At 31.5% G+C, this 257544-nt stretch overlaps 26 protein-coding genes, 2 long non-coding RNA genes and 1 pseudogene across 32 annotated transcripts in view; 17 read left to right on the plus strand and 12 right to left on the minus strand.

Annotated features, from left to right (window-relative positions):
• LOC114396187 (SNF2 domain-containing protein CLASSY 1-like) overlaps window positions 1-5007 on the plus strand; it is an 8779-nt gene extending 3772 nt beyond the window's left edge. Inside the window, exons 2-5 of the mRNA XM_028358090.1 lie at window positions 282-529; window positions 1161-2495; window positions 2801-2947; window positions 3082-5007. Of these exons, the coding sequence (XP_028213891.1) occupies window positions 282-529; window positions 1161-2495; window positions 2801-2947; window positions 3082-5007 (3656 nt within the window). The remainder of the gene's footprint in view (window positions 1-281; window positions 530-1160; window positions 2496-2800; window positions 2948-3081) is intronic.
• Window positions 5008-15639: 10632 nt separating this feature from the next.
• On the plus strand, window positions 15640-16982 carry LOC114395557 (abscisic acid receptor PYL4-like). Its single transcript, XM_028357365.1, has one exon. The coding sequence runs from the start codon at window positions 16002-16004 to the stop codon at window positions 16692-16694; it is 693 nt and encodes a 230-aa protein (XP_028213166.1). The 5' UTR covers window positions 15640-16001; the 3' UTR covers window positions 16695-16982.
• A 7951-nt stretch (window positions 16983-24933) lies between these two features.
• LOC114394977 (protein trichome birefringence-like 33) lies at window positions 24934-29611 on the minus strand. Its single transcript, XM_028356661.1, has 6 exons — window positions 29088-29611; window positions 28755-28998; window positions 26420-26591; window positions 26111-26310; window positions 25844-26002; window positions 24934-25628 (listed from the first exon to the last, which is right to left on the minus strand). The coding sequence occupies exons 1-6, from the start codon at window positions 29290-29292 to the stop codon at window positions 25289-25291; spliced, it is 1320 nt and encodes a 439-aa protein (XP_028212462.1). The 5' UTR covers window positions 29293-29611; the 3' UTR covers window positions 24934-25288.
• Window positions 29612-31103: 1492 nt separating this feature from the next.
• On the minus strand, window positions 31104-38405 carry LOC114395087. Of its 2 annotated transcripts, XM_028356786.1 has the most exons (11): window positions 38095-38405; window positions 37451-37493; window positions 36780-36833; window positions 35871-35934; window positions 33742-33798; window positions 33431-33537; window positions 33278-33316; window positions 32672-32760; window positions 32499-32577; window positions 31700-31747; window positions 31104-31544 (listed from the first exon to the last, which is right to left on the minus strand). In XM_028356786.1, the coding sequence occupies exons 1-11, from the start codon at window positions 38280-38282 to the stop codon at window positions 31464-31466; spliced, it is 849 nt and encodes a 282-aa protein (XP_028212587.1). In that variant the 5' UTR covers window positions 38283-38405; the 3' UTR covers window positions 31104-31463. The 2 variants fall into 2 exon arrangements, with proteins under 2 accessions (XP_028212587.1, XP_028212586.1); XM_028356785.1 differs by lacking the exon at window positions 37451-37493 and having other exon boundaries at window positions 38095-38397.
• A 1689-nt stretch (window positions 38406-40094) lies between these two features.
• Window positions 40095-44739, plus strand: LOC114396659 (DEAD-box ATP-dependent RNA helicase 18-like). The gene is made up of 11 exons (XM_028358747.1): window positions 40095-40416; window positions 40645-40881; window positions 41212-41472; window positions 41652-41731; window positions 41821-41926; window positions 42073-42186; window positions 42290-42388; window positions 42491-42580; window positions 42971-43077; window positions 43161-43304; window positions 44310-44739. The coding sequence occupies exons 1-11, from the start codon at window positions 40153-40155 to the stop codon at window positions 44575-44577; spliced, it is 1770 nt and encodes a 589-aa protein (XP_028214548.1). The 5' UTR covers window positions 40095-40152; the 3' UTR covers window positions 44578-44739.
• Window positions 44740-44812: 73 nt separating this feature from the next.
• On the minus strand, window positions 44813-45543 carry LOC114396660. Its single transcript, XR_003663316.1, has 2 exons — window positions 45141-45543; window positions 44813-45062 (listed from the first exon to the last, which is right to left on the minus strand). It is a non-coding gene; the product is annotated as an uncharacterized LOC114396660 (long non-coding RNA).
• Window positions 45544-49483: 3940 nt separating this feature from the next.
• On the plus strand, window positions 49484-56770 carry LOC114396730 (cytosolic endo-beta-N-acetylglucosaminidase 1-like). The gene is made up of 11 exons (XM_028358861.1): window positions 49484-50078; window positions 50755-50892; window positions 51503-51612; window positions 51700-51811; window positions 51903-52010; window positions 52848-52960; window positions 54044-54125; window positions 54639-54719; window positions 54933-54982; window positions 55439-55574; window positions 55879-56770. Exons 1-11 carry the CDS (start codon window positions 49584-49586, stop codon window positions 56569-56571), a joined length of 2118 nt encoding a protein of 705 aa, XP_028214662.1. The 5' UTR covers window positions 49484-49583; the 3' UTR covers window positions 56572-56770.
• Window positions 56771-63152: 6382 nt separating this feature from the next.
• Window positions 63153-64208, minus strand: LOC114395779 (LOB domain-containing protein 12-like). The gene is made up of 2 exons (XM_028357623.1): window positions 63923-64208; window positions 63153-63624 (listed from the first exon to the last, which is right to left on the minus strand). Exons 1-2 carry the CDS (start codon window positions 64076-64078, stop codon window positions 63283-63285), a joined length of 498 nt encoding a protein of 165 aa, XP_028213424.1. The 5' UTR covers window positions 64079-64208; the 3' UTR covers window positions 63153-63282.
• A 9993-nt stretch (window positions 64209-74201) lies between these two features.
• On the plus strand, window positions 74202-77337 carry LOC114397537 (ferritin-3, chloroplastic-like). Its single transcript, XM_028359616.1, has 8 exons — window positions 74202-74856; window positions 75335-75418; window positions 75511-75571; window positions 75707-75794; window positions 76322-76383; window positions 76654-76719; window positions 76859-76922; window positions 77056-77337. Exons 1-8 carry the CDS (start codon window positions 74588-74590, stop codon window positions 77106-77108), a joined length of 747 nt encoding a protein of 248 aa, XP_028215417.1. The 5' UTR covers window positions 74202-74587; the 3' UTR covers window positions 77109-77337.
• Window positions 77338-83182: 5845 nt separating this feature from the next.
• Window positions 83183-87925, plus strand: LOC114395304 (multiple inositol polyphosphate phosphatase 1-like). Its single transcript, XM_028357043.1, has 11 exons — window positions 83183-83391; window positions 83552-83639; window positions 83935-84228; window positions 84518-84676; window positions 85258-85398; window positions 85511-85567; window positions 85901-86039; window positions 86680-86784; window positions 86917-87113; window positions 87240-87281; window positions 87399-87925. Exons 1-11 carry the CDS (start codon window positions 83282-83284, stop codon window positions 87549-87551), a joined length of 1485 nt encoding a protein of 494 aa, XP_028212844.1. The 5' UTR covers window positions 83183-83281; the 3' UTR covers window positions 87552-87925.
• An 875-nt stretch (window positions 87926-88800) lies between these two features.
• Window positions 88801-92304, plus strand: LOC114395305 (eukaryotic translation initiation factor 2 subunit alpha homolog). Its single transcript, XM_028357044.1, has 7 exons — window positions 88801-89274; window positions 90184-90240; window positions 90315-90401; window positions 90492-90638; window positions 90778-90882; window positions 91625-91723; window positions 91900-92304. Exons 1-7 carry the CDS (start codon window positions 88900-88902, stop codon window positions 92050-92052), a joined length of 1023 nt encoding a protein of 340 aa, XP_028212845.1. The 5' UTR covers window positions 88801-88899; the 3' UTR covers window positions 92053-92304.
• Window positions 92305-94433: 2129 nt separating this feature from the next.
• On the plus strand, window positions 94434-96769 carry LOC114396188 (annotated as a pseudogene).
• Window positions 96770-100362: 3593 nt separating this feature from the next.
• Window positions 100363-101441, plus strand: LOC114395537 (uncharacterized protein At3g28850-like). Its single transcript, XM_028357344.1, has one exon. It carries the CDS (start codon window positions 100455-100457, stop codon window positions 101142-101144), a length of 690 nt encoding a protein of 229 aa, XP_028213145.1. The 5' UTR covers window positions 100363-100454; the 3' UTR covers window positions 101145-101441.
• Window positions 101442-108066: 6625 nt separating this feature from the next.
• Window positions 108067-112360, plus strand: LOC114396436 (probable inactive receptor-like protein kinase At3g56050). The gene is made up of 9 exons (XM_028358413.1): window positions 108067-108464; window positions 108561-108699; window positions 109003-109074; window positions 109192-109335; window positions 109419-109556; window positions 109672-110081; window positions 110342-110532; window positions 110623-110755; window positions 111470-112360. The coding sequence occupies exons 1-9, from the start codon at window positions 108350-108352 to the stop codon at window positions 112060-112062; spliced, it is 1935 nt and encodes a 644-aa protein (XP_028214214.1). The 5' UTR covers window positions 108067-108349; the 3' UTR covers window positions 112063-112360.
• Window positions 112361-114953: 2593 nt separating this feature from the next.
• On the plus strand, window positions 114954-115732 carry LOC114395418 (non-classical arabinogalactan protein 30-like). Its single transcript, XM_028357195.1, has one exon. The coding sequence runs from the start codon at window positions 115023-115025 to the stop codon at window positions 115545-115547; it is 525 nt and encodes a 174-aa protein (XP_028212996.1). The 5' UTR covers window positions 114954-115022; the 3' UTR covers window positions 115548-115732.
• Window positions 115733-115786: 54 nt separating this feature from the next.
• LOC114395417 (probable inactive serine/threonine-protein kinase bub1) lies at window positions 115787-118459 on the minus strand. Its single transcript, XM_028357194.1, has 5 exons — window positions 118229-118459; window positions 117987-118131; window positions 117662-117819; window positions 117098-117182; window positions 115787-116988 (listed from the first exon to the last, which is right to left on the minus strand). The coding sequence occupies exons 1-5, from the start codon at window positions 118312-118314 to the stop codon at window positions 115894-115896; spliced, it is 1569 nt and encodes a 522-aa protein (XP_028212995.1). The 5' UTR covers window positions 118315-118459; the 3' UTR covers window positions 115787-115893.
• Window positions 118460-119417: 958 nt separating this feature from the next.
• LOC114396679 (sorting and assembly machinery component 50 homolog) lies at window positions 119418-124277 on the plus strand. Its single transcript, XM_028358773.1, has 4 exons — window positions 119418-120028; window positions 121213-121698; window positions 122810-123322; window positions 123840-124277. Exons 1-4 carry the CDS (start codon window positions 119519-119521, stop codon window positions 123921-123923), a joined length of 1593 nt encoding a protein of 530 aa, XP_028214574.1. The 5' UTR covers window positions 119418-119518; the 3' UTR covers window positions 123924-124277.
• A 2578-nt stretch (window positions 124278-126855) lies between these two features.
• LOC114395914 (UTP--glucose-1-phosphate uridylyltransferase 3, chloroplastic-like) lies at window positions 126856-135412 on the plus strand. 2 transcript variants are annotated; one of them, XM_028357788.1, is made up of 17 exons: window positions 126856-127677; window positions 128342-128522; window positions 128613-128762; window positions 128892-129024; window positions 129152-129311; window positions 129410-129476; window positions 129918-130084; window positions 130726-130884; window positions 131811-131902; window positions 132004-132098; window positions 132491-132568; window positions 132707-132802; window positions 133275-133349; window positions 133442-133533; window positions 133681-133843; window positions 134747-134807; window positions 134986-135393. In XM_028357788.1, the coding sequence occupies exons 1-17, from the start codon at window positions 127028-127030 to the stop codon at window positions 135096-135098; spliced, it is 2532 nt and encodes an 843-aa protein (XP_028213589.1). In that variant the 5' UTR covers window positions 126856-127027; the 3' UTR covers window positions 135099-135393. The 2 variants fall into 2 exon arrangements, with proteins under 2 accessions (XP_028213589.1, XP_028213588.1); XM_028357787.1 differs by having other exon boundaries at window positions 126857-127677; window positions 128892-129053; window positions 129139-129311; window positions 134986-135412.
• A 5382-nt stretch (window positions 135413-140794) lies between these two features.
• LOC114394974 (LOB domain-containing protein 21-like) lies at window positions 140795-141735 on the plus strand. The gene has a single exon (XM_028356658.1). The coding sequence runs from the start codon at window positions 140879-140881 to the stop codon at window positions 141416-141418; it is 540 nt and encodes a 179-aa protein (XP_028212459.1). The 5' UTR covers window positions 140795-140878; the 3' UTR covers window positions 141419-141735.
• A 17192-nt stretch (window positions 141736-158927) lies between these two features.
• Window positions 158928-159933, plus strand: LOC114394730 (RING-H2 finger protein ATL66-like). The gene has a single exon (XM_028356407.1). It carries the CDS (start codon window positions 159072-159074, stop codon window positions 159597-159599), a length of 528 nt encoding a protein of 175 aa, XP_028212208.1. The 5' UTR covers window positions 158928-159071; the 3' UTR covers window positions 159600-159933.
• A 2988-nt stretch (window positions 159934-162921) lies between these two features.
• On the plus strand, window positions 162922-163392 carry LOC114395155. Its single transcript, XR_003662962.1, has 2 exons — window positions 162922-163049; window positions 163136-163392. It is a non-coding gene; the product is annotated as an uncharacterized LOC114395155 (long non-coding RNA).
• Window positions 163393-168974: 5582 nt separating this feature from the next.
• Window positions 168975-170795, minus strand: LOC114395490 (transcription factor bHLH51-like). The gene is made up of 2 exons (XM_028357283.1): window positions 170129-170795; window positions 168975-169648 (listed from the first exon to the last, which is right to left on the minus strand). The coding sequence occupies exons 1-2, from the start codon at window positions 170480-170482 to the stop codon at window positions 169175-169177; spliced, it is 828 nt and encodes a 275-aa protein (XP_028213084.1). The 5' UTR covers window positions 170483-170795; the 3' UTR covers window positions 168975-169174.
• Window positions 170796-176482: 5687 nt separating this feature from the next.
• Window positions 176483-178887, minus strand: LOC114394464. Its single transcript, XM_028356046.1, has 2 exons — window positions 178749-178887; window positions 176483-177464 (listed from the first exon to the last, which is right to left on the minus strand). Exons 1-2 carry the CDS (start codon window positions 178788-178790, stop codon window positions 176751-176753), a joined length of 756 nt encoding a protein of 251 aa, XP_028211847.1. The 5' UTR covers window positions 178791-178887; the 3' UTR covers window positions 176483-176750.
• Window positions 178888-180665: 1778 nt separating this feature from the next.
• Window positions 180666-192940, minus strand: LOC114396388 (clathrin heavy chain 1-like). The gene is made up of 29 exons (XM_028358324.1): window positions 192676-192940; window positions 192133-192337; window positions 191101-191189; window positions 190927-191005; window positions 190673-190800; window positions 190207-190305; window positions 189969-190077; window positions 189261-189340; window positions 188959-189186; window positions 188812-188877; window positions 187531-187647; window positions 187142-187339; window positions 186862-186978; window positions 186601-186660; window positions 186313-186399; window positions 185875-186093; window positions 185720-185782; window positions 185529-185633; window positions 185336-185448; window positions 184972-185224; window positions 184730-184866; window positions 184375-184653; window positions 183291-184293; window positions 182568-183053; window positions 182301-182471; window positions 182031-182216; window positions 181496-181618; window positions 181260-181370; window positions 180666-181126 (listed from the first exon to the last, which is right to left on the minus strand). Exons 1-29 carry the CDS (start codon window positions 192718-192720, stop codon window positions 180980-180982), a joined length of 5103 nt encoding a protein of 1700 aa, XP_028214125.1. The 5' UTR covers window positions 192721-192940; the 3' UTR covers window positions 180666-180979.
• A 1291-nt stretch (window positions 192941-194231) lies between these two features.
• Window positions 194232-196629, minus strand: LOC114397624 (60S ribosomal protein L10a-like). Its single transcript, XM_028359759.1, has 5 exons — window positions 196469-196629; window positions 196074-196293; window positions 195603-195768; window positions 195023-195228; window positions 194232-194476 (listed from the first exon to the last, which is right to left on the minus strand). Exons 1-5 carry the CDS (start codon window positions 196471-196473, stop codon window positions 194423-194425), a joined length of 651 nt encoding a protein of 216 aa, XP_028215560.1. The 5' UTR covers window positions 196474-196629; the 3' UTR covers window positions 194232-194422.
• A 4641-nt stretch (window positions 196630-201270) lies between these two features.
• Window positions 201271-205041, minus strand: LOC114395074 (protein ESKIMO 1-like). Its single transcript, XM_028356773.1, has 5 exons — window positions 203944-205041; window positions 203649-203820; window positions 202832-203031; window positions 202529-202687; window positions 201271-202014 (listed from the first exon to the last, which is right to left on the minus strand). Exons 1-5 carry the CDS (start codon window positions 204489-204491, stop codon window positions 201663-201665), a joined length of 1431 nt encoding a protein of 476 aa, XP_028212574.1. The 5' UTR covers window positions 204492-205041; the 3' UTR covers window positions 201271-201662.
• A 1986-nt stretch (window positions 205042-207027) lies between these two features.
• On the minus strand, window positions 207028-209861 carry LOC114395062 (N-(5'-phosphoribosyl)anthranilate isomerase 1, chloroplastic-like). Of its 3 annotated transcripts, none has more exons than XM_028356753.1 (6): window positions 209675-209861; window positions 209166-209310; window positions 208415-208477; window positions 207823-208187; window positions 207584-207747; window positions 207028-207480 (listed from the first exon to the last, which is right to left on the minus strand). In XM_028356753.1, exons 2-6 carry the CDS (start codon window positions 209188-209190, stop codon window positions 207255-207257), a joined length of 843 nt encoding a protein of 280 aa, XP_028212554.1. In that variant the 5' UTR covers window positions 209191-209310; window positions 209675-209861; the 3' UTR covers window positions 207028-207254. The 3 variants fall into 3 exon arrangements, with proteins under 3 accessions (XP_028212554.1, XP_028212555.1, XP_028212556.1); XM_028356754.1 differs by having other exon boundaries at window positions 209166-209366; XM_028356755.1 differs by lacking the exon at window positions 209166-209310 and having other exon boundaries at window positions 209675-209860.
• A 6871-nt stretch (window positions 209862-216732) lies between these two features.
• LOC114394754 (probable 2-oxoglutarate-dependent dioxygenase At5g05600) lies at window positions 216733-220766 on the plus strand. Its single transcript, XM_028356430.1, has 3 exons — window positions 216733-217518; window positions 218006-218336; window positions 220014-220766. Exons 1-3 carry the CDS (start codon window positions 217013-217015, stop codon window positions 220260-220262), a joined length of 1086 nt encoding a protein of 361 aa, XP_028212231.1. The 5' UTR covers window positions 216733-217012; the 3' UTR covers window positions 220263-220766.
• Window positions 220767-229674: 8908 nt separating this feature from the next.
• Window positions 229675-235297, minus strand: LOC114395075 (protein SMAX1-LIKE 8-like). The gene is made up of 3 exons (XM_028356774.1): window positions 233989-235297; window positions 233094-233343; window positions 229675-231778 (listed from the first exon to the last, which is right to left on the minus strand). The coding sequence occupies exons 1-3, from the start codon at window positions 235149-235151 to the stop codon at window positions 229961-229963; spliced, it is 3231 nt and encodes a 1076-aa protein (XP_028212575.1). The 5' UTR covers window positions 235152-235297; the 3' UTR covers window positions 229675-229960.
• Window positions 235298-257544: the final 22247 nt, after the last annotated feature.

Here is a 257544-nt window from a genome sequence, read left to right on the forward strand (position 1 = left end):
TAATACATCATCACCATGCATGGCAAAATAGAAAATAAAGATCAATGGATTAGACTTTAGAGCTTATATTGATGATTTTATGATATTGGAGAGATTGTTAATGCCCTGATCCACGTGAAAGGACATCTGTAATTCACAGGGCATACTTCAGTGACTAGTTCTTTCATATTATGTGTACCCAATTGGCTACAATTTTTTTTTCCTATAATCATACGGTGCTCACATTCATTAGTTTTCATTTTCGTACTATATTAACTCCCTCAAAATTTTGTTTGAAACAGCCTTCGAGGCATATTTGTCTCGGTCATGGCGAGCTGTGGAGCTCATAAAATTTGAGTCTGGAACTACGACCCTATATTTTGTAGATAATCACCATATGACCATTAAGAAAGGCTCCTTTTCAGACGTTCGAGTTAGGTCAAGGAAAGCTACTTTATCAGATTGCTCCTTTTTACGAACTGGGATTGACATATGTGTTCTCTCAGCCTCTCAGGGTAATGACAATTCAGATGAATCTAGTGCTAATCATGTAAGTTAATGCCTTTTAGTTGTAGTTCTATATAAAATTGGATTTTTTTGTCTATCTCAGTTACTCTTTATCAATTTTTCTAGCGTGTGTTTGATTAATCTTCATGGATGTGGTAGATTTAGTTTGTATTCTTCCTTGCTGTTGATTGCTTGATACTTATTAGATTTTTGGATTATTATGACATTATTGTGAAGTATCCCTAATTTTGTTGATAACTTTCTTAAATTATTTGGTTGGATATCTTTCCTGAAATCTCTCTCTCAACAACATTTTTTTGTCTGCAAGACTCAAACTCAAAATTTTCCTTAAGGATTTGAGTCTAGTGTTACTCGATCTATCGGTAGATACTTATTAATTCTCTTTATATGAGATGATAGCCAAACAAAACATTAAGAGAAATTAAGAGCAGACTCTCTAACATACTCTTCTCTAAACAAACTGAATTATCTTGATTTATTAATCTAAAGGATTAGTTTTTGTATGCATTTGTTAGGTGATTATTCATTTGGCCTTTCTTGATGTTGTTTTTAGCACCAGTAGACCTGAGTTAATTCTCTCCTTTAATTCAAGAATTGTAGTCTTTAGGACATTAAAAATCTGATCAAGTGTTTCTTTCTCTTTTTGATTTTAGGTGTGGCTTGATGCTAAAATAAATTCCATACAGAGAAAACCACATAATCCAGAGTGCTCATGTCAGTATTATGTAAACTTCTATGTTAATCAAGGTTCACTTGGTACAGAGCTGAGAACTCTTAGGAAGGAGGTTAAAGTAGTTGGAATAAATGAAATTGCCATCCTCCAAAAGCTTGAACGTAATACTTGTCAACACAAATACTATCGATGGGAATCATCTGAAGACTGCTCCAAAGTGCCACATACTAAATTGTTAGGAAAATTTATATCTGACCTTTCATGGTTGGTTGTTGCATCTGCTATAAGGAAGGTTTCATTCTGTGCAAGATCTGTGGAAAACAATATTGTGTATCAAATTTTAGGGAGTGATGCCACAACCTCTTCATTATACATGGATTCTGAAATAAGTGTTGTGAACTTTAAAGTGAACGAAGACGGCACGCAAATGCCTGTTATTCATCTAGTTGATTTATTTGAGACTGACACCAATACAAGCGGCGATAAACATGATTCCCATTATGATGAAGTGCCATCATCTTATGGTTTTGAGGGCTTACGACGATCCAAACGTAGGAACATACAACCTGAACGTTACTCTGATTGTGGTAATGTTTCTGAGATAAAGGTTGGTAATGTTCGAACCTGGCCATACAAGTTAAACAAAAGGAAAGATGATGATGATGGTGGTGAAGAGTCATTGCCATTAGCACAAGAGAATAGTGACAATAGTCAAAAGGTCAATGAACTGAGTTCTTGCCAGGAGATTATAGTGTACCATGGGAGGAATGAAACGCTGGAATTAAAGTCAGGTGAGGCCAATCAAACTCAACTTGCTAGTGTTCCTCTTCTTGAAGAAGGTGATTCATTAGCCCTTGAGCATCATCATCTCAATGACAATGTTACTAGAAGAAGTGATGCATATTATAGCACCCCTAAGCTTAAGAGGAAGAGATTAGTTGATCTGGAAGCTGATGTAGATTTTGATCCTGGAAGGGAAGGCATAAATTCCAATAAAGGAGTTAGCGAGAAAAGACATGGTTCATCATGGTATTCAAGAAGCAGAAGCCATGCTGCAGAACACAGTTATAAAGACAGAAGCTTAAATGCAACTGCCTACAAGGAAATGATAGATTCATACTTGAAGGATGTCAATAGAACACCAACTACAGAAGAGCCACCTGTAATGGACCAGCGGAAGGAAATAGGCAACTTTGGGCAAAAGAAGGAAGCAGAAATACCTGAAAGAGAGGACGAGGAGCAAATCTCTGAGATCGATATGTTGTGGAGAGAAATGGAAATGGCACTGGCATCAAGTTATCTTGAAGAAACAGAGGTGTAACAACTGATTCCCTTTTCTATGTTGCATTTCTTTTACGGAGAAAATTTAGATGCAGTTCCTTAAATATTGTTGGTGTTGTTGTTCAATCAAAATTGGAGTTTTACTTAGTTAATCTGCATAACACAAGTTTGCGTTAAATGTTAACACATTATCAAGATAAAACTTCAATTCTAATTAGAGAACAACACCAATTAATACCGAAGAAATTGCGACCAAGTTTTGTCCTTTTATTTGTATCTGTATATTCTGCCTTTTTTATCTTCTTTTCTGAGGTTATTTCGGTGTAACTATCTCATCAGGGTTCAAATAGTGCCAATTTTGCCAAGACTACGGAAGAATCTAATCGCACTTGTCCGCATGATTACAGATTGTCTGAAGAAATTGGAATTTATTGCTACAAATGTGGCTTTGTGAAAACCGAGATAAAATATATTACGCCACCCTTCGTAAGTCAAGTTCAAAACCATGTTTGGTTTGATTTCTTTAATTCACTTTTCAAAAAGCCTATGCAACTATAAACATAGTTCCTCATATTGACTATAACCTCCCAATTTGTTCAAAAACCTGTTCATATTGGCAGATTGAAATGCAACGCTCAGTGAGGCACCAAGAGGAAAAGCAATGCAATGGAAAAGATACAAAGGAAAAGGCTAGTAAAGATGATGATTTCCATCTGCTCTCAACTCATGCTCCTACAGATGAACATAACTCTATGGAACATGATAACGTTTGGAAGTTAATTCCCCAATTTAGAGAAAAGTTGCATGACCACCAAAAGAAGGCTTTTGAATTTCTTTGGCAAAATATTGGAGGGTCTATGGAGCCAAAACTTATGGATGCAGAATCCAAAAGAAGAGGGGGTTGTGTGATATCTCATGCTCCTGGAGCTGGTAAAACTTTTCTCATCATTGCATTTCTCGTTAGCTATTTAAAGCTATTCCCAGGGAAGAAGCCTCTTATCCTTGCTCCAAAAGGCACACTTTACACTTGGTGCAAAGAATTCAACAAGTGGGAAATTTCTATGCCAGTGTATCTGATTCATGGGCGTGGTGGAACTCAGAAAGATACTGAGCAAAATTCAATTGTTCTTCCTGGTTTTCCAAATCCAAATAAAGATGTCAAGCATGTTTTGGACTGCTTGCAAAAGATAAAACTGTGGCAAGAGAAACCAAGTGTTTTGGTCATGAGCTATACTGCATTTTTAGCATTAATGAGAGAGGGTTCAGAGTTTGCACACAGAAAATATATGGCTAAAGCATTGAGGGAAGGTCCTGGGATCTTGATACTTGATGAAGGGCACAATCCAAGAAGCACCAAGTCAAGGTTGAGGAAAGGGTTGATGAAACTGAAAACAGATCTAAGAATACTACTTTCCGGTACATTATTTCAGAACAATTTTTGTGAATACTTCAACACACTTTGCTTGGCAAGACCAAAGTTTATCTCCGAAGTGCTTGATACATTAGACCCGATTACCAGAAGGAAAAGCAAAACAGTAGAAAAGGCAGGTCATTTGCTAGAATCACGAGCTAGAAAATTGTTCTTAGATAAAATTGCTAAGAAAATTGACTCGGGTATTGGAAATGAGAGGATGCAGGGTCTAAACATGTTGAGAGAAACCACAAATGGTTTTGTAGATGTTTATGAGAGTGAAAATTTTGATAGTGCTCCTGGTTTACAAATCTACACGTTGCTAATGAATACAACTGACAAGCAGCGTGAGATTTTGCCAAAACTACACACGAGAGTGGACGAGTGCAATGGTTACCCTCTAGAGCTAGAGCTTTTGGTAACTCTTGGATCAATACATCCATGGTTGGTTAAAACAACCTCATGCGCAAATAAGTTTTTCACTGCGGACCAATTGAAGCAGCTAGACAAATACAAGTATGATATGAAAGCAGGATCAAAAGTTAAATTTGTTCTGAGCCTTGTTTTCCGTGTTATGCAGAGAGAGAAAGTACTTATCTTCTGCCACAACCTTGCACCTGTGAAGTTATTGATAGAGTTATTTGAGATGTTCTTCAAATGGAAAAAAGATAGAGAAATTCTGCTGCTTAGTGGGGAACTAGACCTCTTTGAACGCGGGAAAGTGATAGATAAGTTTGAGGAGCATGGAGGAGCATCAAAGGTACTCCTTGCTTCAATTACAGCTTGTGCTGAAGGCATTAGTTTAACAGCAGCTTCTAGAGTGATTTTTTTGGACTCAGAATGGAATCCATCGAAAACAAAACAGGCTATTGCACGGGCTTTTCGTCCTGGTCAAGAAAAAATGGTTTACGTTTATCAGCTCTTGGTAACAGGCACATTGGAGGAAGATAAGTACAAAAGAACCACTTGGAAAGAGTGGGTTTCTAGCATGATTTTTAGTGAGGCTTTTGAGCAGAACCCTTCACATTCGCGAGCAGTGAACATTGAAGATGATATACTGAGGGAAATGGTTGAGGAGGACAAGTCTAAAACTATTCATATGATTCTAAAGAATGAAAAGGCTTCAACAAATTGAAGAGAGGTATGAAAACATGTGCATAATTTACGTTTATATGTATCCTAATCCTACATTCTCCGTATTAGTGTTGTTAACAGTGTTTGCACTAGATCACTAGAATTCTTGTCGGCATGTACCTTCAGTGTTTGTTCAAAATTTCCATATATGCATGCCACTTTAGAGTTTTGATTGGAAAAAAAAAAATCCAAACACCACATAAAATTAGGCATGGCGTGTCGAAGACAGATTTGACTCTTCTCTGCTGAAATGCAACGCAAATTCGAGTTTAGTAGAAACTTATCATCCAAAATTAAAATTGAAAACTTTAATACAAATGCACATTTTGGAGCCATTCATGTGATCTCTTGGTCTGAGTCTTATCATTCTGTGGATTGAATTCATGGTTTCTCTTATCTTATGACATTGTTGCCAAGTAATACTACTATATAAATTCAGATTTGGGTTTCAGATAACCGTGGTCGTTAATACTATATATATAATACCTTGCAGGAGCTTGCGCGATACTTGAAACAGGAGCAGGGACAGTGGAAAATAAAGGAGCCATAGCGCCATCTGCTTGCTTATGTAATGTAACCCAATCTGTCTATATTTCAATACACACCCCATTACGATAAAATTATGCTAGGGCCTAATTTGAATTTATTTCTATTTTATCGGAAATTTTCAACAGAAAAAAGTATTTGAATTTAATTTACAAGAAAGTCATAAATTATAATAGTTATGTTGAATGAAAACATTTTTAAGGAGTTATTTTTCAAAGAGAACATTTTAAAGATTTTTTTTCTTCAACAAAAGTTTTTTTAAGAATTTTTCTTAATTTTTATATGCAGAAGAAATTATCAATAGTTAAAAATAATATTATATAATAATATAATTTTTTTATCATAAATTTAAAATATAATTTGTATGTTAAAAAATATATTATAAATTTTAGTTATACGAAATAAACATGCATTGCATAAACTAAAATAATTATAAGTTTATAAATACTAATGGAGAAGTTAAACAAAGAAATTTTAAAAAAGATAAATTTATAAATGTGTAGCATTCTCTTACGGATTTTTTCAACAAAAACACATAGTTCTCCTTTTTTGGTAATTGATAAGTGTTATTGCATATATTATTTATATATTAAAATCACATACTAATTATCTCATTTTCTTATTTTTTATTATTTATTGTATCTTAAAACAATAAAAATTAACTTTTGAGTTTTTATCTAGAAGATGTTAAAATTAATGATTTTAGAATAATTTTGGTTGTATTTTATGTAGAGTTGTAGCATAAGCATGAAAGATAATTAATGAACTAAAGTGTCACACTCAACACGACCCGCGAGTTAAAACCACTCAATCAAGCAAGTCATTTAGCACAGGGAGTCACATTGAAAGACAGTTGTTACGAGCAAACGCGTTAAGCGTGTATCCTGCACTTAGTACGTGGCCACTTGATCTACAACAGAGTTCTAATTGACCAATTAATTAGTGAAACATATAAAAAGAAAAGGAAACATTTGTTTCCTTAAGAATGAAGAAACCAAAAAGAAGTAAAGAAGAAGAAGCAAGGGAAAGCAAAGAAGCTAATAGAAGGAAAATCCGTTTCAATCCATTTCAATCTGTTTCAATCCATTTCTCTTTCATTTTCTTCCCTTTCATCTCACTTTTATATTTATAAGTCTCTCATGACAATGAGTGACTAAAATTATCCATTTTTGGGAGCTTTTCAAACCAAACTTTCTTTAGTGTAATGATTTTAAACTATCTTTTAATATAATGTTGTTATTATTATTCATCCCTATGTTTATTTACATATTTATGGGAAATGTTTGTATATTAAAAACTTATGAAGAATATCTAAAATGAGTCATATCTAGGATAGAGTGGTTTTCTTTAGCATGTTTATGCATCTTTGCTCTGAATACAAATCATCTAGTAATCAATCACAAAGGGATTGAGAGCGATATTAAGTGATTTAGGTTTTTTTATTTGAGGAATTTTAGTTAGAATAGACTAGTAGATGCAGATAATAATTATGTTAATGTTAAATGAAAAAAATCTATTAAGATTACATCAAGAGAAGTTTTGGCAAGCAAGAGTCCCCAACACGTTTCTTAACTCATCACAACACTATCTCACAACTTCGAGCATTTGTTTTCTCAACCTTCATGTTCCTTGCTTTGTAACTGATTCCTTTTAACTTATACATTGCTTTGTAGTTGATTCCTTTTAACTTATACTTTATAGTTGCTTTATAGTTGATTTCTTTTAACTTATACTTTATAGTTAATCAATGAATTAGATTAGTTATTGATTGTTAATTTTTTGTTAGAAGAAGATCGAACCCATAATTTTTTCCTCTTTCTATTCTTTCTTAATCACTCAACTCATTTTATATCTTCAATTTCACCATAATTAATTCTTCTACGAAAAACGTTTTCATAAGCCTTACTTTATACCATACTAGTTTAACTCTTAGAATCCTATATTTCTTCTTAAATACATGTTTGCATTTAATTGGTTTTTCATCCATTCTTAGATCAAATCTCCATTGGTGAACATTCAAGAATCCAAATTCACCTTGCTCTCACACCAAAAAAAAAGAACATAGAGGAGAGAAAACCAAAAAGTGGTGAAAAAAGTGAAGAAACGCACCCATCAATTGTCATGAATTCTAATCAATCCCATAAATAGTCATGTGTTCATAAAAATATTAATAATGAAAATAGTAATCATATCATCGTGCAATGCATTGAAAAAAATAAGGTGAGAAAGCTATATTTAAAATTGAAAATGGAGTATACTTTTGATTAAATACTAAAAAACATTTTTAGGAACAATATAATGAATATTGTATTTAAAAAAACATTCCATTTGATTAAAAAAAATGATTACCATAATATATAAAATTAAAATTTATATAATACTTAATTGATTCATTTACTCAAAGTATATATTCGTTGTAATCATGATAATTAGTATAATTCGGTATTTTTATGAGTTAAAAAAAGAAAGCTGTAAAAATGATCAGTTATAAACGATATATAAGACATGAATATTTTGATAAAAAAAAATGATAAATTGTATGGCATAAACTTGATTATTTTGAGTGTTTTAAGATGTGAAATTTTTAGTTATACTTTGTCTTGTTTTTTTATATCTTTTAATTGAATTAAAAATTAAAAACTTTTCTCATACCGATAAGTCATAGCAATTTAGGGCAAAAAAATTTCTCACAATTTTAATTATTATTCTTTTTTATATTTTTAAATTTTATTTTAATTAAAAGTGTTGTACGATGTACTTAACTTTTTTTTTATATAACCCCCTCATGTCAAGTTGGAGAATTGGATTATCCATCCAACTTGATACAGGCATACGTTCCAGACCTAAAATGAAATAATAATATAAAAAAAAAACTTGATTCAGAATTATCGATCAATTTTCTTTCCGATATAACTAACTATATCTACAACAATTATGTTTTAGTGATGTGTCTCAACTTGGCTGTTGCTTAAAATTTTCTGATTAATTATCTGTTTTATATTACTCATATTGGTATATAAAAAGTGATTATCACCATTAAATTATTTTTTTTTTCTAGTGGATACAGTGCTATACCGTGTATCTGGTATTGCTTTAATTTTTATAGTCGTATATCTTGTATCGTTGTATCTCATTATATTGCGCCGAGTAATTAATTAACTTAGCCAGAGAATATTTATATATTATAAATGAGATTCCTCGAATTTGATCAAAGCTTGATTAGTCTTGTATGTCGGTATAAATAATTCAAGAAAACAAATATCAAGACAGGACAAAATCATAAAATAACAATATTGTCACTCTTTTCGGATTTTTTTTAGTGATTGAACAAAAAAAATTCAAAGAAAAACATTTCGTTCCTTTTAAATTATGAACACTTTAAATTTGGAGTTTGGATAGTAAAATATTTTAAAACGAATTTTCACTCCGTATAATAAAGGACTCATTTTACAACATCAAACAAACAAATATTTAAATTGAATTTTTATAAGAGTTTAATACCTATATATGTAATATCATACATGGTGAATTGAATTATAGTTGAATGATCATATAAATTTAATTTTTTTTTTACATAATTAGTATATAATTATTTTTCTTTTTTATAAACTTATATTTTTTAATAACTTTTATATGTAATGAATTTTTATCAATTTAATTATTAAATTGAAAATTTTCATGAAATTATAGGCACACTACAGTAATTTAACACAAATGATTAATGTATTAAAGTTAATGAAACACATTACATACAGAGATAGGAGATAGGAAGGATTTACTAGACAATTATTTTTACACTTTTAAATAACTTTTTACTAAACAATTTTATTATAAAAAAAATATTAGATTGAAAATTCCTATTATACAGATTATGTTTATAAAAAATTTATCACTTTAAACATGTATATGTGCATGTTGGATATACATATAGAAGATGACTAAAGATAAGATGAGGTGCTCGTCAAAACTTCTACAAAAGAATTGGTCAAAATATTTTGAGTCAGTGAATATGCTAGTCACAACCCTCTTAACTTGATTTTAAAAATAAAATAAAAAACCTCTTAACTTGCTTCAAAATGAAACCTCTTGCATTAATCCAATCGTGCATTGAATGAGTATAAAATAGTCTACAGTGGTTAGCAACAGTCTCAACTCTCAAAAACTTGAACCAAGTTGTATTAATTAAAAAATATATACTGCATTCTATAACTGAAAATATCAATTGGCAATAATTTAGGAGCAGCCGCTCCCACATTCATTTACTAGCCAGCTACTATTTTCCTTCCTCTATATTTGAATTTGAATTCTTTTAAAAAATTTGTTTTTCTTCTTTATAAGACTCTCTTCAAATATTATTTCTTACGTTAATTTTCTTATCAAAATATTTTTAATTATTTTAAAATTTTTTAGTCAATAAATAATAATTATTATAAATTAATAAAAACAAATCTTTTTTTCTCTCTTATAAGGATTGAGAAAGATGGCCAGTATAAACTAATAACAGAAACTAAATAATTATTATTCTTTCTTCATACATTAATTAGTTAAATGAACAATAATTAAATGAAAAAAATTGAGATGTTGAGTCTCAATAATTTTAAAAGTAATTTGGAAAAAATAATGTAAATTGTTAATAAACTTAATGTTATTAATTCAATTAATTAATTTGTTTATTCTTGTTAATTGGTTAAAAGATTTCTGTGTATAAAGATGAAAGAAGTAGGTATTTTATTATCATCCAAGGTTATTTGATTATTTTTCACTTGTGTTTTATTTTAATTTAAAGGGTAGACGGACAATACGGGATCGATGAAGGTTAATTATTGAGTTAAAAGGAAAAAGAAATTCAAGTTGGTGGAAGTTGGTGAGCTTTGGGGGGGAAAGTTACGAAAGGGACGAAGAATAAAGTTCATGAGAAGGAACGAATCATTAGAAAAGTTTCAAGAGTAAAATAAACGGTAAAACTAAAACCAATAGCGAAGGAGATAAAAATCCATAAGCTAATAATATATGCCTAGTTGATAGATGAAATTAGGGAGAAATTCACAGGTTAGAAATAGGTCAGATGTCTTGTTAGTGGTTTGCATGTTTGGCTCGCATTAAATTTAATAATATCTAAAAAACATTGATGATTAATAATATCTAAATTTACACTAAATAAGCTAAGTTAAAATTATTTTAAAGCTTATTTAATTATTATACTACAAAGGCTTTAAATCATTTAAGAAATCTTTGACTACAAAAAATTAGCTTATTTAAATATATAACATAATAAAATATAATATATATATATATATATATATATATATATATATATATATATATATATATATATATATATATATATATATATATATATATGCATGCGCGCGCATGAGTTAATTGAAGTGGGATTAATATAACTTAATTAGTGACCTCGATTCTAGATCATAAATATGCAGGTATATTAAATATTAGAATAAAAAAAATTGTTGTTTATAATAATTGTATATATGTCGCTAGCAAGATTGCTTTTTTTAAAAAAAATGCATGTAATTTGCTATTTCAAAAATTTAAAAATGACATGTGATCAATATACATTATTTTTTAAAATAAAAAAACTTATTTTTATTAATGATTAAATTGTCTAAAATTATGATTATACATTTATTATTTGCATACTTTTATTGACTATGTTTTATGGTTTTATGTGTTAAGCTTTAGTGTATATAATTAAAATGATGAGTTGAATGTTTATGTATTAATAGTATAAAATTTATCATATATGATGAATGGTGAATTGTGAATTATGATTAAATAATTATATAAAAAAATTTACATGATGAATGAATAACTTTTTTTTTTTCTCAATTAAAATTATGATCCTTTGTCGATATGTTTTACTGTGTCGACCTTTTTTTTGGGGGGAGGGGGGACCGTAGGAGAAGTAGTATTTAGTAAAAGAAGGGAGAGAGAAGTTGACTTATCCTTTAATTAGTTTAGAGAAAATTAGACGAGAAGGAAAAAAAAATAGGCGAAACTCACTTTTTCTTTCTATCTCTAGCAAGAATGTTGATGAAAAAGTGGGGAGCAGAATTTTAAATTTTTATTTTCATATTTATCATTCTCCACATTTTTGTTTTCTTCTATTTTTTTTATAAAATGATTTATTTTAGGGCATAGTTAACTTTTCAATTTTTTTCATTTCTATTCGATCAAATAAATAGAAAAATAATTTTACTTTTCTTTCTTTTAACCTTTTTCATATTTCTCTCATAACGACCAACTTATTAATTTACCTCTTTTCCCACCACTTTTTGTCTATCCAAATTCTATCTTTGAATTTTCTTCCTTTTCATTTTGTTTCTCAAACCAAATAAAGAAGATCGAGTTTGGATAAATCATAAAGTTATATACCTATAAATAGAAGAACATTAAATGATCAAAGGACATAAAATTAATTAATTAAATTTTGACATAATTTAAAATAAATTTATAAATCTCAATTTTTTTCTATAAATCATTTAACTTTTTTATAAATACTTATAAACTTAATAAAAATTAATATTTTTGTATATATAAAAGTCTTAACATTGTAAATTTATAATTAAAAAATCTATAAGTGAAAAGCTAAAAAAGAGTTGGGCCTAGCTAGGCATTATAATTAAGATAACGATTTAACTAATAATTCATTCGATAAGAGTTGCTTTTGTTATATATAGGTGCTTTTAAATAAGTTTACATTGATAGATTAAGGTAACAAAAATGACTTTTGGTATCGACTCATATAATTTATTTACTTTATTTTAATATCTTTTATATACAATTTATCAGAATAATTACACGGTTTTTAAAATGAAATAAGCTCAAATAAATTTTCTAGAAGGCTTTTACAGACATCGATCCCCAAGTATGTGTTTGGCTTTACATTTGAAAATTTCCAAACTATGATTATTGGCAAATTTGTTTTTTGTACGAAACGTTTGTTTAAATAATGATCTGGAGATTACAATGAAACACTAAACATATTATAATTTGATAAATTATTAGGTGACGTAAGCAGAGTTAGATTTCAGTTCTGTATGCTCCTCACATGCCTCTAATATCTCAATTGTTTCTTATATATAAATTGTAAGAGGCTGACACAGAAGATTTTCTGATCAGTCATCAAATAATTGAACTCTAAATATATTGCTCGTTATCATATATGTAAAATTTTATCTTGCCTATGCTTGTTAATTTTGTACTCTCGAACATGAATTTGGAAACTTAATTAGTTCATAAGATAATAATGCATATCAACCCGAATCATTCACACATCAAAGCAATGTTCACTTCAATGGGAATATAAATTCTTTAAAATCATCCACTAGTAATACACCTAAATGCTACTAGTAATATAGTTGTGACACCATGCATGTTTGATTTTTAGCCCAATTTCAATTTGTTGGCGTAGCTTTGAAAATTCCTAAACAGAACAGTAAGATGATCCATGGTGCATGGTACTGAGATAAGTAAAATAAATCTTTTTGAGAATTGATTTATCTTTTCAAAGGTTTAGAATTTTATTATGGGGCGATTAATTTCTAATTAGCACTTTTGACTGTCTCTTTTGCGTAGACAAATCTGCTATTACGTAATAGGTATATCCATTTTATTCAATCGTTGTTATATCCATAATATATATTATTATGTAGACATCAATGGATCGGAATATTTTAAGAGGCATTCAATGGTCAATTTATGTTTTTAATTTGTTTCTTTTTTTTATACTAAATTAGGTTTCCTCCCTAGCTAAGCATCTCTTTGAAAAATTCAAAAATAGATATATATTGAATTAAATTGATTAAAAGCTGAGTATTTCAGTTATTATTATGTATGATTTATCACTTTTCTATCTACCCAAAAGGTTTATTAGTTTATGGTTTCTGCAATAAAACATATTTTAATTTGTTACCTTTCAGTCTAACATATTCTATAATGGGTTTCGCCATCACACGTGAACTTGCTTCTTACTTCAGAATTTTGCTATGTCTGTGAAGGATCCGCTTTCTCAAAATTAAAAATCATGAGTGTTTCATTTTATCTTAAAAATATGATCTAATAATTTATATTTACGATTGTTATTTCTCAAAATAACCATTTTTTTTTACAGGAGCCGCTTTCTATGTACTTGTCTCTAGAAATAATATGATTTACCCGATGTAATTTTTCCCACCCAATGTGTTTCATTTTTAATAAAGAGTTATTTCCAACAGATCATGAGTGTGGATACCGGCTATATCATATTTTAGGATTTACACTAACTAAAATACTACGTAACCAGCACCACCCAAAATCATCGAAAGCTATTAAATTCCTTCCCCTACCCCATGCAAAGCCATCCCACATTATATAAACAGTGTACACTAAAAAAATGGTTATTTTGAAAAATAAAAATCGTAAATATAAATTATTAGATTATATTTTTAAGATTAAAAAAACACTCATGATTTTTATTTTTTTAAGCAGTCATGTGATTATCAAACTAATTTGTAATCTTGATTATTTATTATGACTGTATAATCTTTTTTATCATTAAAAAATATAAGAACAATTATTGACGAACAAAAAGCTGTATTAGGGACACCAACTAACAATAAAGGTTTTAACTCACCAGGAGTATAATAAACTATAATACATAAGTCATCCGATGAAGAGGAACCCCGAGATGCTAATTACCAGTCAGTAAATTGATTTGCTTTTCTGAAAAGAATTAAATATATATATATATATATATATATATATATATATATATATATATATATATAAAGTTGGTAAAAAAAGAGTTTAATGATTATGAGTGTGAAATAATTTTATATTACCGTTCAATCATAAATTAATAAATTATTGTTTAAATTATTTTAAAATAATTATTTTAAAATTCAATAAATTTATCTTATATAATGAGTTATGATGAATAATTATCTAAAAAAAAATACACTCTCAATGCATAACTTAAGAAAAATTGTAAAAAATTAAAATTCGTTGACAAATTAAATAATGATACTTGGTTTAGAAATAAACAATAAAATAATAGAGAAGGATGGAGAGGCAAAGTTGTAGTTTGAAATAAAGAAAAAGGTATTAATTGATAAAAACAAAGTCCAACAAAATGAATAAATAATCATTTCTCTCTAAATACGTAGGCCGTTGACAAATTTATCTTTGAAAAATAAAAATTTAATTTTTAGTCTTCAAAAGTGAAAAAAATGTAATAAATTCATTTATCTGCTAACTTCTGTCTATTATCATTAATGTAATAACTTACCTGACACGTTTAGGGGCGAATTTATCAGCGCTTTACATATTTAGGAGTGAAAATGACTATTTATCCAAAATATAATTATTATCTTCATTCCCTTTTTTAACCGTTGCAAGCATAATATTACAATAAATACTTAAATAAATAAGAAAACAAACATAAATTAGAATAAACATAATATTGGTGAACAAGAATAATCTTTCTGTTGCTCTGAAATTTCTATTGTGACAATATTATGTAGTGATAAAAGCAAATTGGATCTCACTCTTTTGTAAGGATTAACTTAATGACTAAATATTTTTGTTTGCATCTCATATTTTGGATAATATACTATCACATTAAAAATTTCAAAGTAATAAATAGATCATGCTTACTAATCAATATTATATTTATTATTATGTTTATTTTAATTTATGCTTGATTTTTTTATTTTTTAAAGTGTTTACTATAATGTTATACTTACAATGATTAAAAAAAGGGAAAAAAATGAAGATTAAATTATATTTTAGATAAATAGTCATTTTCGTCCAGGAATATATAAAACGTTGACAACTTTGTTCCTGACCGTGTCACGTAACCTCTTTCATTAACGCGATAACTGAACGGATGAATAAATTTGTTGCACTTTTAACTTTAAGGGGTTAAAATTTAACTTTTCATCTTTAAAAAAGGAAATTAACAAAAATGACTATTTAACCTAACAAAATACAATAGGGTTGCATTGCAAGTTGAATTGCAAGTTGAGGATCCACTTGCATGCCCTACCTGCCTAAGCTCCTTTACAAGAGATCAATAACGACAACCACCTTGTAATGTATCCTCTCATTTCTCTCTATCTTTCTCTCTCTCCTCATTTACCTAGCTCGAATCTCATCTCCAAAAGCAACAAAAAAGAGCAAAAAGAAGAGAAGAAAAAAGAAAACCCCTTCATTTCAGCAACAAAACTAATGCAACTTGTACTACAAAAATATTTATACTAACCCACTCCTTACCTTGCCGTCTCCAACACCCTCTCATATATATGTTTTTGCTTATTATTCAACATCATCAACAAATCACACACACACAAACACAAAGTGATATATACCTCCGGAGAGAAGAAGAAACAAAGAGATTCATTTTTAGTGACTATTATTTTTATTATAAATTAAATAATAATAATAACAATGCCTTTTTCTCTTCAGTTGGATAGGTTCAATCCTATCACCGACGCCGTCACCACCGCCACCGTCGCCATCGCCAACGGCGTTAACTGCCCGAAGCAGCCTCAAGCGCCGCCGTCCACTGCGGCGCGTCGCCTAATGGTGCCCTCTCTCTCTTCTGGCAGGGGAATCGTGGCCTCCGACACGGTGGCGCTCCACCACACGAACGTGGTGGGGCTCAACCAGTGCTGCTCCGTGGTGACGCAGCACATCAACGCCCCCGTCGCAGCCGTGTGGGCGGTGGTGCGGCGGTTCGACAACCCACAGGGGTACAAGAACTTCGTGAAGAGCTGCCACGTCATCACCGGCCACGGCATTCGCGTGGGCGCCGTCCGCGAGGTGCGGGTGGTGTCGGGGCTCCCCGCCGAGATGAGCACGGAGCGGCTGGAGATCCTCGATGACGAGCGCCATGTCATCAGTTTCAGCGTCGTCGGCGGCGACCACCGCCTCAGGAACTACCGGTCGGTGACGACGCTCCACGCCAACGGGAACGGGACACTTGTCATCGAGTCATACGTCGTTGACGCACCGCAGGGTAACACTAAGGAGGAAACATGCGTGTTCGTCGACACGATCGTACGTTGTAACTTGCAGTCGCTGGCTCAGATTGCTGAGAACAGAACCAAAAACTGTGAAAACGCTGCACAACACTGTTAACTGTTAAGTGTTTAACGATATCATTATTTCTTCTCTATTTCTTTTTCTTTCTTCTTCTTTTTTTAAAGTTAAAATGGGTTGTGTCTTCCGGTTTTTTTGTTTCAAATTCGGGTGTCATGGACTTAGATTCAAGCCCGTGTTTTTGGAATTGATATGCATGGATGTGTATAGATCACTAGGGTTTTTCGGACGGCAATGGTTGAATCTATGTGATATGTATATATGATATATGTTAATGTTAATGTTCATATAAATGATCCAATGATGTAGTTCTATTTTCTTTTTTCATTCTACCTAGCAAGCTCTTGATCGTGGATTGATGGTGTTCTATTTACCCAGAACTTCGCATCCGAGGTGGACTTTGATTCTTCTTGTTTTGACTTTTGTGTATGTTTTCCTTCATTCGCAACACACCGTAAATAAAATTATGGATTAACCAATGAGTAGTTGTTAATGTTAACATTTTTAATTGGCTAGTTTGTATTCGTGTTTAGTGCGTATTTTTCTCGAGATATGGAAAATTGATGAGCTGGCTGGTTAGTTAAATATATATTTTTACTTATTTTAATACAAATGCTAACTTGTTGACCCAACATATTATTTAAGAAAAATAAAATAAAAAATATTTTTATTAGAAAGGAAAAAATTATGTTTTTGTTGATTTTTTATACCCTCTTAAAATTTATATAATAAATATTTTTCTCATTTAATTTTTTAACATGTGCTAAGAACATTTATGAGTAATATTTTTATTTGTCATATTTTGAAGAGGGAGCGAAAGCCTACATTACACACACTTGAGCAGTTGAGCACTCCACAGCAATGGTAAATGTTACAATCCGAATAAAGGAGTTATGAACAATAATGTGCTTAAATATAATCCAAGATAAATATTGTATGAACTCGTATGAACAGTTGCACCAAAAAAAAAAAAAAACTCGTATGAACAATACATGAAAAGAAAACTATAGCTAAAGGAAGTATTTTGGACACTCGAGCATCTATTTGTTAAAATAAAAAGAGTGATAAGAATAAAATAACTTTCTTTTTGTAAAAAAAAATAAAATAACTTTCTTCGATCAATGTAATATTGTCACCTAAATCACCCCCCGGCCGTGATCACCAAAATACAAAAGACTATATATACTAGTAAACGTACAACGTACAAACGATATAATATGAAGGATATATTAGTAATTAAAATAATATTTTTAATACACTACTATTTAAGTATTTATTACCGGATAAGTTTTACGTAAGTTTTATTAGATATTCAGGGTTAATGTACTCTATATATATTTGGGATATATGTACTACCAATTAATTAATCACCTTTTTTTTTTACAAAACCAATTAATCACCTAATAATATTAATAAAGAGAACATTGAAAATATTATATTGTTAAAATTTATCATATGATAAAGCAAATTAATTTTAAAGGGGAGTACCCTATCCAACGTTTAAGATCGTCCTTCCAACATTTAAATTTGATTAAAATAAATGATAAAGTTTATAAAATATTACTTAATTAACTCTTCATATCATTCCATCAACATCTGAGGAGTCTAAGCATTCCTACTTAAATAAAGAACGCTAGCGTTATGAAGGGTTAATTAACCAACCAATGCGTTAATTAAAAAAGGAGAATTTTTTAATGAATTTAAACGTTATTACCACGTTGTTTGGTGTCCATTTTGGTTTTAAAAATTGAGAATAAGATTTTAATTAAAATTATAACTATTACTTCTATATAATTTTTTTAAAATCAACAATCTTATTATAAAAAAAGTGCTAGTACATTCTAATTAAATTCAAATAAGAATGTATCTTTTTTCTATTTCATATATTGAAAAGTGAGTTAAAAGAACATTAATACATTATTATTACCAAGACAAGAAGTCAAGGAAGCAACTTAACACACACTTGTACATATACATAGTACACAACAATTCTATTAGCAAATTCATACTTATAATATTCTCCATCTGGCGTGATTGATCATCATCTTCTAGTGCAATTTTTTTAATGTTCTAAACCAAACCAATCGATCGCCATCCGTCACGATGCGTATAATACGCGTCGGATAAGCCGCTGCAAAGTTATAATAGTAACTGCCAAAGAAAGTATTCCATTCATTGTTGATCAGTCTTTGAAATAATTTATGAGGGATCAATGTTTAACACGATGTTTAGAACAACCCATTCACGTGTTTTCAAAAGCTAGCTGCCTGATATGCTTTCAATGCTTGTGGTCTAAAGCGATCAAATTGGACGCCCACAGTCTGCCTCAAAGTTTCAAATTCGCTATTTTGAAATGCAACTACCAGCCATTTTGAATTTAGCTAAATATAATCCTTTTTATATATAATAAAACTCGCATGTAAATTAAAGTTATCTCTCATCACATTTATTATTATTTCTCTGTCTTTTGCTATAAACACACACTGAACTTGTTCCTAAATTATATTGAGTAATTAACTACCAAAGTTATATATATATATATATATATTAGTCATCTTTCAAAAGTAAATTATATATATTAATTAACCATTTGATATTTTCTGAGCGTGGAAATCGGTGAAACGGTGGGCAGTGGCTTTTACAAGTTGCTCTTTTTTGTTATAAAAATTTGCAAGTTGCTCTGAAGCTTCTGCGGATTGTACTGCATATGTACGTATTAGCTAAAGGATAACTGAAACCCTGATACTAAAAAAACAGAGCACTTATTTGTAAAAACAAATGAGATTTCTCTTTGATAGCCATGCACGTAATATGGAGCGTATAATATTAACAAATAGATCATCATAATTATATTTAGGGATTGCGACGTCATAATAAACTAATTTATAGAATCAGCCTTTGAACTGCAACTTGCCATGGAGGAAACTCAACTTGTTCGGCAGACAATGCCAAGTTGTTATTCTTTGCCGAAGCTAATAATATTCTCTCTTTTTGCGTTCATTATTGATAATTGTTATTTATATATTTCATTATACAAATGTGAGTTGCAGGTTGGAAGGGATGGACGGAATTGCAACTTGGCTTGCAAGTGGGCATCAAAAGCATGGCCTTATTATTATTTTTATTTTTTTTAACTGAAATCCTAAAAAAAATAGGATTTCAGTTTAATTTTTTATTTTATTTACAACTTTAATATTATATAATTTTATTTTTTTACCTTATGATGATTTTAAAGTTGTAAGTTTTTTTTATTGTTGTTATGACTTTGAAATCATATTTTATTTTATGTTTAAATTTTTTTGTTTTATGATTTTTTATTTACTTGTACTTTTTTACTTTTATTTTCAATTTTTTAAAAAAATTATAAATAATTTTATTAATTTAATTATTAAATAAATATTTTTAATTTTACCTGTTATTATTTTCAGTTAATATATTTTGTATATTTAAAATTTATATATTTTTTTAATAATGTTATTGAAGTTGATTTGTTTTGTAAATGAAATAAAAAATTAACATAATAATATTTAATATTTTTTTCTTTTAAATACTTAAATTTTAAAAAACTAAAATTAAAAAAAATTAAAATATTTTTTAGCTAATATTAAACTTATAATTTATGAAATAATTTTATTTATTTTGTATAAAGAAATTTACTATTAACAACATGTAATAATTTAATAATAAAAATAATTATTAAATTAAAAACAACAAAAAATAAACAATATAAAAATTATCTTAGTTATCTATTTGTTTGTACGGATGCTTACTACGATTATGTTAAATATACAAAATATTAAAATATACAAAATTATCTCAATTTTAGATATACAAAATATTTTAAATAAAACATTAATAAAAAATAATAATAAATATTTAAAATAAATATATATATATATATATAACATATTAAATAAAACCATATAAAAAATATATACAAGATATTAAATAAAACTAATTACAAGTAAAATTAAAAATATTTATTTAATAATTAAATAAATAAAATTATTTACAACTTTTTAAAAAAATTTAAAATAAAAACAAAAAAGAAAATACAAGTAAATAAAAAATCCTAAAACAAAAAACTTTAAACATGAAAAAAATGACTTTAAAGTTGTAAAAAAAATAAATAAAAAAACTTACAACTTCAAAATCATAAGTTCAAAGAAAAAAACTTGTACGACTTTAAAATTATGAATAAAATAAAAAATTAAGCTAAAGTTGTAAAAAAAATTTACAACTTCACTTAAAAAAGTAAACAAATAATAAGTCGTAACATCTGTCACGACTTTTAGTTCAGAAGTCCTAATAACTATCACAATTTATCTTATTTTTAGTAATAATTTAAAATTGACCCCAAATTAAAAAAAAATCAAAATTTTTTACACCCTTTTGATAAAAGTCCCTCAAAGGCATTCTTTAATATTTGATTAACCTTGCCTTGTTTGCTTATATATACATTATTACTCTTAGAAGAATTAGTGTCCCATGAGTCATTTACTCATTTTACCACACAAGACTTGGTTAAATAATTGTCAATAATTTTTCATCTTTCTTAGTGAAAAATGTTTAATAGACACTCATATATTATTTTACATCTAAAGAGAGAAAGAAAAAAATATAGATATAAAAAAATATTTTTTTGACAACCAATATTAGTTGACAAGTTGAGATAGAAAGAAAAAATACACATATTTAATAATAAGTGATATAATTTGATAGGAAAAAAAATAAAGCAAAAATAAGATTCTCAACTAGGTGTTTGAGATTTATGAATTTAAAAAATCAAAATTTATAAATATAAATAGAGTTTATAAAGTGATAAAAATAATAAAATAAAAAATATTATTAATATATTTAAAATAAAAAATAATTCATTACCGATGAAAAGATTTTCCCCATTCGACTTTTACCCTTCAGTATCTCTCTTTTTGACTATGATAATCGGTGAGAGAGAGATGAAATATTTTGTTAGATTAAACGCTCATTCTTAGGTCTAAAGTTAAAGTTTTTATTCATGATGTAGTTTTTTTAAAAAATTTGTTGATTTTATTTCAACCATACTTGAGCTTATCACGATTACATGGTTACACACAATTAACAATTTCCATACCAACATCTTCCACCGATTGTTCATGCCTTTAGGAATCTTAGTGCAATTCACCTAACTTTGCCAAAGGTAAAATTTTGGCTTACAACTAACGTATTGAGTGAAGATCCTCTCATGTATAGTGTAACATCCCAAACGAATCATGTCAAAATGAGAGAAATTTAAAGACTGTAGGTATATACGAGACTTTACAGTTGATGATAATTTAAAGAAATTAATTGGTATTATATATCAACAAAATATATCTACTTTTTGGTAGTTTATCACTTAAGAACTTGACAATTAAGTGTATTTGACTTGAGATAGTTATGTAATAAGTGACATTCTGGGGAGTTTTTCAGAAAGCATGCGAGTAAAGATAAAACACGTTGATTTGTGGAAACAATCAATAATATTGAGAGTAGTCAAATGGTGTCAAAGTTGATTGTCGAGGTTTCAAAAAGGACTACTTACGAAGGATTATGACCGATGAAGGGTTCTAATTAATAAGGATATTAAGTGAAGTGTCAATGTCAGATTGTAAAAAAAAATGACAATTAGAGGTATTATATTTAGGTGTGCATCGAATTTTTGTATTTAAATACATTTTCATTGACTTTTATAGGTTGTCATTTTATTTAAAATTTATCAAGAGAAATAGACATAAAACTTATATAAAATCTAATTATATGAAATTTTAACTTACTTAAGAGTATTCGTTCTCTCAATCAATTTGATATTGGTAAAACAAATCCTAAGATTAATTGTTTTTCAATTTTCTAGATCAATTTCATGAGTGGATGCCAATATAAAAATTCGATACTTTACAAATTCATGTTTCCAAAATTGATATAAAAAAAGACTCTCTAGATAATTGTGGCCACAACTTGATAGACAATATTCCAATAAAAAATTAAAAATACAGAACTAATAACATATAGAAGAATAACTTGATAGACAATATTCCAATAAAATGATTTTTAAGGTAATTATTGTAAAAATTAATAAACTGTTACTACACAAATAGTAATTTATGATTTGTTGATAGTATAATAGTTATTTGTGATCGGATGAAAGTATAATAATTATGTAAATTCATATCTCTTTTTTTTTTGTCTCTCTAATTTAATACAATTCTTTTAACATGAAATTTTTGTGAAAGCCAAAAATCACTAATTTCATTATTCAATCTATTCAATGCAATACTACCTTTGATTTTATATACAAGTAACAAATGATATTTTTTTTTGGTTTTAATTATAAGCAACAATGACTTATTGAAAGTTAAATGTCTTTTATATCCTTAATTTACTGTTAACTCTATTTACTATACCTTTATTGATTGAATTATGAGTATTAACATTAAATGAGATCATCACTTGCAATATTTAAACTTAAGGATACTTTTGAAAAAAAAAAAAAAATTATGATAATATTAAATATGATCACCATTTTTCTTGATATTGATGATTTGTAGGACTAGTATTAAACTCTAACTAGACTATACTAACTTAGACGTGCATATCGCTGTGCTCCCCCTTTCCAATCAAAGTTCAAACTTAAATCTGCACACTGTCATTTTCGAAATGGATTTAGTGGTTGTTGTTCATATGATCTAGACTGGGGTTATAAGATCTCAGAGTTAGAAGCCCATGATCCGGGAGTTAGTTGAGATGCTGAATAACCAAGATTGAAGAACCTCGACTATCCATGTGCATAGGGAAGCAAATAGTTGTGTTGATTTCCTTGCCAATCTGGGCCTTGAAATGGCTTCTTTCTTTACCATTGTTGATGTTATCCCCCCTCTGCTAGAGGTTGTAAGTTTACCCGTTTGATGGGCTCTTAATTTCATTTTCCCTTATCATAAAAAAAGATATATTTGGGGGGAATTAATTAAGCAGGAGCCCTTGAATTTTGGACTTAGTCACATTGCTTTTTAAATTTTGCTTCTAGCTAGGCTTGGATGGATGGGACGTGTATGAACTAAGGTTAAGTGTTTTTTTGTGATATTCTCAAGTGGAGGATGACCTATATATTGCTGTTTGTTAAAAGTTGTTGTAGTGATCTTTGATTATTGGATGCTTTGGTTCATTCTTTATTATAGTAATACAATTGGTTTAGGCAAGCGTGGGGATCTTGATTGTAAGTACGACTGCCCATGACCCTTTCTTGAAGCTGTTGTGGACTTGTGGTCTTCCATTTCTGGTCAAGTAGGGAAAGATGAAACAAAGCCATTAAGATTAGCACCCCAATTCTTGGAGCAGAAATTATCTGGACGATGTAAACAATTCAACCTTGAGGAACAAGGCGTTGCCAATTTTTTTTTTTAATCGATAAATATTAATTGTTAATCAATTAAATTTTATTAGTGGGAAAAATTTGAATCCACAACCCTCTTTTTTTCTTTCTTCCTTCAACTATCAAACCAACCTTATAATTCCATGTTATAGTCCAGGTTCATATTATTGGTTGAATATGCAGACAGAAGAACTTTGGATTGGTGATTCCCATCTGTATATGATCTCATTTTTCATCTTTTAATTTTCCGAGGTTGTTTATATTCAAAGAAAAGTTATTGAAACTTTTATATATATACACTACGAATCTGAGGATGGGTTAGAAAATTAATGAAGAGATACAAAAGAAAGGAACCTTGAAGAGGTGGGAGATGTTGGGGATCACTTCAACTATTTTGAGATATTAGAAAGGTTCTCAAGTTCAACATTTATCGCCTTATTTTTTTAACTTCTCAAATGCACTTTCGCATTCCTCATATTTGTATACTTGTAGGGAAGGTAATCGTTGCGCTGTCAAGCGTGCTAATTATGATCTCTCAGATAACATTCTCTTGACGGGATTCAATTCTACTTTTTTTGTATAGTTGATTATATGAACAATAGATTAGGTTGTCCTAACTAGTTTTATTGATTTTTGCTCATGGGTCTTGGTACAGTACTCTCGTATATTTTTGTTTTCATCTTCTTAAGTATATATTTATGGCTTGCTGAGTAGGAGGTGGGTGTTAACATAGTTAGGATGCATCTTATTCATGATTATAACTTTCCATTTTAAAAAAAAAAGGGAATTACTCTCACCTTGTAAGCTTGTCTTATATGATTGAATTAGATCCAACCCACCTTATAGAAAGAGAAACAAATAATTTTAAATATTCTCATTACACATCATATGTAAATTGTGGTAGCAAATATCTTTCTTCTGATAATGTTAAAACAAATGTTCCATAGCAATTCAATTCATCAATATATGTGTTAGCACAGCACCAATGCTGGTGGACACAATTAACTAGCAAAATTTGGAATTTGACAATCCAATTACAAGAAAAAAATAATTAACTCAATTTTATATATACAATCACCTCCTTCATCAATGTTAATGTACTATTATTCTACACAAATCCTCTTTTTTCATTCATTCTTGCTCGTTTACCATTTCTAACAAGCTCGTAGGTTGTAGCCTCCCATTTACAAATTTTCATGCCACACAAGGAACCGAGCGAACAAGGATCTCTTATTTTGATGCACTTTCAAGGATAAAATAACTTGACAAACAAAAGCTCGTTCCAAGTATCTGGAAGTCCAGGGAGACACCAATGCACACAATCAGCATAGCTAGCTGGGTTAGCTAATTGCTCTGGAGTCAATGGGTTCCATTGCTTCTTGTAAATTGATGTGTGTGCATCTTTACGGTAGTTGGATAGTTGTGTAATGTTGAGAAAAGTTATAGGTACTTTGGATTTTCTAAACACTTCTCCGATTACTTGCATTATACTTTTTTTAGAATCAGAACCCCAATATGTGGGATCATCAATTGTTGTTGTTTCATTGTAGCAGTTCCCTCCCGCTTCACCTCCCCACTCTATGCTTCTGCCCACATATTTACATAACAATGTGAGTCCCCACAATTTTATGCTTCCATATATAACAAATTCTTCAATAACCAATTCTCTCTTGAAAATAGAATAATGAGAAGTACATCTCAATCTCACTCTAAAGGTTAGCAACATCAGAATATAGATAGCCACTATTTTTAGCACAAAAAATTGTGTTATTGGTATATTATGCGTGTGAACTATACTCACTTTGCATGAGACGGTGACATGCTGGTAAAGAAGACTCTTGTCTTGTTGGAGTCCATGTTCAGCCTCACCCATCTAAGCATACTCTTCATAGCCATACGATAAGCATCCTCTGTTGGCATATCAATTATCTCCTTTACTTTATCGTTAAAAGATCCAAGCCTAAAAGTTTGAGAAAACTTTAAGTAATGTTTTGCAATGGCAATGTCAAAGAAATGAGAGAGGGCAAAGTAAATAATTGCTTGAATAGTGTAAAGTAGAGAAACATACAAGATCTTCATCTTAGAGCCAGTTATCCACCAAAGGTAAGTGTTAAATACAACAATGTCAGCGCCTTTCCAATGACGACCATGCGTATTGATTGAACCTTTTCTCACAATTCTATCAGTTACCCTATGGATGACAGCATTATCGGAGTTTGATTCAAGAAGAAAAGGTGCCCAATAGAACTCAATGGTAGCATTGTATTCCTAATTAAATACAACAATGAACAAAGAGGGGAGAAAAGACTAACATGATAATGTTGCTAACACTGAAGTTATGTATTCTACATAAGCAAATAGTAAGAGGTGTACCTACCTTTGCTGTAAAGACAGTGAGTGAATCAAAGGTTTCCATGGATTTGGCATTTTCAGGAATGATTTGATGGAGAAGGCATATCAAAGAGACATATTGACTTCGGTTGAGGGAGTCTCCAATAAATATCATTCTCTTCCCACGAAGCTTTTCCAACATTAATCTGGCATTGAATCTGCATTTTGATAAACAAAAAATGTGTTATGTTTAGCTTAAAATAATTATGAACCCTTGAAGCATTCAATGAATTGAGTTCTTTAAGGTGTAAATTGTAAATCAAAACTATGAAGATTGATTAGTTTTATTTTCTCACAAGTAGGGTGCTCCTGTTAAGAAATTGTTATTTGCTCATGTTTATTCAGGATCGTGACATATTCAACAAAACTGTGGTATGATGACTAACATGTCGATGTTTCGAGTGGACTAAGTTCCTTAAGCAAAGTAACTAAAAAAACTTACCAAACATATCTTAAGACATTACTTGCATACTAAATTTTGATGTAACCTTCTTAATTCATATAATTTTAATCTCATTAAGAGAATTGATGCATTTCTTGCCTAAAGTACCAATATTAATTTGATCTCTATATATCTTTTCATTGGAAACTCTAAGCGTCTTTTCATTTAACGACCTTAACGGGCATACAAGAGAAGTTAACTTTATTGGCTGTCCATTTTTCCTTCTCACTTTAAACTAGAAAAAGTAGGTATGTCTGATTACACTATTTGGTTGTTTAGTCTTGAAGATCCATTGAAATTAAATAATCAATTATATAGCCTTCTCCCTTATCTGGCATCCACTCGATTGTGGTTAAGATGTTGCTTGTAGATTAGATGATTCTTAGACGTACACTTAACTTCAAAGACCCTACCAATTAAAACAATCTAACCAACGCCTACAACTCCTTTAGTTTCAATCACAAAATCAAATAGTCATTCCAGAAAGAAGGAAAAAACGTGGCCACAACTTTAGATTTCTAATTTTCTGTTTCAAACTTGCAATAATAATCAACCCGAAACCAAGTCCAAGACATTAACTGGCTTAAAGACTCAACTTGACATAAATTAAAATAGAAAATGTCACAAAACATCAAATTTGTATTATTCAAAGCTGTCGAAATGGGACTGGGGCATCCTCAATTACTTCATTGTTATTTTTTTTTTTTTGAAAGATCCTCAATTACTTCATTATATCATGTTCTTGCTACAAGGTCTCACCAATGGAAAACATACATAACGTCCTTCAAAACAGAGCTACAATAACAAGTGTCCGATTCGATTCCACCATCATTGCAAGGCTTAATTGGTACAGAATTGTTGGTGGCAATCATTCAATTGTGATTCAATAAATGGCTAGTTATGACTTTATATGACTGCAATATTCATAACGTTCAACCGCCACAGTGTCACACGTGGCTGCCATGAAACGGATTCAACAAACCCACTCCGACCCACCGACAACTTGGACCCGTAAAAAAAGCCACACACGACAAACATGAAAAAACACACGACACATTTTTTAACATTCTTCCTTTTTGAGGTATTTTCAAATTATATTTCAACTAATAAAAATAAATGTATTGAAAAAATGTTAGAGAATACCCTTATAAGACATAATTGACAAATCTTTTTTTTATTCATTATAAAACTTCATTTTATCTTTCTTATATATTAATTATTTCTTTTACTAAATTATAGAAGACCCATTATTTTAATCTATTAATGTTACTTTCAGTTATCACTTTCTCACTTTACTTTGAAAATTATAGAAGATAAATAAATCTCATTAATGTAAAGGATAAATTTAAAAAATATTACAGTTAAAAATAAATTTAATATTAATACCTAAATTAATTAATTTTTTAATAAAAATATTTTAGTCAACTATTTCTTTTAATTATAATTATTGATGAAGAAAGTATCTGGGAGAACCGTAGAACCAAAGTTACTAAACTCGAGAATTTATTCAGTTTATAGATTCGACTCGTAGATTCATCTTATAAACTCATAAGAGTTTACTTCATATAAAAATAATAGTAAACTATATATAAATAACATACTAATTAAAAATTTTAACAATATAATAAAATAAAACAATAAATAATAAAATTTAGAATATTTAAATAACCAAGTCTAGTAATAATATATCACTACTTAAATAGTTATATCTTAGTCTAATTTTTTTAGACTTACTTGATTAGGTGGTAAATTCTAGAGTTAAGAATTTATTAAAGTTTGTAGAATTTACCTATCTACTAAAAAAAAGTTTAATGGGTGAAGTAGGATATGACAAGTGAACTCGTAAACGGTTGAATAAAGAAATTAAAGAAGCACTTACGTGGGAAGATTGCAACCGTGAGGCTGCCATCGCCACCGCTGATACTCCTTTTCGGGCCGACCGTGTTCTTGACATGTTAATTGTGGCTGTATGTACGGACACTCCGATTCCTCGTACAGTGGCCGAGTCAACTCGTCGCGTACCCACCTTCCGCTGAACACGTCACACTCTTGTTCTTCTTCCTCCCTTTTCGTTTTCGTCAACACCGTCTTGTTTTCTTCGGTTGGTGGAGATCTCACATCGACTAATAATGTAACCAAAATATTAAGCGGAGATAAGGAACAGTACTGAATTCAGGAACAAAAAGAAAGAAGAAAAAGGAGTTTGACTCACCGGGTGTGGAGAAGAAGAGTGTTTGTGCTGTGTGCTCGTTGGAGTAGAGGTGTGGACGAAATATGAAGACGAAGTCATGGCCATAGAGGATGGCAGCGAAGAGAATGAAAGATAAGAGGGTGAAGAGGTAAGAAGAGAGACGAGGCTTCACTCTGAGAAAGGAAGGGAAGGAAGAGTTTGAAGGTGGCTTCATCATTTTTTGCATGCATGGACCCCAAACTTAGTCTTTCATTCTTCTAGCAACCTACTACAATTCTGATTTTAAATTAAAATTAAAAGCTAAAACTGGTGCGTTGTTGAAGCCATCATTGTTTGTGTACCCTAATTAACCGAATGACAGAGAGGAAGAAGAAAAAAATTAATGATGAAAATAATATTTGTCTTTGCAGTTTTATTAGTATTATTATTTTTATTATTAAGAAGTAGTATATTTCCAAGGTTGAAATGTTTTTGAGCCTTTGAGGGTCAGTGGTGTGGGAAGTTGAAATGTTGCTTGCCTTCACAGCTAAGCGAGCGAGGAAGATTGAGAATAATAATAATAACTTTCCCTGTTCAAATAGGATATACATTACATCAAATAAACAAAAAGGTGTCAACAAATATACGTGGCTATTTTTCTCTGGGTTATGAATAAGGGTTTGGACATCATTAGGTAGAGGGTTATTAGGCGTTAGGTAACGTTGCAATTGGAATTTGCCTGCTTAATTTGTTGTTAATTCTCACAGAAACAAAAGAACATATTTGGACCCTGCAGGCTGCAGGGTATTATATATTTATTATCACTATTATTATGCTGCTGTGTAGCAGTGCTAGCTGGACGCACAAAAAAAATTAAAATTAAATCATGGGCCAACTAAAAATGAGTAAACTAACAATAGTAATGACTAATGAGTTGTAATATTAATCTTCCTCAAAAGTAAATAAATAAATGAGTTGTAATAGTCTTTTGTTCTATTGCTAATTGTACACATTTGATGATTGATTCCAGTTTTGCACATACAATGCATACATTACTTTTTTTTTTATTATTATTATATGCTCGGTCTAATTTGGATTCGGGGAAGTAGTACATGTTTGTTTGAGCTCGCACAAAATATATTTTATTAGCCAGAAAGCACTGACATTATGGTTGGGCTAATCACAGTGTTTCACATCACATGGTTTTAATTTAATAAGGACATTCGTTTTTCATCAAAATAAAGAAGGAATCTGTTGTTGGATACAGTTTTTGTTCAAGATGGCAGATGAATAATATTATCAAAGTTTCTGCGTTCAGATGAAGACGTGAGTATATATATTTAGAAAAAAAAAATTATTGCAAGCCAAGAGAAACTAGAATTTTCTTGCTGAAATATCAGGAGAGATGAGGTTTTATCCTGGTTTCTTCTATTTTTGAGCGAGACCGACCAATTACGTTATAGCATATACTTTCAAATGATATCAGAGAACGTTTGTAATCACGTATATGCGTAGTACAACTTTAAGAATACTCAATAGTTTTTCAAATCAAGATTTCTAAAATGCTTACGGATCAAGAAAAAAGTCTTATTCTATACCATTAAATATAAAATATGTATGGTGAATCATGCTTTTTTCTTATTCTTAATGTCAACATATATTGTTGAATACGAAAAATCGTACATATCTCATTTTTCACATACCAAAATTACTTAAAATGAAATTATACCTTATTTACCATAAGTGACTACTAGCAGGATACTCTTTAACACATAATTGAACAAATTTTTATTGAAAACTACAAAAGCATGACCGAAACTTGTAAATATGTGAAACCCCGAATTTTTTTTTATTAATGTGTTTAGAAGAGTGTTAAAAATGTATTATTAGTATTTCTTGACAAGAGGCAAATAGTGGGATAGGATTTGGCTCAAGAGATTGAAGCTGGCCATTGAAGTTGACATTTACTCTGGGATATACTCGGGCTTCATTGGCAGAAAGCTAACAGCATAAAGATACACCCTATCCATATAAAATTAACTAGAAATGCAAGAATGATTACAAAATGAGAAACACGAATGAATTAATGGTCAAAGTAACAAAAGACAAGTTACATTTTCATTCAATTATCTAATTATAAACCAAAGAATGTCTACCAAAACAATTGGATTAGCTCCATTATAGTTCCTCTTTTCTTTAAGAATCATGCTATACTTTCTTTTTTCTTCCTCCTCCTCTTTCTCCTTTTCTTTCAGAGAGACAAAAGATTGTTAAATGCTAAATTCATGGAGGGACAATCAGAACAAGAATTACAGATTTCTATGGAATTTTTCCGCATTTGTCTGCAGAATGTTGGCCTTGTTTGGGAGATTATACGTAATGTATTCACCAGATAAATCCAGAATTGAAAATATAATCTCAGAAGTTCACAGGAGAATAAGAGCTCCGGTAACCTTCAGACGGTCCCTTAAACTTCCTCACCAAAGATGTACACAGACTCTGCAGAGACAAAATAAATTACAATGCTTACACGAAGAATGCAACTCCCAACCTTCTTGAACATATCATTGAGCTAAAGTTTTAAAAATTCATTTTATCTTTTCCTACTGCTAAATTGGAAAAACTGAAATTGAAGCATTCATGTAGAAGAATACCTGTGTTCTCCTAGGCAAGCTAACCCAGAAGTCAAGGTTAGGGATAATCTGAAATATAGAGTCAACGAAAGAATATTCAATCCCAATTGCAGTAAAGTTCCACAAAAGGTGGCTTTTATGCTCTAAAAAAGCTCCGTGAATGATTGACAAGGAATTAACATTTTAAAACATCATAAACCATATAAGAAACAAAATTACTTACAGAATGACTGGGTGTGTAATTAACAAACAATTTCCCACCATTAGAAAAGAATGGAGAGTAATGAATTTGAGTTTCAGCATGAGATGTGAAAATTTAGCCATGTCATTTAAGTTACCCATACATAAATGGCAACGAATAAAAGTCCACTATGAACTGCTGAAAGAAGGTCATTGTGCAATGTTGATTCAAATTACCTCAAAGATAATAATTAAATCAATGGAAAAAAGACCACGAATAACTAACTGAAAAAGGTTTTCGTCTTCTTTTTCTCTTTTCACTTTCTAATCATTCAGAGCAGAGCAAGTATAAGGAAACAATTACGGAGTAGACAATTCACAAAACCTACATGAAAAACATATTTGTTTTAAAATTTATTAAAACTGTGTGCATTTGGTCCTTAACGAGAGGCTATAGACACATTGCTTTTGTTAAATTTAGAGACTAAAAACAAATAAAATTTAAATAAGAACTAAAAAAAATCATGTTTAGAAATCAAAAACATATTTAAGACTAAATAAAATGAAAATAGACATACATACCCTACCAAGAAACAGAGTACAAGACAAGTAAATAACAAAAGGATAGGAGAGAACATACATCTATACCACGAATCCCGAGGAAGAAAAATCGGTAAACTATACCAGCCAAGAGATATGCAGCAAAAAGGCACAAAACACTGGAATGAGATAAGATGAAACAACTCAGTAATTTATCCAAATCACAGCCCCTTGTGATAATTAAAGTCCCAGGCACGACAGTAAAACCCTTACATGATCAGTAAGGTGCCAAACCACCCCCACCCTCCTCCATGAACATTTATAATGATGGCACAGCCAGATGGGTGCTTTAGCTCAGTAACCTGCTTGAGAAAATTACAACAGTAAATAATAGTTGTCTTTGGTTTTAAATTCATATCACCTTCATATTGCTCTTTGTTTTCAACTTTTTCCAAGTCATTGTTCGTATTCTTGGAGGAGAGAGAGAGAGAATGATAGGAAGCCAGCAAGATAAACTAACATGTTAATAGTAAATAAAAGAAAGCCAAGATAAGAGGATATACCACACTAATGGAATATGGACAACAATATCATTTGATAATATTATGAAGTTTCTACAAGATAAATGAAAAGGAAAAGCCAACAAATTCAATCACATTCCTTGCTGTTTTAAGATTTCACATCTCAACATTTCCCAGATTTCCAACAATTGTCAGTGATTTTCAATTTCAAAGTTAACAAATTAAAAAAATACATACTGCTCAAGGACATAAAAGAACTATGATCGGATTCTGGAGACCTACATCATAGTATCATATTATAACAAACAATAGCAAGGAAGCACTAACTATTAAAGATATCCCAAAATAAAGTACTCACATAATCACAGGCCCCTAATCTCTCCAGAGCTTGCGGTCCCTGTAAGCAGAAGATTGATAATGAAACTTTCCAATCAGTATTTGGTTAATAATTTCTGGTTTAATCAACTAATTTTCTTTTGAAAAAAGAACAAAAAAAGAATAAAACCCCTACTTGCACTCCATTTAAATTGCAAAGAACAGACACAGCTAGCGAACAGTTGTACTTAGGGCCACTGTTTGACATTTTAACAATGACACCAGTGTGGGGGTTTTTCTTATCTGCCATTGGAATAGCATTAGAATCATATATTATCTAGTTAAGTTCATATTTAGAAGCATTATCAAAATCATTTAAATCAAGTGGTGCATAATAGACAAATTACAAAATGGGAGGAACATAAATGAAGCACCAAAAACTAGCAAAAGAAAACCATGGATTAAAGAAAATAAGAAAACAGAAACAGATGGGAAAATTGGGCTTACCAATAATATCAACATCTATTTTAGGGCCACGTCCTATGGCTGTGCATACATGATAACCTGCATTTATCACTTTGTTAGAGGATGACAATTCCATCCTACTTAAAATTTCACCCTAAGATATACTCAATAATTGACCTTAATTGGACACAGTTCATGTATCAAAAGCTTTAAATGGTTGAGCAAGGTAGAGACATAACTCCAAAATTAATTTTCTTGACCAACAGATGATGAAGGGGGCATGTTATTTAAACCCTAAAATAATCTCTACTACAGAACGTAGCCACTACTAATAATTCCATTGTACAGAAGCTGAAACAATATATTTTTTTTAATAATGGATGGACGAATTTTTTCAGACTTTTCAATGAGAAAGCGAAAGAGTGCACATATGAACACAGAAGAAAATGAATTAGTAATTGAAATCAGAAACACACTAGAATATAGGTTCTTATACCAAAAGAAGTGTACAAAAAATGAGAAACAAATGAAAACAAGAAGAAAAAATACAAAAAGAAAAAAAAAATCTTAGCAATAAAACTTGCAGAAATGAAAAGGTCTGATAATTTTTTTCTTTTTCTGCAAGTGCAATTAGCTACTATGAACAAGTTCAGTCATGCTATTACTCAATATTAAAAGCTTTTAAAGTAAATTGAAGCACTTTCAGTTCAGCTAACCTAAGGTCCCATTTGGGGTTGTTGTAAAATCCAGTTTATGATTTTAAAACTTAAATTTTAAAATAAAATATGTTTGGATAAAAGAGGGTGAAATGGTTTTTAAATCAATTTTAACTCACTTTTGGAAATAGGAAGAAAAAAAATTATAATTATAGTTTTAAGTTCTTAGAAATTGCATTGTCTCTTTCAATACTTTCCTCCACCCAGGGACGAATCTAGAGGGGCAAGCAAGAGCTTGAGCCCCCCCTCCCTCCTTGGAACTTTCCATGTATATACATATATATTTTTAAGTAAATTAGTATAAAATTAATTTTGTATGTTGTTATTAAAATAATGGTTAATGTTAATTAGTACAAAATTGTGTAAAATTAGTTGTGTTTGTTGTTTTATTGCAATGATTAAAGTGATAACTAGTGTAAAATTGTATAAAACTAGTGTGTTTGTTGTTATTATTATGATAACAATTAAGGTTATCATCATTCAATATAAAAATTAGTTTTAATTTTATGTGTAAAAGTAGTAAATTTTAAAAAAAAATTATTATTTATTAAAAGTTAGATATCTAAAAAATTATAAAGGAAGAAAAAAAAATTCCAGCCCCCACTTTATAGGGTTCCTGGATCTGTCCCTGCCTCCACCTTTCTTTGTCCTTCTTCAGCTCCTCCCCAGTCTTCTCCACCTCTCGTTCAGTCTTCACCTCCACTCACTCAGTCTCCACCACCAACTGCCACACCCCAACCAGTGAGCTTCCCTCCCCCCAGCCTACAACTCTCCCTCGCACAACTCCTCCATTTGCAGTTCCTCCACCCAGACTGACCCTAACACCCCTGTCATCTTCGCCAACCATAACCCCAACGCCTTTGTCAACTCCCCCCTGCTTCACCCCATGTTTCTAACTTTCCATTGAATGAAATGAATCAGGCACCATTCTGGATGCAGACGAAATATTCTTTTAAGTTAACATTTTAAAGGAAAATTATAATAAGATTGACAACAACGTTTTAAAACTGGAGAAAAAAAACTAAAATGACAAACTAAAAACTGGTTTTAGTTTTTAAAATTTTAAAAATTAAAAACTAAAAACCACCTCAAATGGAGCCTAAATTGTGTAATGTTAATGTGGTGGTAGAATCTATATTTTTCGGTGAGAGAGAAAGAGCAACAGAGACTAGCAAAAATGACCTGAATTGAATTTTTACTTAATGATCATCTCAAAAAAATGCTTCTGTAGAAGCAATTCTGTAATTGGAGAAATTCATACCAAGGTCAAACACGCACTTATCATATAATTCAATTCATAATGAGAAACTGCCTATGTTGCAAGGTACAAAAACTAAACAAAGCAGCAGTTCAGTTTTCTCACAACTACCACAAGCATAAAGCAGTAGACACTAGATGCAATTTATGTACAGAAACAAGTAAATTGGAGGAAAATAGAAGTGTCAGGAATTCTACCTCCAACGTTGTTTGCCACAAGTGCATTGCACTCCATCCCACAATGTTTTGGCCCTCCACAATCCTAACACAAACAATAAGACAATCAAATAAGCAGAAAACTTTGTAAAATTATGGGACAATAAATTATTAAATATATTACATTATTTCAAGATATTCAATGAAACAATTTACTTAAAGCAAATTGCAGCAGGACCTTTGAACAGCCTTAAAATCCTACCCAATGCCTATCCTTGCAGCTATTTATCTCTTTTCATCTCATCCTTTTGAAGTAGCATCACTTTTATGCTAACAGTGACCATTAGGCACTAGGCTAGACTGACTGATTGTTACTTGTTTTAAACTAAATATAGTTTCCAATTAGCTTCATCTTTTGGAAAATTTATCATACATTATTAGATTGTGATGCCAAATCATTCTTGACTGTAAGGTAACGAATCTACTAACATATTCTTCCTTATTAAAAAATATACAACTTCACAGTTATCTGTTGTGGAGCTTCTTTGTTTAAGTGTATATACAAGTGAGAGGAAGTATGCATGCATTGAAGATTCATACTTTAAGTTTCTGTTTATTTATACAGGCTCAGATCTCTGAAATGATTTTTACCATACAATTTTCTAAGAAATTTTAAAAAGGATGGATAAATACAAAGGAAAATGACTTGAAGAAAAAAATCTTGTACTGAAAAAATAACAGGAAACATTATATTATTACAAGACAAGCAACAAATATATGTACAAATGCTGTGATTCCATCAACTATTCCTTTATAAAACTAATTTTTTTATCCAAAACATAATTAATTATAGAGTATGATCATAATTCATAAATAACGTGTAATTATGATTACTATATGTCACTCAATCGACAGAGAAAAAATAGCTTCACAGAAAAGAGACAAATTTACCCAGCAGTCAGCACATATTGGAGGATCGTGATTGAAAATCATTCCATCGCAAAGCTGCTCAAACAACCGATGCACAAAATTCAATTATAGATCAACATAGCACAAACTTTAAGCTACATTAAGACTATTGTTTCCTATAAACATATATGCTGTGTTTTGAAAGTCCATCTGTTCATAGAAAGTTCAACTAAAGTGTTTGACCTTGCATAGTTACATATATAACAAACACTAATTCAGTCATTGGAGGACAAAAATGAAGCGAGTTTCTTTTACTAGTAAACCCCTACCTTTATCCTCAAAATTATATGGGTTGAGCATTTTAGTCCCTGATTTTGCAAAAATTCATTCGTTGTATCCTTTTCGGCCATAATTTTCACTGTCGTTTTACACCAAAAAGACTAAAGTAAATGACATTTTGTAAAGTCTTGGAATATTGAAGGGTTATAAAAATTTCAGGGACTAAAATGGTAGAATGACTAATTTGGAAATTAACTTGTTTCTTTAGAGTTAGAATGCTAAAGCCCCCCCCCCCCCCCCTCCCCCTCCCAAAAAAAAAAAATACAGATTATATTCTGTATTTATGAATTATGTCAATGACCATAGACAGCCAAATGGATGGAAACTCTACTAGCCAGAAACCAAAGAAATAAGTGTGACCTGATGGAGCCAACCTGAAACCAAAGTGTGGTATCATTTACTGCCACTTTGTAAAATCTACAAGCACCAAAATAAATATGAAAAAGAAATCTTCAGTCAGAACTGTATAACTGCCATATCCTTACATACTATTCATATTTAAAGCTAGTAAATTGTGATATAAGAACCAATGCTACCACCAAGGGTCAAGGGGGTCTATCTCGGTTGGTTGAGCATGTGCGTGAGTTATTGTAAACCCCTAACACTTTCTTCAATTTTTACGGATAAAAAAATGATACCACCAATAGGTGGGGTCTAGGTAGTAGTTTAAATGAGGTCTTAAGTTCAAACCCTATTGTTGTCATTGTAAAACAATGATAAACCAGAGAATCCATATAACAGTTAAAATCCTAACTTGAAAAACTAAATCCTCCAAACAACTAAATTCCAAAACTCTAGCACTACCTTATAACATTGATTAACTAATCCGGGAAATGATTCTAAACATGAATCAAGGAAGACTGAAATATGAAAATTCAATTAATAAAACAAATTACAGAAATATATATATATCCTAACAATCAAAAGGTTATGGAAAACAGAGAAACAAGAAGAAAAGACGGAACAGCGTCAAATAAACGGGGAGAGAGAGAGGGTTAAGGGCAGATCAGGAAGAGACCCATCTTCGCTGAGGATGCCGTGAGGGAAGTTGCGAATGGGAGAAGAGAGGGTGTAATTGTAGAGCGTGTTTCCGTCGAGAAAAGAGAATTGGCAAAGTGCAGTAGCGGTGGCGAAGGTTAGGTGTTGAAGAAGAAGAAGCGTGAAGAAAGTGACGATGATGATGCGTTGAGCCACCATTGTCGTCATTGTTTGAAGGGTGAAAACGCACGCCTATTATTTCATGCTGAGAGTGAAGAAGATGGGAGAAGAGAATAGGGAACAAATGGGGAAACATCTTGTGGGGGATCATTTTAGTTTTGTTCAAAAAAGTATTCATATTTTACAAATTCAATACTAAATTCGCGATTTATAATTATTATTGCATTGAATTTTTATTGTTATTCAAGTTAGGCAGCAATACTCAAGTTAATTGCTAACTTGGCACTAAGAATGTCCACTAATACAGTTTAGGTGAAAATGACAACATTTTTTTTAATTTAGTCTTTTATTTTTTTAAAAAATTATTTTATTCACTTATCTTATTTTTTATATGTAGTTTAATTTATTTGATTTATTTAAGATTGACGTTATTAATTATTTAAGAATAACTTTTTTACAAATAAAATTAAGGGGGGAAAATAAAATTAAATAAAAAAGCATTTTAAATAATTAATGACATAAATTTTAAATATATTGAAAAGAATATCAAATTTAAAAACAGGAAATAGGATAAAATATTAAATAATTTTTTAAAAAAACATTAATAACTAAAATGAAAAAAAAATAAAATTAATAACAAAATTAAATTTTTTAAAAGATAAATACCCAAACTAAAAAAATTAAATAACTAAATAGATCATTTAATTTTTAATTTATAAACTTTCATGTATTCAAATATCAATCACTAATAATAATTTCAATAACATGTTTAAATAAGAGTTTTTTAATCTAAAAATATACTAACTAATAAAATTTTATAGGTGTACTAACCTTAAACATTTATAGTTTATAATTTACATAGAGCAATAATTATTAAAATTCAAATTAGATATAAAAGATAAAAGACAGTAAATTAAAAAAACAGAGAATTAACAAGATCAAATTTATCCATAAAGGTAAAATGTAGATAACTTGAGTTTTTTTTTGCAAGATGAAGGTGTGTAATAAGAGTGGGTAGGCGGTTCGAACCGGACCTAATTTTAAAAGAATTTCAATTTTAATAAAAATATAATACAATAATATAAATATAAATAAAATCTCAATAATTAGTCAATTGCATCAATAAAATAAATAATATTAACAAAAGAAAATCTAAACAATAAATCTAAAATATGAAATTTAAAACATCTCCAACAACGATTCCATATTTAAATAGTTTGAACCTTATCCATCTCCGCATTTAACAAGTAGAACAATGATGAATTGTAGACAAAAATAGGTAAAAACAAAATTCTAGAGAGGAAAGAGATGTACTTTGTGTGATCGAAAGTGTCGCCTACTACATATGATTTGAGTTATTTTATTATAAAAATATATTAAAATATCTTTAAAAATATTTATTTGACCATTATTTTTAGCTTAAATGATAAGAATTGATATTTTTATTATTTATGGCGTGTAGATATGAAAATGATAAATTAAAAAATAAAAAATTGAGAAAATATCAAAAAGGAAGATTTGTAGCATGTTATCATTTATCTTTTTTATCTTAATCTTTTATTTTTCTTATCTTATATTTATCATCTTTTAATTTAAATCTAATCTTTTATTTTTATCTTTAAATCTTTAAAAGAAAAGTTTTAAGTGAAAAAAAAAAAATCAAACATAATATAATTGTGTTAGAGTCACACAAATATATTATAAGTAGATTATAAGTATAAATTATATTATAATATTAGAGGAGATTTATAAGTAGATTATATGTATAAATTATATTATAATATTAGAGGAGATTTAAAGAAAAAGAAATAAAATAAAAATAATATTTTTGACTAACCCGTGAAATGAAATCACCCTAGACAAGGTACAAGTACAACAAAAGAAACGAAGTTGCTACAAACTGAACGGCGGCGCAGCCATGGATTCGGAGTTCCCCAACAAAGCGTTAACGAGCACGCGTTTTTCCGACCTGAATCCACCACTCTCTGAACCGGTTCTCCAAGCCCTATCACACTCTGGCTTCGAGTTCTGCACCCCTGTCCAAGCTGCCACTATTCCTCTGCTCTGCAGCTTCAAGGACGTCGCCGTCGACGCCGCCACCGGTTCCGGCAAAACTCTAGCTTTTGTCGTTCCTCTCGTCGAGATTCTACGCCGCTCCTCTTCTCATCCCAAGCCTCACCAGGTTCTTGCATACTCTTATTATTTCTTTGAACAATGCAAGCAGTCTGCTATTCGAATTTATAGAATACCCGCATCCCTGAATAGTTGTGTCATTGATTTCGAGAGAGAGAAATTATTATTAAGAAAAATGTTGAATAGGGTACTGGATTTTAGTCACTGGTGTGTTTGTTAGTTCCAATTTATTTTGTTCAGCTTGACTATAATTAGGTTAAATGTACATTTGTTGTAGGTGCTAGGAATAATTATATCCCCTACAAGGGAGCTATCAACTCAAATATATCATGTTGCACAACCTTTCATTTCAACATTGGCTAATGTTAAGTCCATGCTCCTTGTTGGTGGAGCAGAAGTAAAAGCAGACCTAAAGAAAATAGAGGAGGAAGGAGCAAACATATTGATTGGCACGCCTGGGCGGCTATATGACATAATGAATCGGATGGATGTCTTGGATCTTAAAAACCTTGAGGTATGTGTTTCATTCTTCATTTTCAGGTATGGTTTGACATTGTTTATATACATTGGACATGAAGATTTACTGTTGAAAAAATGTTCAAGATTTCTTTTGGTCTTGTTGACAAAATAATATTTGGTTGATGTTGTTGCATCCTGCTTCAAGATCCCTGGTCTTCTATTCTATGTATGCTTTAAAAGAGGGACACAGGTTAATGACTTGACGCTGTAAAGTTATGTGATCTAGCTGAAGTTGTTGGAAAAATATTCCGAATAGAGTATTTGATTTGACTTTTTTTTTATTTACTATTTTAGCCAGTTGACATTATTATGACTGTTCTTACAGATTTTGATTTTGGATGAGGCTGATAGACTCTTAGATATGGGATTCCAGAAGCAGATAACTTCTATTATAACTCTCTTGCCTAAGCTTCGGAGAACTGGTCTGTTCTCTGCTACTCAAACTGAGGCTATTGAAGAGCTTGCTAAGGCAGGATTGAGGAACCCAGTGAGGGTTGAAGTTCGAGCAGAAACAAAATCAGAAAATGGTCCTGCATCATCAAAACAACCAGAATCTTCCAAAACACCTTCAGGACTTCACATTGAGGTAAAACTTATGAGGCACACTAGCATGCTGCTGGATTGGATGTAACTTAACAGTGGTTCTTTCTCTTACATTCTTACTAGAATCCATATAGCAAGTTTCATGTACTGCTAATAGATGCATAATACAGTTTATGTTTATCCTTTGCTTATACTGATCTCCTTATCCTTTTGAGTTTGCAGTACTTGGAATGCGAGGCAGATAAGAAGCCATCACAGCTAGTACATATCCTGATAAAGAATCTCTCGAAAAAAATTATTATGTGAGATACACGTTGATAATTAATGATGTGATTTGTGCAGTAGAAGAGTATTTTATCATACCCAAAACATCATTTTGACTCTAATGCAGATATTTCATGACTTGTGCTTGTGTTGATTATTGGGGAGCTGTCCTTCCTTGTCTTTCTGTTTTGAAAGGCTTCTCCTTGATTCCCCTGCATGGAAAGATGAAGCAGGTATAGTTTTGGCCTTTTTGGATGTTAGCATTTTTCTATATCGAAGCATAATATTCTATAAATCAGCATTGTTTTTCTTATTTCCCATTATTTTGTCAGTGTCTTACCGTTTACATATTTGATTATTTATTTATTTTGCCATATAGTCTGCCAGGGAGAAAGCACTAGCTTCATTTACATCCCTTTCAAATGGAATTCTTCTATGTACGGATGTTGCAGCACGTGGACTGGACATACCAGGTGTAGATTGTATAGTGCAGGTATTGTCTATTGACTATTGCATTTCAATTTTCATCTTCTTTGGTTCTGTCTCTCTCTTGGTTGCTAAACCATGCATTGTGGTTGAAATGTTTTCTTGTGCAGTATGATCCTCCTCAAGATCCAAATGTTTTCATACATAGAGTAGGTCGAACTGCTCGGCTGGGTAAACAAGGTCATGCTGTTGTCTTCTTATTACCAAAGGTTTGGTCACAAGTATATTCATGTTGTAATGCTTTTGATATTTCATGCAGGATTCTTTAGAAGTGTTGATTTTATTGTAATGTAATCTATACAAATGTGTAGGAGGAATCTTATGTAGAATTCCTGCGTATAAGAAGAGTTCCTCTTCAAGAGAGAATATGTGCTGATGAAGCATCTGATGTTGTTCCTCAGGTTTGCTCTAGGCCTTTTATAATCTTATTTTTTTTGTTTTGTCATAATATTTGTATTGACACAATAGAAAGATCCTTTGCGTGCTGGTTAATGGTTAGTGATACTCATTAGATATATGAACTAATTAATCCTTTTTTCTAACTTCTAATTGAGTAAACTAAATAATCAGTGGAAATAAATTCCTTGATACAACATGACGATGCCCTGATTGCCACCAAGGCTGATGCTGATTTTGTTCATTCACTCTTTTAGAAACTTTTTTGTCTTTTTGATTGCTTGTTTGAGTAAACATGCTTACCAGTCCTATATTTATCAAACTGCAAATTGTATATGAAAATCTAACATATTTCGATTTTCCAATAACAACACTATTGATCAAACTTGCTTCAGATTCGTTCTGCTGCAAAAAAAGATCGCGATGTCATGGAAAAGGGAATTAAGGCCTTTGTCTCTTACATCCGTGCTTATAAAGAGCATCACTGTTCCTATATTTTTAGGTGAGTAATGTTTATGAATAATGTTGTTTTCATTTTATAGTGAAACGTCATCATTATCAAACTAATTATTCTCACTCTTGCAGGTGGAAAGAACTTGAAATTGGTAAATTGGCCACAGGATTTGGCTTATTACAACTTCCTTCAATGCCAGAGGTAAAACACCACTCACTTTCCATTGATGGATTTGAACCAGTTGAAGATATCAATTTGGGGGACATTAAGTACAGGTAAAAACATTTTCATAGCATAACTTTTCTAGTTCTTGGGTAAAAGCATTGCCAAGAACCATTTCTCCCCAAAGCTTAAGCTGTTAGGTGAAAGCTTATGAATGATATAAATAATTGAATATAATGTCTAACATGCCATAGGAGCCTTTTGGGCCTTAAGCAAAGGCTGGGCCACCTTACCTTGTGCTAAAATTGATCTTTTTTTTTTATTTTGAATAATGGAGATAGAATGTGTCAAACTCTCTGTCCTGAACACTTGGTCAAGAGTCTCTAATACCATGTCAGGAACCTTCACTACCAAAAAGTCAAGCTGTTAGGTTAAAACTCATGAATGGTTTTACATCTAATAAGAATCAATTGTACCAATGTTATCGGAGGGAATGAAAACCATATATAACTTACTTCTGTCTTACTTTATTGTAATACTTTTATGGGGTGGCAATTGAATGAGTGCCTTAATGTGGTTTGTTTGATTTGAAGCTCACTAATGTTGAGGACTCATGTTGGAACAATATAAAAATAGTTTTGGCTTGAGCTAGATTAATTATGTATGATATTTATTTTATTTTTTAAAATTATAATTAAACTTAACTGTATAACTATAGTTTAAAATAATTAAATTATAATTCAAATTGAGACTGAGCTTGAGTTTGAAAATTAAAATGCAGTCAGAGCTTGAGCTTTGATTTTCTTCAAGCTTCTCCCGAATTTTTATCTGAATTATGAGCGGAAACTGAAAACTAATATTTTAAGCTACTCTTGAAGAGGAGAGGTATTTGGAAACCATTCTTTTGTTTACTTATTGCTACGTTGATCTGGATTAAAGGATTATCCAATTCCCCTTTTTCGATCATAGAATGATGGAAATTAATTTCATGTCTTGTAAGATTTACAATTGACTATAATATGAATGTCCTGGATTCATATTGTCTTTCTATGGTCCTAAATATACTTTTCCTTTCTCTCTTGGAAACCCATGCTGATGGCTTAACTTCAATAATATAGGGATAAATCACGGGAGAAACAAAGGAAGAAGAACCTTCAAGCAAAGAAAGAAGCCAAAGAGAAAGAGCCAAAACCTCAAAAACCGAAGAAAACCCCAAATGCACCCACTGACATGCGGAAGAAAACAGCCCGACAGAGACGTGCTCAGCAGACAATGGAAGACGAGGAAGAGTTGATGCATGAATACCGCTTGTTGAAGAAATTGAAGAAAGGGACCATAGATGAGAATGAATATGCCAAGTTGACAGGCACTGAGGAATTACTTTGAAAGCAAAGTATGCATGCCTGATTATGCTGTTCTGGATACCATGGTTGAAAGCAAAGTAATGAATGACAGTTTCAAACACCACAATTTTGGCTAGTAAGTTACTAGATTCTTGCCATGTGGGTACACTGTAGGCATCTAATCTAATAATATAAAATTTGTTAATCCATTCTTTGGCATGGCATACATGGACGATGACTAGGGTTTAATTTTTTTCCCACTTTAGGAAACAAAAATATGATCTAATATGGTACATTAGATATAATTAACGGTTAAAATAACTGGAGACTACACAGAAATAAATTAATAAAAAAAACATAATACATCAATAAAAAAAATTAAAATGCATTGTCCTCTTTCCTTTCGTCTTCTCTGTTGTTTTGCCGGCACCGTCGGCACCACTCACGGTCAAGTGTGACCTTCCCTTGCAGCTTGGTTTTTCTCATCGGAAAACCTTCCCCCATCGCCCAAAATCCCTAAGCTCGAACCTATAGACAAATGGCTTTAACACCCACACACCCCAAGAACAAGAAGAAGAACAACAACCTTTCAATAAAAGCTCGAACCTTTCGCGTTGGCGTGTCAAAGACCACCACCTATCGTCATCCTCGTACTCGTGCCTCAGATCTGAAAATGCACTTCACGCTTCAGATCTAAAAATGCATTCGCACCTTAGATCCAGAAATTCGCACCTCATGTTCAGAATCCATGGCCTTGCACACACGGATTTGTTGTGACAATCTGGCAAAGAGAGTCCAAGCTAGCCTTCTTGTTGTGCATCCTTTCGCGAATGATGGTGATGCTGATGACGCCAAGGACATTGATGGCGCGCATGGGCTCGCCAACACTGCAACCCATGTTGAGGATTCTGTGGCTGGGCCTGGCCTCAACACTGACGAGGATGCTTGCAATGGAGATGTTGGAGTTGGTGAGGCCAAGGGGATAGCGACGAAAGAGAGAAAGAAAAAAAATATATATGTTTTTAAAAAATTAATCTAGTGTAAGCACTCTTCCAATACTCTTTCATTTATCTTAACCGTTAATTTTAAAGAGTGCATATCCTACGCTCAATATTTATTTTCCGATCACTTACACACCGTGGGAAAGATGTATCGACTACACATTGGTTCAGATGACACATGTCATCATATCATTATAATGGTTATAATTATATTAATGAGTATAGATTTGAATTTAAAAATTTGGACATAATTTTCGGATCACATACAGCTAAGAAAAGTTAGTCTCAATCAGTATTAAAAATAATTATAATCACAATCACAATAAAGGATGTTGGTTGTGAAAAAATATCTGACAGAATAGTTGTATGAGATCATATTTGACCCGAAAATTTAAATATTGCTAGGTCCAATAATATAAAATATATAATTAAAACTCGTGTGATCTACTATAAAAGACGTTGGTTATGAATTTTCTTTTTTGACAAAATAATTGTATTTGATCATATTTCATCCGAAAATTTAAAAAGGAATGTGAGAATAGCTAAGAAAAATTAGTCTCAAACAACATTAAAATTAATTATTTAAATTTAATAACAAAAACTAACCAATTACAAATCAATTATTTTAGTAATAAAAGATGTAATTAAAATATTTTAACTACATTCCATGCAGTATTAGTTATAATTAAAAGGTATATTGTGACAATGATGCAATTAGAGATTTTGGGAGGACTAATGGGTTGCAGGGGTCAGAAATCTCAAACAACATCATCTTGTTCAAACCAAATGATGGGGAGAACATGCCGGTGTGTTTCTTTGTGAGTGCTAAGGTGACTGGGACTTGGACAGAATGGCTAATGAGTTTCCTTTGAATATTGTTCATCTGAAATCTCCTTGTAGCTCTGCAAGGCATGATTATGTAGAGTGGGATATGGCTGCTGATGGGAATTTCTCAGAATCTTGAAGACAATGAACTTTCTAAAAGTGTGTGCATGGCGTTAGGATGAGCCAGAGCGCATAAAGTTTCTTCTCTGGAAGATCTCCCTACAAATGCTTTGAGAGTTCATCGCCATATGGCGGTGGATGATAAGTGCCCTCTGTGTAATCAATCTTCCAACAGTGCTTTTTGGTGCATATTGTTGGAAAAGCTGATGCTCTCTTTCATGGAGGATGATGATGTTGCAAATTTGCTTATTAATTAATTTTGTCTAGGGTGTCTTTGCCTAGACAATTCAGCGGAAAACAAATGATGCAACTAAGATATCATAGAAAAAAATATTATAACTTTTACGTACGGTCATTATAAATTACTTATTTAAATATTAATTACATCAAATAAGATACATAATATATTATCTTCATGGTCATTATATATTATATATTATTTATTTAAGTATTATCTTAAATAAAGTATCTTCATAATATATTAATGCTTTTTAATATAAATGCAGTTACTTTTTTTTTTGTTGAGTTATAAATGCAGTTACTTTAATACTCACAAGAAATGATGTAACTATTGGTAGTAGGTACCCTAACCTGGAGGAGGCATGCAAATCAATCTATAAATCAAGTTGTTGATATACCTTATGTTTGTGTCCTCTTTGGTAATATAATAACCACTGTTTTTTGCTTGCAAAGTAATATTTTAGCTTGAAAATGCAGATTGATATATATTTATAGAATTGAATCTTGGCTAAATTTAAGAGTGACAAAAGTTCAACATAATGACTACCATTGATGTTGTTGCACGAGGTGTTGATATTTGGTATAGGTTTTGGTTTTAAAACCATCTAGTTTGATGGAAGAAGAACCTTAACTAATATGAAATTCAATTTAAAAATAAATAAAGTCTAATTAAGAATTATTTTTTTTATTAAGGATCGAATTTGAATATTATTTAAACTTAAATTATTTTTATAAAGTCGGATTCTACCTTAATTTTAACATATTTAGTATATGTGATTCTGTTTTATTTAATCATAGGTGAGTTGTCTAGTTTTCTTTTCATTTCTTTTACTTAATCAACCTGATCATCCTATAATGATATATAAAAAGTTAAAATAAAATTTTGGTTCTTTATTTACATTTTTTTGTTTAAATTCAGTCTCTTAAGTTTAATTTTTTTTTTTTTACTTTGATCCCCTAAAGAGTACTTGTTATATTAAATTGATCATTCGGTTAAGTTATCACATTAACTTGATCAATTTACTAATATGTGACAAATTATTCTTGTATGAAAGTCAAGTCAATATAATTAGTTAAATTATGAAAGATATCATGTGAAATAAAGTTGTCGTAAACAGACTAATTTAATCTAATAGAGACATTATATGAGATCAAAGTGATTCTTTTTATATAATTTAAGGAAGAAGATACATACAAAAAAATATATAATATAAATAAGAGACAAAAATTATATTTTTAACATATATAACATTATGTTTTTTTAATTCTGATTTTTCTTTTTTTCTTTACTTCCAAATAAATAATTGACATTGTCAAGAAGCAATATTGGTGCCAGGGAAATTCGGAAAAATAAATAAAATTTGATGTACTATGTGTACTTAGAGGTTGTTTGACCGTGGAAGTTAAAATAAATGTACGTTGTAATGCCATATTAGTTTTTGTAAAAAGAAAATATTTATTTATTATTATTCTTTTTGGTTTTAAAATTTAATTTTCTAAAATAATAAAATAATATTAATCCCCAGACGTAATTTGTCCCCTGCGATAACATGCACTAGTCCTTTGAAAAATCTAAAGATAAATACATCTTTCACTAGTAATGGAGTTTGAATCGAATTCCATTTGGTTGCTGCTATACAACCATTAAAGCCTTCAACAATGAACTGAATTACATTTACAGATTGTTATACATATAGAAAGTGGTGCAGTGCAAAGAGTTGTGAATCAAGGTTATGAGTAGCGTGAAGAAAATTAATATTGTCCAAAATAGTTTGCCCCAATTAGTCTTTACATACATTGATCATGTGATTTTGATTTAGGTGTTTGTAAGATTAATAAATAAAGTCATATTAAAGAATCTTGGCGTGTACTCAGTGCTGAATGTGGTATATTATTAAGTCCATCATCGCCTAGTTGGAGGGGGACAACATTTTTTTTCAGCCTTTGAGGTAGTTTTGTCCCTGAAAGCGTTGAATTAAACTTAGATTAGGATGTTTTCTTTAATGGGAATGATCTTTTTCTACCTTTGAAAGATTACTGAGCATTAAGGAAGGCTAAGCCTGCAAAAGCTGAGAGAGGCAAGGTTGAAAGCAACTGAATGAAAAAGTGACCAACTTCATTCAAATTTCAAAGTAACAACAACATAAATATCTCTCCACACACTCTACTTTAAAATACATTGTCATTTGAAGATTGGAAGATCTTTAATAAAATTATAAACCTCTGAATTGAATTATACTTAATCTTATCCACTAACGTGCGTAAAGTGAATGATATCGATCTTAATTTTGCTTTACACTTCACCATTTGATTATCAGATTTCGGAATTCGAAGGAAGCTTTTTTCATCTTGTTGTACTCAATTTCTCCATACCAGGTTATATGCAGTCACATTTCAGTAGCAAAAAGGCATTGATGATTGTTGGCTCCTCCTTCTCAACAGAATTTGTTGTACTCAATTTTTCATCTTTATTTTTTATTTTAGTTCTTATAATATTTTTTTATTTTAAATTTTTTGAAAAATAATTAATAGAGACTAAAAATAAATAATTTATGTGTTATGAAAACAAAAATGAAAAGTAAATATATTATAATAGTTAAAACAAAATAACAAAGATGAAAATAAAAAAAATACAAAGGACCAAAAATCAAGTAAAATTTAACCAAAAGCAAAATATTATATTTCAGTAAAAAAAAAAAAAGCTTATTGATTCATTGTACTGTATGTTGAAATAATTAATACTACTAGAATAATTAGTTTTCCTTTGTCCGGTTAAACAGATAAACGTGAAGTGAATGCTTAAGCTCAAGAAGCATCATGTTCCTTGAAAAAGTGAAGTTAGCGTAACAATTGTTGGTGTGGAATGATTCCTTGGCTTCTGGGAGCAGCCTATATAAATCGCCAATTCTTAATAAGCGTCCGACACATCCTACGTTTCTTTGTTGGAGCAATTCAGACACTGTACCCATTCGTGATCATGTCCAACCCCAAATCAGAGTCAGTAGTGTCTGAACCCTCTGCTTCGGAACCTTCAATACCCATTTCATATCCAATAAAAACTCTTGAGGACTTGGAGTCTCGCTCCTATTTCGAGTCCTTTCACTACCCTTTCAACAAAGCTTCTTCTTCGGTCAACAATTCTTCTTCTTCTTCGTTGCCCAACAGGCGCAGATTGCTTGTGTGCCATGACATGGCTGGGGGCTACTTGGATGATAAGTGGATTCAAGGTGGCACTAACCCTGATGCTTATGCCATCTGGCATTGGCATTTGATCGATGTCTTTGTCTACTTTTCACACTCCCTCGTTACTCTTCCTCCTCCTTCGTGGACCAACGCTGCTCATCGCCATGGTGTTAAGGTACTTTCTTCAACACAATTTTGGCTTTGCTTGATGAAAAATGTTTACTTTTTAACTTTAAAGTTTGTGCTTGTTGAAGACTTGAAGGGCTGGAAATGAGTTGAGCTAAAGAAAGCCTTACTGGACTTGATTAGAGTTGATTTGGCTCCAAGTTTTTTATCTGATTTTTTTTTCATCTCGAACTCGATTCAATTCAAGTTTGCTAATGGTTCGGTTTAGAATTTATTTATGTAGTTCAAGTTCAGATCATTTATCAAGCGTGTTTATTTGGTTCATGAACTAAGTTCAACGAGTTAGCTATCAATTCGAGTCTGGAACTAATTTCAAGTTGGTTTGATTCATTGTCAGCCCTTGGCTCTGTGAAAGTTAGATTGATAATATAACCACACGGTCCACACTCATAGATTTTAGAATTTTGACAATTTGTTTCCTCTTTTTGCTTACTAGCTATCAGCTTTAAAGCTCATTTAATCACTTATACAGTTGGTTTAGTTTAAATGTTCAACTGATCCAAGATCATTTAGTAGCTTCAAACTTCTTTTCTGATTCTTTTATTGGAGCTCCAGCTTTATGGCATTTGAGTTTGTTTCTTGCTTGTAGAAGTTTCTGACAGCTCATGCTTTAATTAAAACAAATGGATTATTCTTTAGTTGTACTTGTTCCTTTAATATTTCAGGTGTTGGGGACTTTCATCACTGAATGGGATGAGGGAAAGGCTGTCTGTGATACACTGCTTTCGACAAAGGAAACTGCACATATGTATGCAGAACGTCTGGCAGAGCTTGCTGCTGATCTAGGCTTTGATGGGTGGCTAGTAAATAATTCGTTATCTCTGTGTGCTTATTAGCTTTATATTCTTGTCTATTACTCCATTTGAATTTTATATTATATAATTGAATTGATATTTGATTTTCATTCACTTCCTTTTATGAGTAATAGGTGAACTGTTGGCCTGCACTACCAGAGCATAAGATGCTTCTAATGTGCATATAGTGCCAAATTTAATAGACTAAAATTATTTGAATTTGGGCTCTTATGTTGAAGGTGCATCGTGTTTCATCTAAATACTGCCCAGATTGATATATAAATAAATATATAAGTAAATAATGGGGAATAATAATATTGTAGAGATTTTACAAGAACAATTACTTGGATATTTTTTTTAACTTAAGTTAGTAAAATCTACAGTTTTTAGAAGAGAAGTTTATCATTGGAAATATTATAAGTAGCCTCACAACCATTGTATATTTAGAAATTTGCCAAATATTCCTAGTGAATTGTCATTATGAAGTAAACATATTAGATGCTTCATGCATATTTATACCAAAATTCAAAACAAATATGTAACTGTTTTTCTCATACTTTACAGCCTTGCATTTTTGGTATTCATGTCAACTATTCAAACTAGTAACATTTTATTGCAGATAAATATGGAAGTAAATTTGGATCTCGGTCAAATTTCTAATTTGAAAGAGTTTGTAGAGCACTTATCGTTGAGAATGCATTCTTCTGTGCCTGGATCATTAGTGATATGGTGAGTATTAGATGATAAGTCAGCAATTTTTGTATTGCTGTGGATTGTGCCAAAAGTTGACTTTGATGTGTTTTCCTGGTCATGTAGGTATGACAGTGTTACACTTGATGGTAAATTGAATTGGCAAGATCAACTAAATGAACATAATAAGCCCTTCTTTGATATATGTGATGGAATATTTGTGAACTATACATGGAAGGTATTGCTTATCTTCCCCTGGCATGCTTGTGCGACACAAATGTTTAATCAATAGTCATTTTCCTTAGTTAATTTTAATGACTACCATGTAGGAAGACTATCCAAGGCTCTCTGCTGCTGTTGCCAGTGATCGGAAGTTTGATGTGTACATGGGCATTGATGTATTTGGAAGGAACACATATGGTGGTGGACAGTGGAATGTATGTGTTCTGTGATATACAGTCTGCTATCCCAATTTTGAACTTGTTTGGAAATAAATTTTAATTGTTATGAGTGGAACATAGGTCAGAAATTGAATTTGGTCTATTGGACATGTATATTCTTAGTGAAAATGATTATTTTACATTCAACGAATATCATAGATGATCTGCATGTTTTATTTCACTTTAAGCATACTCCCTGTGTGTGCATGGTCTTTCTCCAGTGTTTCATTTCTGCTTTAGACTGCATCCCTAAATACGCAAAAGGAAAAAAACAAGTCACACAAACAACAACAAACTATTCATTTCAAGAAAATTAATTACTTCTCATTTTGGCGGCAAGGCTATGAAATACCTCGTGTTCTTCACATTTAATTTCATTAATAGGATTAACAGTTATGATTAAAATTATTAAATATGGTTTTGCACAGTATTCTAGACATTTTAATCATCAGAACATTGGTTTCATTCTGGTTATTGCAGAATATATATGCACTTTAATGTTAAATCTGCCTTCAGAGAAATTTCTTACTACATGTAGAACCCCTTCCCTTGGTGAAGCATCCAACTTGCCTGTAACTAGATATACTTTTACTAAAAAGATAATTATCACTTGGTCTTGTTTTCTTACTGCATTATATTTGAAATCTATTCATGAAAACACTTGCTGTCGGAGGTTTTTGTGGGACATAGTCTTGTGAAACTTGAGCTGCCAAACAATTTTGGACAAGTGTTGTATGTGACTGGTAAAGTTAATAGGATATGTGTTATTTCGCTTTTCTTGGTAATTATCTCAATGTTGTTTATGTGCTTTCTTTATTCTCATGGATGTCTCAGGTAAATGTTGCTCTTGATGTAATAAGAAAGAATGATGTCTCTGCTGCAATATTTGCTCCTGGCTGGGTCTATGAGACAAAGCAACCACCAAATTTTGAGACTGCTCAGAATAGGTAACTTAGCTACCTGTTTTGCAATACTCAAAAAATTATTGCAAATTTTCTTTCACGAGGTTAACTGAGTTGATGCATCTTAATGTATTGAGGAAAAAAAATCTACTGCCAAAGTAGCCAACATTGTATATACAGAAAGAACATTAAGTTGGGGATGTCACAAAGGCTAGAGGTGAAATAAAAAAAAAAAATGATGAATTCAATCCATCTCTAGAATTCTAAATATCTATAAGAAGGGATCTTGTTGAAGAGGATGAATATAAACTATAGTTGCCTCAGAAATTGCACTTCAATATCTTTAAAGTTTTTGATTTAATTTTATGACATCTTTAAGCTTCAGAATTTTCAATACTAATTCAGACAAATAAAACCTGTCCTTTTCGTCTCTTCTATTCTTTTTGGGATTACATAACATAATTACATAATATAATACATCTGGATGATCCCCCTAATTTGCTTCTCTAAAATGTATCACATGACTAGCTTGGTATTTTATTTCAAACATTCTCTAGACTGCATTTCTTCCTGGTCACTACCAGAAAGAAAATATTAATTTTGTGAAGAAGTTTTGCATAATTTTAGAATTCATGATCTTTAATGCAATCTGCCTTTGTCATTTGAAATAACCATAAACTATAGTTTAGTAACTTTAGTTTCAAGTTTGTTAGTACTTTGATTCCCCAAGAGAACCTTATTTTATAAATAAGGTTCTCAATTATGCATTTTAGCATTAAGTTGGTTCATTCTATAGTTTCTAATTATTCAATCCCGAGTAAGGAACTTCACTGATTTGTGCCAATCTCTTAGAGCACTTTCTCTTTTCTAGGAGTCTGATCATTTTTTCCCTTTGAACTCTTCAAAGTCATATATTACAATACTTATGAAAGCAGAAATATTTAAGATTTTGTTTGTCCTATTAATCATATTGCCATAGAAATACTAAAATCTTTCATGCATTTTCAAGTGTATTACGATGGTGGGTGCAAACATCATGGTCAGACTTTCTTATATTTAATGACGGAGATCAAACCTTAAATTTCTTACTCATGGATACAGCATTATTGCCATGCATTAATATTGCAGTTGGTGGGGTCTTGTGGAAAAGTCATGGGGAATACTGCAAAAACTTCCTGGAGTACTACCATTCTACACTAATTTTGATCAGGTTAGCAATTGCAATTATTGTCCCCTTTGATATTTGTTCTTCCATTGTCTACCCTAGTATTTTTTTGTTTTTTTCATTGTACATTTGGCATCTGCTTTTTTGGTACATTCTGAATTTATGCACATTTTATTCAATAAGATTTATTTTTAAATTAATTTCAGTGAAAGTGATTCCAAGAATAATTTGTGAATTTCAAGAGGCGGATGGTGAATGGACTGATATTTTTTATATCATAAGACAAACTAAAGAATTTAGATTAGTGTACATCAAACTGGCAAGGAAGAGGTGAACAACACAAAATCTAGCTCTGAACCCCCATCGAAGAAATAATTTTCTGCAGGATAACTTAAAAGCCTAAACAAGACCCTAGCAATCTTCTTCAAAAATAAATAAATAACCTTAACAATTTCCCTTCTGTGCAATCTCACTTTAGATCAAATACTTGTGTAACCTATATTTCAAATCTCGCAATTGTATCTTTCAAATATATCATATATCTTTTGTTTCTTTCAGGGACGTGGTTATCATATTTCAGTCGATGGCGATAATGTATCAGATGCCACTTGGTGCAACATTTCTTGCCAAGGCTTTCAGGTAAGTGTAATGCACCTGGTAATCATTTTTCTTATTGTTGGCTCAACTATTTACCATATAGATTGTTTGATAGATGACCTAGAAAAGATTATATGCCCTTTTTTTTGGAATTCTTAGTTTTCCATTTCTAAGATTAAGGGCTATTTAACATTGTGAATTTATGATACTGGTTTAAAATCTTTATTGTAATCTAACTCAAATATTTGTGTGCAGCCACTCCTTGAGTCTTCTGATCCAACAAATTCTATTCAAGTTTCTGTAGAGTAAGTGATGGTGCATATCTAATATTTTAAAATGTTCCTGTAACTGGAAAGTGTAACAGAATGTGCACATCACATATTGTGTCTGTTCAAAAAATATTGTATAACAGCATATGGCTAAATTGAACAATTCATGTCTGAAATGTGAATGTTTGTGTGAAGAAAATTTAGCGGTCTTTTTTCTTATTGAGTTAAGAAGATTTATCTTTGTTAGAATTATGATTTATTATTAATCTTCAATAATTTTCCCATCCCCTGGAACTTCTTTATCATTACTGGGTGAAAACCTAGAGTTACTTTGTATGTTTAGTTAGTTTTCTATAACACCAAAACCTTACATAATATTAAATGTCTCCTTTCTTTTCTATTCTTCCATTTTAATGAGATATTGAATTACTACATTTCAGATCTAGTTCTGACATGATCTGAAGTATTTATTGACTTGCTTTCAAATTGCAGCTTGAAGGAGGCATCATATAGTGGAGGAGGAAACATTACATTCAAAGGATCCCTTGAAGAGCAAACTTACTATGAGAGCAAAATCTTTCAAGGAGAGTTTCTTCTGACCAATTTGCCTATCCACTTTATTTATTCTGTAAGCTATATCTTCCTTATCATTATTGCTGAAAAAACTGCACATCAATATGTTATCCTTGGTTTTAAGAAAGCCATCATATTCTTGTAACCTAGAATAACTGCCAATGCAGCAGTTCAATTAGATTCTTAGTGCAAATCAGTCTGTCCCCCTTGGGAACTGAACTTGATGTAATTGAGGTAAGGTAAGGGGAATTAGGATGTGTTATCTTGATCAATGGAATAATATACATTTAGTCAAATTCATTGAAAAGATTGCGTATGTACTATCCCTATCTGAACCCTCTTTTTCATGACTAATGCAGGTGAAATCTGATGGCAATTCTTCATTGGGACTTAAGCTTGAGTTCACTTCCGGCGACCAAAGAGCATCTGTGCTTCTCACATCCCGGGCAGTGAATCGTTTCTCAAGCAAATTCAGCAAAGTAATCATGACACGTGAGCACAAGGGATTATCCTCTGGATGGGTTATAAATGAAGGTGTAGTTGCAATGAATGGATACACTTTAACAGAAATTCATGCAGCGTGCTATAGATCAAATGGCAACGATGAAACTGTGGCTTCCCCATCAGATTATTTTGCACTTCTTGGCCATATCACAATCAAGACTTCTGACTATAAGTCAGATTTTCCTGTGTCTTCTTCCTGGCTAGTTGATGGCAGCTACATAAAATGGACATCAGACCCTCTGGGTTCAAAGACCCTTGATCTTAAAATTTCTTGGAAACTAAAAAATGGACAGAATTTTCTATTTCTGAAGTACAACGTGTACTTGGTGAAATTATCAAAACAAGCAGATGGTAATCCAGGTACAACATTAGAGGATGTGAAGGAGTACCTTGGAGTAGCACAAGTAAACTGTTTTTATGTTTCTGACCTCGAAGTTCCTTCTGACACTTCTAGTCTCAAATTTATAATACAAGTCTGCGGTGTAGATGGGACATTTCAAGAATTGGATGAGTCTCCATATTATCAATTGGAGGTTGAAGATCCCTAAATTGTCATTAAAATGTAACACTACTCTAATGAAGGAAGGTCCCTAAATTGTCATTAGAGTGTAACATTATTCCTCCAATAAAGGAAGATCCATAAATTGTCATTAGAATGTTACATTGGAATTGGACAATTCACGTTTATGTTTGCAGTAAGTTATACAACTCTTTAAGAGATTATACCAAATAAACCCTCGCTTTAAATTTCATGCTCAATATACAACTAACATGACCGAAATAGTAGCTTAACTTACATGAATGAAACTATTTCGAGTTACTTTTGGACATCCTATGGTGATGTAGAGCCAAGTTTTTTTTTTTACAATATAAATTAAATTATCTTCTCATTATATATTTTATCTTCTCAATATAAATTAAATTATCTTCTCATTAAATTTACTTCCCAACAACTCTATTTGATATAAGGTTTGATTTTTTTTAAAAAGAAAAAAGTTTGTTTTTAAATTAAAAAACTGGTTTATAATATTTTAGATTAACAAGACAAGTTTTTAATTGTATTAAAAAATTATTGTTTTTAAAAAATTTAATATTGGTTTCTGAAAAATCAATTTAATATAACACACACACACATTTAAGAAATACTTTTAAAAAAAAAATTGAACATAGGCTCTATGAAACATGTATCAACACTAAGGCTATTTTCTCGCTAATAATTTGAGTTTTTATTTTGTTCGAGGTGTAAAAATGAACTTTATATTTTATCAACATGTTCAAAGTACTTGATTATCAAAATATTGAATAAATTATCAGTGGTCATTCTATGAAATGAGTATGCATATGCGTAGCAAATAATTGAACACTGCAACATTATCTTTGTAAGTAACGTTAAAATGTTTCAGTTTTTTAGACAAAACAGCTTTGTTCGGGTTCACATTGTGATATGGAAAATTTAGTATCAATAATTGCATTCAAATTCATGGAACTACCATTTTTTCCTAGCCTCCCCCTTCAGGATACATCACACACACACCGTGAAAGTTAAAAAGTTAAAAGGTTAGAATTTTTGACATAGCAGTTATGTTTCATGCACACATGGTGATGTGGAAAATTTTAAGATGGATATTTACATTGCCTCAAATTCAACACGGTGCAACCTTAATTTTCTTCTCATATCATGTTTATTTGTTTAGCATTGAAGCATCTGAATTCCGAAACAACCTTCAGTTTTGGAAGTATTATCCTATTCCTCGAGCCCTCAAAAGGAAAACCGGGTTCCCACAATCACTTTCTTTGTCTACACAAAAATATAGAATTTCAGATTGATAAACAACAGAGAGAGGGACGTGCCTTTTGTCTTGTTATGTATTTTAATTTATTATTAATATTCTACTAATTCTCATCTGTTCTCTGTCCCACGTACTGAAGTTTCAAGAACAACAAGAGGAGACACACTGGCACTTGTGTATTGGCAAAATGGCAATACTTTGGCTGTGATTTATGGTGTTAATTGCTGTTATAGCTTTGTCTTTTTACCTGAAAATTGAGTAAAATATCATGCAGATTTCTGGCGGAAGCCTAGTGAAATCCTTGCAAGAAAAACCACAATTGAAGAACCAGACATTTTCTTTGCAACTCTCATTCTTCCTTATACCTGCAGCTGTTACTAGTGCGAAATATCACAAATATAATGAAGTTTTAGAGTGAACAAATATTTGTCCTTAAAGTGCGTGGATGAAGTAATATGAAGTTATTTCACTTCAACATGTGATCTCCAGTTATAGTATTATAAATATAATTACATTAAATATTTTGAGAAAATCAAGTGGGTTTAACTCAAATGATTAAATAAAATGCATAAATTATTATAAATTTTTGTATATATTTTTTATTTTCATAGATAAAAAATACTGAGAGATAACTTCATTGTGAAAATTGTTTTTATTGAATATCAAATTAAATTAGTTAAATATTAAGTTTATTGGACTCATTACAAATGGATCATAAATTAGTTGATTTTAAAACATTCTCAGATGAATCATGAGTTATTTTTCGCAAAACACAAAATCATATTAATTACAACCATATAAATTATTGAAATGTTGCAAGAATACAACCTTGACTCTTGCTGCTAATGTTGAAAAGGATAAAATAAAAGAAAATAGTTATGATTTTTTTTATCAGTAAATAGTTATGATCTATGAACTTCAAAATGAGATAGCATTTACTGTTACCTTTTTTTAAAAAAAATGTATCTTAATATGTGTGTATACGAAAATAATTAAAAAGAAATTCAAATAATTAAAGATAATGTTTACTGGTATAGCATGTGAAGTCTTTTTTAATGTTCAACTAACAGGGCTGTAGCATAAATTTCCAAACCATTACTTCAATCTTTTCTATCCGAAACAACTTCTGACACAAACATTGCAAACAGTTACAGAAAGGGTCCCCTACTTCCTCCATAACATAAAGTTCTTCTCTTTATTGATAAAATAAAACAGCTATAAAAGGGAAGCTTAATATTACTCTTGTAATTAAGCAAGGCAAATGATATTACCCATCCAGTTTTTGTACCAGTTCATTTTTAAGAAAAAAAATATTTTTATTTATTGATAAATTTAAAATTTGAAAATAACATCATATTTTGTACAATTTATCATAAATGAAAAAAGAAATATTAATGAAGGTCATATTAATGAGGAAGTTAAAAGTAATTCTAATATATATAAAGTATTAATTATCTTTCTTAATTTATCTGTTATCTTTTAAAGTGGACAAATAAAAAATAAGAGTGTCTTAGTTTCACAAATTAAAATATTTATTATTGAAAAACTAAGGCTCCATTTGTTTACCCGTGTAAATAATAACATGATTTGATTAATTACCAATATGAATATAATCGTTGTAATATGGTTGTTGTATAATTCACGAGATGCATTCAATGGCAGTGGAATTTTCTTCTCTTGACAAAACCTTTGTATCCAACACTAGCCAATCAAGATCTAAATGTCTCTTTCAATAATGCGCTCATGATTCGGGCCATATTTTAATTTAGAAAATGAAAATATTTTTTAATATAATCTTGTTTTTTCATAAATTGTTATGTTTATCTTTTGAGAAAAATATTAAAGCAACTTTTTAAGTTTTTGTTTTTAATTAGAAAAGCATTTAATTATTATTATTTTTAACATATTGTTAATTGAAAAAATATTTTTGCCATTGGTCTGATTTTCTACACTACTCAACACAACAATTTGCTCAAATTACAAGTACAACTACATGGCAACAAAATCTGATATAGTTTAAAAAAAAAAAAAAAGAGTAAGTACGTCCTTTCATCTACGATCATTATTTGAATTCATTAGTTTCAGTAGGGAGAAATGGTCTTTGAGGTATTTTCTATAATCCACTAATCATCAAGTAATTGCTTTTCTTTAAAAGGAAGTATGTGCTTAATTACAAATACATTAATTTTGATGAAATAACTTTTAAAAAAATCCCTCGCAAGTTTTTAATAATAAAATTTACCTCAAAATAAGTTATTAACTTAAAGCTTGTCTAAGGTAATTAACTTGCGTCATGGACCATGGTTGTTGTACAAACTCTTCAAATTAACTTTGATTATGATAAAAAAAAACAAAAAAAAAAATTAAAGGTCAATAGGTCAATTAGAATCACACGAAACTTCAGAGTTTGGAGGGACCCGACCTAATCCGAAAGAAGGTGCACTGATTAGATTAGAATGGCAGTAGAATAGGACACTAGTATACGGCTAGATAAAGACAAGAACCGGGCTAAGACAAGGTGGATTCGGTAGAGATAAATTAAATGAATGAAAATTCAAGTTTGACTAGAAAATGTTTCACATTAAACAAAGCTGATGAGGAATCTTTCAAGTTTAACTCAGTTGTTACACCATTTTTTTTTTCTCTCTGAATTAATTTATTAATTAAAGAACAGTCGGTTGTCGCCCACTATTAGGCTTTTCTTTTCTCTTGAGCATTTAAGATAATAATGTGCTTTGATTTGGACATAAAGTTGTTTAGAGAGATGGATATAGAAACCCTATACATATAATATGCTGTGCACATCCCATAAACCGGGCACTTTCTTGCACAGACCCCCCACGTGAACCAGCTAGCTAGAAGAAGCTGATCCAAATGAGTAAACCTCTTGAATTATTTTAACGTTTTTCTACTATGATGATTAGAAGATTGGGTTATATATGCCAAGAAATGGACAGCTGAGATATGGAAGTATTTGATAACTTTTGGACAAGAAAGGATATAGTAATGGCTGAAAGTAACATGCGTAGTGTAAAGAAGAGACACAAATTAAAGGAAACTTAATTTGTGAAGAATATGTAAAAAAATGTAAAAATATCCTAAGAAGGAAGGAGAAGTTAAAGGACCAAATAGAAGATCTCTTATTTTCTATTTTTTTTATTTAGTTTTTAATACTAGTAACTTTCTTAAGATTTAATTATAGACTTAAATTTTCTATTTGTCCCTGATTTTGGTTCAATATTATTTATTTTATTGCACCAAAAATCTTAGGCTAAATAAGGATCCAAATTATGGTCAATTTATAAATATTCTCTTCTTGTTACTTAGTAATTATGAAGCATAGACATTTCTTTTATTTGAAGTGTCCCAATGGTAATGACAATTTTTTTAAATTAAACTTATCTGAACACTTTTTTATACATGTTAGAGAGTTTTTATTGGATTTTTAATATATATATATATATATATATATAATACGAATGTATCTGTTTTATTCTTGTTAATAATCATTAGCTTGTTATGGAATATTAAAAAAAAAAACTTTGTTATGAGGTGATATAAAAATATTAAAATCTATGAACTACAAATACTTAAAGTATTTAATAAAAAAAATTAGATGCTTTATAAGAATTGTAAAATATCTTATAAAATGCATCATCAATTCTTTTTTAAATGGTATTTAATTATATTACCGGAGGGAATATTTCATTTCATTAAATATGTTATAAAAAAAATATACAAATAATTTTTTATATGCTTGTATGGAGTCTTGATCGATCAACAAATCATTATTCTCCACATTTTTGCATACCAAATATAACATAAGTCTCTGCTGACAGAGTGACAGTTGTATCATTATCAAGACCTTAGCATAACGCTAAAACTACTTTTTACTTCAAATTAAAAAAAAAAAAAAATATCGGTAGCTATAGCGTATTGCAACAAAGGGGGTGATCATGAAATGAAATGATGCATGTAGCAATTGTTTGGTCCTTGCCTTTTTTGGATGACCTCGGATAGAAGAGAAAACGATCGATATATGGTTATGACCTGTGAATGTGATACTACTGACGATGGGGATTGTAAAAACTAAATGTTGGAAACCGTGTCGAACAATGTCATGAATCTCATGCAAGTCCCCCAAGTTATAACAAGGTTACGCGGTCTAAGCTATGCAAAACTTTCATTTCTTATTAGTCACTTTTTCTCTTGTAATGAACATCAAAACTACAACACTGAAAACAATAGTTTCCTACACGTAGCCATGCCTAGTCACATGTTGGTGCCTGGTGCCACTATTAACTCATTAATAGAGATGAAAATATAATAGATTAATCATGAGATTTATGACCTAAGTTATGTTAATTCAGATTAGGAATGACAACAAGATTATTGGGTTGTCCATCCCCACTTCCACGGTGAAGCATTAATTTTTTGGTGGCTTCTACAATAGTTTCCACATATCATTGCGCTCTACCCAGTAGTTTGGAAGTGTCTTCTCACTCTATTACTTTTATGTAAAAAAATAAAAATAGGCTAATAGATTTACACTTTTATACAATATTTTTTTTCTATTTGAACATTTATATACAATATTCTAAAATAATATGTATATAGTAGGAAACTTTGAGTTACCAATGTTAATTTAAAGTAAATTAAATTTATAAAATATTTTAATTCAAATTAACATTGATTTAATCCATAAAAATATAATAGCTTTTACTATTATCCTAAAAGAGTAGTTAAAAATAAATATAAAAATATTAAAAAATAATATTTATTATTATTAATATATTTCTAATATAATTTTTAATATTTTTATTTTTTAATTATTTTTCATTATTCTTGTAACAGTCGAAAATATAAAATGTTCTCAAACGGAGAATGGCACGGCTTTTCAGGGTGTTGAAGGAAATCTAAGTAGAGGTCCACAAAAAGAGTTTCAACACTTATTCCTACTTAGAAACAACAAAAATACAATTCTAGTGGAAAAACAAAATGATTTTATGTTTGCCAGACTTGTGAGTTGTCTTTCAATTACTACATGAGATGGTAAATTTATAATTAATCATCAGAATGTTTGCCATTTTAAAAAAGACCACCGACCCTCATCTGAATGCATTAATGATCAAGCATCTCAATTATTAGTTTAATGGGTTAATTACTACAGTATTAGTACTAATTAGGAACACTCTGACTGACTTCATCGGTACTTAATCGCAGGCTAGAGTTGACTCCAAAACAGCATTCCTCTGTCTTAACTTCAAAAAAATAGTATAGAAGTTCACAGAACTTTCAATGCTTCACATATGTATATGGAATATAAGAGGCGGCTAATCACTCTTTAACATATATTTTTTATTATTAGTTAGTATTTATTAAATAAAAAGGAAGCTTTACAAAAAAAAAACTAAAGATTCTGTCTAAATGATTTGTAAAAAGGGACAAAGAACTCAAAAGCATTTGCATTCAAGAAACCATGTCATGTCCAAAAATGCTCTCTCTTGAGAAAGAATCATAAATTACGTTGCTAGAAGAGGCATAGTTGAGGTACTGAGGGAGTTCATTTTGGAGAAGGTAAGATTTCTGATCTGGGTCTTCCATTTCTGGGTTTGGCATCAGTGGCTCCTGTTGCATCTGGATGCAGAGTATCTCTGCTTGAGCCACTGCAAGCTGCATTTGAAGCTCAGAAACCTGGTTTTGCAGATGGGATATGGCTCCAACACAACCATACACCGGGTCCCGAACTCTTGCATGTGCTTCATACACCAAACTACTCACAGCATCCCCTCTCTGGTGAGCCGGAAGTTCCTGAAGCAATTAATACATCTTTACATCTTAGAATTTGGGTTTGAGTCTAATTCAATTTCAAAAACTAGTTCAAGAAATGAGAGTTGTGTCCTACTAATACTATTTTGATCATTTTACTAGTTGACGTGGGATTTCCATTTTCCAGTAACATAACAGAAGATATGGAAAACCATTTTGAACCAAAAAAGTTATCAAATCCAAGAAGCTAAAAATAAATCTAAATATACCTTTTTTTTTTCATTTCTCCTTCCATAGTAAAAAAAACAAGCTAAGGAGGCATTGGTAGTGTATGAGATACCTGAAGCATTTTGCTAACATTGCTAGCACCAAAAACCTTGTGAACTAAGGCGAACTTTTGAGGATCATTGGAAGGGAAATAGGGAGCAAAGATGCAGTCCTTGGTACACCTGCGTCTCAGCAGCTTGCATGAAGCACATGGAGAATTCCCAGCCATTTTGATTATAGAAAGGGGAAAAGAAAAAAAAGGGAACTACAAAAATTCTTTGTTTGGGAGTTAAAGCTTAAAAGTATAAAGCAGGAAAACGGAAAGTTAGGAACACAAGGCAACTGAACTTGACAAAATGAGACACAAGGAGTGTGTATTTATAATGGCCAACACCGTGTGAAGCTAGCGGCTAGCCTTTTTGTGCAATAGTGTGATGTGAGTATCACTTTCAAGTATCAATCAGACTCAACTTCTAAAGATTTTTTATTTTCTTATCAAATAAATTAATGGATTGGCTTATTTAATTTCCTATGACAAGGTCATGTGTAATTTTAAATGAAAGATTTCATTACTCATTCTTTCTGAATTTTATTATGTATTGCACTTATATTTTTTTATGTCTGCATTTGAAATAGTATGTGCTTTGTGGTTATTTTTTCACAAAGGACCAAGTTGTACAAGTGGTCAATTGAGGACACGTATTCAATGGTGATTGGAGATTACTCATTATGTTTCTTACGAGAAATTCTGCATCACACTCACTATCGAAAGTTGCTTACTGCAAGAGGGTCCAAAAAGGCCATGGTGTCCAGATCGTTCGTGAACAAACCTGATGACATAGGCTTAAAAACTGTGGTCTTACCATATTTTTCTTAACATCATACTATAAAATTATTAGGTGCCTTTAGACTAGAAATAAATTTAATCACCAAAAAAACTAGAAAAAAAAATTCTTGTTTTCTCATTCCCCGTCCTTTTTATTGATTTAAATATTGTTGTCTTTTACATATGTCATACATGTCTATTTTTTGAAGTAAAATTCAAGGTGCTCCTGTTATAGTATATATTGGCTTGGATTTGCACACAACATATTTTTTATAAAAGTTTTTATATTAAGGAAATTGAGTTTAGTTGGTTAAATAAGATATGTGAGTTATTATAAAAAAAATTTATATTTAATGGACAAAAAAAGTTTTTATTGAATAGATTAAGTCTCTCTCTTAAACTCTTTTCTTATTTATAGGTAGCATGACATGTTTCTTTAATTATCCCAACCCTCAATTAACTCTAACTACTTTACTAACTAACTATGGGGTTACCTATCAATATTTTGTTTAATTTTAAAATATTATACAATTGCATTATAAAATATTTGAAGAAATGATTTCGTCATTCATAATGTTGTGTTTGGTGGAGAGGAAAGGAAGAGAGAAATAGTATAGATTTCATGTAGGTTTTACACTTCTTATATTTTACTTTAATTTAAATATCTCTCTTTTATTCTCATTCTCTCTGCCAAAAGGGGAGTTTTATATCCTACTTAAAGTCTCGAACATAACTACTTCTTATGGATCTTATGGAGAATGTCTTTGATCTCAAAAAAAAAAAAAACAGTATGTAGTGGATACAAATACAAGTATATATAGATATTTATTATCGGATATAAATACAAACATTATTCTTTTTACCTACATAGGTATGAATCTATTAAAAATGAGTTATTTTTTAAAATGTGAATATAAATATAAATATTTCAATATATTATTCAAACTCTACCCCTAATTGAACCATCATTATCCTTATAATCAAACTCTATTGCCGGCGTAAATGGTGCTCGGATCGAGACTGCCTTAAGGCAGATGAGGTAATCGCCTGAGGCCTTTAGGGCATGTTCAGTAACCTTTGGGACGTGATCAGGAGAAGCAGAACAAGCTTGCTTAATTATTTTTAGAGGAGGATACCGTCCAATGGAGGATAAAAAAATGATGTTGATAATCTTTTCCTTTTTTACATTTGAAGGTATTAAAAAAAAGTGTCTTCATGACATTATTAAGAAATTAAAAAAATTATTAAAAATCATATAATGCATTTAAAAATCATTGGAGAAGACATTTTTATGCATTTCAATGAAAATATTTTTCTTTTTATTTTTTTTAACCGCTGTTCTTAAAACATTAGTTAATATTTACCTTAAAAAATGCTAACAAAAGATATTAATGCCTTGTTAATTAGAAGTATTAAAATAAAAGATTGATTCTTTTTAAAATGTATATATTGTTTATAATATTTTATTGATAATACTTGTAATTAGTGTCACAATTAAAAGTAGCTTTTTATAAAAATTGAAAATGAAAACTTCCATTTGAAGTCAGCAATGTTATAAGATAAAATTGAATACATTATCAAAGAGAAAAACATTATAACTAATTAATTATACATTTTTTATATATAATTTTAAAATTTTAAAAGTTAAAAGAATAAAAAAATATAGATATGAATCCTATTTAATTAGAATTTAATCATATAAAACTATCTCAAACCCTAAAAATTTTAGACACTGTCTAATTAGTGTTAAAGTTAGAACTCCAAGAACTAGAAGAGAAAACAAAATTATCTTATGGCACACTATAATAAGCGGATTCGGGTCCCCATGGGAAGATAAACCAAAGTTATCGTCGGCGCCTCCAATGGTTGTAAATTGAAATAGTGACTAGTGAGGGTTGGCTAATGTGATTTCCACGTTGTTTGACTCTTAAACGAGTGTTATAGCCTGTTTAGTTGTGCTTAGTTTTAGAGTATAGGACTAGGGTTTGTAAGAACCGGGTCAATACGAAGAAATGAAGCTCAACGTGGATGTTTGTTAGACATACAATTACAAACACTCACGTGAATACACACGTTAACATTACTTTCTCTTTCTGTAGTTGTGCGCATACTTTGACTCAATTCAACAATTATATATATATAAATCAAAGCGAAATAAATGTCTAGTGTGCACATAACAGCATAGTATAAGGACACTCTAAAAATGGGGATATATATTTATTGTACTCCTTAATTTTATGCATTTGAACCGTTTAATATATTATCATATGAGAATAAATAAATATATTTCTTTATTTTAATAAATTCAAACATATTTATTATCACATTTTATATTTTACATACTGTATTTTTATGTGTTTGAATATCTTCCTCATTTGTATGTATTAAAATTATTTTTTAAAATAGTTTGCTCCCTCTAAATTCAGGTCTTAGATCCCACACCCATTACTATTAAAGTATTTTGAAATTAATGAGATTGACCGTTTCTCAAATTTGATGTGATTTTAAACTCAAGCTGGTTGGTAATTATTCTAAAAATGGGGATCTCTTGTTTTTTTTTATAAAAAAACTTTATATCTTTAATCTTTAAATCTTTAGGTAACTGTACGTTAATATATTTGCTTAAGGGTCGAGTTTTCAAGAAACATTTAGAAAATTGGCTGAATATCGGGTGATAAGTCAATTTAGGACCATGAGTCTAAAATACATGTATAACTCAGTCTAAAACTTGATATATACACAAGTCTCAACTCAAAGAGGCGAATGAGGATTAAAAGATTTTAAAAATAAGCATAATATTGGCATATATCTTGTCTAAATCCGAAAGGGTAGAATTAGTATATGATAGCGTGGTTCTCTTAATTTGAAGTGATTTATCAACAAATTGGTTTGCTTCTTATTTACCCAGAAACTGGAGTTCATTCAATTCATCTAGGCTAGCTAGTCCTCGCCCATAGTTTAGCATGTTTAGTGAACGGTTTTGGTTTTCTTCGTTTTCTTGAGTCAAGGGTAATTTTGAATAGTATAATATTAGATCTTTCATATCAAGGAAAATTCTGCCCAATATGAAACACATACATCAGAACCTCGTCATATAATAGATTTTATTTTTAACAAGTTGGAACATAGAGATGACTAATCTCGTGAGCTATGATTGTATCACTATGGACTTAGGCCCGTGTTATTTTTAAGAGACATTCAAATATTCGTATGTATGATAATTAGATCATACTTAAAAAATAAAACATAAGTAATTCAATGTTTTTATTGCCTTTTAAAAAAATCAATGTTTTTTTTATTGGAAGTTAGAAAAAATAGTTTATATACGAATTCTAAAAAATCACAAAAAGATTACATAAAATAGTTTAGCATTAATTTGTAGGAAGTATACATATGCCCCTCTCACGGAATGGTTTCGTCTCTTACTAATTGATAAATTTTTATTTACGCACTCAGATTTGGATTTGATTACTACTGCATTAATATATAAATAATTAATTAATTGCTTGCATGCATGCATTTGTATTAACTAGGGCTGGATAGCTAGCTTAGGCGGCCTCTACTATCATGGTGATTAAACTTCACACCCTACGTACTCTGTGTCTTGTTTAGAAGAGTCTTGATGTGTATCGTTATCGTATTGTCACTTCTTTTTTTAATTCATCCCAAATAGACATGTAAGTGATAGGACAAATAGTAGTCACACCATTATTTTATTCTCTTCTAAGCAACCACACGAGATGAGTTTCATTTCTGAATTTTGACCCTCCCATGTATTAATAAGTTACTCTTGGCAAGTTGTTCGTATATAAATCTACTTTGATTACTTAAGCTAGGGAGTTGATAACATATAGATCTACTTTAATTACTTAAGCTAGGGAGTAGACACTAGTTAGTTTAGACTAAATTATAATTTTGATTTTTTTATAATTTTTAATATGTGATTTTGATTATTTTATTTCTTATTTAAAAAATTTATTATTTTGATTTGATTTTTAATTTTTCATACATTTATTTCTTTTTTTAATTTGATTAATTAAATTATTTTTTTATTATATCTCAAGTGAATATGTTAAATTTGGAATTCAATTAAAATAAATAAATAAATAAATAAAACATGTAAAATTAATAATTAGATTAAAATTATAGATTTTGTTTGTGGTACTCTGGCTCACCTTATAAAGTTGTCTTATAATCTTAGTAATTTTAGGTTTTACTTAATTTCAAAAACTAATTCAAAAAATAAAAATTGTTTCTCAATTATATATTATATAAGTTGATTTTATTTTTAGTCGCGGTAAGTTTTCTCAACAGTTGTATTTGCCTTAAATATAACCGGAAATGATAAAGTGTTTTTGGTATATTTTTATTTTTTCTTTCTTTTCCCAGCTTGCCCCTGTGCTCCAACCTCTCCTTCGACCCTTTCACTCTCAATTTTCCTCTCTGAAATCTTCACACCACCATGGCCAAGAAGCAAAAGCTTCAATCCTCCGACCCCGAACCATCCAAGTCAAATCATACTCACAGTCAATCAACCAATATGTTCGGCTCTGTTTTTTGCAGTAAGGCTCCTAGACCACAAAGATCAGGTTCATGGTGGTGGCGGCACCGCCAAAGTAGCACGTCGGCGAGTCCACGCACGAGAGTCCACTGGGTGTCGACATCTTCATGATTTTGTAAAGGGTGATGCTGTTACAGTGAGTAGTGTTAGTGAGAGCCATGTGAGGATGCGCTGTTTCTGAGCGTGGAATGGAAAGTCTTCCACCATTGTTTGGAAGTAAACCTTGTTTTTTTTTAAAAATTTTATTTTGGTAATTAATCAAACACAAAACACAAAACATAAAAAAAAAGGACAATAGTAATATTGATTATGAGAAGACGAAGAAGAAAAAACATAAACCAGTAATGGACAGCGATATACAAAGCCCATTGGAGCTTTTGCTTATTGGACATGGTGGTGTGAAGGTTTGAGAGAGTGGAGAATTGAGAGTGAAAGGGTCAAAGGAAAGGAGGGGGCAAACATATGGCTGAGATGGCTAGCATGGACCAGTAAAACATATGGTCCATTATAGACTAGTAGTTTGTAACCACTAGATTTATTTTAAAATATTGGATGGTTGAGATGTATCACTTGATACCTTTGACATAATTTTTTTTAATATTTTATTTTAAACGGAGTTTACATAAATGTCCCTTTATAGTTGACACAATTACTCCATTTCAGTTTGTCTTTTTTGTTGTCCTATTCACCGCATAGGAGAACGATGCTTGAAACGACAATGAGGGCGATGTGTGGTTAGCTTGTCGACCTTAAGACCGTTGTCGTCTCCTTCTGCAACGGTGTGTTTGATTGAAAAGAGAAGATCAAAGGTCGAAGAAGAAGACAAAGGGGGCTATGTGCAAACCATGATGTTCTCATAACCGACAACATTAGCTCTTGCTCAAATCCTCGGATCTCCTTCCTAGATCTGATAGTCACCATTCTCTAGATCTTCGCTGCCACGGCTCCAATGTTGTGAATCCTTAAACTCACCGTCGTCGAGCTCCTGCCATGGTCCCCAACGTCCCTGACCTCTTCGAAGAGAAGGGGCACAAATCTTGGAATCAAACATCAAAAGAACAGATATGAGAATTGGTGTTTGTATTTTAGAGCAGTGAAGAGAAATATACAGTTGAGATTTGGAATGGTGCTGAACTCATCCACAACTTTGGAAATTTTCATTTTTTTGGTGCACTCTAAGTGCAAGAAGCTCTTCTTCATCACCAACAGTTTCTGGAAATTGCAGATTCAATATGTTGAAGAGTTCCGATCATTGGGAATTTTTGTGTTACAAGTTTGCTCTTTGTTCGTTCCCTTTCGATTTGAACTTTGATGTTCTTTAAATTGCAGTAGTATTTTAACCAAAGTTGGCTTACCTTTTTTGATTTGTGGTGGGGAGATGGGTTTCCTGCTACTTGTGATGTTTGTGTAAACATTGACGTCAAAATCGCCTCTGACAACGGTAAACGATGATCAGTAGGATGTCGGATAAGATCGCTGAACCTAGTCCAAGGATTAACTAAATAACCTTAATTTAAATATGGGAAACAAGGTTATTGTCTAATTTTATGAAAAAATAAAGACTGGCATATAAAAATGAAAAAAAAAAAAAGCTTTCTATGTCTGATCAAAAGACATGGTCCATAATGGACCATATATTTCACTGGTTCACCTAAGTTTTCCCCTATATTTCTTTGACTATCAAACACAAAAATTTCTTTCCCCACCCTAGTATACATATTGGTTATTTCTTACCAAGTTAATGCATTAAAACATGTCAAAAAAGCTCAATAAACTTATAAATGCTGTAGATTTGTCAAGTTCCAAATATTAAGAGTAATTTTAAAAAAATGTTAATTAATTTTGATGCTACTAATAAAAAAATTACTTTTGCAAATTAATTAAAATGGTCTCATATATAAGAGAAAACATAGGTACTTTTGCAAATTAGTTAAATTGGTCAATAATTTTCTAAATTATGCTTAAAATTAATTTTATAACTGCTGGTAAAACAGAGAAAACCAGAGAAATTATTTTGAAATTGAAATCAAATATAATTTATTAATTCATTGAGACATTTTTTAAGAATAAAATTGTCAGCCTCACATAAGAAACCAATCGGATAATATCTCAAATGTTGTAAACCCAACTATGCAACTGACTTGTCATTTGGAGAAATATATTTTAAAAATGGATAATAATGTAAATACAATCAAAACTTTTAAAATAGTACTAGCTAATAATTATTTAAAAATGAGTGTTAAATCAGATTGGACTACAAATAGAACTTCAACTCCTAGGAAGGTGAGAACATACATGGAAGCTGAGACAGAAACTTGCCATTTGGTTACTCTGAAATTACAAATCTCGATCGAAGACAATAAAATACTATGGGTGAAAGGTAAAAAAACATGAGACCTCCAACGCGGACATTAAATGAGCATCGTGGTTATGAAGACTCATTTCGAGATGCATGTTGTTCTCTTCCAATGATATGTTGAATAGCAAGATTATCAAATTTAAAAGTTTTAGATTTGTAAGAGTTTTATAGACTCGATTTGTGAATTCAATTTATAAATTCGTAAGAGTCAACTTCATATAAAAATAATAACAAAATATTTATGAATAACATACTAATTAAACATTTCAAAAGTATAATAAAACAAAATAGTAAATCATAAATTTCAGAATATTTAAATAATCAAGTCTAGTAATGCATTACTATTAGATAATAACTTACAGATGTTATAGTAGTGATAGATTATTTTCATCGAGGATTTGATGTTGTTAGATAACAAGAGTTTGATATTATTAAATGTAAGAATTTTTGTATTTGAGAATAACATATTAAATGAAGGTATGTTTAACACGGACATAAAATAATCCAAAATGACTTATATTTTGGTCTAATTTTTTTAACTTGCTGACTTGTTGACTCGATAGTAAATTCGGGAGTCTACCAAGTTTACTTAGAGTTTATAGAGTCTACCTAAAGTCTAATAAAAAAGAGTTTACTCAAGAGTCAACTCAAAGAGGGTAAATAAACTCGTAAACTCATAAGAATTAATGAATTAACTCGAGAGTTTGATAAACATAATTTTGAGAATGCTTGTTAAAAATTTAGTACTAGTAAAAACTTTATCCTTCATCGTCGTCCCAAATAACTACATTAGAAAATTCTTAAGGGTGAAATTGAATTCCTCTCAGTCCATTTTGAATTGCATGAGATGCACTGGGTGTTTGAAAAAAATTAATCAATGAGGATTCACACACTCTCTCCACGTCCAATAGACAAAATTTGTTGAAGCTACTATTTGTTGTTTTTGGGAAGACAAGGTTTATCATGTCAAATGAGGCTTTAAAGTCATTTTTCCAAACAAGCAGGCAATTGTGAAATTCAACATTTTGGATGGCATTCAAGAAATTTATAATGCTTTATGCTCTAACAAGTTTTTGGATTTTTCAACCTAATTGTAAACCTAGGAGAGTTTCTCAATTTATGAATATATAAAGATGATTTTCTTGTACTACAAAGGCACTATGTGTATTAGGACGGGGAGAGAGTTTTTGCAATACTTTTAATTTGAGGATCCTCACGGAGTGAGGGTCTTAATCTTTTTTGGTGCAGTGTGGAGTGTGGTTGGATGTTGGTTCGCCCTTAACCGAGAGCTTATCTATAACACAAAGTCCTAGAAGTTACGAGTGCTTATGCATGAAGTAGCTTACAGACCAAGGACTTGTCCATATTGTAGTCTTGAAAACTACCAGTGCTTAAATATGAAATAGCTTGAAAGTACAACCGAAGGCTTGTCCATAATATTTCATTTTTATATAAAAATAAAATACATTGTAAGATTAAAATTCCTAAAATTGTAACTACACAACTTCATGATTCCTTTGGTGGCATTTAAGATACTTAATTTGTTTCTCTATTTAAAAGACTTGATTACGAGGACAAAAAAGATTAATTATATTGGTAAAAAAATAATTATAAACTTAGTTTTGAAATTAATTCACCAGTTAACTTGAGTTGAATTTTGAAAAAGTTTGATTAAATCTTTAGAAAAAAAACACATTATATTTAATAAAGGGTAAAATGTGTTTTTTGTTTCTCTAAAAATTTCTAAAATCTGATTTTAGTCCTTTAAATTTTTTTATCCTATTTTCGTTTTTATAATTTAAAAATAATTTACTTTTGGTCCTCTTAATGGCATTTAATGACAATTATAAACTGTCAGAAAAGTTAAATTAATTTTATTTAATTATTAGTAATTCAGCCATCTAAAAAATATTAAACCACTCACTCACTCCATTTTTAAACTTGGTGAAATCCTTGCTATCATTTGGGCATGCAGGTGCCGCCCAAAAGCTCCATCAATGAGCGAGGTAGTGCCATTGACCAGATTGTGACCAATTGTAGCATTGGGCTGACGAAGCCCAGATTGTGCCCAACACAAAACATGGCTACAGAATTCATGACCTTTCTTTTGTTGTTTGATCAGAAATTCCTTGTTTTATACACACAAAAAAACTAAAAGTTAATATCTTCTTGTGTTTGACCAGAAATTCCTTTTTATGTTTGAACGATAAATCAGAAGAAAAATTCTATAATTATTTAAAACCAATGCTTATTTTCATATTCTGTTAAGTATTGGACAGCAAAAGTAAGCGGTCATGTTCTAAATGAAATCACAAATGATGGAAGTGTATATTTGTACAATTTTAAACGAGAAATGCTTATCCAATAAAACAATGCACCTAGACAAGTATAACCCTTAAAACATGTTAATTAAAGTTTATTAATAGAGATAAATTTGACTTGAAAATTGAGAAAATCTTTATGCTTTTGAAATCCATGATTAGTCACTGTAATGGTAATCAAAACAACTAGTACCAATAAAAAAATCTAGAATCTTAAAAAACAAATAAACGTGTGGTGTGACAATTCATTGAAATATAGAGACCCCAAAAAAATAAAGAAGAAAAAAACCGTAGCCATGAAAATGATGAAAGAAACAAGTAGCAGTATAAACCAATTGGAGTTGGAGAGAAAAGAAGAAGAATCTAGAAAGCTGAAATGAATAGGATTCACAGCAGATATAGCAAAGCTCACACTAACATCAATTTATGATAACAACCTCAAAATCAAGTTATCAGTGTGTCACCCTGACTTTTCAAAAACAATTATTTGTTGCTTCATATTTCACTGTGATTTCATAATAGATTTTCACTCATCTTACTTGACTCCAAGCATTCTATATATCTAGTGCCTCCACGCATCTCTACCCTCAAATCTTCACCACACAACACTACCTCAATTACTCAACTAAAGCTTCATTCATTCATCGTGTCGTGTTGTGTTCTTTGCAACCATGCTTCTTAGAACAGCGTCCTCTTTCTCTCTCTTCAACGCCAACGGCGACCATATACTACTCCCTTCCTCTGTTCGCTACTCTCAGGGCAAACACTTGGTTCCATGCGCTACCAAGAACTCCAATAACCGGCCCTTAACCGGCGTCGTATTTGAACCCTTTGAAGAGGTCAAGAAGGAGCTCGACCTTGTTCCCACTGTCCCACAAGCTTCCCTTGCTCGCCAGAAGTACACCGATGAGTCTGAGGCTACTATCAACGAACAGATCAAGTGCGTTCCCCTGCTTCTACCTTATCTCCTTTTTTTTTTTTTTCTTTTCTCACTTCAAAAAATAAAACTTTTAATTATTGTAAGTTTTAACTTTGCAAATTTTACTATTCAAAGTTTTTAACTTTTTGTATATTTTAACGCAGTGACGTGTGAAAAAAAAATTAAAGATATAACAAAATGATGCTGGTAAATCTAATGATAAAATACACAAATAGAAACTGATAAAATTTGAGAAAAGTATAAAGTTGGATGATAAGCTTTGTTAAAAAAATAACTTTAATGTGATAAAATTTATAATTAAACCAAAAATAAATTAACACATTAAGTCTCTTTTTTAGTTATATTGATGAATCGTTATAAATTACATGATTTTTATGGGTAGCCAGGGTAGGAGTTGAAGAAGGGCTTTTATCTGTTTCTGGGTTTATGTTGTTTGATGGGCTTTAATTTCTTTTTCTTCTTCTGCTTCTCTTTGCAGTGTGGAGTACAATGTTTCGTACGTTTATCATGCGATGTTTGCCTACTTCGATAGGGACAATGTTGCGCTCAAGGGTCTTGCCAAGTAATGTTTTGATTATTTATTTATAGGTTCTGTTGTGTAGGGTTTTTTGTTTTTTACCTTGTGAGTAGTTAATTAATGACTGATGATTACAGGTTTTTCAAGGAGTCAAGCGAGGAGGAAAGGGAGCATGCTGAGAAATTGATGGAATATCAGGTAGTATAAATTACAGCTTTCAATCTCCGAGAATATGCTGCATGTGTCAATTGAATATGCAAATTTTCAATCTTGTCTTCTAGAAAGTGATTCTGAGATTTTATTTTTATTTGTGTGTGTTAATGTGATTTTCAGAACAAGCGAGGTGGAAAGGTGAAGTTACAATCTATAGTGATGCCTCTTACTGAGTTTGACCATGAGGAAAAGGGAGATGCGCTATATGGTTAGTGTGTCTGCTATCCCTTCTTCTGTTTAGTTTTTTCATGTGTTTTATGATTTATAATAAAACTTTTCACTTTTGTGGCATTGCTGCGCATTTAGTTTATTAAGATATGTGTGTTTTAGTTTGTCGAGGCTTATATTTTTAGAATTTTAAAACATATATAGCTAAGCTGAAATGAATAGGATTCACAGCATCCTCAATCGTATGAACTCCAATTGCTTGTTTTTTAGTACCATATTCCTTGTATGTTCCATAATCTCGAGCTCGATTGTCCACTTGAAATATTCTATAAAATGAAATGAATTCTGATTTAACATTGCGTTTATCTTTTTTATATGCACACGTTGATTTAATTCTGTTAGGAAGTACATTATTTCTTAATTCTTAGCAGAAACGTTGCATACAAATACACATGATGCAATGTAAGCCAACTTTTGTTCAAAGTGTTTTGCTTTGTCTGATGAACTTCCCCTGCGAAATTTGTATGTTTGGCACTAAATGTATTTTGTGTTTGTTTCTTGTTGCAGCAATGGAACTTGCCCTGTCGTTGGAGAAGCTGACAAATGAAAAGCTGCTTAACTTGCACAGTGTAAGATATCAAGATTGTTTGGTCCTAGTTTTGGATTCATAGCATGTTTGGATTTGATTCAATTTTGTCATAATCAATTCCAAAACCACGTTGAAAGCTAAAACAACAAATGGTTACTTCCACTTTTTCAAATTTTCACCATGATTTTAGGTCTTAGAATCAGCCATAGTAGCTATCCAAACCTGCATGACATTTGTCTCATTTATGTTCACTTTGATGTTTTTAAAGTGGCAATCCATATATTTGAACATGTTGGATGTTGTTTGACAGGTTGCCTCAAAGAACAATGATGTGCAATTGGCAGATTTTATTGAAAGCGAGTTTTTGGGTGAACAGGTAATGTGACGTTGCAATTTATTAAACTTTCTTATGGGTTACTGGCAGAATGGTTTGCACATGATTATATGCAAAGCACTGCAAGGAAGCTTTTGTCGATCTAAAACTCAGCACTTTTTTTTAATTATTATTTGGGTAGGTGGAAGCCATAAAAAAAATCTCTGAATACGTTGCTCAACTCAGAAGAGTTGGCAAAGGACATGGTAAGAAATTCTAATTCAGCTACACGCAACTTGGTTGAATTTTTCTTTCCCTAGTTCTTTCAATGAAAGTATTAGCAAAAAAAAAAAAAAGGAATCTAAACCCTTTGTTTTCTTTTATGGCCCCAACTTTCAGGTGTGTGGCACTTTGATCAGATGCTACTCCATGAGGAAGGAGTTGCTGCTTGATTAACATTTTTTTTCTACCTCTCGTTCGTGCATCTAGTTAGTTATTCGGATTAGTATTTTCAGGTCTTTTAATGCTAGAGATGAACAAAGTGGATATGGAGTAATATTGGTCATTTGTATGTCGTGTTTTTTTTAGTAATATTGGAGTAATATGGAATTTGCGTATTGGACTAATATGGAATTGACGTATTGTTGGAGTAATATGGAATTGAAACTCAAATTACAATTATATTTTTGTTCCTTAATTATTTGCATAACTTAAACATCAAGATTATAATTTTAAGTTAATTTCAATTTCATGCATCAAACGATTTTAAAAGTGAACGGTAACTTTTAAACAAGTGTTATTTACGAAACAATAGTTATTAGTTTTTCTTTCTTTTTTTTACTTCTCACGCTTATTTTTCTCTTGAGACAATCCTCTTTTTAGACATTTCTTTAAAAGTAATGTTTGGTTCGTGAAATGTAAAAAAGAAAAGGAAGAAATAAGAGAAAATAATGATTTTTAAATTCTTTGGTAGGAAATCTTTCTTCTTTTTATTGGATTGTATGGAAAGTAAAAAAAGATGGGAATATGAAATATTATTTCTCTTCTATTTTGGATTGAACACTAACTAGACGAATATCCCCGTGTGCGATGCACGGGCTATTTTTGTTAATATTTGTTTCACTTTTACTCACCAAAATTATGAGGAATCACAACCTCAACCTCTGATAACATGAATAAAACTTTTCATAAGTATATGTTAATTCGACCATTAATAGAACAAAATATTAAGATGCAGTATTAAATTATATTAATTTAAATAAATTGTGTTTAAGCCAAAAACAATTCAATCAAATAAATTTGATTTGTTAAATGGTTGCTGCTTTTTTGAATATTTTAATTTTTTAAAACCCAAAGGATTAAATAAGTTATATTCAATATATGTTTATTTAAATTTTACCTTTTTTATTTGTATATCAGTTTATATTTGATAATAAAAAACGTTACTACGTTAACCGAAACTAATAATACCAAAAGAAATATATTAAAAGAAAATTCATTGACGCATTCATGTGATTAGTAACGTTCGAAATACGATAACCATTTTCTACAGTAATTTAATAATAAATATTATTTAAGAGGACAAATAGTATAACTTCCTTAAGTTTTTACTTGTACTTCTATAACTTCATTATGTGAGAAGATGGAAAAGTTCTACAAAAATATTATCATATGTTGATTAGAGACTTTATTAACAAAGATTGGCCCCTCTCTTTCCAACATATTCTGAGAAGGGAATAGTGTTGCAGCTAGCTTGGCTGAGTTAGGTTCCTCTTAAGACCATAGCTGGATCACTTTTGATGAGTACCCATCTAGCTCACAGTGCCCATCTAACTCACGGGTCCATCTTCTTAAGGATGCTGCCGGAATTAGTTCTTAAGACTGAGAAAGCTTTGCTAGTTTTTTTCTCACTCTGCTGTCTTTTATTTTTGAAGCATCCAAAAAACACATTCATATTTGTGATGAGAATCATGAACTGACCAAATACAGGTTAAAGGTCCTAGTGGAGAAGAACAAAAACTAAAGTGGAGAAGGAGAAAGTCCCTGAATGGAAAAGGATGAAGGCCCAAGTAGAGAAGGATGAAGGTCCATATCTATTTTTATCTTTTGTTCAGATACATTATAAGTATTGATTTTGTTTTCAATAAAAAAAACTTTTGACATTTTCATAAAATTGGGTGAGAGTTTCTCTCCGAAAGTGGCGTCTATCCTGACTTATTTTCCTTCACCGGAAGTGGCGTCATCCAAATCTTCGTAACCTCTATCAAGCGATCCGCTCCTAGTCAGGTTCACATCAATTTGTTACCTATGTTATCTTAATACGTTCTTAATTCTCTTTTATTACATAAACATATATCAGCTTGACAAATAATAATTCAATTGCTTATTTTTATGTAGTACTTTAGAGTGTTCCTAGATATTTTCATGCTTAAAGACCTTATATATCCAACTTTACATCTCGATCCACTATATTTCTCATTTTGTCTTGTAAATCATAAAAGTTCAGTTAGAATGCTGGAATGTTACACAAATGCATAATGCTGAGTACAAATATGCAGTGTTGTGGTCTTCTTTTCACAAAAAGGAAGACAATAGTGTTTCTCATGTCCTTGTCTTTTAATTTGCATAATATATACTGGTTGGAAGAAGTCACATACCAATTGAATCCTCTTATAACCCAAGATGTAATTGACTTTACTGCTTTGGTTTAATAATAATTTTAAAATAAGTTCAATTAGAAGATAGAAGTCAAATATTAGAAGACAATAAAGACGTTTAGTATGTGCACTATATCACAGGCATGGACGGATCAAGAGGGCAAGTAGGGGCCTTTGACCCCTTCCTTAGGATCCTATGAGTTTATCTGAGAAAAAAAAATTAAAATTAAAAAATATTAACATAAAAATATGCTTTTGAGTTATTATCTGTTTAAAAATTTTCTAATAATAGATTAAATCTCTGATTTTATCCATAAAATTAATAATAAATAACTTATTACTTATTAAATCATTATTTATTTAAATTTAAATATTTAAATAATTATGTAACAAGAAATTCCGTTCCTCCCCTTTTATCCACTCCTGAGTCCGTCTCTAATCACAAGGAAGCAAAAAAATGCCTTGTTTGAAATATAATTCTAATAGCCAGAGTAAGAAACCAAATTACAGAAAAGACCCGAACACTAAAGAAACTTTTTAGAATATAATTAAGCTACACTTGTACTCAAAGCATTATGTAGTACATGTTTTGATTTCATGATCCGTGGAGTTGTGTGAGATGTGAAGGGGTCCCATTGGACCTGAATGTTCCCATTGTTCTCGTAACAACTGGATTCAGAAAAGGATTTAAAAAGCTGACCTAAAAGGAGTTGATCAACACCATTTTTGGCCAAAAATCTCTTCTCATTTGTGTCAACAAAAGCTCTCCAATATTCCTCAAACCTCAAATTTTATGTAGACAAATAACATTTCCAACTGCACAGCAGGTTTATATCCATATAACAATGCTTAAAAAGGAGTTCTAAATACTCACGTGAATGACCTGTTCTACTACGTAACAGTATATTTTGTTGAAACAATAGTCTTTGTATGATAGAGTATATAAATTGTGTTCTTTTGCACAGGAATTGAGACTTATAAATTGTCTCAACTAACTCAATTCTCAAACAATACACCTAAAGTTCTTATATAGAAAATCTTCATTCAAAAAATGCTTATCCAAACATCCCTTGGTGATATGATGGAATCGTGGCTCCAATTCATTTGATTCGTGAAATTGTGATGCACAGATGGATACTACAAATTCTGCACTCTTTCGTAATAACCAACCAAACCTATAAATTGTAGCTGCTTATAATATAGCATTCTCATAGATTGGTAACAACACAGGATCAATTTTCTCACAAAAAGTAAGGAGCTCAGAAGTATGCACCATGTCATAAATAACATTAACATTTTTTACTTGGAAAAATGCCTCAATGAGATTTAAAGAATAAATTTAACATACTACAAATTAGTTGTGCACCCTGACCCATCAAAATACTATGTACATCTACAAGGCAATCTTTAGCAACGATCCCATTTAAGGCAAGTACATCAATTTTACCTAATTGACCAATAAGATTTGTGAGAGGCTTCCAATTGAGAAGAGTCATGCAAAAGGTGTAAATTTGGGGAGCATAGAAAACATACAGTTATCTAATAGAAGAATAAGAGGCAAAGGCTTCCACAATATCATGCTTCTGCAGAGTCTTGCAAGGAAAGAGCAATTGCCTGCCTATTCATAAACATCATCATATAATTTAAGTTCTTCTATTCAGAACATTATGCTGCTCAGTTGCATGCAACAAGGTTTAGGATGTGTATCAAACAAAACCAACACGATGCAAACATCAAAACAACTTGCCTCAAATCTTCATCATCTTCAATAATGTACTTTGAACTACTAACATGCTTCTTCCCAGAGACGTTGGCTTTCATTTTCAAACCTTTATTCTTCACCTAAGTAATATTAAGCAAAGGGAAAAAGATTATAAATGATAAAATAAATTTCAAATTAGAAGTGAAGGGTGTAAGCACAATAAGTCTATAACTACTATGAACTACCAATTCACAACCCAAAAAATAATATGCAAAATGTAGAAGTGCCTCTGTTTCTCTTATTCTAACACGCGTTGTGAAACAGAGTCTCTGTTTCTCCTATAGTCCTATGCAGCGTTGGATGGAGATGCAGTCGGTGATGAAAAAACAGCAAGGGCGTGTTTGATACTTTCTTTTAACTAACAATAAAAAGATATGATAAAAACACAAACTATAATCAACAAAGTGAACAAACACAAATAATCAAAATGAAATAAACCATTAAAAATGTGAAAGTAAGTGATAGAAAAATTAACAATAACAGACAAAGAAACAATATTTAATAGATAACAAAGGACAGATAAATAGAGAAAACTTTTATTAACATAAAATTAAATAAGATTTAGCAAGGAAAAAGGGATCATGTATCACAACTTCAGCATTTTCGCCAACTCCCTAATCTCGCCTCTAAACTCACCACCCAAGCCATGAATAAAATAAAACTCTCTTCCAAAGCTGATGATGAAGGACACACTTTGCTTGGTCCTCTCATCATGTCATACACACCTTCATTAGAAGAAACATTAAATACAGGTCGTAATTTATTTTTTTCTAATGGCCCATTACCGTTTTCAGGATTTCCGTAACTCCTAATGTTATAGACATCCATCAAAACCAAAAAACTTCAAAGGAGAAAAGAAAGAAATCTCACATAATGAAGAAGATGATCACGCGAATCTTCCTTCAAAGTCATGCATCTACGAAGTCTTTATGGATTTCCGATACTATATGCAATTGATTGGGATGCAGGAATCAATAAGAAAACGTTACAGGAATCTATATAGACTTTTCAAGTTTATCGGTTTAAAAGTATTGAGACTTACTGCATAATTTTTTTTTCATTAAGCGTGCTTTATTGAAGAATTCAAAGAGACTCTACATCGCATATAAGGTTGGGATTAAGCACCGTTCCTAGTTACTCACTTATGCAGCATAATATTTATTTAAAATATAAATAAATACTCTTTATTTGCATGGATTTCTGAAAACTTACGTGATTAAAGCCAAATTTTGGGCGGGATATGCATAAACAAATGGACCCTCATTAAGAACTCAATCTCTCCATTGGATAGTCTTAGAATGAAATGTGAGAAGCCTGACTCAACCCCAAATTTTCTCTTTCCTTTGTTAAACATCATTAGCTTATATAAATGATTACAAATTTAAAGATAAACTACTAGACGGCTTCCGACGTTGTTGTTGGTATGAATGAGAGAAATTTGAGTCATTAATTCAATACGATGTGATTTATGATATGATAATTGTATAAAAATAAAAATAAAAATTACAATAAATAATTTTATAATCATATTTATTTTGTTTACCATAACTAAAATTAAAAAAGCAAGTAAACTATAAGGACAAAAAATATATTAATAAAAAATAACAGAGAAAAATAAGATGAAAAATCTAGAATTTATAAATAACTAAAAAAATATGATATATTACTGGTATATATTGTAAATAGAAGATAGAATAAATTTTTCGTAAAATTAATTTTAAATTATTAAGATATATATTGAAATTGATTTTAATTAAAAAATTAAATTAGATGCGTGTCCAATAAAAATAAATAATTTTAAAGATAAAATTAACAGACCCAAATAATTAAGCTTAAATGAACCAAAAATAATTAACGTTAATATATTCAGCCCGTTTTTCAAGCACGAGCCAACCCGCCCCGCTAAAAAAGGGTCGTATCCGGGTCAGGCTGTTGAGCATCGTCATTGACGAAATGACGTCAGCAGAGACACCATTAAGTTTTCTTATTCGGTTTCCGGTTGAGCAAGAAACCGTGGCACATCAAAGAGAACAAAGCATTATATAAATGCTGACAGGTGCCTTACCCATCCATTAAGAAAATTAAATTATTTATGACTTTTTCTTTTTTTTACAGTTTTCTTATCATATTCATAATAAATATTTTTTTTATTAACCAAAGACTTTGACGGTAATACCAATTCGGAAGTGCAAGCGCAGAGAGAAGAATGAACAACTCTATTATGGCTTTTGTTCTGCTAATATTACTTTCGGCGTTACGCTACTCAAGCGCCGAACAAGCTTTCGATGTTCGCAAACATCTTTCCACTGTCTCCAGGTCTCTCTTATTTTTGTTAAATCGTTGATTCAACAAATTTAATGTTCTTTTTCCACATTTTAGTTTGCTTGTTCTAAAACATTCTACCATTTTTTTTATGGGAATTTTGTATGCATGTTTGCTGAATTAATTAAATTGTCTGTCTTCATTTTCTCCACAGATATGGAGTTGTGAAAGACATCGCTGACACTAACTTCGTGCCTTCTAAAATCCCCGAGGGATGTGTTCCGATCCATTTGAATCTCGTGGTAATTTTCTCCACAATTTGAGGATAATAATATTCATTGATTGCGAAGAATGTTTTACAGTACATTCAATTGTTGTTGTGACTTTCACAAGTGTCACAACAATTGTTATATTTTATTTTTATGTCGCTTTGTTGTTTCTTTGCGCGAGAAATGTAGAACAGTGTTGAATGAAGGCTTAGTATTTTTTAGAATGTTTGGGTTGTTATGATTGAGATTTGATAGTCTTGAACTGTCTGGTAGACTGGTAATACTTGACTTAATTGAAGAGGATGATAATACTACTTTACTTACGCAGGCGAGGCATGGAACTCGATCTCCTACAAAGAAAAGGATAAAGGAGTTAGATAATTTGTCAGAGCGTCTGGAAGTTCTTGTAAGGGATTCAAAAGAGCGAAATTTGCCTTTCCAGAGAGTTCCTTCCTGGCTAAATGGATGGAAATCTCCTTGGCATGGAAGGCGTAAGGGCGGTGAACTAATTATCAAAGGAGAGGAAGAATTATATGATCTTGGAATCAGAATTAGAGAAAACTTTCCAAATTTGTTTGATGAGGAATACCATCCAGACATATATCCTATTAAGGCAACTCAGGTGAGTTTATCTTCGACTTTTTTTCTTTGTCCAAGTAGATTTTGATGTTTTGATTTATTTTGTTACCTCAATTTACACCACTAGATAGTTTTGGGGGTTAGTAAGGAAACACTAGTTGATCCAAAGCAAAATATTTTATTAAGGTATTTTGAGTTGATAAGCAAATGCTAAGATGAGATTCTGATTAGTTGCAGCATTATTAACTGCAATACAAGATATGGACTTACTTTCTTACATTTGGAAGCTACAGATATATTTAACCTCACACATCCCTCTTATATGGAAATAGGTTCCCCGGGCATCTGCTAGTGCAGTCGCATTTGGAATGGGGCTTTTCAGTGGAAATGGAAGTCTTGGACCTGGGCATCACCGAGCCTTTGCTGTTACAAGCGAAAGCCGTGCTAGCGACATTGTGCTGAGATTTCATGATTGCTGTCATAATTACAAGGTATGTTGTAGACATGTAGTCATCATTGATTTCTAAGGATTTTTAATGCAACACTTGCAAGTGTGTCCTGACAAAATTTCATGTAATCATAGAAATTATAGGTAGCCATTTTCGTATGTCTATTTGAAAATCTTCTTGTTATACATTATGTATAATCATCCAAGTTGAATATGTCACCCTTTTTACCATGTAATTATTGATGACATTGAGCATGCTTCTATGTCTGCTCAACTGCTCCTTTCATTGATAAATTTGTTTCCCTAGTGCTGGAAGGTACTTTGTGTTTACAGTTTTGTCATGCTGTGCTATTCTGATGGAATTTAACATATTTTAAATGAATTAATATTTCCATATTTGCCTCATGTAAAGGTCATCATTGGTTGAATATGAAAGTTGTCGTTTGTTTTCAAGAGGCTATCTGAGGTAATTGATAGGCAGCATGCATAATCACTTTTTGCTAAATATTTGAGCATGGCTTTATGGTTAATTGGACAAATTGCAATCTTCAGTGGTAGTGTTTGTGCTTTACTTTCAGTACCTTTTTTTGTTTGGTTATATAACTTCTTGAGTTATGGGAGCAGGCTTATCGGAAAAGCCAGGAATCTGCAGTTAGTAAACTTAAGGAACCTATCTTGGATGAGATTACATCTGCATTAATTGGGCGCCATGGGCTGAATTTTACGAGGCAGGATACATCTTCTCTCTGGTTTTTGTGTAAGCAGGTTATTACAATTTTTCATTCCCAGCTCCTTTTGGTTTTTACCGTGTACTTTTCTGAGTTCACAAATTTCTTTTCTTTCTTTTCAATTGCCCAATTTGTGGTTATTTTCACAGGAAGCATCCTTGTTGGATATAACTAATCAAGCGTGTAGTCTTTTCAGCCCTCTTGAGGTACTTCTGTGGTCACGATGTAATGAAATTTGTTATCCAATCTTAACACTTTCCTCTTTGCTTGTCTGTAAATATTTAAATAGAGAAAAAACTTATAAAGATGCCAGGAAATTACTTAATTTGACTTTATGATATATGTAAGGCACGTTTTGAGGCTTTGATGCGATGTTTCTACAATATGTTATTGATCTTGTGATAAAACTGAAAATTCCATTCAAATGTAGTTGTTTTTCCACTTGTGATCAATTCCATGTTAGCTTATGGCTGCATTTTATTATGTTCTTGCTAGCGTATGCTACATGTTTATTAAGATTGTAATTGTTGTGTGCACAGATTGAATTGCTGGAGTGGACAGATGATTTGGAGGTGTTTATTTTGAAGGGTTATGGTAAATCACTAAACTATAGAATGGGACTGCCATTACTTGAAGATGTTGTTCAATCCATGGAACAGGCTATCATGGCTGAAGAAGGTAGGTTAGTTTTGTACTTTTAAAGTGTGTACTATATATATGTCTTACATGCCATATCCTGTTAGTGAAACTTGTATTATGTGTGTTGTGTGTGTGTGTGTGTGTGCTTGTGTGTGCTTACACACAAGCATTCAGCATCATCTGATTACCATTGACATTTTACCTGTGTTTTCTAGTAGTTTGATCAAACAATTATCTTTTGAAACAAGAAATCTATTGGAACATATTTAGCTAAGGAAGTCATTATTTGTTAGTTGTAAGTACAGCGAAAAAATGCCTCTAATTCTAGAACAACTTTAAAATGTTTGCTGCTATATAAGAAAATTGGCCATATTAATTTTACACTTGTCTTTGTGTACATTCACCATATAATTTGTGTTACTAAATAGCATGTAATTTGCATTGTTTCAATTTATTTCCATGGTTTGTCTATTAATAAACTGGGTCAACCTCTTAACCCCATGATGATTATATATACGTTTTGCATGTGTGTGTGATCACTCAATGTCTGTTGGTTGAAATTATAGCTAATGCAAAATTAGCAAGGGAGTTATTTTTACTTTACAAATGGCATTCTGAAGTCTGTCTCTTGAATATGTGAACCTTTTACTCATTTCCACTTTCTCGATTGCTTCTGTAGAAAGACATGTTCCTGGAAGCTTTGAAAAGGCAAGACTTCGGTTTGCGCACGCTGAAACTGTAGTTCCATTCTCATGCCTGCTTGGTTTATTTCTTGAAGGATCTGGTGAGTTTTTTATACTCTTTGCTTGAATAAAAATGTGCACAGAATTACATATTTTTGTTTTGTTTTTTCTACTAACAAGTAGTGACTAGTGAGAGAGAGTGCTTATAGATGTTCTCTTTTGACAATGTACAGAGTTAAAAAAAATTCAGAAGGAGCAACCTTTGCAGCACCCTCCGAAGCCTCCACAGAAAAGAAAATGGCGGGGTAGCACTGTGGCCCCTTTTGCTGGTAACAACATGTTGATCTTGTATAGTTGTCCTGCTCCAGACAAATCTACCAGCAAGCACTTTGTGCAAGTGTTACACAACGAACACCCTGTTCCATTGCCAGTAAGCCTTTGTACCTTAATTTTACCAATGGTCATGGTCTGGGGGGTCGTAGGGTTTCACTTATTGTTTAAAATCATATTGTGATGTTGTTCATCAATAACTCAGTTTTTGTGTCATCGTGTACAGGGTTGTGATGGCTCCGATTTCTGTCCATTTGAAGTATTCAAGGTACTTGTATAATCCCACTATAATGCTCAATATCATCAAATGGGTATTGGGTAACATTAATTTCGGAATGTTGTTTTATATTCTACTATTTTTAATTCTGAGTTTTCTCTTACACAGGAAAAAATAGTTGCACCTCATCAGAAGCATGATTACCATACAGTCTGTAATGAAAAGCTAGAGCAGGAGCCCTCGGGCAACAAGGTTTTTCAAATATTTCAGTGGCTTTTCTCACCAAGGAAAGGTGATAAGTACCCTAAAAATGAACTTTAGTTTGTTTCCTAGGAAAGGAGCCTCAAATCTTACGCTCTTAATAATTCAGACATGAGCGCTTATTCCTTCTAGCAGATAATCAATTTTACTTAGATTGTGCTGCCAGTACAGGAATGCCTTTGTTATCTTAAGCTTGATGCCCGAGTCCTCCTCGTCTGTAGCTTCTAACATTAAGAGAAATTGGGGGTGGAAAGTTTAGTTCTAATTTATTTATTTTTCCTTAGTAGCGTTACTCTTAGTACTCGGCTGATACCTCAGATAATGTAGCTTGATGTGTCATACTGTGCACACTCTTAGTTTCATTAACTGTCTCTTGAACTCCATTTTTGTTCTTTTTGAATAGTAGATAATGGACCAGGTAACCTTTGACTATACTTATGTTTGTGTTTTTGTGTTTCTTGTTGCAGCTGTTGATAAATGGTACGATTTAACGAGACAAATTAGTCTAGTCATGCATGAATCGCTTCCAATAATGTTTCGTGAGTAGTAACGTTTAACAATACTTTTTTGAACCGGAACCTTTATTAGTGACAACCAATTTTCTCATAGTCGGATCGGTCATTGAACCGATGAAGATAGTCTTTTAAAGGTTAATGGTTCAATTGGAACCGAACAAAACCTGGATTGAACTTGTTTTACTAAATAATTTGTTTAATATTTTAAAATAATGTCTTAATTATATTGAACAATAAATAATATTATATATTAATAATAATAAATAAATTTCACTTAAAAGTGTCATTAATTATAATTTTTTTTAACCAAAGCGATATCGTTTTGATAAGTTAAAAAAAAACCGGTTAATACAAGTTTTTAACTGATTTAACGATTTTAAATCGATGTAAGGATCCATGGTGACAACACACTTTCATTGATTTGTTTACAGACGGCTTCTACCATCGGAAGCATGTGTAGGTCCCCCATCGTGGGAAAGAAATATGGTGCATATGATGCAATTTTATTTTGAGATTTGTGTGGGACTACGGTAGGAAATTATATTAAAAAAAATATTGTATTATCTTCCCCCTTCGAACTCAATTTTGCAAGACAACTAGGCTTCATGTGATCGGATTGGCTTCATCATTGAAGCAATGTGCGTCGGCGGCATCGATAAAAGGGTAATTTTGTCTTTTTCCATGGAAAAGTTGGGAGTAAACTTAGCAAAAACAAGCAGGGTGCCTTTTTGGACTGAGATTGATTTTTAGACAAATTAAGAGCCCAAGAAGGTGGAATCTATTTATCTCTAGGGAGTCGGTTTGCGCTCTTCATTAGCAACGCGAATCGTGAGTCCAGAGTCCCACAGAAGAAAAACAAAACCCTCACTGAGCGCTGCTGCTTTGAGAGAGAGATGGCTCCGAACCTTGAATGTCGTATGTACGAAGCGAAGTACCCGGAGGTGGACATGGCGGTGATGATACAGGTGAAGAACATAGCGGACATGGGGGCGTACGTGTCGCTGCTGGAGTACAACAACATCGAGGGCATGATCTTGTTCTCGGAGCTCTCTCGCCGTCGTATTCGGAGTGTGAGCAGCCTCATCAAGGTTGGCCGCATCGAGCCGGTGATGGTGCTCCGTGTCGACAAGGAAAAGGGTTACATCGATCTCAGCAAGCGCAGGGTCTCCGAAGAGGACATCCAGGCCTGCGAGGAGAGGTACAACAAGAGCAAGCTCGTCCACTCCATCATGCGCCACGTCGCTGAAACCCTCAACATCGATTTGGAGGTACTGGCTTCGTTTTAAAGTGATGAATGATTTCTAATGCCTTATTGATTCAATCGTTGATTATAATAATTGTAATTTGTATTGTGTAAGTAGATTTGGCCATAGTCTATTGTGGATAAGGGACCTATTTGTGTGTTTAGGAGGAGGAAAAGCAGGTTGGGTTGAGTTTCTTTAAAATTAGGTTAAACACACAATTTAGTTCCTATACCCTTCGTGGATTCTCATAAAAACTTATTAAAGTGGTTCATAAGTGAGCAAACGCAACTGGTTTGATCCCTACAGTTGTGACGCCGTCTCTAACAGTTTGACATTAACCATTAACCCCATTACGCATCCTTTGTTTGGTCTCTATGCGTGTAGTGCATTCTTAATTTGGTTCTTATTAAGAATTAAGAATGTGTTACGTGTATCCAGCACTACACATATACACGGACCAACTTAAAATTAAGAATGTGTAAGGGGTTAAACTGTTAACTTAGGACTGTGAGAGACGGGGTCATGAATGTCGGGACTGAATTGGTAACATTTGCACCTACATGTATGAGACTAAATTATGTGTTTAACCTAAAATTTAAAATGATCGCTGAAATTTCTTGATGTGATTGCTATTTATTTTTATGCAATGTTTCTTTATTGTTTCCCTTTATATTTCTGTATTTGCTCACTTTTTCCCTGCAAAGCATGTTTTCTGATTACTTATGCTAAGTGAAAAGGATTATAGAGAGAAACCCTTGCAGAGGAGTGTTATTTAGAATAGGGAATAATAGTCTAAATACGTGTGTAATAAAATTAATACATCTAAAGAAGTTTGTTAGTTTTATTTCTCGGCACTTTTGTATATTTTCCTTTTCCTGGTGCTACTATTTCTTTTTTTTTTTTGTCGAACTAAATTCAAATGGCTTTGTGCAGGAGCTCTATATTCACATTGGATGGCCTTTGTATCGCAAATATGGTCACGCTTTCGAGGTAGGGATTTTTTTTTTTATTCTTTAATGGTTCTCTGATTGTTGTAGTTACTGAGCAAACTTCATTCCATGCAGGCTTTCAAAATAATTGTGACTGATCCTGATACTGTTTTAAGTACTCTCACTCGTGAAGTTAAGGAAGTTGGCCCTGATGGGCAAGAGGTATATATTTTTATCAGAGTAAAACTGACCACATCTCACAACTCACAAGTCTTGTTTATGACTAAATATATTTTTTGTTGTTGCCCATAGGTGACTAGTGTGGTGCCAGCTGTATCAGAAGAAGTGAAGGACTCTCTTGTGAAGAATATTAGAAGACGAATGACCCCCCAACCCTTGAAAATTAGGGCAGATATTGAAATGAAATGTTTTCAATTTGATGGAGTTCTTCACATTAAGGTATTTGATTATTTGTATTCCTTTTGTTTTTTACTTTGGTTCCTTTTCTTTTAAGCATCTAATTTGTTATATGAATTTTTATTGCCTATAGCTTATCTTCCAAAGTATTCTCAGGTTTTATAATGATTTGATTATGCAGGAGGCAATGCGTAAGGCTGAAGCTGTGGGAAATGATGACTGCCCTGTCAAAATTAAACTTGTTGCTCCCCCACTTTATGTTCTTACCACCCAGACACTGGACAAGGTTAGTGCAATTTTAACATAAATCTTGATTATGCATATAATTTTTGGATGTATGAATTTGCCACTGCTGCTGCATTGTAGATTATGTTTGAGGGCATTTGAGTTGTAGATTTAGGTTAGTGATTGTTTAACCCATTACGATTGATGTGTAAGCCATGCATTAGCAAAAAATGATTAATCCCTGAACATTCTCTCATAACTCTATATCTTCAAAATCAATGCAGTGTTGTAAAATTATATTTCTCTGTTGTGGGTTGGTAATGTTGGTTTTTAAAGGGAGTTTAAGTAAAAAATAAAAAACTTAAGTGAGTATTGGTTTCCATCATATTTTGAGTGTGTCAGAAGTTACTTGAAAATTTTTGCTTTTTGTACCAAATTTCCCCACGTACCCCTCACTATCTCTCTTGCAGCTACTGAATATTATATGTATTGTGTTTGGTCTGGTTTCTCCTGTTTCCTAATGAGAATAGATATCTTTTATACGGGAACTTTTTTTAACCTAATGCCTAATGTTAATAAATCTAGAAGTTGTGGTTTCTCAAGAAGCCATTACTTTTGTTGTTATAAGCAATTCGTACTTGAGTCATGTCTTGTCTATGGGTACTGTATTGATACCTTGCAGAGATTTTAATTCCAATTGTTATAGGAAAACATCTGGAAAGATTTTAATATCACAACTGTTAGACACCATAACATGTATGGTATTTGAAGGTAATTTGTGTATTTTGTTACGGTCTGGACAGGAGCAAGGAATATTGGTTCTCAACAATGCCATAGCTTCTTGCACTGAAGCAATAGAACAACACAAGGGTAAACTTGTGGTTAAGGAGGCAGCTAGAGCAGTGAGTGTCAACTTCCTCTACATTTCTTTTTTATTTATCAACTACATATTCTATCCATGTACACAATTTTTGTCCATCTGCCTTTGGATCCTCTTTTCTATCGTTTGATGTCAGTATAGGGAGAGTAGAATTCTACTATCTTATTTTGGGAGGTTTGACATTGCTTTGTGATTCAGGTGAGTGAACGTGATGATAAATTGCTTGCCGAGCACATGGCTAAGCTACGCCAAGATAATGAAGAGGTCAGTGGTGATGAAGACAGTGAGGAGGAAGAAGATACAGGAATGGGCGAGGTTGATGTGGATAATGGTGCCGGGATAACAGAGTGACAAAAAACTTGTGGGTATAGTAGTAAGGCATAGATAGCAGAGTCCGGCTTTACTAATTCTGTCTTTTGTTTTTTTTTTTTCTTAATTCTTTTCAAACTGTCTTTAAATGCGGTTGTACAATACAAGCTTGAATTACTTTATGTTGAGATGTCTTGTAACTTACGAAGCGATTTTGAAGTTTCTTGATGAGGGTGTTCAACCCGAACTAAGGAGATTTACAGTTACTTCAAATTTACCATCGCCTTTCTCTTCCCTTGTGCTCTCTACTCGCCTTTCTCTGATTAATTGTTGAAAGCAATTCTGTTAACTACAAGCAATTATTACTTGCGATTTCTATTTTCTAAATACTTGGTTTACTTTCCAAAGTTCTATTGGAAGTCATATAATTCAGTTTATAAGATTTGGTTATTAGGTGCGTAAATAAAAGATTTGGTTTAGACTTGGGGAGAATCAAGCTTTTTATTATCTGGATCAAACAGTATTTGTGGTGGTATATAAACAAATGTTTGCAAACGGAGGTCGGGCAACGTTTTTTTATCATTATTATTTTAGTTGAAATCAATTCAAAACCATCTAATAAGAGTGGAAATTTAATAAATAAAAATACGATTAATACAATTTTCTGATTTATAATAAATTTTAAGTATCATTAAAAATATTTAAAAGAATTTTTTAGAAAATAGGTTTAATTACTTATTTGGTTCATATAATTTTATCATTTGTATCTTTTAGTCCTTATAATTTTAAAGTGATTTTTTTAGTTCTTAATTTGTAATAAAAAAAATAGTTGATAATTTATAACTAATTTGTAGTTAATTATATATATATATATATATATATATATATATATATATATTTTTGTAGTAAGGACTAAAAGATAATTAAAATATAAACTATAGGGACTAAAAAGATCACTTTCAAATTATAGGGACTAAAAGAAAATTAAAAAATCCTTATAGTTTTAAAGTGATTTTTTTAGTCTTTATCGTTTACATTTTAATTCTCTTTTAGTTCATATAGTTTGAAAGTAATTTTGTAGTTTGTATTTTAATTTTCTTTTAGTCCTTATAGTTTAAAAGTGAGTTTTTTTAGTCTCTATACTTTGATTCCCTTTTCATCCTTACCATCACAATATGAATAATATTATCAATTATAATTAACTATAAAAAAACATTAACAAGTAATTTATAACTAATTTATCGCAAGATAATTTGTAATAAAAAATAGTTTATAATTTATAACTAATTTGTAGTTAATTATTTATGTATATATTTTTTTGTAGTAAAGACTAAAAATAACTAAAAATAATTAAAATACAGGAACTAAAAAGATCACTTTCAAACTATAGGGACTAAAAGAGAATTAAAATACAAACTAACTACAATAACCATTTTTAAACTATAAAGACTAAAAAAAATTAAGATGTAAATTATAAAAATTAAAAAAATTACTTTCAGGAACTAAAAGATACTAATAGTAAAACTACATGTACTAAATAATTTAACCTTGAAAATACTACTTCACACAGCAGTATATACAACCATTTGAAAAGTTAAATTATGATATAACGTAATGGTAACAAGAAAAAATACCAACGTGTGATGATAGTGTAAAATTTCACAACGGGGAATAAAAGTATCAAGAGGTCAGTATAGGTTACTTAGTTGAAATTTCAATTTCGATTGGAAAACAACACCAAAAACTCTTCGGGAACTTCATTTAAGTTTGCTAAACTCTTTGAAAGTACAAAAGAGAGGGAGATTGATTTGGGAGCCGAGGGATAAGGCCCAAGGTGGATTCTTTTCTTCTTTTCTATATTCCTTTTGAGAGTGTTACATATTTGCTTTATGGACTGCAGGTGACTTTTTCTTTGACTGTTTCAGTTTGTTAAATATGTGCGCATCAGTCATTTAGTGACACCTTTAATTCAGGAGCAAGTCATTTAGTTACTGATATCTTTATCTCTTATTTGTTAGTCAGTATTGAACTTTCAACTATTATAAAATCTAAACGTTGTTGATCAATAAATTATCAGATTCCATATTTCTCCCTAAAAATATTCCAACCTGCATTGCTTCCTCTTCTTCTCTGTTTCATTTCTTTTCTGCCATATTTCCAACAGAGAGGAAAACTCTTACTATAATGGTTTTAGTCTAAGAACTAAGATATTTGAATCTAGGTAACTACTAAATAAACAAATGTATCCCGCTTTTCCTACAGATTGATGTTTTGTTAACAAGGGATAAAATTCTAGGCCTAGAATTGGCCTTACGAGGAAAAGGTGTAGAAAATGACTTAATTAGTATCTTACACATGTTCTGCTGAGATAACTAGATTTGGATGTAGTTTTTGAATGTTTCCTATGTCTTGTAGTTTTCTGAATGACTTATGTTTTATGCCAGACACTACCAACAATCCAATGGGGACAGAATATCAGGGTTGTTCTTGATGTTGGTTGTGAAGTTGCTAGCTTTGGCGGCTATCTTCTGGACAAAAATGTTATTGCTATGTCATTTGCACCAAAGGATGAGCACGAAGCTCAGATACAATTTGCTTTGGAACGAGGAATTCCTGCAACTCTTTCTGTCATTGGAACCCAAAAGTTGACATTTGCTGACAACGGATTTGATTTGATCCATTGTGCAAGATGCAGGGTGCATTGGGATGCAGATGGTGCTTCTTGAGTTCCATTCTTCTGAGTTGTGTTCAGACTTATGTCCATATCAGGACAACCTTTTTCTATAATTGACTTACTAGTTCTATTTGTATTATCTTTATGACAAGAGTGTTTAGGATTCTTAGACCTGGTGGTTTCTTTGCATGGTCTGCCACACCAGTTTATCGGGATGATCAAAGAGATTGGGAAGTATGGAATGGTTTGTCCCTCACTCTCTATGCATATGCCTCTTTTGTCATTTGAAAAATAGACTATTTTATCCCTCTCTGGGGTATATACACCTTATTGAGGAGGAAAGGAGAAATGAGAAGGGACGAAAGAGAAGTGAAAGATGTGATGAGAAATTTTTCTTTGAAAGAACTATAGTTTATGATTTCTTGAAGAATGTTACAAAACATGCAAATTTTTCCAATGATGGATGTTCTTGTTGTTATCCTTGTTTTCTGCAGCCATGGTGACCGTAACAAAAGCAATGTGCTGGACTGTTGTGGCTAAGACTCTTGATTCATCTGGAATTGGGCTTGTTATATACCAGAAGCCTACCTCATCTTCCTGTTATCAAGAACGCAAAGGGAACACTCCTCCTTTATGTGAAAATAACGATAGAAAAAGTATCTCATCATGGTATATAAGCTAAAGTTTTTGGTTGTATTTCTTTGACATTTATATTTCCACCAAATTTTATTTCTATGCAATGCCAACATGCATTGAGTAAAATTTTTGCTGTTGTTTTTATGATGCTTTAGCTTTTTGATATGTGTATTCACGGTATGAAACGGCGTGACATTTTGCATCAATTTTAGCATATGTTGTTCAAAAGAAGACCATAGAAAATGATCATGGACCATATCACTGTTACTGTTAGTTTTACTTCTATGTGTGCTAATTTTCTTTGCATGATTGTGGTTAGGTATGCCAAATTCAGTAGCTGCCTTATACCTCTTCCAGTTGATGGTGAGGGTAATATGCAGAGCTGGTCAATGCCTTGGCCCCAAAGGCTTACCAGTATACCTCCAAGCTTATCCATTGAATCCGATGCTGGTGAGATGTTCTTGAAGGACAGCAAACACTGGTCCGAATTAGTTTCGGACATTTATGGAGATGGTCTTTCTATAAACTGGTCAAGTTCGAACTATAATGGACATGAATGCTGGTTATGCAGGGTAAAGTATATTCAATTGTAGATTAGCTTTATTATGTCACTCTGCTTTGACATTTATGATCCAGAGTGTTAGCAACCCATTTTTTACTACACTTTTTATTATTAGTTAAAGTTTATTAAAAATTATAAAATCACATAGAGATTCATTAATTAAGTTTAGAGTCTTCCAAAATTTTATAATTTTCAATAAATTTCAACTAATAAAAATTGTACCGCTAACATTTCTCTTTAGATTCACATATACGTTTGTCATTACACCAACTCGAATTTGCTGATTACCTAATACCTTCCAAGTTTTCTTTGAACTGATACCATGCACGTTTTTTTTTCCCTCAGATTTGCTGCATCACTCATTTATCTATCAATCTAGGTGATGAATGTAGTACCCATTGACATGCCAAATACTCTTACAACTATATTTGACAGAGGGCTAATAGGAATGTACCATGATTGGTGTGAGTCCTTAAATACATATCCTTGGACTTATGATCTTGTTCATGCTAGCTTTATCTTCAAACATCTTATGCAAAGGTATACATATTGAGGAAACTAATGCCTAGAACTTACTTTATGTGTCTAGTGCTTTGTCTTTTTATTATTTAGAACTCCATTAGTTTAGTACTCCTATATGTAGCATAAACGTGTTGATTATGATTCTCACAGTTTGCAATAATAATCTTTTTGCCAGATGTGACATTGTTGATGTGGTTGTGGAGATAGATCGCATAATGAGACCAGATGGGTATCTCCTGGTTCAGGACTCTATGGAAATAATTCACAAGCTTGGTCCGGTCTTGCGTTCACTTCATTGGTCTGTAACATTGTCTCAAAATCAGTTTCTTGTTGGTAGGAAGAGTTTCTGGCATCCAAGGCCGTAGAAACTGAATGATCAATAGGGTTGTCAATCTTTTTATTTTACTCTTCTTTGGCAGTGATGACTAATTTTTATATATACCATTAAACTATGAGAGTTTAATCATTTTATTTTACTCTAATACATTTATAAACTAAAAAATTGTACATCAAGTTTAAGGAAGGGATGCCGATAAAAAAATTTAAAAAAAAAGTTTAAGTATGAAAATATGACAGGGAAACCGTTAATGGGAATTCTCACAATTAATAAACAATTTAAAATAAACAATATTTTGTGAGAAATATCAAATGTTTAATGGGGAAGCCGCTGAAACATTTAAATTGAAAAATAAGTTGGTAATGTAAAATGGTGCTCTGGGTAAAGTTAAGATTCAAATAGATAACTATGTGAATGAGTTTAATATAAGATGAATAAAAATTCTTTCTGCTAACTTAATCAAAAGCTATTTTTCATTTTTTTAGATTTTTTTATAAATAAAAAAACTATTTGGCTCAACTTCTCCTTTTAAAGAAAAAAAAATCTAAAAAAAAATGGGTCTAACACCCTTTTAGAATTTGACGGAAATGCTTACAACAATTTTATAGGGGACAAATTTAAAAGTATAATTTTGAATGAACATGAAGGTAGTTAATTACAATATCATTAAATTAAGCATTTATCTTTATTAAAATGATTAAATCTACACTATGCAAAATAAAGTCCCTACTATGTTTAACTTCTATGCATATAAAATCATTCTTAGAAAAATAATATTTAATGATTTAAAGTAAAGTCTAGAAAAATGCAAATACATGTTACTGTCCATTAAAATAATAATAAAAACTAATAATATTAATTACTGTGTAACTACAGTTGTCTTCATATACTTATCAATTTATTAACCAAAAAAAATATACTTATCAATTTCTCATTAATAATTATAGTTTATTTTAAACAATTCTGATAATATAAATATAAAATATGATTCCAAATTTTTATTTTTGTTTATTTTCGCAAAATCATTGCCATCATTTACTAATCAATGACCTAAAGAGAAGCATACAAATTAAAAATTTAACATGCCTATTTTTAATTTTATAAAATCTCTGTTATTAATTACTAATTAATGATTTAAATAACATATAAAGTAAAAATTTTAGTACATTTTATTGTTCTTCAAAATAATTAAAAATTGATATAAAAATTATAAATATTTATTACTATTTAATTATAAATGTCTTTAATCACTTTTCAAATTTAAACTTATGGTTATAGTTTGTGATTCTAGTCTTTTAAAAAATTTAAAGAATAAAGTAAATAAATTTGATTGTTGATTTAAAAAATCGATAATTAATATTCCTAAACGTTCTAAAATATTAATCATTGATTTTCTCATTAACTATTGATACTACCTCTAATTATATTTATAAGAAACAAGTTGTAGTATAAAATACATTACAACTTTTTTTAAAAAAATAAGAGCATATGGTATTACTTATGTGATTTTAATAATAATTTAATTTAAAAATTTATATTTAAATATTTTTTTACAGAATTATCTAATCAGTATATGATAAAAACGGTTTATGTTGTAAGAATTACTTTAAAAAGTATATCCAAAATTATTTCAAGTTTATTTGATAGTATATAAATCTCTAAATTAACTTATATAAAAAAATAAACTTATTATTTAATGATTTAAAGAAATATAAAACTAAAATGTAAACAAAACTTTATTTGATGAAAAAGTTAAAACTTCTACTGCTTTCCGAGACAATTTTAAGTACCATATTTAAAAAGTCAGACCTTAAGTCAAACACTAAAGATTTTTGTGCAAATTAGCCACAACTGTAATTTTGCTTTGGCCAGAAAGTTAATTACACGATGAGGAAGAATTATCCTACAATAGTAGAAATGATTATAATTTCGATATATTATTAAACATGAGTAATGCTGTATTTTTCTACAATTTTTCTTATAATTTTTAATATTCTATGAACAAAGTACTAAATGAAAAAAGTAAAAATATTTAATGATTTATAAATTTAAAGGGGTTTAATATTTTCTTTATTTACTGTGTAGAAGGATTTCATGAATATTTTATTTGGTATATTATTAAAAAAATATTTTTTTTACTATAATAACGGTTATATATTAAATGAGTATCCACTATTATACACCACATAGCCAATCACATTTATAAATATGTTTAATTTATTTTATAACTGGTTAATTATTATTAGATATTTCAGTAATCTCATAATACAACTAACCATTTGTAAACAAAGTTAACAATTTTTAGATATTTCAATAACCTCATAATATTATTAATCAGAAATTAATAAATTTATATATAGTTATATTTATTTACTTTTAATCGCTCATAATATCCATGTTTTTGGGGTGGACACGGACTGGAAAAAAAATTGGGGTATGTCCGTATGATGATCTTTATCCATATTACATGCCAATATTTTTAGTAATAGAATGATGTATATTATGAATATAATGGAAGGAAAAATTTATAATAGTTAAATTTCTTAATTTATTTTCTTTTAAAGAGTGATATATATTACATTTATTTTTTTATAAAAATACAAATTTGTCCCCCTTTCATTAATTATACATATTTGATTTATAATTTTAAATAATTTTATTTATATTTCTTAAATTCCATTCAAACCAATTATACCTATTCTGTATACATATACATTTTTTTCCTTTATATTTTTTCTTCTTATGTTGTACATTGTTTCTTCTACATTTTTCTTCCTTTCATTTCCTCGTAATCTTTTTTCTTATTTTGTACATCCCTTTCCTTTATCCTTTTGTTCTTGCTTAGTTGCTTTGTACATTGGTTGTATTTATAATTACTTAATTTTCTTTACTTTTTTAATAGATTCACACCAGACTTCTTTTTAGTATCATAACATTTTAAATTCTAATAAATAAATAAAATATTGTTTTCAATTTTATTTTTAGGATTAGACAATAAAAATTAAAAGGTCCATTTGGGGTGAATATAAATATATTTTTAAATAAATCACAAGTACTTCCTCTTCTCTTCTATAAGAAAAAGAATTAATTTCATACTTATTAGTAAAATAAGTTAATTTTATTAAATTATATTAATTTTAATTAAAAATAAACATATTTTTCTAAATTATTATGCATTAAAACTCGATATTAAGCAAACAACCTGTTGAGTGAAAGATATTTTAAATATAATCTCATTAAATAAAGTAAAAATAGACAAAATTTACTTAAAAAAAGAGAAAATAAAATTGTGATTTATTCTTATAAAAGAGAATGGAAGGAATACATTTTACTATCAGCCGTGATATTCAATTCAAATAATATTATTATGAGTGATAAAATTATTTTAAAAAAATATTTAATGCATAATTCAAATTTAAATTACTAGTTAAATTGAAATAATTTTTTGTTAGTGGATTCATGTACTAGATAATTTATACAAGTATTTTTAATATAAAAATATAAGTATTTACAAATATAAAATAAAAAATAATATTGATAAAACATGAGTGGGAGAAAAAGAAAAAAAAATATACACAAGGTTGAGAAAAAGAAACATGCTAATCATTAATGACGATGACCCTTGCCTTAATTGACTCATTATCGGGACATACACCGCAGTCTCTTGTTGTTCTTTCCACACACAGAGCAGAGTGAGAGAGTGTTTTGTTTCAATGTGGCTACCATGGCGTCTACGAACCACAGCTTCGCGTCCAAACCGATCCCGATCCTTCCCCATCCCCTGCTCTTCCTTCAAAGACATCCAATCCATCCTCCAATCCCAACCCCAACCTCCCTCTCTCTTCCGCCGCCTTATCGTCTCGCCCTCCCTCATCCGCTCCTTTAGCAGCCCCCGCGCCGCCACCTCCTCCATCGAACCGCCTCCGGACTCCGACCGTTCCGCCGTCGTCGTCTACTACACCAGCCTCCGCGTCGTCCGCCGCACCTACGACGACTGCCGCGCCGTCCGATCCATCCTCCGCGGCTTCGCCATCGCCATCGACGAGCGCGACGTCAGCGTGGACGAGCGCTTCCGCGAGGAGCTGCAGCGGATCCTCGTCCACCGGAGCGTGATGCTGCCGAGCGTCTTCGTCGGCGGCTTGTACATCGGCGGCGCCGACGAGGTGAGGAAGCTCTACGAGAGCGGCGAATTGCACGAGCTGATCGGACGGTTGCCGAAGTCGCAGAGGAACATGTGCGATTTGTGCGGAGGGCTGAGATTCGTGGTGTGCGACGAGTGCGATGGAAGCCACAAAGTGTTCGGAGAGAAGAGTGGTGGATTCAGGAGCTGTTCGTCTTGCAATTCCAACGGTTTGATTAGGTGTCCTGCATGTTTCGTGGTGCAGCCGCAACACACCAAATAATTCCATTCCCTCCTCTTCTCTTCTTCATGTTGAACTTAGATATATTCCTTTAATTTTTCATTGGTGATGTTCTCTCTGTGAATTACTCAATTTAGATTCCTTCGTAAATTCTCAATTAAACCTTATGCAAGTTAGGACTTAGGAGTATGATACTATGATGTCTGGTTAGTGGTTTTGTGTATGAAGAATATTTTACTCGAAAGAAAAGACAAATATCATTTTGAAAGGAATTAATCTCCAATGAACTATTGATCGAGGGATATCCCAAACAGTCCTCAAATTTAGTCACCCTTCAAATCCAAACATCTTATAGAATTTTTTTTTTTTATTTCTATCATATCATAATATTTATGATACTTATATTTTTCTCTCTTTTTATTCTTTATTTCCTTGCATGTGTAATAGCATTGGGGAGTTTATTAATCCTTTTCAATTTCGAAAACATGATTTTCATTGAAAGATTGTGAAAAATTTGCGCATCTATGAATTTTTTTGAGTTGCAGAAGTCTAGGTGAATTGTTCAATTTAGCAATGGGATACAAACTGACATCTTCCTCGATACGTAGCTTGTTTTTACCATTTTTTTTATCATGATATTGATAATCTAATCAATTTGATTAAGAAACACATGCTCTCACCATTTGTATCAACCGTTTTTTTTTTAGACTTGCCTTTACCTATCCACTTATACATATATATTTCATAAATTACAATTCTATGAAATTATATTATTATATAGTTTTAATGTTTAAATTATTTTTTTAAGAGTCTGATTAGATAAATTTTTTTATAAATGCTTGTAAGAAAAAATTGAAATAAGTTTTTTATAAACTAAAATTAGTTTATTCATAAGTTAGAAATAATTTTTTGAAGAAACTAATAGATAGAAATTCTAGCTTATGAAAAACTTTTTTTCTCTCATAAGTAATTATCTAAACATGTCTTAAATTATTTTGAAAGTACTATTTAAGAGGTGTATTGTGTATCACTTCCTCTCTTAATTTTGTATTAAATCAAGGGAATATATTTCAATTTTTACAAATAAAAAAAATTATTAAGAAAATGTTATTTTGGGTCAGATAGATTTAGACAGTCCAGCCCAAATGAGCATTTTTGTTTTTGTTTGGCTAGCTCAATAGATCATGAAACCCGAATGGAGCTAGCCTCAATTGGATTCTGGTATTCTGTTTCGTTATTTTCGTCACTCCAGAGTCAAGTTTGAACTTCATATTGTTTTTCACAAGTCAATTTTGAGTATAAGTATTCAACTTGTCCCCATTAGTATTCTTATAGGATGTTGGATGCACATGAAATGAGAAAAGATAAAAGATAAGAAACAAAAATGGGAAAATTAAAATTTTATTAATAAAATTTAAAATTTATTTTAATGTTGGAAGACTTTGATTTAGTAAATTTCACACACACACACACATATATATATATATATATATATATAATAGTAATAATTTATATTTTTTAATCAAGTGATTTAAGATTTCAATCCTAACATTAAATAAAAATATATATTAAAAAAGATTAATTGTTACTTTTGAATATGGTTACTTGGTAACAGAACAATGATCACTTGATTAGTAAAAAATTAATGTGGATTGCATCAATTCATATACCTTTTATTATTTTTTTATTAGATAACTTTATTTCAAAACTCACCATTAAATTAAAAAAATATTATTATATATATAATATTTATAAAATTTTGAGTTAATCTAAAATATTTAATGTCTCATTTATATGCATTGTAATATATACTTTTTGAAATATATGAAAATAAGAACCATTTAATTATCCTTATATTATTCAATTTTTGGTCAAATTTGGTACAAGTAATCTAAATAATATATAATTAAAGTTTAACAATTAGATCAATAAAAAAAAGACATTTTACATAAGAATAATTTCAAATCCTGTTTTAATATCTTTATACTAATATCTTATTTGTTTTATATAGTAAATATTGATTTTTTTAATGTTTTTAAGACATTGAATATATTTATTTTTTACTTAATGTTTTCTTGTAAAATATTAGAAAAAATTTCAATAAAATATAGCATTACTTTTTAATGATACTATTGATAATGTAAAACTAAATGTAGTGTAACCTGTTTAGTTTTCATGCTGAAAAAAAAATGTAGTGTAACTTACATCACTATAAAATAATTATTCTTGGAGGAATAACATGATTGATTATTTTGGATAGGCAGGGGAACGTAAGGTTAAATGATTTCACATGGTAATAGGATTGAACCATAAATGAGATCTAAAGTAAAATTTAATAAAAATATTTTCCTTTAAATATGATAATTATATATTAAGAAGGTGAGCCCTGGTGCAGCGGTAAAGTTGTGCCTTGGTGATTTGTTGATCATGGGTTCGAATCCGAAAAAAGTCTCTTTACATATGCAAAATAATTATATATTAAGTTTTTTTTATCAACATAAATGGATTTTTTGTCAATATACATGAGGTCTATTTGTTTTATAAAAATTAATAGTAAATTTTTTTATAGGTCTAAAATTTAAGTTTTAACTATTTTATTCTTGGATCGACTTGCATGATAATGATGAAATTGTATGCTTAATCGTTAGAACAGATTCAACAGAATTACATGCTTTCGTAGGAAGTTCCACAACTTTAAATCATAGTTGATGCCAACTCCCCCCGGGCCTCGCCCCCAATTTCCAATCGTATTATCAATGGATTAATATCTATCACATGTTTGTTTTGGTCTGTTACAAATTTTATAAAATTTATATTCACTTTCATTTATTTATTAATTTTTCTTAATGTGTATAAAATATCATAACAATTATAATAAGACGGAAAAAATATATATGATTGGGAAGGAAAGCTTCATTAGATGTGATAAGTTAAATAATTTAATTGAGATTAGTTGTAATAATAATAAAAATCTTTAGAAATGCAGCTTGTGATTTGGAGGTTGTGATGGATGAGTTTCGGTACCGGGTTTGGTCATGGTGCAAGATAAATATCAAAGGCTTCGATCCATCTTTGTACTTATGGAGTATATATAGATCCATTGAATTGCTTGATGCAATTATCATAGCATGCAAGGGTTCTGACCTTGGATAATTATAGACAGGATTGTGATTATTTTATCTATAACTAGCTGATTCTAACATAGGTTTTGGCACTTTGGCTAGTGTTTTGGAAGGGTAGGGGCTGAAAAGCACGTACACGAACACATTATTGGATTGTTTGTGCATGTAACATCGAGTATGGGTTGTTGGCACTCCTTGTGGCAACTACCTTCAATTTATCATTCGTTTGATTTGAATATATATATATATATATATATATATATAAAGTTCTTAGGAAAAAAATTAAAATACCATTTATAACAGTATAATAATAATGATTAGTCGTCGGACCTTTTGAATAATTGTTATAACGAGGAACTACGTGTAAAATATACATATTTTCAGTCTATATACCAAAATATAAGACTAGTCTTGATATTTAGATCATCATGTACTTACTTTCACATAGTCATTTTCGACTTATATTGTCTTAATACGTCACTGTAAGACTACGCGAACTTGTATAGAAGTTAAGATTTTCCACAAGAAACTAACATAATGATTTTCAAATAAATTATATATAATGTAATCATTTTAAACCTTTTTCATTATTCTCGATGAATTTCCCATTCAATATTTTATTTGGCGTGAAAAGAAAAGTTTATGCGCCAAAAAAAAAAGGAAAAGAAAGAATGAAAGAATGAAAGAAATTTAACACCGACCCATGGATTTTGACGACATATTTCAGAAACGAGAGAGATGAAATGGCCCTTATGTTGAAGAGTAAAAATAAAAGGCTAATGATGACTAGGGTGATAAATTTTATACGCAAATCAATTATGATCATACGAATTTGATTTCTTATAATATATTTTTTCCTTTTTATTTTATTATCTAATCCTCATTTTCCTTTCTACACGTAAGACCAAGACCTAACAGGAATCTTTCTTTAAAAATCAAAAGTGTCATGAACACGAGCAAAAGGCCAACAGCTACGTACGTACATGGTAGTTCATATTAACAAATTATACTACCATCATTCTTCTCTAATTTTTACTATAGAACCTATCCATCGTATTCGTATGCATCGATTCTTCAAACTAGTGCCTGCAAGTCCACATCTGTGTGCATATCATGAAAATTTATGTAAGATATAATACCGAATATCGATCAATGATTTATATTATGATAAGGAATTCAACTCCTTAAATATTTTTTCAATTCTTTAATTAATTTGTTATTAACTCAATAAGATATATTTTATTTTAATTAATTTTCAGATATTTTTATTATATTATTATTGGACATAATGAAATAGTTGTAAAATAACAGCGAAGCAATCCATTAACCAATATATATATATATATATATATATAGACACACATTAGTCACATGCCAAATAGTGGGCAAATCTCACTCATGCAAAAACTTCAAACAGTGAAACAATTTGATTTTTGTTTTCCTTTTGGAATCACGACATATTATTACAAGACAAATACATTATAACTTATTAGAAGTGCTACTTCTTGGCAAGCTCTATTCGAATCGACCATGAAGTCTTTTACCAAGTCTTGAGAGAGACTTGATATATTATATATCATCATTTAGTCTCGTCATGGGTGCATGATAGGCTCCAAAATTCGCTATTTCATCATCATCATTTTATACGAAAACATTGACCCTAAAGGCACAACAACGATATACTATTCTTTCTTTTATTATTTCCATAAAACATAATGGGGAAAAACTTATCTCCCAATTTTAAGCTTGATTTGAATTAAGAGTAAATAGAGAAGATAAAAATATTGATATAAATAAAATAAAAATTTATTAGAAAAAATTCATTGTTAAGTATAAATGAGTAAAAAAAGTAAAGAAAATATTGTCAATTTGTTTGGATAAATGAAAAATATAGTATAAATAAATTATAATCACGTGGGAAAGATAAGCGGCATCAACCAACAGATGCATAGCTAAAAAACTAGGAATACTAAAAAAAATAAAAATTCTTCCTATAGTATGTTAAGTATTTTCAGACCAATTATAAAATAATTTTTACTCTATTATTTCTTAACCTAAAATATTTATCAGTATTTTTTAAAAATATTTAATTATTTAAGAAATTAAAAAATGAAAAAGATAGATAATTTTTATCACATTCCATGCCAATTTGGAGAAAAGTGTTTTTTGTTGGATCCATCAAAATAAATCTAATGAATAATATTTGCGTGTTAGTATATACTATATGTCATTTTTGTAGTGTATGTGTTTTAGAAAAATGACAAATCATCTCTAAAATATCATAACATTTTTTTCCAATATGAATTAACAATTTTTTTAAAATATGGAATTAACAATCTTCACATCTTTAAGGCGTAATCTTGATTTAAAATACAATTTTAGTCATAATCACAATTTAATACTCTTTCTAATTATTTTAAAAAGAAGAGAAAATTCAAATTCTCGTCTAAAATAATTAAACACACGTGTTTTCTTAATCATAGTATTCTAAAAAGTATACTTTTATTTCTTCCAATTATTTAAAAATAAAAAAGTCTTGTACTTATTACTCTCCATCTAATAATTCTCATAAAAGGACAGCCAATCTATTTGCATGATGGGCATGTAATTTACAACTCATAAGTCAGCACCGTTAAAAACTACAGTTGGAGGCAGCTCGGAGCTTGGACCCGTTCCATCTTGTGCAATCTTTAATGTTGTAGGGATTTTTTTTATTTGGTTTCTTTAACTATTGTGTGGACGATCATGTTTAAAAATTATTTTCTTCGATCTTAATTATAAGATTTTTTAAAAAAATTGTTTGTTGTTTTTTATAAGATTTTTTTTCTAACTTCTAGGTATATTAATTATTATTTTTATATTCTTACTTAATTATTTTTTTCTCTAAATATTAATGTGAAATAATTAAATAAATAGAAAAATAAAAAAATAATAATTTTAGAATAATAGTATAAATAATTGATAAATTTAACGTGATTAATTAATTTTTAAGGAATGCTAGTTAAATGAGAACTATAATTGAAAATGGAGTATGTAAATAAATAAAATTAATTTATTAAACTATTTAATATCGTTAATATAATGAGTTTAATATTAAACAGATCTACACCCACAACTTGATTTACAGGAATAGAAAAATGTTAGAAATATATATTTTTTTATACAATTTTAATATAACATTTATTATCAAATCGAATAAATTATAGTTTATACATTAACAATATAAAACTTTTTACACCATCATTCATTTAATTAAGTGTTAATATATATATATATATATATATGATAAGTTGATTATCTTTTATAATATAATATTTATTTTAAAAAATATACTTACTATGATTTCTCATTAGCCAATATTGTAAAACTTTTTACATTAGTTTTATTATTGAATAAAATAAATAATAAAAGTTATATTATCATTCGATAAAAATTTTTATATATATATATGGTACAATAATATATATGGTAATTTGCTTAATTATTATAATAATCATTTTAAAAATGATAGTTATTATGATTTCTCATAAGCTTATCGTAAAAAAAGTTAAACTAATTTTTATTATAGATTAGGCACCCATAATATAAATCCTTTTTTCACTATATGAAAAATTTATATATATATATATAATTAATTTTTACAATAATTATTTTAAATATTATACGTATTACAATATCTCATTACTTTACATTGTAAAACATTTTACAATGAAAAAACTCCTAGATTCTATAAATATTTTTTTTTAGAGTTACAATTTTATTACACGGCAACTGACGTGTCCGAGTTGGTAACATTGATTTTCTTTTTTTTGGAAGATGTGTGTGGAAGTTACGTTTAGATTGAAAATATTTTTAAATAAAAATTCTATTGTGAGGGAACGCGTTTTCAAATATTTTTGTATTGTAGTAATTTGTATGGGTCCAAACTGGTTTTCTTGGTCTAAGAACATGGTTTGGAGATTCATCCCTTTGGCCTATTTGACAATGTTTTAGCAATTTCCCATCTTTCGATACTTTCGAAGGCTGATTCTTTTGGATTCAAATCCTTTCAAATTCGTTTCTTTGAAGAAAAACTCAATCTGGGTCGTGCTTTTTTGCCCGAGTTGACGTTTTCAGGCAACAAGAATGAGCAAAAACTGGAAATCTAGCTGCTTCAGGGATCCTGGGGGAGTTCTCTTCCTTCTGGCGTTGTGTTTATTGTTTCAGAACTTTAGTTTGTGCTGCTCTTTGAATGAAGAAGGTATTGGAATTTTGGTTTGTGGAATTTTGTATTCTCGTGAGGTTAATTGTGTGTATCTGAGGGGAATTAAAGCTGAGAAGGGAGTTCTATGTGCAGGTAAAGCTCTTTTGAAGTTCAAGCATGGAATAGTAAACGACCCTTTTGATGCTTTGTCCAATTGGGTTAATGATGAAGTAGCAGTTAACCCCTGTAATTGGTTTGGAGTTGAGTGTTCTGATGGAAGAGTAGTGGTCTTGTAAGTTCTGATTTTGTGATGTTTTTCAGAAACTGAATATATGTAGATTTCTGTTCAATTTAATTTATGGCCAGAGGCAGAACAAAAAAATGAATGTTTTTTCTTCTTTTCTTTTCTTTTTTTCATTAGGGTCATCGTACGAGAGATCCAAGTTTAAAATTTGTGTTTTATTTCTTCTTGTTATTAGCAAAACTGTTTGATCCATGATATTTTGAGACTGTTAAATCAAATTACTATTGTTCATATTGTTGGTTAGATAGTATTAGCATCATGCTGATCATGAGGATGTATTTTGTTTGGCAGGAATTTGAAAGACCTTTGTCTTGAAGGAAATCTGGTACCTGAGCTTGCAAACCTTGTTCACATAAAATCCATGTAAGTAATTGCTTGTTACCAATTTGTGTTATTTATTGCAGATTTGCAGCTACTTCCTTAATAATTTCAGTTTCCAATTTTCAAATGTCTAATAGTATTGTGATGACTTTGTTGCAGAATTTTGCGAAACAATTCTTTTTATGGAATCATCCCTGAAGGAATTGCACACTTGAATGAATTGGAGGTTTTGGATTTGGGCTACAACAACTTCAGTGGACCGCTACCTAGAGATCTTGGGAATAATATTTCGTTAACAATCCTGTAGGATAATACTCTTTGAACAGTTCAAATTTCATTTTTCAAACTTATTTTCCTACTGTGTACTCAGTTTCTTCATATTGCAGTTTGCTGGACAACAATGATCATCTTTGTGGTTTCTCTCCTGAAATTAATGAATTGAAGAAGCTTTCTGAATATCAAGTAGATGAAAACCAACTAATCCGTGCAGAAAAAGTGCCAGCTTGTAGAAGATCCATCAAACAGTATGTCATTAAGCTTCCAAAAGGGGTCATCTCTAGTTTGTAGTTATGAGCCATGAGAGTCTTTCATGTATTTCTGCTTCATAATCTTAACTCTTCTATCATTCTTTCTGTGAAGGCAATCAAGGCATGTTGGCCAAAATAAAAATGGTGTTCAGAGGCTACTGCAAACTCGTACTCACGAAGGTGGAAGTCCTTTTAATCGTGTTTTTCCTGTTAGTCCTGCTCCATTTCCTTCAGCTCCCCCACCTGCCCCAGCAACGCCACCAGTGGTTCAGAAGCCTGCTCCTGTTGACCGAAATAATTCTGCTTCTCCTTCTCCCCTGCCTGGACCACGATCTGCACCGCTATATAAAAGTAGCTCATCAAAGAACCATGTAGTTGTTATTTTGGCTGGAGCTATGGGTGGTGCTGTATTTCTTCTCATTTCAATCATTGGCCTATATCTCTGTAAAACAAACAAGGTAGCTACTGTAAAACCTTGGGCCACAGGATTAAGCGGACAGCTTCAGAACGCATTTGTAACAGGTAAATCTTAGCAATTTAAAAGTAGTTAAGTGGAGCAATGACTGAAAACAGTAGTTAACTACATAACCACTGCTTCAGGATTCTTGAAATGTGAAAAAAAAAAAAAACTTATTTGCATTAGGTCCTTGTTAAGTTGGTCATCTAATTGATCTGGCTTGAATGATTGCAGCATTGCACTCCCTTGACTGAGCTATGTTACTTATGTATTGCATATAAGATTTCTGCCTCCGTACATGTATGACAGAATTTTACATTTTCAGGTGTGCCAAAGCTAAAGAGATCAGAGCTTGAAGCAGCATGTGAAGATTTTAGTAATGTAATTGGTACTTCATCCATTGGTACAGTGTACAAAGGGACTTTATCTAGTGGTGTTGAAATAGCTGTGGCATCTGTTGCAGCGACATCATCCAAAGATTGGTCAAAGACTTTAGAAGCCCAATTTAGGAACAAGGTACTGCCAACTAAAACATAAACAATTTCTTTTTTAGATTTTCAACTAGGCTGCTATTGTAACTAACATTTTAAGCAATTATGGTTTCAGATAGATACATTATCAAAAGTGAACCACAAGAATTTTGTAAATCTTCTTGGACATTGTGAAGAAGATGAGCCTTTCACCAGAATGGTGGTTTTTGAGTATGCCCCGAATGGAACACTCTTTGAGCATTTACACAGTGAGTACCTACCATTTCGGTGCTATTATTACATTGGAAATAAATCAATGATTGAGTATTCTGTATCCCTATTTATGGTCATCAACTTTTAATTTGTTGATTTTACATACTTGCTGATCATCAAGTTTTCCATCTATTGATACTCTATACATTCAGTTCATTGGAGCTTGTGCTATTACTCTAATATTACCCTGTAGTTAGTTAGGACTAATTTGCTCTCAGTTTTGCTATAACATCACTTCTTATCATTTGGCCACCCAGTAAGGCATTTTCTCTGACTCATTGTACATATTATAACGTAAAGATCCTTTGGTCTTTCAACCATTCAACCTATTTAGCGTTTTTGCTATAACTTGTCAGTACAGTTTAGAACTTAAGTATATTTAGGAGAGCCCAAAAAACTGCAGATGTCAACTAACTAGTTTTATAATGCTCATTGCATCCCCGACCTCCTGCTTTCTAGGATGGTGCAAAGTAACTAATGATAGCTTGCTAGATTAGTAGCTCTGCAATTAGGTTTTGAATTATATTTATGTGAGAAATTAAGCGTACAATATTTTTGAATTTATATGCTTTTCCCCCCTCTGGTATCTACTTCCCATGTTTCCTTTTCTCTTTCAAAGCAATAGTTGCTTTTAAGGGCTTTTTTTTTTGGCATTCTTTGTGTTGAAGTTGGAAACTGGCTGATGTATTCGATCTTGTTGTGAATTCCAGTAAAAGAATCTGAGCACTTGGATTGGGGAACAAGACTTAGAATTGCCATGGGCATGGCTTACTGCCTACAACATATGCACCAGTTGGAGCCTCCTTTGGTCCTTAGCAACCTGAATTCTTCAGCTGTCCAACTCACTGATGATTATGCTGCCAAAATCTCTGATTTGAGTTTCTTAAATGAAATAGCTTCAGCTGTGATAAAATCTCCTGCTAGAAAAAACACTGACATGACACCAGCAAGTAACATTTACAGCTTTGGTGTTATATTATTTGAAATGGTAACTGGCAGACTCCCTTATTCAGTGGACAATGATGGCTCACTTGATGACTGGGCTTCACACTATTTACAAGGGGATCAGCCCCTCAAAGAAATGGTGGATCCGACTCTAGCATCCTTCCAAGAAGAACAACTAGAACAAGTCGATGCTTTGATTAAATCTTGTGTCCATCCTGATCAAAAGCAAAGACCAACAATGAAAGAAGTTTGTGTGAGATTAAGAGAGATAACAAAAATAACACCTGATGCAGCTGTTCCAAAGCTTTCTCCACTTTGGTGGGCAGAGCTTGAGATTGCTTCTGTAAATGCAAGCTGAAATCGGTAAATCAGGTTGTAAGTATGGAGTTCTTACCTTCCTCATCCTTTTTCCATCGGTGAAGGCACAAAAATGTATTCACCTGTAGATTAATACATCTTGTGTTAATTATGGAAGAGAGGCAAATCACATGTACATAAGGGAGATAAAAGAATGCGATTTTTTCTTTTCTTTTCCTGCGGTGCTTCGTTTGGTTATGGTTTATGAAATTATACTAACAAAAAAAAGTTTCACATCAGTTAATTTCATTTGCTCAGTGAGTTTATTTGGTGAATTAAAAATATTTTTAATTATGTTTCTTACCAGTTACCACCACTATGCATTTCTCTCCCCACTTCCAACTTTTACTATTTTCATAAACAACATAAGTTGTTCTGAGTAACAAATAGTTGAATCACTGTGTGGTATGATTGACAGATAACTTTGTCTTTTAAGCTTGTGATGATCAAGGGTTCATTTCTCATAATCATGTACATGAAGAAATATATGTTAGGAGAATTCAACTTCTTAAATGGATCTTGGAATTTTGAGAGATTAGTCCCTGATTCTTGGCTAAAGAAGGATACTCTCAGTTCATTAACAACAACAAAAAAAAGTTCTCAGTAATCATAGTCATACCCATGTGTGTTGATAAAAACTGCTAGGCCTTCATTTGCACTTTGTTGAAAGTTACATGTGATAAATAAGAGGCCAGGTTAAGGTTGGGGGTGTGATATTTGATGTTTTAATAATATACATGGACAAGGTCAAAGTCTTATGGGGGCCTTGCTAATTTTCTATGATGAAGTATGAATAAAGTTTGTTAGCAAATGACACCTATAAAGCACAAACTTCCAAGCTGTAGCCTGCCAAATAAAATAACGGGCGGCAGAAAATTCCAAGGGCAGCTGCATCTGCATGGCTGACTGGGTGAATATGACTTGGTGGCACTTGTTGTAAACGACGATTGCTTTTGCTATAGGACAGTTGCCAATTGAAGATAACAAGGTTCTTGACCTTAACCTTTGCATTGCTCATCATCATGCTGGAAAAATCAACGACTAAAGAAACCGTATGCATTTTAGAATGTAAAAAATTGGGGGTGTCTATATCATTACTAACTTCAATTAAGGAAAAGAGTGTACAGGTACAACAAATTTTGAACTTTTCATTTATTTATTAATTGGCATTTGTGTATTTTGAAATCTTCTTATTTAGTCCTTAATGAGTTTTGAACTTTAATTATGATTAATCCAGTAGTGAATTTATAACGTGGCTCAATCTAAATTTTTTATTTATGACAACTACGTTCTTTAATATGTTTATTGTATTTGTCTTTTAGTATTTAACAAAGATATAGAGAACAAATCTTCAATTTAGTTTTCTAAAGTTATGCGCGTCACTACTTCCAAATTTTTTAATCATATCGTAGCACTCTCAATTTAAAACATCATCGTAGTATTCAACCAAGGCTTCTCTCACTGTTTTTGTCCTTGAAGGATTTAATTTAGTACTACTAAACTAGTTCCTCCACAGTTTAAAATAGAGGACTAAAGTGATGATAAAAAGAATCTTTGACAGACAAATTTTGTGACAAATTAAATCTTTGAGAGATTAATTTAGTGAGCATATTTTTGGATGACCAAAGTGGTGGCAAAAAGATCTGAGAGACTAATTTGGTGACCAAATTTTTAGAATAGTTTTTATATAGATTTTTTTTTTAGAATAGTTATGCAATAACGCATAATTTTAGAGGACTAAATTGAAAATTTAATCAAGTAAAAATTAATGTTGCAATAAAATAATTCAAACAAAAATTCATTTGATATTTTAATGGATCAAATTATTATAATATCATTAAAAAATTATTCTCAATTTTTATTTATGTATTTCATTTTTTCTTTTAAGGATTAAAAATGATATAAAATGAATAATTTGATAAAACAATGCAGATAGCATGCAAATAATTATGATTGCGCCATCGTCTGTAAGCTAATGACAATTATTGCAATTGATAGAATATTCATAATTTAGGAAGTAGATAAAAAGATTTTAAATTTTACGATATCCATTTTATTTACAAAATATTTTTTTATAGTTCAAATCCAGTTTTTCTTTCAATTTGGTTCTCATTGATCCTTGTCCATCCATAATAAATTGATTTTACTGTTTCTACTTTTTTAAATATTTAAGTAGTTAAACTCGACAAATATTTGGTTCGTTAGACATTAATTTGAAAAGACAAACGATATATATATATACATAAAAAACAATATATTTTTTGTTCCATCATTTTGCTTGCATGATTTATTTATTTTACGAATTGGACGATGGTATTAGTAGTTGTGCATAAACTACAATTTAGATAACACATACTATAGATCCAAACATGACTAGGGGCGTGAAAAGGGGATTTATGTTGGTAGTATCATCCGCCCTAATTAATTAAACAAACCATTTTTTTTATATAGATGACTGGAAATAGTACCTTTTTTTTCATTTTTTTTATATAAAATTCTATTTCAACATTTAAACTTGTAAAGTATAATTTATAATACTAATTTTAATCAATATTAACTTATAATATTTGTTTTAATGAAACTTACTGATAGAATTGGAAATAAAAAACCTATAGGTCAGTCTTATTTCATAACTAAACAAAGGTCCCGTGTCACACACAGTTATTGATATAATGAACCTACATATAACATTTATATAATGTTCTACACATAGGCACCTACATATAACATGAAAATGTACATGGCAAAAGGTGGCCTTCACGTATAGATATAAAGTATGAGATTTATTGGCAGCATAATGGATGGCACGTTGATGTGCTTCATTGTCAATTAAGCCCAAGTCAAGTCCCCCCCATTACCAATGAGCTATCAGCTATATATATCAATCAAGCGAATGTCTCTAATTGGCAAGCCTTTATCTCTGAACTCTTCCAAGTCCCTTAGTATACCCCTCAAGGAAAAATGGCTGGTATGCACTTCAGTATCCTTTCTCTACTGCTACTTCTGGTGGCCTTCTCTTACACAGAAGCCAGTGCAGATGTTCCAAAAACAACAGACAAGAAAATAGAGGTGGTGGTGGAAGCCACGGTCTACTGTCAGAGCTGTGACCACTTTGGAACGTGGTCTTTGATTGGAGCCAAGCCCATTCCTTCAGCCAAAGTGAGTGTTACCTGCAAAAGCCACAATGGTCATGTGAGCTACTATAAGGTCTTTGAGACAGACAAGAATGGTTACCTTTATGCACCACTTGAAGGGTTCAAAATGCAGCATTATATACTTGACCACCCCCTCCACTCTTGCTACGTGAAGCCTGTTTGGTCTCCTCTTGAAAGTTGCAGCCTCCTCTCCAATGTCAATTATGGTCTGAATGGGGCTCCACTTCGTTATGAGAACAAGAAATTGCATGGAAGCAAGTATGAGGCTGTCATATATGCTGCTGGACCCTTAGCTTTCCGTCCTTCTGAATGCTCACAGACTCACCTCTAATGTCTCAAGCAATTACCTTTGACCATGCATTGAGATTTATTTGATCATGATTTTATTGTTGCCTATTGTTTGTGTCTACATAGTATTCAATCTGAAGATGTTTCCTTTTGTTATTCTTTTTGGTGTATTCCATTTTGGTCTTTTTCTGTATTAAGCTAAATTGCAATGTTATTGTGGTTATTTAATCTCATTTTATTCCTTAAAAAGAGAAATGGTTTTCATTCGAATAGTCAGAAAAGTCAGTAGAAAAAGGACAACCGAAACCTTTCATTCGAATACCTCACATAAAATCAAATTCTGCTTACATATCAGAAATCAGAATAGGCACTCAGCAATCACCTTATTCCTAAAAATCCAGAGGCATGTTAAACATCTTGTTTATATCATCTATGGCTTCCTTTGTGAGGATAGTTGGCTCAAACAAATCAGATTCCTTGGACTTTCCTAGCAATTTTGGTGGTGGTGGAGGTGGAACTTCTTGTTCCTGGAGCTCATCATCAGCAAGGATTGAAAACCCACCAATGTCATTTCCCCTAATGCTCTGGTGGGCCTTCTCCTGCTTGGTGGTGGTTCTTCTCCTAACAAAATCTATTGGCTTCCCAAACATGTTATTTATGTCATCCATAGCTTCTTTCAAGTTGATGGTGGGGTCTACTAAACCGTGGTGGCAAACATTTTCCACCTCTGGTTCATCCAAAATGGCGGAACCAACAAATCTGCAAACGACTGTATCCTCTCTGAACTTTGAATTACGATCGCTATCAGCATCCATATCACTAGATTTTTTAGAAGGAATATCCTTGGAGCGTAGAAAAACAAAGCCATTTGGTTGTGAAGCCGATGAAGTACAACCACCTTCAAACAAATTCACATCACTGGTCTCAGAAGTCTCTTCATCATCAATGTATATCTGGAGCGGTTCTTGGTGAGGTTGGCTAGCTTCAGTCCTGTTCCGAAGTGACAAGGAACCGGATGGTTTGATTCCATTGTCCAAGTTTTCATCAACCAAAACCTCAAACTCGTTCTTTGTACTACGATCTTCTTTTGAATGGTTTTTATGTGATTTCTTGCCTAATGGAACAGTCTCCAATGGCTCCCGGAACATGTTGTTAATGGCATTCATGGCCTCCTTCATATTTATTGTAGGATCCACTAATCCATGATGGCATGCATCTTCTGCTTCAGACTTTCCAACCATGGCAGTGTCAACAAACTTGACTACAACTGTATCATCACCACAAAATCTCTTGCGCTCATCCTTCTTAGTCTTTATGTTTTTATCATCAGCCACACCTTTAGCTGCATAATTATCAATTCGGGGTCCCTTTTGCACACCCTCAACACAGTCTACTCCATTGCTTTTGCTTCCCTCAGTTTTGTTGTCAAGAGAAGGGAAGCTCTTTAAAGACAGAGGCCTCCTGGAAGCTTTTGCTTCCTGATGCTGCAGGAGATTCCTTCTAAATTAGCTAACTGAATACCACTAACAACAACAACGAGATGCCTAAAATAACACAGATGTGAGCACATGAAGAGAAAAAGCAAGTCATTACCTGGATTCTCTTATTATTTTTTCGCTCCATCCGTTGAAGAAATTGTTCATATGATTTCTGCAATTTATCTAGAGGCTCTGCAAGGCTGTTCAGAAAAAAGACAAGGTAAAAAATGACTTTGGAAATTTCTGGGATAGAGAAGCATCTCATACAAATTGGAGTACCAGGTTTTGCTAAGCTAAATTGAATGAGAAAGTAAAATTCATCGAAAATGATGCATGCATCAAGTTTCAAGCATAATCTAACAGCAACTTCATCTGAATTTTCTGTCCCAATTTCACAGAAGCATCAAACACTGCAAAAAACTGAATGGGACACCTGATCCAGTCAAAGGTGAGAGTGTTTAAGCTAAATGGTTAAACATAGTTAGCGTTGTATCTTAGTCATATCATATCTATGAAGGAAAGATTAGAATAAAAGAGGGATGCCTGTCATGACACTGTGCAACTATCGACAACCATGTTAACTTTGTTCGTACAAAGTTCATTGCTAAGTTCCATCATCACTCATGTACTCAACACAACAATCAAAACAAGATGCTGACGGTTACAGAATACGACTTACTTCTTCACTCCCAGATGGTACATTTTCTCTGCCTCATCGCTCTTCTTGCTCTTCTCGTAGTAAAGAGCATACGCTTGGTAGAATTCACAACGTTTTGTCCCAATGTGATTAGTCTCCATCGTTCTCAAAAGTGTTTTTGGATCATCCACAAAATCCATCTACCAATCAGAGGGGAAAAAATCACTAACCATCTCATTACCCCATTGTAAAATTCGCTAAATCCAATAATCCAATAATAATGATATAAAAAAAAATCTTTAGGCTTCATTTCCCGAACCCATTCCCGCAAATCACTAAAAGAGAGGGGAAAGGGTGTTTAGGTTACCAGGTGGAGCCAAACCCGAAGATAGCGCATGTCGTTTCTGTAACGCCGATCGAGCTCGAAGGTGTGTGCGCATTTCTGCAGGAACGCGGGTAACTTTTCCTTTAGGGTTTTGGGAGGAAGAGTGTCCTTCACCTTTCGGATCGCGCTGCAAGTAAAGTTGGGAATGAGTGAGGAAACCGAAAAGTGAAGTGGAAAACAGAGGAATGGAGAGAGAGAGAGAGAGAGTGGGAATTGAAGGGTACCGAAGCCATGGAAGAAGAGGGTCTTTGCCGGTGTAGGCATGGACGTCTGAGATTAAGGAAGATAAAAGTTCATCCACGTTCGCCATTTCGGAATCTGCGGTGGCGGAAACGGTTGTCGTCGCGGTGGTCCTGATTTGAATTTTAGTCTGGGCGCGGCTACGAGATGCTCGTTATATCGAGATTCAATTTTATTTCACTTTTTTTTGGGTTGGGTAATGGGCTGGCCCACTTTATTTCCAAAATGGTTGGGCCCAAGTCCAACTACCACAGAAAACATTCCGAATAGCCTGATTTCTGCATGATGATTTTTTTTGTTATGATTCTGCATGATGAAATGAAATAACTAAAAAAAATATACATAATTTGGTCCACACTTTTTTTTTTTCCATTTTGTTTCTAAAATCACCTTTACAAAAAAAAAACATCCCTATAATTAGTCTCTTCAACCAACCCATATCTCACTCACATACTAAAAACTATCCGATATTATTTCTATTTTATTATTTTTATTTTTCAAAAAATTTAAAAACACACGGGATGCTTTTTCCCCTAGTTTTTAATAAAAATAATATAATGAACAATAAATTTTACTCTTGTTAAGATTATTGGATGGAATTCAAGCTCTCGTTATAATATAAATAGTGATACTGGATTTTTTTTTACATTTATAATTACTTGAAGTTGAAAGAAAATTGGATAGTTTAGAATGTTGATGTAGGTCATCAAATGTAGTAGAATTGAATAATTCATGAAACTAGTATAAACAATGAATCTTTTGTTTTTAGTTTCAAGCACTAAACCTTATCAGGATACTAATTACTAACCTAAAAGGCAATATCCTAATTTTCAGTTAAACCCTAAACATAATCAAATTACTTTAACAAAAAAACAGCATAATCAAATTACATTTGAACTATTCAATTCTAGTACATTTGATAATCACCGATATTCTATCCAATTTTATTTCGTACAGAATGAATTTAACTTCAAATAATTATTAATGTACAAGAAAATTTAGTGACACTATTTATATTGGAAATCTAATGTTATTTTTAAAAATACTATAATTTTTATATTTTTTTATGTAATTACATATATTTATCTTATAAATTTTTATATCAAAATAATACCAATGTAAAATATAAATTTTTACATATTAAAATTTTCATTTTTCAACATGAGAGAAATAAGTCTGGTTATTGAAAAGAAAAGCAAAAACCTGGTGCGTTGCTTCTACTCACACTTCCTTCCTCTTCAGCCCACCAAGGAAACTGCTTCCGAATCCGATCAATGGAAAACTCAGACGAACAACTTCCCTTCTCTCCACAAAACCCTAACAATGCCGAAGAAGAAGACGACGACATCGAAGAGCCAGAAGACGAAGACGAAGAAGAGGAGGAGGAGGAGGAGGACGACGACGACGTCGTTTCGCAGGAGCAATCCCCATTGTCGCGGCTGCGCGAGCAGCGTTCGAAGCTGGAAACCCTGTCCCGGCGATTGGCGTCGGAGCTGGTCCCAATCCGAGTCCACGACGTGCTGATTCGCGGCAACACGAAGACGAAGGAGTGGGTGATCGAGGCGGAGCTCAAGCTCCTCGAGGAGGCCACCAACGTGCAGGAGCTCATTCGCGCCTCCGAAATCGCCCTCGCCAGGCTCCGCGGCCTCGAGATTTTCGACACCGCCGAGCTCACGCTCCAGGCCGGTCCGCCGGAGCTGCCTCACACCGCCAATGTCGTCGTCGACGTCGTCGAGTCCGCCAACAGAATCTCCGGCGATTTCGGCGTTTACACCAAACCCGCGGTACAATTTTGCTCTCTAGTGTGTGTTATGTTGAGATTGCACTAGATTGAATTCATTCCAAGTGAGGGACCGAGAGATGTTAGTGTTATTTAAGGCGTTGTAAAGAATTTTTAGTTAATATGAGAATGCTTTTTCACTTAGGTTTGAGGTTGTAGTTTTTCATTGCAGATGCTTGTAGCCTTGTTTGTACTATAGTGCAAACAGCAAATCTGTAATCAGGAGTTAGGACAATGACCATAATTTAAGTGACTATGACATGACTGCATTTTGAAGGAACGGGAATAGCACTGTGGCTTGTTATCAGAGACCAGGGGTTGGTCCTATATGGCCATACTTTGAATGGAATTAGTTTAGCTTTATTATTTTGCAGTTGCCGTAAAAATGTCATTTCCTGATCGTTAGCTGTTTCTACCATAAAGTCTTGGTTTGGTTAAATTGTTGAGAAAACATATTCTTCCTGCCGTTGAGGTTAATGTAATCTTCTAGTATGATCTTTGACTATTCTCAGTCGAGACATTAGACATATATTGAACTGCTTGTGCCAAGATTATAGAGTCAAGGGTTTAAGGGAAGCAGACTTATTTCCCCCTTAATAATATGAAAGATTTTATAGAATTAGAGCAAAACAAACAACTATGTGCCATTGCTTTACTTCTTGGCTATTGATATTATGCATAGGGATGAGCAGGAGTTAGTTTGCATGTTTCTTGTTTTACTATTTTGACTATTTGGTCGGAGATAAGGTAAGTATTTGAAAGAGTATACTTAATGTGGAAATTGGGAAGATACTCCAAATTCTTGGAGCTCCAATTTGATTTTTCTTTCTATGAGTGGAGTTTTTGTGGCTTTTGGTCCTTTAGAATGATTATCTCTATTTCTAATGACTTCTCGTGGTAATAAGACAATCAGGATATAATGTATGTGCCATTATATAATGTTAATTTGTTGGGATTTTTAAAACTTTATGAGGTTGCATAGATATGATTTGTTGCCTATTGATAAAATATAAAGGTTTGATCATGACTATGAATTTTCAGCTAAATTTTTTTTTTCCTTGTAGTGGAGTAGAAAATTTCTGTTTCATCCTTGTTTTATTGGAAGCTGTATATTGATTATCTGAGTATTTATTGGTCTTAATCCGCTACCTTTTTTTTCATGTTGGAAATGTTGCAATGCTCTTTCAGACTAGTTCTTGGTCTGCTGAAGGTGGTCTTAAGTACAAAAACTTATTAGGTTATGGTGATCTATGGGATGCCTCGTTGGCCTATGGTGCCAACCAAACAACAGAGGTAAGTGTAGGAGTGTATGCCCCTCGACTGAAAGGATTGTCAACCCCCTTTGTAGCACGACTATCCATGCTTTCTCAAGATTGGCAAGAGTTTTCTTCATATAAAGAGCAGTTGCTAGGCTTGTCTCTTGGCTTAATCTCAACAAGGCACCATGACTTAGTCTACACTCTTGGATGGCGTACCTTGACTGATCCATCACAAATGTCATCCAGGTCTATAAGGAGGCAACTTGGGCATGGTTTACTATCATCCTTGAAGTATACATTTAAAATTGACAGGAGAAACTCACCAATTAGGCCTACAAATGGATATGCTTTTCTTTCTACCACTCACTTTGGTGGCCTTACACCAGATCATCGGAGCTTGCGATTTCTGCGCCAGGTGCAATACATCATTTTCTTGTCCTTTAATTAATTTGCCGAAATGCAATTGTATATGTCATGAATAAACATTATAATCTCTGTTAAGTGATAGATAGCACTGTAGTAATTACAACAACAACTTATCCCCCTGAGTGATGAATAGCAATGTAGTAATTTTTGAAATGATTTTAGTATGCTCTACTTTCCAAATTGATGCAGACCAGAAATTTTAAATGAATTTATCGTTATAACTATATATTTGTAATTAATTAATTATTGTGGTTACTTTAATTTGGAGGATTTGATTGTGTATAGATTTTTATTCCCAAATTTATTTCCTTGTAACTCCCTATTTGGGACAGTCTCATTAGAGTCTATATATTTGTACCAATCTATGTATTTTTTGGAACAACAGAAAATAATTTCTGATTCTTTATCCTTTCCACCTTCCAAATGAATTAGATTGAAATTAAGGATTTGGAATCTAGGGTTAAAACATCCGATTCTTTTGGGTATGGGCAGAGTACATCTTCTTGGGCATTTTAAAAATTCTGAACCTGGTGTCTGTAACAATATTCTTCTTTTCCTATACATGTTGACATCATTTAGTTTTAATTTTGCCGGTTGTAGACAATGTATGAGGAGCTTGTTTAACCAGAGTGTGGCCTCTCCACCAAGTGAAAGAATGCCCTTGCTTGCTTTGCCTGAGTAGGATGCTCATACTTGTTGAAAAACAGCCTATTTCGTTATTCTCACTATTTGAAAAATCATGGCACTAGTGCATGATTGGTTGCTTATGGTTTTTGCTTCTTTCATAGGTGTTATATTATATATCGTGTGTATTAAGAAATCATATTTTTCTAACTTTATTGTATATATAGTGCAATTTTGTTACCACCTGCCTGAAAATGCTTTGGACTGTGGTAAATAATATATATTGGGGAATGGAAAATTATCCATGTATTCTTTAAAAAAATGTTGGGAATGATGACTTCAAGGCATGTTCAGTAACACATGTATAACGAGTTGTGGTAATAACCCTCATCTGTCTAAATATATGTTGTATTTTCTTTGCTCATTTTTTATATATTTTGTTTTCTTGACTAACTTGTTTGACTCTTTCAATGCAGGAATTTGATGTTCGCTGTGCCATCCCCTTTGGGTTTTATAATACGGCACTTAACCTTGGGATTTCTGCCGGTGCTGTTTTTCCATGGGGGCATGGCTTCATGAACAAGCCATCTCCGCTTCCTGAAAGGTTTTATTTGGGTGGTGATTTCTCTCCAGTTTGCACCCTTGGAGGACCAATAACATTGTGGGGATTTAAAACTAGGGGATTAGGTCCTACTGAACCACGAAGACGAAGTAGAGATGGAATTATTGATGACAGTGATGATTCCTCTAGATGGGACTTCATTGGAGGAGATCTAGCTGTTACTGCATTTGCAGACCTGTCTTTTGATCTTCCAATTAGGTGGTTGAGAGATCATGGAATTCATGGTCATGTTTTTGCTGGTGCTGGGAATACTGCTAAATTAACTCAGAATGAATATAAGCACTTTTCACCTCGGAAGTTCTTAGAATCCTTTCGAACATCTGTGGGATGTGGATTTGTTGTTCCCACTAGACTTTTTCGCCTAGAGGTTAGTTTATGTTTCAGTTTCTTTATAGTTTATATTAATTGAGCAGGGGATCAAAGGAACCAATTTTTTTTTGGGGGGTGGGGGAATAATTGAAGTGAAATGTTAATGATGGAGGGATACGTAGAAGACTTTGGGAATTGGGATAGGTAGTCTTATTTCTTAAATTTGGACTTTGGGCTAGTTGTGTAATTTTTCTTTTTATTTTCCTTAATTTTGGGTCTGAACTTAGCACTTAATCTTATAAATTATCTGCAACAATATTTGATCCAAGTTTTGATATTGTTGCAAATCACCTGAATATAATTTATTTATTTATTTTACTCTTTCAACTATGTACTGATAATAATATAATTTAGAGAAACAACCAGTTGTGGTTGTAAGGTTGGCAATGTTTGACAAAATTATCCAATCTCTTTTCTGATGTGGCACTTACTTGACCTCCCTTCTAATTTGGTATTTAATTGTTATTTATCAAGACTTTATGATTTCTTCATTGACACACTTCTAATTGTTTCAGGGTAATTTCTATTACATACTCAAGCAGAATGAGCATGATCGTGGGAAAACTGGATTTAGGTTCAGCTTCTCGGCTCCTTCTTAGTGATTGAGTCCACAGCTGAGATTCTTTTTCTTTTTCATTTATTCTGTAGCATTAAACATTTTTGCTGCCTGTCAATGGATGGCTAGTACTCTTCTTTTCCTTCTCGTTTAAAAGCCAGACTGAAATCGGGAAAGGGCACTGTTCCAGTGTTGAGGATTTATAGGATCAGTTTTTGGAAAAGACATTACCCCTCGAGACATATAAGCCGATGCTCATTGCATGACGATGGTGTATGAAATTCCAAATTATTCGCTCGTGTATTGCTACTTTAGAAGGCCTCGATTGGCACTGAGAATTCTCAAACTTTGTTTGTTCAACTTAAATTGAATAAATCGCTAACATTCGTTCAGATCATTCTTGTGGATATTTATGCCTATTGTCTTCCAAATGGTAAAACAGCAAATTGACTTTGTGCTTGTGTACTTGTATATTTGATGGGTGGTTCCTGAAGGTATACACGGGTTAAATTTTGATTTTCTGCCAATACTATTTGTGCTAACAATTTAATTCATGTAACTTAAGCCGAAGTCATTCCTAATCCGAGCTGGCTCAGGAGATCTTAATTCATAACCTAATTCCAAAAGTGAAAAATGTCTAATTATTAATACCTCCTGAAGCACGCAAAAGCCCGGAAAAGGAAGACATTGGATCAGTCCCTATATTAAGAAAAAGGTTAAATCATCTATTGTGTCATTTTCTTATTGAGATGATCTATTTATCCTTGAAAGTGTTAGATTTTGTCATTTAGTTCTCTAAAATTAAGAAAAATCAAAAGAATTCCTGAATTAGCAATCTATTTATCACATTAATCGAAGCATTATATATAATGTATGACTTGAGTGATAATATTAATGTTTCTTTTAGTGTAAAATTAATTACTTATACTTATATTTCAGTAAAGAGATAGTATGTTATTTATTTTTATGGCTTAATTATTTATCTAGTTCTTATAATTTTTAAATTTATGTATAAGTGGATTTTTTAATTCTTAAAATTTATATTTTAATTTTCAAAAAGTCTTTGTCGTTAAAATTATTTAACTAAGAAATTAAAATATAAACGTTACGAACTAAAAAATCCACTTATTAACTACAAGATCTAAAAATGATAAGTTTGAAAATTTTATAAAAACTAAATGAATAATTAAACCTATTTTTATTTATTGTTGACATGCCTTGACACAATTGTACTTAAAAAAAATGTTAATAAGAAGCATACTTTATACCTTAATATTTTTCATTATCACTGGATTTTATGTGAGATTCACATAAATTTTACCTTATATAAATGTTATTGTTAGGGAAAATTTAGGAGAATTCAAAGAAGAGATGTTAGAGACTAGTTGAACAAAGGTTGAGACATACATCAAAATATATGTGATCAAGTAAATTGTAGTACTCAAAGATGGCATTAATACTTAGAGTGTGTTTAGTCGAGATGATGAAAATAAAAAAGATGAAAATACAAAAAAACATTTGAATTAAGGTAAAGTATAAAAAGTGTGAGATTCACCTTATTTCTTTTTTATTTATCTCCTTCTCCCCTCTATCAAACACAAGCAAAGGCTTCCGACATGCCTCAGAAATAACTAAGAGATGCTAATGATCACTTCATATGAACTAGTTATTATTGAATGACATGGAATGAAAAACATTTAGCATAACAGCCATCATCATACTCTATAATTTCGGCTAATTCCAATGTCAAATGTTCAATTGAGTATAGGTCAAAAGCAGCTATGCAGGGACTTGAAGAGATGAAGCGTTGAAAGATTACCAAAATAAATTAAAATTAGCAAGAATCTTTAATACTTTGATGATGTCTCATGCATTAGTGGCTAGATACTAAGAGACCAATTGAACAAATCAATTAATAATACAAAACCTTAAGATTTTGATCATGATTTCTTCATCAATTGAAGAACGAAGATGGAAAGGATGGTGATGATGCTAGAAAGGAGGTTTTGAACTAATTCGAGAAAATCCCCAAGAATAAGATAAAGAAAATATCAACAGTGACTCATGTGAAAGAATATTGAGTAAGGGCTTTATATCCCTTTTTAGCCCTTTTTAAGGTTCGATCATAATGTAAAATGACCCTATGATGCAATAAGTGATTATATGTTTAAAACAATAATTTGTAAAAGGCTAAACAGTAGTTAAAATATTAAAGTTCAAATCATGATTGAATTGTTGTAGAAGTTGTATTGTCGAAGTCATAAGGGTAAATTGGAGAGGAGTTTGAAGGTTTGGGCTCATTGGAAGCTAAGTCATGCCAATCAAATGGTATAAAAGATGAATACTCCAAATCTCTACAAGGCTTCAATTTCAAAGTAAACAAGCCAAATTCTAAGAGCATGACTATCCAAAGCAATATATTACTATTTTGACGTATACATGCATCACTTGCTGTAAGATGATGATGACATTGAAATATCTTAAATGTGTATTTGAGAATCCGTTTGTATCATTGCAAACGGAAATTCACATTTTTCAATGCACAAAAATGAGAAATAAAAATGTGTAACTTTTTTGTTGAACGAATATTTGAAACTTTCCAACTGCAAACCAAAAATACTCTAAAGTCGTTAAGTTATTTGGACTTGACCACGAGAATCTCAACTCTAAACCAAGGTCTTGACTAGTGGATAACTGCCTATGCAAGCATCATCTTATTGTTAATGACTTCACTTACAAAAGTCATGATTTCTCACAGTCAAATATCCTCTTATTCTTATGTGTGTTATGTTATTATATTGAAATCATTTCTAACTTAATCCATTTTATTCTGCCGTACCCAATTATCATTGAAATAACAACTTGTTAGAGAAATCACTATTGTTCAAGTATAAGCCTTGCCATTTGAGTCACCTCAAACCTTATAAGAATTAAATTATAAGCAAGCAGTAAAATACATGTGTAAGAGAAAATGGAAGAAAGTGAAATTCTGGTAGGCAATCCGAAACGAAAGAGGTCCACATGAGAACATTCGCTCCTTGATTCTTGGTATATGCTTCCAGCATCTTCCTCTCATCCCTCACTCACTCCTTCAATATCATAATCTTTTTATTTTCTTTATCCATTCTTATTCTATTCACTACAACAATGCTTCACTCCACTTCTCTCCTTCCCCATAATAACCGCTTCGTCTTCTCCTTCCGCTCCAAACCTTCTTTTTTTCATTCCCACTCTCTCTCTTTCTCCAAATTTCTCTCTCTTCCATCTTCTTCTCAATCCTCATGTTGCCACGTGTCTCGAATCTCCACCGAGACCTTGGAGGTCTCGCCGCCGCCGCCTCCCGACTTCAACTTCCGCCGCGAAATCGCGCGCCTCGCCGACCTCCGCGACAGGCTCTCCGCGTGCTCTACTTTAAACGAGAAGCTCCGCGTGATCGACGCCGACTCCAGAGTGAAGCGCTTCTTCCGTTCCCGCCGCGGCCTCGCTGGGGTTTTGGCATCGCTGCAATTGAGCTCCGACCAACTGTTCCTGCTCAAGTGCGTGGTTGCCGCCGGACAAGAGCACGTGCTGTGTTTGGGCGAAACGGAATCGTTGGAATCCTCCGTCGCCACGAGTGCAGTGAAGAGCGCGCTTTACACTCTGGCGGATATGATTGAGAATATGGATTCCTTTAACGGCAATGGCGGAGCGGGTTTTGGGATGGCTTTGGGGGATCACGAGATTGCGGAGTTGAACAATTTGTTAGAGATTTTGGCAGAAATTGAGCGATTCTATGACTGTATTGGAGGAATTGTTGGGTCAGTGCTTCGTTTTTCTACTTTTACCATTTGCTTAGTAAGGAACAAATGGAAAAGAAAAAGGAATGAAATTAACTTACCTTGCTTTTTGCTTCTTTAGTATATTAATAAGTGAACAGAAAGTAATTATATTAATAATATTACCTTGTGTGAGTTACGTGGTGAAGCTGTAGAACGGAACTGTTGTGCTTTTTAATTAGATTAATATTTTTAGTTCTCCGGTTTTCTGGGAACAATATTTGTGTTTGCGCGGGAGACAAGGTGGGAACAATAATTGGGTTTAGGGTTGTTTAGTTTTTTTCCCCTCTATCCAAACGAACCGGTTCACCTTGCCCTCATTACTTGTCATCCCAACCAAGGTTTTAAATATGTGTGATCTATCGAGGTCGTTGCTTTGTCATGTTCCTTGATATTGTGGGAAATTGCAAACAAATGAGGCCGATGTAACCACAATTGTGGTTGTGGACACCCGGAAAAACTTGATGCTGCAGCTGAAATTGTTGTTTGCAGACCTTTTCTAAAACCTTGATCCCAACAAAATAAAGTCTTTTTTGCTTTTGCTTGGCAAAAACTTGGTTTAATAGGAGAGACTATTGTTTTGGAATAAGTCAATGTGCGTCTGCTTGTTTGTTTGCTAACAATAACATTAATAAATACACTGCAGGTATCAGATAACAGTACTGGAACTTCTTGTACAAAAATTGTTCGAGATGCAGAATATAAGCTGGGCCCACCAGAGGCATGACGTGAAAGAATGCCAAATTTTGGGAATTAATGCACCTAATGGGCTTAACCTTTCTGAAGACACAGAGTATGCATCTCAAGCAGCTCTATGGGGTATAGAGGTTAGTTTAATTACATTACCTGTTTCATAATTTGCATTTAGATCGAGATGATTCATAGCTACCTGGAATAATAAGATCCTATCCTTCTAGGGTTTGCCAGACCTAGGTGAAATTTATCCGTTGGGAGGCTCTGCCGACAGACTTGGTTTGGTTGATCCTAACACAGGTGAATGCCTGCCTGCTGCAATGCTACCATATTGTGGAAGGACTTTGTTGGAAGGTCTTATAAGAGATCTTCAGGTATATAGATATACCACTATCAAACACAATCATACTTCTTATGCCCAATTTTTTTTAATAAAATGGAGACAAGATTAATCATTTATGCTGGGCGTGGAAATATCTAATTCTGCTGTTTCACATTTGAAGGCTAGAGAATTCTTGTACTTCAAGTTATATGGGAAACAATGCATCACACCTGTTGCAATAATGACAAGTTCCGCAAAGAACAACCACAAACATGTCACCTCTCTGTGTGAAAGACTTTCATGGTTTGGAAGAGGTCGATCAACTTTCCAATTTTTTGAACAGGTTTTATATAAATCTATACCACGGCTTCTCAGAAGGGGTAATCTTATATTAACAATGTCTAAATATCTAATTTGTACATTGGTAGCCTCTTGTTCCAGTTGTTGGTGCAGAAGAAGGCCAGTGGCTGGTCACCAAACCATTCAGTCCCTTGAGTAAGCCTGGTGGTCATGGTGTCATATGGAAACTTGCTCATGACAAAGGCATCTTCACATGGTTTTACTGTCAAGGAAGAAAAGGTGCAACTGTGCGCCAAGTCAGGTCTGTTGTTATGATTGATATTTCTAGGGTTTGCTTTTGTTAGTTTTCTAGTAGAGAAACTTGCTTTTACAAGGTGACTGATACTGGTGACCTTGCAGTAATGTGGTGGCAGCCACAGATTTAACCCTCCTAGCCTTAGCTGGGATTGGCTTACGTCAAGGAAAGGTAGGTGTAGGTGTAGGCTGTTTTAATTGATAATGTCATTCTTTTTGAGGACTCTGTATGTTGACAAAGATAAAAACATGTCATAATAAATGGGTAAATAATGTCTTACCATGTGTAGTTCCTTACCTTTTGTCTTGTAAAATTTCTTATGCATAAAGATTTGGGTAAATCAACAAATGACAGATATTTGCAACTTTGGTGAATAATATACCCTGGGAAATAAAAAAACTAGATACCACAGACCAGAGTCAATCTGTTTATCCTTTAAATGCACTGTTCGCTACTTTGCATGCAGCATTATCCCTATTTAATAGTTTTTCTTGCCTGAAGAACTTAAAGGAAAAAGAAAGATACTATTTTCTGTAATATTTATTGAACTAAACAGTGTCAAATCACAAATTGAATGTTAATTGCACTTTCTTAACTGTGTCTGTTTAACAGAAACTGGGATTTGCATCTTGTAAGCGGATCTTGGGTGCCACAGAAGGAGTTAATGTGCTCATGGAGAAGAAAAGTCTTGATGGGAACTGGGAATATGGTGTGTCTTGTATTGAATACACTGAATTTGACAAGTTTGGAATTACTACCGGACCTCTTGCTCCAAAAGGGTACATGATTTTCCTGGACTTGATTTATTTCAATATTTCACCTATCTCATAAAATTTGATTTGACCTTTCATAATCTAAACTGACTTAATATGTTCAAATTTGGTTCCAGATTCTGTGATATATGCAGCTTTAAATTATTTGTAATGCTTAAGCAGTGGTATCCTTCTAGTGAGACACACTATTACAAACAAATAACTTTGATGATTGAGAACACATCCCCAAACTTGTGTCAATATCGAGAATGGCATGCATCTTATAAACCTGTATCCACAGAAGAACCATACATTTCATTTTAATATGAATGCATTTGATATCATAGATTTCTTTTCTTCTAGAGATTATCATAACAATTAAATAGACATATATGTAGTCAAGATAATCAACAATTGGATTAAAATAACTTAATCCTACCTCCCAAGAGGCAAGAAACACGAATGCCTAGTCGGAACCTTATTTTGTGTTCTTCTAATCTTATTTGTTGAAAACAGAGACTTGTTTTTGTTTGCTCAAAATTATGTCTCACCTGATTTGATGGTGTTGGTTTCAATTTATTCTATTAGAAATCTTTATTCTGTTTATATTTTAGGCTTTCTAATTTGGAATGCATAACCCAAATAACAACTTTATTTTTATAATTAAGTTTGCAGACAGAGTTCCCAGCCAATACAAACATCTTATATATTGATTTGCCTTCTGCGGAGCTAGTTGGATCAAGTAAGAGTGAAACTAGTTTACCTGGAATGGTGCTAAATACTAGAAAGCCAATAGTTTACACAGATCAGTTTGGAAGACGTCATAGGTATGTATTTTCACTATGAACTTTATCTATGCAGTTTTATTTCTTTCTTGTGTTTTGTAGAGTAAATTGAACATTAACCTTAGCACAACGGTAAGGTTGCTTGCTGCCTTGTGACCTAAATAAAGTTCACAGGTTCAAATCTTGGAAAAAAATTCTCTGTTTGCTGGGTTAAGGCTGTGTATATCTACTTTCCTCAAACCTTAGTTAGTGGGAGCCTTGTGCATTGGGTTGCCATTTTTCTTATTGATTGAAGTGGTATTATTAAATTTATATTTTCTCCAAAATAACTTTTTTCAAAATTTCAAAATGGATATATTGTTTAACAGCAGTAGCTACTGAAGCATTTTATATTCTATATTCTTTATCTGACACTAATTTATATTCATGTATCTAGAAACAGAAATTTTTTATTTTGAATAAATGACAACCACAAGTTGAAATTGATGGGTTTCCTTTCCTGGCTTAAAAATAAAATGCATCCTTTCTTTCTACAGTGATTATCTGCTTTCTTATTTATTATTACTTATTGGTGTTAGTAAGAGTAGATTTACAGTTTCTTCAATTTTTCTGTATTGGTCTTAAATTCTCTAAGTTGGTTTTTGGTTAAATTACTCAGTTTGTCCCTAAACTAAAAAAAAAAATAATTAGGCCCCTGAACTAAAAAAGTATGTCCCTGGGGTTAGTTTTTTATGGATGCAAACCACCAGAAAATGACAATTTATGGCAGTTTTTAAAACCCTCGAGACTCGATTAAAAATATTACATGATCTAGGGACCAACTTGAAATTTCCCAAATAGTTTATGGACCAATTGAGTAATTTAACCTTAATTTTTCTTGTGATGAAACGTTATTACTCTGTCTATATCGCTGATTCTTTTGTTGTATGTACAACTTATTCATCCCTTTTTTCATTGTGATTCACTAGTGTCTCTGGTGGTAGACTTGAGTGCACAATGCAAAATATAGCTGACAATTATTCCAATTCATATTCATCCAGATGTTATAATGATGTGGAAGGTATGTCATGCATCATTCATGTATTTGTTTGATCTGACAAACCATATGCTCCCTTTCCCTTTTAGTTGTGTTTAACAAAACCCTTACTTAATTGTGAGCAGATAAGCTAGATACATATATTGTATACAATGAAAGAAGAAGGGTTACCTCCTCTGCTAAGAAAAAAAGAAGACATGGAGACAAGTCTTTACATCAGGTTTGATTTACTGCATGTGCAAAGTATCAATTTTGTGTCTAGATTGGGGTGACTAAACACATTACATGTGATATTCCATCGTGTTGATTAAATTTCAAGCTCCATACCATCCTTGTACTGTTATTTCTCGTCCTTTTAGCTTCTTATTATGAGGTTTGTTCCTAATATTTCCTTAAATACATGGATTGTGCTCACTTCACCTAGCAGTTGGTATCATCTGAATATCTTACTAATGTGTTGAAAGTTGAAGAGCCAAATAAGACGTTATTTGAAGTACTAGGATTATTTTTAAGTTCCTTAAACATTTACCATGACAAAACCTACAATTTATGTCTTGGAGTTGGAATGATGCTTGCTTTTAAATATCTAAAATGTTTTACATTTATATGCAGACACCTGATGGCGCTCTATTAGATATCTTACGAAATGCTCATGATCTTCTTTCACAATGTGATATAAGACTTCCTGAGGTATATATGTATTCTAATGTGTTTTATGCATATTGATTTGTTTTCATGTGGTTGGGTTGGGTTCATTTTCATATTATACTAGTTTGCTTATTCTAGGTACTTTCAATTATTTTATGTTACGCTTTCTCTCTCCTGCAGATTGAAGCTAACGAGAACTATGTTGATTCGGGACCACCATTTCTCATCCTTCTGCATCCTGCTCTCGGTCCTCTTTGGGAAGTCACTAAGCAAAAAGTAGCACTGTTTATCATGTTATTTTTCAGTAGTTATTCATCAATAGTTGTCATTTTTGCATTTGTTTGTGTATCTTTAAAATTATGGAAGTTTGATTGAATTCTATCAGTAAATGGCTGTGTTCTAAACTTGTTGGTTCTTAAATGGTGAAATAAAGTATCCACGGTCTATTTATTAAATTAGCATTTTAATATATTTTTCTTGTTAGTGAAATTGTGTTAGACCTGATTAATTAAATAGATCATTTTTGTCTGTGTCCAGTCTCCACTCCACCCATAGTGTTCAAACACACATGACAAAGACACGAATATTACCTTTTTACACAATTTTCTTCCTATTGTTTCATCGTAATCCTTTCTTCAATGCAATTTGCTTGAAACATGACAGTTCTACAGCTTTACAAGGGTGAATTGTGTTGATCATCTTTTATAGAAAAAAGGTTTCAATTATTGTCATTCTTTCTTGTGATCAGTTTTATGGTGGTTCCATATCAGAGGGCTCCGAGTTACAAATAGAGGTTGCAGAGTTTTTCTGGAGGAATGTTCAGGTACTACCTGCTCAAATCGACTTTGTTAACTTATATGGAATGGAGTTGCTAAGATATTGGGCTGATATTTGTGGTTTGCCCCTTTATTCCAGCTCAATGGAAGCCTGATCATAATATCTGAGAATGTTATGGGCTCAATGAAGATTAATGAGAACGGTGAATCCATACTACATTATGGCCAAAGGTACTGTGCTGTCTGTATTAATAAGAACTGTTGTGATCCTTTATCAACCTGATCTTCCGTCCAACTCCCAAGACCTCAGGCATAAAATTGTTTTAGATTGTAAACATTAAAAAATGTTTATACACATTTATCTTGTTATCTTGCTAGGTGTGGAAGATGCAAATTGCAAAATGTCAAGGTATTGAACAAGGGAATTGATTGGACTTGCGGTGAAAACATATACTGGAAACACGATGTGCAGCGATCTGAGGTGCTGCAGATCATACTGCATGGAAATGCTGAATTTGAGGCTACTGATGTTGTCTTACAGGTTAAAGTTTAAATTCGGATTTTATTCTCCCTCTAAAAATTAGTTGCAAATCTTGCTTACAATACTGCCAACTCATTTGATTTGAGCCAAAGATTTCATATACTATGTAAGAAAGAGTTGTCGTTGGATCCAAACCAATTGGTTAGTTGATATGAATGTGGATGTGCATGGTAAGATGGGCACAACGGCCTGGTATTGCTTGACACAGTAGGATTTATTTCCTTCATGGATACCTAACCACACTGTTACAAATAATATTATAGTCATGGGACACTTCCTTTTGTATGCACTGATATAAAGGATGCCTTTTGAGTTTAGAACTTATTAGGTATCTGGTTTTTAACTATCCAACTGGCCCTGTAGTCATTTGTATATGAATGTTGAAAAGAACCAGAGTCTTGTAAGAAAGCCATCAATTACTGTCAGTTATACAGCCTAAAAAATAAGTAAAATAAAATTACTCTTGTAACATGCGAGGAAGAGAGAGAGAGATTGGCGCCAAAGTTTGTTAGAAAGAATGGACATGTGTCAGCTGATGCAGAAATTAAGGGAGGCAGGCAAAGCATGCGAATTAAGAGGCCGAATGTGCTATATAAGGATTTTGTTAAGAAGTGAGGCACGGCATATAGAATGAAAATCTTCTCCCTGATATCTCTGCTCTTCCTCTGATTCCCCTTGCTGTGTTTCTATCTTTCTGATTCTAATTCTCTTCTTAGTTCCAGCATGACGTTATAGTCATTTCGTTTCAGTAGTGGTATCGCAGTGTACTTCAACTTCTTACTAATACAAAAAGCCTATTATCTCTCCACTATCGTAGCAACTCTTCTCGTTAATTCTAGTGGATATTTGATACCTTTAAACTAATAACTGACAAGCTTATTTGCTGTTATTTAACTGATATAGGGAAATCATGTGTTTGAAGTTCCAGATGGCTACAAACTGAAAATCACGCCAGGAAGCCCAGGTCTCTTAAACTTCTGAAATTTCTTTTTGCTTGGTTGTTTATGCTTTAGTTTCCTAAATTAATATGTGCTGTTATCATGATTATTTTGAGAATGTTAGTTTTGTAATCCTTAGTCAAATTATATTTGTTCTGTCTAGTCATAGAGTGTTACTGATTTAAGTTCATAATTGCGTTTCAGGTTTAGCAATCAAGTTGGATCCAATTGATCAAGATATGATGGAGAGTGGAAGCTGGCACTGGGATTACAAGATAGAAGGTTCTCACATTCAGCTAGAATTAGTAGAATCATAAACCACTAACCACTTTAAATGTCTGCTGCGTGAATCATGGTTCACAACTGGCATTGGGGTTCATTACCTAAATAATTTCGATTACCAAGTGACAGGTTGAACAGAAGTTAAGCCTTTGTCACTTTTGGTTGTTTTAATTGTAATATGTTGGTAGGTTTGTAAAATCCGTGTCACTTCCCTCGTGTTCTTCTATTTTTCCATTCTTTCCCCCCTTTTATTTATTGGGATGATCTCATGTAACCAACATTGTTAAACTGAGATCAATTCAATCAATGAATATGGATCTATTTCGTTAATTGCAAACCTCTTTTTGTATCCTTTGAGATTATCACATGCCCAGATTACACCCGGTCTCTTTTTCTGGTTTCTGCCTAGAGTCCCCCTTTAGCATACGTGTTTCCTTTGAACTAGCTATTATTATTTTCATAAAATATTGATAAATTAATTTTTAATAAAAATTTATCCACAATAAATATTTTATTTGTACCTTGAAATACTACACAACTGGGTTCATTATTAAATAATCCTGACATTTTTTCTTGTTATTATAACATAAAAGTGAGAATATTATCAAATTACTAAATAGTGACAAAAATAATAAATAATATTGGAAAACGATATGTTTTATCATAATTTTAATATATTAATAAAATAATATTATTTAGCAAAAAAGTGCCTGCAAAAAAGTTCATAATATTTACCAAAGACTAATGAACACTATTTAAAGTTTTAAAAAAGTAGTTAATCAAGATAATATTTGACCTTAATGGCTTTTTGTTTATCACACTTTTTCCAGGATTTACGTTAATTTTTCCCGTTAAATTCCGTATTTCTCTTCTAGATTTCAGCACAATATTTTTTTTTTGTTTACCTTTTCCCTTTTAGAGCTTTCTAGTGAAACAGATGTTTTAAAACTTGGGAGTCCATTTTGATTTGCGGACTACACTGGCTGCTGATACAATTCAATCTGTAAATTCTCTCAAAGGTGAAAGCGGAATCAAAAGCGAAAAAAGGGGAGTTTCGTTTATGAAAAAACAAAACATGTTGAATTCTTTAAGCACTCGCGTCCTCTTTAATCCATTAATTAACGTCTCTGTCGCGTACATCATGGTACACCATATATGCACAAAAGTTGTATGATCAATATAGAGATAGAGGTAGCTGGAAATGGAGTTTTAAATTACCCGGAATTCATATGCAGCTTTCCTTTGGATGTCAGCCAATTTTCCAACTAGAAATTCTGCTGTCATTTTCACAGCATCTGGAGGATTTTCGTAACCTGCAAGATTTGTTAATATTCCCCAGCTAGTTTTTTACACTAAAATGTTATAGCAATTAACAATCCCCGCCAAACATTATGTTCAGGTATACTTCTTTACGTGGACATAGTTATTTCCTCATTTTGACTATTATTTTCAGCGCAACTTGATAGCATTTGACAATATATGTACTTGAGAAATTGAGTTGGCATGGAAGATTTTATGTGGAACATTTTAATTCCAATTCACGAAGCTCCCTTCATATTTGTATATGCCAAAAGCCACATAACGGTCTTTTACAAGATTAAGGGTGTTGGTGATATAATTTGATTCCATTTTTAGATAAAAAATTATTCCAATCAAATATAAAATAAAAATACAGTTTTATGTGGTTCAATTTTAATATAGAATCATGTGTGATTTAGTTTGATTCAATTTGATGATTTTTTATATTTTTAATATATTGTCAACTAAAACTAAATTTATATAGTTATTATGTTAAATTATTTTAAAAATGAATTTATTTTTTTTTATTAAAATTTGTTTAATATATTTTAGTTGAAAATTATTATTTTTACTTCTATTTGGCAATAACATAAAATAATATTACTAACTCTTTTTGTAACATAATAAAAATTTGTGTATCATTTGATATTTAATATTTTTTTTAAATAGTATATCCTTTTTTAACATAAAAAAGTAAAATATATATTAATTATAAAATAACAAAAATTAATAAATTATTCAATACTTATTATTAATTACTACAGTAAAAATATAATATAATATGTGGATTTGATTCTGTTTTTTATAACAACAAACTGAATCATATAAAAAAAATATACAGTTTTTTAAATTTTTTGTTTTGACAGTTTTTTTGTTTTTTGTTTTATATAGTTTGATGATTTATGAATAATTTAATTCGATTTTGAACACTCTTATACAGGGTTGGCCATTGTCATGACAAAAGAGTATTTTTTTCTCTAAGAATTTAATTAATATTCGGGGTAAATGGAAATGCATCTTCCTGTTAAGCTAAACCAACCGTGGAAGATTCTTATGATCCAGCTGGTATATTTTAAATCAAATTAAAGACATGGGCATTCTTATTTAAGTTGAATAGGATTATTATGAATGGTAATTTTTTTATTGAGTTATATTATACAGTTGTGTATATAAAACTAAAATTGGAAACCAATTGATTAAACTAGAATAATTCATGTGAATTAATCTGATGGTGTTTTGTCATATGAATGACAAATAAATAATAACCAAAGAGAGGGGAAAACTTGTTTAGTTCCCAGTTCACAGAATTCTTTGGATCAATCTGTTAAAGCCCAATTAAGTAAGTGGAAATAGATGTCAATTGGCAGTTGGGCTAGTCAGACCATTTTATGAAGCTTTCCAAAGGGGAGATCCAAATTCCAAAGTTTATCAATGCGTTTTATTTCTAAAGGGTTACGGGCTATCGGCATTCTTTTTTACATCCTCTGTTCTTATCTCTCCTTCTTCCTCCCAAAATTACTATTTTTTTATATAAAATATTAATATTTTTTATGAAAGATAATTTTGTCTAAGTCAAGTCAGAATCTTTTTAATGTTATTACAATCTTATAACTCGAATTTAAATTTTTTAGTTAAAATAGAACAATCTCATTCTAAGGGATTCATGCATTCAATAGTTCAAAATTATTAATTAAATGTAGTTTTTTTGAATAATAATAATTTCAAGATAATAATAAATAGAATTCAAATTTAATAGTAAAAAGTAATATATTATTTTATATTTTAAATATTATGAGGGAAAAACATATAAAAAAATTCTTCTGTATACAAATATATTCTTCTAAATATATATTTACTCAAATGTTAATTGTTACATTTCCTTATTTTTAATCAAGAATATTTATATCATTTTACTTATATTTATTTTGTTTTCTACGTGATTAAACAAGAAAATTATTTAATATTCTTTCTTTTCATTTTTTTTCTTTTAAAAGAATCATCGTATTTTTTCTTCACTTTTCTTTGTCTTTCTTTTCCTTTCGGCAATTTCCCCCGCAATTTGTTATAGTGGAAAAAATAATAAAATAAAATAAAACGAACTAGGCAGTTGAATTAAACAAGTGGACTCTTTCCAATGTAGAGTTGGAGGCTGCATTATCTTCTTTGATACCCTTTTCAATCTTCCACCATGCGTTTGAAGTGACATTTACTCATTTGTCCCCCCTTTTTATAATGACTATTCTCAATCCAAATACAATTTTAAAAGTTAGCTTCATTGTCTTCTTTTCTCCCGGTAGGAGAAAAAATAAATAAAGAAAAAAACACATAAATTGATGTATTTTTTTTTTGTTTAATGTAAAGAATAAAATGAAAAAAAATACTGTACAATTTTAAAACTAAAATTCAAAAATTTCTTTTCTCTCATTTTAACCTTAAATTCAATTTTCAGAATTCTCTCACTCGCTTGTTTTGTTTTTTATGTATAATCCAACAAAGGGTTTCATTGCGTGTCTGATAAAAAATAAAAATCCAGGAACTTTTTATCCTTTTAGTTTTCACCCGAAAAATCACATTTGCACTGTAAAAAGTAACAATAACTTATTCTAAATTTTTAATTGTTGTACTGTCATTTTTGCACATTATTCATGTAAATTCTTTAATCACAGATGTCTACGTTTCCAACCAACGGTGGTTTGCAATATGCCACAAGATAGAGGGTCATTTTATGTTTATTCTTAAAATATTATCCATTCTTCACATTTCAAGCAAATATTTTGGTGAGAGGTAACCGGCAAAAGATAAAATGTCAATTTGTAGTATATCATCATTGCTTGGCATATTAATTAAAAGAACTTTTTTAATTTTCACTTTTAAACATAAACCTTTGAGCCTATAAATTATTTAATCTTGGTTTAAAGCCAGGTTTGTCTGGTTTGCCAAAAATGGAAATTGTAACTTGTGAGCACCTGACCTTGCTATCATATGCTAAAAACAATTGTTCCAGAGCAGAAAATGATAGATGGAAAGTTTTAAAATTATTCTTTTTATATATAATGCCCACGATCCAAGTGTATTAATATTTAATAATGATATGATATGTCACTTCTTACACACACTTCATACAAACAAAATCCTCACCATTTCTTTTTTCATTTTGTTTTCCTTTTACACCATATATCTCACATTTTTTAGGAGGGGAAGGATAAGGTTATATCACTTTATTTGTGTAAGTAACTTTTTTGGATTAATAATTGATTATTATTATTAAATAAGACAACCCGAATATAACTTTTTCATTTTTGAGGGAGCATGAAAGTTGGAGTACGGAAATGGATTATAACGGGTCATTTGAAACGTTTAGCTTTAACAACAAAAATAAAAAGGTTTAACAAATGGATGTGCTCCCGTGATAGTAAGTTGAATTGACACTTAACAAAAGAAGAAGAAAAAGAAGTTCATTAGAGTTAAGGAAACAAAAATAATAATCAGCATCAGAGAAAACAGATAACCGCCAGACCCACATCCTATTTAGTTTTTCTTCTTTGATAAATGAAAAGGGGTGACTCATCTTATTTAGTACTTTACACGCCTCATAGATGTTTTTGATGTGGTTAAATTTGGCAAGCCACTTATTTTGTTTCCATATTTTTCACCATAAATTTCCCACTCATGTGTTAGAAATGAACTAGAAAATGGAAAGAAATAACAAACTGAAAAAACTAAAACATGTTATGATAGAGAGCACAAAACAATGCACACAACAACTTCTTGATTTAATGATTTTTGGCTCCACTCATGCTATACTGTCAAACTAGTTTCATTTCAAAAGTACTAATTTTGATCCCATCAGTTTCCTTCTTGTGGCCATACCTCTTTAGTTTACCTCTCTCTGCCAAAAGGATAATTTTTAATATATATAACTTTTTTTTTTATCGAAATAGAATATTTTCTTTCCCTCAATCAATCAAAATATCCCGTCTTTATTCATGAACTATCATGTCTGACTTGAAAACTACCAACACATCGCACCCATTGTCCGAATGAATCAATTATTTGGACCTACTTTTGCACTCCCAGTTTGAATGAATGATATATATAATAAAAATTCAATATCAATACTTCCCAGAAAAACCAAAAATTGCAAATGAATTTTTTGTAAAAAAGCAAATAGAAAATGAAGTTAGAAGACAGCACTGGCCCATGCAGGTCCCAAACCTGCTGCTACCTTCTTGTTACTGGCACGATGATCAATCCAGCTGAGCTAATAGGTGATGACACGTAATTGCTCACAAAATAGACCACTGGGAAAGAGATATTAATGCTGTTTATATATATACACACAATTTTATTTTTTAAAACAAAATAACACTTTTCAAAATAAATTTTTAATTGCTAAAATTCTAATGGAGGGAATAGAAATATAGGCACACAAAGGACCACATATTTATGAGAGCAAAGGATAGAGGATAGAGTATAGAGAGCAACATAGGAAGTGAAGTGTAGGTAAGTGAGAGCCATGAAGGGTTATGAGCCCCGTTCAAGCTCTTCATGTGCAGCTTGCAAGCTATTGAAGAGAAGATGCATACCAAATTGTATTTTTGCACCTTACTTTAGGTCTGATGAGTGCAAGAAGTTTGCAAAGGTGCACAAGGTGTTTGGAGCCAGCAATGTGAGCAAGATTCTGATTGAAGTGCCAGAAGAGCAGAGAGAGGACACGGTGAATTCTCTGGCTTATGAGGCTGAGGCAAGGCTGAGAGACCCGGTTTATGGATGCATTGGTGCCATAGCTCTGTTGCAAAGGAAGATGGTGGAGCTTCAACATGATCTGGCAATTGCAAAGGATCGTCTTGCGCGTTGTCACGCTGCTGCTGCTGCTGCTACTACTACTATCCCTTCTCCTGATATCTTGCATGCCAATGTTAGCCTTCCCCCATTCCCTGACTTTTGCACTTCTTCAAGTGATTTCAATGATATCTTTTGCCACAGTTCTTCGTCTCAATTATTAGGCCGACATGAAACGGTGGATGATTTCAATCAAATCCCATATATATTTTGAATGTTATGAATTATGATGTATGCATGTTTATGGTCCCCTTTTGAATGTAATTGTTATCAATCAAGAGCAGCTACAATATGTCATATGAGCTAATGAATAATAAGAACTCCAGGAGAATCAATAGGTCTGAATTGAAAACTCTCTCTCAACATGAATGTATTATTGTTTTGTGTTGTTGTTGATTGTTGAATTTCACGGTTCCTACGCTGCTATAGCAGCTAGGAACTGGTGGAAAATGATGGGTATCTTGGCCTTTTTTTAGTTTCACTTTTGTAATAGCAAACTTAGCAATAGGATTATTTCGGTTGTTGCTGCTTTCTCTTGCCTGCCTGCCTATAACTTTGCAAAGTGACCATAAATTTTAGCTCCGAAGTTCATGCTCTGATGATCAATGATCAATCTCTTTTCTATGAATTCCGGTTATCTCAGACAACTTTTGTTTGGTTTGGTTATAGTAAAGACACGATTATCCAGGCTTTGAGAGGCATAGAAATAATTTTTTTATATAAAAAAAAAAGTCTCTTTAAGTGTGAATTCGTTAAAAAAGTCTAGTTCAATTGATTGAATAGGATATCTGAATTATTGTATATAAATCCCTGACACTGTCTTCTATTCCTACCGATAAAAATAAAGTGTGAATTCAGATCACCTTGATCTAGTCTTGAACGGTTTGGTGATAGAGACCAGAGCAGCCATAGCATTGATTGCCATTACCTACAGGAACGAGAGAGACACAAACCATTCAAGCAGCACAAATTAAGAAAGCAACACTAGCAATTGATTCTTGCTTATCTTTGAACGATTGTTGCACAGTACTGTGGGTCCAACCGTACTGTTTTAATGCAACATGGAGCACCCATTATGATTTTCCCTTCAGGTAACCAACCCCACAAGTGGCCCTTGAGCTTTATCATAATGGGAATCCAAAGAGTAACGCCAAGACCGAAAGTTTTTAGCTTCTTTGGGGGATGTACATTTCTGATAGAAACAGGATATGACCCTAAAGAAAATACTTACCATTCAAACTACATGAATTATCTGTTACACTTACACCCCCCATGAGTTGCACCATATACTTCCAAACGCACCGCAAGCCAATTTTGCATTGGCCTCATTAATTGATATCACATCACTTATATGTTTGGTTGACAATTTCTGAGTACATATCTGATAATGCCCCAATACATGAACACACACCATGCTCCTAACATCAACTCTCGGTCTTGCAAAGAGCATAACATGTGCCCTTGTTGTTTTTCATGTGAATTCTCAAAAACTTGTTTCTTGTGAATATACAATCAAGGAATCTAAGCCACACATTCTTTAACATTTATTATTATTATTATTAAGTGAAATTTATGTTTAAGTGTTACTAAATGATGTGACTGTAAATGTTCCACTCTATTTAGTAGGTCTCACAGTTTCACCTAATGATAAAGAGTGCCAACATTACTGCAAGAACAGAAGAACGATATGGATATCTTGTACATGCACAATAGTTTCAAGATCTACGAATTTGAAACAAATCTATCTATATGATCAAACTGTCTGGGAAGATGAATCATTTGAGAGTCAGATCCAAATATGTCCTTCACAATTAGTAAACCACATCGTGCTTCTGCCACTGGTAAAGTTCATCCATCAGATCTCAGATTATGACTTTTTTTCCCTATTTCAACAAAAGCACATGAGAAAGAAATTGAACAGTAGATAAACTTTTAGCAATTTATTATAAGAGGAATATTGATGATAGATCTGAATCATTATGCAGAACAATTGAAACTGGAACATATGTTACACAAACTCGTGGTTGAACTCAAAGCTTGCCATATAAACCATTGGTTCGTACATGATTATAAATGTTGAGGGACAAGGTACACGAGTCAATGCCAATGTGAGGCATCATTAACTTGAGCTCTGATATGACATAATATGATAATAAGGTCTAGTCCAAAGTGGAGAACACAGTCAAAAAATTGATAAAAGAGAACGTTCAACAGAAAAGATGAAACTCTCAAACAGTGATTTTTTTCCCCTTCGTTTGAAGGAACACCAAATCCCAAAAAGAAAAAGAATAAAGGCAGCAAATCATGCAGGACCCTGACATCATGGATACCACCATTATATACTGGCTTGCTCAGCAAAAAACATATAACTAATGTACTGCGCCGTTATATTGTACATGGGTCTGTAGTAAAAATAGTGTTGACATGACATTGTACAGTAAATATAATGCTGCATCAATATGCAGTAGCATTCCAAAGGTAACCAACCTAAGATTTCCACATTGCCACCAAATATTAAATACAGAATATATGATACGGGGCTCTGCCATATGCATATTCTATCTCAGGTATCATGTCATTACTAAACAAAGCAGGTAAACGCATAAAAAAGTAGGAGCATGATCACCAACCTTCCCCCTTTCTCTTTGGCACGAAAAACTATAACATGTTTGGTTGAAATTGTTTTTTTGAGAAATAATTGCTTATTTTGCAAGGGAAAAAAATAATCAAATAGGCTAATGGTATGTTTGAAAGAGAAGAAAGAAAATAAAATATAAATAACAATTTAAATAAAGAAAAAGTAAAAAGAGAAAAAAGTTGACCCTTATAATCAAAATCAAAATTTTTTCTTTCCTTTTCTATATTATTCTATTCAATTTAGTAATATTTGTCTCTTCTCTCACTTTCTTCCATCCAACCATACATAATAATCAAAACCCCTTTGTTGTTCAAAAACTCTCTCAATAAGCTTTTAATGATAAATTGTTTTAAAAAAACAAAAATTAAAAAGCTAACCTAATTAAACACGCACTACAACTATATTCACCTTACCAAGACAACTTCCTCTGAAATCAAATTTCATGAAGAAATCAACTGAGTAGCTGAGTAAACTCAGATTTGATTGACATGAGTATAAAGCCAAACAAGTACTACATCATAAAAGAACCTAACAAGTCAATACCAAGATTAACGTGGCAAATTCCATCACTTCTAAAATTCATACACAAAATAAAACTGTGCAATTCGAATACTCAATGCAATTAATTGGCCATAAAAAAAATAGCAAATCTCTTCTCAAGAGCTTGAAGGTAACTCTACAAATTGCAAGTGCACAGCATTTGAGTATGCTTAGAAGAATAAAAGCCCTTCCACAAACTAGAGCGTATGAAGTGAAATATCGTCAAACTTTTCATATCTGCCAATGCTCTCAATTATTTTAAATTTCATTCAAGAAGAAGAAGAAGAAATACTTCACATTTACTGGAAGTGTTTCGGCAGAAACGACTCTACAGTCGATGTCGTTTATGCTGTGGCGCGTAAAAGAAACACGCGCCAAGAAAGTGGCCGTTTTTGTGGCTATGCGATAAGGGTAACATTGTAATTGTGGCATTGGTTTTTGTCTAATATTTCTGGACAGATTAGGGTATTGCATTGGGCACCCAACAAATTGCCGGTATAGTCCATACAAGATGGACAATTCCAATATTATCGGATTCCCATTACGAATTGACAATCCGTAATTCATAATGGCTCATTAGCATGACGTTAGGTCAATTATATTATAAAATAATTAATGTCAATATATATAACATTAAAAATTTTAATGTATATTTAATGCACATGTAAATTTACATAACAAATTTTGTAAAAATTAATTTTGATCTATTAATTAATTTGTTTACATATATAAATTTTTATGAAACCTATGATTTTTATTTAAACTTTATATATGTAAACAAATTAATTATTAGATCTAAATTAATAGTCACAAAATTTATTATGTAAATTTATATATATATATATATATATATATATATTAAATATACATTAGAAATTTTAGTTTTATATATAATGACATTAATTATTTTATAATATAATTGATTTATTAGCTTAATTGGTTAGAGCGTTGTGTTAATAACGTAAAAATCACATATGGATGATGACAATCCATATCAACTTTACAAAAGGACAATATTGGAATTGTGTATCTTATACTGGTTGCGCAAAACAATACCCGACAGATTAAGAAGGAAAAGCCCGAATGATGTGAGTGTGTCATCCATCACACAGTTAACCGGGTGTACTGGGCTTGGGCTCTTTTTGGAAACTAAAATGGGAATACACATTTTGTTTGAACCCAAATAAAGAAGTCATTTGGATTCTCATAGTAACTATATGAACTCAGGTTGTTATTAGGTGAGTTGAATTTCGAGAGTTTATTTGAATTAAATCAACATAGGTTTTAAAGACTCAAAAAGTGCTTACAAGATACTTTAGTATCTAATTCTTTTTAAAATAACTGGAAACAGTTATATATATGAATTCACTTTTCATGTTTTTTAGTGTAAATTTTTTTAATTATTAATTAATTACAAAACATCTTAAACAATACCAAAGCTAACTTAATTTTTGTAAAGAGGACAAATGTAAAGAGTAAATAAAATATATTTTCAAAATTGATATATTAAATTTAACCAATAATAAAACGGTTCACATTGCCTTTCACTTATACAAAATGTAAAGTTTAAAAGGAAAGAAAAAGTTACGAACGATAGTCGTTAGAAAAATTTGAGTTCAACATGCCTCAAGGAGTCACCTTTAATTATTAATATTGACTTTGTACTAAAGAGATTAGTAATATCCTTTTCAATGTTAAAAACTAAGCTATTTGCAAGAAATTAATCGTTCATTTCATTTGTAGGTTTGTCATGACAATTTTTATTGCTGTAAAGGCTCTCTTTTTAGTTGTTGTAAATACTAGAAGTTTCAAAACAAGATAATTCAATCTATCAATGAAGTCATACTTTTTTAACTTTCTTGATTCTACTAATTTGTGGTACAAAAATTAGAGAGTGATGTTATATCTTGGAAAGTTGGATGGTAAGGTATATTAAATGTGTAATATCTCAATTGTAATATCAAATGAAATGAGATGAGATAGAATGATACATGATCATGCCGTGTGGATTGATGTGAGAAAATTACAAATATATTATTGAAGTGAAATTCTAATTTTAATAAGATAATATACCTGTGATATTGCATTTAAGTTTTGCCCAATAAAATACATCAATCTTATTACTTCCACTGTTTCCAAACTATAGTTGTATAAGGGGTATGCAAGAAATTATTAATTGATATACTTTTAGACTTAATTCTAACTTTCAATTATATTGTTGGAATCATCAGTAGTCATCAATATTTGAATTGTGGAGAGTCACGAACTATGTTAGTAGATATTTTCATTGATTGGTGGTTAACTATTGGCTTAGATATTGGTGTCCAATTTGGATAATAATGAAAATTCAATATTACATTAACTACTTTTTTTAAGACTATTATTATTCGATATTTAATAGAAGCAGTGTACAAGAAGAGTAAATAAGTTATTAGAGTGATAAAAGGTATATTATGAAATTACTTGATGTTTTGTTTTAAAATTCAAAAAATTAATTGCATTCTTTAATATTAGTGTTAAAATCTTAAACTTCTTATAATCTAGAACAAGAAAAGTATAAATAAGGTATAATTAGAAAAAAGTTATGAGTGCAATATTGGATTTGTAAAATATTTATAGTTATTTTTTTTAGGAAAGAGTTGTTAGAAAATTCAAAGAAAATAAACACCGATTTATTCAATAGACATGAATAATCACATAAGTGAGTCTCACACATGAACTTACTTATATGATTTCTTATAATTTATTGATAAAAATTTATTCGATATTTATCTCTTACATATGCACAACATGTGTCTATAAATTTTCACCTATCACCATTATCCTCCAATAATTATAAATAATGTTTTATGACAAATAAAGATACTGCATATAAAAAAAAGTTTCCAAATACTAGATACTGCATATAAAAAAATTTCATTTACGTTTTGGGGACACTAGATACTGCATATAAAAAAAAAATACTTTTTACATTGAATCCTAAATTAGTTATACGTACGTGATAGTGAAGAAACAAAAGTTTCCAAAACTATAGTGAGTTCAGATATTTTGATTCACTACACCAAAATTGCTACTATAGAGCGCCTATTACATATCGTTTAATGAAAACGCGCTATATATATAGAACCGCATAAGGGCTTCTCTCTGTAGAAGAATATCGTTAAGAAAAAGAAATCCTGGCAAAATTGTGTAAAAATGATTTAAAAATATAAATAAACATAATTTATAACATAAAAAAAGATGAAAATTCTTCAACGTGATAAATAGATATCTCACAATAAAACTATTATATATATAAATGTTCTAAGACGTACCATGGCATCACTAAATGTGATTTGTTAAGAGAAAAAATAGTACCTTAAAAAAATATCATCCTTTTTCGATATATCCCACGTTTTGTTTTCACCCACTGCGTTATAATTAAAAAGTATTAGGTGCCACAATGGTTTAATTTTCAATGATTTCTGCCATGTGTGGGAATACATGGTTTTGTGTTTGAATCTCAGTAAAGAGAACGAAATCGGCTACAGTTGAATTAAATGAGTAATATAGTTTTTCAAAATATCTCTGAACGACCCATGAACCTGATTCATTTGCAGGTCATGTGCTGTTGCTTTATACATTGTTCAGAGAATGGTGAGTAACCCAAGATAAATGATTCTTTGAGAGCAAGGAAATTACTTAACTGTAACCTACGATAACCTACGATAGCATTTTCTTAGAGAAACTTTAAGTTTATTTTAAGAAAAACAACGAACAATTATAACTAATAGATTTTGAGATTGTTAAAATTTGTTTCCGTAATTGCTAAAAAATGATTCGAGAAGTTTGAGTATGGTCACACGGAAGGTCAAGCCTAATTGGTTCTCTTGTTAGATCACTCTCTAAATAAAAGAAAAAGGTGATAAGTGATATTATGACTCATGAGAGAAGGAACCGTGCCAGAACCGGTAGTGGATATTGTGGGCCTTACCATGTTTTGGTATAATTTTTGTTTTTGGTTCACTGGTTTAGTTGTTTTTCGAGTCACTGCCATATGTGCCACTAATAGCAACGTCTCTCCCAAATCAGTTGCATGACCCCTTTTTATTTTCTGTGTCGTTATCATTTTTTTGGGCGATAGGTAAGTTAGCCTAAATTTCATTGAACTTAGGCTTCCAATGGGCCCTTATCCGTGTTGTAAAGTTACACTCAGTCATAGCCAAGCCTACCTTGACATTCTCATAAAAACTAACCAAAAGAAGAAGAAAAAGAAATAGTCCTTGAAATTTTTCTTTTCTTATTGACCAAAAAGAAAACAACGAAAATAATAATAATAATTATTATTATTAGGAAATAAAAGAGGAAAATCATACTTACCTTGTCCTCGTCCAACTCAAGCGTGAAGCTTCACGCCACACCCATGCCACCAAAAAACCAGACCCACACCTTAATCACGCTTTGATATTTGTTTCATATGTTTGCATCCACGCATTAGTACTTTGAAAATGATTCTGATTTATATAACCAGACAGAAACACAAGACAATAAATTAATATGTCGTTTTGCAGTGGTTATTATTCGTATGCAGGTTCAGTATAAGTCTCCTTTTTTGTTTCTTTCCCATGAAAGGCTAACAACAAAATGGTCAGGGGATCGGGTAAACAGAGAGTGATCGAGAAAATATAGAAAGCGGTACAAAAGATTGGAACAAAAAACTATATATACAAAAACAATTGTAATGCTTAACAATCTTTTTTTTCTATTAGTGCAGAGGATAATGTGAGTTTTAAGCTTGGAGAAAATATGTTTAACATTGTTTATTTTATTCATTTTTTATAGGAACATTTTAGGCTTCTTTTTTGGTTATAGAAAAATTAGGGTGAGGTGATGGCACTACAGTGTAAGGTAGGAAAAGTTTTGGGGTTCAAATAACACTCTAAAAGAATTATTAAAAGAGATGAAGTTAAGAAGATCAAATAAAAAAGAGTAATTCGATATGCTTGAGATTATATATATATATATAACATCAGTGTTTAAAATGTGCATCCAAAAAATAAATAAATAATGTCTTATTGAGATAGAAAAGAACAAAAATTTGACTTTAGATGGTATATTTTAATTTATAACATAAGAGTAAATATATTTTTATTAATTTATCATACTTATATTTTTCATAAATTCAAATATTTAAATTATTATTTTAAATGTTTTTAATTAGCTAATTGATATTTTCAGTCCGGGAGATTAGTTGCAGTAAAAAAGTCCGGGTGATTAGAGTTAAAGAATATATGTAAAGATATCTTAATAAAAACAAAACAAAAAACAAAAAAGTTAGATCAGGCAATCAGATTCAGATCTTCAAAGTAATGATTTTTTTAATCTGACACTTTAACTTCTTATCCAACAATAACTATGTCTATTTATACAGACTCCTGCAACTTAAACACGTTACTCAGTTGGAACAAAAAACAAAACACAATTACACAAATTGTGTGTTTGAATCAACATTCATCAAATTGATTTAAAGTGATATAATTTATAATATTTTATTATAAAATTAATTAAGTTAGAGTAAAATTTAATATAAAATTTTAGATCTAATATAAAAGTTACTCAAAGTTATTTTAATCCAAAATCAATTCTAAATTATTTTTTACCAAAAATTAAACATATAAAAAGTATCCAAATAAATTTGGATTCAATCATTTTCCTAACACCAAAATAAACATACACTTAATGTTCAACATAATATTTTACACTACATGTCATAATCAAGAAGTTATTTTTTAAAATTCAAATCACAAAACCATGATAATGTTGGCGAAAAATGCAGCGAAAACGAAAAACAGAGTTTCAGGAGTTAGTTCAAAAGTTAGTTCTGATGAACAGTGCCTCAGAGGTTGTGAAGAGCACAGAAGTTCTGAAGCAACTTCTGAGGTTCTGAACTCAAAAAATCTAAAAATGAAAACGAGAGAAAGATGGTGGTTGCAATCTATTTCATTGAGATTATTGAAAACAATGATTACAACAAGTATTTATAGCCTAAAGTTAAGTAACTAACTTTCCTAACTTTAGGCCAAGTAACTAACAAACTAGTTACTCTAACAAACTTGTCCTAACTATACGGTTAAGACTAACACATGAGTAATTATGGATTAATCTCAACACACCTCCCTAATCAATAATCTCTACACCAGTCAGACCCAGCTTCCTTCTGAGTTCTTCAAATCTGTCCAGCTTCAGAGCTTTTGTAAAACCATCTGCAAGCTGATCCTGAGTAGGGCAATACACCAATTCAATCCTCCCACTCATCACCTGTTCTCTTATGAAATGAAACCTTGTTATGTTTTGACCTTCCATGTGACACTGGATTCTTGGCTAGATTGATTGCAGATCTGTTATCAATTAACAACTTTTGAGGCTTCTGCAACTTACACTTCAACTCCAAGCATAATGATTCTAACCATACCAGCTGACAAGCTGCATAAGTTCCTGCAATGTACTCAGCCTCACATGATGATAATGTTGTCACTGGTTGCTTCTTTGATGACCAACATATGGCTACACCATTAAGCATGAACACATATCCAGATGTGCTTCTTCTGTCTACTCTGTCACCACACCAATCAGAGTCTGAGTAACCAATAAGATCCAGCTGATCCTCACCTCTGTTTGCAGGAAATACCAAACCATAGTTTGCAGTGCCCTTCACATATCTCAAAATCCTCTTGGCAGCTATCAGATGTGATTTTCTAGGCTCATTCATAAATCTACTGATGACACCTACTGCATAGCAAATGTCAGGTCTGCTATTGCATAAGTATCTGAGTGAACCTACCAGTTGTTTGTACATGGTTGCATCAGCTTTCTCCTCTTCACTACATTCTTCCAGTTTTGAACTAGTTTCACAAGGATTTGAGATTGACTTACACTCAATCAACCCAAATCTGTCCAGTATCTCAAGCACATACTTCTGTTGATGCATGATCATCCCTTTCTTTGTCTTCACAAACTCCAGACCCAAGAAGTATGACAATTCACCTAGATCAGTCATCTCAAATTCTTGGTTTAGGGTAAGCTTGAATTCCTTTATTTCTTCAGGATCACTTCCTGTTATCAGCAAATCATCTACATACAAACAGATGATCAACATTCCTGAATCCTTTGAATTCATCACATATACACCATATTCAACTGTACACTTCTTAAACCCCAATTGAATTAGGAATTCATCAATCCTCTTATTCCAGGCTCTGGGTGCCTGCTTCAAACCATATAAGGCCTTATGCAACCTGTACACCATACCCTCCTTTCCAGCTATCTCAAACCCTGGTGGTTGAGTTACAAACACTGTTTCTTCTAAAGGACCATTTAGGAATGCAGATTTCACATCTAAATGGTATAAAGGCCAATTCCTCAAGTTTGCTAGTGCCACTACTAGCCTCACTGTCTCATGTCTGGCTACAGGTGCAAATACTTCGTTATAATCAATTCCTTGCTTCTGAAGAAACCCTCTTGCAACCAGCCTTGCCTTGTGCTTTGACACACTTCCATCTGGATTCAATTTGGTTTTGAACACCCACTTCAGATCAATTGTTTTCTTATTCTCTGGTAGTTTTACTAGCTCCCAGGTCTGATTCTTCTCAATTGAACTGAGTTCTTCCATCATTGCCTTCTTCCAGACTTTGTTCTTCAAAGCATCTCTGTACTCAACAGGCTCAGCATCTGCTAACAATGCAAAATGAATGAGATCACCCTCATCACTCACTGCATTGTCCAGTGCTCTTTCACAATCATCCAGCCTCCTAGGAGCTTGTCTAATCCTCTGAGGCCTCACAGAAGCTTCATCCTCCTGTGGTACATTACCATCCACTTCATTATCACCTTCATCTTCTGATTCATCACTCGAATCAGGGTATATGAAGCCTTGTTGAATCTCACTGCTGTACACTGGTGTCACCTGCCATTTCCAGCTTTCAGATTCACTCACTATCACATCTCTGCTAATATGCACCCTCTGAGTTGTAGGATCATATAGCTTATAAGCACCAGTTGGGTGGTAACCTATAAGTATCATGATCTCACTCTTATCCTCTAGCTTACTTCTTCTGACATCTGGCACATGCTTGTAACACAATGAGCCAAAAACTCTCAGATGTTGTACACTAGGCTTCCTTCCACACCAAGCTTCCTCTGGAACCTTCTCCAGCTTCTTTGTGGGACACTTATTGAGGATGTATGCAGCTGTGGTAATTGCTTCACCCCAAAACTGATGTGGCAATTTCTTCTGCTTGATCATGCTTCTGGCCATGTCAAGTAAAGTTCTGTTTCTTCTCTCAGCAAGCCCATTATGCTGTGGTGTATATGGGGTTGTCACCTCATGCACAATACCCTGACTTGTGCAGAATGCTTCAAAATCTTTTGAAGTATATTCACCTCCACCATCTGTTCTTAAGATTTTTATTGACTTATCACTCTCCTTCTCAATTAAAACCTTAAACCTCTTGAACACATCCAAAGCTTCACTCTTCAGCTTTAGAGTATACAACCACAACATCCGAGTAAACTCATCTATAAAAGTGATAAAGTACTTGCTGCCACCTAAGGAGGGCACTTCAAAGGGACCACAGGTGTCAGAGTGTACCACTTGTAATGCAGCACTGGCTCTCTTAGGTGCTTCAGTCACAAATGGTAGCCTACTCTGCTTGCTCTTCACACAAATTTCATAGATTTCCCTTCTAGCGTTCAACTTAGGCAGGCCATAAACTAAATCTTTAGAATTCAATTCACTCAGACTTCTAAAGTTTAGATGACCATACCTCATATGCCACAAAGCCTCAGTTTCTTCACTTGTAACTCCAGACATGCACATCATCTTATCACTAGAGATGCTGCACTTGTAGGTCCTGTTCTTTGACAGATTAGACTTCAGTACCAGATTCTTCTCTGCATCAAACAGTTTCAGTGAATCACCATCCATGGTTACTGAAAAACCCTTCTCCACCAGCTGACCTATGCTCATCAAGTTGCAATTCATTTCTGGAACATACAAGACTTTTTCAATTATTACCCTCTTCCCATCATTCCCTCTGATGACAATATTTCCAATTCCTTCAGCTGCAAGCTTTCTATTGTCAGCAAGCTTGATACTAGTTTTCTTGCTATTATCAAAGCTTGTTAACCATTCTCTATGTGCAGTCATATGATTGGAACATCCAGAATCAAGATACCATTCTTCATTCTGCACCTTATCTTCACAAGTTGTAGCCATCATCAACACAGTATGAGGATCTTTACCCTGAGCCACATTAGCTTCTTCATTATTCTGCCGATCCTTCTTGAACCAACACTCATCAGCAAAATGTCCATACTTCTCACAGTTGTAGCACTGCACTTTACTCTTATCAAACTCCTTCTTCTTGTTATGACCTCTGTCAGAGCCTCCTCTTTTAGAAGATTCAGCTTTGTCATCAGTCTTGGCCTTCCCATTATTAGACCAATTTCCTTTGCCTTTTCCCTTCTTCTTGGAGTTCTTTGAATTTCCTTCCTTCTTTGAAATTTGTGCTTGCAGTGCTTGTTGTACTGATCTCTCAGTACCTCTATCAATTACCATGAGCTCATGTGCTTCTAATGAATTCTGCAGCTCCTCAATCTTCATGGCTTTCACATCTTTTGCTTCTTGAATAGCTACAACTATGAAATCAAATTTAGAGGTCAAGGATCTTAATACCTTTTCCACCACCATTTGATCAGTAATGACTTCACCACAAGTCTGCATCTGGTTCACTAAAGATGTCAGTTTTGAGAAATAATCCCCAATTTTCTGACCTTCCTCCATCTGCATCATCTCATACTTCCTTCTGAATGACTGAAGCTTCACTTGCTTCACCTTTTCACCACCATCATGATATTTTTCAAGAATATCCCACGCTTCTTTGGATCTTGTGGCCTTTGCAATCTTCTCAAAATGATAAGAATCTACATTCTGCTGAATGTAAAACAGAGCCTTACAATCTTTCTTCTTTGCTTCTTTGAACACCAGTCTTTGTGCTTCAGTAGGATTCGCACCCAAATCCTCATAGCCATTCTGCACAAGATCACTCACTTCTTGCGCACCAAAGAGAGACTTCATCAAAGCACTCCACCTATCCCAGTTCTTTCCATCAAGAACCAAGATATTGGATGAAAAACCACCGTTGTTATTCATTTTACTCGCCAAAGATCAAATCACACCTCACTCAGTGTTTCCCAATGTGTTTTCCCTTCACAAATTCACTCGTGTTTCCCTAGATTTCAACCCACCGCTCTAGATACCAATTGTTGGCGAAAAATGCAGCGAAAACGAAAAACAGAGTTTCAGGAGTTAGTTCAGAAGTTAGTTCTGATGAACAGTGCCTCAGAGATTGTGAAGAGCACAGAAGTTCTGAAGCAACTTCTGAGGTTCTGAACTCAAAAAATCTAAAAATGAAAACGAGAGAAAGATGGTGGTTGCAATCTATTTCATTGAGATTATTGAAAACAATGATTACAACAAGTATTTATAGCCTAAAGTTAAGTAACTAACTTTCCTAACTTTAGGCCAAGTAACTAACAAACTAGTTACTCTAACAAACTTGTCCTAACTATACGGTTAAGACTAACACATGAGTAATTATGGATTAATCTCAACAGATAATACATTGAAAAATAAAAATCCTGCTGGATACTTCTCCACTAGACAAATATGTACGACTGAATATTTAATGTGATTATTCTAATTTAATTAGTGATATCAAATTTTAAATAATAATAATATAATTTTATTAAATACTTAAAAGAAGAATTTGTTTTCTAAAGTGATTTCATGAGAGGATACTTATATTATTAAAAAAATACTAGTGAAATATTTTTTTAGAGGTCAATATTAGTTATTAATTAGGAGGTGTTTATTTCAAGTTATCGAGAAAATTTTCTAGGAATATAGACTTTGGACTATCACATTCTCATGTTTCAAAGTTTTGTAAAAAAAATCAAAAATACTTGGATCCTCCGAAATCATAATTACCTGACCTTAAGGTTCATTCCCTCTTTCCAAGATTGTATTATGTAAGAATCAAACTCATATTTTTCCTATAAACTCAATGTATGTTATCAATTGAGTTATATCCATTAATTCACATTTATTGTTTTACTTTTTATTTTAATTTTTTTAATTAAATAAAATTTGTTTTTTTCTAAAATTCCTAATGACAACCTACATGTTCATGAAAATAATATTCTCAAGCATAGTATTCCTAGGAATATAATTTTCAAAAATACAATTTTATAACTTAAACCAAACATCTTGATAATTTCTTAGTGGAAGGGATTCAAACTCATTACTTCCCTCCCTTAAACCCTTATATCTCTATGCTAAGTCAAATATATAAAAAATGTAAATAACCAAAACACTAAAATTTATTATGTGTTTACAAACACGTTCATATTTGATTTTTTCTTTTATACTAAGCAAATTCAATATATTTTCTCTTTTATGTTTTATGAATTGAAACATGTCCAAAAATTGTTATATTGTCGAGAATCATCACTATATCAATCAAGGAGGTCTAATTTAAAGTGTGTAAGTTATTTTAAACTTTTGACTTCGTCTTAAATTTATATGGATAAAAAAAATTATGATCTTAATAATCAATAATCACGTGACATATGAATTATAAAGATGATTTGCTAAAATTAATGTGATTTGCACGATTTCGGTTAAATGGAATAACTTTATTTTTTCAATTTCAGATTTTCTTTTATCCATTATTACTTATTAGTGATCAATCAATTTCTAAAAATAATCGCTGATTGTTTACACAAAAGTTCCACAACGCCGGAAACATATCGCCTTCTGCCATTGCTGTGATGTTAATGAAAATATAGTCAAATCATGGTTTCACATATATTAGTCAAATCGTTTACTAACATGAAACACACAGCAAAACTTCTGCCATTGTTAATCTTGTGCTAGTCTCATTTCAAATCATGGTTGAAAGTTAAGATCTTGTATAATAGTAAAATCGTTTATGGGCATGAAGCACACCACAAATCTGTTCTACCATGGACATGGTTAATCTTGTGCTAATCTTCTGCTATAGCTGCAATGGTTGATGAGAATATAGTCAAATTATTGCTGATAAGATAAATCATATTCTTTTTTGGTATTATATAAACCATATTCTTGAATAGAAGACCCTGAACTCAAGTCATGCAGCAATGGCAGAGGGTGTTCTTTCTGGCCTTGTGACCAGATTTTCGTAAATGATCATCGATTATTTTTGGAAATTAATTGTTTATGATTTGATTAAATGTAATTTGCATTATTTGCCGTTAAATTGTTTAACTTATTTTTTAAAATTTCAAATTTTTCTTTATCCTTTGTTAGTGAGTATCTTTGCTGATCTACATGTCGCATAATTTCTGGTTGGGACCACAACTGATTTGATGTTCCTTAATCAAGTAATAATTTCTTGTTCAATAGGTACTTTGGTTGATAAATAAAGTAATAAACACACTTAATTATTGAAAATCAGGCTCTTAATTAACAAATTGATAAAGAATAAAAATACACTATTGTTCCAATTAACGCTGAACTCTTGGGATGAAGTGGGTCCTATAACTCAACAATATATGATCCAAAATAAATTGTATATTTTTTTTGTCAGTATAAATAAGTCTTCATAATTTTATTTATAAAAAATGAATGTCATTAAACTAGCCAATTATTATTAATGTATTATAATAAGTGTCAATCGACGATAATCTTAACCACATGTTCCACATTTTATCTCATACTCTTGGTCTAATACTTCTGTTAAGTATACTAAAAAAAGGTTTAAGTGGTTGCGAGCTCAACTCATAGTAATTGAGATTCAAATTAAATACTTAACCTAGAATCTTAAAGGGTTGACTATTCCAAGTTCCCATTCCATATTCTATTAGAATTTTTATAGTTTGGTTATTTTCTCATAACCTCATATTTTTTAAGAGTGAAACTATAAATTTTCTTTATAATAAAAATACCTGTTCTATATTGAAATGATATTTGCTAATTAAATTTTAGTTGCAATGAGAATACCGAAAGGTCATTGAGTATTGAACCCTCTAAATTAGATTGTACTCCAATCCTTACAACATAATCTCTACGCATCATAATCTCTACGCATTTAGTGCTTGAGCTTAAGAGGTTGTGCAACCTTCATATCGAATCGAATTGTATTTTAATGTCCTCCATCAAGACGATCCTTGGCCCAATTCAATTAATGTCAAGTGATTTACAACAAATCACAATTAACTAGAGACGCACAATTACCTCCTATAATTCTTAGATATGGTGTAACATTTTGGTACACATTAATTGTTAGAATTTTAGAGGATCTTTATAAATTACCAATAACCATATGAAACACATTACGTTAAATTATCAATAAAATGTATAATGCGCCAATTGAAGAGACAATTTTACGGAATGTCTTAATAGCAATCAGATATATGGGAAGTCTAAAAATAAATAACATCCATTTACACATCTAAATAATTTTATGATATAAATGTCTAAAGTTAATATGAAATCCAAGTGAAAGATTGTTAAAAATTTTATAATTTCTAATTAATTAATTAATGTGACTTACATATTATATTATAACATATAGTTTACATTAATTAATTAAGAATTACAAAATTCATAACATTAATGTCTCAATCCATGGACGTTGGAGGTAATACGCATAACAAATCATGATAAATAACTCACATTCTGGCCTAGAAAGGGTTCACTTGAGTACTTTGAATTTGATCATCTTTACCATGAGAAAGTCTTTCCAGAAACAAATATGAAAATTGTTCTTATCACTAGGTAGTATCTTAGAGAAAAAAAGACTTAGTTGATAAGTATTCAAGTGTGTAAAAGTATATTGTGATTCGTCTTTTTTATATTTAATGAGTTATATAACAATATTATATTTGGATCAAATAGTTTGACATTTTAGTTAATGAGCCTTGGATAGATAGATCTAATAAAAACCAAAGGATACAAAAGTCAATGGTGAAGAGATGGTTTTCCATCCGAAGAGGCGATCGAAATCCCTTCTGGTATACACTGGACACATACATTATCGCATCCAATACACCCATGATGTCTCTAAGGAAAAAGGACGTGTCGGCGAACCCGCTACACTGCTCCATATTCAACTATATGTAAGATAACGTTGATGTCTACTGCTCCCAATCCAACACTTTACTCTTCTTCCTTTTTTTCTTTTCTCCTCTTCTTTTTATTCTTTGAAAACTACTAAATTCAAAGCAAATCTTAATTAGAAAGCAAAAAAGAAAGACATAGGTTAATGATATTTTTGCTCTCTCAATTTTCACACTAAACTTTTTAGTTCCATAATCAATATCTAAAAACACGATTAAGAAGAAGAAAAATAAATAAATAGCAAGCAAACAAACAATTATTATCCACGCGCCCAGATTGCGTGTACACCTAATCACCTAACTTAACTATAAATAACGTTAGCCACTCGTGTCATTTCTCACTTCACAAATTGCCAGTGCCTACTAATAGCAATTGCAACCAAACAGTGTCTCATGATACTGTTTGTTCTGATGCCCCACCGTCGAAGCCCTCCTCCGCCACTCGCCGCCATCGTAGCTCTCCCTTCTCACACCGTGGAATCAAATCACGATGTCGAGCCCAGATTCTCGATCATTCAGTTGGCACTACACGGAACTCGATGACAGAGACCTCGAGATCCGAGGTAGGACTCTGTTTTTTGTCATCGTACTCTTCTCCATTATTCTCCTCGTCACTGTTCTCTTCATCTACACGCGCTGGGTTTGCCGCTACCAGGGACGCCTCCCCACCACCGCGTTCACCGCCGCAGCCGCCCACGCGCCGCCGCTCGCGCAGCCTCAGGGAATGGACCCAGCTTCCATCAAGAAATTGCCCATAATCCTCCACCACGCGCCGTCGGACCGCGAGGAAAGCGCGTGGGACGAAACGGAGTGCTGCATCTGCCTCGGCGAGTTCAGAGACGGCGAGAAAGTGAAGGTTTTGCCGGCGTGTGACCACTATTTCCACTGTGATTGTGTTGACAAGTGGCTCACTCATCACTCTAGTTGCCCTCTTTGCAGAGCTTCTCTCAAGGTTGAATCTTCCTTCCCTAAGATTTTGATTCAGGAACCACCCCTTAGAATTGACTTCCAGTTCTAGGTTTTTTTCTTTTTTTCTTTTTTTAAGAGAGAAAATTTTATTCGAATCGAATAAGATTTTTATCGGCAAAAAAACTCTTGTGTTTAATGCAAATGTATATGCAGAATTGGAATTTGAAACCAATGATTAATCTGAAACAAAGTTTGTTTCTTTTTATTTTGGTCTTAATCTTACATTCCAATATTGTTGAAAAATCATACCCGTCAGCAAGTTTCTCGATCGACTCATCATGACTTCAAGTCTCTGGGTGTTCATACACTAGATGGTAAATACATGTAAAAGGAACTCGTGTCAGATGTCTGCTCATGGATATATAGAATTTTGAATTTTTTTATTGGACTGTTACAGTGTTTGGGTTGTTGTGGAGAATATTTTTAGACAGTAGCACATGGCAAAGGAGGGAGAGAATGTGGAGTATGTCCGTGATAGTGTTAAATTATGATATGTTCCCACGTTGGATGATAGACGACCTGGGGTTCGGAAAGGTCATATAATTTTCCTCAACGCCACTTGTTGGATAAAAGTCCTCAAAGACGTTGCTCTTCTGAGTCATCCCTGTGTTTGGTCTACTAATTGGATATGTGGTCCTGCTTCTTAGGTTCTATAATTGGATTTAATCAAGATTTTTTTTATTAGAGATTGAGACCCCAAAAAGATAATGGGTGCTCTTAAGTTACGGAGCTGCTTGCTCGTTGCCTTAGGTACTGCCCAATCAGCTTCTTTAATATATTTTGCTATAAAATATGAATATGGAAGGAATTCCATATTACGATTAAAGTGTATAGTTTTTTTTTTTTGAAATTCTGTGCATATATGTTTTTTTTTTTTGGAAAAAAAATAAATTATATTAAACCCAAAATGATAACAATAAATGGAACATATCCCGCAACTAGAGAAAATTAAAAACCTCCCTAATATAAGAAGGTCTATATCAAAATGTTAAAACAAATACAACATGTATGCTTGTATATACATAAGAAACTTAATCTTGCTAATAATCTCTATTACAGAAAATTGGTAATCTTCAAAAATCAATTTGTTCCTAGACCGGCATATGCAGTAGGCTGTTTGTTATAGTCAGACAACGAAATTTTTCCTAAATATTTGATGTAAATCTGTCTTTAATTAAAGAGTTAGTAATACACTTAAACGTCCGCCCAACGAAGCCAAATCAACACAATGTGAGCCTAATTTTTAATCGGTTGAGTGAGCAATGTGGACTACCAAAATTAAATCTTTATCAGTCCTTATCGGCTAAGTTTGAAGTTGGTTTCTTGTACGTATTTTCTGTTGGAAAGCAATCGAACCTAGCTATATGGACAATAATGTCCTGCTAGAAAATTAATCTGCCAACTTACATGTTGTTCCTTGGATATACAAGCAGCATTCATCGCGGAAAACTTGCCCGATAGCGATCAAGGATACGGATACCTACTGTACATCTAAACCTTTCTTTTTATATGTTAAAAAACAATATCGATATATAAACTCTTTATTATCGTTATTGTTCTTATAATAATTTAAAGATCAAATTAATAATTAAGTTATTTTTTTTAAGGAAGTGTTAATTAGGATTGGTGAGCGTCCTCTTTTATTCCTTTCTAGATAAACGGAACCTCACATGCAAAGTGAATGATTGACTAGTGACATCACTATGTGTTTGATAGAAAGGAGAAAAATAATCTAATAGAAATTTTGTACTTTTTTTAAAAAAATTACATCTTTTATATTTTATTTTAATAAAAAAATCTTTTATTTTTATCTTTATTATTTTTATTCTCTAAATCAAACAAACCCTGTAAGTTATGGGCTCGTGCATATGTGATAGTTCCGTGAAGCAACTCGATTGTTCACCTGATCAGCTTGGTATATTTTCTTTATATTGCACATAGCTTCCTGTTTTTTAACGATTACACTGTATAGTATTTTTCAAATAATTAAGAAATGTCAGTCTAATATTTTTTAATATAATTTTAAATTTTTTATAAAGATAGGAAAAGAGAAAAGTATTAAAAGAAATCTGACAAAATCTTAAAAGACATATTTGACTTGGGCTGTGTAGTGTGTACATTGACTGTAAACCTCTGAGTAGGGCATCATCCAATTGAATCAATAAAAAAAGCAAATGCTTTAATTACGCTGAAAAAGTATCCTTTTCTTTTTTTTTGAAATTATTCAATGAATTAAATATCACAGTGAAATTTAAATTAAATTAAATTGATAACATATGTATTTATTTTCTAATTTAAAAAAAACTGTCAAAAAAAATTCTTTTTTATATAAGGATGATGTTAATTTAATTTATTTTTGAGTTGTTAATCTTAACAATACGAGTAGCTATAATAGACAGCGATATCGAGTTGTTAATACGAGTAGCAAGCAATACCACAAGAAAAAATATATCAACACGGGTTTAATGTTTGTTGGCTGACGGTAATTAATATTATTAGCATTCGTGTTGTGGCCAACATCGACATACTGATGTTAATCTAATTTGCAAAAGTATTGTAGTGCTCACATTAATAATTTTTGTAACAAAAAATTATAATAATTAACATAATCTAAACTTCAAAGAGTATGAAACATTTTTTTTCCTTAGAAGTATCTTTTGACATGTATGGATCACAATTGTGTATTCAATTATAAGTTAGGTGTCCTATGTTTCTTTTTCACTTTCCACAAAAAGGTACAGTTGACATGTTACTCTAAATAGCCAAGACTATTAGCCTTTAATCTATATAAACTAAAAAATAGAAAAATAGAGAAGTATTATATTATACTTTAGTTATCTTAATATTTTAGTAATAATATCAAACATAATAAAGTTGTCATGTGAACTATAAAATCACAGTAGATAATATACAATAATATAAATAAAATAGAATAAAATGATGTCAATGAACAAGTAGAAGAAGAAGTTAACGTACATACAACCAATCACGATTAACACACATAATAACGATTTGTATCCTTCAATTAAATAATTTAAAATTTGAATCGATATTAAGTTTGAGATATACATTAACAAAAAATATTATTAGAATTATTATTTACAATTTTATAAATTATAAAAATTAGATTACATTAAAACAAATCATCCTTCCACAAACAAGTTCTTGCACTGAAAAATTTATAATATTTCTCCCTCTCGAAAACTAAATTACATTAAAACATACAAGTTATAACCCATGCCATGAATTGGGCCTCATAAAAACACAATGGGCCGGGCCATCCTGATGTGTTTTGAAGTTGAAATGTTGGAAACCCATGGGGCCACGGGTTTACGATTGAAGCCCAATTTGCTAGGGTTTTGGTTCGCTATAAATTCCTGAAACGTAGCTCGACCCTGCTCCCAACCTCCGTTATCAAAACGCAGCCAAGTCTCTGTTCTGTATTCTAGGGTTTGGATTCTGAGTTTCGTTTCAGTTTTTGATCACCATGAGAGCTAAGGTATGGTCCTTTTTGTCTCTTTTTGTTCTATTGTTATTGTGTAGTTATTTGGATTTTGTTCTGATTGAGCCCGTGGATTTGTACAGTGGAAGAAGAAGCGTATGAGGAGGTTGAAGAGGAAGCGCCGAAAGATGAGGCAGAGATCGAAGTAGTGTGCTTGTTTCCCCAGCAACTATTGCTACTAGTTTTGTTTTATTTCAGCTATGTTTTTGTTTCCAAATGTTACGATACATTTTTATTGGTTTCTCTTGCTTTTGTCTTACCTCAAAAAAGATGCTCTTACCGCAAATTAATTAGATTTAATATTTGAATCTATTGTTCTCTCGTGCTTGTTTTGGTTTAACCATTCTGGAATTTCGATATTTCGCACTTTCGCGCATTACACTGTACATAAGGTGCCATTTTTTTGAAGAATTAATTAACTGCAATTGTTTGGTCCCTGTTCTTGACTATGTTAAAGTCCAGGTTGAATAAAACAACTGTTTCGTCATTGAATTGTGAATCCTTGAAGATAGGAACTGTTAAAGGAGTTAACGCGTCTGGGTTAATGTCTGGAAGTTTTATCCTTTCGGATATCATATGAAAGGAGGTTATGGTGTCTAATTACAATTGAGAAGAAAAAATTCAAATTGCGTGAATATCTTCTTTGTGAGATAACGTTGATTCTGCACCATTGTTATTTTCATGCATTGATTTGAATACATGTTTTAGTTTATTGTGATTGATGTGTTTATTACTGCACATTCTGGAATAGTGCTGCTTTGAAAACGGGATGACATTTTAGATTATTTAAAAATCACAGTAACTAGTGTAAAGCGTTTTTGAAAACTCATTGAGAATGCAGGGACCAAACTTGAGATGTTGAAGCTGTAACTATAGTTTCTGAAATTCACATCTATATGTGGAACCAAACACGCTGCTAGTTCCTATTTGATATGAAGTTCATGGTCCCAAGCTGGAAAATATCTTTAGTGTTTTGTGTTGAGTGGAATCCTTTTTGTACTTAGGAGTTCAGAAGGTTCGATGAAGAGGATGATCTATAAATATCTCCAATATATGACAGTAAACTTGTGCGGTCTCGTTAATAATAGTGTTGCTGAAGTGATCGCTTGTAGGTTTCAGGTTGCATTAAATTTCTGTCGTTAATACTGAGAGCATCTTCCAAGGGACAGTGTATTCCTTAAATAAGAAACTGTTTCTTATGAATAAAAAATCATTATTTTTATAAAGTCTGTGCTCCCCAACCACAAAAATAACAAAAAAGGAAGAAGATGAACAGTTCCAAACTCGAAATTACCTTGACAGTGAGAAGTCCAAGTGCGAAAGCACTCCCTTTCTCGACCTCGTGCTCAAACGGCATTGGCCTTGGCACACGCCGAAATGGCGCCTCCAACAATCAAGCAAAGGAGGGAAACAACGAAACATCAAAGAGAGGAGGAGGGGAAGAGATTTATTATTACCGTTTTTGGAGAGATTGACAAGGGCGTGCGCGGCGTGCTTGGTGGCGGGCCGATTGGGTTCGTTCCAGAAGAAAGTGGAATCGAGGAGGGAAACTGTTCCTTAACGTCGGAGAGGAGGGCGCTTGTTGTGATATGTTGTTGTTAGGGAAGCTTTTGGAGAAAAGAGTAGAGTAAGATTTCGGAAAAGCGCTTTTTGAAGGAAGAAAACAGTAGTGGGAAAGGAAGAAAAGAGAAACTACCATTGATTGTGAAATTTGACATTTGTACCGTTGAATGTTACTGTTGTGTAGGTTTTTTTTTTCTCACTTGCACTGTTCATTATAAAGTGTGCATTGTTGAGCATGTTTTGCCCAATTCATTTGTATTGCAATCCCTCCTTATTAGTGAAAATTCTCAAAATCCACTGCAATGTTATGTGTCCACTATCACCCCCTACTAGTGAAAATTCTCAAAATTTATCACAATATATTATGTATCCACCACTTGGACACGTGGTATATGCATCCTTCATCCAATGTAAAGCTACCTAAGTCACCTATCAGTGGTAGTTCTCAAAATCCACAAATTTATAATCAACCATCAACTCCCACCAACTCAAACACATGTTATAGGCCTTCTTTATCCAATATTGTGTCCCTTAGCAATGAAATTGAATCACCCATCGGTGTAGACAATATTCAACTAGACGAAGGAGATCAAAATTTAGATGGGAAAAAAAGCCGTATCACATTCTCAGTTACAGAAGATGTGATTCTTGTTCGATCGTGGTTTAATGTGTCAAAGGATTTAATTATAGGAGCTAACCAAACATCAAAGTAATATTGGGCAAGGATAAAAAAATGCGTACAACAATGACAATGTGCGTCAAAGCGAACAATTTTGTGAAAGAAGCTGGACTCAATTAAAATCTCGATGGAACAGGATCTATTCTCCAGTTCAAAAGTTTAACGGGTGCTACAAACAAGCAGATAAACATAGGAGAAATGAAAGTTCAGAGAAGGATATTTTGGATGATGCTCATATGATTTACTCACAAGACACAAGTAAAAAATTTGAGATTAAGCATGTTTGGTTGTTGTTAAAAGATCAACCAAAATTCGATACAGAATTTATGTCAAAGTGTTTAAAAATAACAAAGGTTTCTACTTCTAGAAATTACTCATCGTCTTCTAACCCAAAGACACCCGTTGAAGTCGAAAAATATGATACGCCTTCGCCAATGTCTTACCCAATTGGACAAAAAGTAGCAAAAAAGAAGAACAAAGGAAAAGAATCTATGCATGCATCATATTGCATAATATGATTGTTGAAGATGAATATGACACATATCAAAATAATCAGATCAATATACCTCCAAAGGAGAGCACAACTTTATGACAAACAACAACACTGTCAATTTCAAGTAGATTTAGTTGAACATATTTGAGGACATTTTGAAAATATTTAACAATTAATTTTATGTAATATTTTTTATTTTTCATCATTATGTTTTTTATTTCAATGTCATTATATTTATTTATCTATTATTATGTAAAAATTACTTTATTTTAATGTTATGCAATTTTTTTATTTTGAATTTATATTTAATATTTTCTTCATTTATTCATATTTATTATTTGTATACATAAAAACTAAAAAAATAAATTAATTATTCTTATAATAAAATAATTTAAATGTTTGAATTTCTTATCATTTCTTGTATTAAAATAAAATTTTGTATGAATTTCTTATAAGCAACATGACATTATCAGAACCACAACAAATATTACGAAAACCACATAAAAAATATTAAAAAACTCATATAAGAAACTTATGTTGAAACTATTTGATTTAAGTCATCACCCATATAAACTTGTCCAATAACACTTGATGTGTACTAAATTTTTACTAGGTGTTTTAAGTCTTAGTATGGTTAGGTTAGGTTAGGCTTGCAGGACAAAACTTCTATTTCATCATGTATTGATTTCATGATTTCTAGACGATTGATGTTGATGGAAGCGAATCTTTTTTCTTGGTTTAGCCATCGTGGTATCGCCAGTTTTGCAGTTGGGTAACGCCGGTTTTATTATTTAGCAAAATATAGCGTCTAGCTGCCTCTGAAATTTTTTATTTTGATTTTTCAATTTGTTGCAGTTTTAAAGCACAACTTTTATATTATTTTAATCAACGAGGATTAAAAGGTAATTAAATCTCGGAATTATCGCTTGGTGCATTCAAGACTTCAAATCGAGTTGAGGATTTTTTTTAATCTAGTATTTTTTTTTTGTCACAAGAAATGTAAACTAGTGTTCCTTAAAATTACTGCCGTCTCTGAATGAGGCTCTGTAGTGAACATTTTCTTTTCTTAATAAAAATGTCCAAGTTTTTGTGGGGCAAGTCTTTGATCTTAATTGTTGCAACAAATAAGTGTTGCAGATATATTTTCATAATCTTGATGAGTCCAGGCAATCTAGCTAGTTGATGCAGGCCGAAGTGAACATGACATATGAGCTCTAAGGGCCATCTGTTATTTAGGTGTATGGTGACACATTTTGGGCGAGTAAATGGATGGAGCAAAAAGATGTTTTGTAACTGCAAATTCAGTAGGAATGCTAACAATACATTTCCTAACTTACTGCTATATATTAGTTAAAATCATAAAAGAAATCTTCAATAAATAAGATGTAAGACTTGTAAAAGTTTTATAATTTTTAATAAATTTTAACTAATAAAAGATAGAGAAAAAGAATTATATATTGATAGTATAAAATAATTTTTCAACCATTCAATTATAAATTATTAGTTTGATAAGTTTGTTGATTTTTTAAAATGACACTGAAAATTATTTGTTTGATTGTTTTATACTTTCAATGAATAAACATTAAATTCTACAAAATATGTTTAAAAATATATGTGAGAATTTGTTCCTAATATTTCTCTTGTTCCAGTTTGACATGTAGATGAGCAGATGGCACGTACGAGAGAGATAATAAAATGGAAAGTTACAGCTCGGCGTGAAGCATAGTTACCGTAAATCGTTCATAGGATTCGATTCTTGTACTCGTTAAATTTACGTTACCTACAACACAATGGAAATAGAGCAATATTTGCCTTACATCGTCAATACTATTATTGAACTTGTTAACACTTGTCCATGCTTCATTTGGTGGTAAAAGCAATTTCTGTCTCTCCCACTCAGTTGTGTGTGTCTATTTTCTTACTTTTCTGCTGTTTAACGTGGGTTGTCTTTGCTACTTTGCTATTAAGTTACTCATTTTATTTAAAATCATTTGACAAAATAGAGGAAAAATTGTGTAAAGAGATTCTTTTTCAATCAACGGGCTATGAAAGAGATCAAGTGATAGAATCAATATTAATAAAAATATATACATTTAAACATTTTCTAGTAATTTATAGGATAGTGGAAGCAAAACTTGCTTGTGGATTAAAAAAATAGCTGCTTTTAAATGTTGCAAATAAGGGTGCTCAAATATAAAAAAATTAGAAAGAAAAAATTAAACATTTCCACATTTTTTATTCAAAAATAATATATATATATATATATATATATATATATATATATATATATATATGTATATATATATATATAAACACTCTAGTATACTACTATCAATTATCAAGCATCTCTTTTCTCTCCGTTTTTCCATCTCTAGTTATCAGTTAGTAGCACCTAAATGTCCATGATTTTTTTTTATTCCCTCGTGTTAGCAGTATATTAGTTAATTGAAAATTGATTAGTTAATCAGATTGTTAAGAATACTTGTTAGTTTAATTACCTTTTTAATAAGTTCTATAAATAGAGCTCAAACTCCCCCTCATTTTGTATCTTTTATCAATCATTAGTATAATGAGTTATTTTTAAAGTACTTCTCTTCTAGTTTTTGAGATCTACGACCTTTAGCCAATGTAACTTCCATCTCTTATCAAGATTTTGATAACCACCCCCCAAAATAATCATTTTTATGGACGACTTTTCTTTAAGTTGCCTTTGTTTTAGTAGTAATAATCAGAACGTGGACCATAATGGGTTCCATTGGCTGCTTTATTATGTCAACAATCCAAGCAGTTAAGAATCTTGTTTACAAGTAGTTAATATTAGATATTTTAAATTATTTTAAAATAACTATTTAATATTTTTTATATAACAGAGGATTTTTTTTTCAGCATTTGCCTGATTAATTAATGAAGGAAATATCTGGCGCTATCATATAGGAGATGAAAACAACTTGAGTGGACGTGCCAATATTTGCAGAATCCATTGATCCCTTCTAATTCTAAAAGTCAAACATGATGTGATTTAACACTAACATCTGTCTGCTAAGAATTAACGATCAACGTAATGATCAATTGCTTTTCCACTGTTCTTTCCCTTTCTTTTTCTCATCATTTTGATTGGATCATAGGTAAAAAATTACTTTCCCACTTTTCTATTTTTTAAGCAGCAAAAGGCCATACATACACTTGATTTCTTAACATTTTACTCATACTTTGCTTTGCTTCCTTTCCCTTCAATTTAACTTTGCCTTAATTGGTTGCACAAAACTAATATTTCATGATTTTATCTTCCTAATGGGGAATCTATATATATATATTGAAAATAAAGCAAATAATTGCCCCACACTGCAATGAATAGTGGGGAAAAAAAATATTTTTTGCAATAATAAATTACTGTAGGCAGTGAGAAGGCAAGAAGAATCTCTGCCTCTTACTTCTAGCGGGGCAACTAGAAGCCATGGATGATGAAGCAATTTTGGTGACAGCAGATTTGAGGGACTGTTTGAGAGTGGCAAGGCAAACACTGTCTTCTCTATCCTTAGAACAAAGCACCAATATGCTTTTGATTCTGCCACCAACACTGGCTATGTCAGCTTTAACTGCTGTGAGTCTCAAGCCTTTGAGGACTTGGATGAGTTCAGGGAACAGTTCTGGTCGATCATCGCAGCAAACAGAAGCTTTGATCACAATATTGTCCTTCTGTTTGTTCACTTTAGTGCAGCTTTCGTCTTGAACATGGTCATAGTCAATTGATACTTCATCAATTTCTGTTGGAACTGTGAAGGCTCTGCTAACATCCATGGCTTTTCGCTTTAGATCTTTCACTTGGTCTATCACACTCCCTAGTAAAGCTGCCTTGTCCATCTGCAAGTACACAACATCTTAATATTAGCATGATTTTCATGATTTCTTACTTTTCAACCAGTTTCCAAACATGCTATATGTTTTCCCACTATAAATAAGCTTTGTGCTATATTCTCTCTTTGAGATGAGGAAGTGGAATTGAAATCCTTTGCTAAGCATACCATGTCACATCACTTTCATATTCCATTCATTACACAGTGTGATGATACCAGGAACAAAATCCAAGTTATTCATTCCCATATTGTTTATACTTGATAGTACTACCATACTACTTTTTTTTTATCAGCAAATGTTAGTTTGTTAGTTTTGTTAGAAATATTAGTTGGAGTAATTCGAATCTGTGACCTATCTTTCCTCCGTTCTCCCTTCATCCTTTTCCAACCATTAAGTCAACCTTATATCTTCCTGGATAATACTACTATGTATGTATGTCACTCATGAAAACTGAAAAAGAGACTCGTGCAATAAAAATTGGTTTACCTTATCTGACTTGGGAATAAGTTTTCTGAGAGTTGCAAGCTGTGCGTTGATCCTGTCTCTGCGCCTTTTCTCTGCTTGGCTGTGACTCTTGGAAGCACTTATTGCTCTTTCTTCTGCAGCCCCTTCAATGGGAAGTGGCCATGAATGAAACTCACCAAACTGAAGAGAGGCAGAGTCAGTGACATGATGAGGGAGTATTTGTATAGGCACTGCAAAGGAAGAAGAAGAATGATCACTGCATTGAGCCCAGCTGCTGTTGCCCATGTGCCAGCCAGAATCATAGTAATTTTCCATAGTCACAATGGAAACCATTCTAAAGTTTCTTCCATGATTTCTGAGCCTTTTATCTCCCATCCCTAGTTACTGTTTGTTGCACTAATAATGGTCGATCTTCTTCTTATCTTGATGGTGACTGGTGAGATAACCAATACCCTTTCATGGGTCAAAATGAAAATCGATTTTGGTTGTACCTGTCAGTCACTTCACCAAGAAATTTTTTTCCCTCCACTAAATCTAACGAACTTGGACTTTATAAGGACGAAAAATATGAAGAGTAAAAGAATATAATTGAGCTGACCTGACTTAATAAGCTAATAGCCTAACATTATTTAGTATCCGTGCTGAGTAAGAATTTGAATGAGAAATAAAATGGTATGTATGAGAAGTATCTGGCAAATAGACTTGGAAAACACTGTTGTAACTTCAGCATGTAGTTGATGTAGTGGATGATGATCAGTTACTCATTGTCTTATTTTTATTGGACCACAGAGTGTTTTATGTGATCTTGTGATAATTATATCTATTTTGGTCTCTCTTGATGCATAGCATAATAGATACTACCTAAGAACTCATCGTTTTACTTATCTTGAACTTTTGTGTCATAGATTAATTCTTTTTCATATAAAATAGCAGTGGGTATGTACTTAGACAATAGAAACATTCGTATTTTCATTACATTTAGATAGATGTTACCTGAAATAAAGTCAGTCACCATTTTACTAAAGAAAAAATCATACATCAACCTTCATCGGTTGTTTAAATATTTTTTGATTGGTTAATCGTTTGATAAAGTAAAAAAGTAGGCGCCGAAGCTTACACGAAAGTGCTAGCTAGGCTTGTGGAGGTGGATCCCATTCATCCAAGATACTTCAAGATCTTCCACATTGAATTATCGATTTGGTGAAATTAAGCTTTCATGCTTTCACCCATATCCCTGAACAATTATTCCAACCAAAGTTTTAGTCCATGTCATGATAGCCAGGATGAAAAAGGTTACTGAAAGAAAATAAACACACACATTGGATCACAAAGTAAAAAGAAAAGCCCAAGATTTGCTCAATCATCAATTGGACAAACCCATGATGTAACCCCATTAGCAAACGAATTGCCCTTTAAGTTGAAGACACTCGGTGGACCCATTTTACCATTTTCAGCGTAAGCTATGGAAGTAACTGGACTAGTCCAGCTGTGTATCCATCCTAAGACAAGATTTGGTTTCCTTCATGTATCTTGATTGAAAGTTGCAAGTTCAAAGCATAGGACTCAGTAAAAGAAGGCTAATTTTACACATTTTTTAAAATGTTATTGTAATTTTGTTGAGAATTAATCTTTGTTAGAAAATGTGATTGACCGATCATCTTTTGGGTGATCTCTCATTTTAATAACGTTTTTTCATTGCTACAAGACTTGAATATTTAAGTTAATTTCACTCGAACCAAAGAAATGTTATAATACACTTCGATACCACTCTGATTGGAAAGGTTGCTTAGGGTTCTTGCAGCAGAAGCTAGCAAACAAAGAAGGCTCAAATACAATGAGGGCCGGGTCACTACTCCGTAGGGCCCAATACACTCACAATTGCAACTCATAATAAAGAGCATCTTTAAAAGTGACACGACTTCTGATCAACCACTCACTTTGTTAGCCTCCATATATTTCTCTCACAACACAACTTGTGTGTGTGGTTTTGGTATGATTCCGTATTTTCTTCTTTCACTTATTTTTCATCATTTTTTCCCCCTTCTCTATCTGTCTCATCAAAGGCTTTTTGGGTCCCATAATCTCAGAACATATCTGCAGTATATCTTACATTAATCACGCTCACTCACATATACACACACCCGTCGGCAAGTGAAGTGTCACGATAAAAATATGGCAAAGTAAAATGATCAAAGTGAACATAGACAACACGTCTCTTGAAATTGTAATATGTCAAGAAATGAAACATGTAGTATTTAAGTAGCTTATGTTGGAAGCCAATGTGTATGCCCTCTTGTCTCTTTGGCTATAGAGAAGATTGAAAACTTCAACTTAATGAGAAGATAATGTAGGATCGGATCCAATGTTTTCCTCCATGTTTGTTGCTTATCCACTAAGGAATAAGGATACTGAAGAAACTTCAAATAAATGAAGCGTATTATTGTGCAATGATGCTCCGAGATATTTGGAATCGTGGTGAAACATCTCAATACACTTTGAGATATTCAGGATCATGGGGAAGGGGAGCACTATTCGGCTAGGTTTCCTACATAGTATATGATTGAATTACAATATAAATTTTTATATCGTGAATATATTTTAATTAAATTCATGAATATTAACATTTATAATAATAATAATGATTATTCGTTATCATTTCATTAGAATAATCACGTAAAATATTTAACAATTAAATAAGATAATAATAGAATTCAGGATACAATAAATTAATGTTTTTCTTAAAATTAAAAGAAAGATCAAAAAATTTATTCTAAAGAGACAAATTAAAAAAATGAAAGCAACATCTAATAAAAAGTATTATATATTCTTTCCAATACATTTTTGTTGTTAGCAAAAACATATAAAAATTCACAAAATAATTTAAGTTTAACTACTTTGTCCTACTTATAATTTTACAAGTTTTAGTGAATAATAAAAGAATATGATAGAAAAGTATTATTCTCTATCAAATAAACATTTTCATCGTGCTGCACTGTTTCTACCGTACACATCACAAACAACCCAAATTCAGGAAACAGTAGTTCTTTGGCGCACGGATCATCGATCATCAGTCATCACTTAAAACTTGACCCATTGAGTTTACAATGTATCGGCACACCGACATATTATAGTGATAAAAGCTAAATTTGTGTGCTCAACTTCGTACAATTTACAAAATAATAATAGTATTTATAATATATAATTTTTTAAATGAGTTATTTATCTTAAATTATGTGAGTCTCGTAATATTACATAAATTTAATAGTTTTATGCAAAAATTTATTTTAATTCTAAAGTTGTTAGAGTAGTAGTTAATTTGAACAATATTAAATTTTTTATTGAAAAATTGTTCTTTTTGATAATAATAATAATAATAATAATAAATTAAACAATAATTATTTATATAAACAATTCATTTAAACAGTTAAGTCATTAATTTTAATGAAAAAATTTATTAACCAATATTACTTAAATTTTAAACAACTCATTTAAGTATCTGTTGGAGTTATTCTCCTGATGGATGTTATAAAAGTAAATAACTTTTATTTTGAAAAAAAAATAACATTGATTCTTAAACAGTTATATAATTAATTATACACGTATGTATTTAATCATAATTTCAACCATTCAATTTTTAGTTAATAATTATAATTAATCACATTATTTTACTTGGCAAAGTGAATCACCCACTTTAAAGAACACTTAAAAGAAAACATGCCTATAATTTATAACTAAAAGGAAAAATCTAAAATACTTTCGGTCGGTGAAGTGGTACCATACAATTATGCAATCACCATAATAAAGTTGTATAAACCATTATGTGTGATGAATTTTAGTGTGTGTACATGAGTACTTATACGTGCGCAAATAATGAATGTGTTTATAAGTGCCAAACAGGTATGAGCATTGATAGAATAGTTCTTCTACTTCTTTAAAATTGAATACGAAGTCAGATACTGTATGTTCTTATTATCATCCTAATATACTAGGAGAGGAGAGTATGCTTTCCACCCACACCTCCAAATGTGCAAAGGGCCACTTTTGTCCCCCAAAATCTCGAATAATGGAAAAATGATCCTCATCTTGTGCATATAGACTTAAAAAAGGCATCTGAATGTTATTTACAAACTAAATTAAGCAAAAAAATTAAATATTAAAAGAAATAGTTTTGACCATAATGATCTTATTTAGTTAAAATAGAATTGTCTTTGTCAAGTTTTGGACACTCTTCTTTTGTGGAGAAAAATCCAAATATTCAAGTTCATTTTGTCTCAAATGTATAGGTACAGAGGGGTTAGAGTAGAGTATATAAAAGACTTTTTTCGAGTGAGAATAGCAAAAAACCAGAGAAAAAAGAAAAGGAAAAAAGCCAACTCGCATACTCTCCCGTCTGTCATTGTAAATTCGTGACCAAAGATTTGTTCACTGTTGTATTGTGCTTAAATTTCTTAGCAAGTTCAGCACACGTAATTCTTGTGTTTTTAACGATTGGATAAAATATTAGAGGTATAGTGTGCAAAATTACTTGTTCACAGCAGCAAACCCTATTTCGTGTATTTTTCATCTTCTTGTCTCTCATTTATAAGGATTGGTGCTTGGTTATTTTGGATTATAGTAAACACATTTCAGTAGTGTATTTATTGGAAACCTTTATTTAATGATAGTGGAACTATTTCTTTCTTTAGTTTAAATGACCTTTAATTTTTATCATTGCATTTTGAGATTTTTCACAACGTCATTGTGTAGTGCTATAAAAATTAATTAGTCTTATATATAAACAAGCGTATTGCATTTGTTTTAGCATATTGATATAGGTCTTATTGTATTAGGGAAACTTTTAATTTTCTCCGGCGGCGGGATATGCTTTGTTTATTGTTGTATCATTTTGAATTTAATATAATTTACATTTCCCCAAAAAAAAAATTGATCAGGTCATCAACTTAATTGAAACATTGAATTATTAGATTAGAGGTTCAATCGGTGAGTGACCCAGTGTGTGTATATATATATATATATATGTGTGTGTATATATATATATATATATATATATATATATATATATATATATATATATATATAATATCTAACATAATATAATCAATTTTTATTTTTATACTTTAAAATTAAATTTATTGTTATGATCAAATTATAATGTGATCATTTATTATTATAAATTATTTTGTCAGTATTATAATTAAATAACTAAGGAAAATCTTATTTTTTAAAATTAAATACAAAAGTTATTAGATAATGATAAATAAGTGTGGTAAAAATATATAAAATACAGAAATATTACATCATATCATGGTCAATATGATAATAATTAATTATTATATATTGTTATCAATATAAAAAAATATTATAAGAACATATATGTCATTCGATAATTAACTATTAATAATTTAACATGTTATACAAACTGAAAAAAAAAAAAAACTTCTCAATCGAGTCAAATTAATAAAAATCGTTAGGTTTCATTAAACCTGACTAAGTCAAATCAAATTACTTATATCTTTGGTCTTGCACCTTAATTGAATTGTCTGAAATATTGGATCCAACCGACTAGATCAGTCTGATTTCAATAACTATGGTCTTGTGTATTAGAATCGAATTCAAAATATTTTAGTTATGGAACAAAACTATATATATATATATATATGTGTGTGATTATATTACTTTTTTAACTAAATTTAAATTATAGATTTATAATTATACATACAAGTTATGTTATATGAAGAAAAAATAAAAATTTAGGGGGACAATTGCCCCTTCATTCACAAAGTGTCATTAGAATATCACATTTCATCTCGTCTTTTTTTTCTTAAAGATGTCAAGTTGTCATCTTTACACTTTACAAAAATTTTAAAATCTATCATTTTTTTTTACTTTCTAAACCTTTTAAATAATTTTTGTCTAAAATATATTTCAAATTACTAATTATTTGAATAAAAAAATTAATAAATTTATGTAAAGTGAAAATAATGGAAAAATTAATTGTTGAAATTACCAAATTGAATAATTAAATTCAAAAAAATAATTATCAAGAAACTAAATCATTCATTATTCATAAGGGACAAACTAAAAACACACATTAAGTCTAAAAAATAATATTTTATTCTTAATAAGATAATTATCTTTTATATGAGTACTCTACACACACAAAAATGATAATGCTGTGTTGATTATGGCCATATGACAATAATCATTTCATTCACAATAACTATTTTGTGCAACACCGCCTTATATATATTGCACAACTTAATTATTGAAACAATATTCTTTCAAGGAAACCAAAAAGAAAAAACACTGACCACTACATTAATTCTTTTATCTTTCTATGCAATACTATACTATGAGAATTGAGAAGAAAAATCATAATCAATCAAAAACACTTTAAAAAAAGGACAGGTACAATGTTGACTGTTGAGCATTTATATATTGTATTCTACATCCACCCTGAACTAAATCTCTCTTCTAGCTTATAAAATAATAATTATAACAATAATTAACTTGACAAAAAAAAGTATCTCAGCACCTAAAATGTGAAAAACTGATCATCAACATCATCAGTTCAAGCAGCCGAAGCTTGTCTAGAAATATAAATAAACTATCTATTTTTATGGTAAATTCTTAACACCACATCTCAGTACTCATTGAAATGGATTGCACCAACTTTCCACACAATGTAAGTTGTTGCAAACATCACTGTGCTGATAAAAACAAATGAGAAGATAATGAAAAAGAGATCAGAACCTCCAGGAAATTGGAAAGTGAAGCCTGTTGATAACCCTCGTTTGCTATCATCAAACAGATTAGTAGGGGCTTCTGGAAGTCCAGATTTTTTCTTCCCTGACCCTTTGTCACTTTGTTTTGAAGCCTCCAACACCCTGCTGCTCAGGTCTTGTTTAGATGCTTTTGATTCGGCATATCGGTTGAGGGATCGAGCTGCCTTTAACCTCTCTCTTGCAGTCAGGGTAGGTCGTTTGGTTGCAGATTGTGACTTAGGAGATGCTTCTGACCCTTGCTCTTGGTTAATTGAACCATTGGAAGCCTCTAATGTTGGAGATCCTGACTCAGCATTTACTTCAGTTTGCAATTGGAAATTTTCATCTGGAGGATTCATGAATGCTAACTGATCATTGGTTGCTGAACTTTCAACATTGTCAAAATCCTTACTGCTACTGTTGTCTGCGGCAAGCTGATCACTATCTGCCACTGAAAAGCAATGACCAAATCTTCTTTCCTTGACAAGCTTTCTCGATCTAGACACTATCAACAAAGGTGTAAACTGAGTTGCCTTTGGTAAAGAAGCTCCAACAGAATATCTTGATGCATCCTGATACTTTGTTTCCAACTTCTAATGGATAATGAAAGACTTGAAGTGATCAGAAAAATGACAGTCAATAATATCATAATTAAATCATACTATTTTTTTTAGTATACAATGGTCGCGCTAAGGTTTGAACCTATGACCTCATGCATATTACTCCAACCCCCACCACTAGGCCGACCCTAGAGGTTCCACTTTTAAAAATGTTTCTTCATTACAAGGATAAACACAATAATAGTTAGTACTTCATTACATGTATGTAAGTCTGGCCTTTTTCTTATCAAGAATAAAATATGAATGTTACATCATTAGCATTATATTTGAGTAAATGAGGACACACAGGTCATAATTTCATTAAGTGAAAAGGGGCACCAAAACCCTATGAGACAAAGGGGTACCGAAGCAATCACCTAATATCTCAAAGTAGACACGTAAAGGATTTTTTATCAATAGCTAAAGTGCTAAACCATCAATTTTTATTATCAAACAGCTCTCTGAACCAAAATATAGCTTAAGAAGTAAGAACGAATTATAACATAACTGCAGAGCTACAATTAATAAATCTGCCTTCACTCTGACAAAACAGCTACCAACCAAAGCTCCACCAGCAAGAAAATTTGACAGTGTATATACTTCAGTATAGTGGCATAAAGCAAGAAGTTCACCAAACGAATATTTTTTATTCTACAGAAAAAAATTACTATTACTAATACTATTATTATTATTTGACTCCATTAAAGACCCGAGTCAAATAATTCCTACCATCTAAAATTCAGTATGCATTCCCTTGAATCTCTTACAATCCAATACTTCAATTTCAGATTTTTTCTGAACCTCTAACTCTAACAGCCACCTTCACCAATCAATCTCCATTCCTTACACACCACTTCTTACCATAGCTTAAATCCATAAATTTTTCTCAAGGCTGCTTAACTGAGTGCTGGCAACTACAATTCTTTGAATTGCACATACTATATTTGAAGTTAAAATTTTCGCCAATTAATATTTTTTTCTTGGTTTATCACGTCACTATGCAATCCCACCAGCACCAAGAATCGTTTCTCTGAAGTCCAGATGATTAAAATTTCATTAATCTCTGAGTCCTCCCACTTAAGTTTAACGCAAATGTTGAAACTGTTGTCACAAATAAAATTCAAAGATGCCCAGAAGGGGTATACAAACAATCCTCGGATAATTTGAAACAAAAGGCAAACATATGATTTGAGAAAACCATGAAAGATCTAATGAAACTAGAAAAGCTCATAAGTAAAGTGAATGGTGAAATGAAGCATGATAACAAGAAGCACGTACCGTTGAGCTGAAGCTCACGATGGGGTTTAAAGATATGGTCATCTTCTTAGTGTCTTTCAAATCCCAACCATAGATAGCCGCAAAGAGTGGTCTTCTTCTTACCACTAGATTGTTTATTCGGAACTGAAATTGCTGTTGACACACGCCACATAGCGCGTGACTACTCGTTTTTTTTATTTATTTATCAAAAAGAAAAATTACAAATTACACTCGTTTTATCTAAAAATAAAATTTCACTCGATTTCTTTATTTTTTTGTATTTTACACAATCATCTTTTAATTTACATACACAAACTTTTTATGAGTTAACTGAGTTTTTAAAAGAAAAATATAGGATAAAAATGGAAAATTTATTATTCTATTTGGATTAAAATAAGAGTTTAATGTTCATGTACTAATAGTGTAAAATAATTTTACATTGTCATTCAATCACAAATTATCATTTGAATTACTTTAAGATGATTATTTTAAAAATCAATAAATTTATCATATATGGTGGTTGTGATTGGATGATTATGTAAAATTTTTCACACAATTTCAAAATTGATTATTTATTCATTCAACGGAGAATATCACTAAGATTTCATGATTTGTTGTGAAACTTATCCCAATTTAATAAGAGATCTCACTATCATGTTTGAAGAGGACTTGAACCTCCATACTCTTTACACGAGATTTTGAATCTCACGTGTCTTTCATTTCACCACTAAGACATCTTGAAAATGAATAGCATTCCATGAATATGATATCTATCTAGTGTGATGTATGACAAAGATAGTGTTAAAATATTTATATTGATTGATCATGTCATATAAACTCAAATCGGACATCCAATTGGTTTGATTTAAATTATCTATAAGAGCATGGGTGTATAATCATTTTCTCAAATAATCTATAAATCTTTATACTTTGTTAATTTTTAAATCCATCTTTATAACGGGTAAAAAAAATTTATAATATAAAAGTTTTTAATAAGATTCTTATTTATATATCTATATGTCACAATATTTTATGATTTTTTAAAGAGTCATATATATATAGTTTAATAAAAGTTAATGATCATTACTCATTAGTGAGTAAAGACATTTAAAAATTGAAAATTGCTAGTGAGTGTCTTAGACTATTCATTGTGGAAAATAAATAATGTATTTAATCAAAAGGAAAATAATCATTATATTAAAAGTGCAAATTAAAACACCATCAAATAAATGCATAGCTATAAACTTATTTATGTTTGTTTACAGGAGTGAATTTATACTATGGTGAGAGTACAAGTGCATTTCCTCATTTTATAATAATCGTAAGTTAAAAAATGAGAAGATTATAAATAAAATCTTATATTGGTATTTTATTCCTTATATATACATATATAAAGCCCATTTTTTAATATATTTGAAGTCACTAGTTACAGTTATTATAGTTTGTCAAGTCTTAGATACTCCACTCTATGTTTTTTCTCTCCAGTAGAGAGGGCAATAAAGTGTAATCTACCCTTGATGTTCCTATGTCATTTAGTTGAGATTGTACTAAAGACTTTAGGTGATTTAGGGAAACAAAATTTAAGCTTTTACTTAATAGCAATTGTAATTTAGTTAGTTTAACCCAAATACTTGTGAAATTAATAATCGAACCTTTAAATGTTAAGTAGAAAGCTGCCATAATTAATACTATTAGTTATGATTTCCTTAAGCCATTCCCGTATACCGTAAACTAAGTACTACTTTAAGAGATCAAGCGTAAGAGATCAAGCAGTATTAGTACCATGAACCAAGATCAAGCCTGAAAATCAGGTGGCAATAACCACGTATTTAAAAGATGCACATAACAAACAAAACATGAAGCCAACAAGCTTAAATCAGGTAGTTTCCATCACAAGGTAAAGTGGAATAAATCTAGGCCATGACAAACATGGGCTAGGAGTCAAAGTGGGTCTATTTCGTATTATACTTTGGACCCATCATTTTAATACAAGAAAATTGGTTACATACAGAAAATCCTCGGCTAGCTCGTGCAAGCAGCCCAAAAAAATGCCTCAACTATAAAGAAAAATATTACAAAAATATGACACAAACCCCCCAACAGAAACTTGAAATTATTTTGAACTGAACCTCCTCCTCCATTAGAAGCAAGGAAAGAATACTGCATTAAAACCCCAGAAGAAAATGTTTGAAAACTCCCAAGTTGCTACGCTGCTCTCGGTATACACTTGAGTTCATTGCCGAACTTATATGTCAGTAGCTGCCCATGGGTGGCATTCCAAAAGGAGGCATTGGAGGCATCCCCAATCCACCCATTGGAGGGGGAGGCGCAAAGCCTCCTCCCATTCCAGGCATTGGTGGTGCGGGCAAAGCAAGAGGCAACAACTGAGCATACATATTCTGCAACAGGAAAACATTATATTCAATCAGTATTCAGTATTATAAAGTTCAATCCATTAGTGTGTTTGATAAGAAGATATAAGTTATCAACTAGGTTATTAGAGCAGGTAACAAAATGACCAAAACTAATTACCTGTTGAGCAATTACTTCCTTCTCTTCTTGTTCTTTAGCCTTCACTTGGTTCTGCGCTTCAATTTTATCCTTCACCAGTTCATCAACTTTGACGGTGTACTCACGGATAAACTACAACAGCGAAAGAAGAAGACAATTAATTAAAAAAAAGCACTAGATAAAATGTTGAAAAAGAAATAATACATGTCGATGTATGTTTAAGTAATAAAAGTAAGCAGCACAGAAGGAATACAAACCTGCAGGAGATATGGGAAGGCAAAGTCAATCATATTGTTCATCCAGGCCAATTCAAGAGCAATGTCTGCCCGGATCAAATCATAGCAAACAAATAGACACGAGGCAAAGCATTCTTTCTTTCCCTGCATAACCATGTGGAAAGAAATATTAGAATATATTGACCCTACTCAATTGTATGCACATTAACAAATAAGAAAATTAAAATACATGGGACTGTAAGATAAGAAAATTAAAATACAACCCCCTTCAGTAAGTGAGTGTTGGCAATAAAACTTAACATGAAACTGGCAGAATACATAGTCAATATAAGCTTGAAAAATAAAACAGTAAAAATGCTAGTTGCCAATAATTTCTAACTCTGCATATGCCATGATGAGTACTACAATATTCAATACACAAACCATGACAGCTTAGCATCTTAGTCTTAAAATAAAAAATGTTAAATGAGAATGAGTCAACCCAAATCATAATGCTGGTCTGCTGGGCAATGTTGCTAAAAAATGAATTATATGCCATTGAAATTGAATTTGGCACCTGATCAATGAAATAAACAAGCAACTCCTCAGCAAGTTCACGGTCACCAGATTGCGAGGCTGTCTCCATGGCATCTTTGTAAAGGTTATCCTTCTTTGACAAGGCAATGGACTGCTTCCATCTACCTGCCTTCTTGTAAATATAAGCAGCAACACGTCTCATCTCAAGAAGCTCATGCTTTTCAATCTGCATTCCAGATAATAATAATAATCTATCGGTTTCCTATAATTAACTGAAAAATAGTCAACATGAAGAATGAATGCAGCCAACCTTCTGTGCTAGGCCTATTTGGTCGAAGTTATCGTGCAAATCAATCGACTCGCGCAATCTATCATAGTCTTCCTCCTCAACATATATTTCATTAAGGGCTTCATTAACAGCAGACACATTGTTACTCTGAACTGCAACCATGTATGGCTTGACAAGACGGAGATGACCAGCCTATAATACATCACAGGGAAAATATTCATAGAGTGAAATGGAAAACAGGTTATAAAGTAAAAATTAAGATGAAATTGTTGACAGTATTAATGCTACCTTTCGCATGATGTCAACAACACGTGCATGATCAACACGAAGTGCAAGGACATTCAAAACATCATTGATAAGATCCGGATGCTCTTGTAAATAGAAATGAACAGCCTTGTAATACAACTCTACATTAGCAACTTTGACAACAACATCTTTGAATTGCATGTGATCCCATGCTTCAGGTGAATGGTTCATGATGGTTGTTGCAGCATTATCGAACTCATCATATTGGATGTACAAATATGTCAGCTCCTTCCAATGTTGTTGTTCATCACAAGCTCTTATGAGTTTTGGAATATTGAGTCGGGTCGCAAATAGTTTGATATGCTCCATAAGCTTCTCATGACGATATCTAGCATACAGAACTCCTAACTCTGTAAAGATACCCATATGTGCCCGTTCTAATCCTAAACCACTCTCCATAAGCGATATTAGCTCATTGAAGCAACCTCTATTTTGGTAATATTCACTGACCTCTTCCAAGTCATCCACCTACCAAATTCACAATGAAAATTGACATAATAAGCATTGGAAACTGCAGATTTAAGTAATGCTCACAGCATTTTTTTTTCCCTTTATTCAGTTGTCATCTGATTTCCCCATTACATTTTGAAAGAATGTATTATTCAAACATTCTAACTGGAAATCAGATGACAGCTGAATAAAGAAAAACAAATTCCAGTTCATTTCAAAATTTAGTCAAAGACTAGGCAAAAAACAACATATTACCTGAATAATAATATTAAGCCCACATATCTGGGCCAAACGAAACTCCTCTGCGTCAACACATGCAAAGCAAACTTCCTTCCATGTTTTTGCACTGTTAGCTTTCCTTGCTGCATCAACTGCACCTTGGAATTGTTTCAACTTCACAAGTGTAACTGCTAACTTGGCCCAGTTAGATATAAATGCAAATATGATTTTAGCAGCCTCATATAGTTCTTCATCATATAATCGGTCACCAACATTTTGAAGATTGGCTACATTTGGCATAAGAATGAACTCCTCAATGTCACTGAGCCGATCAATCTTTGCATACGCATAAATGAGCTCACTGTCCACCTTGGGTTCTTTTGTCTTATGCCTTACCATCAACAAGTATCTCACCAAGTCATGGTAAGCATTTCCATCTTCAGCAGCACGGATAACATCCAAAAACTGTGTGGCATCGTCTGCTCGTATAAAGGACTCAATGGCATCACTTACTAGCCCTTCCCTTAGTTGAGCCTTGGCTACCTGACTCCAAACAGCATCTTCTTCAACTCGGAAAGCAAACTCCACAGCTCTATCAATGCTATGAATATGATCTAGCAAGACATTGACTGCTTGGACATTTAAGTTGAACTTCTTGAAAATTGCAAATGCTTCCTCATATAATTGAGCCTCAACAGCCATTTCTCCAACTGCTGGCCCATCAAAATTATCCAGTCTATTAATATAATCCATAACTCTGGACGGATCAGCCTTTATTGCTGTTAAAATAAGCAGATTCTGAAGATTAAAGTTCCCACTGAATGCAGAATTCTGAAGCACAATCTTCTCAAGAAGCTCAATCAATTCGTGAGGTAGATCAGCAGTCATGAAAGCCTTAACAGCTGCAGATACTTGTTCAGGGCTCTTGCTTTCAGGAAGAGCTGTAGATACAACCTGATCAATAAGTTGCCTTCTGTAGGCATTATCAGGGTTAAGAACTTTCTCCCAAAGATCACCATCCATCCTCTCAACAACATATCTGTAATCCCAATATAAGCATGTCAGCATTGAATCCAAGGATAATTACTTAGAGAAAAAAATATAAATATACACCACAAACCTTGCTTGCAGTTTGAACAAAGAATTTTTGTTTGTCACATTGATAAGCTCCTCATCACATTGTCCCCGCCTATAAGCTACAACTGCCAAGGTGGGATCACGTTTCTCACAATATTTGCCCACAACCCGAGAATCATAGTATGGGTTGGTAGTGAGAAAATGTTCCGGATTGTTGTTGCTATCAATGATGATTTTACCCAGTGCATTGTGAACATGTACATCCTGGCTTCCCTCACTTACAAGATGTTCCAAAAACTGTGTAAGCAAACGAAGCCGATTCCTGCATGCCAAGTACCACGGAATAATCAGAAATGTGAGCACAAAAAGAAAATGTAGGATTAGAGAAAAGATACTACCTCTTCTCACACTCCTCCACAAGGGGCTCCACTGGCAGTAAGGAACGAACAGAGAGAATCAAGCCTTTGATAAAATCTTCTGGACATTCATCATCTAAAAGCTGCCCAACGACTAAAGGAGCATTCCCTGGGTTCACCTATAAAACAAGGCACAAAGTTATGAGTGGGGCAGAGAAAGTAGATACTAGATAGTATTCATGTAAAAAGCAAGGTTACAGCATTATTAATGCAAACTATAATACCTTCTGAACATAACCTTCAATGTAACGAAGCATGTTGTTTGTGTATAGATAGTGTGTTAGATCCGGAACAAATCCAAATCGGTCACAAACATTAATCAGAGGTCGTGCATCTGGAAGCTTAGCTTCCATTAGAAAGTTCTTTGTTTTCTCAGGATCATAAAAACTTGATTCTCTAGTCACACGCTCAACCTCTTTGATTTGTCCAGTCTTTGCTGCTGCCTCAATGTACTTGAAGTGAATGTCAGGATCCTCACTGTCCCAAGTTCAGGGAAAAAAATATTAGCTGATAGCAGACAATATCCCCTTTACAAATTGCATCACTTGTCCACCAGCCAAAACAGTTCTATAAACATGAAAGAGTTACCTGGAGCTCAAATATGATCCCAGGAAAAAATACAGCCCTTCATATGACCTGAACTGCTCAAAAAGCTTTATGCAAGCATCAACGCCCAATTGTTCACAATATTCTTTAGCAACCTAGACAGAAGTTAGTAAGCTTTCAGTTTCAATCAAATATTAATAATTCCATGTTATAGAAGACAATGATAGTTCCATACCTGCACAATAATCTGTAGGTTGCCTCTAAGATTGACCAGCAATAGGTCTTTCATACACTCTAATGCCCATTCTCTTGACAGAGTACCAAAAAATTCAACGAGTGACTGCAAGAATTGAACAATGACTAAGAATTTAAAAACTAGCATAATGTTACAATAGATAAATTATAAAAGCAATGGATCACACAAACCTGTGGCTCAATTGCATGTGTATTTACAATCACACGTTTTATATCTGGCAACTCTGTGTAATGCTGCACCAAAAATAGTGTAATCAGTAAAAGAGAAGGCTTTTGGGTTAAATAAGAAAACCAGTAATAATAAAACACATTTGGTGATTCATTACTTGCAAAGCTCGCACATAAAGACCAGCTTTTTCACAAAGTTGAGCAATACGAGGACGGTCATAATGGCTGAACATTCCATTAGCCAAAATTGCATCAGCAACATTTGGGAAAGTAACCAGATTTATCTCCAACACCTTTGTTTGAAGGTACCCATGTTCTGGTAGATTTGGTTTCAGAACATCTAGCAGAAAGGCTGTTGCCTCACGGATCAGATTTCTCTGAACAGGACAAAAAAAAGGTAATAAATGTACTGTCTAGCAATAATAATTACTGTAAAAATAAGGAGAGGAAAGATCTGGGAAGGTGCCTTTATGTAGAATCAACATGATGGCATGATGCCACATAAAGAAACATTTCATACATAAAAATAATGATGATGAAGCAGCAATATTATATTACTAATCTCCATAATGGCTTAATCACAGTAGACAAACAACCTGAAGAAACAGATCAGTTATGGTGTTGTAATCAACTGGGCAACCTCCCTCCATTTGCGACATCATTAATGCAAAATTAACAGCACCCTAGAAACCAAAATGAAAAAAGAAAGTTGTTGAATTAGTTTTTACAACTATTAATTTCTGCAAATTGAGATGAAAAAAATAGTTATAGAATTTCCATGTCAGAAAATATATAATTTGATAATCAATTATCCAACAGTGTGGCAGACAATGGGAGAAATACAAAGAAATAGTTAATATGAACTACAGAGGATTCTCTCATACCTGAGGATCTGTCCGGAGAATTGTTTGCAAAAGGAAGAGATAGTCGGGCGTGTACCCAACCTGTACCAAAAAAAGTAATGAAAAAGATCAGCACAATTCGTTCCAGTAAAATGCAAAGGCAATATATGCAATGTTAATAATACAGGCCAATTAAAACCCCTATAGGTCATAACAATATTAAAGAATTTAACAAGAGAAGCACAAAACAATCTGATGAACAAAAATCAGTATTATTTGATACATAAATAAACAAGCCTCTACCTGCTTAGAGTATATTAGAATCTTGTCAAACTCCCTTCTCTCAGCAAAAGCAGCAACAACTTTTGGAGTAGCTCTGGCTTTGATGTATATTTTTAAAGCAAGATCATTGTCCACAGTCTACAATGGAACATATTAATCAAAATTAACACAAATATACCATTTCATAATAAGCAAATTCAACAAGCAGTAGTATACTATTAGGTAAACAATTAGAAAGAAACAAACGCAAAAAATAAACAGATCAGTTTAAAGTTTTTCAAAATTTCAAATGCAACCCAACCTTTACAAGATCTCCTAGCTCCTCACTGCATTCAAGCTTATCCTCCGCCAACCAATTCTCCAAAAGATTTTTCTTGTTCTGGTTCACAACCAGCCGTGACAATTCCAATGACTCAAAGGCATTCAGCTTTCCTCTTGTTAGAAGTGTTCCAAAATACTGCAATAGTGGAGGAGTTTGCCCAGCTTGCACAGGAACACTCTGCCACATAAAACAGATTGACACACTTTAACCATGATAGCCTAACTGACCAAGAAAAAGAACAAACCTAAACAGTTCAAATTCCTTTTATCCTTTATCCCTCAAAACAAGCAAAGATGATTGTCTAGGTTAAATTTGTTGATGAAAGAGCACGAACAAAATATTTGATGGCTGTATCTTATATACAAAACCTGAAATTTGGCAACTGTATCAGGTGTGCGAAGGATTCCTTGCGGAGACTCAGCAGCAAGTTCAGCTGCTTCTTTATACTTTGTTTGGGCAAACAGTTCATGGAAACGTTCTACCACCTGTAATGTCAACAAGGAGGCATGTTAATGAGTAAAATACACACAAAAAAAAAAGCAATACAAAAACTAAACCATTTTAAATGAGGCTATTACACACTCCAATCAAACAATCAATACCAAAAAAAGTTCATAATATTAAAAAATTAAGTAAAAATAAAATAAAAATTGAAGCATGGAGATTCCATTTATAGGGGAACAAAAAGGTAAATGACAAAAGAAGAAACGTTTGTGGCCATACACACCGGTCTTTGTAATGTAATCTTTCCTTACTATCTATTTAATGCAATGCCAATTTTTATTGTTTCTTTCATGTGTGCTTTATTGTTATTGAGTGGCCTAATCATCAATGCATCTATTTAGGGAATAGCCGTTGGGAAGTGTTTAATTTCTAAAGAATTGGGAAAGGATATCTAAACAACTCATTGCTAGGGATAGAGTGACATTGTTTTGTCTTATGCATACATCTTCAAACTTAATGCAACTTACTATTTCATCTCTACAAAGGGATTTGGGAGAGAGAATAAATAAAGTAGACTCTTATCGTGAGGAATCAGGGTAGAGTATCTTAGTAGATGTGAGCGAAAATTGGAATAGCATTAAATAGAGAAACACCTTAACATTGCATCAAGGGTAGTTAGGCATGCTAGGCCCCAACATATTTTAAATTCTAAATTTATCTTTAAGCATTCAAACTCAAACTGTATTATCATTATCTTTATCTTCTACTTTTCTTATCTTTTACCTTAAAATCTCTTATCTATTTTATCTTCTACTTTTTTATCTCTAAATCTCTTATCTTCTATATTTTAAATTCCTCTTGCTTGTAAATTGGGGTTGCACCAATCTAAGTACAAACAATCGAACTTCCATTTTACTTTACTACTTGTGACAATTTGGTGCACTTGTCAATGAGTTAACAATTTCCAATGCAATCCCACCGTGATTTTCAATGAAAACTTTTTATTTATTGAATCCTTAGCTAGACTACATATTAAAACATTGCACATTGTACAGCAACCATACCAAATACTACACATGTTAGTATTTAGCAATATAAAACCCCACCAAATTGATAACATGTAACAGCCAATTTCTTGGGCCCATCCTAAGTCCTGACAACATCCTAATGAAGAAATATCAAGTTCAATATGAAAATTGACATACCAGTTTCTCAGCACCAGGAAGATTTCCTCGCTTGGCAAGATTAACTGCTAGCTCCAAATTGTTTAACTGTGGTAATAAACAAATAAAATTTATTGAAATGTCACTTTCCCACTTTACATAACAAAAGTGATAAGATCAGAAACATACCTGACCACTGACAAAATTCACGATCGTTTGCTCATTAACAGTAGCCAACAACACCTGGCCTCTCCTATTAATGGCATAAAAGCCTCCAACAGATGTAGCTTCTGATGTCAAAAATATAGGATCTGGACTAATTCTGTTCCTATATACAGCTGTAGCTGTCTCCAAATCGTAGACAAATAGGAGACCAAGTTTCGTTATCACATAAATCAAACTGTATTTGTGGGATATCTGCCGAAAGAGAAAACTATGAATCAAATATCTGCACAATTTTCTAAAATGAACAATTCTAGCAACTTCTGTACCTGCATGGCAACTGGAAAATCATCAGCAAAATCTGGGGGAAAGAAAAGATCTGCTTGTTTCTTTGTAAATGATGGCTTCCCTGCAAAGAAATTTGGAAAGTTAAATTCCAGAAGGATGATTAACCAAATCAAAGATGATAGAATTATATATATGATTTAGTGATAATAGAATATATCTATCCATTTTCAAATTCTCTTACTGATTTCAATATGCTGCTTCCTTTATTTGTGAAACTAATCATTACAGCAGCTTCACTGGTTTATCATTAAATTTAAAACCCAACAAAGCCCATCATGATCAGATTATTGAAACTTAAGGTAGTATATTTCATTATTAGCAATCTACTAGCAATAATGAATAACCTCCTCCATACTTCTAAACCGATACATTATCACCTCCAATTCATCCATCCACAATTTGAAGCTTATTTGATAGTTATTTTGAGTTGAAGAATTTTGAATTGCAAGACAAAGGTACCACTCTAGGCATATCTTTAAGAAAGGCCATGCTTCCCCCACACCTCTATTTAAAACAGTTTATGACCAATTTAAATCTAAATTTCTGATTTAACAGGAAAAATAAGCTTGGAAACTCAGTATGGGACAACTAAAAATTGTTAGTTTGAGACAGATTTATATAACAGCAATATTGTACATAGATCAATTAATACAGGAGGTAAATGTGATAGAGAAAAAATATATACAGACCTGGCTGTGCACCCAGCTCAATAACATGCAACTTGGATATAATTTGGCCAGCATTAAGTGTTTTAGTGGCAAAAGAAATCAAAGTAGAAGGATTTTCATTCCCAGGAACCTGTCCAGAAGACACTTCAATTTTTCTAGCACATGCATAGTATGATAGTAACATGATATAGTAGCATTTTATTCAGGTAAATATTTAATTAACAAGGGAAAGTAAACCCAGAATCATAAAGAAACGCACTTTGAATTGAGCAAATGATGCCGCATGTGCTTCAAGAGCCTGGCTCCGCTGTTGATCCACAGAGAAGAGTTGCATGTTTCCTTTAACCAATTGTGGCCTCTATAGACAACAACATACCCAAAAAAAACCTAGATCAGACTTGTAGGAGTTATAGTAAAAAAGACCATGATTGTTTTCAAGGATCAACAATCCCAATGGCGTAAGCTAGATAAATCGTGTGAACAATGCACAAGCTCATCATTCCTTTGTGCTTGAAATTCAACTTTTTTAGAAGAACAAGGGTGGCAAGGACCAAACTCCAAATCACTTGATCAAGGAGGCTCTAATACCATGCCAAGGACAAATTGTCCATTAGATTACTTCTTAAGGTTTTCAGTTTTAATATCTTAACAATTGTAAACCTAAATAACTGGAGCAAGAAACATGATAACCTATTTACTATCTATAACAGGCACTAGAGATATACCTCAGGGGAACCTGGAGCAATACCAATCAAGACCAACCATTTCTCAGAAGGATCGCATCTATAATTAATTATTTGATTGTTTGCCAAATTTGCTGTTCTCTCAAACATCTTTACAGGTTCAGAGTCACCTACAAGTTACATATATCACAGACAAATATACCGATTAGCAAAATAACACTGAACAGCAGTGCAAAAACTGGAAAACGGCACAAAACCATGTAGTTAAGCAGAATTGAAGTTTATCATTGTCTTACCTTCAATTGACCAATGGTATACAGAGGTCTGTGTTACAAGACCCAACAACTTGGGGGTAATCCACTTCCAAAAGACCACCTGCACATGAAATTAGAGCATTCCACGTGGATTAATAGAGTTTTCATCATCAGCCATCGCTTAATAGTGTTTGTATACTCGTGCATAACAGTTACCTGCTCGGGCATCTGATAAGATTTCATCTTTGCTTTCATTTCAATGTTAAAAATTTGTAGGTGATCTTGAGTTGTTCCTTGGAGTTGAGCTTCAAGAGAGGGATGTAACTTAGAAGGGAATATAATCCAAAAGTAAATACTAATTAAGGTACAACACAAACAGAAGCTTGTGACATAATCAAATAAAACCTTGATTTTCTCCCAAGTCTCGATGGTTGGAAATGCTATGAACATTGAGCCATTTTAACTCTGACTAATTTCTTTTAGCTAGGGGCATTTTTTTTCCTTAAAATGTTTAATTGGCTTTATGTGAACTGTGAATGGTAAATATATTATCTGAACAATAAAGCACGGAAAAATATACCTAAGGTTCATAGCATTACAAGCAATGAAGTCCATAATAAAGTCATAGCCCACTGTGGACTTTCCATAATAGTCCTATTACCTTAATGTGAGAACGAAAAACAAAGTACAATAGTTTTCTTCTCTCAATATAATTATATCACTTGAGGACATGATCTTTTGATGTCAAGTATCAAATTGATAAATAAGAATCAAACAAAGATCCCTGTTTCACAATTATGTACACCTTACGATCAAGATGCTTAAAGACACGCACATTTGACAATCTAGTAAGTAGAACTAATGTTTCAGAAGCAACTAAGGACCAGGAAACCAAAATCAGCCCGGGCTGTAGTCTTGTTCACCTAAGTCATAATACCATGCACGTAGTGGATATGTTATTCCACTCCCAGTCAAACTAGTTGAAACTAAGCGATTCGCATTATACAATGATGGAAACGATTGCTTCAATAGCTAAAACATAAGGAACGTAAGTTTCATCTCTCCAAAAAAGTAAAATATATAAAGAATTTAAGCTTCCAATAAATCTTGATATCTACAATGACGTACGAAATTCGAATCAATACCAAAATACCGGTAGTTATATTATCCACAAATCCACATCATCATTACTAGCCACAAACACAAGTCACAAGTTCATGAGAAGAATACAACGGAATAGTAGCCAACCTTTCAAAGCAAGGATTCTGGAATTTGGATTCATAAGAGCGGAATCTGCCGTAATAGGCCTCCTCAAAGGCTGATTCGGCATGTTCATATCAATGATAACCACACTATTCTGCGGAGCCGTTTCTCGAACGCATATATACTTATCGGACTCCATCGTCACATGCGTGAAAGTGATGAACTGCGGATTTATGCCAATGCTTGGCAACTGCAATCACAAATAACATCACTCTCACTTCACAACACACGCTAACTCTACAGTTTAGGAAAAACATAAGAAACATCTAGATCTATGCAAACTGAAAAGCAAGAAAGTAAAGTAGTGCAGTGAATGAACTTCGTAACGGCACCGATCGAATCTATCGCGGAATACTCAATTCGGGAGAGAGAGAGAGAGAAAAAAACAGAATCTAGTAAAGCATGATAGTTATTATTCTACTGCTACTTATCACAAGATAGCAGGTTTTGTTATAGTTAAGTAGCGAAGTGGAGTTGCAAATTGAGCTAAGGAAATAGGGAGAAAAAGGAAGAGTGCGGAGAACTCACGGTGAGAGCTTCTCTCATGGCGATCGGAGCGTTGGCAGCCGCCATGACGGCTTGGATCGGAGAGTGAGATCTGCGGCGGCGAATGAATTGGAAGAAGAAGAGTCAAAAGAGTGATCCAAATCGGTGCGAGATCTGGAAGCAAGTTGGACCCTCTAAAGAGAAAAGCGAGAGAGATCTACGGGGGAGAAATAAAAAAGGAGGTTCAGACACTAATAAAGCGGGGAAGAGAAAAAATAAACGACACAGAAACAGAACACAAGTCAGAGTCTTATCAGCTAATAAAGCACAATTAGCAAATTTACGGGAAAAAAGTTAAAAACAAATGTCCTCATTATATTAGATTTACAGGCTAGCAAGTAGCAGTTAGCATGGCAGAGATGTTAGTAATTTGATAACGATTATAATTGTCTTTAAAAAAATAAGAAATTAATAAATATTTTAGCACAAAAGGAAATTAATATAAAAATATTAAAATTATAACATTTTTAAGAAAAATATAACAGTAAATATTATTTTAATACAAAAATTCCTCTTTTATTTTTTAGTTATTATTTTTAAGACAAAGATTAACATAACTGATTTCAAAATAGCTTAGCTTTGATTTTACGGACAGTGGAATCGGGTAAGGACCCAACTAATTCTTTTTGCTTTTTCAATTTTCATTCGCGGTTTTTCTTTTTCAATTTATGTTCCTTAATTAATTATATAAAACTACAAGAGTTTGTTTGATATGAGAAGATATGAAAGCAACATAAGAAAAGTATATGATAAAAACCTAATAAACTCTAATCCTATATAATTTTGATGCGTATAAAATATCGAATCAGATATAATTTCAACTATGCTTAAATAAATATTATTTCGTTAAAAATATATATAACTTTATAAAAATTAACTTTTAATTTATTTTTATAAATTATAAAAAGAAATTATATTTTTAACTAAATTATGCCAAATTGTATTTTATTTGTGCGATTACTTTTTGTTAAAATTATAAACAAATTACAATTATTGCTCAAATATGCTTTCTAAATATTTCAATAATAATTATTTAATTTTTAAAAATTTAATTAACAATTTAATTTTATAATTTAAATTTATGTATCAAAACTATTATTAAATAATAGGCTGATTAAAAGATATAATATTATATATATGTTATATAAATTAGTATTAGTATATATTATATTTATTATATATAAATCTCATATTTTGCATAATAATATTATACATATTTTATGTAATGGGCTAAATATTATTATAATTATTATATATTCGTTATGAGTTTAATTACCTGTTAACTAATCAGAAATTATCGTAAATAATTTTTTAAAAAATTATTATAAAAATTAATAAACTTATCATAAATAATAATTTATAATTAAAAAATATATAAAATTATTTTACAAGTGCATCATTTAACTTCTCATATATTATATATAAAAAGAGGGGTAAAAGGAAATTTATCTTATCTTATTGATCATAATTTCTCATATATTAAATCAAACGCTACGTACAGGATGTTTAAATTGAGGCCAAAATAGAACACGCATTCATGAGTAAAAACAAAAGCAGCACCAAAAACAGCGCATATCATTATCAAATGTTTGAACATGAACACGAACACGAAACACTAACATAAAAATCCAGCCAACAAAACTGTAACAAGATGATAGTTTGTATCGCTATTAAGATAATCAATGTATCAAGCGCGATCACAAATTCACCGGATTAAAAAAAAAATTCCTCAAAAGACACGGTAAGATTTCCCCATTGTACTCTTCAGATACAAGCACCTGACCTGAAATCAACAAAAATTTATGTCAGATGGTTGTCTGGCTCAACCAGATTGAATATTCCATGGACAGGAAAGAAACAAAATAAGAAAAAATCCATATACAGGACTATTGTAGGATTGAGCCTATAAAGATATAATGAAAAGTTGCAAGTTGGATACTGCCATATATGTTGCCAAAGTCATCCAAGGCAACAAATTCAACAAAGATGCTAACTACAACAGCATTGGCAAAACTTTCCATTCACTGATATAATCACATTAAGAGCATATTGGACGAGAATATTGCAGAAAACAGAAAGAAGAGACATGTACAAAAGAATCTTGTCATCATCTACATAACCATATAAGCAGAAGATAAAACCTGTGATAAGCATGGATTCAATCCATGCCACATCTGATATCAAAGACTATTCTTATAGTAGCAGAGCTTTTTAATTACACCAATAATAAAACAGAAACAAGAACATATAACTTTAAGAAAATCACATCAAAAAAGAAGGCACCAGAAGCAATGACTTAACAAAATATTGATAGTGGACTACTACTCACATTTTGCCAGTTCTTTTTCAACAAAGAGACAAGGAAATTAACACTCAGTTGAACATTTTGGAAGATTTGCTTTTCCTCCATACTAACATTCCCCACAGCTACTCCCATGCAGAGCACCTTCTTAAGTTGAAATTTAACCATGGCCTTGGACTCGTTAACCTTTGACTCAAGAGTTTCCTGGTGAGTAACAAGTGTAGGGAACTTTCCTGCAAGGTTTTCACAACATAACAAAATTAACTAAAGTTACAAGAAAGAAACACACTATAAAAATTCTTTCAAACAAAGCAATCCACTATATATATATTCCGTCGTTTGAATAGAGCATGAACCAGAGGAAACAGGGAGTCATTTCAGATAACATAATGCAGTTCATATTTACCAATATATATATATATATATATATATATATATATATATATATATATATATATATATATATATACCACAAACGACGGAGGATTAATGAAAGACTGCAATGTTTTCATGTAAAAATGATTTAAAAAAACAGAAGCAAATCACCAAAAACTCTCATTTGTCCGAAAAGTTCAAAATCCAAAACCGAAAAAAAGGCAATACATGCCTGCCTTGTTGAGACCAGGGCCCAAAAGACGAGGAATCTGCTTAATGACTGCTTCAGAAGCTAAAAAGGCATGGTACTTTTTAGCTAGTTTCTTCACCAACTTCTTATTTTTGTTTAGCTTCTTCAGGGCTTCCACATCCATCCAGTCCAGTCCTATCTTCTCCGCCTACAGATAGGAGTAAAAACATTAACAAAACAAACTTGGCAACTACCGAACAATAATTATGCAAAAAAATCTCTTCAACACACAAACATAAAAAAACTCAACCATTGAGTCCACATGGCTGACATTCCTCCCATGGATTGCAATAACAAAATCACAGAAACATAGTCATTTCAACTTTCAACATAATGAATCCATTACTGACAATACATAGCTTTACCGTAAAAATCAACATGCAATCAAGGAGCTAATTATCATGAAATAGTTATGAATCCATAAGAGTCTTGATGAATATGGCAAATAGAGACCTCTTCAACATGCTGAGCATCACCAAGCATGCAAATTTTCATCTTGGGGCGAGGGATGTGGGGCAGCTTGACAGAGCCACTGAAACGCTTGTCCTTCTGTGGATCGTAGTTTTTCAACCCGATTTGGAGTTCGATGGTCTCCACAAATTTGCGATTCTTCTCCTTGGAATCGGCCATGATTCCTGAAATGGCTTCACGCAAAGCATCACTCTGAAGCTTACTACAAAACCAGCAGTCCAGCACCACACAAAAACAAATCAGAAACACCACACAAGGTAGTAAACCCTATTGTTCATCAATGAAAAATGATGAGCGGTATTGTACACAAAACGAAACGCATGAACGAGCCTAAAAAAATGTGAACAGAGGCAAGTAGAAGAAGAGAGTGTAAGCACCTCATCTTTTAAAATCGGCGAATGAAGATCTCGCAGAGCTGTGAACAAAGAAAAAAAAAATACACGATACAGAAAATTGTTATCGGCGGCAGTGCAAAGCAATGGAGGGATAAAACCCAACAGCAGATGTTCGGGGTAGAAAAAATACCTCGAGCCAAAACCCTAGTTAGGTTACTGGCCAAAAGAATCACTATATACCATGGACTGGAGAAAATGAGATGGGCCGGGCCTGGTTTCCAAATAATTGAAGCGGGCTTTGCCCAATTATCTTTATGTTGATTTGCGGCAATTAATATATATACTTCTCTTTTTATTAACATACCTCCGTTTTTAACTTTTTTCCAAAAATATCCTCAGTTCAAAATTAAGCCTTCAGGAAGTGAGTTTACACTCGAGAGGAGGAATCATATCCATATTGAACTCGAACTAAAGCGTAGTCCACTATTTTTTGAAGATTATAATTTCTTTTATACAAAGAATTTGGGATAAATGTCGTTCTAAGAATTTTAGATGGATCAAATTTGAAGATTCATGCGTACTAGATATGAAATTTAGAAGGCAAAATTATTTTGTGTGCATGTACGAAGAGAGGAAGGGTTTGTGATAGTAGATATTGGAATTTGACCAAAGCTATAAATTTGTTGCCAAATCGAATGGGACTCATGAATTTAAATTGTGCAACATCAATAAAATTGTTGCATTAATATACGTATATTTACCTACGAGAGACTATTTTAAATCATTAGTTGGAATTGGTCAAAAGCTTGTAATTAAAAATGCAAATGTATTGAATGTTTACCTTAGGATTTCATGACTCCTATGATGTGTGTGCGCCTTACGTGAGCATGTTCATTTATTTACAGTTGAGCCCAAATTTTCTGTAAAATAAACCGGGGAAAGGAAGGGAAAAAGTTTGTCTCCTCAAGATATTGTAAAACTCCAATTCATGACCATCTTGAATTTGTTTTTATTTTACCAAAATTGCTGAGGGAAGGGGTATCGTCGTGAAATGGTAGTTGCTTTATCCAAGAAGCTCAGCGCCTGGGGGTGAGAGAAGAAGAGGTAACAACATTTGGTTTGCCAAAAGGGGAATTTATTTTTGAGTTAAGGATACTTTTGGGGAAAATAAAAAAAAAAGGAGCTACATTAACAAAATAGGAAGGTGCGTGTGTATTCTCATTATAAAACTTTGAGCAAATTACACTTACACTCTTTGAGATTAGCACTTAATACACTCGCACCCCTTCCATATTTTCACCCTAGAAAAACACTCCTTGATTTTTGAAAGTTCATTACACTTGCATCTCATACACTGTCCCAGAGTTGAATTCATTTAAAAAATGCCCCAAGTGCATTACATTTGCTTGTTTAATGAAATATTTGGACATTTATGCCTTCTTCTTCCTCATAGAACCTATTAAAAAGGGAGCCCATGAAATAAAAAAATCTAACACATTTTGGCCACAAAAACATATGCTCGTCTGTTTTTCTTTTGTGTGTTTCAATGGGTCATTGAAGGTTTGTTATCTATATCTCCATTATTGCAATAACCCTCCTTTTTTTGTTTTTTTGTGTTGTCTATATCTCCCTCTTTTCAAGTGCGTTTTTTGTGTGTAAAGTGATGCGGATGACCTTTTTTGGGGGTTATGGAATCACACATTTTTTGGGCTTATGGTTCTATTGGGTGTTGTTGGGTGTTAATGTTGTGTTTTCTTTCCCAAATGAAAAATGGCATGTTTTTGTGAAGAGGTCTTTATTATTTTTTTTTCATGTAGAGTGTTTGACAAAATGTCTTAGTCAAGAAGTGTTCTTCTAGTAGTGTTAATGGTAGTGCAAGTGCAATACTAATGAAACACCAAAAATAGTATTGTTAGGGTTGTGGAATACCGATGGAAATCAAATGTAATGGGACCGTTGCAAATTCAAATTGTTATACATGTATGAACATGAATTTTAATAAGTTTGTGCGGGTGGAGAAACATGTTAATGATGACTATTATGCGTTGAAGGCAGAGATAGACGTGAAGCAGGAATTTGTGATAATGAAGACAAAGTTGGCTGTTTTAGAAAAACATTCATTATGTTAATTGTGATTGTTGCTATTTTAGGTGTAGTTAGTATCTTCAGGCAACTAAGATAGCTAGTTGTTTATTTAAGTTCTCATAGTATTGATTATGCATTACTATGTTTGACTATGTGTATTTTATTTTGATGTTAGATGAGTTATTAATGTGAAGTTATTAAAGTTGTTCATGTTTATCTTATTTTTTATAGCACTTAAGTCAATTGAAAATCAATGTAATGTTGGAAAATAAAAGAAACTTGTGTAGGTGAAATATGAAATATGAAGCCATGTATAGTATGTAGCAACACTAGGCTTGTTTTTCATTAAAACAACTCCTACATAACATGAAATATGAAGCTATTTAGCAAAAGACAAGCCTATACTTGAATGAGTTTGTAAAAAAAAAAAATACATCACAAAAAGTCATTAACATATCCTAATTCCTAATTCTTCTTTTGGCTCAAATTTTCGCTCTCTTCTTCTTTACACCTTCAATTTTGTTGGTATTTCCATCTTGATTGGAAGATTATCCTACAACTTCAGAATTGGTGTGTGATTTCAAATAGTGAAATAACAAGATAACTCACAAATAGTTAGTGTTGAGAATTTTATCTTCAAAACTGATTGGTTTAAGGAACACCTAAAAAGTGATTCCAAATTGTTGGGTTTGAGGAACTTCATATTGGTTTCAATTGGTGTTTTGAAGCTACACAAATCCAACTACTCATGTGCTACTTGGTTGAGAGTTTTGAGCATGGACAGGTGCAGTCGAATGTGTTTGGGCAACATTACGGAAAACATGTCACTAATAAGATATTGGTAATGATAATCACTAAAATTAATACAGGCAATTAACTAAGTAACCTATTTTTTGTTATTTTGTATGCTTACAGGATCCCTTTGGCAAGTCTTGTTATTATGACCAAATACTTTGCAAGTACAACACCGAACAATGCTTGATCTCCTAGCTTGTTGGGTTCCTAATAGTCCCTAAACATTACTTTTTCTCCAGGATTTCCTAGGCCTACTAAGAAACCTTTTGATAATTGCAAAATTTAAGTTTAATTGATAGTCAATTTTGACTAAGAATAATTAGAATTCATTTACTTTACTGTTGTTTTTAATAAAATAATGAAGAATTTAATACTAGCAAGATTCAAAAGAAGAAAATTACAAGTGTTTCGGAGGAAAATTGATGCAAAAACGTGAAGAAAAAACCTTGAAGGAAAAGTTAAAGATTGGAACAGCTCGCTTAGCACACAAAACAGGTCCAGCGCGCCTCTTCACTTAGCGGCCTGCTCAAGCTTAGCGCGAAGAAGACTCACAAAGAAGCCCAAAGGCGCAAAGCGCGAATCCCGCGCTAAGCGCGTGATCACCGTCATACTCGCTAAGCCAAGAAGGCCCGCTTAGCGTGTGGTCACATGAATTTTAAGCTACTTTAGGCCTATAAAAAGAGTAGGAAGCAAAGGAGAAAGACACACCAAGAATCAGAGCTCTCTAATGAATACATCAAAAGCCTAAACATCTCTAATAAGGGAAACTCTCCTTCTATAGCCATTCCCCCTTCTCTTTTTTTATCCATTTCTTCCCTTCTTCTATCTATATCAGCCCCTAAAGTGTAAATCTCCCATGGCGATAAGAGACTAAATCCGGGAGCCTGGCAGACCAACTCTTGTAATGTAATTATTTCCTATTATCTATTTAATGTAATCTAGTTTTTATTGTTCTTTTATGTGCTTATTTGTTTATTGATTATGGTCTGATCACCCATGTTCAATTAGTGTTTAGGGGATAATGCATTGAAAATGGTTATTTTCTAAGAACAGGAAAAAAGGCATCTAAATGTAATCATTACTAGAAATAGAGTAATATTTGTTTAGTCTATTTTATGCATATTTAATCTTAATGTAATTTACCGTTTTTACCTTTGCAATGAAATTTGGGAGAGAAAAATAGATAAATTAGGCTCTTCATGCGGGAAATCAAAGATAGAGTGTTATAATAAATGTGAGTGGAAATTGGGATAACATTAGATAGAGAAAATTATTAACATTGCATCATAAGAAGTTTTGGCATGCTAGGCCCCAACATATTTGCATTCTAAATTCATCTTTTGCATTCAAACTATTGTTTATTTTTCTTGTTTTCTTCTCTTCTACCTTTGCCCTTAAATTTCACACTTACAATTCTTTATTTCTTCTAATCTTTTCAATTGCTTAAAAATTGGGTTTGCACCAATCTAAAGTACAAACAAAGTTCCCATAAATTTGACACTTGGACCTCTGTTTTACTTTACTACTTATGATAAATTGGTACACTTGCTAACGATATCAAACAAGAAAAAGATTACTTCCCCTGCTTTCCCTCTTTTTAATCAAATATGATATTAAATCAAAATCTGTCTAACTCCCCAACCCTTCCTTCCATTAAAATCTCTCATTTCTCTTTCTCATTTAAACCAAAAAAGTTTATTAATCAAACTAGCTTGTAAGCTAGTGAAAGTAATTTATAAGCTATTAACATGCACTCTTAACAGGTCAAAATAAGAAACCGCGACTATGATCCGAATCAACATTAAATTTAGAATGATACAATTTATTCCTTAAAAGGTGATTACATAAATTATTTGAGTAGTTAAGTTTCATTCCAATTTTTATTTTTATGTGATACCATATATGTAAAATAAAATTAGTTGACACATAAAATAAATGAAGCATTTATATATAAAACGTTGATGTACCAGAGTCCAATCACATTCAATGTATGAATGCTTTATTTTCTCTTCAAGGATTCATTGTACAATTCATTTGTTTGATGTGCTTCCGACCTCAGCCAAATTGGCTTAACAAAGAGACACAAAGAGGAAACAAAAGGGGAAAAACTAAAAAATAAGTCCCAAGTCCTAGATCTCAATCTACAAGAATAGAAAAAGCTAAAAAAAATGTCTCAAGAAAATTTACAACTTACAAGGGCATAGAGACAAAACTAACAAAAGTTGAGGCAACGAAGCGAAGAGAAGAAATGTTTTGAAGTAAAAAGAGAAAAATGTATAACAATCATGTAAATAGAAAATTGAGGAAGTAAAGAGAAAAAAAATAAGATATGTGAAAATATGTTATACTCTGTTGGTCAAGATTGAGAGATGATACGTGTGTAAAGAAATTCATTCCATGTATCAGGTAACCCAGGTAGACACCAATGAATACAATCTGCATAAGTTGCAGGGTCGGCTTGTTGTTCTGGAGTTAACATTTTGCCTTGGCGTATGGTGTAAACAGATGTATGTGCATCTTTTCTAAATTCTGATAAGGTTGTGATGTTAAGGAAGTTCACTGGCACCACCTTCATTGATTGCGTCACATTGTTGGCAACCACAAAAAGTCGACGATCCGTGCCAACTTGTAATGTTGTTGACATATTCAGAATTGGTATGGTCTCCTTAGCACATTTTATACCATCTGGATTGTTCCAAGCCTCACTCCTACAAAGTCACATATGGGGAAATTATTAAATGTTAAAATTCCTAATCCATAAGTTGCACACATTAATAAACTATAACTTTTGCAACCATGGTAATAGTAGTGGGTCACCAACCTAACTACCTACGATCTAACGTGTAAACACCAATCATGCTATTTAATTAGATAAGAGAGAGGAAGGCTTCACCTAATGGCACAACAATTCAACAAATAATAACATTGTAGTTTTTGAGGATTGCATGAGGATTTGTTATAGCAGTTCAGCTATTTATAAATGAGACAAATTTGATAACCTATAGCAGAGCCAAAACAGTGACCGTGCACAACTACTTAGGTTGGGGACAGCAAAGTGAAATAATCCATATGCATGAAAGGTGATGAAAAAGCAAACTGCTAAATAAAATTAGACACGCTTATTGGTATTACAAAAAGCAATTGTATAGTTTTTTACCATAGAATCACTTTTTTTCCCTAAATAAATGAAAAGGAAGAAAGTGATTAAGGTTTGAGCATTACTTAATATGAAGAGGAGACATGCTGGAGAAGAAAACTTTGGTGCGATTTGGATTAATGTTGTCTTCCACCCATTTAGACCATGTGTTGAGGACTCTTCCATATGCTATTGGCCGAGGGACTTCATCGTACTCCGTGGATCCTTCATCAAACGACCCTCGTCTTTTGCATATACATCACCCCACAAACACAAAACGTACACTTATAAGATTCACACACTTTGATTTTTTGCTCCAAAAATAAGATACAATATATATGAACGGATAAAGAATAGGACTAGAGTGAGTATATATATGTGATGCTTACAAGACTTTCATAGTGGCAGTATTCATCCACCATATGTAGGTGTTGAAGATCAGATAGTCCACATTCTTCCAATTCACAGCATGCTTCTCAATTGATTCCGGCATGATAATACGGTTCAATATGCTGTGCATCTTTGGATCATCTGAGTTTGACTCCACAAGGAACGGTGCCCAGTAGAACTCCACCGTAGCATTGTAATCCTGCAGACACACAATCATCGGCTAACTAATTAATCAACTCGATCAAGTGGGCCTAAGCTATAATATCATATAAGGGCCACCATTATGACTTAAGGGGTCTAACTTAGTTGGTTAAACAAGAGTGTGTGTTGTTATAAACCTTGACGTTGTTGTCTTTGTTTTCATTAATAAAAAAATCATATAAGGTCCACCTTATCCCACGACACAACATATATATATACTTCCTTAATTACCGGGTGATTGGTACAATATTCCAAAGCCAGAGCTTGCAGACAAAACCCAAAATAATAAATATATAGTTGGTATTTAATTGTATTTAAATTGGTCAAAAAATTAATTCAGTGGTCCACTATTGAGGCACGCCATGATCCTGATTGCATTTTACTAGTCAATTAGAGTCATAATTAATGAAGAGGAGCACTTTAGTAGCTTGATATTAGGCTCGTGATTAATCAATAATCATTAATGTCAAATTATGCCGACAAAAATGGCCAGCCATATCTCCCCTACTTTTATCCGTATCCTTTTTCATAAAAAATTAAGTAACGTGGACACTTTCTCAGCAGGGATTCAAACTGGTGGGAAAAAAAATACAACAATGAAGGAAAAACACGAACCTCAATTGTGAAGATAGAAAGAGAACCATTCTTGCTCAAACTTTTTTTGCCTTGAGGAACAACAGACTGGACCAGACAAATCATTGATTCCCACTGGTTCCTGTTCAGTGAGTCTCCAACAAACATAAGCCTCCTCCCTCTAAGCTTCTCAAGCAAAAGTCTTGGTTTGAACCTTGATAAGTTCGTACAAATTTGATCAATTAATTAATAACAATATTATTAGTAAAGCAAAGAGACAGAATTTAGAAAAAGAGAAGACAAAGTGAAAGAACTGAAGTGTGTAGTGTGTAGTTACTTGGGCAAAGAGCAATCTCTGGGCTGCCATCTCCAATTCTGATAGAGAGAATCACTTCTTCCATTCCTCATGCAGGTGACTTGTGAAGTGAGGAATTCGCATTGGTCTTCTTTGTACAAAGGGTGTGTCAAGTTATCAAAAACCCACTCTCCTGTGAACAAGTCACACTCTTCTGGGGGCAACACAACCTCTTCATTTTCTTCCTCATACTCTTCCACTATCTTCTCTTCTTTCTCTTCTGCCACGACGGCTTTCAAATCAATCGGTTCTTGAGATTCCTCGGAGTCCTCGACCCGGTTTCTCTCTGGTTGAGTTCTTGAATTGTTGTTGGAAACCGTTTCTTCTTGGATTTCTTGAGCCTTAGGCCTCAAGAAAGTGAACTCGGCCATTGACTTAACGTCCTCGTTGTACATGAAGACCCCAAAGAGGAATATGGAGAACACCACCACAACAATGGAGATGCTGATGCTGCTGTTCCTTTTGCCTTTCATTGTTGTTGAGGTTTCTGAGTTGGGAAGATTATTGTTCTTGCGGCGAGGAGGCTGCATGGAAGAGAGAAAGAAAAGAATGGATAACAAAAGGCTTTAGTTCGATGCTGTGCAAGGAGGGGGGAGAAAGGGGAGGAAATATAGAGAAAGAAATGAACAACATTGAGATAGAGAAATTTTTTTGGAATAATTTACTAATTTAGTATTAGGTTGTGTTTGTTTTAATTGGGGTTGGTGAAAGGGTGTTGTCTTTGAAGAAACAGCTGGGACAGAAGAGGGTGTTGTATTGGTGAAGTGAAGAAGGGTTGTCTTTCTCACGTTACCAAGTTCTGAATTTTTTTTAATGCCTATCATCCATTTACAACCGCTTTGAACGTTTCTCCCTCGTTTTCAGACAATACCGTGAGAGAGAGAAGAGTGATCTCAAAGCCTTCAGAGTTGGTCCTAGTCTGAATCAGTTGAAAGGGTGCATGTGTTGTGTGGTGAAGTTCAGGTGCTTTGGTAGACACAATGTTATTATCTTTCAGTTTCAGATTGCATAAGGCTGTGCTTTGATCATTAATGGTCAGAGAATGGTTTTTCTTTTTCACTTTTCTTGGTAAAGTGTTGCGCAGGTTCTGCTATGTGTAACCCCCACCAGAGTCTAGAATCTGTTAAGTCAATTGTTATATATTTCTAGTCCAACTAATATTTACTTTTAGTCTTTAAAAATTAAATGTTTTTTCCTTGTTTATGAAAATGTATATATTTTGGTCTTTATTCTTTATAAAGAAAATATATCACATATTGATTTCTCTAAGTTCTAGTATTCATCTAATTATTTAAAAGAAGCTTTTTTTAGTAATAAAACTTAGGCATACCCCCATTCATAATTTCCAACTCCCCCACTTTTGAATATTAGAATCCTTAAAAGAGTTGTTATAACTCTCAGTTTTATATTTTCTGCTCTGCCTCCTATTTCCACCTTTTTAAGGAAACAATTGTTTTTATTAGGTCTACCTCTATATGGGCAGGCCCCATGCACAAACCATTTGGATCGATTTGCTCAAGCTCACCCCTCTTATCACGATCGTGGATATTTCATCTTTCTAGTTGGTGCAAGTGCAACTGCATAAGCCTCTTCTTTTCCGTTAACGGTTGGAGATAAAACTTCTTTGTAGACTATCACTGTTTAGTCGTTCAACTAGTTGTGTTTGACATAACATATAAACCTAACCTAAATCACAATCGTTAAAGCTAATTAATCTGTAATACTTTTTTAAAAGCAATTATTCAAATTATCAGTATCTTTATGTTGGAGAAAAGTAAAAGCTAAGGAATCCATTGTGATTTTTATAAAGAGTATTGAGTACACCGGCCACTTGTTTATTGTTATCTACTTGCCAACTTCACTTCCATTGGGTGTGTTAGTTTGATGGTGGGGACATGGCTTTTTTTCCAAGTTAAGGCAATATGCAACGCAAGAAAAGCTATAAAAGTGGTAAGCTTCAAGAAAACACATACATATATGTGAGTGTTCGTTTTAGTTTCAAAGGCATACTGCTCCAATCATCGAAGTTAGCTTCTCCTCAGTTCTCCCCAAATCTCCCTCCTCACCTTCATGTTCACTCTTTCAATCTCTTTTCACCCCCGGATCAACTTTCATCATAACAGCTAAGTGGCAACTTCACAGGGTAAAAGCACAAACACGGTTGATCCAAAAAGTAAAAGGATTAACTACCCCCTATAAATATATAAAAAAATGATCACCCAATCTTATCTAACAGAAATATAAACAAGGATATAAGGACAGAAAGGAGCCCTTAAAATTATATCAATGGTGTCCAACAGTGAAAGATTGTGGATCAGATATTGACATGGGGATGAGCAAAAACTCGTGTCACACGTCCACTGGTTGTTTTAAAATGCAGGTAATTTGCTTTCAGTTTGAGGTAGGTCTATCTTTTTCGGTACAGAGGGGGAAATCACAAGAAAAAACCCATAGTAGATCCTACTTTTCACGTCAATTTCCAACTTCATTGGCATTAATATGCATGCCCAACTCGCATCGTCTGCAGTTTGATGTAGTTCAACCACTCATGACTCGTGAGTCAATCATTGCAGGGAGATATTTCAATAGCTTCCAAGATAACCTAGTATGTACTAATTATTACGAGTCAACAATATGTAGTTTTCCCTTTACTCCCAGAGAACCCAAATTCTTGTTGCATAGATATTTACCCAGTGTTATGTTATTTGCAGACCAAATTTCACGAAATACCTTCTCACTTATCTGAAAAAATAAAAATATGCAGAATATATAAGAACGTGTTTTTAATAATATTATCTAATGATGAAGTAGTTTAAGAATAAAAACAAAATTTATATGCAAATAACATTATCCTTTTTAGTCGTTTAAGATGTCAGAGCATGTAGATTCCCATGTTTGGCATTTAAGTGCCTAGACATGTTTTATGAGTTTGTTTAGTTGCACTTGAGAGTCTTCATGGTGTTCAACTCTAAAAACAATAAGAGTAGAATTGCAATGAGGTTGTATGTAGTGATAAGCAGGAAAAATGTTACAAGACACTACCATTTTTCCAAGGAAAAAGTAAGCTAATAAAGGAAAAGAAACTTTTATTCGGATTTTTATTAATTGTATAAAAGATCGTACTGATGCATTGTCCCCCGCCATTATAATATTCTCATGCCTAGAAAACAGGTCCCAAGGAAGAACTTCAGATATACAATCGGATTTGAAAACAAAATTGCAACAATACAACATGAGGATTTTTCCAAATCACAATATTTCTTTTCTTGAGACTCATAATAATTTAAGGTAAATCAATACTGAAAAGAATGCACTGCATTCATGAAAGAAGCTATTCTTGATTGATCCTTACGGATACCATCTGATGCACAAATGCCACTGCTGACATCCACCCCTTCAGGCCTGAGAGTAGATAGAGCCTCAGAAACATTCTCAGGATGGATCCCTCCTGCTAAGAGCCAACCATACTTGCTTTTAATGTTTGGCAGTTTCAACTGGTCCCAATTGAATGCTTTACCACTGCAAAATTCCTTATTAGTTCTATGATATTAACATGCAGAGGGAAAAGAAGATTATCTAACGAGAACATGGACATTAAGCTATACAAGATATATGCCTTTACCTGCCACCCTTTGCACTATCTACAAGGACCCAATCAACTAGAGAGCACTCTTCATCAGAAATTGTGTTTAAAAGGCTTCCATCCTCATTTACATGGAGAACATATATTACACGATTTTCCTGAATTAAGGACGGAAAAGCTAACCGAGAACCATGTCCATGAAGCTGCATTGTCGAAATATAACAAAATTAAGCATTTGATTGTCATGGAACATACATTAACCTTGGGCCAAAAATTACCTGAACAAATTCAAGGTTTGCTGCATCAGAAGCTCTTAGAATTGTTTCAGAATCATCATCCACAAATACACCCACAGGCTCTGCTCCATAATCTCTTGCAACTTTTGATATCTCCATTGCAACAGAAAGCGAAACAGAACGTTTTGAGTTAGGCCACATGATCATTCCAATAAAATTTGCACCAGCTTCAGCTGCCATTGCAGCATCTTTAGCTGAAGCAATGCCACACATCTTAACAAAAGGTTGACACTTTCCAAGCTCCTTAGATGAGCTTGAATCATTTCCCACTTCAGTAAGTTTGCAGGAAACTTTATGCTTGAGACAGAACCTTACACTTGAAAATTGCAACTTCTCTACTCTTAAACCTACAGAAATCACGTTAAAACATTTAAATATTGACTCCATTATGAATTATGACCTAGTCACCATGCATGGTCAATGCAAGCAAAGACATGAAATTAAGTTCACATGGGGATTGTGCTACTTTGGTTTCCACAAATCTTGAGACGTATACCAGAAGAAGGACAAAGAATTATATTTTTGAAATGCAAAGGAAATGTTATTAAAGAAGAAGGACAAAGAATTGGACTACCAGAAATTGGTCTATTGTGAATATTTGCAGCTCTAAGTTGCAAGTAACTCCCAGTGGTTAAACCTGTACAAAATGAACAGCAAACCTTGCAAGGTCAGCAGAACTCTTTTTTTTTATAAAAAAATTGTTCAGTTTGACATAAGTACATGGAAAATTCTGTCACTGATGATAACTTGAAAATGCTTAAATAGACATACGCCTCAAGACAAATTTGAAAATTGAAATATATGTATAAAATATAACACAGCCTTAACATAATTGTCAAGAAACTGAGCATTTATAAAGAACAAAGGTCGTGTCTATAAAACTATTTTTTATGACAGTAATAACTAAGCATTTTACCACTAGAAAATAGGCCTGTGCATGGATCAGTTTTTTTAAAAAACCGATCTGATCCGAACTGAACCGATTTAACCAGTTTGGATTTTAATCCAAATAGTCAATCCACTTTACCGAACCGGTTCTAAACTGAACTGGTTAGATGAACCACTTTTGAACTGATTTTTTAAAATTAAACCAGTTTAATAACAATAAAAGGGGACAGGTACGAGAATTGCGACAAAGTGGTAAAGCAAAAGAGAGTCAAAATTCGAAATTAATAGAGCAATGGGTATTGAATCAACCTGAATTCACAAAAAGAAAAAGAAGAAAGATTTATGAATTTGGAGTTCAGGGTTTAGAAATTAGGGCGAGTTTAGAAATTGGGTTTGGGATAAATTTAAGAATTGAGATTTGGCAAAGAGAGATTTACCAATTTGGGGTCTTGGGTTTCTCATTTTCGGTTCGGGCTTCGTGAAATCAGATCGAAATTCGTGCCTTCAATGGCTGAGAGAACTGATACTTTGTATGCCTTCAATGGTTGTTCGTTGAACAATGCTCGTGGTCACGTTACTAACCTAAGAGAAGTCGTGGGATACACTCTTTTTTATGACGGTAATATAAAAAACCATGTCTGTGTGAACAGGATAACACCGAATATAAGAAATTTGGGGATTTCCAATCCCTACAAATTGACAGAGCAATAAATCTTTTGTTCTACTTCTTCTATCCAGAGAAACTAGTCAAACAGTCTACAGCAACACGACCATATGCAATGCATATGCAGTACCTACACTACAGTATAAATGAGTCTCGCAACAAACTACTGTTTGATTATCACAAAATCAATTCAGGTAGGGAATTCATCAAACATGTGGAATGCCAGGTAACAAACACTGAACAGAGAGTACCATTTAACATGAAATGGGTAAAACGAGAAACCTGAAAGCATTTTGGCGCTTTGGAACGGTGATAAACCCGTCGCTGGGATTCAAGCAAGGGTTTAGAACAGAGAAGTAAGCATGGGGAGGGTGAAGGTGAAGATGTGGGTAGTTTGGGTATTTCCTTGCGAAGAGAAAAAAGAGAAGGAAATGTAAATAGCAATGGACCAAATGCACCAAGCCTGAAATGATATCAAGAATCCTGAAAAGATATAATTTCTTTTTTAAATAAATTTATATAATTTGATATATGCCCAAATTATTATGAAATCATAGACAAGCTATCTTTTTTTTTTTTTCACAGTTCCAACCTAACATTCTAATGGATTGAAAGCTGGATTCTTAGTAGAGAAATGTTATTTATACTACAATTTATACAATAATCTTTATTTGTGTCCATCTCTCTTGCACTTCATTTATTATATGCATTTTTTAAAAAAATTTAACCATCAATTGGCAGCTCGTATATAGAGATTAGGGTTTTAATTCCCTTTATATCCTATTACATCCCTTAACACGTGTGAGTGAAGTTTGTTTTGCCTTATATACACGGGAGAATAGAAACTCTAGGACGACTGCTTCGATGCCATGACAACTTGTGTGGATGATGTTTGTTTTGCCCAAATGAGGTCCTAAAGGTTGGGGTAAAAACTCAAGATTTAGCAATACCATTACTACTAATTAGTAAGCATATGAATATATTACTGGAACTCGCCAGTGCTCTGTTTTTTTTTTGGGCAAATATTAATTGTTATTATTGTTAATTTTTATTAGTGGAAACAAGCACTCTCTCCTTTTTCTTTTCTTTTCATCATTAGATCAACTTTATATTTTTGTGCTAGTGCTCTAGTGTCACTCTGCTACTTTTGATTGACACTTTGTAGTGTTTCATATTATAGTTCTGTTTTGTAATTAAGTTCTCTTTTTCCTTAGTTATTGTGCTTGTTTAAAATACATTTGGTGGCAAGAGCATAGAACGTTATAAATTGTTCTTGTTCCATTCTCCGAGTCTGAGGTGTTGCAGGAATGGCCTGAAGAAGTATATCCTCCTTATGCAAATGGGCCTGCATATATAATTTCTAGAGATATTGTTACTTTCATCCTATCTCAACACAAGGATACTAAATTTTTATCTAGACTAGATTTTACCTTGAAATATATATTCTGATGGCAGCTGTTTAAATTTAAAATGGAAGATGTAAGCATGGGAATGTGGGTTGAGCGCTATAACAATACTAATGACAACAGTAAAGTACTACAAAATCAATTTGCAAGAAATAGAATAGAATTTTGTACCAATGTTTCCAAAAAGAGAGGGGATAAAAAGGAAATGAGATGATCAGATGAAGCATCATAAACTACAGTAGTTCTTGACCACTTCCATTCGGCACTTGGGCATACTTCTTCTGGCTGAGGATTCAATTTTGTGGGTAAATTCCTTGCTTCATATCTGCTCTCCTTCCCAGGATCTCTATAAGGTCATTCACTTAGGTGGTGGTTCAATTGAACAAATATCCATGGCTCTTACTGTCATCAAATAGTATTTATAAATCTGTCCAGCCACCAAAATAATGTTCCAGGTGTCAAAAACTATGCTCTAACCTTTTTATTCTATTTTTTATTTTGCATTTTGAAAAAACAGACTCTGTTTTGCTTTTTCGAAGCACGGGCATACCAATCTAGTTCTAAACAAACTGTCAACTGCAATATACAGTTTTTTATTATCAAAGTCTAGGGGAGGGGAAAGTACCTTATTTCATGGCTAAGGTATGCTTTGATGAGAGCTTATGACAATGAAAGTATAGTAGTAGAAATTGTACCCAATACTATGCTATCTTAAAAAGCTCAATCTTACTGAGTTATTAGTTAGCACTGTTATTTACATTTGTGTATTAGGATTTAATTTTAAATAATGCTCATATCATTTGTACTTACTGCTTTGACTTAGTTACTCATTTGGCTTCTTTAATTTATATTAAGTGAATAAGTGAAATTTGATACTCTAAGTTCTTTGATTTGGTCATTAATTTTCTTTTATCTAAAACTCTTAAATTCTTATTTTTTATTCAAATATTTAGGAGGTTTTTTTTTTAAAAGTTTAGAGGCTAGAGATTTGATAAGAGTTGAAGGATTTCATAAGAAGTGACATTAGGATTTGAAAGAGGAGATTTTGAGATTTTTTTTAGGTGTGAGATAATGTAGAAAATGAGAGTTAGAGAATTTTAAGTAGATTGAATTTAGTAATTTTAAAAGGTAGATGGATTTAACTGGTTTGAAAATAATATGAAGGATTAAAATTATAGTTAAATTAAGGGACTAAAATGAGGTCAAATTTTATCTTAGAGGTTATTTTTGGATTTTAAATTAGAGATTGTAGGTATTTTTTAATTTATTAGATCAGACACTAATTATATTCGATATGTGTAGTTATCACCTAAAAAAAAATTTACATACAAAATAAATCCGATAGGAATTTTCTCCAAAATGAATGGTTTCTCCTCACATTGTAAAAAATTTACCCCTAAGATCTCATATTATCCTTACTTGCCTTTATCACATTCTAACTCTTCCCTTTTTCTCCCTCACACCTACCGTACATTTACTAACATAAGCCATAAAGTATTTTTGAAAGTACATCCTCAACGTTACTATTAACGAATAAGACCATTGAGAAACTATTAACGAATAAGAATATTGAGAAAGAAAAAAAAATCTTGGGTTTGAGACTAAGGGCTAAGGCCTATATCAATATCCAGGTAACAACAAACATTAACAATTATTAGTTTTTATTCCTTGGAAAAGTTGTCCCGCTTTTCTGTAAATATATTGCATTTTTTATGTCATTTTGTATTTATTAAGAGTTTAATAGGCATGTACACATCGTTAGTGTAAAGTTTTTATATTATGATATAACTTTTAGGATGATTATTATTAAATTAATAAATTTATTATATATAGTATTTTATGATTAAATAATTGTAAAAAAATTCAAATTGTCAGTATGTATACTATTTTCTCTTATTTTGATGGTATAAGAGTTTGATAAAAGATTTTGTTGCAAGCAAGATAATGGATTAATGCCTAAATGGACATGCAGACGACAGGAAGTAGATAGAGAGAAGAAATCACATGTTTAAGTGAGACCAGAAATAAAACAGTAGATTTCTATCCAATCTCAAATTCTAACGAAGGATAATTCAAGCATTGCACAAACTTCGTGGTTTTTTAGTGTTTTCTTTAGGCAAAAGAAGTGCATTAATAAACGGTACCAGTGGTACCAAGAGTTACAAAAATGCGGAGACCTTGGTTATGGAATATTTATCACAAAAGATACAATAAATAGCAAATAACCAAAGTTGAGCCCTGAAAAAAAAAAAAACAAAGTTGAGCCCACCAAAGCATTTAAAAAATATAAGTAATTTTAAAGGGTGTATTTATTATTAATTTAAACTAAAATGCAAATGTATTTAACTAACTCTAATTAAAAACAAATATATTCATTTTTTTATTATTTTGGAAGGCTTTCTTACTTTGGAGATGTTTTATGAGCTGGCGCAACCATACTTTCCTCATGCATTTATCATGACAATGTGACTTGTCTTGCTAAAGGATGCAACAAAATTGGTTTATAATCCCCACCTTTAGCTCTCATGCAAAATTGTTGAACAAATCACGTATTTATCAATTTTAAAATATTAACAATTTACTACCTAATTAAAAAACCTTGGGTGGAAAAATAAAATAACGTGAACACTAAATAAAACAATTGAGAAACTCGTTAGAATGGGAGTTTAAGATCTTAAATTTTAACTTTGTTGACGCTAATGTATACCAATTAAAACAATTGAGAACATGATATTTTATGCACCTACATAGATCAATAGTTAACTAACATTCTCTCCCACCGAATATTTTGGCACATTTCAAATCCTAGCCTGAAACTTGCTATACAGAGACATCAAAATGACAACTCATGGTTCTTACCTTTTTTTTCTTAATTTCAAGTTTCAACCTCCTCGAACACCATAATCCACGAATTCTTCAAAAAAAATATATTATAAACTACTTAAAATGAGAGTTTTTATGGTGCTTCCAATAATTTAAGTATTTTGATATTGCTATTTTTTTAATCAATCAAATTAGATGTTGCCTTCTTATTAATTAATTATTTTTTTTTGTTTTTTCAAGTTACTCCTTAATTATTACTTTTTAAAATATGATAAAAAAAATTACTTTAGAAGTCTAAACCCTATAATCTTTTTAGTTACTTTTAACACTTTTTTTAATTTAAAAAAAGTTATCTTCAAAGTTAATAAAAAGATTGTAGGATTCAAACTTCTAAAATTATCTTTAATCATATTTTTTAATTTAAAAAAGATTCAATTTAAAAATTTTGTAACAAAAAATGACATGTAATTTAATTGGTTAAAAAATTAACAATATCAAAACCCTCCAAAATAGGGGCACTATAGAAACTCTCATTAAAAAATTGTTTACTAAACAATACTAATTAATATAGTCAAACAAGCGAGTTTTTTTTTTTTTTTTTTATCCACCAGTTGTTAGTTTTTGACTTTTTATTAGTATGAGAATTTAAACTTATGACTTCTCTCTTTTCTTTTTTCACCACCAATCCAACCTTATAATTCTTTATCAAACAAGCTTTTAAAAATAATATGTATATTTATGAATCAAAAAATTACATTTTAGTTGAAACATTTATGATTTTTTGTGTAGTTATATGTCAAAGTCAACATGTGTAAGAATCTAAATCCATGTTTATTTTAATTTACTAAATAAATATTTTAAAAAATATTAAAAATATATTAAAAACAATTATTTATTTAAATAAAATTAAATCATTCATTTATTTAAATTTTAAGAACTTTACCATGATAAAAACAATAATAATTGATTTATTAACTTTTTAGGAAAATGTTTTTTAGACGCCCCAAAGGTGTAGACATCATGAGAGAGATATGAAGAGAAGAGAGATAAATATTTATAAGATTGATAATAAAAATACTTTTAGTTTTATTGAAAACATAGAAAAAACCATAAATACATTTTAGTTTTTAAAATTTAAAACAGCACCCGGTCTATAAATATGTTATAATTATCAACGAATCCTAAATCCTGAGGCAATAGGAAAAATAATAATAAAAATATTATTAGAATGTTTATAAATAATGGGTGTCTAAATATAAAATCTCAAACTTTTATTCATAGCAGTATAACTATAAGGGAAATACAGTTGATAAGGTGATGTCACGGATGATAGGGGAAGTTTGTGAGGCATTGTCCTAAATCATATGCTCGCAGTTTCCTCCCAATTTGGTGAGGCATCGTCCTAAATCATATGCACTTAGTTTACACTGCCGGATCACGTTCCTCTGTATTTATTTATTTTTTCTTTTAAAACCATCGAATTTTTTTTAGAATTTTTTAATTATGTTGTGAATTGGTAATATTTGGTTATTAAAATATTTTAAATTATGAAAATCAATATTGTATTATTTTGATTTATGTTGATGATTTCCAATGGATTAGACTGCTCACTTAGAAAGTTAATTATAGTATTCGATACGGTATTTATACTATCATATAAATTTATTATTATAAAAGTTGTTTTTTTTTCGATCAGAAAATTATTATAAAAGTTGTTATCTCATTAGATGATTTATTTTGCATAATTATTGGGAAATCATATGTTATTAGGTAGGGAACAATTTTTTTCTTATTCGTTATTTCGTTTCATTAAATCATTATATCGAGATTGTGAAAGTGAATTCAAACTTTTATTTAGACATACACATTATAGCATATTTCTTAATTAAATTATGAGATGAGAATATGTTCTACCTTATATTGTGTCCAAAAAAAATGTTATACCGTATATATTATGTAACGAGACCCAAACTTTATTTTCTTAAATTTTAGTATTATTCCCTTGGGTTTATTTAACCCACTACCAAATATACTCCAAAAGGAAAGCGAACATGTTTTTAATTTCATTCTCTTAATTAAAATGGTAAAGACATGAAATCAAATCATGCCAATAAATAAATAAGGTAACTAGAAATAATTTATCCCCTGATCGTGTTCATCCTAACCGAACTTGAATGAGTTAAAAATCAAAATAATAATCAAACACCTATAATTAAAAAATCTGCTCATTAAGTACCTGATTTGTAGATTAAATTAAGATAAGAGAGGGATTCTTTTTGGTATATGGAGGAAAGAAAAAAAAATCATCCTTGAAAATTGAAAATTTTAATATATTCTTTACTATTATTTTTTTAAAAGGTAACATATCACTTGTTTGACGACAATTTTGCGAGTTAAGCACAAATTAATTTATTTTTTAACATATTTACATATTAAAGAATTAAATTTAAAATTACTAGTTAAGTTGAAATAATTTTAATTTATCTAATTAATTCATGTGCTAAATGATATTTTTTATTATTGATTAATCCTTATAAAAACTAGAAAATCAATAATAGATATTTATTAAATGAAATTTTATTTTTCAATCTATAACAAACAAATACTTAATGTGTTTGAATTTTATCACGCTGTCAATTCACGTGCTTAACATGATGGTCTATGCCTCTATGGACCACTTCGTACGACAACAATAATAAGTTAATAACCGAGTCCCAAGGTGGTTATTGAATTTATTTTAAACTAAATAATAGTTTAAGTTATAATGTTTATACATTATAAGTTTTATACAAATATTTAATTATAAATAACTATTTGAATTACTTTAGCATAATTATTTAAAAAAACAACAAATTTACTATAAAAAAATGAGTTGGTGATTAAATGTATAAAACTTTTTAAGTGTAAGTGTATAACATTTTACTCATAATTTAAGGATAATATGGTCAAGTTGTCATAAAAAAACAAGAAGAAGAACACACCCCACAGGAAAATAATAAATAAACCCCACCGAATTGTCTCGTGTCTTGGAATTAACTTGCACAGCATTCACACCCTTTTAAAATGCATAAGCTCCACGTTTTTATATAACGTCCATTTCACTTCCCTTGGCAGCACGGTCCCACCTCCTTTTCCCCGTTTAACTTCCACCATATCTCATCCCCACACTTTTCCTCTTCGTTCTTTGCCTCAAATTAAAATCCAACTCCTCTTTCAATTCGCACACACCCAACCCAACCCAACCCTTTAAATCAAAACCAAAAACTTGTTTCCATTTCATACTTCATTATATATGTATATATACATACATATACACGAATTGAAGCTAGCCTATCTAGTATATATCTTACCCTTAGACACAACAAATTCCACATAACAATTTCATCTAGCAATGTTAAAAAACCAACCACAACCAGATTGGCCTGAGCCCATTGTCCGGGTTCAGTCCTTATCCGAAAACTGCATAGATTCAATCCCTGAAAGGTACATCAAGCCTTCTACTGATAGACCATCCATAAGAAGTTCTAATTTTGATGATGCCAATATTCCAATCATCGACCTTGGTGGTCTGTTTGGTGCTGACCAACGTGTCTCAGACTCAATTCTTAGGCAAATCTCAGAGGCTTGCAAAGAGTGGGGCTTCTTCCAAGTCACTAACCATGGTGTTAGCCCTGATTTGATGGACAAGGCTAGGGAAACTTGGCGTCAATTCTTTCACATGCCCATGGAGGTGAAGCAGCAATATGCCAACTCGCCAAAAACCTATGAAGGGTACGGAAGCAGACTTGGAATTGAGAAAGGTGCTATTCTTGATTGGAGTGATTACTATTTTCTTCACTATCTTCCCTTGCCACTCAAGGACTATAACAAATGGCCTGCCTCGCCTCCCTCTTGCAGGTAATTAACTATTCATATATGTTATATAAAATAGGACACAACTTACATACAACTTGTGTTAGTTGGTATTGTTTTCCAATTAGAATAAGAGTTTCATGTTAATGTTTCACCTAAGTATATATGAGTTAAAAGATAATTAGCAAGTTATTAAGATGAAATCTCAATTCTAATTGGAGTTCTTTAATCAGAATAAGAATTTCATCTTAGTAGTTCATGTAATACATCGTATGAGTTAAAGGTTTAACTGGTTATTGAGATGGAATTTTAATATGAACTGTATTTTATTTATATTTGTATTAAAAATAACTATAATTTATACGTTTGAGATTTAGTTGTATTTAAGATTTTTCATTTTTTTTCTAAGCCTATAATTTGTGAGAAGCAAATTTATTTATTTTTCCCACAAACTCTTGTCAAATAAGTTACACTCATTGAGTCATGACTTGTGTTTTATATATAATAATTAGTTGTATATTATTTTATCCAGGAAAGTGTTTGATGAGTATGGGAGAGAGTTAGTGAAGCTATGTGGGAGGTTGATGAAGGCTTTGTCAATAAACCTTGGATTAGATGAAAAAATTCTTCAAAATGGTTTTGGGGGAGAAGACATAGGGGCATGTCTAAGAGTGAATTTTTACCCTAAATGTCCACGGCCAGAGTTGACGTTGGGTTTGTCATCACACTCAGACCCTGGAGGAATGACTATGTTGCTTCCAGATGATCAAGTTCCTGGTCTTCAAGTTCGAAAATGTGATAATTGGATTACCGTGAAGCCTGCACGCCATGCTTTTATCGTCAATATCGGAGACCAAATTCAGGTGAATGATCTTTAATTTCTCTCACACTATTATCCCTATTCAGAAAATGTTTGGCCACGATTAAATTAGTCATCATATAAACAAAAAGTACACGTGGTGGGGACACGTGTGAAGTTCAATTGTTAGTTTTTTTTTTTTTTAAATTAAAAGTTCAATTGTTAGTTTAGTTTCTCCTCAAACAATTGACGAGTCGAAACGTGTCTTTTACAAATTAACAGTTAAGATATTTTCCCGCATATGTTTCTTTTTTCCTCATTTTTAAATTCGCACCGCCTACGTCAGAATGATGAAATTTAAAGTGAGAAAGTATAACAATTCACTCTCCTTTTATTAGTTAAAATTTATAAAAGAAAATTATGAAACATTTATTAAATAAAATGTGAGACACAACTATTTTTTAAAAAATTTCAACCAGACAGTATGTTTAAAAATTATGTTTTCATTTAAAATTAGTTAAGATTATCAATTATTTTAATTAAAACTAATGAAAAATATAATTATTTTGTATTTTATTTTCATACTCAGGGTAAAGAATTTAGGTAATTAATCAGTTAAAATGATTTTATATGTTACTTTTGAATTAATTATTATAAACTTAGTTTATGATAATTGGATGATGCTTTTATTTAGTTGTACCAAAAAAAAGATGATGATTTTATTATATTCGAATTAGATTTTTATTTTATTACTTTACATATTTAATTATTTTGGATGAATCGAATTCCTCACAATAGTTTACCCTGGAATAAAACGGGTTAATAGTTGATTATTTTTCTTTCAAGTTTGGGACATGTATAATATAAAAGGTTTTCTTTCTAAAAAAATTATGCCCACTTACAAAAAGTGGATAAACATTTGACCGAAAAGGTTCAAGGATAGAGTCATAGCTTTGATGTGAAAAAGATTCCTTGACACTATCGAAAAATATATCAATATAGGCCATCGACAAAGCTATGGAGTATGTATATTGATTAGTTAGAGGTAGAGAAAAAGAAAAGAAACATGATATATAAAATAATAAAAAAAGTTAAAGTAATTATAAATCAAGGATTTGAAAAAATTAAAGTTATTTTTTACATGAAATATATTATTAAATAAATCATCTTATACTAGCTAGGTATAGCTCAGTTGTACTTTTGTCATTGCTGTGCTTTTATTCATCCTTTCTGAACCGTGAAAATTCCACAGTAACTAATAAAGTGACCAATTATAACCTTACTATATGAAAGTAGAATAACTGCTCCCAATCATGTGCAACTAGCTTGCGTTTGTTTATTTATTTGACTGTTCAGGACCCAATAGGCCAATATGTTCCTTATGAAATACTATTATTTCCACTCTGACTAAAACGGTGGAATATTTTAATTTGTAAGAATATATGAAACGCACAAGGACAATGCATTTCGTCTCACTACCTGACCTAAATAATAATAAAAAAAAGTCATCACACAAATCAACTGTCTGAAATGATTCTCAAATAAGAAAATGTCAGATATTTAGCATTAGTTGCTTATAAGAATTTCATATCAACATAATCAAGCAAAGTGCATATTGCTTGACAATTTTCCTTCTCATTGAAATTCAAGATTTATTTGCATATATTTAGCTGCTTAATTATCAAGTCACAAAACTGTATTGGTTAACTAATTTGTTTGTTTTAATTATGTGTATGATTAGGTTCTAAGCAATGCAATTTACAAGAGTGTGGAGCACAGAGTGATAGTAAATTCAGATAAAGAGAGAGTTTCTCTGGCATTTTTCTACAACCCCAAAAGTGATATACCCATTGAGCCAATAAAAGAGCTGGTAACACCGGAAAAGCCCTCACTCTACCCAGCAATGACCTTCGATGAATACAGACTCTTCATTAGAATGAGAGGACCTCGAGGCAAATCTCAAGTTGAATCTTTAAAGTCTCCCAGATGATCAATTCTGCTCATAGGCTTTTATTGCTTGCATTCTATGTCCATTTCAAATAGTAAGTCACTATATATGACGTGTTTGGTTTCACGTCTTTACAGCGTGCGTGCGTGTTTAGTTTCACGTCTTGGATGTGATTTTTTTTACATCTTAGATGTTATTTTAAGAAGTTAATAGTTATATATAGTTTTCATGTCTGAAATGTGATTCCTTACTTCTCAAGAGTTTACAAGCACGCTATACCTTATTGGTGTATAATTAATTGTAAATCTTGTAACTAGATCGGGATTTGTTTGCACATTGAGCCACAGAGTAAGGATATGTAAGAGAGATTGGATATATAGATATGATATTGTTTTGAAAAGCTGTTTTCTACTTTGCTCTGTAATGATGGCTAAATTTGATGGACAATAAAGATTCTTCCAAGGTGTGTAAATAAAACTAGGTTTTGTCCCCACTTCACAATCGATGATTGTGGTGATAATGAAGCACACCATAATTTTAAGAAGAGTGGATATATATCATCATATCTGGATTATTAAATATAGACACTGCTGTCTGCTTGATAAAGGCATATTTCATATTCATGGTATACTACACCTTCCGGTCCTTTTCTTTGCCAATTGTTTATTGCTAACCATAAAAAAATATTCCTTTCGAAATATTAGTTCATTTTTTTAAAAAACTATGAATATATTTGGTATATCACTCTAGTAATTTATAATTTGATTTGATCAAAATAAGCTTATTGACACAAACTTATTTTAATAACTTTTGGTTAATTTTCATAAGTTATTTCAATCATCTTATAACTTATAAGCGAGCAACTTTTTTTTATCCTTATTAAGTTACTTTTTTTTTCCAATTTAGAAACTATTTTGCCTACACTACCACTTTTAATGATGTCATGTTTTGTTTTGTTCTCATATTCACATAGCGATAACGTGCATCCTCAATAGCATTCGTGTTGGATCGTCAATTGTCATTGTGGTGTCACCCTCCTTAACACACTTGATCTTTATGTTTAAGAAGAATATTATTAAAAATTAATTTAATGAACAAAATAAGTTTTTTAATTTATTTTTTTGAAGAAGAAGGAAAATATCACAAGAAATAAAAAAACAAAACAACAACTATCCTCTATAATATAAAATCATCAAATCTTTATCGTTCTTTTATAATATAAAAAATTTAAAATAATTTTTCTAATTATATATAATGTGTGTTGTATATTTATATAAATAAAATATATTTTATATTATTTTACATTTACCAATTAGTTTATCAATTAATTTAAACATTTTGAATCCAATAAATTATTTTCCTTAGTTTGTAACTTATAAGTTTTTTTAAACTATTTTGTAACTTTTTAACTTGCTTATGAGCTAGTTTTTCTAAACACATTATAAGTATAATATTACAATTTTTTAATCCTTATAATTTAGAAAATAATAACTTCACTTTTGCAATTAAATAAGTAAAAAGCTTTTAAATAAAAGTTATGATAATTAAATTAGTTTTTAAAAATTATAAATATCCAAAAAATGGTCTTAAAAGTAAATGAACAAAGGTTTAATTTTTACGTACTGTCAATTCAAAAAAAAAATATATATATATATGCTATTAATTTATTATCACTCTAAGTATGACTTTTAAAGTAGCTAGTTATTTCAAAAGCCAATAACCATAACCAATAATTAGATTATACGCTTTTTAACACTGTATATTTATTTAAATCAAATTCCGTTATAAATAAAATTCTAAAATAATATCATGTATAACACTTTTTTTTCTAAGTTCATCTAAATACATCTGTAACCTACCCTTACAAAATGAAGTACAATTCTAAAATATTACGCTGCTTTCGTTTGCAATTCTAAAATAATATCACTCTAAATTTATTAAAGCAGCATAATATCATTATTTTAGATGCAGAATCACATGTACTTTCGTTTAGTTTTTTTACAATTTGTCTTTACATGTGACTTGTAATCTTGTTTGTTTTCTTTACTGTTTGAATATTTGTGTGGATACATTCGTTATTATCCTTAAACAATAATTAAAATATGACATGCATGCAACGAGAAGAAATTTAAGGACACGTCATACTAATTAAAAAATTTAATATAAAATAGACTTTTAAGTAAATTAATATATTAAATTAGACATGAAAAAAAATTAGGGAAAAGAACCTATGACAAGTAACAAATAATAAGTAAGATTTAAGCCTTAATTTTTTAAAATAGGCTAAACTTATTTAAATAAAATCTCGTTTGACTCACGCTATTTTCATTATCCCTATTCTTATCCTTTGTTTAATAAAAGAGAAATAAATGGAAAGAAAAGAAATAAATGACAAATAAAAAGTTGAATGGTTTGACAGAGATAAAATGAGGGGGATTGGAATAAAAAAGTTATGAGGTTCATTATTAATTCCTTATCAATTCATCACATATTTCTTTTCACCTATTTATCTATTTCCTATTTATTTATTTTCATTATTCCTAAACTAAATAACTTTGTTTCTATTCTACTTCTTATATATTTCTATTCACCTTTTTTAATTTCTAGTTATCATATCTTGTACTTCTTTTAATTTTTCTTCCAACCAAACATATTTAGAAACTACTCTTGGGATAATCAGCAGTAGTGTTTTGAATGGAAACCCTTTCTGGTTTCCTCCTAACCTGTGGTTTTTTAGATAGAAACTATCTATAACTCTCCTCACCCCTTGAAATCTCTAGAAAAATCTATCAGTACGATTTTTCGTTTTATCTTTATGTAGGATTTTTTTTCCTAATCTAATGTAATGATGTTTCTGTCATTTGCTTATCTGATTATATAATCTCCTTTTCCTTTGCAAACAGGTATTTCGTTTTTGCCACTGGCTGATTGATTGCAAGAACTTGTGTCCACCAAAATCAGTCTCATCTTTTTACAAAGAAAAATTAGACAATTAGTTGTGTTATTAGGGGCCTACTCAAACTGCTGCAAAAAGCGCCAAGTTCTGAATTCAAACTTATATATGATACCACCGTAAGAAGAAAATTAACTTAGGTATAATTTAAATTTATTTTTTAGAGAAATTAACATGATTTTTTTATAAATTAATTTTTGCATAACTTAATATTAACTCAAGAAAAAGTTCTATTTTAAGTTTTTTTACAAATATTTATGAAGAGATTTATCTTTAAAAAAACTCTAAATAAATTAAACTAACTCCATTATAACCTGAAAATTAAAAATATAAACTATCCCAGCAAAGCATGTACAAGTCCTCATAGAAGAATTATCAGCATGATTTGAAGTGTCGCCATTTTTTTCATTTACATATATGATATTCTATCTTAATAATAGTAAGAGATAAACCAACAATCATTATCATGCAGTGTAGTTTGACTTAATATTGTTTTATGTGTGATCCCTTGATAAACAAATGAATGCTGACATATTCATGTTGCCACTGAGCTTTATCTCGCATTAAAACAAACGGTTTGAGTTGAATTTTCTAAAACACCGATAGCGTCCAAAGTTAGCATTATCAACTTTTCATTAAAATAAAAGTATACCTGTTCATTCTAAAATAGTTAGCGCTGTAAGTTATATATGTGGTTTAAAAGAATTATCAAATACTCTTAATTATCACGTGATTAATTGAAACTGTACATAAACTAATATAGAATGCTTTATTTTGATAAATTAAATGTCTCATGTTACGTACATGATAGGGCACTTTTCTTTGCGTATGTGAAATGTGAATTTGTCGAACTCTGATTGGCTGTTAGCATCACAATATAAAATATTCCCTAATAATGGTGGAAGCAGTTATTATGTGATGTGGTTAACCTTTCATTATTATATATATATATATATATATATATATATATATATATATATATATATATATATATATATATACCTTTCATTTTCTTTAAAATAATGTCGTAGAACACCATATTGGGTTTGGGTTCCTTTTGGTAATTTTCTTAATGTTATATACATTAATAAATTCATTTTTTTTTTTAAAATAACTTTATAATATTAGTTTGTCTGAAAAATTACAAGCTGCCAAAATTTTCAAACTTAATTGTTAATACTAATCATAACTTATAGACAGAAATTACAAATATATATATATATATATATATATATATATATATATATAATTACAAACATATTAAAATAATATAGTATATATCATTATCATTTTCATTTTTGAGAAGTACACCCTACGGTTTTTCTTTATTTCTTTAGCTTTCTTCCCAGTTTGTCCCACCGGTGACTTGTATGAACATTTGTCGGATAATAAAGTTTGAACTGATACTTAATACAAAATGAGATTAATGGTTATGTATTATTAATATAATAATTCTTACATAATTATTATTATATAAATTTTAAGATAATTATTATAAAAGTTAACAAATTTATTAGATACTAATTTATCATCAAATGATATTATAAACTTGTGTGTTTTATATTGTTAGTATATAACTTATTAATTTAAATATTTCTTTAGTCTTTAGTATTTTTTTGTTTTTAGTTATTGTAAAATTATTTTTTTATTTTTAGTCCTTATAAGTTATATTTATTTCATTTTTCATCTTTATAATACTTCAGATAATATTTTTTTCCCGTTCAAATTATTGTCTAAAGTGTTTTAAGAAATAAAAACAAAAAAAAATTGTAAGGACTAAAAATATATTTTTTCAAAACAAAAAATTAAAAAAAAAAATGTATTCAAACCTAACCTATTTTCTCACGCACAATTCATTTTATTAAAAAGTTGATGATGAATCTTTAAATAAGATTAACTACTTCATCTTAAACTTTTTTTACACCATATTATTAGAGGCAAATATTCATTCGAAAAATTAATGGAACTTTATACTATTAACATGGTGAAAAAAATTAGGTTGAAATAAGACATTTCTTGTTTAAAGATTAAATTAATTATTAATTATATGAAAAGTTTATAACAAAATTAGTATATTTTGAGTTGTGCAGTACTTCTTTCGTTCCAAAATAAATATAATCTTAAGTTGTTTTATTTTTACAAATACCAAAATAAATAATAAATAAGCGAAAGAGAATAATAATTTTACAAAATTAATATTATTATTAATATTACATTGAAAAGTTAAAATAAAACTTATCAAAGATAATAGGAAAAAAATAATTAATATTATACATTAGAAAGTTAACATGACACTCGTTAATTTGGGGATATTTTTCACAAAGGAAGTACATATTTGATACTATTAACATTGATCGTATTTGTAAGAATACTCTGAAATGGAATTTGTAGTATAACTCACTTTATTACGAGCTGGTGAATACTTTTATATACTTTTTTTCTTTTGCATATAGAATAATCAAATCGAGATCAGAACTTATAATTTTATGTATACTACCCGAACTACCAGTACCTAAGTGTAAGAAAAGTGAGGAGCATAAATTTGGTATAACTTTTTTTTTTAAAAAAAAAATTACATCCTATTGCAAATTTTCTCATTCTGTTGTTTTGCGGTATCTGTGAATCACTTATTGTCTCAAACAATGTAGAAGGAGTTGAACACTGAACCCATGCATGTAAAACGTAAATATGTCACAAGCATAAAATATTCGTTAAGACAAGAGGAATAGGTGCGCTGTGCACATGTCCCAAATCTAAAAGCTTAAGGATAAACATCATATTCTAAACCAAATTTAAACACAAAATCAAATCATTCACCACCATTAAAATAAAATAATCATTTGTCTCTGATGCTCTTCTGTGGCCTGATGCAGCAGCTAAGGTATGTAGCTGGCCCAATTGTTCCTCACCACATGCATGTCTTAATTGGGCTCTGTCCTTGGAGCTAAATTCAAATTAATGATTATACATTTAGGATCGGTTCAATACAATAGACCAAAAGTAAATTAAGATGAAATTTTTTAATTAAAATAAAATATAAAAATATGAATTCCATCTCCTTTTATTATTTATTTCATTTTTTTCTTTCTCACTGCAAACGAACGAAACCTGATACAATTGGATGACATGCTTTGCTAGCATAGGACTTTTGATGGAATGTTAATGTTATATAATTGCTCGTCTATGGGGAACTAAAAACTGGGACCATTTTTGAAAACAACAAACCTTTACTATACAATGGGCTTAAAAGTAGTTACATATATTCCTGACGTAATGATTCATCAAAAATAAAAATTTAAACAATGGAAATGGTTAGATATCTCTAAATAGAATATTGTCCATACAAAATTTCAAAAGAATTATAATTAAATTTCATGCATATTCTGTGCAGTTAACCGTTTATTGTTAGAAAAAAAACTTATTTATTAGTCTAGTTAAATTAGATTTTAATAATCTCATGCATATTGTCCTAGCTAGCTGGTGCCTTGTTTCAATTTTACTTTCATTTTTTTTACTGAAAAAAAAATGAAAAGTAGCTGGTGTCTTGTTTCAATTTTACTTTTCATGAGTGACACGAGACTCCTATAGATGCTGCGGAAATCCTGGTTCAGGATTCTTTATCTATCAGATAATTTTCATGTTTTGTTTATTTCATTATGTTTTATGTACCCAAAAAAAATTAATAATCGGATGTTAAATGATTGGTTCGTTTTTCAGTATCAATTGACTTGATGTTTATTTATGTTATTATTTATTTATTTGTTGTTAATTATTGACTAATTTTCATGATAATAGCAAAATGTCCGTACATAATTTAGAGAAATTTCCAGAACCAGTCCAACATAATTTAGATTAAAGTTTTTTTTTTCCTTTAGGGAGTTTTTTTTTGTAAGGTCAAACTCTATTTTTACATATATATTTTAATAAAAGAATTAATTTCTATACATTATCGGTATAATTTTTTTATATGGTCAATCAGTCAAAAATACTGTAATTAAATTTTAGAATAATTATTATAAAAACAAAAAATTTATAATACATGACAATTTATAATATAAAAAATTATAATATAAATGCATTCTAACTAATATCTTAATAAAATATTTCTTAAAACAAATTAATCTAAATAAATTGTCATGCATTTCCATTCCAAACCCTATTACCTGTGCCAAATTAACGTGCATCTTTTTCTTTCAATTCTACCGAACAAATGAGAAAGGAAGTTGTCGTGCTTCCATTTATTTTCTTCTCTTCTTTTAAATACGAGCAATCATGTTTATGGTTATGGGTTTCGATCATCATCACCATATATTTTTCAGCTATAAAACATTTCATTCCAACTGTTAGATTTGTTTCCTATTATCAATATTAATATAATTTCTTTTTTTTTATTTGGTTTATTTAACTACTTTGTACATGTGTCAAAAATTGCTCGTTCTTAATGTATTATTGTTAGTCGATTAATTGAGCGATGTACTATCGCAATTAATTAATGCAATTATAAGATAAATTAGGTTTGGAGATTCTGGAGAATCAATTATAATTCCTATACATTCTATTGATTATTGATTAACAAATTCATTAGGGTTCTTGTGTTTTTCTTCTTGTCAAACATGATCATTGGGTGTTAGTAAATTTAAAACTGGTAGTTCACAATAAGAAGAGACACGATTGTGAAGGAATTAAGTTACATGTAAAACAATAAGCTAGGCTTTTCCTAGGTTGAATTGTTAGAAGGAGTGAAAGGGGAGGTTGGCATGTTCCAAGGTCACGCAGTCAAGACAAGTTACAAGCTACAAGAGCTTATTAATTGTAGTACTTACAAATGACGTATCAAGGAAGGTTTATAAGGAGAAATTGAGCATAAGATCTTTATGTTTTCACAGGTCGATCTAATGAACTGAGCCAAACCTTATTGCCTAAGAGAAAAGATTAAAGAACGAGGGAAAATGATACAAACAGCAGAAGTATTGAAAAAATGTTAATATAGGAAGTATTTTATTGCCTTCATAATGGGATTTGGGATTGTTCAAGATTTGGATTGATATACTGGAATGTTTTACTTTGAGTCATATATACTAGAAAGAATGATCATACACTGGAATCTTAAGGTTATGTTTGGATAAAATTTGTGAACATAACTTTAAGAATTTCAATGTACATTCTTGAATTCTAAAACATAAAATGAAGATGGAAGAATTTGTTTTTCCGTAGGAACTAAACTAAGGTATTAGAAGTTTATAACAATTTACATATAATGTTGAATCAATTTAACTAAATTCCCTCAATGAATTTGTTGTTTTGAGAATAAAAGTATTTTTGAATTCTTTAAATTGACATCCAAACATATATTTCTTAATAAGTTGACAATGCAGTGTCCAAAATCTGTGTTTGAATTAGATCCCCTGCTCCGGGATGTTCCAGTGGAACATCCTTAGCTGGTAGAGCAACCTTCCACAACTCATTGGGGTTGCCCATATGGCCATGTAAGCACACGCATGTTATCTTTTCTACAGGAAAAGTTTGGTCTAGTTTTTTTTTTAAAAAAAAAAAAACTAATTCGGTCTAATTTAAAAACTTATTTAAAGGTTTATTTTGTAATAACATTCATAAATAACTCAAAAAGCTCACTTTTAAATAAGCTAAAAAAATAAGCCTTTATGTAAATTAACAAACGTCTTAAGACGAATAAATATACAATTTCAAGAAATTATAGAAAAAATAGTAATAATAACATACATCAATGATAGTATATTTATAATAATCTAAATATGTCAACTTCTTAGATATAGAAAACTTTTTTAATAGCCCAAATTAAATAAATATTTTTTTTAAAATAACTATGATATACTTTATTTAGTAAATAACCTTAAATGATATTAAGTTTAGCTTAACATGAGTGAGGTCATATTCATCCCCTATCTTATTGTTTATCCACATCTCTAGGTAAGTACAACAATTAGATGGATGTATTTGATCAAGGGCTTGAAAATCCCCAAGATCGAATTGTTTCCTTGCAAAACTATATTAAGGTGGGTTTGTATTAAAGGAGGCTTTGAATCCTAAAGCCATGGAGTGGACCAATGAGAAATGCCATGATTTTCACTCTACAAGTTCTAAATTTAGCTCCATTATGCTCCCTATGCTTTGAGGTTACTTCTGTTGGATGAGAAATCGCAGCTTTTCTTTTCTCCTTCCTATCTATATTAAAAAGAAAAAAGAAACTTTTTTTTTACATAAAAAGAAATCCTTTGAAATATAGAGATGTGATTTAAAACATAAGGTATACTAACAATAAAAAATCAATGATTGAAACTACGATAAAATACACAAACATAAATAATAAATTATAGTTAAAATTGTAACTGTTAATTTTCGTATTAATAATTATAACCACACTCTATCTCTAAGAATTCACCACCCCTTATTTTAGAATAGATAAATATATTTTTAAGAAGAAAAAAAAAAATCGGTGACAATGGCACCTCATGCTTATAATCATAAAACACAAACCTCTTATTTTTGGGTCTTTACCGATTCATCAATATATGTATTAATCAATTACATCAAGCAACAGCTTAGAATAAAAGAAACAAAGAAGGCATTTGATTTAAATATGCAAAGGATAATCACACATAGCACTAGCTGCAGATTACATATTATACACAATTAAAACCTAGACAAACAAACCCAACAAAATAATAGGATTGAAGGCTAAATTAGTTTCACTATATGCTACAGCTAAATTATACATCCATACAGAAAAGACAACATTTGCTGGTTGAAGTCAGTCTAAAATTATCCTTGGGGGAAGGTGTACACCAGCAGCTTGCTCAGGACACGTAAAAAGTTTTACAATAGAACTAGCAGTGAGGTTGTACCTTCTCTGTACTTCTGTAAATCCTTCACATAGAACTTCCTCCACCCAGTTCTCCACCTCCCTATCCCGGTCTGAAACATATTGAGCTGCAAGAAATTGGTCCATGACTTCTGTCTGGATCTGCAATGCACACTCGGATCCAAGAATTTTGTTGAAGTTACTTCTGATCACTTTCAACACTCTATCCGCAAGTGCTTCAAAATCATAAGGTTTAAAAACAACTGTTTCATCAACCAGATCACACAAATCTTGCAACCAAAGGTTTTGGTTCTCAGTTGAGACATGATCAGAGTTTCCATCATTTGTTTGTTTCTGTTCATTCTCTTCTGCTGGGAGATTCAAATCTAACAGCCAATTTGATGTTGTATGTGCCCTTTTAGCTGTATCAGAGAGAAAATGCAGATCATGAAATTTATCGTCACCAATCAACTTTCGTTTGTTTAGGATATTTAGATTAGGAACCGCATGTATTGAATTGTTAGTTACACTGATGCTTTGGCTTCTGATGTCTCCAATCACATGTTCAACTTTTATCTTGATACCTCCCCCTTTTGCCCTCAGTATTCTTTCCTCAGAATAGTTGGAAGGTTCCCCTCTTGGCATCAAACTATTTTGGTAATCTGAGAAAGAAAAAACAAACATTGTATTGTTTACACTAACTTCTCGTCCATGTGAGTCTGAAATTTTTCCTGTCTTGATGGCTAGAGACAAACTATTTTGAGCTAGAATATCTGCCTTTTCTACATTTTCAAGGAAAACCACAGACAGGGGTTTCTTGCAACACTCCCCTACAATAAAATCAAGGGCAGTCTTCCCTCTGAATTTCACATCGCATCCTTTCATTTCTTCAGAACTTAGATCCACAAAAATAAAGCTTTCACGGCTACCATACAATAGCTCAGCTAGAGAAACAGCAATTTTCTTTTTACCAAGTCTATCAGATCCAACAAAATTCATCCAGATGTCCCCAGGCTGATTTGGTCCACGGTGTTTAACCCTCTTTGTTGGGCTGCAAACAATTGTTTTGATGATAGCCCGTAAAGCTTCATCTTGCCAGGTTACCTCCTTGGAAAGAACTTCAAAAAGAATTTTGGGATTTTTTGCATCAACTTGTCCACAATAGTCAAAACTTAAGCAGGATGAAGACTGGGATGAATGCTTCAAGATATTCCCATCAGCCAAATTAAAGTTTTGAGAAAATCGACTTGGGATTTCCTTTGGAGGCTCCATTGTATATTGAACAGCGGGTTTCTTCAATTTATTGCTGGTAGGAGAAGAGTATATTCCTAACCCAAGATCTGTGGTTACAGAAGTTACAGATGTGGGAGACATTTGACTACCATCACACACACTTGAATTGGACATGTTGCATGATCTTTGGTCACCTGACTCGTGATCTTCCACTTTCTGGAACATCTCAGCAAGTTTTGAATTATATTTCTCCTGCTTTGCCATGAAAACTGCAGGAAAAGGACTACTTGATTGTGATGTAGGCATCATTTGCATGCCAACAGGTACATGGGAGTTGAGATTGATGTATTCACTAGGTGATTTGCTGCTGCAATTGTCAGTATCTTCCTTTTTCTTTTCAGCACCACAATGAAACCCCACAACAGTTGGAAAAGTAATTGCATCTCGCTGGTGCAGATGCTGGGATAACTTGTCAAAGTTCTTATGCAGTGACCCAGATTCACTACTATCGAGCAAAACACCATTATCTTTGGTCTGCACTGAATGAAAGAAAAGTGGTTTTTACACAAACAAAACAAAAAGGACTCCATCGATAAAGTAGAAAACAACCGCAGATGATTTACAATACTATCAACATAACTAAAGTTACATTAACAAATGATCTGCAAGGATGTCTTGTAGGAGGGGACTTAATTGATAAAGTATAAATCAACTCCAGATTATTTACAATACAATCAACAGAACTAAAGTTACATTCACAAATTATCTGCAAGGATGTCTTGTAGGAAATGCTTTCCAATTCGCTGTTTTTGCATTAATTGCTATTTCATTTATTTTATTGATTAGTGTACCTGTTGTATTTGCTTCTCCTGAAGGTTGGTCGAATAACAAAAATGTTGTATTTTCCGGTACATCATTATGGATTGGATTAGTGTTTCTCGTGGGTATTCTTAATTCTCTCATTTCTTGAAGCTCTATTTATTCTAGATAAAAAACGAAATGACCCCTCCCCACAATTCTTTCGGATTGTCAAGCACATTAAAAGGTTGGTTTTTGAAGTGCTAACTTATCAATTACCAATACAAAACGAGCAAATAGAAAAGATTATAATGCAATATGGTTACGGTTGCTAATGCAAGCCATTTGATTTTACAGGTACAATCAATCAGTAAACATATGACAACTTGTTTAGTCTCATTTCCGGTTCCTGTGCAAAAAAAGAATTATCAATTCCCTAAAAAGGCAAGGAGCAACCCAATTAAAACATTTGATCAGTGAAATATTTTTAAAAAATTTACTCACCACAACAGTAGAGCAAAATTTGTTATTGTTTATAGTATAACTTGTCATATTGCATCTTTGAAACAAAAAACAACAGTTCATTTTTTGTTGATCAGCTGTTAAGACCACACGTCCCGACAAATTAAGAGTCAGCAAAAGAAGTTTTAAAGCCTTTGAAACATTAGTTTTAAGTACACGTTACTAGACTAACCAGTTACTTTAAACAAAGAAAAGCTTGTAATTTCAAGAATTGCACAAGCTTATTCTTTACTACAACTGTGCACAAGTATTTTTTAGCGGGATAAAGGAAAAAATTACCATCAAAATACACAGTACAAATAGGTCCATTTCCCCAATCAAGCTTGTTCATAACTTTTTTCGAAAGGGTTGCTCATAACTTATGTCCACCGGCCATAGCATGACCTTAAATCTAGTTTGTTTTAATTTTCTCCTTTTTGGGGTTGGTAAATAGCCGCATTCAATTGAAAAATTGCTCAACTTTACAGTCTATACAAACAAATATATAATATAATAATAAATTGAATTGTTGTATCTGAATGCTACACACCTTAACATTCAACCCCTTTGTTGAGCCAAATTCTGCAATCTGCAACCACGGAGGCAAGTTAGATTGATGCGGATCAGCAGCTGAAGAAGCAGAAAACCTTTCCTTGGACGAAGCAAGGACTTCATGTTCACACCTTTCCCCACCACACTGGTGACAGTGGGGAACACAATAAAACGAGCCACTCAGTGGAGCTTTCAAATCAGACTGTGACGAAAAGAAGCCACCAAACGGTACAAATGAATCCATTAAGCTGTAAAACAAAAAATTACAGTTTAGACAAAGATCCAGTGTCCACTTCGTCATTCAAAAACAATAAAATCACCATAACATAACACTAACACCCCTTACTTTTAGTACACAAAACCCAAACCCAACTATGTGCTTTAAAATGTCAGCAATGTTAAAAACACTTTTTTTTGTTACACATAACACAAGGAATATCTTGTTTGTCAGACTAATCTCTTTCAAGGAATCTGAAGACACTCAAACGCGAGTTACCAGCTCTCAACCAGATTTTTTTCCATACACAAGTTAGGATTCAAACCCTTTACCAGCTACTTGAGATTTGAATCCATCATAACTCGAATGAACCACTTGTTAGTGCATGTTAAAAACACTTAATTCAAATTAACAAGGCTTATCCTACGAAAAATAATAAATTAATAAATAAAAAAGTTAACACACTTAAACTCGAAGGAGATATAAGATACATCCAGTTGTTGGGAAAAGGGTGAAAGGAAGGAAGAAAGTTTGCGGATTGAAATCCTCCAACTAACATTTCTAACAACCTAAAAAAAAAAATATTAAAAATTTAAAAAGTAATAAACATAAGCACATAAACGACACCAAAGTTCACGAAATGGAATTATTATAATATTTAAAAAGCGTGTTTTACCTGGACCTGGGACGGTGATAGGATTCGGAAAGAGGCTTAACAGAGGTAATAGGCAGAAGCTGCAAATCCCAATCTTTCTCTATAGAAGGAAACTTCCCCACGAAATTCAAGTAATTATCGTAACTAGCAGCAGCACCCATCAACCAAAACTTGTCATAATGAACCTGCAACAATTTCGCTAATTCTCCAACCACACCCCTCAAACTCTGTCCCTCACCACCACCTTCTTCATCGTCGCTCACAAAACCCTTCAAGTCCCCGAAACTCACCACAACACCGGGCCCCACACACTGCTCCGCCAAATTCCCAATCTCCCTCACGCGCCTCCCCACCACCTCCGCGTCCCCACTCGCCACCTCCTCCGCAATGCAAACCACGCGCAGCCCCGACAATTCCACCGGCAGAGCCCCTTCTCTCCGTTTCTCCACTGCCTCGGCAAAGCCACGCAGAGCGTCGCCCGCACACGCGCCGAGAAGAAGCGGATTCTTCCCCCTGCTCCGGACCAGAACCTCCCCGATTCGCCGGAAATTCTCTCCTCCGCCGCCGCCGTCCTCGTCACCACCGCCGAAAAAGAAGGGGAACCTTCGCGGCGGCTCGGATAAGTTGCAGAGGAAAATCGGCGGGCCGCGGGGGCGGAGAGGGCGGAGGATGGCGAGCTTAATATCGGAGCTTCGAAAACCGGCTTCGGCGAAAACGCGACTCACCACGGGGTCGTCCAGGATTGACAAGATCAAATGCTGAAGCTCTACTTTGACAGAAGAAACAGAAAACGGTTGCTGCTGAGTTTGGTGGTGAGGGTAAAAGTGGAAGTTATCGGGGTGGCGGCGTTGGTTGGCTTGAGAGCGTTTTATTGCGGCCATGAGAGAGTTCGAGATGGGAGGGTCGTGGTCGGAGGAGGCGTGGTTGTGAGAGGACGGGGCGCGGTCGAGGGAGACGGAGAGGCAGAGGTCGAGGGCCTTGAACTGGAGGCGTGGGGAGTACGCGCAGTTTCGGGCGCGGGAGCAGGCGTCGCGGAGGAGGGGGAGGGAGAGGAGGGCGGAGACGGCGTGGAGCGACGTCGTTTGGGCGTGGCCGCGGCGGCGAGCGACGGAGACGGCCTCGTCGAGGGCGCGGGCGGCGTCGGGGGTTAGGCATTGGCGCGCGGCTGCCACGGGCGTCGGCATGGGGAGTGAGGCTGAGGGGCGCGGGTGGGTGGAGTTTCCTTATTCAGGAAAAACATTAACGGCTGCCTTTTTATTTTGGGCAAGTAAGAAATTTCGAAAAGGAGTTTTGTGGGGACTCCTAATTTTGCGTTTTGCTTGCGGCCTCTCTATAAATAAACACACTGCAACCTGCTTGCATCTACTATAAATTACTACATAACAAATTTCTCACTTATATTTTGTTCTAACCGTATTTAATTAACTAAAGACTTAATTAGTTGTTGATTAAGAAACAACAATTTATTCATTTTTTTTCACAAATATTTTTTACAATTAATTATATTTAAGATATTATCTGACGAGGAGTATGGATTCCATACATTTTTGGTTATATTCACGAGGATATTTAGTTACTTTTTTATTTTTTTATTAGTTGAAAAATATGTTTAATTATTCGATAAATAAATTTTTTAGTATCTTATTGTGTTTTTTTAAAATATTTTGAAGTAATATTTTTTAAAATCTTAGTTTTTAATTTTTTATATTTTTTTATTTTATTCATTAATATATTTATTAAAATCCTAATTATCCTTTTAAAATAAATCATAATTTTATTATTTTTTATTTATTTTATATTTTTAACTATATTTAATTTTTTCAAACATTTAAAATTTGATAAGTTAATTTTTAGTTATAAACTAGCTTTTCAGCTTTTAGCGAGCTGATAATAGAAAATTGAAAAATTATCTAATTAAATTATAAGTATTTAAAAAAATTATCTATTAAAGTTACATAAATGATAAAAATAATAATTTTTTACCTTAAATAGAAAAGATTAAAAAGAAAATTTAATAAATATTTAAGAACGAAAAGTAAATAAATATAAAAATTATAAGTTAAAAATTAGTGTTTTGACAAACATTAGTTCAATTAACTTTTAAAAAAATATTAAAAATTATTAAAAGAATTATTTATCAAACATACAAATAAACTTTTAGACTAATAAAAAAATTAAAATTTAATTAAAATATTTTACCAAACACACTATTAACTTTAAAATGAATGATTAGTATTTTTCTATGTCCCAATATCCTAGGTAGAGCCATATAATATCAACAGTAAATTACTTCCTATATTTTCAACACACTTACATTTTTAGCAACTATAAATAAATAAAATTATCTAATTATGTTAGAATAATCTCTTATTATAGTCAATTTGTGTTCTCAATGATGACAAGTGAATGTGATCAAACCGTTCAGTTGGGTTAGGTTGGATTGCATGTGGGAAAAAAAAATTCTTCAACAAATATGACATCCAACTTGAATAATTTAGGTGGTGTTTTGTTTAAATATTAAATTTTTATTTTTTGAAAATGATTTTTATTTTAAAAATTTTAAGATTTAGAAAATATATATCTAAAATAAAATATTCTAAGCTCACATTGTGTTTTTACTTTTTCACAAAAGCCTGAAAATGTTTTCAGAGGAAATATTTTCAAAATTTTAAACAAACTTATTCTTATTCTTATTTTCTGTTTTATTTAAAAATAAAATAGTAAACATTCAAACTAAGTACCACCTTGCATAATTCCTTTAAGTATGATTTTCTCCTATAAATATGACATCCAAATTGAATAATTTACATTTATATTGATGAAGATTTTATTTTTATCTACCTTTTTATTTTTAGTTTCAAAATTATTAGATCATATATTATATAATATTATTCAATAGATGTAGCTCAAGCTCAGTCGATAACATACGTTAAATATATAAGATTATAAAATATTAATATATCTTACATCTTTAGAAAAGAACAATCAGTTTAAGTGTGTTTAAGTGTGATTTAGTCTTGACCAGTTGATTAATCCATAGTCTATCAAAAGGGTCAAAATTTGTGACAATATCTCATGGTCTTATCAAAAATTAAATGTTCTAATTAGAGTGATTAAAAAAATATTATATAATAAATTTTAAGAAATATTATATAGTATTATCGTTACTATTATACCACTACAAATTATGTTATAATATATAAAAATATATTGTATTATAACAGTATTATATAATGTAATAAAATAATACATTAGAATAGTATTAAACAATGTAATATTTTATAATTCATTTTTTCTACCTATTTTTTGTCTTAGTTTATTCGTCTTTTTTTTTTCTTTTTGCCTGTGAATGAATTTTTTCCACCCATTTTCAGTGTGTTTCATGCTTTTTCGAAAAATTATTTTATTCATATGAATTATTTTTCCCAACCATTTATTACTTGTTCGTATAAGGTTTTTGGCCAATTATTTTGTCTATTTGCATACTTTTTTTTATTCATGTGAATGATTGTTCCTCTTATTTTCCCTATCTATTTGCATGGATTTTGCCGTGCTTATTTAAATGAGTTTTTCACTAATCCAAAAATAATAACATTTTTCACTAATCCTTTCCTCTCATTTACATGGATTTTGTTCTCTTTTTTTTTTCTGCTCATTCGTATTTTTCCCCCTCAATTATATAAACAAACTCATATCATATATAGCTTCCATATGTCATCACACGTTAAGATGAGATCCTCATGCAGTTCCAATTTCCAAACATTGATAATGCTGGTAAACATATTATTCGTAGATACATATATAACTCACTTTATACTACTTACAAACTAAGATTTTGGGGTATAAATTGCACAGTAAAAATGCACTAACTCGTTTACTAATGGATATTGGCAAAATATAAAATATGATGCATAATATGGCGGGACCTAAAGAAGATTGTGCAATTCATTGCATGTTGAGAAATGCGCACATATATATTCTCTCTATTTCAATTAATATGTATGTGTACACTATTATGTATGAATTATGATGTATGGTATAGATCGAAGAGACGAGGTGAGATTTTTATTGGGGCACATAGTTGAGTGAGATTTTTATTGAATCTCTTTGTTTTGGTGTTTTTGGAATTGGGTGAGGGTGGAGTTGAGTATCAAAGTGTCTGCGTCGTCGTCTTCATCATGATCATGTTTATGGTTGCTTTTCTTTTCTGAGAGAAAAAAAAAAAAAAAGAGAGAGATGCTGCGTCCACTTACTTTCTGTGGGCCAACTACCACAGTCATCCTCATTATCTCATTACGTCGTCTGTGTAACTCTGATTTTTTTTTTTATTCCTTCAAGTATAGTTTCATTAAGTTTTAGTCTTTAAAAAAAAAACTTATTAGTTTTTATTATTTTCTGAAATAATATGTACCGCTACTAAGTAATTACGCGATAAACATTATTATTGAGTAATCTGGCGAGTTTCCCATTCTTAAATTCAACTCACTTAAAACTATTCCTTGCTATATATATTAAGAGTGGTGAATAAATCCATCATTTAAGCACTGAGATGCTTTTTTTTACTGTTGCCCCCACTGACTTACCATTTGCGTTTACTGAGAGATAATCACATTTTTTTTTGGAAGTGCATATAATTGATTCAACTCGCGGTCCAAAAGATTTTTATTTTTTTAATCCAGCAGTTAAGTTTATTATTACCCACTAATCCAATACCGAAAGTCAAATCAACACTTTCATAAAAAAATGTTTGAAGTAAGATAATGCTTTCTTATTTTTATATTAAGAAAAATTATTATTGTCCCCTAATTTATTCAACCAGTAAGCATGCTTATTTTTTTAAATAAGATTTTAAATTTAAAAATTATGTGTGAAAAAATTTTCACAAAAAATTAATCTTATACATGTTTTTTACTTAAATAAATTTATTTCTATAAAAAATTACTTATCATCCCAGATAAAAATTATTACGTCAAATTATCAATTTTAGTAATGATTTATTATGAGATTTTATATCGCTTATTAATTTGGTAACCTTACATTATATTTTAAATTATGCAAACTTGACTACAAACACATAGCAATCCGTCCGAGAATCTCCCAAATTATAGATAATAGATTATTCATCGAGTCAAATGTTAGCCAGCGTTACACTGGTCAGAGATCCAAGTCAATGTGTAACTTTTGAGAGTGGAGAGTAAAGTAAGAGTGAGATGGGAAAATAATTATTATGACCAGTTTATTTTGTTTTATTTTTAATTTATGAAATTATCTTTTTTTAATTTGTTTTTGGTATAAATATTAGAAAATAAAAATGTATTTATTTTTGTAGAGACAAATATCTCCAATTAGAGATAATTCTAAATAATTTTATTCAACTCAACTAAAACTACTGTAAATAATAAAGTTATTATTTTTAAATTTTGAATACCATTGGATATTTAGAATTTGAACATGAAACTCCCAATTAAATTAAATTAATTTTTCGTCAATTATGTTTTATAAATTAAAAGTAAAAATAGAAAAAATTGTAATAATACTTACTACAAAATGAGTTATGCTAAAAAAACGATGTTAACAATTATTAAATAATACTAATTTTCTGAAAATCAAGATTAACAAAGTAGATTTATTAACAAAAATGTTATCACACATTTATTAACATCAGTTGTCATGTTAATTGGGCAATATTAAATACATATTTTTAAAAGTGTGTGATATTCATATAATCTTTTATAGATTTTTATTCTGCAAAACTATTTGTATTATTTAATCTATATTTATTTTTGTCACGTTGAAGTAATGTATAAAGTATTTTAAGAATTAACGATATGAAAATATGAGTTGATGAATAAAATTAAAAGAAAAGGAGAAAGGGTCAAAGGTCCCTTCAACAAGCATCATTCATCACTGCTTTTCCACGTGGCCTGAAGAAGCATCCCCTATCAGCATCAGGTTGCTTTTTTACATTTCTTTCCCACTTTAGGTAAAAAAAGCTATGGATTTGACGTCCATTTTGTTGTTACCTTGTGTGTTCGCTTTGCCAACGTTTTCAATTACTTTTCTTTTCTTTTCCTTTTTTTTAAATCACTCCAAATACCAAACACCCTCTCCAATTTTGGGACCTCCTCTCCATAATACAATTATAGTGATATGAACTTGCTTCCACAACCCTACCCTGCTGGCTGCTGCTACATATTCTTCCATTCCTCACTCCTTTTTTTATCATAGTCCTATCTGGGTTTAAAATTCCCACCTGGTAATTTAGACTATTTAATGACAAAAGTAGCATTACATCAATCTCTGTTACCTTTTTCCTTGTTATTAATTATTTTGTTTTAATTAATCTTGTTATGTTTGTAATTGAATTTGAGTAGATGCATTCACATAATAAATAGTTTTTATACTTCTATTCGATTATAAATTATGATGTAAGATACATTTATTGAATTTTTTAATAAATATCTTAAAAAAGATATCAAGTGCATGATTGGTTTCACATGCATACGTGTTTTTAGATAAATTTTTATATGTTTAATTTTTTGTTAAAATATAGATTATAGTTATAGAATTGATTTTAGATTAAGAAAATTTTGAATAAATTTTAGGTTGAATGAAAAAAAAATTGTTAAATTTTGCTATTAATTTTCTTTCTAGTGGAAAAAGACTTTGTATGTATTAACAATTTAATATTATTTTATATTTTTATTCAACCACAAATTATTATTTTTGATAAATTTATTGACTTTTATAAAATTACTTTAAAAATATGCAAATAATAATACGTAATGTAATAAACATATTTCACAGTCGGTATATCACTGTCAAATTCTTCTTTTTAAGTAAATAAAAAATTAAATATAAATCATATTACTTCAAAATTATTTTTGTAAAATGAATTTGATTCAAAATTATGACAATGTGTGAAAATTAAAGTCATTGAATTTTATGGCAATTGCTTCATTTAAAAATAAAAATAAAATGAAGTAGTATTATCTTATTAGCTATTAAGGACGAGTTTAGTTAATTAAAGTATATGTAAGTTTGATTGGATGAATTAATTAAACACATGCAACACAAATCTATCATGTTGAATGTCGTTTGTTTTTACTTTCGTTTTCCTTTTTGCACATGTCCACTAAAGATTAATTCAGCTGGAGGTGCATGCATGTTTAGAGAACTGCAAAATAAATGGGAACATACAGCTAATAATGTTCAACCAGATGAGGGAAACCGCGATGGGATTGACAGCAATCAGATGAAATGTTGAGCGTGAGAGAGAAAGAAGAGCAGCATAGGATTCGTAGGACAGTGTTTGATAACGAGAGGGAGATTGATTTCAGAAATGAAGACAAGCCAAAAGATCCAAGTGTCATGCCACAAAATAACAAGTTGAGGGGGCACAATCTCGCATTAATGGTTTACCAACAGATCATACAATTTTCTTCTTCCAACCAATAACATTTCAAACATCAAATTAGTGATAAGTGTCTCTGCTATTTATCTTCCCCAGTTAATCATTTTCTCGTTGAGCCAGTCTCGAAATTGTGTTATTACTTATCAGAGACTGTATGTCTCACCAAGTCAAAACGTTGTAGTATGTTGTGGATTGCTTAATTTTAGGCATCACAATAAAAATCGACTATGTAGATATCAATTCGATCCTATTTTAAGTTTGATGGAAAAAAATCTATTTTGACAAGTTTTACCGAGTTGGAGAAGCAAACTTTTTGCCCCGCTCCCATACCCGTTCGTTATATATATTTTTATATTATTAATAACATAATTATATATTTATATATAATTCTATTATATATATATTATGTGTAATTGTTAATTATATAGTTATGTAATTTCGTATTTTAGTTTTTTTATAATTATTAAAAATACAAAATAATTATTTTAATAGCTAAATAAATAATTTTATAATTGTAATACTAATTATAAAAAAATTAAAAATAATGCATGTAACTAAAAATATAATTTAACTCTTAAATATGTTTATATTATTTATTCTTTATTAAATTATATATATATATATATATATATATATATATTGATTGAATTAAAATATAATTAATAATTTAATCTATAATTTATTTAAAGTATATGAATAAATATTATTATTTAAAAATGTGAGATGAATTTTTTGTGGGTTTTCTCGAATCCAATAGAATTCGATGAAGATGAAATTGAATTTTATTTTTTCATCCCACCTTTAATAAATCCATAATTAAACCCACTTTACCTTTTATAAGGATGGAGATGAAGATAAGCAAACCCACTTTCAACCCATCCCTTTGTTATCTCTAGTTGCTTTAGGCTAAGTTGTTGGTAAAGGGTCTATAAAGGTCTATGCAAATAATTGTATGGTAGTAACATGAATAGTCATTTTCACACATGACATCAATATTGATATTTAATTTTGTTTGCAGTCATGTACCCACGTAAAATTTGGAGCTATTTAGGTTATTGATAAAGAATTTCGTTATTTGAACAACAATTATATTATATAAGTACTTTTATCTTCCACTTTTTTTTTTTAATTTTTTTTCGTACACATGCATATTAAAAATATAATTAAACTAAATTTAGGAGACATTTTTCATTGTTACTTTTTAATGTACACGAAATATTTTTTTCTTGTTAGAATTAAACCTTCTAGATCTTTTGTTATTTTGAGTCAAGTTATTGAAAAATAAAAATAGCAAAAGCTACATACAAGTGGTTTCATAATGATATATATATGAATTGTCGTTTTCATAAAAGTTATTAATATTGATATATCAATTTTATCATTTTCATAATTACATCTTTTTTATACTCCCATGAAACAGGGAAATATGGAAACGATCGAGTTACATATTTTTAGGAAAAAAATGTTTCATGTCTATATAGCATTTTTTTGTGTGGGAAAGAATATAATATTTTGTTCCTAATGGAAAATGAGTTAAAATCTCAAAAGTTGGCTTTCACTCTACAGCATGGTCGGCAACTAATTTCCTTGTCAACTGAAATCTTCCCAAAGAATTAGTTACTTTTTTTTTTATACTAAAAATAAGACGATGCATCTACCTACAACATGGGTCAGCAACTGCCCCAACTCCTTTAATTTTGAGTGAAAATCTATCAAAATTGTTCTTCTTTTAATAAATAAAAATATAGGTGTGAGGATTAATAGATATTTGCTACTCAAGTCTATATTGACATTGACTACTCTTCAAAGTAAAAGTAAATATTGGTGCCCTGGCAAGAAGCACCCACTAAATTCTTTTAATAAAGCAATAAACCCAATACCCTTTTTCTCCTGTAAATTTTTTCATACTAAATAGCAAGCCCGTATTTGAATTTTGGAATTTTGTGTATTAGTAAGTATATTGTATGTCCATTGTCAAATTGATTAGCCCGTACAATCCTACTTTTTTTTTTGAAACAGTACAAACACACATGTAGTGTTAAGTTCTTTAATCATACCACCACTATACTCCAAAATGTTTCATATCCTTGTTTGTTTTTTTATTTTTATTTATTTTTTATTTCATACGAAAAGGTTAGCTTTTAAAATGCCAATAAAAGAATAGAGAACCCAATGCTTCTACTTGTTTATTTTTTTTTTATCTTATTAGCAGGACAATAATTAGAAAATATAATTAACTAAGGCTATTGATCATCGATCCCTTTCTACTTTGCTAGTAAATTCAATATTCAATAATAAGATTAATTAAATAGACTATCCCACTTCGAAGAATATTTCTTTAATTCAAAAGCTAGCCTCTTAATGAAGTTAACTTCTAGTGCTTAATATTCTAAGTATGTTTGACTATTTGCTAATTGATAATTTGGCATCATGAAGATCGACATGTGTCCACTTCCAATATACTTTGCGTTCAAAGTATAAAAATTAGTTAAATTACCATGAGGGTTATCATTTGATTATTATCATCACGTACGAGATTTTTTCTTATCCATGCTAGCTATCTACTATCACAATCACTATTGTCCACTAACGGGGCACTATATTTTCTGCCCTGGATAAATAAAAAGGTCACAAGCTACGTGTATCAATTTGCGTCCACAAATACTTTTGCTCTGTTTAATGATACATACACACATGACATGGAAAAACAAGCTATATTATAGAGTTTCGTACAAGCTTCTTGGCACTGTCATTTTCGTGGCATCTGAGGGGACCAAAAAGACATACATTCTTTGTCCCACCGAATATAACTCGCTGAGATTTTCTGGGGAAACAAACGATCTGCATAATTTTCTGATGAAGAAAGTTAAAAGGAAGAGAATCTGCAGTTGGAAGATCTCTCAGCTCACGAATCTCTAATGTTGATGGCTTGCTTTTCACACTAACATTAAAGTTCGTGTGTGTTTGTGATCAATTAATTAATGTTGAGTTTTAATCAATGGAGTATCAGTTTATATATATTTATGACAGCAGCACTAAACTTTAAGAAAATATATACCACTGAATTGTACAATCAATCAGCATGACGGCATCTGTATATGATGCAAATGATAGTACAATTTATTTATTTTATATTAAAAATGATTTCTGATTAACTAATATTATAAAGAACTTTTATACTAATGTATTTCTATTAAACTCTTTTTAATAATGTCTTAAAGTTTCAAAAACATTTTCGACCATTCAGTTTGAATGATTCTTTTTAGAAAATAAACTGAGTATTTTAACTATACATGTTACTGCTACATTGGTTTATAAAGATGTTTAATTATAGCAAAGGTAGAATATTTGTTGGATATTTTGAGAGTGTTTAATTTAAAAGTTCTTTTTGATATTTTGAATTTCATGCATATTTCTAATTGCTTTTAATAGAGAATACATTCGTCCCTGCCAAAAAAAAAATATAAGAGTGTCCAGAATTGAATCAAATTGTTTTAAGTCATCAACCCAATTAAAAAAATACAACAAGAAATCAATCAATTGACAATCGAAAAATCCGAAAATAAAAAACCATATTTTTATTGTACTTTGTTTCAGGTTTTGGTTCCTATTATTAAAAACTAAACCAAACAAAATTCCTAGTTCCCACCTTTAACATACCTATATTATATTGATTTATAGCATTATCTTCTTGAAGTATCTTAAACTTTTGATAATGATAATTTGCGATTCTATGTGTGTTGGATATGTTGGTTAAGTTAAAGTATGAGTTAACGACACTAAGAGTATATGACTAGTTGGCTATAAATAATTTATAATATATTTTCTTATAAGAGATTTGTAATGAAATACATAATTTTGGGTGTTCTTTTATTATTCTATTATTTTTTAGGAGTAACTTATGTAAATATTGTTTTTAAAAAGTTAATATTTACTCAATTCTTGACGTTAATTATGGAGAAGCCATATGTATGTGACCTATTTCAAGAGTGAGCATAAATATCTGTTTAGGATTTCAATTGTTCATTTGTTCTGGAGTTTTGAATGTTGATTATATGCTTGTGTTGGTGAGATTCAATGTTAAAATGTAGTTTTCATCCGTTTGTTTATCCATTTATATGCGTGTTTATTCACTGTCTCCCTTATGTTTTTTAATCAAAGCTTCTGCAGAAGTATCCCACCTGAAAGGTAAAAAGAATAGTGCTTGCTACCAGTACCAGTATCCTAGTTGTGCTTGCTACCGGTGCTTGTCTACCTTTTCAACTTAATCATATTATAGTATAGCTCTAGCTAGTTTTGCAGTTTATTATTTACTGTAGTCTACCCTTTTATTGTAAAGATTTCTACGTTGAAAATTTTGTAGTGAATGATACAAATATAATGAATATATGATGAAACTTAGAAAAGGCTTGAGATTTATTGGACAAAATATAGATGCAGTTTCACAAATATTTTTAGTGTTATTTTTTTCAATCAGAATGAAAGTATTTTGATAATATGCATAATAAAGGTTTAAGTTTTCTTTTAAATGTCAACTTGAATTATTGAGGTGAAATTTTAATTTTGATTGAAAAATTGTATTTTAAGTTTTGTCTTTTTTCTTGAAAACACAGTGCAATTTATATTGTTATTTTCATTTCTGTGTTCTTCTAAGTTCTAAACCCAATTTCAAAGGGGAGAATCTGCAACTGAACCAAATGATTAAACTAAAAAAACAAGCTAGAAAAGAAAAGTAAAGAAAAAAAGAGATTGTTTTACTAGTCCCCTCCTATGTAGTTGAAACCAGTCTGCTGTTCCATTCCTAAGTTACTTTTCATATAAAGATGTGATAATATTTGACTTTCACCTTCTTGATGGCCCATGGACCACTTCTTAGTAGTGGCTAGTGCGCATGAATTGTATTCTTAAGTCCTTTGTCCCCTTTCTTCTATTATGCCTTTTCCCAGCTGCACTTTCTGCTTTATTTTTAATCAATTCCATTCCTTTTCGTATATAAGTTTTCTCCCTGCTGACATTTATTCTTCCATATGAAAAAGTTGTTTGAATCCTCTATGATGTGTCCTTTTTTATTTTTATTTTTAATTTGGGTATCTCTTTTACATTAAATTGAAAAATTCTTTATTCACCAAAAGGGAAGGGGGGATGCATAGGTGTATACAGATGTTGGATGTTTACTAGGGTTATATTAGATACTCATATGGCTGTTCATCTTAAAAAAAGAAATCCAAAGTCAGAGTTCTAAGCCACTTGTCAATTGTCATAACCCAAAATTCTTCCTTCCCAACTGTAATATTCGACTATACTTTTCTAAAAGCTATAATCATAACGCATTTTAGCCTTTACTCCAATCCTACTTTGTTACTTCCACATTGTTAATGGCAATCAGTTGAACCTATATATAAACCACCACTAAAGAAGTGCTTTTTTTTTTTTCCTTCCTAATTTTATTTTAATGTACTATGAAAGCTATCTATCCGAATTATTCCTTTTAGAAAAGTGAAAAAAATTCCAATATAAGATTTTGTATATTTTATAATATTTATAAAAATAACTGTTTTATGGCCACTTTAATATGGTTACATAAAAAGTAAATAAAACATTTCGATACACGTTTTTCTTTTTCTTTTTTATTATGATTAATTAATTTGTATAATTATTATTTTGACCCGATTTGAGGAAATTTCATTATAACGATCAAGTGACCAGCAAATTTCTTTTTGTGTCCATATCAGTTACGTGGAGCGAATATTTTTCTGCAAAAAAATGAGTAGCTGCATTCCAAAAGAATAATACGTCAGTGAATGATATGCAGATTTAATAGAATCAAATGATATAAATAATTGACTATACATGCTTTATAAAAGAAATGAAAGTTGTATAGTGATTCTACTATGGGTTCCTTATTAATTTCTGCATATTGAACCAAAGCATCAATTGTATATATATGACAAATTATATATTATTATTTTAAATCGACAGAATTAAAATTTTAAAGAATTGTAACACTACTTTTATTTAGAAATAAATGAAAATTTCAAGATGCATAAAATTATATAAATATCTAAATACACTTATCCGCGCATTTTTTCTTCGTAATTTTTTAGTTCAGTAACTTGATATAAAATTTCCACAGTAATATAGTTTAATTTACACAACTAAAGCAAACTAGTTTATGAAAGATGTTTTTTTTTTTATTGGTGAAAAACTAAAAACTAGATTATAAATTATATATAAAATACAGTATAATTATTAAGCAACGACAAAGACAGACTTTGACGTTTCGGCCGCACTAAGGATTTTCTATATATTTTGAACGTGATGTGCTATAGGTTTACCTTTTCGTGGCAATACATTCACCAGAAAGTGGGGTAGGCCACAGATGCAAATGGAAGCCACTGTTGCTGCCTCAATTCAACAATCCTAACTGAACAGAAAGCAAAGCAGCTTATTATATTAAGTGTTTGTTCAGTTCATAGTTCATTAGACTTGTTACATAAAGTGTAACTATTTTAGTTAATGTTAGTATTCCATACATAAAAGTAACAGCTTTGATTATCACCTGTTGAAAAATTTAATTAATTGATCTATTTTTAGTAGTGTTTTTTTTCATAAAATTCAAACAGAAGATCTTATTTAAAAAAAATTGAATTCGATTTCACTTAATAATTTGACGGGTAATACATATATATTCCCAATTTCAATAATGGCGTGTTTGATTATTTTATTTTAATAACCCCTAATTAAATTGAATTAAGGATGCAATATTTATAGTCAATGTTCTACTACACTCATTACGTGTCCCCTCACAAAGAAAGAGAGAAAGAAATTAAACTAAAATCTAATCGTCACACAGAATCGGAAATCTTATCAACGGAAGCAATTCGTACCAAGAAAACATTAATGTTACAAAAAGTGAAGATTGGTCTATTCTAAGGCCAACAACCATACAAAATGAAATCAAATTGCTTATGCTAAATGAATCCTTGCTGATTGTAATTGCAAGGGTGGAGTTAAAGTGACCACGAATATATTCAAAAACACTCTCACTTGAAGGATTGAATAATCTCACTCACTCCTTGAGCACCATAGCACAACATGCTTGTCGCATAAAGGGCTAGTGAGATAGGACTACACTCCTTCTCTCTCAAAATTTTAATTTGCTTTTCCTGAAAACATGTTCTGATATGCTTCAACCATATCTTGAAATGAGATCATTACTTTCTTAGGATTAACAGTGATTCATAATGAAGGGGGTTGATGCCAAGGCATGCAAGTCCAATATTTAGTTTTATTTTTTTTTGCAAAAAGTGGATCCCCTACTGGTGACATGACCCTGAAATGAGCACCAAAAGAAGTTGAACAAGGTGAAGAGAGCAAGACATGACTCCAATATCAATAATTTGAGAAGGGCACCAGACAGGGGCCACCCCCTTCAGCAGAACAATCAGCCCACAATCCGTACATTATTAAGCCTTACAGAAGGGGGCCTCCAATACTTGCATAATTGTTGTGCAACACCTATGTTTACTTTGCAGTCCAAATTTTTTTTAAAAATAAGAATCTTGATTTATTTGACAAAATTACTTTTGGTTAGTAGAAGTGAAAATCAAACATTCATTTAATTAGCTAGTAGTATCTTCCATGCATGTTTCTTTTGCTCATGTAGGATCCAAGTGTTTATAGTGCTTTTTGTCCCCACAGTGATCACCACTTTACCATATAATCACTAAAGTTGAACAACATAAAAAAAAAAAATTAGTAGGAGAGAGAGAATGTTGTTGCGTCCCTTCTCTTTGTGAGGATTCCTATTCTTTGGTATGTGTGGGATTGTGCCCCAGTAGAAGGATGTGATCCATGAACTGTGGAAAAAGTTTTTCTTTATCAGGTAAAGAAGAAAAATATGAATGGGGGATAAAAGGAGAACGTCAAAAATATAAATTAAAACCACTCTTGCTTTTCCTTCATGGCTTAAATAATTTTTTTACTATAATACGTTTCTTTTGTGTGTGTGGGTCAAAAGTTTTTTTCTTTTTCCTTTATTTTATAATTGAATTTGTTCTCTGTGTTTTTATCAGTTGTAAGGAAGATCGTGTTAGAAATATAAGTAAGGATTTATAAATTTTCATAGAGCTTAGTTTTAAGATAGTTTTTTTAGGTAAGTCCTGTTTTTTTTTTCTGCAAAATCAATTTTAGGCAAGTCTTAAGATAGTTAAAGCTTGACAAACGTGAGTTTTTAAATTAGCAATCGGGACTTTGATCATCCTCAAATTATTTTTTCACTATATTTAGATTTGCACACGCAAAAAAGGAGAGAATTTATTCTTTGTCTAATTTCAACCTAATCTTTTTTTATTTTTATTTCCACGAGAAGTTTGCTAAAGATAAGGGAAATGTAAAATGCTGTTTTTTTTTTCTTTTTTTTTTAATCTTCTTTATTATTTTGAATCTAAATTTGGAGAAAAGACATACACACTGGCTAAAAAATAACCTAGCTACCATTCATTCTTTTGAGAGACCCGCATCAAATAGGATATTAATCTAATAGGTTCGTTCTTTATGTAGTTTAATTTTTAGTTCACCTGTAGGAGTCAATTAGATCTATTTAATAGGGTTTGTTTCTTTTAAAAAAATAGTAAATTAGCATTTTGCAAGGAGAAGTAAATGTGGTAAAGTGGATTGATTCACACTCACCTCTCCAAAGGCAAAAATGGGACAAGGATAGATTGACCATTTTTTTTGTTTAAAACGGATAAGAAATCCTAATCCATCCTTAAAGGATAATCCCATTTAAAAAATTAAAACTAATAACATGAAAAAGAAAAATAATATGATTCTTAGAAAATGCTCAACAGAATGAGATGTAGAGCCTCTTAATTTGTTTAATTTTTTTTTGAAAACTCTCTTCTGTTATTTTTTTAAAAAAACTTTATTTAATAAAGTTACTTTTTGAAGACTGTTTTCAAAATAAATACCTATTTTCTAATTTATAAACAAAAAACTATAATATTGCTTCATTTTTTCGTATTTCTATTATTTATAAACAAAAATCTAGAATATTGCTTCATTTTTTTTTCATATTTCCATTCTAATTTATAAAGAAAAAACTAGAATATTTCTTTATTTTATTCATATTTCTATTATTTATTTATAAACAAAAATCTAGAATACTGCTTCATTTTTTTCATATTTCTATTATTTATTTATATTCTTCTTTGTACTTTTGCATATTCTTCTTTCACTAACTCTTTAAAAACAGTTTTAAAAAATCATTTTTTGAAAACTTAAAAATGAAAACATAATCATATGCACATGTTTGTGTTGAGAATTTTGAAGGACTTTTGAAATTAAGAAAGAAAAAAGAAAAAATTGTTTCGACAACTCAATCCACCCTACCACGCAACCCACCTATATCACAACTTGTGAGTTGTGTGAGAGGGGATGTGGATAAGTTACTATATATATGTAATTCAACTTTCAAGATATAATATGTGTATTAGACGGGATAGTTGAGTTAATTCTTTTTGTCATCTCTAGAAATTAGAGAAAAGTATTTTCATATACAATATTCGACTGTTTCAAATAAAAGTGTATTCTAAAAAGAATAATTGCAAGGAAACAACTAGTTCAAAATCAATTTTTTATGTAATTTTAAATAATGCAAACTAATTCTTGTTGGTTAAATTTGTTCGTTAACTAAAATGATAGGAACTAATTTTAAATTATTTTTCAGAATCCAAATATTAAAAAAAATTGTATTATTTAAAAACATAGGATAATTTTTCCAAACAATTTAAATTGTAAAATTAGAATTGAATTTGAAGAAAAATTGTAAGGATTAAATAAATTATGTAAATGTGTAATGTTTAAATGTATAAAATTTAAATATAGATAGAAATTAAAATACACACAATGCATTTGTTTATAGTCATCTAATAATAAATTTCCATATAATTGAACATTATTAACTTTTTTAATAAATATTTAAAAAATATATTTAGGCTTGTTCCTATTTGTGAGTGTAAAAATCTCCATAATAACATTGAATTAAAATTAAACTCTTTTAAAATTATATTAGATGAATTAAATCAAAATTTACATTTACATAGTTAAAAATCTTAATTCAAATATTTGAAGTCATGCTTTAGCTCATTTAATTTTAATCAAAATCAATTCTCAACCAAGTGATTGAGTGCATGTTGAGTTTAATTACTTATTTTGAGAAAATAATTTTTGAAGTTCTTTAGGAAAATAATAATAATAATATTCTTTTTAATAAATCAAATCCAAGATGTACTTGTACTTTTTATATAAATAATAACAGGTCATGGTGATATATATACTTCCTTTTTTTTTAATCAACACGTACTTCTATGCCACAAACAAATATGATGTTTATAATTTCATGTGTATTATGGTATTTGTATAAATGAGTTTCGGTAAAAAACAATAACCAATATTAGTTGGAGACCCTGAGTCTAAATAAGGCGAGTACTTCCTTTCAACAAGGTTTATTTATATTTAAAATCAGAATCTTGAATCACTTAATTTAGGAACACAGTTTTATTACCACTTATGTTAATTATGACTAATTTTGTAATTTAGGCTTAATCCATGTAATTTAGCATTTTTTTCATCTTAGATCTTGTATTTTTTTTTTCATTTTTAATTTTTATAAAATATGTTTGTTTTCATGTTAAATTATTTTAGATAACATTTTCAACTATACCAAAAAAGTCTTTTAAACAGTAAAAAATGTTATCTAAAACAAATACATTTTGAAATAACTAAAATAAATTAATTTTAAGAATAAAAATATAAAAAATGTTAAATTACACGAAGGAAAAAAATATTGAAGTGTATAATTGAATTTAGAATTTGATGTGTATAAATAAATATAAAGGTGTAAGATGTATTTGGCAATGTTGTGGAAATGAAATAGTGGATTGGCAGAGAGAGAAAAGGTGAAACAGTGAAATGGGGTCGTAATATGGCCTACTTGCTTAGCCCTGCTGGTGCGCTTCCTATGTCTTTCCATAAATAGGAAGTTTCCGTTTGTTGTGAAATATCTTTCTGGAGGACCCTGTTCCCTCTTTTCATTTCTTTCAGTCACATATTCAAAACCAAGGGCTTTTCTTAACTAGTATATTATTAATATTTTAGGTCCTCAGGATAAAAAATTATAAATTTAAAATATAAAAAATGTAACATTTATTATTAACAGTATATTCTTATTATAATTTTTAGTAATAAATTATTTATTAATTCTTTAATAATTATATATATCAGTTAAATTAGTTTTGGTATTATAAAAAAGTAAATATATTCCCCAAATTAGTATTAAAAGTTGGTTTAAGTCCTAACATTACAAAAACAGTCAGTTTAAGAATTATACAAATTAGAAATTGACTGATACACACTAAAGTTAGGGATCAAAATAATTTATAGTTATTATTATTAACAATCAAATTCTCAAATCTTTAATATTAAGTGTCAAAAATGATAAGTAGTTACTAAATTTAAAGATTAATACACCGAAAAAATGGAAGATTAAAATAATTGAAATTATAATTTTAAAGGTGAATTTAATAATTTTCATTCTATTAAATTTTTTTTAGCAAATTTTGATTTTTTTTCCAATTATTTTTAAGACAAAAACATGAATTAATATGCAATGTTGGTCCTAACCTTACAACCTACTTATAAATTAAAAGTATTCTTTAGTTTTTATATAAATTAAAATTACATAAGTAGTGCATATTTTTTCTATAAGTACCAAGGATATTCTATATTTTTTTAATATTTTAAGTTAAATATTTGATTATAAATATCACGTGATTTTCTTTATTTTTAATTAATTTTTAAATATGTAATAATTATAGTTAAATATTTTATTTCTTAGAACAACTAAGAGTTCTTATTTAATAAGTTTTTTTTTCTGTATATATTACAATAGGAATAATTTGAAAATTATTATAACGTTTTATGATATCATCAATTATGTCACGTTGATCGTTCTCATTTTTCCCTTTCACTTATAATCCTTTACGAGGTTTTAGTTTTTACTATAAATTTAAGTTTCTTCGTTATTTCCAATTTCATTTTTCTTTTTCCTTATGATTCTAAAGAGAAAGCTTTGCATCCGTGCTTCTGCAACGCTACTGTATTCACTCCTATCATCAAAACTTTGTTTGACTTTTTCATGATAGCAGTATATAATTATATATGCAATTGTCTCTCTTCCTTGTTTTTGTTCTCTTATCGTTTTCGATAGAGAAACTATATTATAAATAAATTTTACATAAAAATATATAAAAGAGTGAGATTTTTTTAAAACGGATAAAAGAGTGAGATAAAAAGAGAAGACAGAAAATTTGTGACAAGATAATTAATGTAATGAGAAAACTTAAAAAAACAAAATATTTTTCTCATATAAATAATAAAACTCTTTTCTTTATGTGTGAAACTTATTCTACGAAAAAAGTAAAAGAAATTGCTATATTATATTTGTACAGCAATAATAAAACTCACACCAAGGTTGCTATAGGGAGGGTCCTGGAACACCACGACCACGAGGTTTGCCAAAAAATATCCACACTCCCACTGGAAATAAAATTCCTAATCACCATAAGCACATTTCGATACACAAATCATTAATCCAAATAATACTGTATTTAATCTCTTTAAATGAAATATTAGATTTAAGTGTTGTAGATAAAAAAATGTGATTAGAATAAAAAAATAATCAGTTAAATTCTTTAATAAAGATTAATAATCAATAATATCGAGGAATTGTGTAATATTTTTCTTCCACAACAAATTTCCCAGAATGTGTAGTAAAAGTGAGACTCGACCAAATTTTATAAATTTTCTGTCATTTCACAGTTTGACCACAACCAAACCAACTAACGAAGGGTAAGTGATGGGTGCCAAGTCCAACCCCCGATACTGAAAGACTTAATCCTTTTTGCATTGAAAGACTTATTCCTAAAGTTAGGACAGTGACTGGGCTAGGGAAAATAGGACCAAGCGTGTTCATAGATATTGATTGTTAAGGTTTCCTTTGGATTATCTCAGATAGTTGAGGTTACCTCTTTTCGTTTTGGTCTATCTATTTAAGCTTTTTATAGTTATAGTTTGTGGTTTAAGTGTGTCCTCATATGGGCCTATGATTGGGCCCAAGCGTAATCACTGTTCCACTTTGAGAAACATAAAGGGCGAAATAAATAATTGAGATACTTGAGTTGAGTTTCACATCGTTAAGGCCCAAAATTGTTTCAGAACCAAAAGCACAAAAACAATGAAACAAAATGCAAAAGAAGTTTATTTGGGAGTCCAAGTCCAATAATGAATAATCAAGAGTTAACTTGCCGCAAAAATTGAAACCATCTTCTATTACTGTACGTTAACATTCACATTTGTTTTTTTAAATACATTTTATAAGTTGGAATTTTATCATTCTCGATAATTTTGTTATTTGATAATGGTATGAATGGGGGAATTTACAAAGACATTCTGATCTAAATTATCAGTGATTTGAGGTGTGAAAAACGAGAAGAGTAAGAATGCCATGTTGTAGTTAGAGATTACTTATATGTAGTAATCTATTTTGTGTAATAAAAAGAGTAGGAAAAAATAATATATATATGAATAAAGGTCTCTTAAGTTCTTTCCATATTACAATTTACAACATGTTTGAGTTGTTTTAAGTTTGATTTCATTAGATTTTCATGATAAGTATGACACCCTAAAAATATATCTTAGATTAAAAACTTAAGTAAATTACCTAGTGTAGTTTTATAGAGTTTTTGTGAATGCATGGTTTGATTTTTGTGAACTTGTTATGTTTAATCAATAATTTTAAACTTGAGTCTTGAATATGTAATTAGGTTAAATATTTGATTATTTTTTTGTGCATAGTGATCTTATTAAACTGGAACAATATAATAGATTCGTCTTCAATGTTTACTCCTCTTTATTTTGAAGGATAGAGGCTAACTCAAACATTTGTTTATTTTTCTTTGTTGTTTATGTGGGTGATACTCCATGGTGAAAATGTTATGGGTTAAGTACAATATTGATCAGTAAGATACGCAAGTAAGAATTTGTATCCTGAAAGCCGGAAAGTGAATCCTGAAAATGCATGTTGTAGGGAACATCGTTGAATAAAACTAGACACCTAGATCCTTCGGATTTGGTGTTGTTGCTGTTACAAAGTGCCTAGAGAATAAAGATCACTGAACATGTTAGTGAGTGAACCATGCAGGGAGCATTTCCTTGGGTAAAGATCACTGAAATGACTAAACTGTTTTTTCTGGAGTATCTTAAAATATTAATTAGGAGATCATTTCCTTGGGATAATCGGTCAAAAACCCCGAGGACCCCCTTTAGGATAATTTCAAAATGAGATAAATCAGTTTTCAGTTGTATTCAAGTGGCATGGAATCATTCTTGGATTATGGCCTTAGGAACTTTTAGGTTGGTTTATGAAATTTAGATTATGGCCTTGGCAATGATTAACATGAAACTTATGCATCTTATACAAAATGTTATAGGTACTCCTATTCTCTTGGACCCTCATTCTTATTTTAGGGCCTATAAGGACTACATTTTTTTTAAGTGTTAGTAACTGTTAGCCCATATTTTTGATGAGCTAAAAATATGCTCTAAATACGAATTTTGTTAGATACTGTTCAAATCGAAAAGACAAGAAGGAGGGCTTCGAACCATTGGGCGAGTCGAGCGGGCGTATGGTCGAGTCGAAGGCAATGCAGCAAGATTTCTGGACTTAGCGTAATTTTTGACAAAACTTCACAAAATCAGTTCGACTTCGAGCAATGTGGATAACCGTTCTAAGGAGCAGTTATGTGCATGCAAGGTGTACGTAGCAGGACACTTGGCGTTAGGATAATGTTCGACCGTTAGGGCAGTTTATTTTTAAATGTCTATATATAGCAGTTGTTAGTCAGATTTCGAGGTCGCAAATCATTTATACAAATCCTTATATACTCAAAGTACCCAGCGCAGAGAGAAACGAGTACGCAAGGAGAATGTATGTTTGTGAACCATTTTAAGTTTCTGTAAACTTTACATTTCGAATGCAATGCATTTTTCATTTCACTTTAAAATTCCTGTCTTTTAAATGGTTCATTCGATCGAATGAACTCGTTGATCCTTTAAATTCTGCAATTTACCTTTCCCTTGTCAGTTTACTTCCAGCATTTCGATTCTTTCGATGAACTCGTTGCAATGATGAACATTCAAAGCTTTTACATCTAAAGTGAACACACAATTGACATGCTCCTGAGATTCACTAGTCGATCTCGCAAGCAACTCGATTAGACTAGCGATTGTTTACCACATTTCAGCGTAAACAAATTGGCACGCCCAGTGGGACCGGTCAATTGTGTTTGGCTTTAAAATTATTATTAAAGTTTTGTTTAGAACAGTTGGTTTATTGCATTCTTAATTGTTCTGATCTTGTATGCATTTAAGAAGTGGGAAATCTGTTCCACACTTAACAGAATTCAAAACTCGTACAAGGATGGCTAGACCACCCCCAAGTAATCGAAACAATGACCTTCCAAATATGGAGGGGCAACCAACGCAGACATCTGTCAGTAATGCCAATATAAATTCCGGCATAGGAGCAATTCCTGAACAAACTGTTGGCACGATAAGTTCGACCGCTTCGACGGTTATGAATCAGACAGGAGTAACTTCTCCCATGACCAACATGACGTTGGCAAGTTCGACCACGTCAGCTTCTGCTCTTGCCCCATGGAATAACCCTAGTTTAGGGAATCCCAGTGGAAGTCCCTTTCGACCGCTTCAAAACCCTCTATATGGCATGCCTACATCTTTGATGGCAGGATTGCAAAACTCTCAACCAAATATAGAGAATCTTAATATGTCCTCTCCATCAGGGTCTGTAGCGGGCAATCAAGGTAGGGTAATTCCTCAACATTTAACCAATACATCCGTGTTGTCACTCAGACAACAAATGGATGAGAGTAACCATGTTATGGTTAACATGTTAACCCAACAAATAGGAACTGTCATTAACCCCTTAATTCAAAATACAAATGACAGTTACCAAATGTTAACAAATCAAATAAGTCGAATTGCTGACTTTTTTGGGGCACCACCCATACAGCAACCACCAA

This window comes from Glycine soja, chromosome 18 (genome assembly GCF_004193775.1).
Source record: "Glycine soja cultivar W05 chromosome 18, ASM419377v2, whole genome shotgun sequence".
In the NCBI taxonomy this organism is placed as follows: Eukaryota; Viridiplantae; Streptophyta; class Magnoliopsida; order Fabales; family Fabaceae; genus Glycine; species Glycine soja.

What these genes read in the sequence shown, in the direction of transcription:
- LOC114395557 (XM_028357365.1), top strand. Translation starts at nt 16,002, where the DNA reads ATGCCTTTTTCTCTTCAGTTGGATAGGTTCAATCCTATCACCGACGCC.
- LOC114394977 (XM_028356661.1), bottom strand. Translation starts at nt 29,292, where the DNA reads ATGCAAAAAATGATGAAGCCACCTTCAAACTCTTCCTTCCCTTCCTTT. An exon ending in CACGGTTGCAATCTTCCCAC is followed by an intron (nt 26,592 to 28,754) that starts GTAAGTGCTTCT and finishes ATCAAAATGCAG; the next exon opens with ATTCAATGCCAGATTAATGT. An exon ending in TCACTGTCTTTACAGCAAAG is followed by an intron (nt 26,311 to 26,419) that starts GTAGGTACACCT and finishes GTATTTAATTAG; the next exon opens with GAATACAATGCTACCATTGA.
- LOC114395087 (XM_028356785.1), bottom strand. Translation starts at nt 38,385, where the DNA reads ATGATCCCCCACAAGATGTTTCCCCATTTGTTCCCTATTCTCTTCTCC. An exon ending in GGCATCCTCAGCGAAGATGG is followed by an intron (nt 36,834 to 38,094) that starts GTCTCTTCCTGA and finishes TTGTTTGAGCAG; the next exon opens with CTTTGCGATGGAATGATTTT. An exon ending in GATTAGGGGCCTGTGATTAT is followed by an intron (nt 32,761 to 33,277) that starts GTGAGTACTTTA and finishes TTTCTCAAGCAG; the next exon opens with GTTACTGAGCTAAAGCACCC.
- LOC114396659 (XM_028358747.1), top strand. Translation starts at nt 40,153, where the DNA reads ATGGATTCGGAGTTCCCCAACAAAGCGTTAACGAGCACGCGTTTTTCC. An exon ending in TGGATCTTAAAAACCTTGAG is followed by an intron (nt 40,882 to 41,211) that starts GTATGTGTTTCA and finishes CTGTTCTTACAG; the next exon opens with ATTTTGATTTTGGATGAGGC. An exon ending in CTCTCGAAAAAAATTATTAT is followed by an intron (nt 41,732 to 41,820) that starts GTGAGATACACG and finishes ACTCTAATGCAG; the next exon opens with ATATTTCATGACTTGTGCTT.
- LOC114396730 (XM_028358861.1), top strand. Translation starts at nt 49,584, where the DNA reads ATGATTCCTTGGCTTCTGGGAGCAGCCTATATAAATCGCCAATTCTTA. An exon ending in CTCATCGCCATGGTGTTAAG is followed by an intron (nt 50,079 to 50,754) that starts GTACTTTCTTCA and finishes TTAATATTTCAG; the next exon opens with GTGTTGGGGACTTTCATCAC. An exon ending in TTTCTTGCCAAGGCTTTCAG is followed by an intron (nt 54,720 to 54,932) that starts GTAAGTGTAATG and finishes ATTTGTGTGCAG; the next exon opens with CCACTCCTTGAGTCTTCTGA.
- LOC114395779 (XM_028357623.1), bottom strand. Translation starts at nt 64,078, where the DNA reads ATGGCTGGGAATTCTCCATGTGCTTCATGCAAGCTGCTGAGACGCAGG. An exon ending in ATGTTAGCAAAATGCTTCAG is followed by an intron (nt 63,625 to 63,922) that starts GTATCTCATACA and finishes TAATTGCTTCAG; the next exon opens with GAACTTCCGGCTCACCAGAG.
- LOC114397537 (XM_028359616.1), top strand. Translation starts at nt 74,588, where the DNA reads ATGCTTCTTAGAACAGCGTCCTCTTTCTCTCTCTTCAACGCCAACGGC. An exon ending in ACTATCAACGAACAGATCAA is followed by an intron (nt 74,857 to 75,334) that starts GTGCGTTCCCCT and finishes TTCTCTTTGCAG; the next exon opens with TGTGGAGTACAATGTTTCGT. An exon ending in AAGAGTTGGCAAAGGACATG is followed by an intron (nt 76,923 to 77,055) that starts GTAAGAAATTCT and finishes CCCAACTTTCAG; the next exon opens with GTGTGTGGCACTTTGATCAG.
- LOC114395304 (XM_028357043.1), top strand. Translation starts at nt 83,282, where the DNA reads ATGAACAACTCTATTATGGCTTTTGTTCTGCTAATATTACTTTCGGCG. An exon ending in CGATCCATTTGAATCTCGTG is followed by an intron (nt 83,640 to 83,934) that starts GTAATTTTCTCC and finishes TTACTTACGCAG; the next exon opens with GCGAGGCATGGAACTCGATC. An exon ending in ATCCTATTAAGGCAACTCAG is followed by an intron (nt 84,229 to 84,517) that starts GTGAGTTTATCT and finishes ATATGGAAATAG; the next exon opens with GTTCCCCGGGCATCTGCTAG.
- LOC114395305 (XM_028357044.1), top strand. Translation starts at nt 88,900, where the DNA reads ATGGCTCCGAACCTTGAATGTCGTATGTACGAAGCGAAGTACCCGGAG. An exon ending in AATATGGTCACGCTTTCGAG is followed by an intron (nt 90,241 to 90,314) that starts GTAGGGATTTTT and finishes CATTCCATGCAG; the next exon opens with GCTTTCAAAATAATTGTGAC. An exon ending in TTAAGGAGGCAGCTAGAGCA is followed by an intron (nt 91,724 to 91,899) that starts GTGAGTGTCAAC and finishes TTTGTGATTCAG; the next exon opens with GTGAGTGAACGTGATGATAA.
- LOC114395537 (XM_028357344.1), top strand. Translation starts at nt 100,455, where the DNA reads ATGTGGCTACCATGGCGTCTACGAACCACAGCTTCGCGTCCAAACCGA.
- LOC114396436 (XM_028358413.1), top strand. Translation starts at nt 108,350, where the DNA reads ATGAGCAAAAACTGGAAATCTAGCTGCTTCAGGGATCCTGGGGGAGTT. An exon ending in GATGGAAGAGTAGTGGTCTT is followed by an intron (nt 108,700 to 109,002) that starts GTAAGTTCTGAT and finishes TTTGTTTGGCAG; the next exon opens with GAATTTGAAAGACCTTTGTC. An exon ending in AAGCCCAATTTAGGAACAAG is followed by an intron (nt 110,533 to 110,622) that starts GTACTGCCAACT and finishes TTATGGTTTCAG; the next exon opens with ATAGATACATTATCAAAAGT.
- LOC114395418 (XM_028357195.1), top strand. Translation starts at nt 115,023, where the DNA reads ATGGCTGGTATGCACTTCAGTATCCTTTCTCTACTGCTACTTCTGGTG.
- LOC114395417 (XM_028357194.1), bottom strand. Translation starts at nt 118,314, where the DNA reads ATGGCGAACGTGGATGAACTTTTATCTTCCTTAATCTCAGACGTCCAT. An exon ending in CCTCTTCTTCCATGGCTTCG is followed by an intron (nt 118,132 to 118,228) that starts GTACCCTTCAAT and finishes CTTTACTTGCAG; the next exon opens with CGCGATCCGAAAGGTGAAGG. An exon ending in AAAATAATAAGAGAATCCAG is followed by an intron (nt 116,989 to 117,097) that starts GTAATGACTTGC and finishes AATCTCCTGCAG; the next exon opens with CATCAGGAAGCAAAAGCTTC.
- LOC114396679 (XM_028358773.1), top strand. Translation starts at nt 119,519, where the DNA reads ATGGAAAACTCAGACGAACAACTTCCCTTCTCTCCACAAAACCCTAAC. An exon ending in GCGTTTACACCAAACCCGCG is followed by an intron (nt 120,029 to 121,212) that starts GTACAATTTTGC and finishes ATGCTCTTTCAG; the next exon opens with ACTAGTTCTTGGTCTGCTGA. An exon ending in GCTTGCGATTTCTGCGCCAG is followed by an intron (nt 121,699 to 122,809) that starts GTGCAATACATC and finishes CTTTCAATGCAG; the next exon opens with GAATTTGATGTTCGCTGTGC.
- LOC114395914 (XM_028357787.1), top strand. Translation starts at nt 127,028, where the DNA reads ATGCTTCACTCCACTTCTCTCCTTCCCCATAATAACCGCTTCGTCTTC. An exon ending in GTCTTATAAGAGATCTTCAG is followed by an intron (nt 128,763 to 128,891) that starts GTATATAGATAT and finishes TCACATTTGAAG; the next exon opens with GCTAGAGAATTCTTGTACTT. An exon ending in TTGGCTTACGTCAAGGAAAG is followed by an intron (nt 129,477 to 129,917) that starts GTAGGTGTAGGT and finishes TCTGTTTAACAG; the next exon opens with AAACTGGGATTTGCATCTTG.
- LOC114394974 (XM_028356658.1), top strand. Translation starts at nt 140,879, where the DNA reads ATGAAGGGTTATGAGCCCCGTTCAAGCTCTTCATGTGCAGCTTGCAAG.
- LOC114394730 (XM_028356407.1), top strand. Translation starts at nt 159,072, where the DNA reads ATGTCGAGCCCAGATTCTCGATCATTCAGTTGGCACTACACGGAACTC.
- LOC114395490 (XM_028357283.1), bottom strand. Translation starts at nt 170,482, where the DNA reads ATGGGAGATAAAAGGCTCAGAAATCATGGAAGAAACTTTAGAATGGTT. An exon ending in TTATTCCCAAGTCAGATAAG is followed by an intron (nt 169,649 to 170,128) that starts GTAAACCAATTT and finishes GTGTACTTGCAG; the next exon opens with ATGGACAAGGCAGCTTTACT.
- LOC114394464 (XM_028356046.1), bottom strand. Translation starts at nt 178,790, where the DNA reads ATGACCATATCTTTAAACCCCATCGTGAGCTTCAGCTCAACG. An exon ending in TCGTGAGCTTCAGCTCAACG is followed by an intron (nt 177,465 to 178,748) that starts GTACGTGCTTCT and finishes ATTATCCATTAG; the next exon opens with AAGTTGGAAACAAAGTATCA.
- LOC114396388 (XM_028358324.1), bottom strand. Translation starts at nt 192,720, where the DNA reads ATGGCGGCTGCCAACGCTCCGATCGCCATGAGAGAAGCTCTCACC. An exon ending in CCATGAGAGAAGCTCTCACC is followed by an intron (nt 192,338 to 192,675) that starts GTGAGTTCTCCG and finishes TTGTGATTGCAG; the next exon opens with TTGCCAAGCATTGGCATAAA. An exon ending in AAATAGGCCTAGCACAGAAG is followed by an intron (nt 182,217 to 182,300) that starts GTTGGCTGCATT and finishes TCTGGAATGCAG; the next exon opens with ATTGAAAAGCATGAGCTTCT.
- LOC114397624 (XM_028359759.1), bottom strand. An exon ending in ATGCTCAGCATGTTGAAGAG is followed by an intron (nt 195,769 to 196,073) that starts GTCTCTATTTGC and finishes TCCTATCTGTAG; the next exon opens with GCGGAGAAGATAGGACTGGA. An exon ending in TGAAAAAGAACTGGCAAAAT is followed by an intron (nt 194,477 to 195,022) that starts GTGAGTAGTAGT and finishes TGTTGATTTCAG; the next exon opens with GTCAGGTGCTTGTATCTGAA.
- LOC114395074 (XM_028356773.1), bottom strand. Translation starts at nt 204,491, where the DNA reads ATGCAGCCTCCTCGCCGCAAGAACAATAATCTTCCCAACTCAGAAACC. An exon ending in AGAGATTGCTCTTTGCCCAA is followed by an intron (nt 203,821 to 203,943) that starts GTAACTACACAC and finishes GAACTTATCAAG; the next exon opens with GTTCAAACCAAGACTTTTGC. An exon ending in ATGTCTCCTCTTCATATTAA is followed by an intron (nt 202,015 to 202,528) that starts GTAATGCTCAAA and finishes GTGACTTTGTAG; the next exon opens with GAGTGAGGCTTGGAACAATC.
- LOC114395062 (XM_028356753.1), bottom strand. Translation starts at nt 209,190, where the DNA reads ATGAGAAACCCAAGACCCCAAATTG. An exon ending in CAAACCTTGAATTTGTTCAG is followed by an intron (nt 207,748 to 207,822) that starts GTAATTTTTGGC and finishes TCGACAATGCAG; the next exon opens with CTTCATGGACATGGTTCTCG. An exon ending in GATAGTGCAAAGGGTGGCAG is followed by an intron (nt 207,481 to 207,583) that starts GTAAAGGCATAT and finishes GGAATTTTGCAG; the next exon opens with TGGTAAAGCATTCAATTGGG.
- LOC114394754 (XM_028356430.1), top strand. Translation starts at nt 217,013, where the DNA reads ATGTTAAAAAACCAACCACAACCAGATTGGCCTGAGCCCATTGTCCGG. An exon ending in GCCTCGCCTCCCTCTTGCAG is followed by an intron (nt 217,519 to 218,005) that starts GTAATTAACTAT and finishes TATTTTATCCAG; the next exon opens with GAAAGTGTTTGATGAGTATG. An exon ending in ATATCGGAGACCAAATTCAG is followed by an intron (nt 218,337 to 220,013) that starts GTGAATGATCTT and finishes GTGTATGATTAG; the next exon opens with GTTCTAAGCAATGCAATTTA.
- LOC114395075 (XM_028356774.1), bottom strand. Translation starts at nt 235,151, where the DNA reads ATGCCGACGCCCGTGGCAGCCGCGCGCCAATGCCTAACCCCCGACGCC. An exon ending in TATCACCGTCCCAGGTCCAG is followed by an intron (nt 233,344 to 233,988) that starts GTAAAACACGCT and finishes TTTGTTTTACAG; the next exon opens with CTTAATGGATTCATTTGTAC. An exon ending in CAAAGGGGTTGAATGTTAAG is followed by an intron (nt 231,779 to 233,093) that starts GTGTGTAGCATT and finishes CATTCAGTGCAG; the next exon opens with ACCAAAGATAATGGTGTTTT.